A 222,077-nucleotide genomic window follows, 5' to 3' on the forward strand; every position below is an offset into this window, starting at 1 on the left:
TCCTTATTTTCCTCTACATTTATGCTGTATATTGTTGAATCAAAGCAAATGAGCAAATAAACTAATAGGACATGTCTAGTACTTCAGATATGTAGTATTCAGCTTGATGTTTGAATAGGACACTATCGGTGAAGTACTAGATTTCAAGTGAAGAGCTGAATTTTTGTATGGAGTGAAGGTAAATTCTCCGTTTCTACAATGAAATAGTGAAAAAAGCGTGGGTATTATGATTCCTTGCCTAATTTGATGCTGTTGGAGCAAAACTTTGGAGAACAGTGCTGTTCTTTCCTCCATTTCTAGCTACTTAATAATACAGTTACCGAACTGTGAAGTTTTGCTCAAACAGCATCAAATTAGGAAAAACATTATAATACCCACGCTTTTTGCACCCTTTCGTTGCAGAAATGGAGATTTGACTTTCTCGCCATACAAAAATTCAGCTCATTACTACAAATTTAGTACTTTACCGATTGTGTCCTATTGATAAATTCTCCGTTTAATGAATAAGTGCAAATAGCGTTGGGTATTATGCAGGGCTAATATTATGCTTTTTTAGAAGAACTGTGTTGTTGAATAGGCACAACAACACAGTGACTCAAAGATCTGCTTAAACAGCAGCAAATTAGGAAGGAAAGCATAATACCCACGCTGTATGCACTGTTTCATTTCAGAAAAGGAGAATTTATCATCTCATCATATAAAAATCTAGTACTGCACTGATGTCAAATGTGTCTAACGTATCAAAAGTGTCTAACGCTAGTCCATTCTTGAATTTACCAATGTTGTATAGTGTCGATTTTGAATCTTCCAATCGATACTGATTGAAGTCTTCGTGACTTACTTATCTTACGGTCGCCATCTCCTTTATAACATATTTTGTTTGATTGCCATCTTGTGGTCCAAAATGGCATGAAACCAACATGCACCTATTTTTTGTATTATTATGAATCCGTATGAAATAATGCGGCACGTTCGGTGGAGTACTAGATTTATACTGCCGTAATTCTGCAAAGTGACGTAAGCGACATTGATAGTTTTGGCCCATTTTTCGGTTATTATGCAAAAAACTCTTGCTCATCCTCTAAGTTTCTTTCCATAGATGATAGATTACGACTAGATTTTGCGTTCTAATACAGCAGGCATAGCACAGTGTTATTTTTTCATCAGATATTATAAATAATATACCAACAAATATCGACATTTTGAATGGCGCTTACGGCACTTTGCAGAATTACGGCAGTATACTAATGAGCTGCATTTTTGTATAATGCGATGGTCACTAGGACGCAATCAGTGAAGTACTAGATTGAAAGCAGTGAGCTGGATTTTTGTATGGTGAGATGATCAATTCTCCATTTCTGCAATGAAATGGTGCAAACCGCGTGAGTTCTACGATTTCTTGACTAATTTGATGCTGTTTGAGCAAAAGTTTGGGTAACTGTGTTGTTGAAGTTGTGAGAAATAAATAATACAACAACACAGTTACCCAAACTTTTGCTCAAACAGCATCAAATTAGTCAAGAAATCGTATAATCCACGCTGTTTGCACCATTTCATTGCAGAAATGGAGAATTGATCATCTCACTTTCAATCTAGTACTTCACTGATTGCGTCCTATCAATCTTAGTAGCTTTTCGCACTAGCTTCCCTACAGTTTATCTCGGTATTTTTGCAGAAGTTCTCGGGATTTCTTCCATGGAGTTTTCTGATATTTATCTTGGATTTTCGCACGGAATTTCTCCAGTATTCGTCCCGGAATTTCTCTTAGTAGAGGTTTTCAGAGTTCCTCCTTGGACGTCTTCAATATTTTATACCGAGTCTTTGTAGTTTATCTTTGTAGTTTATCGCGAAATTTCACCTGAACTCTTTCGAATTTTTCTCCGGAAAATTCATACCAGGAATTTCGTAAGTTATCCCAGGAGACATTCTGAGCAGAACTCCTGGAAAAAAAAATCCTGCGAGAACTCTGGGAGCAACTATTAAAGAAATCCCAAAAGGAGTATCCAGAATCGCAAGGAAAATTTCGGTAAAGATTCCGGAAAAAGTTGTGGAAATAATCCCGAGAAAATATGTAAAAAAAAGAAATCTGGCAAACAGCTACGAAGAAACCCTGGCTTTGAAAGAAATAACGGGAAGCATTCAATGAGAAATATCAACAATAGCTCCTGCAGAAATCTCAGAAGGCCTCCGGTACAAAGTCTTAGAAAAAAGTCCATGGTAAAATCAGAAAAATAAAACTTTCCCGAGCAGAAGAAAAAAACTCAATAAAAGCATATTTTGATATGGAGATCAAAAGTGATATTGGTTTGTATGATATAAGAGGTAAAAGTACTGGAAATAATAGCTAAAATTTACTCCTCGACCAACATCATCATAAAAAATTTAGCTCTTTTGAGAGCTAACCAATAACAGCGAGCTATTCGGTTGATCTTCAAATAGCAAATTTTGCTATTGGTCAGACGTCCTAGGAACATTTTCTTGCTATTATTTTCAGTACTTTTACCTCTTATATCAATCAAACCAATAGCACGTTTTGATCGTCAGTACTTGACCTCTGCCCGGGTTGAGAGACGTCTCAGGACCAACACCGGAAATAATCTTCTGAGAGAGGTTCCAGGAGAAACTCCGAAAGATATCTCAAGCGAAACTTCAAAAGAAATCATGCGAGAACCTTTAGGAAAAGGTTTCTGAAATTCCAAGAAATCCAAGAAAAAACTCTCTGAAATTTATTGATGAACTTACAGAAAAAACTTGGAAAGACATCCCCGGAGGAAATGCTACAGGAAATTCGTGAAAAATCCTTTAAAAATCTCAGGAATAACTCCTGTAGAAACTTTGGGAGAGATCCCAGGAAGATCTTCTGGGGAAATCCCAAGAGGAACACCGGAAGCAATCGCATAAAATCTCCAAGCGAAGTCCCGAGACAAATTCTAAGATCAACCCCGCGGCATCTTCTGCAATATATCCTGAGAGAAACTCTTGTAGGATTATCCGGATAAATCCCAATCGCACGGAAATTTGTCTTTGAGAATAACGCAGGAGGAGCTCCCTGCAAAATCCGACGAGGTACACTGGATGCAATTCCGGAAAAACCTTTGGAACAAATTCTGGAAAGAAAATGTGTAGCATGCCCGTGAAAGACTTCAGGGAAAATCGGTAGGAATGCAGGAATCCTGGAAGATTCTCTAGGAAGAGTCTTGGAAAGTATTGTTCGATTCTTGGTGAAATACTGGAAGGGACCCGGAAAAACCGGGAGGAATTGAAAAGAATACCAATAAAAATTGCGTGAACTATGTGAAAAACTGTGAGAATTTTGAAAAATCCTTTTAGAGGAATCGCAAGATGAATTTTACCTTCCATATACATCCGCGTCCATACGATCCTGCATGTGCTTCTTTTTTTGTAAACAAAACTGGCTTGGACCCTTCAGACAGCTGGCAGGTATCTTCTCATGTCTTCTTCAGAGTACGCATGCAGTATTCCGTGCAGCTGCTGACTACCGTCGAGTTTGGAAAGTTCAGCCAGAGTCTCATGCTTTCCAGCAGCATTGCAGTTCTTCAGCTCCTTGATAGCACTGTTTACCTCATCTAGCGTCTGGGGTTCCACAGTTTGTCCATTGTCTAATGTTCTCTCCTTTAGACGAAATCTTTAGGTATTCTCTACACCTGGAATAGTTTTATCTATCAGCAAGTTACCTTCACGGTCATTGCACTTAAGGTGAATCGGCGCTGTTTTCTCCCCCGCTATTCACAGCTCTGTAAAATTTCCACATATCCTTTTGTTCCTTATTGTTTTGTACCTCAGTAATGATATTCCTATTATACTGCTTTTTCTTTGTATGTACAACTACTATTGCTTTATTATGACGCGCTCAATTATGTTGGCTACCAGACATTATACCCATACGGTTTCTGACAAACGTGTGCTCACTGCTTCATGGATTGATATCCACAGATCGTCGCGGTTGTCGTGTACACTCATCGTTGTAAACTACCGAAATTCATTAAAATACCTTATGAAATTTAACCATAACTGTAAAGTATGGATGCCATAAGAATACCTTATAAAAATTGAACATGCTTATTATGACCTAATTACATAAGATAAACTTATGAAAAGAGCAGAAAAATCGTAAAATGATTCAGACTGGAACCGATCCATGAACGTCGAGATCACTGAGCCGTGCCCAACCCACGCGGCTATCGACGCTTGAGAATATCGTGTTGCTAAATGTGTATAAAAGCCAAACCGTGAGTCGATTCTGCGTCATAAACCGACCTTATGAAAATCATTCTAGTCGTTATGAATTGTTTAAAGGCCATTTCATAAGTTAGACCTTATGATAATCTTAGGTTTATTTACCTGAGTGTACGTTGATTATCTGGAACCGCCTAACAAGCTACTCATTTGCCAACCTTCTGCTGAGAAGCGCTGGATACTGAAACGCAACGGTCGCTTGAATTCACCCTTGGAGTCGTCTCGTGACGTCTTCGATGTTTTCTCCCGTGATTCTTTTACAAAATTCTCTGGGGATTTCTTATAAGAAGTTTCCCCTGGATTTCCACCGCAATTGCTTCAGTGATTCCTGCCGGGATTCCTTCATTGATTCAGAGATTTCTGCCGGGATCCCTTTAGAAATTTCTCTTGGGATATTTATCTTGAGAGATGTCTCCTCTAATTTCTTCAGGAATTCCTCCCGAAATTTCATCGTTGATTCTTCCCAGGTTTCCTTTATAGGAATTTCCTGGAATTCGTTTATGGTTTCCTACCGAGAGATATATCTCAAGATTACAATATGAGATTCCTTCAGGGATTCCTTCATAAAGGATTTCTCTCGGGATTCGGTCAGGAATTCTTTCAAGGATGCCTTCCAAAACTCATTCAGGGATGTCGTTTAGAATTCCTTTAGGCTTCTACCGAAATTCTTCCATAGACTCTTCCCGAAATTTAGTCTCTGATTCTTCCCAGATTGATGTCTTTAGGGATTCGTTCATGGATTGCTCTAGATTCATTCAAGAATTCATCCTGAGATTCTTTCAGGTATTCATTGATTGATTTTTCTCGGGATTTGGTCAAGGATTTCTTCCTAAATTCTTTCAGGGATTCTCTTCGGAATTTCTTTAGGGATTTCTTCCAGAATTCTTCCAGTAGGCTGAAAATCCGAATTCATTCTGTGATTCTTTCTGGGATTCCTCCCATGCTTTCCTCCATTATTTTTTACATGTATTCTTTAATGATTTTCCCGGGAATTCTTCAGGGATTCCTCTTCAGATTCCTTTACGAATTTATCCTAATAATTTCAGGAATTCATTTAGGGAATCCTTCTGGATTTCCATCTTGAATCATTTCTGAGATTTTTTCAATGATTCCTTCAGGAATCATTTTTATTTCTCTCGGGATTCCTTTAGAGAGTTTTCTTAAGATTCATTCATAGATTCTTTCACGAATTACTATCGAGATTATTTCAGGAATTTCTTCAGGAACTCCTCCTCTGATTCCTGCAGGATTATTCTTAGGATTTTTCTTGAGATTCATTCAAGGATCCCTCCCAAAGTGCCTTCAATGATTCATCCAAGTTTTTTTTTCAAGAAATCTTCTCAAGTTACTTTTAGGAATCTTTAAACGGGTTCTTCAGATATAGCTGCCGAGATATCTTTAGGGATTTTGCCCGGCCTTTCTTTAGAGATTCCACCAGGGATTCATACAGGAATTATTCAGGGATTCCACTCGTGTTGCTGACTATTGATTTCAGATGATGAGTCCAATTGAGTCCAATAATTAGTTTTCCTGATATCTTAACATAGGCATGGTGTCCAATTTGAAGTTGTTCATGAATGAAAATCTCCTCTTAAAATCACCTTTAGATAAAAATTTGTTTACACTAGATGGTTATGTAGCATATTTAATTCAATTGATTGGACAGTATCAGCCCAATAAAATGTTTTGTCATTTTCTGCAAATATGTTTATCTGGCAGAACTTTAGGTAAAGTAATTATTAGATATAAATCATTTCCACAGGTGACACTAGATGAGAAAACGTTCTGTTCGTAATACATATCTTGACTCAATGAAGAAACATAAAAATGGTGCTTCAATGAACCGTTCAAGTTCAAGCCATTTATCGAAAAAGTTTCCAGCTAGAAATTACCGGCACTGAGATTGTACCATGGATATCTAGGTCTACAATCAAGGTATCCTGCAGGGATTTATATATGATCTTTTTTTTTATTCCTGTTCGGGTTTGTCACTGCGACCAGTTTTTAGATCTATTGTGACATTGCCCGTATCCTTAGTGTAGTGCATGTCGCATTACTCAATTGCCATTGAGAGGCAATAAAGTATCGATTTTGATACAGTTTTTGTTTTGTTTTCTTAGAAAACAAAACAAGAGTACTGATATTGGCCATACATCGAAAATCTAGCATCACCCTTGTTTTACTGCTAAATTCTCCCCAGTAGGAAGTTTAGGACCCGGGTTTTAACATTAGCAGCAATATCATTCCAATAATGGAACATGTGTTAAGTAATAAGGATTCTAGTATGTTCCTTGCGTACTACACGCTATGGCCAAGGGAAGTATTATGAAAATCGAATGTACCTCAAATGTTATTCCATAGGATCGTAGGTTTGGACCTCTAGTTTCAGAATCTGTGCGGTTTAAAATATTTCATCTTGGGTTTTTCGATATCTTTCGATTTTTTTGATTTTTTTCCTATTTTCCATACTGTGGTAGATCCTCTAGTTATAGCATTTGGTTCTTATCATGCCGAGCCGACCGCATGCGCACACGAGAGCTACACGAATATAAGTGCTTGGTGATTGACTGAGGCAGTCTCTCCCCTACCGTGCGCTAGAATGGATCGTCGGCTTACGCAGCGCGCATAATATTAATTATATCTTCCAAGGCCGTTACCACAAGATGGCGACGAGGATGTAGAACCCAAAGATTGTACATGTAAATTAAAGGTTCAAATAATCAGTTGTGCAAAATGGGTTTATAAGAAATAAATAACATGCGAAAGAGAAATGGCGTGGAAAATGTGATCAGTGAATAGATGCGTGAAAAAGAAAAAAGTGGCGACGCTAATTACAAAGCAGTGAATGTAATTTATGTGGAAGTGAGGTATTTAAAATGAAATAATTAATAAAATGGTGAAAATCAAATTGTGAAAGGGAAACCCGGATACAAACAGCGGGTATCATCGCCCCGCTTTTGTGCGCTCCCTTTTGTGCTTGCTGCTGTTCATTTCTGTTCAAGGTCAAGCGCTCAAGGTCGTTCGGCGCGATTGAGTTGTGCTTGTGGAAATGTACTTCACACAGCATCACAGAGGTATGTTATAATAGAAGATTCGAATAATGGATTTAGTTTGGCTGGTCCGAAAGGCTGACTACTGCAATGAATGAAGTCACTGTGACTTACAAGGTGAAATTAAAGGTAAGTCTCTTTTATGTTGAGATCCGTGTGCTGTTACAATGTCGGCTTATGTTCGAATGGTAAGAATTATGTCTCAATCTCAATGTGCAATGCAACGCAAATGGCATTTCCTCTGTAAGGGGCGAGAATTCGTGCGGGAGATGGGAGTACTACGAATCATTCAATACCTTTAGGACAAGATTTGCTTTACGGTAAAGCCATGTGTAATATGAATGATTATTTCCAAGAAATTTCCTGCTTTCTCTAGCATGAGTATGTGTTGTATTTCGGCGTAAATATTTATAAGGTGGAAAAAATCAATCTAGTGCCCCGTATCAGAATACATCAGTATTCTTTGACTTATCCATCAGCCAATGGTTTTGGAACAGTACATGAAAAAAAATCGGTGTGAACAAATCAAAAGGGTTAGACGAAGAGTCGTTGCCATTGAGGGCGAATGGGACGGCCGAGGAAATATCCACCGTTGCTCTGTTGCGTTGCTACTAAGATGGTAGTCTCGGATTCTGCTTCATATTATGGGGCAGAACCATATCATTGCTTATGCTCTCTTGCGGTGCATATACTGATTGTTTTGCAGCCTCTTCTGTGCGGCAAAGGTCGAGATTACCATCTTCAAGGCCGCGAGGCAGGTTGTTGGAGGGAGAAAGAGGATAGAACAACACGTCGTCCCGTGTCACCTTCAGCTCGTGATGTTTTTCTGTTACCTTAATAACTTGTTGAGATTCGGGGAAAGTAGGTGGTTGGTCCAAGATCTCCAATGATGTGTTGAAAAATAATGAAAATGTATTCTATTTCCGCACACAAGCGCAGATCAAGCAGTGGTTCAATTTCGGTGGAAGAAGAGATGTTTAGGAACTGGTAAACTTGTTTTTTTTGTCATGATCTTCAGGGATTGTATTTTAATCTTGAAGTTACAGCTATATCGTTGATGTCACGACATTTTGTCATTTTAAACATTTCAACATCGAAACATTTCTGTACGCTAACACGTAAGACCTTGACGTTCAATGTTTACAATCAAATTTGAAGTAAGTAGACACCTTGTGTTCGCGTATGCCGTGGATAAGCGAATACTTAGATTCAGATAGATGCGAAATGAGCCTCACTAAGATTGGGCTGATAACAATTTTTATGAATGGCGTTGTGGTATTTGGTATTACAAATGTTTTAAAAATGAAGTACCAGACGAAAGTTATGGTATATTGACACTCTAGTGATCTTGCTCTTAAATGATGCAAAAAGTGAACTTCTCTGGATAATGTAAGTAAAACTTGTTAATGTGAATAACTCTGGGATATCAAGAAAAAGTAACACATCACTGTTATATGACGCTTCTGTACGAGATGTGTTTGCTTGCAAATTATGTGAGATTTGTATCATTGTTCTTTAAAAATGCGAGACGAGAGTTAATTATTAGAAAAGGATCGCTTTTGAATAATGCGAAGGAATAGAATCGCTCTTGAATGATGCGTAGTAAAAGTTAAACGATCCTGAATGACCCGAAAAGTTATTATTCGTTCTTGGATGATGCGAGCTAACAGTTGAACGCTCTTGGATGATGCGAAATACCAGACAGTCGCTCTTAAATGAGGCGAGAATAAACAGCTCTTGAATGATGCGAGAATATAGGACCGCTCTTGGATGATGCGATTGAAAAGGTAAAAGTTTTAAAACGATATGAAAAAATACCTTTCGCTCTTGGATGATGCGAGATAATAGTTGGTCGCTCTTAAATGATGCGAAAAGTAAATCGCTCTTGGCGAAATAACAGGCGATGGCGCCTAAATGATGCGAAAATAAACAGCTATTAATGAAAACAAAAAAAAAGAATCGCTCTTGGATGATGTGATTGGGCGGGTAAACGCTCCTAAATGAAACGAAATAAATTTTCGCTCTTGGGTGAGATGACAGTTGCTCGCTATTGAATGAAGTCAGAAGTGAATTACCCTTGGATGATGTGAAAGAAAACAGATAAACGCTTTGAAAAGTTAATATTTTGCTGACGCGAAAACACTGGAAAGTTTCAATAGATAATTATTGCTTTTGCTGCCATAGACATTGACTTAAAAAAAAAACTCTTTCAATCGATGTTGAGATGATGCGGAGAAGAATGTGATGGTGTTATTTCTATATACTGGTCGAATTGTGATTTAAAGTGGTATGTTCGTCACTCTTAAATGATGTGAAGATATGGAATAGAACTAGAAAATTATCTATGATGCCTTTACTATACTTGCCTTGCAATATTTGTATGCCAGCACGTTAACTGCAAAGCTACTTGTAGCCGAAGAGCATAGATGTTGAAGCGTATGTAGATTCACGTTCATATTGTAACATCCGGAGAAAAGGTATTTGAGGCATGTGACTTACCTTGTATGAACCCTTCGACTATCCTGGGGGATAGTGGGATTTTGTCAACATGTTAGGAAAACGTAAAACTTATTACATAGAATGTCTATTAGACATTTTTACCTTTAATTAACCCTCCAAAGATATAAGGAAAAATGCACGACTTCCGTGTTCATATCTGGGTTATATTGACCCAGTGTACGTTCATTATCGGTCTCGCGTTAGCCTTATGAATAAGTCCTTGGATTGCCAATCCGGAGAACAACAAGTTCCATTCTTGTTTCAATTGGAAAATTTTCCCGACTTTCTGGGCATACAGTATTATTCTGCTCACCACACAATACAAAAAAAAATCATTCAATGACAGTCAATGGATGTTCTTCAAATAGTATCTGTGAAAGTGCTTATATTTAAAGAGAGGAAGGCCAAATCTAAAAGTTGACCCGGAAAGAAAAACAAAAAGACGTTCAGTATTCTAGGTGCGCTGATAAAAAAAACAGTCAAACTGGGAACAATCTTTGTTTGAAACTATGTATTAGGGTGCCAATGAAAATCGAATTTTCGAATTTCAAAAACGGGTAGTGCTCAAAAGTTTCGTCTCCTCAAAAAAAGTCCCCATGCAAAATTTCAGCTCAATCGGACTTCGCTAAGGGGTGGCCCAAAGCGGTCAAAGTTTGGCTGTTTTGAAACACGAAAAATATCCCAAGGTAGGGATACATGAAAATTTCGAAATCGAAAAATTTTTTTTGATGCCAAATGCCTTGAAAGTGCATGAAACGTCGAGATCTGGTGTTATCTCAAAAATTTTTTTTTTGAAAAAAATTGACTTTTTGGACTTAGAAAATTTTTGAGTTGGGGGAGTAAAATGAATTTGAAATGGAGGATTTGAATTTAGTTGCTGAAATATTCATAGCAATAGTACTGGAACATGTCTTATGTCATCGTTGGCAACTACTAGCATATATATATATCATATATCGTTAGGGTGGTTCACTTATTTTGCATTAGGGTGGTCCTTTTTGTAGAAAAATTTAAAAAGTAAGATAAAAGTATTAAAAAATCTCATATAACTGTAAGTCATTTTCAATGTTGAATATATATAATATTTCATTAGGGTGGCTCATTTATTTTTATTTAGGGTGGTTCTTTGAGATGGAGATTAAGAACAAAAAAATATTTCCAGAAAACTTACCAGTCATATTTTTGTATAGTTTAAAACCATGATCCTTTATTGGCATGTAACACTTTGTTAAGATATTCCTAGACCAACATGTGGAAAGGGCGTAACAACCATTGCGAATTTCTGCTTCTCCTGTCCCTCCCGGGCATATCCCCAATTATTCATAAAATCTTTTAATTTCTTTTTAAAATTTTGAATCTTTTTTTTTTTTTGGGTGCTTCACTTATTTTGCATAAGGGTGGTCCTTTTTGTAGAAGAATGAATAAAAAAACGATAATAGTATTTGTATTGTATTTTCCGTTAGGGTTGTTTTTTTTTTGGAAATTAAGATTCAAAAATACTTCCAGAAAATTTAACCAGGTAATCTTTTTCGTATAGCTTCAAGCCATGATTTCCTACAAATCTTTCGGTGACTTATCAATAATGAGATATTCTCTAATTATTATCTTTTTTAATCTTTCACTACAAAATTTAATAAAATTTAAGTAAATTTTCAGTATATTTGGAACAACTTTTGGCCATTTTTGTTTTTGTTTTGTCTATTTCGAGATTATTAAAAAAATTGGTTTGTCTCCGTTTTATCGGAGACCCCCAAACGGTTCCCTAGTAAGGATGGAAACATAAAAATCACAGAACATGTTGCCATCATCACACTCATGCTTGGTTCGTTAGTGATGGCTGACAATAATTCGCTTCATTTTTCATACATTCGACTTCAGTAAAACCCACTAGAAAATCATATACATTTTACAATACAATACAGTACCAAATTTTCAATAGCTTTTCTTTGGAGTTTCACTAAGTTTTCAAGCGAATTTTACTTAATTCATTTGAACTCACTGTAAACATCATTTTTGAACGGTTTTTTTTTATTCCTGTTCGGGTTTGTCACTGCGACCAGTTTTAAGATCTATTGTGACATTACCCGTATCCTTAGTGTAGTGCATGTTGCATTACTCAATTGCCATTGAGGGGCAATAAAGTATCGATTTTGATACAGTTTTTGTTTTGTTTTCTTAGAAGGATTCAGCGACCCAAAAACTGTCAGAGACACATAAGTTTGCTTTTGAGACAGACCAAAATTTAATTTTTGTTTCGCCGTCTTATGTGCTCTCTCTTGTCCGGAATCCTTGTTGGAAACTGATATTACGCAGAGGAATAGCAAACAAGAAAAGGAAAATAAAAGTTCAAAAAATCAGATGTAATTTAATGTAATGTACCAAAAACCTATCAGCATGAATTTAGTAAATATCACAAAAACGTTCCCACTCTTCCGTTACGTCCCTTTTACTACGACCAGGCTTGTTCGCACTGAGCGTATGAAAATTATGCTCTATTGATTTACACCACCGAAATCATTGTATTTATGAAATCTTCCTATCTTACCACACTATAGTACCACACTGAGCACACGGAGAGGATTTCACTCGGGTGAATTTTAACGCTCCGTGCGGAACTGCGTTGAGGTTTTTTGATAGTTCGAAAAGACATTTAAATTATTTCAACATCCTTCTATCAGTTAAGATAGGAAGATTGCATGAATACGATAATTTTGGTGGTGTAAATCAATAGAGCATTAATTTCATCCGCTCAGTACGGACACGCTTGGCCATGACCATTGCAAAAGTAAATTATATCTGCTAATACCGCATTAATGAAAAACTTCCCCATCTTAGGGGTTCAACAAACAGTTCTATTCTTCAAACTAAACTCTTCTTCCTCATAGAAACAGCTGAATAAATGTTTACTCGAGTTTTTGAATTTAGTCTCACAAAACTTTTCAAAATCTTACAATGAGATGAACCTCTCTAGTAAATAAATCTCTTTGGTAGTCCGTACCACAATATTTAATTCTGTAAATCGGTTTTAATCACTATATTGATGCCGTGATTAATGAAATAGAACGATAACGAGAGATAATAATTAGAGAATATCTCATTATAGATAAGTCACCGAAAGATTTGTAGGAAATCATGGCTTGAAGCTATACGAAAAAGATTACCTAGTTGAATATACTCGAAGTATTTTTTGATCCTAATTTCCAAAAAAAAAACAACCCTAACGGAAAATACAATACAAATACTATTATCGTTTTTTTTTATTTAATTTTCTACAAAAAGGACCACCCTTATGCAAAATAAAAGAAGCACCCAAAAAAAAAAAGATTCAAAATTTTAAAAAGAAAATAAAAGATTTTATGAATAATTGAGGATATGCCCGGGAGGGACAGGAGAAGCAGAAAATCGCAATGGTTGTTACGCCCTTTCCACATGTTGGTCTAGGAATATCTTAACAAAGTGTTACATGCCAATAAAGGATCATGGTTTTAAACTATACAAAAATATGACTGGTAAGTTGTCTGGAAATATTTTCTTGTTCTTAATTTCCATCTCAATGAACCACCCTAATTAAAAATAAATGAGCCACCCTAATGAAATATTATATATACATATTCAACATTGAAAATGACTTACAGGTATATAAGTGATTTTTTAATACTAGGGTAGGTAATCAAAATTTGAACCAAATTGCGGCTTTCTGAAGCAGTGCAAATTTTAAGTGATTTTTTCTCCCACATGGAAATAATTTACTACGGCAAAATTGTATGTACATGAAAGCCACGGGTATAAGCTATCTGTTAAATGGTAAAAAGTTGGTATTTGCACCGAATTTCATTGAAATATTTGATTTTTCATCAACAATGATTTTAATCTTAATTTGAACCATCGTAATCATAATTTGAACTAATTTTAATCTTAATTTGAACTACTGGCGGCAGCAGCTCGAGCAACTCACAAAACAGCCAATTCCATGCTAAACAATGAAAAATCACATGAATCTGCTAATTCTCATACCTATTTTTCATTAGGCAGTGGAATCTCAACTCAGAATGTTCGAAATTCTTTAGGAATTTGGAAACTAAATTTGGATTTTTTCATCCCCCAAGAGTAAACAAAGCAACCACTAGCGCAATCTACAGGCCAACACTAGAAGCTCACTCCCGTTTACTAGTTCAAATTTAGATTACAAATGGTTCAACTTAAGATAACATTCTCCAAGTAAGAATCACTTAAATTTGATAATTTTATGACAAATAATGCGGAATATTATTCGGTTGGTCGATTCTACGATAAATAGGCTTTCATTTGACGTGTTCACATATTGCGTGTGATACAATGCATGAGCTGTACGAGTGCACCGAAAATGTGCTTTCTCTTGGGGGAAATGGGTGAAATCACAGTGATTTTTCAATTGCCTGTTTTCCATGACAAAAACGCTTTTTTCAATGCTTTTACAGTCCATGTTACCAGGTTATATTACGGAAAGCTGTTTAACATCTTTTTCGGGACAATGTTTGCCTGAAAAGTACGTCGTTTTAATGAATTTTGAAATGGTTCAAATTAAGATTACAATTTGACTAGTTCAAAGTTTGATTTCTTACCCTATTATCTTATTTTTTAAATTTTTCTACAAAAAGGACCACCCTAATGCAAAATAAGTGAACCACCCTAACGATATATGATATATAATATGCTAGCAGTTGCCAACGATGATATAAGACATGTTCCAGTACTATTGCTATGAATATTTCAGCAACTTAATTCAAATCCTCCATTTCAAATTCATTTTACTCCCCCAACTCAAAAATTTTCTAAGTCCAAAAAGTCAATTTTTTTCAAAAAAAAAATTTTTTGAGATAACACCAGATCTCGACGTTTCATGCACTTTCAAGGCATTTGGCATCAAAAAAAATTTTTCGATTTCGAAATTTTCATGTATCCCTACCTTGGGATATTTTTCGTGTTTCAAAACAGCCAAACTTTGACCGCTTTGGGCCACCCCTTAGCGAAGTCCGATTGAGCTGAAATTTTGCATGGGGACTTTTTTTGAGGAGACGAAACTTTTGAGCACTACCCGTTTTTGAAATTCGATGGTCAAATTTTTCCCATACATTCCATTGGCACCCTACTATGTATATTGTGATCGCATCAATAGGTGACTAAGAAACAGGTATGGTGTAACCTCACGACAAAAAAATTATGATGGGTGAGTCTAGTTGGTGTAAGATGCTTATTAGTTTTCTACTGTAATGACTGTTTATAACTATTTACGAAAGAAACAAAAGTATGAAACACTTGTAAAGTCATTATTGCTGGTTGCTTTGAAAGATGGATTTTTGATGCACTTCATCTATCACACTATTTTTGTGCTCCAGCACGGTTGCCGATATCAATTTTTATAAATTACACATTTTATGATCTTTTTCTACAAGAGAAATGCATAAACCTGTATAACTGGCCACCCGGTCATGACTCTGGGTGAGAAAAAAGAAAGTAAGCCAAATGCGCGGGTTGTCAGATGGATTAGAATCAAAACAAAATCGAGAAAGAATCAGGCGAAACACACACCACGTGCTTGTGACATTTCTCGACGTCAAAATGCTGTCAGAGAGCGCGGTTGCACTTATCGTCACACTTTTCAACCGTCACACTTTCATACTGTGCAGTTCGATTTAGTGGGAACTGTGCAATAGTGCAGTGCAGAGTCATTGCAGTAAAACGAAAAAAAGTTTAAGAAGGCTAATGTGCAACCTTTTCATCAGAATTATCACGGTTATTCTGGAAGCACTGCACGAGTGCCGGTTGGCACGTTATGTTTCAGCCAATAAGGTAATGTAAGTATAGGTTGACAAATATCCGCATGAAAAAAAAGGAAATTATAGTAGACGTTCGATAACTGCAACATGTTTACGTTTCACTTAGCAAAAAAATTCGATAACTGCAACAACTGACAGACGTCCAAGAACTGTCAGTTGCTGCAGAATATAGCCAATGTGCATACAGAAATCATCGAACTGCAGCAAAAGTGCATGTGAAAAACTTCGCATCGCTGTTGACATTCCGTTTTGACGGAAAGCGGTGCGATAACTGCAAAATCGTTGCAGTTAAAAAGCATTGCGGTTAAAGCGTTTGCACCAAGCGAATGTGTACTGTACTGAGGTGATTTTAAAATAGAGAGAAAGGCGAAAAGCCGTAAAAAAGTGATTGGAAAGAATACAAAACATAGGTTGCAGATAGGAAGTCGAAAGTCGAGAAGTGAAATAAATTGAGTTAGATCTAGTGAAAGAACTAAGGTTGTAGGTAGCTAGAAGTTTGAGTGGAGTGTTAATTCCAGAGTAATCGAGTGATAGGTTCCGTCATATTGACCATCACAAGCGAGTTCGCCCTTTACAGTTAGGTGGTACGGTGTTTGTACGATAGATTTGGACGTAGTAGCGACAAACTTGGAAGTTGACTGCACAGTTAGAATAGAAAGTATCGACGTTCGATACCGCAGTGGATAATATTGAGCTCGTGATTCAGAGGTATGGAAGAGGGAGCTAAGCGGAAGAAGACAAACTCTTTTTTTTCTCCAAAGGGAGATTTCCGAAATCGGTTTTGATTTTTCTGGATCCGCACAATTAACTCTACATATACACTGTTGTGATGACACTGTAGATAAATACAAAATCGGGTCCGTGCTGTGTTCGAATAAGTAGGTTTTATTTCGAAATAAGCAAGACTTCATGCTATTTAAAAACAGATTTAAGGCTGTGATTCATGATAATACTGCTGTTGAAACATATATAACATTGTTCATATAACACCTACAATCACAGTAAATTGTTTTTGAAATCAGAAAAAAAAAACAAAATAACAAATTAAACAAATTAAAAGAATCAAATATTAAATGCTTGAAAACTATTTGATTATGCCCAAGGTAAATAGGAATAGGAACTATAATATAGACTAATCAATAGAGAACATGGATAACCGATAATTATGCAATAATAAGTTTTGACTCTAAAATCGGAGGCGAATGTAGGATTAACAGATTATTTAGTGTTGTTGTTGTATTTGGCATCGTAGATTATCAGCACATCTTTACAGTACATTGATTTAGGTTGTGCGTTTATAAGTACAATGAAACAAGTCGGGAATGGAATATGATGCTGACCTAAAGTTGTTGAAGGAGAGAAGAGACAGATTGTTAACCACTGCCGGAAAGTTAGGATTTGCAAACGTGATTTCGAGTTCGGTTTTCAAATCAATGTGGAATTGTGACAAAACCAAGAACGTTATTTCTGTATAAACTAACACAATTCGTTAAACGCATCTAACATAGTCGCATGCATTTAGTGCTTGCAGATTTGTAATGTTTTTAGGCAGGTGCATTTGACTGGTCCATAGAAATTAATTGGGGCTTGAAAAAATGGTTCAAAAAAATTTTAAAAGTATATAATCAATATTCATCTTTGAGAGAAAAGGGGATGTGGTAGATCCTCTAGTTATAGCATTTGGTTCTTATCATGCCGAGCCGACCGCATGCGCACACGAGAGCTACACGAATATAAGTGCTTGGTGATTGACTGAGGCAGTCTCTCCCCTACCGTGCGCTAGAATGGATCGTCGGCTTACGCAGCGCGCATAATATTAATTATATCTTCCAAGGCCGTTACCACACATACAAATGGCAAAAAAAGTCATTTTAAGATTAATTTCATCCCATATAAAAATGTATGGGAAAAAACCCAAGATGGATTCTTTTGAATCGCACATATTCTGAATCTAGAGGTCCAAAAATATGGTTCCAGCGAATAAACTTTGAGGTACATTCACTCTTCATAATACTTCCCTTTGGGCATAGCGTGTACTAGCACTTTCCAGTCTTCGAAGAGTTAGTACATACATGGATCCCTAACCCAATTTGATTTCCTTTGTATTGAATTTAGCCTCAGATGGTGAGGTTTTTGACTATATGCAAAGTAAAGTTGGTAAACTCAGTTTTATTCAAAAACTGGAAGTCACCAAAACACCAGTAGTAAGGACTAAATACTATAATTCCTTGAATTACCAGAACACATATTCCAAAATTGAAAAATAGGACGACACTAGATTTCGGTTTGGTAGATCTATCACCGTAACGCAACCCAAAAAGGCGATCTACCCACGCTACGGGCTCCGTTAAAGATCGAGCATCTTTTAAACCCCCTCAACCATTCATCCCTCAGCACGGGTCGCCTGACACCTTGGATTGGGGTTACCTGTTTGGTGGACTTTTACCTCCGGAACAGGTGGTCCGTAGTGCTATTCTAAGCCGGCAGCTACACGGGCAATATGATGATCTTAAGAGTTTCCTTCCGATATTCCTCCATATGTAGATTTCTCGTAGGATTCCTACTAGGATCTCGTAATTTCTCCCGAGAATGATCTTGAGATTCATTCCAGGTTTTCTTCTGGCATTCTTCCCGGTAATCAGGATTCTTATTGGGATTTCTTCAAGTATCCTTCTAGGGATTCTTCCTGACTCTCCTCCCGAAATTCTTTCAAATTTATTTCATGGAGTCCTCCTGAGCTCTTACCGAAATTCCTTCCGAGATTATTTAATTTCTTTCTGGGATTTTAAACGAGATTAATTTGTGATCTTTGCAGGGTTCCTCCAGAGATTCGAGATTCTTTTAGGGATTCCTCCAGGGGTCCATCTAAGGATCCTCTTATTTATTCCTCACGAGATTTCTCTAAGGATTTCTTTCGGAATTGTTTCCAGCATTCCTTAAGTAATTGTATGCCTGTTAGGGATTCCTCCCAGAATTGGAATTTCTTCTGAGAATTCTCCTGTGATTGCTCCAGGTATTCCTTCCGATATTCTTTGAAAAATTCATCCAGAGATATTTGTCAGGATTTTTTCCGGATTTTGTTCGTGATTCCTTCTGGAATTCCTCAAGGTATTCTTCCAGCATTCTTTCAGGGATTCCATAGAGCTATTGATATTATTTGTATGATTCTAATTGTGGAAAACGTGGCTTATAAGATGGAAGTGGAAATTATGTCCAATCTAATTTACGAAGAGTGTATAAAAATAATTGTTTCTGTACCGATTCTATTTCATTTCGAGTGTGGTTGAATAAGGAGATCATACAGTTTAATTTATTCTAATATCGCTAAGGCACAACATCGTATGAGTTTGTTTTGACAAGGATGTTTTGAAAAATTAACGCAAAGCTCCTGGCACGGGATTTTCAGAAGTTTAACTGGCACAGCTATTCGATGATCTAGAACTGCATTTTCTGAATTTGCATTGGATTAAAGTCGAAGAGCCAACAGGACGCAACCAGTGAAATACTAGATTGAAAGTAGTGAGCTCAATTTTTGTATGGTGAGATGATCAATAGGACAGATCGGTGAAGTACTAGATTTGTAGTAATGAGCTGAATTTTTGTATGTTGAGAAGGTCAATTCTCCGTTTCTGCAATGAAATGGTGCAAAAAGCGTGGGTATTATGATTCCTTGCCTAATTTGGTGATCTTTGAGCAAAATTTTGGGCAACAGTGTTGTTGCTTTCTCCATTTCTTGCAACATAAACAACATAGTTGTCCGAAGTTTTGCTCAAACAGCATCAAATTAGGCAAGGAATCATAATACCCACGCTTTTTGTACCATTTGTGGAGCCTCGTAGCCGTGCGGTTAAGGTCACCAAGCTTCTAATCGCACCATGCTATGGGGTGAGGGTTCGATTCCCGCTCCGGGCGATGAAACTTTTCGTGAGAATAGTTTCTTCTCCGTATCCACTGGTGCATGCTCCGTGTGTCCCTTGTCTAATGTTATGTTCAGTCTGTACAGCCTTTGGCTGAAGACGGTGTCCGCGTCTTTTTTTTTTTTTTATTTCATTGCAGAAACGAAGAATTGACCTTCTCACCATACAAACATTCAGCTCATTACTACAAATCTAGTACTACACCGAACGTGTCCCATTCTCCATTTCTGCAATGAAATGGTGCAAACAACGTGGGTATTATGACTTCTCGTCAAATTTGATGTTGTTTGAGCAAAAGTTTGGGTAACTGTGTTGTTGAAGTTGCAAGAAATAAATAATACAAAAATGCTGTAGAATGCTGCAGAATGCTGCGTTTTCTCAGAAAAAAAACTAGTACTGTAAGCATATATTAACATATCGTCTAGTAAACTCCTAATTTTAATATAGCGTTTTTTGTCGGAAATTTTACTGGTAGAGATATATATTTTTTGCTTATTGCAGATGAAATCAAATATTTCGATAGTTCAATATTTTGATTGTTTTAAGGCAACAGTGAATTACTTTCTCCACAAACTTCATTTTGTAGGACTTTCTGAACATTCTGAACAGGTCACTAGATGAGACGCGATTTGTGTTCTTACGGTACCACAAACGTACTGCCTAGTAGAAAACAATCAGTGAAGTACTAGATTGAAAGTAGTGAGCAGGATTTTTGTATGATGAAATGATCATTTCTCCATTTCTGCAATGAAAAGATGCAAACAGCGTGAGTATTATGATTTCTTGCCTAATGCTGTTTGATCAAAAATTGGGGTAGGCTCAGTGTACCAGTTATGGCTATAGTACCTCAAATTCGCCATAGTTATGGCTATTCCTATAAGGAATGCATATAAATTGAGCGAAGTAGAACCCAAATTTACAAATGTGTCCATAACTGGTTCAGGGTTCCTATCATTGACACACGCCGTAATAAATACTAAAAGTAGTTTTAACTCCGTTCTTTCTTTTTCCTGTAAAGTATAAAGTATAGTACAGGCACCCTATCTGTGTTGTTGAAGTTACAAGAAATAAATAATACAGCAACACAGTTACCCTAACTTTTGCGCAAACAGCATCAAATTAGGCAAGAAATCATAATACCCACGCATGTTTGAACCATTTCATTGCAGAAATGGAGAATTGATCATCTCACCATACACAAATCCAGCTCAATACTTTCAATCTAGTACTTCACTGATTGCGTCCTATTATCCTGGTCTTAAAATGTTGATTCCAAGCGTATATTAGGTTTCACAACATTCTAGTACTTCGATCAATACCAGAGATTCCGGGAGCCGCCTACGAATCAAGTGAGATCTAGCCGCCTCCAAAATTCGCACGTAGAGCTATCTTTTTTTTATCTCACGCAATATTTCAATAATCAAATAGTTTTGAGAAGATTTTGAGAACCATTTTAAGGACAGACTCGTTAGAATCCTACTTTTTCACCTACTCGTGATTTTGAACGCACAAATCTCATTGAAAACCAAATCAGCGCACCGGATCTTCTTATTTCAAGCTTATGACAAGTGAGCAATAACAAAATAAAAATATTACTAACATTAGGGTAATTTTCCAATTGTTGCACGGCTAAAAACTCGCCTATTGTTGCACACTCCATGTTATTCTTATGGGGTGTGCAACAATTGGCGAATTTTTAGCCGTGCAACAATTGGAAAATTACCCTAGAAGTTTCCTTCTTGAGATTTGTGCATCTAAAATTCTGGTGCAGTATTGAGCAGGGATTTCAAGACGTTTGTCCTTAATCTTATCTTATCTTATTGATATATACACTGCCCCCACTCGCATAACAGTCCCATTTGACTTTTCATCACTTTTGAGTTAACGTTATGAATAGTCATCATTTTTTATGTACTTCCAAAAACAACAATAAAAATTACGAATTTTTGTGTCAATGTGTGAAAAAAAATACCAAGTTATGAGCGTCCCATATCAAAAGTACCCGCATAACAGTCCCATTATAGATTTTTGTGTTACGTAACACAAAGCTGAACAACTTATTAGTGATTGTATTATTTTTTACAGTTATATATTCATGTGCAAAGCAATCTGTGAAAGTTTCGAGATGATCGAAATATTTTTCAAATTTTGGCGATTTTTCAAAGTTTTATATGAAAACAAGTTTTCAAACTTCAAATGCCGTTTTCTTAATTCCAACTTTTTGCAAATGGGACTGTTATGCGAGTGGGGGCAGTACAGGGGATGGCCAAAATGTTTGGGATAGGCAACTTTTTTTCTCTCACAAAAAAATTCAACATGCTATAACTTTTCGTAGAGTGCATCAAAAAATCTCAAATTTTGACTGTTTATCAACCTGTTATATGTGCATCACTGGTACAAATTTGTGCTCGATTGATTAAACTTTCGCAAAGTTATAACCGTTCGGGTGAAACACTATTTTTTAGACAACTCATTTTTGAGCTGTCATATCTCGGAAACCAGTGAACCGAATTGAATGAAATTTTGAACGTACACTAACAATATACAGATGCTTCACAAACTATTAAAACATAGATAGTTTTTGAACGTTGAAAAAAGTTATCATGGATTGACACTTTTTGGATTTTTCTCGAAAAAAGGTATTTTTTTTACGTCAATGTCAATAAATTTTAGTGTTGATGTCCAAAGATTTTTCACTTCTGTTCTCAAGTTATCTCTAATCAGATATATTAGAGCCTATTTAGATTGAAGAAAGAACACATTTAGCAATTTTTGTATGGTATTGTAAATTTGACTTATTTTCCTCTATATGGGTAAAAAGTTCAACCCGGTATAACTTAATTCGTCGTGAGAAAATATTACATTTAGCTGTGTACTATAGAAAAAGTTATTAAAATCTACTAAAAAAGAACGAAAATTGAAAAAGTGCTGATTTTTTATGAGCTGGGAAGAAAATCAACACGATCGAAATGAAATCCAATCTAGAGTGCGGTGCTTAAAAGAGCTCAAAAGCTGTCAAACCACCGCAAGCTTGGCAAGACAAAGTGTGCCACTTTATACGATTTTTTGGTGCCACAAGCTTTTTGCACTTATCATGATTTGACGTCTTTGAACCGACAACTGTTCTACTGTAAATTTAGACTTCGTATAGGATTTAACACTGAAAATAGACATCAGATTTACGAGTTAGAAATTATTGTATCTAGAATAAGTTCTTTTTTTTACGTTTTCGTTGCTAAAGAAGGACTTAACACAGACAAACAGACGTAACACTTGCAAAATTTCCATCGACCACGCTTTTAACGATCATTTTAAATCTTCATATTTGTGGTTTGCACAACAAGAGGCGCGCGCATCGTTTTTCTATGCTTTTGACGTTTCACGCTAGCGCATTCTGTTAACGATATTGCACAACAGAGTGATTCGTGCAACTTTTCCACCAGGTGATGGTAGTGTGAACTAAGCGATGAATTTCCATGAAAATCGTTCAAGGTGTTACGTCTGTTTGTCTGTGGACTTAAGTCCAGGTCGATAAAATGTATATGGTATGTGGGGGCAAGATGGGTCAGGGGGCAAGATGGGTCAGTACCGTTTTCAATCGCACAATATATGTTTTGAATCTTTCAATAATTTTCCCAGATGAACGACGGGGATACACAAAAAAGTGGTATATTGTTTTGAATTCTATACGTTCCTCGCACAGAAAAAACAAAATATTTTTTCGTTATACTCCTTATGCTATACATTCCATATAACTACGTGTATTGTGTAGACGGGGCAAGATGGGTCACCCTAATTTTTCGGTATGTTTGCATAGTTTTTGAAAATGTTTTATTTTTCATGGAAAGGCTATTCTGTGACCTACATTATCGAAGCGATGAGAGCACTGAAAATTTGAGAACATATTTTTTAAATTTTCCTTTAAAAATATAGGTTTTCAAAGTCCGTTTATGGCTACCCGAACAAAAATCTTCTAGTTCTGAGAATAATCTACCGATATGTTTCAACACTTTCTTCATGTAATCTGTACGTCTATGAAGCTTAGATGTATAGAGAAAAACTAGAAGATATAGTATTTTTTGTTGGAGGAAAATCGAGTTTTCTTATAGCTGACCCATCTTGCCCCCGTTAAAATGAGGTGGGGCAAGATGGGTCATGTTTTGAAAATTGTTTGTCAAGAAGCAGGTTTCAAACTTTATTACCTTTTTATACTCTTATATCATAGCTGACTAGTGTATCGGAGAGTCGTGGTAGAATACAGAGAAATGCGATTTATATTCAGAAAGTTATAGGGATCCATTTCTTAGGTGACCCATCCTGCCCCCACTTACCATAATTTATAAAGAGATGTAAATCTCCAGGTGCAAACGAATAAATCCTCACCGCTACTATCTATCGCAATTGGTTTGTGTTCTGCTGTAAATACACTATTTCTCTCTTCGTTGGTTTCACTTCACGTTTGTCACGAGTAATATATTGGAAACAAAACGGTCGACATTTTCGTGTAATGGTGTTGTTGTTTCCTGTCGACATTATGTTTTGCTTTTCTTATTGTTTGTTAAAATCATAAAACTAATACCATTTTTTTTACTCTTCTTCTTCCCTTTTTCCAGACTTGTCGCTCTTGTGAACGAGTAAATTGCTCTAGGTTTAAAATGTGTGAGTGTGCAAATGTGCCGCCGTAACTCATCGCGCGCGTGCGCATCGTTAGATAAATCATCAATCGTCAGTCACCATACGTCGATTCTGTCATGGATCGATATCGAAAGCAAGCGCACGTTCCGGGTCGCGAGCTTAAAAAGCTGTTCTGAGATTCTGGATGATCACGATGGGGAAACACTGCGACGCGGCGGGAAGAACGCCGGCAACATTCAGCAACTACTACTACATAGGAATGCGTATGATGATGGGGGTGTGTCTGTGACTGTGTGTGAGTGAGTCTGTCAAAAGTCAGATCAAGAAAAGATCAGAATCAGAGAATGAAAATGCGTGCGTGCATGCGTGTATAAATGGAAGCTTTTTTTCTCTAGGTTAGGCTGTGCAGGCTGTTCGCCTGCAAACTGCATATCTAGTGTGAGGAGTACTAGAAGAAGAAATCAGAAAGTATCCAGATTATTAGGCGGCGAGACGCTTTGCTTCGGCGGCAAGCTAGGAAAATGTTTCGTTTCCCGATCGACATGCATAGGGCGGTCGGGAAGGAGGTACTAGAATTAATGCTGTGCGACACGCGACGACGGCAGATGGGTGGTGCGCTCTGGGATAGGAGGGCGGTTATAGCTAGTTAGATTTTTTTTAATTGGATGAGCTCGAATGAAGACAGAGTAGGGTAGAAAGGTGTGATCTGAAGAAGGAATGAGAAGCAGCGGATTTGGTAGGAACCGCCGAGTCCGGGGATCCGAGGGGAACGGTTGCTGTGCTGGGGGTGTTTTCGGTTTGTAACCTTTTTTGGTGAAATTATTGTGTAGTACTAGATGGGATTAGTGTTGTGGATGAGATATATAGAAACTTTATTTTGAAGACTTTTTCAATGTGTGTACAGAGGACTTATTTACAAAGGATATTCTATATTGTAGTTTACTTTTTTCCTTCAAAGAAAGAGAATAAAATAGAATAAATACTTAAAACATCCTACACGTTCTAGGGTTTCACATTCTTATGTAGTTGCAAGCAGTACTAGAATTCAAGGTCTATAGAACTTCAGATGAGTCGTAATCTAGTACAACATCGTTTCCAACTCTCTTGATGGATCGTCTGAGAAGTGTACTGCAGGATTTAAACGGCTACGGCGGTTTTATGGGATACAGATTCAAGCATTGAATTATTATAAGGAATCGCCCGGTCTAGTACTGCGTTTGTTTTCCAAATACACTACTTCGTTAGTTTTTGATAATCATAGACCTCTTCTGCTAGTTCTAAAAACTCTGTATACCGCTTGGATGTGATCCTTCAATGTAATCGTTCACATTCTAGTTAGATGTTTTTAGTACTCCATGTATGTTTGATCACATCTAGTACCAACCTACATAGTGAAAATATGCCAAGCTTTGCATTGAATACCTGGCATGGCGGTTTCTTTGAGTTTAAGTTTACTCAAATATGCTTGCTTATGACAGCATTTCCAAAAGTTGAATCAACAAAATTATTTAAATCTAGTACTGCATCTTCATCGTGAACTTAAACTTCAACTGTTTTAGATCTTCTAAGAAACAAGTGTCCACATATTCAGATCTTAGCTGATGGTTGTAAGCCGGAATCCTATAAAACCCAAGGTCCCGAACGCAGATTTAAGATTTGAGTAATGATCTAGTACTGCATTTGAATTGAATACTACTGAATGGGATCACTGGTAGAACAGCACGGTGTTCTGTACGAAAAAAGTGAACTCTAGAACTGCTGGATACCTTTTCTGTGGTAAATGCACTAGTACTGCGTTTATTTAAGGATGTACCATGTGGTCGTCACAACAGTTGTTTATTATAACCGTGATCCTGCGCAAAGAACCTTAGAATGAGAGTGTATACAGCATTGCAAGGCTTCAGCCTGCATTGGTATATTTTGACGTCTGATGCGTCAAAACTAGTGTTTAATGTCAAACACTTCTAATCGCTTTATCTATTATCAAATATAATCTTCTGGTGGGTTAACTTCAGGTATCAGTACAAACTTATTCCGGAGTTTCATTAACTACAGTCATATACGATCTAGTAGTGCGTTCATCTGATAAACTTTTTAATTGAAATCGCTAGTAAACTCAACATAACTATTGATGAAGGTTCTTCAAAGTAGTCGAACTCCAGAATTACTTGCGATCTTGAGCGCCATTGAGAATGACTTCTGTTTTGTCACTTCTAGTACTTGCTTAACTGAAGTAGAGTTAATTTAATTACATCTAGTAATTGTGTAGTTAAATGAGAACTATGCAGCTCAAATACTCAGGTTGGTTGGTTCCAGGAGCCAGTATTTCAGTGAGTACCATCACCAAAGCGATCTAGTACTGTGCACACTACAGTGTTGCTGAAAATAGGCTGTGGTCAATCAAGTACATGTTTCATGGATCGGAATTCGGAATCATGTGATTGATTCCCTCCCTACACTAGATATTCAGTTTTTATTTGAAAAATATATTTAGAAAATGCTATCGTTTAGTTATCGCCGAACTTCAAGAACGGGATATTTTAAAGTTTCGTTCTTCGTTGGTGTATTTAATAATCTACTACTGCATTATGATGAAAATCCGTGGAACTAAATTAAAAAAATTGCTCAATTTTGTAGACTTCAATATTCTAACGTCGATGTTTCAGGTCCTATCTTGCAATGCTTTAGTTGAAGCGTTTTCCAACATACTCTAGTACTGCAAGTAAACACAAACAGGACAGAGTCATTTGAGCACATGTGTAATTGTTAAATTAACAATTTTCAAGTATTTTTTGATCTCACATTAAGTTCTATTCCGCTATTAATAGAATGTGGTTGAAATCTAGTACTACATATTTCTTAAATGCTATATACCGTAGAATTGTATGTTGTAATTCAACTCTATCTTCTTAATTTAATATTCCATGCTTCAATTTTATTTGGAACTCAGACAAAATCTAGTACAGCCTTAATAATCAGCTGGATGTTGGTTCTAGCCACTTTATGATTAAGTATTACTACATTCTCAAGATCTCGTTTAATTGATCTAATACTACAACGCGCATTGTTCCTACGGCTTTTAATTCACAACTTTCATTACAGTTTAGAACGAAAAAACTGCTTCCAAAATCTTCAATAATAGCGATGATATCAATGACAACTTCTTCAACTATTGGTTTCTTTGCTGTGAGCATTTGATGATCTAGTCCTGCACTTTTTGTAATATTTCGATAGACTCAAGTTGGAAGACTGCTCTTTTTGTACTGTTCAGTCGCCTATTTCATGATTCAGTGTATCATGCTTAAGTTCTCAAGTTTTTCAACATAATCTAGTACTGCAGATAGACCTGACAGAGATGGTTGACTTCAAGCACGGGCGTTTTGTGCTAAACTTTTCAAGTAAATTTCGCACTGACATGTAGCTCACTTCTAGGATTTCAGTAACTAATGAATTTAACTTCCATATTATTAATGCAATCTAGTACTGCATATTCGGATCAATCTTCACAACAGCATATTCCAGATGTAATGCGGATGCAAATTGAACCCCAATGGTCGCTTCAATCAGTTAAATGTTGGTTCCGTTTAAGCAACGCAACATGTTCAAAGTTTCGTTAAATCTAGTACTATAAAGTGCTACATTTGATGATCTGATATTGTCTTTTTTCATGAAATTTCTTTGGGTTAAGGTAAGCAAATGCTCGTTGTTACAGTTGTTACGATCTGTCAAAGTCGATGTTACAGAATTCGACTTAAGATGCTTCAGTTCAAGAATTTTCAAAAATAATCTACTACTGCCTTCAGGCAGAATAAAGATGTTTGACTCCAAACGTGACCGTTTGAATCGTCTAAGTAAACTTCGAACTCACATGTAGCTCAACTCCAGTATTTTCAAAATTTCAATTCTCGAATAATTTTCAATCTAGTACTACACTTTTCCCTCATTTTCATTTAAAGATCGAACCATTGTTATTCAGGTAAATTTTCTCAAGGTAATATTTGTTACCTCTCTATTGTACATTGGGAAATCAGATTTTTCAGGTATAATCTAGTACAGCCTGAAAAGCATTCTGGATCTCTTCGAATACGGATTGAACTTCGCTTGAATCAGTTGGATGATGATTCCAGCTACGTTTTGATTATGCAACACAAAATTTTCGACAAAGGTTTCCATAAATCTAGTACTGCTACGCGCTTTGGCCACCGAAAACCGAAAAAAGGACCTGCACGCCCTCCGCTCCCTTAGTTTGCCTTGACGTCGCCCCCGGTTCCTCCTGACCACTCGCCGTCGGTAGGTGCTATACATTAGGAACGCTAATAAAAGGTTTGAAGAAACAGTTCCAAAGGCAAGCGGCAAAGCAAATTCACCTAGCAGTTTTGTGTACCAACCATACCGAATTTGAAATCCAATATTTGAGGAAAGCTTTGGCTACTGACTGCTGGCTGCAAAACAATTCAAAGAAATTCACACAAATTCATTCTACACATTCAGGATTCAATTCACTCACACAAACAAACAAAAAACTGCGAAACAGTTTCAACAACCAGATAAAATCTGATTGCGCTAATGAAGGAAAACTATTGAAATTACCGAATCAAAAAAAAGTAATATATTACTATATATTATATAAATGTTGAAAATCATAAGCCGAAATCACTATTCAAAGCAAATTGATTATTATTATAATTATTGAATTATTACATTTACCAGTTCTTAACAAACACCACTTCCTGACCTGGTGCAGTAAGTTGCAAACAGAAAACCATAGAAAAAAAAAAGCAAAAAATATCAAAACAATTGAAGAGCAGGAAGTGAGCGCCGTGTAAACTTAGTTTGACTAATTTTCCTATTTAAGAAAAAGAAAAATTAAAACAGTGCGAGAAACGCGCGAAAGCCGTCAGTGCAGTGTCGCTGGGACTTTAAAAAAGAGAAACCGAGAAATGAAAATAGAAATGTTTATAATCTAATAATAAAAATTACTAGTATTCTAATCTGTTAAATTATGTATAAAACACAGTGGAGAAGAGGAGGAAAACTACCATTACAATGTAATTTAATGATTACACAACACACACATACACACAAATCAAGTGTAGAAAGGAAAACAAATCCACACGATTACACTAACACTTACAAAGAAAGAAAAACACGCTAAAAAGAAAGCATGCAATACTTTGACACGTACACTACTACACAAACACACACACGAGCATATTTAAACGTGAAGAAAACGTGTGTGCGTCAAACAAAAACTCTGTAATCGCATCCATTGATTGACGAGCGATGAGGGAGGCGAATCGAAAAAGTCATTAAAGCAAGTTAAATCTATACCTTTCGCTCCTCCCTCAATCCCCCCCCCCCTTTAACTTAAGTGATTAACCTTATAGGAAAGCTAACGACGACGACGCTGACGGCGCCGATGCCGACGCCGCCATGGAGCCGCAGCAGGCGTCGACTATTTAATTATGATTTTTGTATGTTTTTATTTCTATTAATTACCAACAAAGACATAGGAAAAACGTTTGCGGAAATAAAGTATAACTGCTATCACACAAACACTCAAAACACTCAAAGTTGATTTTGGTGAAATTTTTCTGGGTTTTGTTTTGTTCGCTTCGATTCTTCGTTCGTTTTTGGGGGAAGATAATCCGCCTACATCATAACCTCAACCTCGCTGTTCCAGTTTCTCTCATGAACTATGAAGTCAAACCATTCTAGAGGAGTTGGATTTTGAAGGTGAACTCGTGGATGAACCCTGGTGTTCATATCGATGAATGATATCTACTGTTTGCAGTTCATTGGATCTTTGAAAATGAACCCATTTTCATATGAATATTTCATCTGAACTGCTGAATAAACAGACAGCAAATATCAAGCAATGTTCATTAGGTTCATCATGTGATGAACTGAATGAACATTGTTTGACACTCATCGTTGGTTTGTTCTTTTGATCAACTGATTCATTTTCATCATAATTCATTTACTATATTCATTTTTGAGTGAGTAAATGAACTTCATGTGAAATAACGTTCATCATGAACACTGTAGTTCATTCGTGAAGCCATCTTGCAAATCCGTTCAATTGACCCACACATCAATTCATCGCATATTTGGTACGAATATAAAACCACAACTACTACAGTAACAAACAAACAAACAATGGTTGTTCGCGCTTATTAGATAGAGAGAGTATACGACGAGGCACCGCACAGGTATCACAGATCACTGCTTGAAAATAGTCACACTACGACGCAACACTTGAAGAAGCAGGTTCTTATTCATTAATACCAAAATAAAAACAAATATATAGAAAGTTTGAAATTTTCTCCCTTCTTGGATAGGAACACACACACACCAAACAAACAATCAGAATTGTAGAACTGCATAACGTGCGGATATATTTTTCCTCGGAGGGAATTGGATGAGTAATTGCGAACACTGTACTGCTGTGGCGGCGATTGAGAACTACTGAGATACAGATCAGAGAGAATGAAGAAAAAGGAGAGAGCGACACAATCGTTCTCGAAAAAAAATACAAAACTATAATGTTTGTATGTAGTGAAACAAAACAATGGGAGAAAATGAAGCGTTGGACTAAGTGAGACTCTATGGTGATTGAAGGCGGAGAACAAAACGCAAACAAAGATGATAAAAGCGGCTGGACAGAAAGAAAAGAAGATTAATAATTCTATTAATGCTTGTAATAAATGCTTTATATATAAAAATATATAAAACCAATAAAAACTATTTAAACAAATTGGAAGGTTTGTTTTTGTGATCCGAAAATTTCCGAGTGAAAACTGGAATGATGTTTCATGACAATAGGAGGCAATCAGTGAAGTACTAGATTGAAAGTAATGAGCTGGATTTTTGTATGTCGAGATGATCAATTCTCCATTTCTGCAATGAAATGGTGCAAACAGCGTGGGTTATATGATTTATTGACTAATTTGATGCTGTTTGAGCAAAAGTTTGCATAACTGTGTTGTTGAAGTTGCAAGAAAAATAATACAACAACACAGTTATTCAAACTTTTGCTCAAATAGCATCAAATTAGCCAATAAATCATATAACCTACGCTGTTTGCACCATTTCATTGCAGAAATGGAGAATTGATCATCTCACCATACAAAAATCCAGCTCACTACTTTCAATCTAGTACTTCACTGATTGCCTCCTATTGCAAAAGGACATGATCAATGAACTGGTCAACGGATGTCGCTATCGTACAGGATAGTATGGATCGGAGCTATGTGTGGAAGTTTTACGAAACCGATTGCAGTGAGCTGGTAGTTAATCCACATACGGTCCTCCTGCACGAAGCCTGAGAGTGTTTTACCATTCGTCGCACGCATATTCCGAGTGCTTGCAGGAGCTCTTCGAGTAGCATAGGCCTTGTCTCGTGTTTGTAGAGCTCTAGCGGTCTTAGAAGTGTTGTACACGACACACAGCACGGAGCTCGTAACAGGCATGACTTCCACTGATGATGCGTCATTGTCACGTTGTTGTCAGCCATTTCAAAGAAAGCTAGCTAGGGGCCGTCCATTAATTACGTAAGTTTTATGGGGGGAGGGGGGTTTGAGAAATCTTACGCGCCATACAAAAATTCTTGGGTTCTCATACAAAAAATCTTACAAGGGGGGGGAGGGGGTGTCGAAAAATCGCAAAAAATCCCTTACGTAATTAATGGACAGCCCCCTAGACGAATTCCTCAACAGGACAAGATTTCGTAAACATCGTGCATCGTTTGTTGAGTCTCGCTCTCGTCGCATTGCACCTTTCAAGAAATCAGTGTTGAACATAAAGCGAGATCCGATTGAACTGTTTAATAGTTCGCCCGACACTTTTACGCAGTTTCGCACGCCGTTCATCGTTGCTTCGATCAGTCTGATCAGCTGCCCAGGAAAGCCGTTGTCGTCCATGATTTTCCATAGCCCTATGCGGTCGATACTGTCGTATACCACTTTTATGTCGATGATCTGGTGATGCGTTGGGATCTAGTATTCACGGCATTTCTGGAGGATTTGCCGTACAGTGAAGATCTGGTCCGTTATCGATCAGTCGTCGATGAAGTCGGCTTGATAACTTTCCAAGAACTCACACGTTTTAGGTGACGGACGACGGAAGATGATCTGGGATAGCACAGTATAGGAAGCATTCAAAATAGTGATCGCCCTGAAGTTCTCACATTCCAAATGGTCGCCTTTCTTGTGAATGGGGCAGATTACCCCTTCCTTCCACTATTCCGGTAGCTGTTCTATCAGCCGATGCAGAGACGTGACCAACTTTTCTGGGCCCATCTTGATGAGTTCAGCTGCGATACCATCCTTACCAGCTGCTATGTTGGTTTTGAGTTGGTGAATGGCATCCTTAACCTTCACGTACCCGACCCCCAACTTCTAATTTTCAAAATGCTGGCATTTCGTCAATTTTCATCCAACTTTTTTGAAGTCGCCCTCAATCGATCATAAATTGGTGCTAGTTTATTACACTCAAGTGACCAAGCAATATCCGGAACCATTCCGGAGATATTCCGGATTGTACTGGGGTCAGGGAGGGTGCCGAAATGGTAAAAAATGCTTATTTCGTGTGTTATATTGTTTGAACCATCGATTTTCAGCGGAATTTTCATTGCGAACAATAAAACGCATCTTCGATAATCAGATTTGAATAAGTTGACCCCTCCGGATCACCGTGACAGGTCCCGCGGGGGCCTCATTGGGGACACTTCTGGTTTTCATCCAAAACATGTCGTGCGACATATCGAACTTCATGATTTCGAATGACTGAGTCAGAAATGATACCCTGAAGTCTGTATCAACTAATATGACCACCCTGGAACATCTAGCATAGGTTCCACGGGGGTGACATCGGGGACATTTCTGGTTTGCAAACGAAACATGCCGTGCGACGTACACTGATAGGCAAAATAAAGTGCCCACCTTATCATTTTTTGAATTTCTCTCATTTTTTTTGGTTGATATTAAAGTAAGCTCACTGTATTTTTTTCTAGAATTTTTTTTTTAATATTCTTTTCAAGTTTTACCTACAGAACAATGATAAAAAAAGAGTTCGACTCAAAGAAAAAAAAAATCAATTGGTATTATAGAAAAAACAGCAATTTTCGGATACACAAGGGAATTGCATTCGAAACCACTACATTCTCCATTTTTTCAACTTAATCAAACGCGGACACGTAAACAAATGCACCAGGTCAAGCCGTTTGCTTCAAAATATGTCAAAATCTCAAAACATAAACAATCGATGGTCTTTCGATGGAAGCTTATCGAAAACATATTGATTTTCGAAGTGGGCACTTTTTTTGTCACTGTTTTTTCTTTAATATAAATTGATTATTTTTTTCTTTGAGTCGAACTCTTTTTTTATCATTGTTCTGTAAGTAAAACTTGAACCCGTAACGTGGATAGATCACCTTGGAATGGTGCGTTACGGTGTAAGATCTACCATTTCAAGTTTTGATCTTGCTATTTTCCAGCCTGGTTTATTCAAATGCAGGAACATTCCAGGATCAAGATTTGGTGTACTTTTTTACACTATTATATTTATTTATTTTTTTATTCTATTTATTTTTCACTGCTAATATACCGTTTGTTTCAGAGGGATGGAGGTAAATTTAACCTATATATAAATCTTGGATACTTTTTCAAAACGACGTATAATACACGCAAATCCTATGTTGATACGTCGTTTTGAATAAGTATCCGAGAAATAACAATTTACAAAAATTTAACAGTGGAGAACGTATCACAATTTAATACTTTTTTCTATTTCAGATTTACAAGCAGGAAATCAGCGATCAAAACGGCGAAGTATCTCTTTCTTTAGAAAGGTCAAGTTTACCGTGACAAGTAGACCACGTTTTCCGCGTCGATTTATTCGTGCCGAGTTCCATAATTTCGATTTCTTTTTCGAACATTTACGATAATGAATTTTTGTTCATCACACCTTCAACTTATATTACGCGTTGCGAGCATTCGCGGATAATAAATATGTACAACGGTTTTATTATACGCAATCTTATTAACTCGGGGACGCGAAAAAAAAGGAATACAAGAACATAGATGAAACTCAAAAGCATCGATTCTAGTTGTTTAGTTATCCAGTTTTCTCGTAAAGCTACGGCGCGGGCTTCGATTTTTCAGCATTGGCAGTAACACTAAACGGAATTGCATACAGTTTATTTTCTAAAGCGCAGTTTCGAGTTCGAAAGGAATCGATCAAGAAACTTCTTGAGTGATTCCTGGCAGAAACTTTCTTCGGTGACTGCCATTTGAACTGTCATTTCTTCACTACTGCATACTGCGATCGAAGAAAAACCGGTTTCTTGAGCGATTCAGACAAGGAATTTCCCATGTATCAAGATAGGCTGAGAAATTCCTTCTGAACTGCAAACAGTGCTTAACTGAGAAACGATAAGCTTAAAACGTGCGTTATTACGAGTTGATCCGACATAAGCGTGGTTTAGAAATTATTCATACCCGGTATATAATTAAATTTAATACACAAACATACAATAAAATTATTGTATTCTTCCGACAGTCGACTGGCGGAAGACTAAATCATATCAAGGGTTGCATAGCTCACATCACTTACCAATGTGAATCCAGATCTATGGAACTTTCTATCCCTTCCCTTCCCACTAACAAACTTCCTTCCTGTGACAACCGTGGGGATGCGGAGGTACACACGGTCTCTAGTAGCAAGGACACCAACATTCCTTCCCTTCCCCGATGACCGTAAGGACGTGGCCGGCGCCGGTACTGACAATATAAAGTTTTGAACCTTCAAAATTGCACATTGAGGATGGAAAGCTACACCCAAGCCCCATCCATTTGGTTCCCTGTGCAATGTTGACTGTTCAGGTCAGTAACGGAGTAGCAACTACGAATTGTACGGTCATCTCATGCTCATGCTCATGCTCATGCTCATGCTCATGTTCTGTAAGTAAAACTTGAAAAGAATATTAAAAAAAAGTTCTAGAAAAAATTACAGTGAGCTTACTTTAATTTCAACCAAAAAAATGAGAGAAATTCAAAAAATGATGAGGTGGGCACTTTATTTTGCCTATCAGTGTATCAAACTTCACGATTTCAAGAGAACGAGCAGAAAAAAATAACTGAAGTATGAAGCAACTGATATGGCCGCTCCGGAATACCTGAAACAGGTTCCGCGGGGGCCTCTCAAACACAATAACACACGAAATAACCACTTTTAGTAATTTTCCAAAATAGACACCTCCCCCACCCCCTGACCCTAGTACAACCCGGAATATCTCCGGAATGGTTCCGGATGTTACATGACCACTTGAGTGTAATAAACTAGCACCAATTTATGATCGATTAAGGGCGACTTAAAAAAAAATCGGATGAAAATTGACGAAATGCCAGCATTTTCAAAATTAGTTGTCGGGGGTCGGTAATGTGAAGGTTAACTTCCCTCAGCGTCGGAGTTGGTTCATTTCCGTCCTCCGCTGCACTGGCGTCGTCGTTTCCTCCGTTGCCGTGGGCTCCCATGCCTACGTTCTCCACGCCATTCAGGTGCTGATCGAAGTGCTGCTTTCACCTTTCGATCACCTCACGTCCGTTCGTCAAAGGCCTTCGTCTTTATCCCTGCATATTTCGGCTCGCGGCACGATGCCGTTGCGGGACGCGTTGAGGTTCTGATAGAGCTTCCGTGTTTCTTGGGAACGGCACAGCAGTTCCATTTCTTCACACTCCGCTTCATCCAGGCGGCGCTTTTTCTCCCGAAAGAGATGGGTCTGCTGTTTCCGCCTCTGTTTCTAACGTTCCACGTTCTGTCGAGTTCCTTGCTGCAGCATTACCGCCCTCGCTGCGTTCTTCTCCTCCAAAACCGTTCTGCACTCTTCGTCGAACCATTCGTTCCGTCGATTCCGTTCCACGTACCCGATGGTGCTCTCGGCTGCGTCGTTGATGGCTGCTTTCATTGTACTCCAGCAGTCCTCTAGAGGGACCTCATCGAGCTCGCCCTCGTCTGGCAACGCGGCCTCGAGATTCTGCGCGTATGCTGAGGCGACATCCGGTTGCTTCAGTCGCTCTAGGTTGTACCGTGGCGGTCGTCGGTACCGTACATTGTTGATGACGGAGAGTTTTGGGCGCAGTTAGACCATCACCAGATAGTGGTCGGAGTCGATGTTGGCGCCACGATAGGTCCTGACGTCGATAATGTCGGAGAAGTGCCGTCCGTCAATCAGAACGTGGTCGATTTGAGATTCCGTCTGCTGTGGTGATCTCCAGGTGTAACAATAAGGGAGGCTGTGTTGGAAAAAGGTGCTACGTATGGCCATATTTTTGGAGGCGGCGAAATCAATGAGTCGTAGGCCGTTTTCGTTCGTCTGCTGGTGGGCGCTGAACTTACCAATCGTCGGTCTGAATTCCTCCTCCTGGCCTACCTGAGCGTTCAAATCTCCTATGATGATCTTGACGTCGTGACTTGGGCAGCGATCATACTCGCGTTCGAACTGTGCGTAAAATGCGTCCTTGTCATCATCAGTACTTCCGGAGTGTGGGCTGTGCACGTTTATTGTGCTGAAGTTGAAGAATCGGCCCTTGATCCTCAACCTGCACATTCTTTCGTCGATCGGCCACCAACCGATCACGCGCCTCTGCATATCACCCATCACTATGAAAGCTGTTCCCAGCTCGCGTGTGTTGCCGCAGCTCTGGTAGATGGTATGATTACCTCTAAACGTTCGCACCATGGATCCTGTCCAACACACCTCCTGCAGCGCTACGATGCCGAACCCGCGGTCCTTCAGTAGATCGGCGAGTATGCGGGTGCTCCCAATGAAGTTGAGAGATCGGCAGTTCCACGTACCGAGTTTCCAATCGCAAGTGGGTAATGTTGTGTAGGAAATAATGATCCGATAACTCTTCAGGTTTTTAAGATACTTTTATTGGAAATCAACTTGTCAGGTCATTAATTATGTACATGGTCCTATATCGATGCTTATAACTAATACAGTTCAGTTTGCTAATTTTGTATTCACACATTTACTATATCCGTATATCCTATATCGGATTGCGCACATTTGTATATGTATCACTGCATACAATATGTAAAGCTTAAAGTTCCCCTCAAAGCTCTCCATACAATATTGTATGCAAGATTGAATTCAGAATGTGCCTTCTATCTATTATGTAAGCTCCGCAGACATCGCCCGATATATCTGCGACGACGAACGATGAAGAATGGCAAATTGTTATTGAATACATTTCACAGCATGGTGGTGATTGAACTAATCACTTATTGAAATGTTTTTCTCAACACTTCCCCACAATTTGTACATTCAGCATGTTGAACAATCTTCTATGCGTAACTTTCGGTAACCCCTTAGTAAACGCATCGGCTGGCTGATCTACGCTTGGGATGAATTGTAATTGGAGCTTGCCTTGTTTGATGAGGTCCCGCACAAACAGGTATTTTATGTCCAGGTGTTTCATTCTCTGATGTGACCTCGGTTCCTCCGCTATGTTGATGCATGGAATACTATCTTCCATAATGATGAATGGTTTTATTACTAAATCCAATTCGTTAAAAAGTTGTGTTAACCACACTCCTTCTTTTGTTGCTGCACAAAGTGCTATTAATTCTGCTTCACTGGTGGATAGACTTACTGTCGGTTGTCGTTTCGTTGACCACGAAACTAGATTCCCGTAGAATTGAAATGCGTATCCTGATATTGATTTTCTATCATCAGGATCGTTTGCAAAATCTGCATCTCCGAAACCAACCAGAGCAGGAAATCCGCTTCGCTTCTCGTATACTATTTTCGTATTGCTTGTTCCTCGTAGGTATCTCAGAATTCGTTTTAATCCAGACCAGTGCCAATCTGTAGCACAATTTGTGTATTTGCTCAAGATGCTAACCGCAGCGCAAATATCCGGTCTAGATGTAATTGAAAGATATTGTAGGCATCCTAGCAATTCTCTATAGGGTTGTTCTGTAACTTTCTCCTCAGACTTTGACCATTTAGTGTTTGTATCCAATGGTGTCCCCACCGGTTTACACTCGGCCATTCCAAACCGTTTGAGAAGTTTTTCAATGTATTGTGATTGAGAAATTTCTATCGTCTGATTTTCAAAATCACGATTTATATCCATTCCCAAGAAATGCTTAACCTCCGACAAATCTTTCATTTGGAATAACCTTCCTAGTTTCTCTTTGATCCAAGAGACATCGTCAATATTCTTGGCTATCACCAAAATATCATCTACATAGAGTATCAGTATTATTCCTTTGGTTTTCGACTTGTAGATGCAACAGTCATTTTTAAGAGGGATAAAATCAAGTGTTTTCATAGCATCATCGAAACGCTTATTCCAAGATCTACTTGCCTGTTTCAATCCATATAAGCTTTTATGTAAATGAACTATTTGACCCTGTCCATTCTCATTTCTTGGAAGTCTCATATAGATTTCTTCATCCAATTCTCCATTCAAAAATGCAGTCTTGACGTCCATCTGATGCACTAGTAACTTATGCTCATTAGCTAGCGCTAGCGCCAATCGCACACTTTCTAGTTTGGCTACAGGTGCGTAAGTATCGCTGTAGTCAAATCCAGGCCGCTGAGAACATCCTTTTGCGACTAACCTTGCTTTATATCTTCCATCTTTCTTGATTGCAAAAACCCACTTAGAGTGGATTGGTTTTAATCCATTTGGCACACAGTTAACCACTGTCCAAGTTTCATTTTGGTGTAATGCATCAAGCTCGTTTTTAATCGCCAGTTTCCATTCTTCCCAGTCTGCGGTTTTCTTCAATTCTTCGATGTTTTGGGGAATTTCTTCGTTGCATATTGCCGCTACTTTTGCTGTGTAGTCCGAATACCAGATAGGCGCTTTCTTTTCTCGTTTGCTTCGTCGTAATGATTGCTGCTCCTCATCTTCATCGTCAGCTTGACTTTCATACGTACTTTCATAATCAGTTTCACCAACCGATTCTTCAAGAAAATCACGATTTTCTAGGTCATCGTTGACTAACGTACGATCCTCAATGCAATCATCATTCCTCAGATTTTCCTCTGGTTCTTCATCCAATTGTTGCCCCACAAGATCTTCACTGTCTTCACTGGACATATTGTTGTCATCAAATCGTGCACCCAAAATCAATTCTTGACCAGAAGATTTCCCAGGGTTTGAATCAGCTGATCCAAGTTCACGATTGACTATGACAGACTCATCGAATACAACGTTTCTACCGATTTCGATAGAATTTGTATCTTTGTTCCATAATCTAAATCCATTGTTTGCGTACCCCACAAAAATCAACGGTTTAGTTTTGGAGTCTAACTTTCGACGCCTTTCCTTAGGAATCTGTTTGAAGGCTGTGCAGCCGAAAATCCTCAGGTGCTTCAAACTTGGGCGCTTTCCAAACCACATTTCATAAGGTGTTTTGTCATCTTCTAATCCATTGGTTGGAGATCTGTTGATCAGATATGTTGCTGCGTATAACGCTTCTCCCCACATACCTTTAGGCAACTTGCTTTCGTAGAGCATTGCTCTGACTTTCTCTATCAGAGATCTGTTCATTCGTTCACTTACTCCGTTTTGCTGTGGAGTATACGGAACCGTATACACCATCCGAATCCCTTTTTCCTTACAGTGTCTTTGAAATTCGTTGGAAGTATATTCGCCACCATTATCGCATCTGAGCATCGAGATTCTTGTTTCAAAATGAGCTGTTGCCATCGCTTCGTACTCTTTAAATTTCTCAAAGACTTCGGATTTATACTTCAACGGGTAAACTACCAGAAAATGCGTGTAGTCGTCAATAAAAGTGACAAAGTAACGGTAGCCGTCGTATGTTTCTTGCTCCATGCTTCCGCAGACGTCTGAATGTATCAATTCCAATGGTCGTTTTGATCTTGGCAATTTCATATCCTGAAACTTGAAAGCAGCCTGCTTTCCCGCCAAACAACCATCGCATACGCCTGCTTCGCTTAACTCTTCGGAAGGTAGAATGATGCCCTCAACCATTCCCTTCTTGATCAGCTTTCCGATTCCTGAAGTGCTCAGATGCCCCAATCGTCTATGCCAAGTCTCAAGACTCTCCCGCTTTCCAACGTATGCTGAGCATGAACCCGATTCCGTGGACTTTCCATCCCAAATAAAGTCAAGGTAGAACAAACCATCACTGAACTTTCCTGAAGCAATTACTTCCTTTTTATATTGAAAGATGACCTCTTCCCCGGCAAAAGTAACCCTTTTACCATTTTTACCCGCCCTTCTAACCGAAAGGAGATTTTCTTCAAGACCAGGTGTAAATAGAACATTGTACAATTCAAGATTCTTTATTGAATTCATACCAACAACGCTCTTCAACCTCATCTTCCCCGTCTTCGTAGCCCGAAGCTTCTCGCCGGACTTTGCGGTGGAGATCATCACCGGTGTCTCCAAATCTTGGATATCCTCCAGAAGGCGCTCGTCGTTCACCATATGGTCGCTCGCTCCCGAATCTACGACAAACCGCACTCGTTTGCTGTTGTCCGTCCTCTCGCTGCCGCCGTTAGGTCGCGTCATCATTGCGAAAGCACGCTTGTTGTTCTCCTGCTGATCCTTATACTTGTGCTTCTCCTTCGCCACGAACTTTTTCATGAGTGGACATTTGTTCTTGAAATGGCCGGTCTCGTTGCACCCAAAACAACGCGTTGTCGTCCTCTTCTTGGCTTTGAGGGCAACGTTCTTAACCGCCATCTTTTCTTCCCCAGCTTCAGCATCAAGGAACATCCGCTTGATATCCGTAATTGATTTCTGGCAAAGTTCCTGGTTGGAGAGTACCAGCAACGCTCCTTTGACGTGGTTGAACCGCTCGGGAACCGCACTGAGAAGCGCGTGGACCTTCTCCTCCTGCGTGATTCCGGACCGCATCCGTTCGAGTTCCCTCACGACGACGTCATACTCGTCGAAAATCTTGCGCAGCGAATCTCGGTGTCGATATTTGATCGAGAATAGTCTCTCTCGCATTCTGACCATGGAAGCGGTCCCAGCTTTTTCGTACGTCTTGACCAAGACGTCCATAGCCTCCTTGGCGTACTCCAAGCCGATCAGCTTATTCAGCACTTCGTTGTTGACGAGCATCACTATTTCATCAAGAGCTTCGACGTCTTGTTCAAGCCGTTTCTTCAGCTTCTCCTTCCGCTCTGTCTCCTGATCTACGGTAGCGCCGGGCACAGGAGCGAAGAACGTTTCTTCGGCGGGCGTCCTTACCAACGTATGAGCTAGCTTCATTTTTGTCAGCCGATGCTCAATACGCCACTTCCAGGCCGGGAAGCTGGCCTCCTGTCCGTCGAAGATGTTCGCTCTGTCTCCACCAACGAAGAAAGTGGTCATCGGCAGAGTGCGCTCGAGAGTTCCCGTCTCGTAGCCACCGTTCCTCTGACCATCGCTGCTGCTGCTACTGTAGCCGCCTGGAGCCATCCTGCCCAAGAGTTCGTCCGTCCGTTCGTCCAAGTCCTCGGAAGTGGTCTGTCCAACCAGTCTTGGCTACGTCCAACGGCTTAGATCCTACCGTTCCGTCGCTGCTGCCTCCAGTTAACCACTGGGAAGTCGATGCCAGTTAACTACTGGATGCTGCTGGGCCAGTTAACCACTGGGAAGTCGATGCCAGTTAACTACTGGATGCTGCTGGGCCAGTTAACCACTGGATCTGGGCTGCTGGGCCAATAACCTTTGTTGTGTAGGAAATAATGATCCGATAACTCTTCAGGTTTTTAAGATACTTTTATTGGAAATCAACTTGTCAGGTCATTAATTATGTACATGGTCCTATATCGATGCTTATAACTAATACAGTTCAGTTTGCTAATTTTGTATTCACACATTTACTATATCCGTATATCCTATATCGGATTGCGCACATTTGTATATGTATCACTGCATACAATATGTAAAGCTTAAAGTTCCCCTCAAAGCTCTCCATACAATATTGTATGCAAGATTGAATTCAGAATGTGCCTTCTATCTATTATGTAAGCTCCGCAGACATCGCCCGATATATCTGCGACGACGAACGATGAAGAATGGCAAATTGTTATTGAATACATTTCACAGCATGGTGGTGATTGAACTAATCACTTATTGAAATGTTTTTCTCAACAGGTAACTCTCGCTGAGACCGTCCCACTATTTACACCATGTCTTCAAAAATGTTTAAGGTGGCGATTTTCTGAAAGTCCCCCCATAAAAAAGTAAGAAAAATGCATTTGGTTTATCAATTTGATGGACCCCCCGTTAGTTAGAGCCACAACCATTTTTGCGGACCCCTCGATTTTGATCAATTGTCGGCTCATTTAAACCGTTATAACTCAAAAGTTTCTCCAAAAACCACCTCATAACAAAATGTTGTTGAAAAGAGAAAAGATAGAGCTACTATTTACGGTTATAAAAACATGGGTCGGCCATATTGATTTTAGCCGCCATCTTGGATTTTTTTACCAAAACTGTTTTTTCACCATGTTGGCAACCACCGATTTTCAAAATCTTTGCGTCAATCGAAAGCGGGGACATTTTTACACAACATATCAAAAATTTAGAGATGTATATTTTTCCTATCAAAAGTTATTTGCACTTTTGTTAATCATGACACGTTTTCTTCATACATTTCCTTGCGCACCGGCAACGACACCCAACAGCATCAAAGTTGGCGCCTGCTTGTATACACAACGGCACCTGCAGCCAAATTAGGGAAAATTAGAGGTTCGTTCCCGTTTTTGACTGTTTCTCAATGATGCGGACATTGCTTTTTAAAGTTGTTTGGTGTTTTGAAAAGCTTAAACCTTCAGCTTTCCATTAGTGGGTTCAGATTTCAAATAATTGTTCGTAAACACTGCGAAATAACGCTGCATTTATGTAAACAACCGGAACCTGGCCCAGTGCGCTACCCAAGTAACACACTTGTCACCGAAGAGTCACGGCGGCGCAGGTTTTTGTTGCGCATAAGTCACTATGACTTTTTTCTAACAAATAAACACTTACTTGGTAGAAGTAAGTCACAGTAACTTCTGCGCAACAAAAACCTGCGCCGCCGTGACTCTTCGGTGACAAGTGTGTTACTTGAGTAAAATGTCATGATTTACAAAAGTGCAGATAACTTTTGATAGGAAAAAGATACATCTCTAAATTTTTGATATGTTGTGTGAAAATGTCCCTGCTTTCGATTGACGCAAAGATTTTGAAAATCGGCGGTTGCCAACATGGTGAAAAAACAGTTTTGGTATAAAAATCCAAGATGGCGGCAAAAATCAATATGGCCGACCCAACTTTTTATAACTGTAAATAGTAGCCCTTTCTTTCCAACACAACAACATTTTGTTATGAGGTGGTTTTTGGAGAAACTTTTGAGTTATAACGGTTTAAATGAGCCAACAATTGATCAAAATCGAGGGGTCCGCAAAAATGGTTGTGGCTCTAACTAACGGGGGGTCCATCAAATTGATAAACCAAATGCATTTTTCTTACTTTTTTAGGGGGGACTTTCAGAAAATCGCCACCTTAAACATTTTTGAAGACATGGTGTAAATAGTGGGACGGTCTCAGCGAGAGTTACCCAAGTCCTTTTTGTTCGCTGGGGTCGTTGCCGTTGGTCTCGGTTCGTATTATTCTGTTGCTGATTTTCCGCTACAATGGTTTTTTTTGACGGCTGGCTCGTAGGGCCTGACACCAACCCCCTACTTTCCGGAGGACCATAGTGCACAGTTGAGCTTAGAGTCCTTCCCTGGCACTCGGACGTAGATCAGCCGCCCCTAACATGGGGATCAGACGCTGTTGTGAGCCGCTCCTCCTGGAGAACAGACGCTCAGGTTTGCCTAAGCAAACCCCCCCTTCCCTGTCAGCCTACGACCAAAGTTCCTACCGGGGTTGGTTACCCGATCTTCCCTAAGGTTGCTCATAGTTTCCGGCCGGTACCGCGTGGAGGTAGGGATAGGAGTTGCTGGGCAGAGGCTAGTGGATCACAATGGGATCTGAATTGCGCAGCATACCCAGCCTTTACCTTTACCCAGCCTTACCCATAGCAGGCATTCATTGAAAGGTATAGACACATTCTACCGTGACGTTACAACGTTTTGACGCATTCGTAGTCAGATTTTCCACTATAACTCATGAAAACGAGCGTAAACCTTAAAATATTTTTTCATATTCGGATTCCTTGTAAAATTTCTGATATATTTGCCCTATTGAACATTTAGTTTTCATTAGAAAAACGTGTTCAAAATGCGTATTTGTAGCGTGACGTTACAACGCGCTAGAATTCGACCCTCTCTAAAGCGCTACCAACATCTTAGAAAATCTGCTCGGATTTTTATGATATTCTGAATTTTATTTCCACCATTGAAATTTATTGGTTTGTTCTTCAATTCAATGGAATAAAACATTTAAAATTCGGATTTGTTTTTGGATAATCGACTTTTACATTTCGTGACGTTACAACGCCCGTTCAGTTTCAAACAGGTTTCTGCTCGCGTTGTAACGTCACGAAAATGCACATCATGTTAGAATCAGAATAATCAGCCAAATATACCCGAATTTGTGAATACATCATTGCATTATCTTCACTGCTTCAAGGGGGACTTTATTCTATTGAAAATCCGTTTTGTGATAAATGGCTCGGAGGGCCAAGTTATTGCTATCAGTAGTATGAATACTCCTTCATGAAGGTTAATGACACCGGCACCCATCTTCGCTTTAGTATCACCCATATTCTTCTAGTTTTGTTCCAAAGACTAGCGCGCTGAGATCCATTATTTCACACCACCAGATATTTAAAATTTTCAGCATATAACTCATCACGCCGTCAAGATGAGACACATTCTACCGTGACTTTACAACGTTTCTACTCATTCGTAGTCGTGGATTTTTCACTATATTTCATAAAAACGATTGTAAAATCTAAATAATTTTTTCATATTCGGATTCCTTGTAATATGTTTGACCTGTTTAACATAAAGTTTTCATTAGAAAAACTTGTTTAAAATGCGTATTTGTAGCATGACGTTACAACGCGCTAGAATTCGACCCCCTCTACCGCGCAACCAACATCTTGAAAAATTTGCTCGGATTTTCATTTTAAACTGAAAATTCCTCCCACCATTGAAGTTTATTGGTTTGTTCTTCAATGCAGTGGAAAAAAAAACATATGCATTTCGGATTCGTTTTTGGATTTTCACATTTCGTGACGTTACAACGCCCGTTCAGTTTCAAACAGGGTTCTGCTTGCATTGTAACGTCACGAAAATGCGCATAATTTTAGAATCAGCATAATAAGCCAAAATTGCCCGAATTTGTGACTTATTATTGCATTATTTTCACTGCTCCAAGAGCAACTTTATTCTATTGAAAATCCGTTTTGTGATAAATGGCTCGGAGCGCCAAGTTATTGCTATCAGCAGTATGAAAACTCCTTCATGAAGGTTAATGGTACCCATCTTCGGCCTAGTACCAACAATATTCATCTAATTTTGTTCCAAAGACTAAACCGTTGATATTCATTACTTCGCACCTCCAGATGTTTAGATTTTGCACAGAGCGGTAATGATTAATCATTAATTTAATCATGATTATTGATTAATGATTAAGATTAATCAAAATCATTAATCATAATCACAAAAAAATCTCATTTAATCATTAATCATTAATTTTAATCACACTGTTTTTGCAGTCTAATCATTAATCAGTAATCATAATCATAAGAAAAAATATTAATCAATCATTAATCATTCATCACCAAAAATGATTCATCATATAAAATATTTGATTCAATTTAAATTGGTTCAAATGCTATTCTTAATAATATAATTTATTATTCTTTATTTCAAAAATCTCCCGAACAGAGTTATCTTTTACTTTTGAAACTTCAAAAACATGTTAAACAATAAGTATGTTTTAATCATTTCCGGTTTTTTTGTGATTGATTAATCATGATTTTTAATCAATGAGCCATTTTTAATCATTAATCATAATCAATAATCACAGATAAAATCAATTTTAATCATTAATCATAATCTTTAATCAACCTAAAAATCAAATTAATCATTAATCATAATCAATAATCACCAAAATTGGAATTTTAATCATCAATGATTAATCATGATTAAAATTTTTGTTAATCATGAACGCTCTGATTTTGCAGCATAAAACTAATCATGCCGTCGAATTAAACATTTTTTCAATAATTTATGCAACGTCATTGATTCAATTAAAAACACTTTAAGATGTGCATATAGCCGAGGCGGTAAACGCACGGGTATTCAGCATGACCATGCTGAGGGTGACGGGTTCGATTCCCGGTCGGTCCAGGATCTTTTCGTAAAGGAAATTTCCTTGACTTCCTTGGGCATAGAGTATCTTCGTGCCTGCCACACGATATACACATGCAAAATGGTCATTGGCAGAGGAAGGTCTCAGTTAATAACTGTGGAAGTGCTCATAGAACACTAAGCTGAGAAGCAGGCTTTGTCCCAGTGAGGACGTTACGCCAAGAAGAGAGAGAGAGAGATGTGCGAGCAGTTATTGAACCAAAGACATACTTGAGGATCTGCATACCACTTAGGGGCATCAATTTCTGTGTTTCCAGAAACAAATAAACCTAATTCTGACAAAAAAAACATCCTATATATGTCAGAGATATTATTACTTAGAGAATTAGTGTCTTTGGCAAAGTTGTTTGATAAGTCAAAAACTTACAGCTAATTAAAAGTTAACAATTGTTTACAAACGATTAGAATTTCTCAAAAAGTTTTCAACAAATTTTGACTAATTGAGAAATTATTTTTTGGCAAAATTCTTGGGCACTTTATAAAAAGTTACAACATGTTTAATATAAATATAAATATTAAGTGCATGATTTTTCAAAACTTCAACTACCACTAGTCAGTTAGAAACTTGAACCAAACGGCTTTTAAACTGAAAATTCTTGACAAGATAAACAACTTTTCCAAAGACATCAACATTCTTAAAGTCTAAAGTCTAAGTAATTACAGTCCTGAGATATATGAATTTTAATTTCGTAGGTGTTACGTCTGTTTGTCGGTGATTCTTGTTATATCAAAAATAGATGTAATACTGGCGTAATATCCATTCCATATATTTCAAGATCCTAACTATTTAGACAGTTGGTGTCCTCGAAAAAAATATTTGGCTGGTCAAGAACTTTCAATTGATGGGCTATATGATTTCAAATCCTTCCACTAGGAGGCGCTAGAGGGCATACACATTTTTATTTTTACTTATCGCAGGATCGTGATTAATTGGAAAGATGGTTGCTTCATTAAAGTTGTTTGGTAGATTAAGGACTTTCAGTTTAATAGCCGTATGTATTAATTTCTGCCACACAGTGGTGGTAGTTGCAAATTTTCAAAAGCATGCCAATTTTATTAACTTTCCAGGACGCGCGCCATCAAGCAACCGTTAGTGGAACTTTAAATCCAACTACATATCCATCAACTGTAAGTCTTTGGACCAATTTAATAAATTTGTATTTACGTCAGTGTTTCGTCTGTTGGCTACTGATATCACAGAAATTTTCGGTTTGAGTGGTATTTAATTACGAATAAAAAATTTTACAATATCACAGTACAATTACATCGTAGATTTTGGCCAAACACCATCTCCCCCGTCCTTCAAAAGTCTACGTAGTTTATGAACAGGCAATGGTACGCAATTTATAAACGATATCTTGAAAAAGAGTCCATACACAACGAGAACGAAACTGTTTTGAATATAGAACTACGTTTGTTCAATTCAGAAGCCGTCCAAGCCAGAAATATTTGGTCTTTTCCACAGACCTTTTTTTCGTGACGTTACAACGCAAACTTCAATCAGGTGAAACTCAGGCTTCCGTGAACCGATTCTCTTTTTTTTAGTCTCATTTGAAAGATCTTTTCGAGTACAAAGAGCATACAAAATTTCATATTTGTAACGTTTTCCGTATTTGAATAAAATTTAAAAATGTTGATTTTTCGTGACGTTACAACACAATAAAAACCCATACTATGACCAGCCATATTTCAGAGTTGTAAAGTCTTCCGATTAAAAGTCTTTTTATGCTTAAAAATCTACATACATTTATCTACAAATGATGGAAGACTTTTGAAAAATCAGTGTGTTGGTGTTCAAAATACGACAGTTTGGATGAAAAATGTGCCTAAATGACTTAAAATCACGATTTTAATGTTAATCTTAATCGTCGATCAATTTATATTTATTGTCATACTAATATCATGTCGAATACATTTTTGGATGGCAAAAGTAATGTAGAATGTGATAAAAATGTCAAATATGCCATAACTCAACTTTGAAAAATTGGTATTGATGATACGGGGCCCGTAGAATGTGTCATAATATATCATTTTTGCATGTAGTTTTCATTAAAAACTGTAACCACTATATGGAGGATTCTTTTTGTGCCGGTCACTGTACCCTCCCTCCAGCCATTCTGATGATTCTGGTCTTTAAATCTACAATAGAGCTATCACCATCTAATTCCCGGAATGAATCTTTTTGCAGTAGCATGGAAATGATATTGCAGAAATCTTTCTTACATAATACCTACCGTCGACTGAGTTTGTAATGTTGTTAATAAGATTTTTTTTTCACCGACCAAATTTCGCCATGACCACTTTTGTAAACTCAACTTGTATGCAACTTTATCGTTGATGTTTTTCTCTTGTATAAATTTAGTTCATCCTCTCACTTTTCCAGAGCCAGAGCAGATTTTCTGCAGCACTGGAATTCTCTCTATGCACTTCCAGCGAACGAAGGAAGGAAACCAGCAACAATCGCACATTCGTCAGTTACAAATGCTTCATTCGCTCCGGATCGGTTCAGTTCTTCAAGTGCCGTGCTCGCGTAAAGACGCAAAAGTGTAAGTTATCTTCCCTCGCCTAAAGGCTGTGGCTCTGTGGACTGAAGACTCTGTGAAGTGTGTGACCGTGGAGGAGATATAAAGATACCTATTGACCCTATATAGTGCTGTGTGCTGTGTTACTCAGTCAAAGTGTTACATTCACATTATCTCCCATTTCCGTGTCGTGTCAATCAGAGAAACAGCTGTGATAAAAGCGAACACTCTTCTTTCTCCAATTTAATATACTTGCGTACTTTGGTAGATTTGGACGAGCTTGTATGTTTTTGTTCCTATTTTCTTATGGGATTATTGTCATTGAAGTAATCGTAAATTATCCCTCTTTCTGTTTGATTCGCGTAACCACCCATCGGAACAAAAGGATTGCTTGTCCGGATCTACCGGTTTCTCGCAATACATCTCACAATAATTTTATCCTTTCCTTTCGCGAAAAGTGCCAAACTAGTAAAAAACCGCGCAAACCTACCACCGATCGCAGCTTAATCGAAAGCACCTCCCAATTAGTTCAAACTCAACTACTACCCAGCAAAAGCTAAACCAACCAGCAATCTACAATCATGTCGGTCAACCGTGCTCCAAAATCCGGATTCGCCGCCGAGGCCCAGAGAAAGGTGAGTCGAGAGTTGAGTGCATGTCACGGATTTTTCTTCTTTTCCTCCGTGCTCCTATAACTAACTCTACGGGCACGGGGTTCAGCTGCATTGAGTAATTCGATTGAAAGACACGAAGATATGCAACAGCAACAACAACAATAAAGGGGGGAACGTCGGGCTTGATGAGCGTTTCAGAGTGGATAACCTCTGGGTTATAGATTCGGTTGTCAAAAATACGAAAAAAAACTAAGGAATGTAAACCTTACAGTTTTTTTTTTCATGAAGAATGGCCACCCAAGTACACGGTCTAAAGTTTATATGTATTAGACAAATGTACCGTAAAATGGGGTATCATTGATCAGCGGGGTAACATTGGTTGACTTGACCCACCCCATGAAATGTTCAAACAAACATTTTTCATTGAATCGGTTTCTGCTTACGGATGGTACTTTATAATCTGTTATTACTTAGCTATTATTGGACATGGAATTCATGAAAATTGAGTTTCATAAACATTAAAACGAATCGTTTTTTTTTTTCTAAACTGTATTTCGTAACGCATTGAGATGCATTCTCAAATATTCATACTTGGCATGAACGCTAGAAACAATTTGAGGTTCACCGAATTTGAGGATCACTGAATTAATTCAAAATAGTATCCCAAATTTTTAATTTCATACATGAAAATTTTATAAAAGTGTTCCATTTCTATAAAATATACGATTTTTTTAAACAATAAAAAATGCCTACCTTTATGGCTAGTTTCCACTTTGTACGTACTGTGCAAAAAGATAGGACAAGTAATGGTCAAGTAATGATTCCGCTTCAAAATTACTTGTGCAGTTCGCAGATGGCAAGTAAGGAAAAAAGTGTAACACTCGTAACGCCTCCCGTGCGAATCAAATGGAGCTGTCACTTTTCCTTGCGGAAGAATAGTCCGCGCTATTATTCCGTAAGGAAAAGTAACGTTTCTCCCCATACTGGATCAGTTGTCAAAATTACTTGCGGAAAAAGGTGGAATTTTACTTGAGTGCTCTACTTGGCAACACGAAACTTAGCTTTAGGCATTATTCGCAGATTAGAGGATTTTGATTTTAAAATAACTCAAAAAGTACATAACTTGTAAGAATTTGAGCAACGTATTTGAAAAGGGGTCCTGATTTCAGAAAGTAAGGGTGTTTTTAACAAATTTTGATCAGTGTTTCTCCGGATTACGGTACCAGTTTCTTGGAAGCAAAAATCCTAGCGAAAGTTCATAATTTCATTATGCCAAAAATTGCCCTTTTTGAAGCCCTCTCATTCCTTTGTTACAAATAAAATTTTTCAGTGAGCCCGAAGTGCGTGACTCCCACAAGTAATCTTTGAAGAAATCAATAGATACAACTAGATGTAATCTCTGCTAGATAAATCTGATAGAAATATTGTTTGATTATCTGGAGAAGTTTTGATTTTATGGTATTCCTGGTTAGATGCAGTATGAGCATAATCATTGATCGTAGATGATGGGTTCAATTCATGGTTGCTATTCTGTAATTAACCAGAACAATCGAAACTTCACAAAGAACCAACAAGTTATCACGGGCTTATCTTATCTTCAATGTATAGCTTATTGAGTTGTTGATGATGGGTGATACTAAAGAGCGACATCACCTCTACATCTCCATACCCGAGCAGGGAATGAGAACTAATTGAAAACAAATTGAGTTATTAAGATATTACAAATTTTGATAACAAAGTGAGTTTTTATTTTGTATGACTTAAGTGTTAACATAACAAAAAATGATAACACAATAATATACTGAAATATCTAATTGAAAACAGAATGAGTTCTCATTGGTAACAAATTGGTATCTCATTTTGTTATCCACATTCTACGACTTGATATCATACGCAATTCTCAGGCAGTTATCAAATCTATAGGGTAATACCTAAAAATTAATAACAAATTTAGTATTCATTTTGATATTTTATTAGGTATTAATTTACATGAATAAGTAAAAATTTTAATGAGATTTTATTTAAATTCAGAAGGATCTCGTGATTGAAAACTTGTTGTGTTTGACACGATATCATCAGAATATGACCCCTATTAATGGCGTAGTATTATCGATTGTAACATTAACATTCAATCAGTCATTTCTAATATGAACCTACACGAAGAAAAATTGTATGGAAATCGGATATGATTTCCTCATAGATATGCAGCATAACTATACCATGATTCAACTAAAAGATTAATGATGGACATTCAAGTGACAAAGAAAAGTGAATTTGGAGTCACAGGACAACTGCACGTAATATTTTTGTATAATTATATTTCAGCTTTTAATTCTAATTATATACACTGCAGTAAAACAGATGTGGGAGGTGTTCACGACATCCCAGAGCAACAGGCATCGGGACTCAAATTGAATTACATCGAGCAACGAATTGAGTCGCATTTGGCTTCTCAGCTCTTTCCCTCGTTACCCAGGGAAAAATTAAGGCATTGAAAAAATAAGGCATCCGATTGAAAAAACATTTTACTACATTAATTCTATCGGGTTTGGCATAGTCTTCTGGCATAATGGTCAAATGGCATAATCTGGCATAATAGTCGTTTAGCATAACAATAAGTGAAATGGCATTCATCATTTTCATGTATGATAAATATCTGTGTTATTTTCAAAACTGTATCAAACATCACGGGATTCAACAATTTGGTACGGAGCTACAATGAATCTTTAACGCGAGAAAACTTTATAAAGATAAAATATGTGACCTTCAACAGTAGAATGATCGTGAATTACTTCGGTTGGCCATATCCAACTTTATTTGTCTTTAATTGAGAATTATATGCCAAATGAACATTATGCCAATCGGCTATAATGCCAAAGGACTTTGCGCCAAACGACCGAAGGTGTGAGAAAATTTTGAGTACTGTGGAACTCTCGTTATTTCCTTACGAAAGCGCAAATGGTGCAGTTTTAAAATATAGAACTGCAGAAATAATCACCCCGTAGTTCAAATTTCAAAATATTTGGCAATATGTTTAGATTAAAATAACTATTATCGGGAAACTTTTGTATTCTGGGCAGTTTTGTTCTCTTCGTCATGGAAGGCTTTTTTTGAAACCTGTTGAATTCAACGTTGGCCTTAAATCTTTGCCAACCAAACTGAGCTATACGACCAAAGTTTAGGCAATTTGGCCGATGAAAAACCGCTCATAACGAAGAGAACAAACCTGCCGATATCAACCAGTCCCCCTAAAAAGACTTATTAAAATTCAAGAAAATTTAAATCAATAGACAATCAATTTACACCATTACTCAGAATCAGCTAATCATAAATTTTGTGTCAATATGTAAGTACAATACTCAGGTAGATTTAACAAATATTTTGTTGATGATGAAGTCGAGTCAAGTACAAGACACTGAAGATGACCTTACAGTTGAGGTCGAAATACGTATCTGTCAAAGGATGCAAATTCTAATTCCACTTAACAGTACTTCACCCGATTTTCTTTTTACTTAAATATTTTGTGAATATAATTAATAGGGGTACTGACGAAACAGATTAAATTGCTGCAAAAGCTTTGATTTTCTGCTTATTTGAAATGTTTCATGATTTTGCGAATGAAACAATCGAAGATTGCCTTGAAGATCGCGACGTTTAATCATTTTAATTAGTTTACGCTGTTAAGTGAATCCCCCTAATGTTAATAAATAAAGCATATCAAACCTATTTTGGATTTTCGAAATCAAATCTTGTTATCATCAGTATTTGAAATGATAACAAAATGATATCTCAATTTGATATTAACCTTTACATACCCGACCCCGACAACTAATTTTGAAAATGCTGGCATTTCGTCAATTTTCATCCGATTTTTTTGAAGTCGCCCTTAATCGATCATAAATTTGTGCAAGTTCATTACACTCAAGTGGTCATGTAATATCCGGAACCATTCCGGAGATATTCTGGTTTGTACTGGGGTCAGGGGGTGGGGGAGTTGTCTGTTTTGCCACATGACTAAAAGTGATTATTTCGTGTGTTTTTTTTTTTTTTTTGTTTCTTTATTATAGAGGTTTTCAGGGCCTAAGGCTGGTTCACCTCTTCTTTCGTGTGTTATTATGTTTGAGAGGCCCTCGCGGAACCTATTTCAGGTTTCGAAATCATTAAGCTTGATATGTCGCAGGTCATGTTTTGGATGAAAACCAGAAGAGTCCCCAATAAGGCCCCGCGGAACCTGTCACGGGGATCCGGATGGGTCAACTTATTCAAATCTAGTTATCGCAGTTGTGTTTCATTGTTCGCAACAAAAATCCGCTGAAAATCGATGGTTCAAACACAAAAACACACGAAATGATCATTTTTAGCCATTTCGGCACTCCCCCTGCACCAGGCCAGGCGCACACAAATCAGAAAAGTGACTTTTACCAATGCTTGTTATGTAATTTTCTATCAATTATAAACATAAAAACTAAGAGAAATACAGAATTTCAAGTTTCTAACTGATGTTGTTACAAAGATATTGTGCATCAAAGTTAAATAAAACTAAAAAAACGATTTTCGCTAAAAAAAAAACAACATATAATTTCAAATTGATATTTTATAATTAATATCATCATTATCTATTGATTTCAACACATCATTGGCAAGGTAGTGAAGCAAGCTTTCCAACAAACAGGTGGTTTTGTGAAATAGTTGAACAATTGTAAGAACAACGGTAAAAGAAGAAGATGAAGTTGAAAAAGGTATGAAATTCGAATTTTGTTATTCGGCATCTTTTTTTTCCTACACATTCCCAGTTCCAAAATCAGTTTAAGGTTAAACTTTAGGTACACACTTACGATTTTCAATGCGAAACGCTGCGGTAAATTGCGATCTTGAGAGATTCAGCGTTATTTTTCACATGGGACCGCCCCTTGAGATTAAACGACAATTCTCAAAAATATTAAGCAAATTCCCTTTGAAACTCATTTTTGCAGTTAATCTACAATATTTTGATCATTCCAAGAGAAGAACACAAAAAAAATAAATTAAAACAAACAAATCTATTTTTTTTAATATATTATCAGTAATTCGGCCATATTAAAAATAGTTTGCCCTTTTCATAACTTGATCGTGATGCTTAAAAATCTTCATTAACAATATATTTTGGCCGAACCAACTACAGAAAACTAAGAAATCCTCGAAAATGTGATAAAAATATTTTTGTCCGCCTGCTTGTATGGGAATCCCCCATAGTGCCCTGACCCCAGTACAATCCGTAATATCTCCGAAATGGTTCCGGATATTGCACGGCCACTTGGGTGTAGTAAACTTGCACCAATTTATGATCGATTGAGGGCGACTTCAAAAAAGTTGGATGAAAATTGACGAAATGCCAGCATTTTGAAAATCAGATGTTGGGGGTTGGGTACGCGAAGGTTAAATAAAAACAATTCGGAACGAAAACTTGTTTTGATTTCATTTTGTTATCGATCAATTTTTTTTTTCTGACTATACATGTCAATGGTTGCTCCTCCGTGATTGATCTGAACTGGTACCAATTGCACTGAGATCCAACTAAGGCTGGGACATTCCACTAATTCTCAAAGTGCAATTTTAGCAGCTCATGTATATTTGATCAATTACGGCGCCGGCCAAGTCCTTATAGTCAGCTGGGAAGGGAAAGGAATGCTAGAGTGTACTGGTTGTTGCTACTAGAGACCGAGAGCACTCTGCGTCCCCACAACCCGCACGGACTAGGGTATTTGTTAGATGGAAAGGATGGGAGATCTGGGAGTCACCGTTGGGTAGGTGATGCGATCCATGGATAGGGGTTATTTATAGTGTTCGTGATAGATTGTGTGGTGAATAAGGTGAATAAGGTCAAGCGGCACAGCACGCTTTGGTTGGAATAACTTATAGGCGTTATATATACACTGTGCTGTGAGTGGAAGTTGGAAGGAAGGGAAACGACTTTTTTTTTTTCAATTCGTTTCTGGTTCTAGCGATGGCTATGAACATATGAATATACATGAGTTGAATATGTAGAGAAGAGAGAGAAAGTGGATAGAAAGATACAAAGTAGGAGGAAAAGGGCGGGCCAGGGATTGAACCCATGACCTTCTGCATACGAATCAGAAGCGGTAGCCACTAGACCACCAAGCCCGTGTTTTGATTTCATTTTGTTATCAATAACAAAATGAGTTATCATTTTGTTATAGGTTTGTTCTCATTCCCTGCTCGGGTAGCTGCAAATTTGAATTTTCTGGTAGTGATTCTTGGACTCTGCACATCTTCCCTATACATACCTGATATACCCATATTAGAGAGTCTAAATTAGCATTTAGCATTAGCATTAAGCAAGTCGCACAAATTCGTAGATGGTACAGTCCTAGACCGCTGTTATGAGGGTTACCTCCTTCCCGTCCGAACCAAAGCACAAATATTTGGGACTAATCTCTGACTCTTAGACAAGACTGAAGCAATCCTCCAATGGTCGAGAACTGTCCTGGCCACGTCCTTGCGACTGCTGAGGAAAGGGAAAGGATGGTTAGTTTAAGACACCTATGAAAGATGTAGACAGCTCTACGATCTCTCAGGCGTAGGTGTCACGGAAATTTGGATGTTGTTAGACCAAGCCCACTCATGGGCTCAATCAAGCGTTTTAACGTTAAGTAGAGCCCCGCACAATGAAGCGAACCGCACCGGTCGCTGCTAAGTAGGGCTCGAAAGCGAAAAGTTTACGTACGGTTCGTAGCAGGGCTTAGAATATAGAGACACGCAAAGTACGGTCTCTATCCGTAGGCTCGTGCGCTCTCTCGCGCTTAGCTCTCTGGGTAGCGTAAAGAGGAGACGAAAGAACATGAGTATGGATTTGTTGCCAGGTATATAGTTTCTAGAGAATGATTTTCTTGTTTTGTATAGGTAGAAATTTATTTTAGTTTGCATAAAATATTTAAAATTTTTATTTTTACTTGCTTTGAAATTTTCAACCAAACAATATCATAGATCGTTACACGAATAACACAACAAATTGTCTTACATACAATTGTGATAGAGTGACAATACAAACGCAGAAAAATAATAGGTTTAAATTGACAAGCTTTGCTTATGTTCGCCAATTTTAGGATCATGCATAACGAAAATGTATTGATTTTCTTATAAAAATAGTTACGATTGTTCATAATCACACCTTTAGTTTTCGATTCGGCCGATCGTTTCGATACAAACATTTGAAGAAATGTATAGTGGATTCAGTGAGTTTTGCTATTTTAACACGTACATGTTTGAACCAGGGTTGCTACGCAGCAAGTAAAGTTTGGTTTCGCACATTTAGAAAAATATCCAAATAAATAACTCGCGAAGTTCGTTCTGACAAGTTCTAAAATCATCGTCATCCGTCGCAGATTTCGGTGAGAAGATGTGCGTATTTTCTAACCCGGAAAGATACCATTTGACGGTAATAAGTGACCACAAGGTTTTCTTTCTTCACTTTCCGGGCTGAGATCCCCCGCTTTGAAAGAGCTGTGCCTCGTCTTTCGTTTTGTTGTGAATATTTCGAAAAAGGCAAAGGGGTTTTGGTTTGATTGCTGTTTTTGAAAATGGTGGTCGTCAGTGGGTGGTTTATTAATTTTATTTTAGTTTTTTTTTTTATCTGTATTAACGAGATTTTTAGCCCTGGGCTAGTTCATCTCGGGACCCACGCTTTACTTCCCTTCCGAAGGAAGAACTCACATTTTGCGAGTTTGTCGGGAGTGGGATTCGATCCCAGGTCCTCGGCGTGATAGTCAAATGTTCTAACCATCACACCAGGTCCGCTCCTTATTTTAGTTTATTATTTCTTGCGAGAAAGGCAACATGGATATCGAAGAGATGGATATTATTTTAGATAAAAAATCAACCTACAAGTCATACAGTAAGCAACAAATACATAATTTAAAAAAAGATTGCTTGAATTCCGAGATTAAATACAATCATACATTATTGAGAAAATAATATCTTCAAACGCATCAAAACTGGTACAAATCTCCAAGGGAATTATTTATTTGAGTTCAATTTTTACTAACTGTTTTCAGTCTTATCCAAAACCCCTTCTTTCAAAATATGAGCAATAACACCATAGAAATACACAAAATATTGCGATGATTTACATAAGTGCAAAAAACCGATGGTACGGATAGAATAGAGACCACCGGTGCGCAAAGGCGACCGATCATTATTTTACTCACATGGAAACGAACGACCGGTGCGAAAATGGGTGGATAACGAAATTAAAAATCGTTAACGACGTGCTGTTGCGTGTGTAGTATGAAGCCCACGAGTGGGCTTGGTCTTAGTGGAAGGGTAAACTCCAAAGGATACGCATGGCCAACGTCCAGGCGCACCGTAGTTGGACTTCTTAGAATCAGTTGTCTACCTGAATCATCCTGGTTTCCTCGTCATCTTGATGGCATTTGGTTGAATTTCTAGATTCTTTGATTGATAATCTGAAATATAAAATAATATGTACATCGTACGTCAAATAAGCTACATATTAGTGATACGCTCGCCACAGTTACATATTTTTACAATATATTTTTATATCATAGATAAAATTATCCTGTTGAAATAAAATGTTAATTAGGCATCGTACACAAATTACGTAACGCTATAGGGGGAGGGGGGGAGTCTTGCTTAGCGTTACGAGCCATACAAAATATTTTAGGTTTTCATACAAAAAGCGTTACATGGGGGAGGGAGGGAGTCTGAAATCGCTGTTTTTAGCGTTACGTAATTTGTGTACCATGCCTTCCCGAGCAGGAGAAAATAGCTGAAGAATAACAAACTCAGGTATGGAAAATCGAATACCTACAACCTGAATGAGGTATTAAGAAGCCCTGCATAAGAGGTAAAATACCTAAAATAATAACTGATGTGTTTCCTGTGCATAACACGCGAATAATGACTTCAGGTATGGTAATACCTAAATAATAATCGGCGAATTTTCCATACAAATAGTGATTTTTCCATAATTTAATAATACCTCAATCAGTCCTCAAAACCAAAATAATAACTCGTTGAGGTATTCTATCAATACCTACAAAATACCAAACTAAGTTATTTTCAATACCTGGACAACCGACCAATACCTGGTTTTGGTATGATACCTGACTTTGGTATGCTCCAGTTATGTGTCAGTTATTCATTCCTGCTCGGGTTAGCAGTACATTGAAACAAAATAAACTACAAAACACAAAAAAGGGCATCAAACTTTGATCTTGGAATATTTATAAATACGGTAAATATCAAGATCAAAATTTGATTTGGAAGATCTTACACCGCAACGCACCATTCTAAGGTGATCTACTCACGTTACGGGGTGCCATATTAGAGAGTCTAAATCTTCATAAAACAGCAGCCATCAAGATCATAACATTTGATCATAAGTTATGATAACTTTCGAACTCTGGAAATCTGCAATTCCAAATATAGTAATGTTCCAATGTTATCATCCCTCTTTTCAAAAAATGTTTTGAAGCATTGTACAAAATTTCCACGCGTTTTCAATACTTTTAGCGTTGTAACCCGCGTTTTAAAAGTTCATCTTGGAGAAGAATACGGAGATGTATCCTCAAATTGAGGTCCGTCGCGCAAAAACAGTTAACAAATCGACCTACACCTTTATTGCGCGGTTTTAGAGTCAAAGCTCCATAAAACATACGCCATCTTCAACTTCAAGCCACCATCTTGTAGATTCTGGTTGTCTCTTTTGAACTCCGGACATTTGCATGGTTTTAGAGCCTAAAACTTCTTGAATGAGCCAATTTTTGGATTTTGGGATGATTTTGGTCTCCATTTGTAATTTCCGCACAAAATTTGTCAACCATGCTAAAGGTTACAATAACAGACGGTAAAATTCCGATTCGATTCGTGCTAAAATCCGTAAAATCGGCTAATGGGAAGTACCTCTAAAGTGAGTGAACTTTTTTTGCGTAGATATACAATATACATACACTCATTATCTCAAATCATCAAACGGAGTTGATCGGTATATTATATGACTTGATCCTCCGAGCTATCTATAGATAAATCCGTTTTTGAAGTGAACTTATAGCCTTTCCAGTACACTTATTATTCGAGAAAGACAAATAACATTGTAGTACTTCCGTTTGAGATCAATAATCAAATAGGTAGCCCTGTTGTTTTTAGGTAATTGCAACGATACCAAGTACTTGAATGGTTTAAAAGAATTTATATTTTCTTATAAAGTTTCCTTGACAATAACCGCTAGAAAGTCACTCGGTATTGTGTGTGTTCCTAAGGCATGGTACACAAATTACGTAACGCTAAAATCGGCCATTTCAGACCCCCTCCCTTCCTATGTAACGCTTTTTGTATGAAAACCCAATTTTTTTGTATGGATCGTAACGCAACGCTGGACTCCCCCCTATAGCGTTACGTAACACAACGCAACATTTTTTGTCTCAAGAGCAAACTTATGTGTCTCCGAAGGATTTTGGGCCGCTGAATTCGAATCCGGGCTCAGATTTGCTCTAACACGTCACAATTTTGAGCTATACCTCAATTTATAGGGCAAAATATGCGATTTTGGGCTTTTTTGACTGCAAGCCATTAAGCAAGGATATATTTTTTTCAAGCAATCAAAAGGTTAATTGGTCAATTAACATCTAAATTAACGACTCATGCAAAATATTTCGTTTTACCTAATCAATTTTGATAGATTTAAGCATTTTATGCTAGTATGAAAACTTGCATGCAACTTTTGGAGGGTGACTTGTATGGGAAATGTCGTTCCTAACATAAATCGCTTAAAACTATCAAATTCGATTTGGTAAAACGAAATATTTTGCATAAGTCGTTAATTTAGATGTTAATTGACCAATTAACCTTTTGATTGCTTAAAAAAAATATTTCCTTGCTTAATGGCTTGCAGTCAAAAAAGCCCAAAATCGCATATTTTGTCCTATAAATTGAGGTATAGCTCAAAATTGTGACGTGTTAGAGCAAATCTGAGCCCGGATTCGGATTCAGCGGCCCAAAATCCTTCGGAGACACATAAGTTTGCTCTTGAGACAGACAAAAAGTTAATTTTTGTTACGCTGTGTAATTTGTGTACGATGCCTAATGTGTTGCTGTATATTATTATTTGTCCAGTGGATCTCGTGATCTTCAATGACTCAACTTACTTACTACGCTACCTAAGGACTGTTCAATTTATAAAACGGACAGCTTGCTTGTGCGATGTCTTTTTTATATGTCAATAAAATCATTTTCAGTTTTTTTGCACTTTCTATAGCTGTTTTCAAATGTAGGAAAAATATAATATTAAGCAAAATGTTCTTTATTGTGTAACTGAAGCAATTTTCGTAAAACATCAATAAAAACCCATTTCTCAAAATTCGACATAACTTTCCACATACTTAACATGCACATTTTCATGAAGTTTTTAATGTATTGGAATCTTATACTATTCTACTAACGGTAAAGCTCAATAGTTGGTCAGTAATAATGCACTAAGCATTCTCCAGCTTGATATAGCGAGTAGCCTTATTTTCATAGAAATTATTTAAAAATGTTCGTTTAAGTCCTGTGTAGCAATAGCATCACGGATTCGGCTAAAAATTTGTCCAGAGAAGTAGAATATTGCTCTCTGAATGATACAGAAGAGAAATTTACTTTTAATTGCATTTTTCATCAAAAATTTAATCCATAAAGATGGTCTTATTAAAAAAAATCATACTTTTTGCTCCATTGATGCAGATTTTCGACTCTAGCGAATGTTGTTATTATTTATTTTGAACAAAGTTGGTCCTATGTTATTGTACACCTTATTTAATAATAATCGAGTGCAAAGTTTTTATTTCCAACATCATTGTTATGCAAAATTTGCATTAGGTTGCATGGTTATTTGGAAGAACCTTCAGAGAACGAAACGGTTTTGATTACTGTGTCTGTAATGGCGCACAGTAACCAAACCAGCAATGCTATTGAGATGCAGTTTTCTGCATTTCAAACCACATTATTCCCACTTTCGACTGGATGCATAAAAAAATTGATTATTTAATATTTTCATGCCCTTTTTGCTTTACAATTGAATTTTATTCAAAAAATCGAATCTCACTTGAGACTTTAATATCTCAACACTTAATTTTCCAATTGAGTTTAAATGTTGCCAGAATGTTCATTACTCATGCTGCTGCAGCATGACACACACTTTTCTGGTATTAAAAACGATATACCATATGTGAACAGTAATTTTATATATATTTTCAATTTTCAGCAATCGAAAAATTCACCTTATTTAACACCTGGCCGATTTTCTATAAAATAAAACTATTTTTATTCGATTCAAAAATTATTACTATAATGGAAGATGATGTACTGAACAATGAAACAAGGGTGGTTAAAATTGAACTACGCGTCTTCTTTTTATAGCCTTGGAAAGTTGTCCGTTTTATAAATTGAACAGTCCTTACTAATAACCCTTCCCGAGACAATTGTGAAGATGCAGGGGTCGAACTAACATTTATTCCCTTCCTCCCCGACGCCGTTATTGATTTTTCAAATGTTTAGAACATGATTTTTCATTATTATTATTGATCTCGAAATGTGAACAATGAAAACATTGAGCTGATCTGTAGCGCCGGTTGCCCTGGATAGGAGATGTAGCTACTAGGGTCATCTATGCTTCCTTCCAAGTTCTATAACTGTTAAGAGGCGCTATTCTGGTCCCAATGGGTATGTATTTCCGTGGACTAAAATAAACGGTCAACTTCGAACCGAAAACTGATAGGGTAACTATGTCATGATGCGGAATGCGGTGCTTTCATTTATCCACCGAAAGCGAAAGCCCGGCACGGCACACACCCATCGAATTCGCTTGGGCTCTATATCCCATCCCATGTCCAACAGCCAGCAGGTCGGACAGGACTATAGTCCCCTCGCCAGATTGACCCGAGAGACGAAAGTATGCTTCTTCACTCGATTATGCCTCCAGTTAGTCGCCGCAGCTTGATACGCGGACCTGACTTGAGATTCATTGTGTGTTGGGTATATGTGTGGATGCCGCACGCTGGCCATGTAGATAAAAATCCGGTACTACAGTCGGGTTTCACACTTGATGATGTCACCCACTTTACGCTCACTGTAATTTCACAGCTGTATTGCATCTACTGTTACTGAGTTCTCGAGTGCTATACTATATAAGCAATATACCAAAAATTAACTTACATATTTGGTTGAAAGACTAGGTACATACATGGAAGTTGTGCTGACCGTAAAGTGAATGGCAGCGTCTTATAGGAGACCGGACTGTACCTTACATTAGTGGTGACTGTGAGAAAGCCTCTCTCGGTTGGGTTGCCGGCCGGTTGGACGCTTGGTTGTTGGTGCTTCGATTCCATGCATGACGACGACGATGATGATGTCATCGCGACTCGTTTATGATGTTTGCTAATAAAAAAAAGGCCGGCTGGAAGTAAAACGCAAACGTGTGCTTTTTCGGTATTTGTGATCAATGTAGGTACCTCTATCATGTCTTTCAATTGCTTAGTGATGTTTAAGAAATATTACAGATACCTACTGAAAGTTCGTAGGTCAGTGAGAATTATAACGCATAAGATGCAGCAAATGTGTTTTATGCGTACAAAGTGCACCATGGAAGCGATATACGTACATTGACGAAACAATAATAATGCTAACGCTTCATATGACTTTAAGCGTAATCATATACGAATTACGGTATTCATTATTTGCTGCCGAGGCAAGCAAATAGCGTCGTAACATCCACGCATTTTCCATATGACTTGTACGAATCGGACGTAGCAGGCGCCATTCTCGTCTACAATACATGACATGCTTTTGTTCAATTCTCATAATTTTCAAAGACTGACTTTGGTGAGCTCGTTCCATCAGTAGGTCGACTCCAGAGGCACGTTCTCCTCCATTTGGGAAATTTGTGCTATTACTATTTCTTCTAAATATATTAAAGAAAATATATTAAGAAATGTATGTCCAACGATATGATCAATAACTGTATTTAAAACTCCAATGTGAAAGCAAACTTTGTACAACTTTTCTGCTTCGAGTGGTGAACCAAACCAACTGTTTTAAAATATTATTGTCAGGTCTTTTGAGTCTCAATAATCTACCTTATAGCAGTTTCTAGTTTTATGGCACTTAACATAGCAAAGCACATGGTCACGTGATCAACCCTTATCAAAGTCAGTGTGCGCGCGCGCCTTTGGCGATAAAAGAAAGCACGAATCTCATCAGTTCCGCCGCCGCCAACCGATTGAGGTTGGCTAATTTATGAAGAGAAAAACGCTTCCCAGTTTCCGATTCGAGTGTTGAAATCTATGTGTGAAGGTGTGTTGAAATCGAGCAACTGGGGATAAAATCAAAATGAAATCCGAACATAAATTAGTTTTACAGATTCAGGAATGCTGAATTGCAGATAAAACTTTTTGGAAGGCATTGGCATGATCCCGTGGAGTGGACCGTGTACAAGTGTCGAAACCGGTTAACCGGTCAACCATGTCGTGTGTCCGCGTGAATGAAAGACAACAACGAAAAGTTCATTCCTGGACGTATAGTGTACATTTTGAGAAAAGATTCGGCATTCAATGTTAACAAATAAGAGAATACTCTAACGAAAAACTCTGATTCCAGTCTGAGCATTACTTTTTTTCTATTTAAAAACAACTTTGTTTTGCATGTGTCCTCCACCTCCTCTTGGTCGTGTAACATCCTCATAGGGACAATACCTACTTCTCAGCTTAGTAGTTTATCCACAGTTATTAAATGAAAGCTTCCTCTGTTAATGATCATTTTGCATGCGTATATCGCGTTACAGGCACGAAGATGTTTTTAATATGCTCAAGCAAGCAAGGAAATTCACTTTAAGAAAAGTTCCCGAACTAACTTAATTACTATCAAAATTAATAAATCAACTCTAAATGCTATACTCAACAAAAAGGTAAAAAATTGAAAAAAAAAAAATCAAAATTTATATCGTACTTAATGAAAAACTGGAATGTCTCTGACATAGGATAGCCTAGGCTGCCTAAGATTTGCGAGTTAGTTTTGAACCACAACATTCTCTTGTTAATATCTCAAACAAAAAAAAAAAACATTTTAAAATGGTTTCTCAGCAAAAAGGTAAAACAAATAAAAATAAAAAAAAACTAAACCGAGTGAGTTTTAAAAACGATGTTCAGAATGCAAACCCAACGAAGTTGGCAAAACACCGACAGAGCCGCAAGCCGATATGAAATTTGGGATTTATTTTTGGGCATTAACATCCTCATAACTGTCATAAGAGTTGGAGAAATTCATTTTTTTTAATAACAAAATTGATTTCGTGGACCCTCGATTTTATGTACTTTGATTTTATGTACATTTTACCTCGATTTTATGTACATTTTTTTTAATGATAAAATTTGTAATATTCAATCAGTTTAATAGTTGCAGTTTATATCATGATTACTTATAATGCAGGTGTTTTCAGCCTTTTTGATTCGTGGAGCACTTTATATCAATAAATTTGTGGAGCACCCATATTAGACCCATATGACAAAAAGTGTGATAAATTATTTCTAGTGCTGCCATGGTAGAATCAGAGCTAGTTAGTCAAGATTCCCCGATTCCAGCGTCCCTACACGAGTACATTTCCAAGGATAAATTCCTGGAGGAATCTCTGAAGGAACCGCTTGAGCAATTCCTGAAGGAACTGCTGTAACAACTTCTGAAAAATCCATGGAACAACTTTTGAAGAAATCCCTGTCGAAATTTCTGAAGTAATTCTAGTAGGTAATATTCAAGAAGTCTCTAAAGTATCGCTAAAGAAATTTCAGAAGGAATATAAAAAAAATCTCAAGAAAATTCTAAATAAATTTCTGAATGAATTTCTGAAAAAAAGGAATATTTTTAGAATCCATAGATGGATTTTTTGAGGAAGTTCCGGAAGGAATAACTGGAAACTCCCGGTGGAATACCTAACAAAACCTCTTGAGATATTTTTGAAAAAATAAAATCCTGGACAAATCCCCAAACAAAAATCCTAAACATTTTTTAATGAATTCTTTGATAAATCCATAGAGAAATTCTTAGAAGTATGCTTGGAGGAAATCCTGGAAGAGAAAATACATAGAGGAATACTCGGCGGAATTTCTGATGAAATCTCTGTGCCAATTTTTGCAGGAATCTCAGCAATAATGTCTTTCAGCCTTTCCATTCCAATTTCTGTAGGAAATTTTCTTTGAGGATTTCCAAAGACTTTCTTAAGAAATCCTTGGAGCAATTCCTGGAAGAGAAATGTTTTGAAGGAATACCAAAAGGAATGTGAATAAATTTTGAGAATTTCCTTAACCCTAAAAGGGATACCTTCATGGCCTCAGTTTCGTCACCTCGCTGAGTGTGTTCCATCAAAGACGAGCTCTGAAAGGCGCCTGGGGTCCAATGGACCCCAGGTATCCCTTTTAGGGTTAATAATCGCTTGTAAAGAACTCCTAAAGCAATCCTTGGAGACAGTTCTTTAGGAAGTTTCTAAGGATATTTTGAAAGAGTTTTGAGTTTCTGATTCACAATGTATTCGTGAAAAAAAAAAAATATGGAATATTTTTAAGAAGCTTCATGAAAGGTTTTCTAGATGAAAGCTTTGATCGAGATCGGGAATCGGGAAGAATCACTATTAAAGAAATCCGAAGAAAATCGTAGATAAATTTCTGGAACAATGTATGCAAAATTTGTTGAACCCATTTTTGGAAGCTATCCATGCAAGACTTTCTTAAGGTGTTCTTGGTGAAATTTCTAAATGACATTCTAAAGTTTAGAGGAATCTCTAGAAGATTTTGTGAAAAAATGCAGACTGAATTTCGTAAGGATTCCCTGGATGATTTGAAGTAAATCTACGAGCAGTTTCCAAAGAAGTCCCTGTCAGAATTTCTTTAAAAATCTCTGGAAGATGTTATCAGGATCTCGTGAAAGATTTTTTAAACGAATCCTAGGATTGATTTCAGCAAGAGTGCATGGAAGATTTATCGAAAAATCTGTAGAAGTTCGTTCAAAGTCATCCTTGGAGAAATTTGTAAAGAAATCCATGGAGGAAAATCTGGAGATATTTTTGAAGAAATTATTGGCCGAATTTATAATGAAAACCTTGGGAGATTATCTGAAAGAACCCCTGAAAAAAAATGTGAAGAAACTCTCAGGGTAGTTTCTATAGGAATGCCTGGAGAAAATTCCTGAATGGTTCTCACATTTTTTAAAGAAACCCTGGAGAAATTCCTAGAGAAATCACAGGAAGTTTTTTTGACAGAAATTTAGATTAAAAAAAATCTTTGGAGCAATTTCTTAAGCAAACCCTGGAGAAATTTTTGGAATAAATCTTTGGGGAATCGTTTGAGAGAATGCTTAAAGGAATTTTGGAAAAATCCTTGAAAATTTTGGAGAAATCCTTAGAGTTTGGAAGTTACTGTGGGAATATTTGGTGAAATCCTTAGAAGAATTTCCAAAGTATCCCAGTTCAAATTTTTGAAGGCAGTTTTGAAACATTTTCTGAAAAATAGTTTCTGAAGGCATCGCTGAATGTTTTATTAAAGGAATCTCTGGAGAAATTTCTGAATAAATATCTTAAGATATTTTTGAAGGAATCTCTGAACGCATATTTGGAAGAGTTTCAGAAGTAAATCCTGAAAGATGCTTTGAAAGAATTCTTTGTGAAATTTATAGAATAGAAGGAATTTCTAAACAAATCTATGAAGAACGTATTCATGAAAGATTTTTTGAAAGAGTCCGTGAAGGATTTTTTGGCGGAATACTTGGCAAAGTTTCCGCAAATAAAAATAGAATAGAAGAATTTCTGAATTTTTTTTTGTAGATTTTCTAATGAAAGCTCCAAAAGGTTCTCGTACGAATGCCTAGAGCAATGTATGAATAAATAACTAAAGGAATTTCTGAAACAACCCCTGTGTGAATTTCTCAAACAATCTCTGAAATGATTTGTGGAACATCATGGAGGAATTGGTGAAGCAAATCTTGCCAAATTTCGGTAAATAATTTTTTGTGACTCTGCTGGAGGAACAAATGGAAGATTTTCTGAAATATTCTGTAACATGATTTGATGTGGAAAGTTTTATTCGGAGACCGTCGTAATAAGGTTGAAAATTCTGGGTTCACTTAATTTAATTTAACACCCCAGAATTGCAACAAAAGGCGACCGAGCAGATAGCGGCACAAACCTACACTACTCGTACAGAAAGATCGTTCGGCAAATACAGCACAACCAGTAATCACGCTCTATCAGGTGCTTGTCATTGTCACGAAACTCTAAATTTCCGAAGGAACCTTCGAGGAAGTTCAGATGGGATCCCTGGAGGAATGTAGAAAATTTTTCATTTATTTTTTAGGGACATTTATGCAAACAACGTTAACTTTGCTAAAGCCTTCGACCGCGTATCCCATCGTAAGCTTCTCGATAAATTATCTTCAAAATTTTATTTTTCTAATACTGCTGTCCCTTTGATCAAATCTTATCTTAGTGAACGAACACAAACCGTTTTTTACAATATGGAATTTTCAACATTTATAGAAATAAAATCTGGAGTCCCACAAGGATCAATTCTTGGGCCCTTTTTATTTTCTCTATTTATAAATGATCCTCCGTCAGTTTTAGAATATTGTTCATCCCACCTTTTTGCTGACGATGTTCAAATTTATCTATGTAGTGACATTAATATAAACATGTATGAAATATCGAGAAAAATTAACTCAGATTTACAAAAACTTCTGGAATGGTCTAGAAGAAACCTGCTGATGATTAATCCCAGTAAAACTAAAGCGCTTCTCATCAATAAGTCTAGATCTAGCCTTCAACCTCCAGATTTATATTTTGACAATGAAAAATTGCAGTTTGTAGATCAAGCCTTAAATCTAAGAATGATTTTTACATCAAACCTTTGTTGGGATGCTCAAATAAACCAGCAATGTAGAAAAATATACTACGGTTTAAAACAATTAAACTTAACTACTCGAGTGTCCAAATTCATACAAAAATAAGACTTTTCAAAACTCTTTTATTACCGCACTTCATATTTTGTGATTTCATTTACAGCAATGCTTCTCTGGCTTCAATGAATAAAATGCGTTTGGCTCTAAATGCTTGTGTGCGATACGTTCATCGCCTTCCTAAATTTTCAAGAGTTTCTCATTTACGCGAGACGTTGCTTGGATGTTCGTTCATGCAATTCTTTGAACACAGATTATGTTTAAATTTATATAAGATTATAATCTCTAGAACACCTCACTATCTTTTTATAAAAATAACTCGGATGCGACAACCTCGCAATATGAACCTAAGTATACCTCATCATAATTCTGCATACTACGGGCATTCATTCTTTGTTCGAAAAATTGTACTTTGGAACGCGCTGCCAATTAATGTCAAGTTATCCTCCTCTATAATTGGGTTTAAGCGAGACCTTCTTTATAGATTCAGCAACATCTGGCAACACTGTTGTTGTGGCTTGAACGGTTTCTTCTTGGTGCTCTGTTTTGTATCAACTTTAAGTGTGAAAAAACGCAGATTAATTACAAGTAACGGTTTGTAGACCTCAGCTATCACCCTGTGTAACCTCTGGAAGTGTAGTGCTCAACGCTAATTACCTTCATGATTAAAATTATAGTGTTTTGTTGAAGCATTTTATTCACATGATGCTCGAGGCCACTCAAAATACACATCGGTAAAGACGTATGTATGTTATTCTGTGTTGCTGCTGTGTGAGTGTATGACTGTGGCTGCTGTTTTGGTAGTTTGTATTGTTCTGTGCTTGTATTCCATAGTGTGAAAGTCATCTAAGAGTTCTGCTTGATTTGTCATATATCTAGAACATCCACATTATACGCTGCACGATAAGACAGCCTTTGAAGAACTAAAAGCCGAGCTTTGTATGCAGTTGTGCTCAGACAACCAGCATGCAATTTGCGGAAGCTGAGGAATAGTCTGGTGCGAAATATATTAAGGCTAAGCTTTGCATGGAACTGTGCTCAGACAGCTCCCATGCAATTTGCGAAGCTTTAAAATCTAGTACTACCGTATCGTACAGTATATATAAAAAAAAGCTAAGCTTTGTGTGCGGTTGTGCTCAGACAACTTGCAGGCAATTTGCGGAAGCTAAAAAATAATCTAGTACGAAATATATTAAGGCTAAGCTTTGTATGGCACTGTGCTCAGACAGCTCCCATGCAATTTGTGAAGCTACAAAATCTAGTACTACCTCGCCGTATATATACAAACAAGCTAAGCTTTGTGTGCAGCTGTGCTCAGACAGTGTGCAGGCAAATTGCGAGAGCTATAAAAAGTCAAGTATAACCACCGTGTATATGGTATAATCAAGCTGAGCTCTGCATGTAGCTGTGCTCAGACAGTTTACATGCTAGTTGCAAGGCTGCAAAGGATTGTATCTAATATACAAAAGCTAAGCGTTGTAGGCGACTGTGCTCAGACAGTTTGTGTACAATTGGCGATAGCTGTGGTTGAGTAACAACTATTCCAATAAACCTGTATTCGAAGCGTCTAATTGTGAATTGCGGTTCTTTCTGGCAGGCTAGAGCTGAACTGTGTATGCAGCTGTGCTCAGACAGTTTGGATGCAATCTGTAAAGCTGTGGTCGTGACGAGGAAGATTTAATAATTGGATAGAAGGAGACAGACAAAAACAGCGACTCTTGTGATCATTAACACGGTGGGGTCAAAATTAAGAACATCAGTACAAAACTCAGCTGTATGGAAGTATGAATGCTCGTATAAGTATTATTCCTTTGCTTGATTAGAGTCCGACATGCAACTGTGAATAAAGTTCAAAAAAATAAATGAAAAAATCGGCAAGGAATGCAGCTTGGGTATCTTAGCTTCCTGAAGTTGTACATATTATTAAATTTTAAATAATTTGCTAGTAATTTATTACTCTGCGTATTCTTCATAATTCAAAGTTTGGATTTATTTTATTGTTATTATTTTTCATCCATAATTATATATTTTTTATGTTAATAGAGGTAAGTTGATTTTTCCTTTGAGCCGTACTATATCAGATTGTGTTTTTTTTATTATTATTATTTTTTTTTTAATTAAGTTCTCATTTATTTATTATTGATTTATTTATTTATTTATATAATATTTATTTATCTATTTAATATTTATCTGTTTTTTAACTTATTTGTTTACCAAATTTATTTATTATTTATTCGTGTTGTATTTGAACTGATTTCATATTTTTGGGACTCTTCCTGCTTCTCAATTCAAAAATGGAAAAAAGAATACTCGATTGTTTAATATGCAGGAAAGCAGAATCAGATTGTGAAAAAATGATCACCTGCATGTACTGCTTCTCAAGCTTCCACTTAAAGTGCAAAAATATTCATGCGAAAGCCAAAAAACATAATTTTCTCTGTACCTCCAAATGCACTGAGTTTTTCCAACGTATCTTGGAAATGTCAAATACAAAATCATCAATGATATCCCAAGTTAGCACTGAACTGAAATCAACAACTGATCAAGTTGTTTCTGAAATGAGCACTATTAAAACCGAAGTTAATGCTGTTATCACCGCCGTTGAAAAATCTCAAGACTATCTTTCATCTAAGTTTGATATCATTGTGTCAGAGTTCAAAACATTGAAAGCAGAAAATGAGTATCTCAAACAGCAGATCGACGAGCTGAAACGAGATCAAACATTATTGAAAGCGTCAGTCCAAAAAATGGAGCGCTCGGTGGAAAGTGCTGATAAAGAAGCAGTTTGTAATAATGCGATGATCTTTGGCCTAACATGTACTTCTGGGGAAAATCTCACAGGCATGGTTCATAAAGTTTTTAGCAAAATTGATGCAAGCCTAAACGATAAGTCTTTGGTGTCTGTAACAAGACTATATAAACCAAACAAACCGAACACCATGGTTCCCATAAGAGTAGTGTTTAACTCCAAAGCTGTTAAAGAACATGTCTTGAAAAAGAAAAAAGAATTAGGAGAACTCTTATCTACATCCATCGATGAGTCACTAGTTTCTGAGGGAAAGTCTACTTTTGTAGTTATTCGCGAAGAGCTTACTCCGTCTACCATAAAACTACTGAAAGAAATACGTGCAGTGCAGCATAAAGTTAATCTCAAATTTGTTTGGCCTGGTAAAAACGGTGATATTTACGTTAAACAAAACGAAAATTCAAAGCCTCGTGTTATTCAAAGCCATGAAGACTTTGCCTCGTTCATGGAAATGCTCGGAAAGTGATAGGGAATTTCATTTCATTTCAAATGTGTTTGTATTGATTTTAAAATATACATAATGGCGAATATAGTAAATTTATCTCATGATAATGTTGATGATTTCAATAAAAATGTGTCAAATCCAAATATGAAAAGTATTCGTTTTCTGCAATGGAATGTGAGAGGGCTCAATGTTGTTGGAAAGTTTGATGATGTATTGGGATTCATAGACAACGTATGTGTTCCTCTTGATGTTATCGTATTAGGTGAGGCCATGTTGAAAGATGCGAACTGTTCTTTGTTAAATATGCGTGGTTTTAGTGCTATATTTTCATGTAGGGAAAATTCATCTGGAGGATTGGCTCTATTTATTAGGAATACAATTGATTTTCGAATTATCAAGAACGTATCTGTTGATGGTTTTCATCATATACATATTGAGTTAAAGCTTAATGGTATATTTTATGATGTCCATGGTGTTTACCGGCCTCCATCCTATGATTTTAATAGCTTCCATACTATGCTAGAAGCATGGCTTGCGGAAGCATCTCCAAGTCGCCCGTTACTTATCTTTGGGGACATAAATATACCAATGAACTTAGTAAATAATAATGTGGTCGTTAAATATAAAAATTTGTTAGAATGTTACGGTTGTCTCTGCACGAATACTCATGTTACTAGACCACTGAGTAACAATATTTTGGACCATGTAGTATGCAAACTGGATAATGCCTCTTCCATACAAAATGATACCATTTACAGCGCAGTCAGTGATCATCTTCCTGTTCTAACTAGTCTAAATTTATCAGCCGAAGTTAACCGAGTAGAACTCAGCCAAAACATAATTGATCATGGAAAAGTGAATGTCAATTTCTCTAACTATATTAACAGCATTGGTAGAATCGATGATGTTAATACATGCCTCGAAAACATAATTGAAAATTACAACATAATTCTTCAGGATTGTACAACCGTAAGGAAAAAATCAGTTAATATCAAAGGTACGCAGTGCCCATGGATGTCTCTAAATCTTTGGCAGCTCATTAAACTCAAAAACAAATATCTAAAGAAATTCAAACGGAATCCCACTGATCAATACATTAAGTCCATGCTAGATCATCTCTCTAAAAAAGTAGAAAAAACTAAAAGATCATGTAAAAGAGCTTATTACGAAAATATTTTGAACAACACCACTCACAGTAAGCTATGGAAGCATATCAATATTTTGTTTGGGCGCAATAGCAAACCCAAGCAATCCTTTTTATATGTGAATGAACGTCATATTATGGATGATAGGGAAAAATGTGAACTATTCAATGACTTCTTCTCAAATATTGGTGGAAGCCTTGCTAGCCAAATTCCTCATTCCGAAAGAAATAATCCAATATCAAATGTTAACAGGGTACGTGAATCAATTTACTTGAGGCCGAGTACTCCGAATGAAATAGCTTGTGTTATATCTGCTTTGAAAACAAATAAAGCACCAGGTCCGGATAATATACCAACAAACGTAGTAAAAACTAATGCTCTTGCTTTCTCGCGTATATTGAACAACTGCTTCAACAAAATGGTAGAAACTGGTATATATCCAGATTGTCTAAAGTTGGCAAAGGTTACCCCTATCTTTAAATCAGGAGACCCAAGTTTACTTGATAATTACAGACCCATATCAACCCTCTCAATCTTCAACAAAGTTTTTGAAAAATTGTTAGCAAACCGTTTGATTGACTTTTTTGAGAGAAACCAAGTTTTATATGCTTACCAATATGGTTTTCGGCAAGCATGTAGTACTGCTACTGCGATCACAGAACTAGTAGACTTTGTACTTCAAGAAATAGATTCTAAAAAAATAGTAGGAGCGCTCTTTATAGATCTCAAAAAGGCCTTCGACACATTGAACCACGATATTCTACTCAAAAAGTTGTATGCTTACGGTATTAGAGGAATTGTATTTGATCTATTTAAAAATTATTTAACCAACAGAAGACAATATGTTTGTCTAAATGGCTATAAAAGTGCTATTGGAGAGGTAAACAATGGAGTACCGCAGGGCAGCAACATTGGTCCATTACTATTTTTTGTTTATATTAATGACTTAGGGAACTTACCACTTAAGGGAGTGCCTAGGTTGTTCGCAGACGATACTGCATTGTTCTATCCTAGCAATAATCCGCAAACGGTAATTGACCACATGAATAGCGATCTACAAAAATTAAAGTCGTTCTTTTCGAATAATCTTTTGTCTTTAAATATCAAAAAAACCAAATATATGATTTTCAGATCTTCGAGAAAAATATTGCCAGAACATTTGGATCCTAAGCTAGATGGTGACTCAATTGAAAAAGTTGATTCGTTTAAATATCTTGGTATTTTTTTAGACTCCAAATTCTCATGGGAAGTACAGATATCTCATATCGAAAGGAAAATTTCAAGTTTATGTGGTATCTTAAGCCGAGTTCAAGGTTTTGTGCCACGTCATGTTTCAATGAAATTTTACTATGCACATATTCATTCTCTTTTGCAATACATAATAACAGTATGGGGTCGGGCATGTAAATCTAGGCTAATGCGACTACAAGTCCTGCAAAACAGATGCCTCAAAATAATCTTCAGGTTACCTCATTTGTATCCAACATTTGATCTTTATGCAAATTTATCTCACAATATTTTGCCACTTTTGGGCCTATGTGAACTACAAACTCTTCACATGGTTCATAAAATTAGACATAATAGTAGGACACATTCTAACATTGTTTTGAACACCATTTCACAAACTCGCACTACCAGGCAAGCTGGAAATCTAGCACTTATTCGGGCCGCATCGAATCAAGGGCAACGGCGTTTCTCATACGTAGGACCACTGAAATATAATGCCTTACCAAATGATTTAAAGCTTATCATAAATTCAAACCTGTTTAAATTTAAAATCAAAAAGTACCTCAAAGGAAAAATCAATGATTTCTTACTCTAACCGTTCAAGCCATAACTTTAACGTTAACTTTAACTTTATAATTTATACTTGAAATTCTGTTATTCTCGTATTTTGTATTTAGTAGAAGTTATTAATGGATCCCTTAAAAGGAGATAATCTCCACTGGGCATCCAATTAATTTACTTTACCAATTTTCCCTTCCATATGTAATTTATTTTTCGAATATCATAATAACTCAGCTCATGTTTATTGTTCCGTAATAAATTTTCGATTGTTGCCAGTTGCAGAGCTGAATTAGTAGCGTCCATTACCAGGAGTCTCAGGAATGAGGCTTTTGGTATGGGGGAAAGTGGCGGGTAAATAAAAAAAAAAAAAAAAAAAAAAAAAAAAAAAAAAAAAAAAAAAAAAAAAAAAAAAAACATGAATTAGTTAACATGAATTAGTTAAGATGAATTATGGAACCTTCAGGAACATATTATAGTAAGTAAAACATGATTTTGTATTCTCATTGAAATCAATTTGCGACATTTAACCCACGAGCGCTCGCGCTGTTGTATTTTGTACAACACGTTGAAAAAATCTCGCTTTGTGTACTCAGCATTAGCGTGGTGCTGACGCAGGTAGTCAACCGCGCGAGTTACGGAAGGTTAAAAAGACTTTGTCTTACGTCGCAAGAGTTATAATAAATAAATAAATAAATAACGTTATTGTGTATGTCCATTGCTCAAAATATTGGCTTTTGTGGCATAGTTTTGCAGACAGTAGATTTCGATCCTGACAAAAAAGCGATATAGTGGTTTGTTCGTTATTTAGCGAGAATTACTAATATATGTCAAAAACTCCGAGCCTTTTATCGAAATCTCAATTTTCATGCATTTTTTATATGTTTTGATACATTTTGGTATAAAATTTACATAAAAAAAAATAAAAAAAAAATCGATTTTATAGACATTTCAAAAATTGAAATGTCCACTAAATCGAGGTATACCTGTATTCAGTTTGAAATTTTAACCAATTTTGTAGGCTTCGTGACCATGCGGCTACTGTAAAAAAACTTAAACAACTTAAAATGTACTCTCAAAGAAGAAAAAAAAACTGAAACAGTAAAAAAATAAAAAAAAACTTAATTTGTTAAGAAAAACAAAAACAACTCGAACTGTTCTTCCATCAATAAAAAAAAAGATAAAATCATCAAAACTTTGAAAAACTGAAAAAGAAAGATTTCAACTTGCACTAGTTCAAACGATGTTCAAAATGAAATCTCAACGAAGTTGTAAATCTCTCAGAGAGGATAGCCCAAGCCGAATCATCAGACCCATCTAAGGAAGTTATCTACCTCAGACAACCTCCAACTTATCCAAACATCGCCGGTTCATGGGATGTTTTGTCTTTATGGAGTTTGCATTGTTCACACATCGAACCTACTCGAAGCCTACACACGCGCACACAGCGCAACTGTCAAGTGCCGCGGGTCTTAAGAAGATTACGAGGGTCATCCAATTGGTGTGCCGCCACACCGTTCGTGGTCAAGCCGCCGCGCGACGCCGTCGATTCACCTTTTTTTCGCGCCCATTTTCGTATGATTCAGCAGTACCTCCTAGTCATGAAATCACCTCTTTTAAACGCAGCCCACCTGACGACGACGACGGTCAAGAGTGGAATGCGAATTACGTGTTCCCCCTCCCTGTTCCATTTGGGGTTCATTCAAAATGACGATGACGAAGAGCACGGAAAGAGGGGAACGTAGGTATTTAGCATCCATCGTGGTAGTGTGGTGTAGCAATTTCCGCCATTGACAAGGGTTCCGCAACTAATCATAATGCTCGTGAAAGATTGATGTGGCCTGATATACGGCTCAGTTCGGTTAGCGTTCCAAAGCAAGGCGAGGTGTTGATGAGCCTTGAAGAACTAGTTCCATGGAAGTAATGTACCTAGAGCAGTGTGTATCTAGAATATTTGCGCTTTCGTACATACACCCGGGCGGGATGACGACGAGCACCAACGTTGATCAAGAGGATATAAAAATAACTCTTTACATTACTATAAACATCGCACAACCTGATTTGTGCTTATTCAGATACCAAGGTGGTGAAGGTGAGTCGTTTTTCTCTTTCATCTGATGTGTACAGTGGACAGTGGAGTCTTACTTACTATAGCCAAGTATGGTGGTGATCTCGGGGACCGACGGGGGGTCTTTACTCAGCAAAAGCTGCCTAGAAGAGATACCACGACAACGATGGTAATGTGCAGATCGTACAGGGTGGGATAAAAAAAATTTTATGCGTACAGTTCAGTAGAACTTTAAGTTATGTATGTATGAAGGCGAACCTTATTACAATGGGACCCCTTTTTATGACCATGGGCTGGGGGTCAATAAATTGAAAATGTTAATAAATAAGTAGTAATATGTGGGCTTCGTGGCCGAGCGGTTAGCGGAGTCAGTCGTTTAGGTATCTCGTAAGCCTCGGAGTGTGGGTTCGATTCCCACTCCAGTCGGAGAAATTTTTTCATCAAACGGGAAATTCTCCACTGGGCCACTGGGTGTTAAATAAGTTGTCCGTTGACAAATGTTAGTAATGTTCAGTCTGTAGAGGCCGCAAGGTCGAAGACGGTGTAATTGTCTGTCTTTTAATATTGTTCATGAATATAGTTAGTGCTTTAAATAAGAGAACTAAGTTCGCGAGAACATATTTTACTCCTGGAGTTTAAGATGGGCTTCTAGAGTTTCCAGGAGTTTCAGGGACTCTAGGTGAATTTTAAGGGATTTTCACTTTTCAAAAAATTTTCAATTAGCTGTAACTTTTCGAAAAGTGCATCAAATATTCTCAATTTTTTACTGTAAGTTCTTCAACTAGTTGTGTATCAAGTGGACAAAATTTGGAAAAGATCGGACATTTCTTCACGAAGTTATAAAGATTTTTGAAAAAGGTAAAATTATCCGATAGCCAACTTTCAGCTGTTATATCTCCGGATTCAATGAATCGAATGCACTGAAATTTTGACCATTTATGACTTATATAATGAGTTATGGAAAACCATTGACTAAACTTAATATTCTTAACACAGAAGAAAAAAAACGGAAGAAAATTATAACGTTGACGGGCTTGGTGGTCTAGTGGCTACCGCTTCTGATTCGTATGCAGAAGGTCATGGGTTCAATCCCTGGCCCGTCCGTTTCATCCTACTTTGTATCTTTCTATCCACTTTCTCTCGCTCTCTCTTCTCTACATATACAACTCATGTATATTCGTATGTTCATAGCCATCGCTAGAACCAGAAACGAATTGAAAAAAGTCGTCTCCCTCCCTTCCAACTTCCACTCACAGCACAGTGTATATATAACGCCTACAAGTTATGCAACCAAAGCGTGCTGTGCCGCTTGACCTTATTCATCTTATTCACCACACAATCTATCACGAACACTATAAATAACACTAGTTCACAAAATAAAACGAAAGTCGTGAACTGCTGCCAATGACCAACATTTTTGAAGCACAATTTAGCGCTGATTTTGAAACCGTGCTTCAAATTTTTTTAAGTAGAACAGTTTCTGAGTTTTAGCTCAATATCGACTTTTACAACTTTTTAAAATATGGAATTTACTAAAAATCAAATATCTTGCGTTCTGTTCAACCAATTCTAAATCTTTTTCCATAAATTAAAAGCTGAACATAATACCATTCGATAATCTGAAGGCAGGTTTTGTGTCAGATTGATGAATTTCAAGATATTGGCGAGTTTTAGGGACGATCTCCTTAAATTTTAGCAAAATTTCCAAAAATATGTGAAGATATGTATTTTTTTCAATAAGATAAAACCATTTAAAAAAATCTTTCTCGACGTTCATTTGACATGTCATATGTTGGCGAGTTACAGTAAAAAATTCAGCTCAATCGAAGAATTGATTGCGGAGAATGATATGTGTGAAGTGAGCGACTTTGCTTAAAAATAGAATAAAAATCGATTTCAAATCATCAGCCTTGTATGGAAAGTCGAAATTTTTTTTGCTCTACTGTAATTTTTTTCCTTCACGTTTTCGAACTCAGGGCATGATTCTACACCAAAAACGATCATCAGCTCACCGAGTTCAAAAATACTGTAAACTAGTGTAACCCTATCCATGGATCGCATCACCGACCCAAAACGGTGACTCCCAGATCTCCCATCCTTTCCGTCTAATAAATACCCCAGTCCGTGCGAGTTGTGGGGACGCAGAGTGCTCTCGGTCTCTAGTAGCAACAACCAGTACACTCTAACATTCCTTTCCCTTCCCAGCTGACTATAAGGACTCGGCCGGCGCCGTTATTGATCAAATATGCATGAGCTGCTAAAATTGCACTTTGAGAATAAGTGGATTGTTCCAGCCCCTTATTCAGTTGGATCTCAGTGCAACTGGTACCAGTTCAGATCAATCACGGAGGAGCAACCATTGACATGTATAGTCAGAATTGATCGTTGATCGTTAACACGGAAGAAAATTATAACGATTAGATTATTTTTCTAATAAAACACTAAATTATCCAAAACATCAACATCGTTTCAAAATTCAAGATGCAAATTATAGTTTATTTAGTTTCCCTCTAATTGACTTATATATAAATGCGTTTTGAAGGAAAGTAACAACATAGCCGCCAATAAGTTGAAAAAGTAATGGGATGCATATTAAAAATAGACCAATTTACTAAAAAATCGTGAAAAAAAATAAAATCGCTATAATTTTTTCGCTTGTTAAAAATTTCAAGTTAAGTCAAATGTTTTCCAGAGTTTATTATGTAAGTCATAAATTGTCAAAATTTCATTGCAATCGGTTCATTGAATCCGGAGATATAACAGCTCAAAGTTGGCTATCGGATAATTTTATCTTTTTCAAAAATCTTTATAACTTCGTGAGGAATGGTCCGATCTTTTCCAAATCTTGTCCACTGATACAACTAGTTGAAGAACTTACAGTAAAAAAATTGAGAATATTTGATGCACTTTTCGAAAAGTTACACACGCTCAGAAAACCGTTCTGATAAACGTGAACAAACAAACGCAAATATGAGAACAAGCAAATATACACCGTGAACTGGAACTAGTTCCAGCTGTCAATGTGGGCGTTCTAGAAAACGTGAAATCTAGTTCACGGTGTACATTTCTTATTGTTGTTATCGTTGCTATGCATAGTTCCCGTTTGTTCCCGTTGCCGTGATTGGGAGTGCACGTATATCGGAACGGATTTTTTTGTGTGCAGCTAGTTGAACATCTTTTGGAAAGTGATAATTTTGCCTGTCCCGTTCATTTTGTCTATCCCCTCAAGTTAGGTTTTAAGGGCTTCCACGGACGTCTAGCAGGGGAGTTTCAGATTTGTTTAAGGAGGTTTGAAGCCCTTTTAGGATTCACAGCTCAAAGAACATCTCTTAAAACTCACTGAGATCCCCCGAAATCTCCAGACACTACTTATAATTCTCTGAATCCACTGAAAAGTCCATAAATACAATTTCAAGAACAGTTCAGAACCTTCCTCAATCCATCTGAGACACGTCTGAAACACTCAAAAACGACCTGGGATAGCCTCATGAAACCTCTTGAGACCCCTGCAATCCAGTAACACCACCTGGAAAGTCACATGTAAACCACATACAGCCCCTGAAATAGCGCCGAAAACCACCTGAGCACTCTTGAGGAATTCCAAGAAGATTTCTCTGGGAATTCCTCATAAAAGATATCTTCATAAGTACCGCCAGGGCTGTATTTCCTCTAGGAGATTCTCCGAAAATTCTCGCTGCAGTTTCTCCAGGGACTTTCCCATGAATCCTTCCTAGTTCCTACCTACTGTACTTCCTTCAAAAATTCGTCTTGTGACTCTTCAAGAAGTTTACCAATGGATTCTTCAGAAAACTCTTTCTTTTGTGATTTCTCCTAGAATTCCTTGCAGAGCCTCCAGGATTTTTTGGTAATTATTATCGAAATGAAACAAATTTTTTACAGTAGTTTAGCATACATATGTATTACAACTTTTTGGTATCGATTCAAATTTAGGATGCGTTTTAGTGAAATTCACGACATTTTCGATTGACGCCCTCCATAAGGACATGTTCGGGTTCTCCTTGGAACAAATAATTAGCGCTCTCTGGTTTGTTTATGTGCATCGTGCCTAGTTCCCACTCAGCTCCAGGCTTATATTTCACTGATAACAGTTCCTAAAACCTATTGACGAACATTAACATGCTCCGATAATGTATAATCTTTATTTTTTCCAAGTCGCGATACCATAATTTTAGATTTAAGCATGTGATTGTACACCATCTTTTAGTGAGCTATTAACTATTGTTTTTCCATGCCGACCAAAATCTCACTGACAACTGCACAATTAAACAGATGTGAACAATAGACCATAAGCAGAAACTGTGCAAAATTTGGTTGATTTCGGTGAAGTAAGAAAAAAGTTACGTTAGTTTGAAAATGGCACAATAATTATCGACTCACCCTTTAAGAACCCTCAAGCAGTTCCTGCTGGAAGACGCCCAAGAGCAAATCTATATACAGGGTGTTAGGTTCGTGAGTGCAAACTTTTTAAAGGGTGATAGAGGACCATAAATGGTGAAAAAATTGTTCTATGCATATGGTCAAATCTCAACCGTTACGTAATTATTGAATTTTCCTTGCTTTTGATTTTTTTTTGCCTTAACTGGCTCTAACTTGAAAATGGTCAAACTTGTCGCCGTATTTTAACACTTATTCGAAAGATAATTGAATTTTCTATCAAATGACTTCTTTGAATCAATTGGTTTAGTTGAATAACTAAGTTTTCTACAACAAATAGCTCAAAAGTAGTTGTTTTTGTCAATTATCTTTGAAACATGCATAATAAATTACAATTCTTTCTTCGGCAAAGTTGTCGCCCCTGTTCTACTCTACAATTTGTTCTTTGACGCCAAACTTCTAGCTCTTATCGTTTTCTTGCAATTTCGATTTACACTAAGGTCTTTTTACACGGGTAGTTTTTCTGCTTTAACTCGGTCAATTTTGGCACAATTCACATGAAAATTTGTACACAGGTAGACACGGTTAGTACTACCTGTGTACGGAAAATCAGATAGGTAGGTTCAAAATTGACTGAGTTAAAGCAGAAAAACTACCCGTGTAAAAAAAGACACAGTGCGCAAAAAAGTGCTTATCTTGACAGTTGCGAATTTATGATCTGAAATGCGATGTTTAAATCGAAATTGCAAGAAAATGATAAGAGATAGAAGTTTGATAAAATGAAATGAAATGAAATGAAAAAAAATTAAAGCACACTATTTTTAGCTATTTTGCTCTAGAAAACTTAGTTATTCAACTAAAACAATCGATTCAAAGATGCCATTTGATAGAAAATTCAATAATCTTTCAAATAAGGGTAAAAAAACTGCTATAAGTTTGACCATTTTCAAGTTATAGCCAGTTAAGGCAATAAGAGTCAAAAACATTGGGAAGTTCAATAACTACGTAACGGTTGAGATTTGACCATATGCGTAGAACAATTTTTTTCACCATTCATTGTCCCCTATCACCCTTTAAAAAGTTTGCACTCGTGAACCAAACACCCTGTATATAAAAATGAATTTATGTCTGTCTGTCTGGCCGTTATGGATTCGGAAACTACTGAACCGTATGCAGGGGGTTTGGGACCGGGGAAGGTTCTTAGCCTGGTGTGAGACCTCTCCGGTCTCTGGAACGGGGGGCTCCCATACAGATGACTTCTCGGGGGACGTCCCTATGGAGCTACATGCCAAAAAACACAGTAGGCAGGCAGTACGACGTTTGCCGGGACAGCTAGTATATACACTCCCGATCCAAAGTTTGGGGTCACCCCCTCAAAAACATGTCATTTTTTTAGACCCATATCTCCGCCAATTTGCGTCCGATTTCAAAATCCTAGGTCTCCAGCGACACTGCCGTAAGTTTATATTAATTTTTTTAGAAAATTTGGCAACTTTGGGTGAAGTTTACATACAAATATTTTTGAAAAACTACCTAAATCATGTTCAAAGTTACTTTGACTTATTATCTCTCGAATGAGACCTAGGATTTTGTAATCGGACGAAATTTGGTGGAGATATTGGCCTAAAAAAATGACATGTTTTTGAGGGGGTGACCCCAAACTTTTGATCGGGAGTGTATATATAAATGAATTTCTGTCTGTCTGTCTGACCGCTATGGAATCGGAAACTACTGGACCGATCAGTGTGAAATTTTGTATGTGGGTGCTGTCGGGGCCGAGGAAGGTTCTTAGGTTGGTGTGAGATCTCTCCGGTCTCGGGAGCGGGGGCTCCCATTCAAATGACCTTGCAGGGAACGAGCTGCACGTTAAAAAACACAGTAGGCAGGCAGTACGACGTTTGCCGGGACAGCTAGTCTATCTCTATATATAAAAATGAATTTCTGTCTGTCTGTCTGTCTGTCTGTCTGTCTGACCCTTATGGATTCGGAAACTTCTGAACCGATCGACGTGAAACTTTGTATGTGGGTACTTTTGAGGCTGGGGAAGGTTCTTAGCTCGGTGTGAGACCCCTCCGGTCTCTGGAAAGGGGGGCTCCCATACAGATGACTTTGCGGGGTACTTTTATTTGGAGCTGTACGTCAAAAAACACAGAAGCAGGTAGTATGACGTTTGTCGGGACAGCTAGTAATGTATAAATCTCAGTTGGAAATGGAAAAAAAAATACTTGACAAAATGTTAATGGTTTCTGAAGAAACTTGGGTAGTATCCATAGAAATTCGTGGAGAAATCCATGAAGAAATAACAGCAAAATTACTGGAGAAAATTGATTGATGCTACTCCAGCATCGCCAGATCAACTACACTCACACAAGGCATCTTCAATGAGTGACTATTGATGTTCGTCTATTTTTCGGCGACAATAGCGCCTGCTACGTCAGGTTGCAGGTCAATGTGCGGATGGAGAGAAAAGTGTTGATTGCAATCGCATGTTTACAAAAGACCGCGGAGTTCACTGCATCCGCACAAGCTCATGTGAGTGTTGTGGGGAAATGTTTATTTTTGGCATAGAGGTTCACGCATTGGTGCGTGGATGTCAGGCGTAAAGTGATAGATTACTGTGAAGCGGCACAGTTCACTTGGTTGCATAACTTGTAGGCGTGATAGATTTACACTGCTTGTGAAAGTTGGAAGGAAAGGAAATGGCTTTTTTAAGCAGTTTCTGGATCTAGTGATGGCTATGAACATGCAGCGTTTACAACATGTGATTGTATAAGATACCGTATAAGATGGCAAGTGGAGGTGATATTAGTGACCCCCCCAGGGGGGTCGCCAACCTTCATCCGGGGGGTCGCGAGGGACAGTTGAAGATTTGAGAGAATTTCAATGATAGGTCGCGGAAAGCACGTCTGCTAGTCAAAGAGGGTCGCGCACCTGAAAGTTTGGGAACCTAGTCTATTGAATTTCTTCCAGGGCTGTTGGGCTTAATCCAAAAATCTCTCCTATGAATCATCCAGGGATTTTTCCATGGATTTCTTCATGAATTCCTTCAAAACTTCACCCTGAGACTCCTCCAGAAGTTCTTGCTGCGATTTATGCTGCGAATTTTCCAAAAACTCCTCCAAGAATGTCTCCTGAAATTGTGACTTCTCAAGGGATTTCTCCCTGGGTTCTTCAAAGAATTCCTCTTGGAGCTCTTCCAGGATCGCTTGCTGGGATTCCTTTGAAAATGTGTTCAGGAGTTTGTCCAATAACTCATCTATATATCTACATCTCTACATCTATATATTTCTCCGGTGACTCCCCCATGGATTTCTTCAAGGATTCCCCCAGACTCCCCCCCTCCCCCTTAAAATGCTACGTCATTTTTGGACGCTCCCTAATCAGCTATCCTTCTTAAGTCTCAACTGCGAGGCTTAATAATGGTGGGATCATTAGTATGTCGTTTATTAGTTTTAATTATCACCTATAGAGTAAGCTGGGGCAAAAGTTCGACCGTACAAAGTTGAAAATTCAATATTTTTCAAAAAATCAAAGCAGATATAAATAAATGAATACCGTGTGGTGATTCTACTATCTATGAGCTAAAATTTTGCTGAACAAAGTTACGCCAAATGGCTTTTCAATTTTAAGTTACAACACTTTTTGTATGTGTGTGTCTCATTTGAACTCTTGCCCCATCAATGGGGCAAAAGTTCGAATCTAGTGTTTGTGGATGTTGGAACTGGAGTACACTTTAAAGTTCGACCTGGATTTTACCCAAATCAGGGTTAAATTTACTACACCAAAAATTAGTAGTTTTCCGCCAAATTTAGATGAAACAACTTTTTTTTTTCAACTTTGATCGAATTTCTCATCAATTCCATCATTTTTAGAGATAATATGTACATTTTGCAGAATTTTTTGGTTTTTACCTGAAGTTGCCACATGACTCGAACTCTTGCCCCACTATGTGTAAAATACGATTTCCAAATCTTTTTTGCAAAAAGTTATACATGCTAGAACATCTTCAAAATATTCCTAGTTACGCCCCAAAATAAAATATTGAATTCGATTTCATTAAAATTTCATTCCATGCGTTGGAAGGGCCACCGCATGTTACAATTTTTTGATCAAAAACCAACATTTTATTTATTTATTTATTTATTTATAAAAACTTCAAAAGAAACTCTTGCCCCACTCGAACTTTTGCCCCACTTTACTCTATGGCTCTTCGCATTATGCGTTTTACACAGTGTCCTCTGCCTTTCTTCGCCTTCGACGTTCTTCAATCGATATCGCATTGGTTTTTATCGCTGCTGTTATTTTCTTGTGTTGTGATTGTAAGAATTTGATCTTGTCGAGTTTGGGTAGTGGCTATGATTATTACAACTCAGTGCAAGAACCTTACTTTCATAGGGGGAATTTCTGTTTAGGTGTCTTAGCTTGTGGTTTCGCATTATACGTTTTACCCGCACAGAAAAAAATATGTAATTAAAATTCAGCGAGAAATCATGCACATAAAGGGAATGCTAGAGTTAGTGCACTTTTACATGAGAAATAATGTAAAATAACATTACCATCGTATAAATTTCCGCCAACCATCGTGTAAACCATCATGGACTCCAACCGGTTACACGACTATTAGCGGAAATTTACACGATCGTAACGTAATTTTACATAATATCTCATGTAAATATGCACTAACTCTAGCATTCCCTTTATGTGCATGATTTCTCTCTGAATTTTACATAAATATTTTTTTCTGTGCGATGTTTGCTACTTTCTGTAAAAATGAAATCGCAATCACACGTGTCATGCCTGTTAATTTCCTCTGATGATGATTTTCTGGAATGCTTATTCTATACACACTTCCCTGAATGAACCTGATAGATATCGATTGAATGTGCACTGAATCGCTTTGCTCCTTTGAAATCTCCAAAATGTGAATAGTTTAAAAATGTTTTGATAAACCTGCTCGTTTGCAGCCTTGCTATTGCTATAGGGTAGAATTCACGAATTAGTCATTTTTTCTCACTTCTATCCTCTTTCGCACTTTATATAACTAACTTAGCTTATTTAGTATGGATTTTATATACCATTTTCTACCTTAACTTAGTCGAGAACTAAATTTATGAATATTTTATAACCATTTCTGTGTCTTGCCATTCAACTATCAAAGAAAGAATTGATGTTGCACCAAAAAAAATTGACGATTTGAACAAAAATCCGACTTAGACTTCATTTGGAAGGTGACCCCAAACTTTTGCACGATGCAGCATCAAGAGGTGACCCCAAACTTTTGCACGGTGACATGTAAACCTAGCCCGATAATTTAAATTATGTTATGATTTTTTCCGCCAAAATCTAGTGAATGGCTCTCAAAGAGGATAGGAATAGGGTTCTAATGCAATTTTAATTTTAAAATTTGGTCGACCCAATTTTGAATTACACGCAAAACAATTTTTCGTACAGATTTAGAAAAAACATATAAGCACAGACAAACAGACGTAACACTCTTCAAAACGGATTGGCACATGCATTTAACGATCAATTCAAATTTCATTTGATTTGCGCGATCGTTCCACCAGATGCGCTAGTGTTCGATCGCTTTGCCGTTTGCCAGTGTACACATTGCTGAATGATGCAAACGAAAATTACAGGCAATTTGTGTAGTAGTGTGCGTGTTAGCAAAACGTCAAATCGAAATCCATCATGGCCGACAGTGTCGCGCGCGGTTCTACCAACAGGTGGCAGTATGCTCATGAAAATGACACCGGGCAAAAGTTTTTAATGAATTTCCTCTAAGAGTTACGTCTGTTTGTCTGTGATATAAGTTTAGGTAAACTAGGGTAAACTTTTTATACTAAAAATTTCATATATAATTTGTGAAAAGTACCTACGAACTCTTTATCTTTCGATAGAGTCTGAGAACGACTGGATTAAATGAAAGATGACTGAGATATGACCGAAAAACATTTCCATGTTTTTGAGGGGGTGACCCCAAACTTTTGCACGGGTGTGTAAGTGTATTTTTTTTTTACTTAATCATTTATTTAAGGCTCATGCGCCAACAAGCATAACGGAGCCGAATTCAGTTAAAACTATTTACAATTTCATGTTTTTGTCTTATAAACTATGTTAGTTTTGGGCAACCGAAAAACTCGCGGTTTGGTCGAGGTTAGGGGGAACAAAAATATTTGAGGAGAGGATAGGGTGATGGGGCTTTTCGTTGACACGTGACAGCTTGGTGTGGCGTATTGCTGCTGGTCAAACGTAGAGTGGACAAACAACCTGTAACGATACATACAGACGATTTTCGAAGGGACACGAGGTGGACAAGTGGAGCAATAAGACTGGGAAACTGTGTAAATGTAGCTGACAATACTAAAATAGTAGATATGAACGGTCAATCAATTTCATTTCACCAACCCACCCTGTACTAACTATACAAACACCGCGTATGGATAAGTAGGTTGGTTCCAAAAGCCTCTTACACTTCTTCACTGGGTGCTTCGGTGGTGTGGTCCGGTCGGTCGTAGTGCAGTAACTGAAAAGTTCCACAGTCACATCTATTTTTGCAGACCTTCGCAAATTAATGATGAAGCACAGTGAAGGACTGCTGCCTCACGTCATTCGTCGAATAAGGCTTGCTTGCACTGTCATGAAGTTGTGGACCGTTCCGTTGTTGACGGCCGGTCGGTTTTTGCACATGCGATCGTTGAGATTGCTTCACAGCCTGAGCTACTACTACTTTCTCAGAACCACGCGCCGCGCCGCGCCGTGCCGGTCGGAGATATCCCACGCATCTCAAACGCCCAAAATCGCGATTAAAATTTTATTGTTCGCTTGATTAATGCGCTAAAATTTCGGTTCAGTTATTATTCAAACGTTTGGAAACTCACACACTAGCTTCGGGAGAACGCCCAACAACAAGTAGTGACAAATGTGCAAACAGACTAAAACCAAAACCAAACATGGTTTAAAATTCCAACGATGCGACGCGACGCCACGGTTGTTTCAAGCTCCCAAGAGCAGCGTCTCAAATTCAATTCAAATATCGGCTGTGACTGTCTGCGCGCGATCCGCGATGTGTGTTCATCGAGGAAGGAAATGAAGTCATACTTAAGTAGGGATGACGTCAGCTTTCAGCTGTTTGCTAAATAAGAAACACAATCAATTAGGGGTATTACGGTATAATGGCTTTCGATGATAAGGAAGAATACTGGTATGAGTTGAATGGGATTCACTGAGAAAGAAAAGGGGCCGCAATATCGTAATCTTGCTTTATCTATGTGTACCGTACACATAGATAAAGCAAGATACACAGTGTACGCCCAGTTGTTCTAAGTATTGAAAAGTTATAACAAATCCGTTACAATTTGTATGCTTACGATTCACCTTTTTCGTCTTGAGCCTGTATTTTCGGCTTAATGTTCTCCAATCACTTCCGCATTATTCATTGATTTAGCTTATCATGGCTGAGTCCTCAATAAAACTTCAACGTCGGGATTATCCTAAAGTTATTGAACAGAGGACCAGTTTATTCTTCCCAGATCATTAAAATAACCATAATAATTCGGTATCGTATGGGTTCGAATGTTCAAGCTCGTTTTTGTCGCATTTTCCAACTGATCTACCATCGTATCGTGACCTTTGCTTGCTTAGAAATGTATTTAATTCAAAATCAATGTTATTTAAGAATGATTTTTAGATTACATTGGCGAGTGCATTGATAATTCAATCCAGAAATCGATGCTATAAGCCGGCATATCTGTGGAGCAACTACTCATGGAGGGTAAAACTGACGATCTGTTTTGCGACTATCTAGTCGAAAACCTAGGCCGTGCATCCGACGCCGTAATGCAAAGGCGATCCCTACCCAGGCCCAGTAGTGGACGCAAACCGATATATTGGTGGTGTCCAGAAATTGCAGATCTTCACGCATCGTGCCTCGTGGGTAAAGCCTGTATCCGCAATAATCGGGACACAGAAATACAGCTGTAAATATGTAATAGATACATTAAAATTGCTCAAATTTGGCCTAATAACATCTTGAGATGTGCTCATTTCAGAGACAAAATTTCATGTGAATTGGTGCAGTACTTTTTGTTGTAGCAATGAAAGAGTAGAATGTGCGCCATTGAATTTTGTACAGCTCCTAGTTTTGCTTGCCAGCGCTGCAGCTGTTGAATTTGGCAAAGGAAATGACTGAAATTTTGAACACAAACCTCTCAATCTACATTCGTTGCATGGGCATAATTTCAAAAAAATCGATGCACTATCAACAATTTTATAGTCGAAACATAATTGGGACTGAACGTGATTTTAGCCCCTCAGACAGCAATTAGTCAGCACCCTTTATTGTTTCGATTGTACTATTGAAAGTACTATACCAATAATCATCAAATTTTGCAGATATAAAATTCACATACATAACTACCTTCAGTGAAAATTTCATGAAAATTGGCAGAGAAATTCAAAAGTTATGAATAGGCAAACATCGCATATGAAAAACCCGAAAAATTTTCACTAACACTCACCTCTATCAACACCAGTAGCTTTCAAACCAATTGATAAAAATTGATGAAATTTTGCAAGAAAGTGTCTCTATAAGTATCATAACTGCTAATGAAATTTCATAATTATCGTCACAGAACTTTGAACTTTAGCGTAAAAGAACCATCTACCATGCGAATGAAAATTGGCCATGATTGTACAAAATGCTTAAAAGCACGTCTGTTTGTTTTTCATCCACAGTTAAAAGTAATGCATCGATTTTAATGAAATTTGGCACAAATAATAAACATACACCAAAGAGTTCTCAGTCAATTATTTGACCAATTTTACTGATTCACTACAGAGCTTCAGCCGTACTTCTGTGTCCCGATTATTGCAGATTAAGGTGGCCCAGAGTTATATGAAAAACAAAAATTTCGAAAAATGTCAAGTCTTACCTCCTAAATTAGTTGTTTTGGACTCCCAGAAGCTACGTTCAAAATTTGAGCAAAATCGGTTGAGCCTAAGGGGGCGCTCAAAACGCTTGAAGTTTGTATGGGAAAACTGGGCCAAATGCATGCAGAAATTTTCAGTTTTCGAATTTTGCCGCTAGGTGGCGCTGTGAGCGTTCAATAATCAAACCCTTTGGTATTATTGTAGATGACTATATGCCAAAGAACTTTGTCGAAGACCGCAAAGTGATCCAACGTCTGAGAACAAAGTTATACCCTAGGTAAATTGAGGATAAACTTTATTGTCGTTTTTTCAATACATGTAAAGGAATAATATCAATAATGAAATCTCAATACTTTGCCTCACTTTGCCTCGGGTATAACTTTTTTCACAGCCTTCGGATCACTTCGCGGCTTTCTACAAAGTTCTTCGGGATATAGTCACCTACAATAATACAAAAGGGTTTATTTGTTGAACGCTTACAGCGCCACCTAGCGGCAAAATTCGAAAACTTAAAATTTCTGTATACATTTGGCCAAGTTTTCCCATACAAACTTCACGCGTTTTGAGCGCCCCCTTAGGCTCAACCGATTTTGCTCAAATTTTGAATGTAACTTCTGGGAGTCCAAAACAACTGATTTAGGAGGTAAGACTTGACATTTTTCGAAATTTTTGTTTTTCATATAACTGTGGGCCACCCTATTGCAGATACAGGCTTTAGGGTGCTAGAAGAGGGTAAAATGGCTTAGTCGGACCTTATTATAGCTACGTTGTTCCCGCACCACGACACAAAACCATGGGCCTAGTTCCCTGCGGCCTAATCGGCCAAAGCCCCGGTGAAAAACGTCGAACTTATCGCAATAACAAAGTTGTTCAAGCTGAACAAGGCTTCAGGTCCGGATAGTATTCCGATATTAGCCATAAAGGCTGGCATTGAAGCTAGTCTTGACATGCTCAGAATGGCTATACAGTACTGCTAGAGGCGAATTTCCGGAGAGGTGGACAAGACAAACCCGGGAAGCCACCTGGTGACCCGTTGGCATACAGACCTATCTGTCTACTGGACACCGCCGGGAAACTGTTGGAGAAGATTATTCTGTCGAGGCAGATGGTCTATACTGAGAAACCAGATGACTCTGAGCTCTCGGATAACCTGTTTGGCTTCCGGAAGGGTCGATCGACGGAGGACGCTATTAAGGCTGTAACCAAAATGGCCGAGATAGCACTAGAAAAAAAGCAAACGGGAATCCGTTACTGCGTGGTCGTCACGCTGAACGTGAAGTATGCTTGGCCTCACTTCCACCGGGTGTAAAGCTGGTTGGCTTTGCCGATGATATTACCCTCGTGGTATATGGCGAGTCAATAGAGGAAGCTGACAGTAGCGCACGCCATATGTAGCTGCTGGTACTCGCGCACCACAAAGCGGAGGTGGTAGTGGTGAACAATCGCAAGTCTGAACAGCAGCCAGTGGTGAGCATGGGCGGGTGCACGCTCAACTCCAAGCGCCTATTGAAGCAACTGGAGGTCATGATCGATGACAAGCTGAAATTCGATAGCCAGGTGGAAAATGCTTACCAAAGGGCAAACATGGCGATCGCTTTTTTTTTTTTTTCCTTCTAAACCATAGGGGGATAAATCTGCTCATCAGACACTCTAACAGGAAGGTTAGGGTAGTGTGGGGATGAGGCCGTCTTCTACAATGCCGGTAGAAGCCAGGACTACTCTCTCCTCGACCCACTAAAACACATTCCTATGGTCGCCAAACCCTACGTCTCTCCGGAACCACCAAGAAGGTATTGCTTCAGAGAGGGGCTAGTGCATATCGCACCCTCAAGGTTAGCTGCCGTAGCCTAGCAGCAACGAACATCGATGACTCGCTCTGGAGAGTCCATCACGATAGCATGCTGGCGCTTAGCCAGTTTCCCGAGTGGTCCTCGCCACTCCCTTTGTCCTCGGAAGGCGGGCAGGGTCAACCCCGCCCGCGCCCTACTGCTGAGCGGACATCAAGAACTGATGCCCACGTGCAACCCGATCTGACCTGCCCGCAAAGGAAGGGTATCACTACCCTTCAGGCCCTATCAGATGCACCCGTAGGTTGCAGACAGCAGGATCTCACCTACCCCGACCCTTGCCGGGGACCCCTTTCCAACCGAAGGCTCAGATCCAACCCAGTAGACTGACGCCACGACAGCACCGCTACCGGGACTTCCTCTCCGCGGCCACTTAATCGCTGTAAGGGTCGATCTCGACCGCAGGGCACCGGTATGACCTACGAAGCCGACTTCGAACCCCTGGACCACCTCTTGTATTGCATCTGGACTAGCCATTCTCCGAGTCCACGCGCCACCTCCTTTGTAGCTCCCAGACGATATGGGTGATAGCCGTTGAAACGGCATTCCAGCTAATCTCATCCCTACACATTCTCTGGACCAAGTTGTCCGGAGTTGTGTCCTCCCCGCATGTGGCAAGCATGCGGTCACGCATTGTGCGAAAACGCGGGCACACGAACAAAACGTGTTCCGCCGTTTCCTCTAAACCATTGCACACTGGGCATTCGGGAGAATCCGCATGCCCGAAACGGTGTAGATACTGTCGGAAGCAACCATGACCTGTAAGGACCTGTGTCAGGTGGAATGAAACTTCCCCATGGCGCCTATTAATCCAACTATCTACCCTCGGTATCAACCTATGGGTCCACCTTCCTTTGGTGGAACTGTCCCACGCGCGCTGCCATTTGACCATAGAGGCCATCCTGACAGTCTTGCGTATGCCTCTTGTGCCGCGCATTTCGAAGCACTCCATATCCTCACTGATAAGAATGCTGATGGGCACCATACCAGTAATGACACAGAGAGCGTCGTGTGACACGGTACGGTACGCGCTTGCAACCCTCAGACACATAAGCCTGTAAGTACTTTCCAGCTTCCGTCGGTAGCATTCAGTACTTAGCGCGGTACCCCACGCCGGGCCGCCATACCTAAGTATGGACGTAGCAACACTAGCCAGAAGCTTGCGCTTACTGGCGTACACCGCTGAGCTATTGGACATCATCCGGGACAGTGCCGCAATAGCTGTGGAGGCTCTTTTACAGGCATAATCGACGTGGCTACCGAAGGTAAGCTTATCGTCGATCATCACGCCCAAGTGCTTGACAGAGCGCTTCGACAGGATAGTGCACTCTCCTACACTGATCTCCGTCTGCTGCGCCGACTGCATGTTGTTAACAACCGTCACCTCTGTCTTGTGGTGAGCCAGCTCCAGTTTTCTGGACCGCATCCACGCCTCCACAACCTTGATCGAGTGGTCGGTAGTCAACTTCACCTCCTCGATCGTTTCACCGTAGACTTCGAGCGTAATATCGTCGGCAAATCCGACAATCACCACTCGCACTGGGTACTCTAACCTCAACACCTCGTCGTACATGACATTCCATAACACCGGACCCAGGATGGAACCTTGCGGGACTCCTGAGGTTATGTGAAAGCACTTCCGACCCACCACATGGCGATCGCTTGGCATTGTCGAAACGTAAACCGCTGCGTGGTCCAGTGTGCTACTGGTCAACCTAAACGTGAAACGACTCGAGATTACCCAAAGGCTGATGTGCCTTAGAGTGGTCAGCGCATACCGCATGGTCTCAAAGGACGCGGTATGTGTGCTAGCGGGCATGATGCCCATATTACTGGTGGTGGCATAGGATGAAGAGTGCTTCGAGCGACGCGGCATAAACAAGAGCATCAAGACGAATTGCCAAAACATCGTCTATGTTGAAGTGGCAGAGGAAATAGGATTCCTCCAGCAAGCGTAGATGGATACACAGGCTTATACCGAGCGTGGAAGAGCAGGCCCCATGGCGAGGTGAACTTTCATTCGACACAATTTCTGTCAGGCCATGGGTTCCCTTCATGTCCGGAGTGTGCAGACTGCGACGAGACCGCGGAGCATGTGCTCTTCGAATGTCCACGTTTCGTGGAGCAAAGGTCGAGTATGCAAGAGGTATGCGGTAGAGATATCACTCCGGACAACATTGTTAAATAAAGGGATGTGTACGGGGGTGTACAAGTGGGATTCCTCTCGAATCGTACTTAACTCTCCTTTGGCATTTGGGTCTTTTTTACCCAAACCGTACACTACGTCAGCGAGCAGTTCCCAACGTGGTGCAAAAGGAAGGTTAAACTACAGAGAAAATGGCGGGCCGACCAACAACAAGTTGAGTTTGTCTCCCATTCGGGAGCTTGAATTCAACGGGTAGTCTAAAGAACTAGTCAAAGAGATGAACCAGCCAGAGCCAGTGGAACGCTAATCAATAGAGCCCAAGTAACCAGTAAGCATAAAGGTGAAGCATCAAGAAATCCCATTACAATTTTGCATACAAACTTTAGAGGATCATATCTGACTAACGAAGCATCGAACCAAGCAGCACTTATTTATCCTGGCTTTGCTCACTTGCAAAAAGGCAGATATTCCAAATCGAGCGCATTTGTTTACGAATTTTCAGGATTCAGGTGCTCTTGAAAACCTTAGTACACTGAACGACGGCTTGCGGTAATGACCAGCATAAAAATGCCAGATTGTCAATGGAAACTTTTTTTAATTGTAAATCGGGTCCATGGTAAAATTGAAAACATTAATCTGTTGAAATAAAACGAAACTCAGTCTGCACAGATTTAGTGGCGTTGTGTATTCATATTGACCCTCAGAATAGTAATTTCAACTGCAAGCCGTCCTTCAGTGTAGGGGCCCAAGCCGGCCATTGTAGTAGCCATATTTGTGTTCTCTGAAGTTTCTCCTCAAAATATCATTCCGGCAGCATTATAGTTACCCTTATGACAACGAATTTATTGCGTACATACTCATTGGCCGTATATACGCTTATAGTGCTATCCAACAGCAGGTTTTGGCAAAATAACGGGCTATCTGAGTGCAACATTTTCAGGAACGTCGTATCAAAATGTCAAAGACGCGTAATGCTTCGTCGAGCAAAACAATACAAAAATAGATTTACGTCTGCTTCTCGCTCTCTCGACGATCCCGCTTTTAGGTGGCACTTTTTTGCTTGTTTTGGTGTTATCGGGGTTTGAACTTACGGTCTGGTGATTATTAAAACATGTTTTCTGCTCAAGCTGCTGCTCCACGCTCCACAATACGCTACAGTTGGTACGATGGCGTGCGCTGATTTTATCCCCAATAGTGGTCTCTGCTTTTGGTGTTGTTGCGTGTACGTACATTTGGCATTTCACGAGCACTACCTGAGTTACTGATGGAAAATAGTAAACAAAAATCAGCTGTTCCCGGCAAAATCAAATGGGCATATTTTCAACCAGTAGAATTGCATTAGTGTTCGTGACACCGCGCTGCGAAACCACTATATAAAGATTGGTTGGAAACCTGCTTCAGTTCCGACACCCAAAACATGTTTTTAAAGAGACATTTTATAATGTGTAAAGCGTTTTCATTCCATCAATAACAAATGATTCCCTCTTTCGAATAATCTTATGATCCTCCGAAGATTCACCTATTTGGTACACGTTTTCCGACAAAATGAGGTATGATAGTTTCTCGATGGCAGCAATGTTTGCTTCGGAGCTTTTGGATGAATGAGGGAAAAACGAATAAGCAACTCAGATCTCCAAATTTGTCAACAAAGGCATAGGTTCTGTAAGAAAAAAAGCTGCATGTGCTATCAAATGCATAGCATATCTCCCATACTCTTTGCTCTAAGCATTTGTAAAGCAGTTAAAGAGCTTCCGAGCGAAAACACCTCAAGCAGTTGAAATTCAAATTAATAGCCGAAAGCTTTTGGATTGCACAGCTTATGCTGATTCAAGGCAGTTATGCATTCAAACTGCTTATGTGGGCAGCAAGCAGTTCAAATGCTTAATACGGCCTGCTGTACAACTTATTCAAATGCTTAGTGATTACCTGAGTATTTGTAGGATAAATACACGAAAAATATTGTTTAGTTTTAATAATTAACTAGCTGTCCCCAGCAAACAACCCTCCCTCCGCCGCGCCGTTCAAAAGTAATAAAAATCGTTTTTCAATTAATCTCAATTAATCAATGTTTTTCGCCTCATAAACCTTCTTCGGGTGAAAACTAATAGAACAAAACTATGAAGACCCAAATTAGACCTATAGTAAGAAATGTTTATTGATGGCATCATTATTTTTTCATAATTAACCAGCCCTATCGAAATTATATGCTCACGGACGGCAATGTGCACAGAAAATTATAGAACTGAAAAATAACATAACATTTTTTCCGTCACATTTCGTGACATTTGCCAACCCTGCTTTCTTCTTTACTTATTCTAGTGCACAGTTCTTCTGTCCAATATGGCATTACGTGAGCAACATTGAAAAGCATTCCATGAAGAATGATTCGATACTGGAATTGTTAATCATTACATAATGTGGAAATCATCATATGGCTTTTGAATGGGGCACGTTCGGTGTAGCACTAGATTTGCAGTAATGAGCTGAATGTCTGTATTAGAGTGGGTCAACGTTGTATGGAGATACTTTAAATTTGATCGAATCAACCCGGAACAAAGCTTTTTCAATCTATATTAGCGTCCAAAACAGGTCCAAATTTGGGAGCGATTGGTTGCGTCCCCGTATTCCGCATTGCGATTGAAAATTTGTATTAAATTTAGTATGGGAAAACGTACTTTTATGCATTTTACTCATAAGTTGAATTCTTTTGTCTACTACCATGTAACTGATGACGTTAAAGTATTGCCTAGGTCTAGGATATGCCGAAAAACTTTGCCGAACACCGCAAAGTGATCCGATGCTTGTGAAAAAAGTTATTCGCCTGGTAACTTAGGCCAAAAATTGAGATTTTATTATTTATTGATGTTATTCCTTTACATGTTAAATGTTAAGCACCACCGGCCAATCTGTATTTTATAACTTTTTTCACAAGTGTCGGATCACTTTGTGGTCTTTGGCAAAGTTTTTCGGCATATCCTAGGCTATACTTCAACGTCATTAGTTAGATCGTTTTAGACAAAAAAAATTGTGAGACAAATGTAAAAAAGTACGTTTTCCATTCTAAATTCCATACAAATCTCAATCGCAATGCGGAATACGGGAACACAACCAATCGCTCGCAAATTTTGCACAGTTGTTTTGGACGCTAAAAGAAATCGAAAAAGCTTTATTCCGAAAAATCGACTTTGTTGACCCAGTCTAGTATGTATGTTAAGTTACAAGAAATGGAGAGAACAACAAAACTGTTAGCCAAAGTTTTGCTCAAACAGCATGAAATTACCGTAAAACGGGGTATCTTTGATAATGCGGGTAACTTTGATAATGCGATAGGCATTGTATAGATTATCTTACAACTATGATTCTTTCAACCAGTTAAGAAAAAGGCAAACGTAGATCAATTCTATACATATAAAAGTTCATCTTAGACGTATTTTCATTAAAACCTAGTTTAAATACAACTTTTTGGACAAAAAATAAAAATTGTTGATATTTTTGTCATTTGCCAACCCCTTCAAACAATCTGCTAAACGACTTCGTTACAACTATTCTTTCAAAGAATGGACTATTATTCTCGTTAGAATCATCATATTAGATTCCAAATCTGGCCTTGAATCTCTTAACGAAGTGTGTTTTTACGAAATGGAAGCAATTTTGTTAATTGCGACATAAATCTCCATACATTGATAAACGCCTAAAAGTATGCAATGCCCTTGTATTATCATGTAGATAAATCTGTGTTGTGCAAGATTTGTTAATAAAACATTAAAAAACTGCCCAAAAAATAAGAGAACTCACCATGAATAGCATGTAATCATATGTTTATGTACCGTTAAACATATATTTTTACAAAGATAATGATTTTCGATAGCTAAATTCACTGTGTTTCTTACTAAGTACTCCACAAACACATTTTTATATGTAGAATTTAGTAAAAAATCAATGTTTTGATATAAAAATTCTATCTGATATATTCCACGAGGCTTCTCTCATCATGTTCATACTCTCAAGATTTCAATATGTGATATTTTTTTAAGTTTTGATGTGTTTTTCAGGGCATTATCAAAGTTACCCCAAAATGAAAATCTGATTCTCGCTCATATGAAAAACTAAAAGTCACCCAAAATATTTCAGGTTATCGAATCTTTCAATTGCAACTGATAACAGATACCCCAGTACTTGTTTTAAAAATATAAAACTCGGAGATATTCTGTTACACGGAAAAATATTAAGAAAATTCGCTGAAAAACTATCAAAGTTACCCCATTTTACGGTACCCTGATAAAAAAGATCATAGAGATACAACAGAATGGATTGTTACAACACGCTGAATTGAAAGGTACTTACCATTATTTCAATTGTTTATAACGATAGAGTAACAACAGATCTTATGGTTTTCCACCATAGCATGTATTGTAAATGTCACTTTTACAATAGAAAATGGGGGTTGTTATGTATCTTTACCATAAAAAAATCCAAATTTTCTGGAAAAAAATCAAGTCAACTACCATTCAACTTATGGTGTTTTTATTATTGAAATCTCTAGTGCCATTGATTTTATTGTACACGTATTGTAGTTCCAATACACCATTTTCAGCAGGAAAATACGCACACAACATAATTTGTTGTTGAATAGTCAAATTTATCATTATTCAATGGTAGTTTATGGTGATTTTATTGGAAATTTTTATCAGGGTAGGCAGGCAATCATAATATCCACGCTTTTTGCTCCATTGCATTGTAGAAACGGAGAATAAACCTGCTCAACAAAAAAAAGCTTGTATTATACCATAATTTTTGAACATTCAATGACATTCTTCATGCAAGCAAAGTAATGGATTGTATTAATTTTCTTTATTTTTTTTAATTTCAGGTAAATTTCCAAAAAAGTTATGATCTACTGCGAAGATGGCATGACTGTGAGTAATAATTTTGATTTCCTCCCTGGAAAAGCATAAATCCAACAATCCACTCCCAGATCGTAAATAAATTTTGCAATACCATAAATGCAACTGGCTGCGTCATTCCTACCGGTTTGTTAATATATAGGTAGATATTTACAAAGGCCAGCCCCGCTCCGGGATGTTGTTTACATTGTCCGAAAATGGTCATGAATTTTGACTTGACCCTGTAAGCAACGAGCGACGAGGAGCGACGAGCGTTGGTGGTTCGTACCATAAATTTATCATTTTTTCGCTTCATTGCTTACCAGTATGATCAACAGAACCCTCGATTTAACTCTTAAAGTTTATGCTTAAAACTATGCGTTACTTGTTGAAAATTATTAAGACCTCCCGGTGCTGGTGACACGCGAGAATATGTATAGTTTTGTCGTTGAAATAATAAACTCAAACTTGATGTTTTGTGACTTCCATTCGATGTGTGTGCCTTCTCTCCGTTTTGTGAAGGATTACTTCCTTTTTTGAAACTTGCAAAACTGGACTTCGGGCTCGCACTTGCGTTGAAGTTATCCGATTCAAGGTTTTGAAACAGTGTTGCAAAGTAAACAACGTGGAGGCAACCCCACTACTGTACGTAATTGGGTGAAAGGAATTTCCCATAGATTTAATTTTATGAGAAATTAATTTGTTTGGGCAATTATTGGAAGTGCCAATTTTCGCCACCCATGGTAAACATTTTTGAATCAGTATCAATTTGCTTTATTCGCAAGTGAGAAAATTCCTCGAAGCAAAACCATATGATTAACACCCAGTTGAATCGATGAATGAACGAACATCTGCACACTGCAGCCACCACCCAAAAATGGGTTATTAACTTCCCCAATCCCCATAGCTTGGATTACCACTGACTTGACTTCCCATCCAGCAGGAGGCAGCCAGCATTCCGGGACTCGTATGCATAAATTTATATTTCATTGTGCTGCTGCTGCTGCTGCTGCCCTATAAATGCAAGTAACGCGAGACGGACGCTTAAGGAAATCGAAAGGCGTTGTTCCAAAAATGGAGAGGGCAAACATTCAAATCAACTCTGGCAGGCAGCAGTAGTCGGTTGCGGCGTGACTGAGGTATTGCCACAGTACAAATTGGTGTTCAAGTAGTTGTTGCACAAATATTGTCAGATTATCTGCTATTGCACTGTGAACAAATGTTAGTTATTGAATTCTCTCGAAAGTTTCATTTTTTTCCAGAAGTTCCTCTGAAAACTTTTTCAGAATTCATCCATCTGAGAATTCAGATGTTCCTCCATGAATTCTAAACTTTTTTTCAGAAATTCTTCAAAATCTTTAAGAAATTCGTTCGCCAATTCGTTCAGAAGCTTCTCCGGAAATTCTTCCTGGATTTTGTTGGAAAAGTCTTCTGGGAGCTCCTCCAATAAATTTACCAGATGTGTCTTCGGGAAGTCATCCAGATGTGCATGCGGAAATTTTCACAAGTTCATTATGGAATTCTAGAAATTATACCGGAAGTTCTTCTAAAATATATTCCGAGAATTTTTCTAGAAGCTCTACCAATTTTTTTTTCCCAAAAGTTTCTATGAAACTTTTCAGAAGCTCTTCAAAAAATTCTTCCAGAAGAAGTTGTGGAAATTTTCCCATGAGTTCTGCTGAAAATTCTCCAGAGCGCTGCTGTGGGAAATTTCTCAAAAGTTGCTATGAGATACTTTTTGGAATGTTTCTCCAAGAATTCTAGATTATTTATTTTTTTAATTGTTCAAGATCCTCCAGCAAGTCCTCCGCTATTTTTTTTTCGAAATTCTCTCTGGATTTCTTTAAAAAAATCTTCCGGGAGCTCCTCTAATAAATTTCCTTGATGCTTCATCGGGAAGTCATCGAGATGTACATTCTTCCGAGTAGATCCTCCAGAAATTTTGAAAATTCCTACTAAAAAAATCACGGATTTTTTTTAAATTTTTCTCAAAGAAGTTATGCCGGAAATTCTACAAATTTTTGTTCCGAAATACTTTGCAGAAGTTCTACCGGGAAATTTTCCAAAAGTTTCTATGGAACTTGTCAGAAGATCGTCGAAAAATTCTTCCAGAAGGAGTTGTGGGGATTTTCCCAGGAGCTCTGCTGGAAATTCTCCAGAGCACTGCTGCGGTAATTCTAGAGTTGCTGTGAGATACTATTTGGCATGTTCCACCAGGAATTTTAGAAATTCTTTTGGAAATACTTCAAGATCTTTCAGAAACTCCTCAGCCAATATTTTTGGAAATTTTGTTCGCAAATTATCTCTTGATTTCTTCGGAAAATTCTTCCGGGGGCTACTCCAATAAATTTTCTTGATGCTTTCATTGGAAAGTCTTCCAGATGTACATGCAGGAATTCTTTCGAGAACTTACTCCAGTAATTCTAAAAATTGCTACGAAAAAAGTTTCCGGATTTTTTTTTTTAGAAATCTCGCCGAGATTTTTTTTAGGAGATGCTCCATTAATTCTTCTAGAAGTTCTGCCGGAAATTCTACCAAATTTGGTCCATACAGTTTCTACGGAACGTTTAAAAAAAAAAAAAAAAAAATTATTCAAGATCCCTCCGATTTTTTCTCTGGATTTCTTCGGAAAATTCTTCCGGTAGCTCCTCGTATAAATATTTTATCGGGAAATCATCAAGATTTGCATGCGCGAATTCTTTAGAGAAGTTCCTCAAGGTGTTCTTAATTTTTTTTCCGATTTTTTTTTATTTTCTCCGATTTTTTTTCTGGAAATCATCAAGATTTGCATGCGCGAATTCTTTCGAGAAGTTCCTCAAGGTGTCCTTAATTTTTTTTTTCCGATTTTTTTTTATTTTCTCCGATTTTTTTTCTGGAGATGCTCCATTAATGTTTCTTGAAGTTCCACTGGAAATACCTCTAAAATATCTTCCGAGGAATTTTCCAGAATTTCTACTTGGAATTTTTACATACATTTCGACGGAACTTTTCAGAAGTTCGTCGAAAAATTCTTCCAGAAGGAGTTGTGGGTATTTTCCCAAGAATTCCGCTAAAAACTCTTCCAAAAGTTCCTTCGGCATTTTTTTCTCCTAGAGTTCTTCTAGAGCACTTCCAGAAGCTCCACGGGAAATTCTTTAAATATTTACGCTGAGAATTCTTCATATAGTTTCTCTGGAAGTTGTTTATAACGTTAATCCAGAAATTATTCCAGAAGTTTCCCGGATTTATTTTCACAAATCCTGCCCGCAATTTTGTTGTTAGTTCTTCGAAGATTTTTTTTAAAAGCTCTTCCAGGAATTATTTTAGAAATTCTCCAGGAAGTTCTTCTACAAGTTCCACCGAAAGATTTTTCAGAAGCATGTTGAAGTGGTTCTGAAAGTTTTTCCAGCACTTTTTTCCAGTATTTCATCAGAGCATTGTTTCGGAATTCTTATAGGAATAAATTGCAATGAAATATTTTTCAAACGTTCCTATGCTTAGCCTTTCAAAAGTTTCTCCAAAAATTCCTTCCAATGCACAGTGTTCGAAATCGATGATTTTGCGATCAAAATTAAATAACTTTTTTTAGGTTGGTTGGTGGACTTCTAAATTATATTTTTTATTTATTTTTCTTGTATTACAGGCAAAATATTAAGTTTTTGCCTTGTATTTAAAGTACCTTTCCCACTATTGCCCACGAGGGTTTCCACCCTCAAGAGATAGTAAAAAGTCTAATCTTTCACCTACCGACTGAGCCATCTGCGCCATTTTGCGCCGGAGATAGTTAGTCAAGGTGAAAGTACACCTTAAAATATGATAAATTTGCCTATAACTTTTTTGTTTTAAGATATAATGACTTAACATCTTCGGAAGAAATGTGTATTTTGACGTCCCGAACAAGTTTGTAGAAGGTCACAAAACTGTAGGATTTTATCTGTTAAAGCTACACTGAAAAAACTACTTTTAGGGGTACTTCGCACAAAACGCTCCATATCTCGAAAACCGTAAGAGGTGGAGCTTTGACATGTTCTACGAAGTTTTTTCTCTTACTATGAGCTACAACTTTGCGGAAGACGTCAAACCTCTAAAAAAAATTTTCGAAAAAATAAAAATTTTATCTCATTTCTAGGGGGATTAATCATTAATTACATTTTATCAGAAGACGCCTTTTAACGTTGAACCATTCGTCATTAAAATCATCGTGATCATCAAACATTTGAAAGCAGTTTTTTCGTTCAAATCAATCATTTTTGCATCAAAAATAGATTCACTGTATCCCACATGAGGGATAGAATACAGTGAATACATTTTCGTAGTCATTGTTTTGATTTACAGCGAAAAAACTGCTTTTCTATTTCCGAAAAATGATGACGGATGCTTGAGCCTTAACATGCAGAAAAACTTTGTAGAACACGCCAAACCTCTAGAACCAACCTAAAAAAAGTTATTTAATTTTGATCGCAAAATCATCGATTTCGAACACTGTGGCAATTTCCCTTCGGCAAGCTACTCTGGAACTCCCAGGAGTGCTGCTGGAAATTCTCCAGAGCGCTGCTTGTGGGATTTTTTTCAATGGTTGCTCTGAGATATTTTCTGAAAATTTCTATCAGTTTGAAATCGTTTCAAAAGTTTCTTTGGGATTTCCTCTAGGAGTTCTATTTGGAATTCTTTTCAAAGTTAATACTTTCAAAAGTTCTTCAGTTAATTATTACGGATTTTTTTTTCTGAATTTCTTCGGAAAGTTCTTCCGGGAACTCCTCCAATAAATTTCACAGATGTATCTTAAAAAAAAAACAGAAATTTCTCCGAGAATTTTTCAAGAAGTTCATCCAAAATATCTTCAAAAAGTTTATCTAAGATGTATGTAAAACCTTCTCAGCCTTTCATATAGTATTTCCGTTTTTTTTTTTTTATAAAAGTTCCTCCGGCAATTTTTTTAAAAGTTCCTCCTAAAACTTCTTCAAGAATTTTCTCTGGGGAAACTAGTTCCTCTGACAATTTTTCCAAAAGTTCGTTCTAGAACTGTTCCAGAAACTACTCGGGAAATTCTAAAAGAATATCTACTGAAGATTATTCCAGTAGTTTCTCTGAAAATTCTTCAGAACGTTGCTCCAGAAATTGTTTCAGAAGATTCCTAGAATTTTCACAAGTTCTTCCCGAAATTCTATTGATAGTTCTTCAAAAAAAATATTTCTAGGCTCTTCCAAGAATTATTCCACAAATTCTTCAGGGTGTTTTTCCACAATTTTACCAGAAAACTCTGCTAGATGTTCCACCGAAAGAAGCATCTTGAAATAGTTTAGAAAGTTTTTTCAGCAATTTGTCTGGTAATTCCTCAGTGCATTATTATAGAAATTTCAATGGAATATTCTTCAGACAATCCTGTGGCAAATACTCCAAAAGTTTCTTCAAAAATTCATCCCGATGATCCTTCGGCAATTCATAGGTAGGTAGTTACCTTGGAAGGTCTTCTAAAACTTTTCCAGAAAATCTTTTTGGTGTTCTCCCTGGAACTTTTACAGTAATTCACCAGAAGTTCTTCCAGCAATATTTCCAGGAATTCCTAATGCAGTTCATCCTGAATTCCTCGAAAAGTTCATTCGAGCTATCATTAAGAAGTGTCTGTGAGATTTTTCCAAAAGTTCATCAGAGAGTTGTTGTAAATCTTTAGGAATTCTTCCTGCTGCTCCTCGTTACTCGAAAAATTCTTTCCGAAGTTTTCCAAAATTTATTTCACATGTTCTGCTTTGAATTTTATCAGAAGTTCTTCAGAGATTTTTTCCAGATGTTCTTCCGGGAATTATTACAGAAGTTTTCCAGGGAATTCTTCCAAACTATTTTCTGAGAATTTTTCAGAAGTTCCTCGAGAAGGTCTTCCAGAAGGAGTTGTAGGAAGCTTCTCGGGAAATTCTTCAAGAATTTTTTCTGGTAGTTCTTCCAGTAGCTCCTCTGATATTCTTAAAAAAAATCTCTGGGAATTCTTCCAGTAGCTCCTCCAAAAGTTACTCCGGAAATTCTTTCTAAGGTTTCCCGAAATTTATTTCACAAGTGCTGCCCGGAATTCTGTCTGAAGTTTTTGAAAGATTTTTCCAGATACAATTATATCTAGAAATTCTTCAAAGATTTTTTCCAAAATAATTTCCGATTTTTTTTCAGAAGCTTCTCAAAGGCTCTTCTAGAAGTAGTTGTGGGAAATTCCCCCTTAAATTCTTTTAGATGTCCTTTCAAAAATTCATCCAGTAGTTGCTCCAAGATTTTTTCATTAAGTTTCTCTAAGTTTTTTTTCCGTAGTTCTTCAAAGAATTCTTACGCTCGTTACACAAGTTCTGCCAAAAATTCTATCAAAAGTTCATCCGATTTTTTTTCTAGTAGTTCTGCCGGGATTTTTTTCAGAAATTTTCCCGGGAATTCTTCCGCAAGTTTCTCTGTGAATTCTTCCAGATGTTCGACCGGCAAATCTCTCAGAAGTATCTTGAAGAGTTCTTCGTCAAGTTCTTCCAAAAGTGGTTCTGGGCATCTTGTTGTCTAAATCTTGTTTTTGCTGCTGTCACTGATTGCAAAAGTCGATGAAATTCCCATACCCGGATGTTTCTTGCAAGGAGTTCCAGGAACATTTCAATTTGATTACGGGGATTTTAGGGTCGTTTCAAGGCGTTTCAATGGTTTTTCCAGGGCGTTTCAATGGTTTTTCCAGGGCGTCCAGGGGCATTTCAGGGGATTTCAAAAGCGTTTCAATAGTATAAAGAGCCCCAAAGACCTCTTGGAACCCTCTCAAACGCTCCTGAGATCTCTGGAGTGTCTCTGTGCCCCAAAGCAGCCCAGATACCTCTGGAACCCCCTGAAACGCCCCTGAGACCCCTGGAATGCCCCTGAGGCCCTATGAAGAACTGCAGAGGCTCCCTGAAATCCTCTTGAAACCCCATGAAACGCCTCTGAGACTTCTGGAACGGAACTCTCTAAGACGACCCTCCAAACGCTCCTGGGATCTCCTGTTTCTCCCCTATAAACGCCCTGTGACCGCCGTTTCCATAGTTACCGTCATTATTACATTTTATTATGTAGGTTTTGACCCTAGTTTTGACCCCATTCCCGGCACTCCAGGTAAACAACAGTAATTTTTGTAAAGATTTTCTATCGGAAAGTTGATTTTGAACGAGTTTACTGCACCTAGTCCAGCGCCAATTCTCGGCACCAGTGCCGAACTTCCAGCAGAATGAAATGGGAAATCACTTCGGCACCCCTTTTTGTGCTGACAAAGTGCCATCGTCTGCATATAATAGTTATTTTGAGCACTTGTGACTCACAAGTTGTGAGACTTCAGAGTGAACGTGTAGCCCATTGACTGTAGATCCCGTTGCGGAATTGTTGTGGTAGATGAATAAGGGCCGGGACACTCCACGTATTCTCAAAGTGCAATTTAAGCAGCTCGTACATTTTTGATCAATAATGGCACCGGCCACGTCCTTATAGTCAGTTGGGAAAGGAAAGAAAGGCTAGAGTGTGCTGGTTGTTGCTACTAAAGACCGAGATCACCTCTGCATCCCCACAGCCAGCACGGACTGGGGTATTTATTAGACGGAAAGGATGGGAGATCTGGGAGTCACCGTTGGGTCGGTGATGCGATCCATGGGTTGAGGATGTTCGTTAGGTGATAGATTGTATGGTGATTACTATGAAGGACAAGCGGCACATTTCGCTTAGGTTGCATAACTTGTAGGCGTTTACGCTGTGCTGTGGAAGTTGGAAGGAAGGGAAACGAATTTTTGAATCTCGTTTCTGGTTCTAGCGATAACTATAAACAAACGAATATACATGAGTTGCATATGTAGAGAAGAGAGAGCGAGAGAAAGTGGATAGAAAGATACAAAGTAGGATGAAAAGGACGGGCCAGGGATTGAACCCATGACCTTCTGCATACGAATCAGAAGCGGTAGCCACTAGACCACCAAGCCCGTAAATAAGGACCTTAAAAATGTGCATAAATTAAAAGTGCATAAAAATAACCTACATACGTAAAAAGAGGTTTTAGTGTAGTGGAGGTTTCAACTGAATTTCCACCATCCTATAAACCTAACCCTATCCGCAGCACCGAATGTCTTGATCAATTTATCAAGCATACCGCGCGTAACAGCGCTGATGTCGTCGATGACACACATTCCCGACTAGTAGTCGATGTCAAACAAGCGTCATGTAGGGTATTTTCATAATTTGTATGTATGCCATGCCATGTTGATGTTGGCCTTACTGCTACTCACTCAGACGACAAACGATTACGCGTTTCGATAAATTCCGCGCTGGCTGCTCGTCGCCTCGCAGTTAATATTTTCAGTTAGGAAGGAAGTCAACCGTTTAGGTTGCTGCTGCGCCCTCCTCATCGTCGTCGTTGTCGTTAGTTGATTGATGTTTTCGATCGGACAAGCCGCAACTCGGAACGGGGCAGGGCTTATCTCCTTCTCGGGGGGTTCCTCTGGAACGTCTTATCCAGCGACGAATGAGGAATCCCTCCAGGCCTACATATTTTTCGTGTTTTTGTTGTGGTCGTTCATATGTGGTGTCGAACGGTTTGTGAGTAGACATGTTAGAACCGTTATTAGAAAGTCGCGTGGTCGCAGCAGTGGAATCCACGCTTTTGTTGTTCAATATGATGATGACGTTGTGGGACGCTACTGATGAGTTTGTTATACATGTGCTAAAGGGTGTCTCTGAAATGCCTGCGGGGGTCATTCAGCACCCGCATGTGCATGTCCCAAAATGTGCATTCAAATGTAGATGCAACCATGATGGATAGTTAGCTCGTAAATTGGTCGATGCACCGACAAAAGTTATTTGCATTTGTCATATGTACATTGCACAGCAGAGTGATATACAGGGGGTGGCCAAAATCGTTGTGATAGGCAACTTCTTTTCTCTCACAAAAAAGTTCAACATGCTGTAACTTTTCATAGAGTGCATCAACAATTCAAGCATAACTTTTCAATCCGGCGTAACTCGAGAATGTAAACAAATCCGGGTTAACTTCTGCATGCATGATTCATAAAGCAAATTGAAGAACCCACATCACTGTTTGATGATTTATTGCTTAATTTGTTTAACTAAGCATATTATTCGAAACGACGTATCTAACTATTTTGATGTTTACAACTTTACTGATAGATACACCGTTTTGATATATGAGAAAGCCAAACGACGTATCTAGCCAAAATCAAAAGTAACAGATACACCAAACTGGCACCATACAAAAGCGACGTATCTGTCATGACGTATCTCTTACCAACCCGGTGTATGTGCATTTTCGTCAAAATTCATTGTGAAAATGATATGGAATGAGTAGGTTTTGTTTCTTACCTAGTGCGTGCTATATCCCTGGTGATGTTAAGCACGAAAAAACTAATGAAAAGTCTTTTTATAAAAAAACTATTTTAGTGAAATGGTCGTCAACATTGACCATGAATTTACTCAGATCAGTGAAAAAGTTAGATACGTCGATTTGAAAAATTATGCTTGAATTCTCAAATTTTGACTGTTTGTCAACCTATTATATTTGCACTATTGGTACAAATTTGAGTTCGATTGGTGAATCTATCGCGAAGCTAGAATCGTTCTCGTAAACACTATTTTTAAGACAACTAATTTTCGAACTGTCATATCTCGGAAATCAGTGAACCGAATTGAATGAAATTTTGAACGTTTATCAACAATATATTGATACTTATTACGACGTTATAAAATGTACGACGAATAAAGTTATAGTGGTTTGACATTTTCACCCATATAGAGGAAAATATCTCAAATTTACAATATCACACAAAAGTTACTGAATGTGTTCTTCCTTTAATTAAAATTGTTTCTTATATACCTTATTACAGATATCTTGAGAACAGAAGTAGAAAATCTTTGGATATCAAACTGAAATTGAATGACATTAATGTAAAAAAATACATTTTTTTTCAAAAAGGATCAAAAAAGTGTCAATCTATCACAAAGTTTTTCAACGTTCATTAAGTACCTATGTTTTAAAGACTTTTTAAGCATTAATACATTGTTGATAAATGTTCAAAATTTCATTCAATTCGGTTCACTGGTTTCCGACATATGACAGTTCAAAAATTAGTTTACTAAAAACCCTCCAACAGGATGAAAATAGCAAATACATGGGCAAAATCGCTTAAAACACTGAAAACATATACAGTGTTGGACAAAACAATAAGATAACCAGCCTTTTTTCATACAAAATTGCCAAGTTTGAAGATGTGATGCTCGTTTTCTAGTGAACCGATTTGGCTGAAATTTTGACAGTCGCCCTGGAGTTACGTGAATTTTGATTTGTATTTAATTGAGTGAGTTTTGCTCATGGTGTCAGATTTTTGTCGCACCGTAAATCTGTAACTTTGGAAATAGTGAACAGAACTCAATCAATTAATCACAAATCAAAATTCCCGTAAATCGAAGTCGGCTGCCAAAATTTCAGCCAAATCGGTTTACTAGAAACCGAGTACCATATCGTCAAACTTGGGCATTTTGTATGAAATAGGACCGGTGGTCTTATTGTTTTGTCCGACACTGTAGGTAACGTGCCCCAAATAAAAAAAGGTGCCATTATGTTAAACTCTTTACGAACTGTTTGCAGACCTATTTAAGAATGCTTCAATACCAATTTTTGCCTCGGACAACTTGGGACAAAAAAGTATATATTATTTTATGTTTTCAAGAAATTTTACCTTTTTATGTTCTCCGTGTAGCTGCTATATTTGGTAACATCAAAATACAAATTTATCAATTACTAGCTGTCCTGGCAAACTTCGAATTGCCATTGCTGTAGTAGTTTGACAAGCGTTCAGTACCGCAACCTAGATTGGTTTTATTGCGATCGTGCAAAAATCATGCTAATCGGTCCATCCATTTGTGAGTTATATTGCATCAAAGGGAATTGAGTCACATTTTTATACATAGAGAGTTGTTTTTCCAAGTGGTATTTTATATAAACTTTTCGACAGTGGTTCAATATTTACATTGATTTTTTTCCATTCGATTTCCACATGGATTATTTGCACGTTTGTTTCCAATGAGCGATATTATATAGATTTTGCAATGCTTTGTGATTTGTCGATAAAAATGCGATTTCAGAGTTTTAGGGTTAAAACGTTTTCCTACGAAAAAAAAATCGGCTGCGCTACTATTTTTGAAATTTGAAACTACTACTTAAATTGAACAGTAAAGTTCTGTCTACGCACTTCCCATTGAATTTGGTTTTCCTTTAATCGCATTTTCTGAGAGAACAAATGCACTATTTGTATCGGATGTCTGAAACCCAAATGATGAACGGATCCCTCAGCTGGCTCTTTCTAATGTTCGCTTTTTCTCGAAAATTGTTGATTATTTTTTAAGATGTTTATTTTTAAGTTTTTTGGGGGTTTCAGGATAATTGTAGAGAGGGTCCCGGGGTTTCTTAGGGCTTCTACTGAGAATGAAAGTATGTTGCATAAATGGGTGCCAGGGGATTGAGGGGGAATTCAGAGGGCTTTCGAAGTTTTTTGAGGAGTTTCGAGGCATTTCAGAGTTTCAGGTGAAATCAGGGATATATCCCATGGAATACCCTTGAAACTCAATGAAAACTCCTACACGAAACACCGCTGGATTGCCCCTGGGATCCCCTAGAACCGCATGGAAGACCCCTAAACTGCCTGGAATGTCCCTGAAACCCCCTGAAAATCCTTTTAACGCTCCTGAAAACCCCCTGAAACTCGCTGGAACACCCTGTAACATCACTGAAACTGCATAGAACGAGCTTGAACCCCTCCTATGTTCCATAGGAGTTTCAAGGATTTTCAGGGGGTTACAGGAGGGCTTCGGAGGGCTTTCCAGGGGATTCAAGAGGAATTCAGAGAGCTTTCATGGAAGTTTTATGGTTTTTAAGAGGGGTTTCAAAGCTGTTCAGAGTAGGGTCCTAAAATTAAAGACAAAATCTCGCTTTTATTGAATAATACGATCAAGTATGGCATCCTATTCGGAATTGTACTTTACTCGAAGTCGCAAATCGAAGGAACAATGAGAAAATTCGAAATTAGTAAAAATTTTACTTTACTAAATTTACATTTAATGGTAAATAGTTCTAGTTTGACATTTGAGGTCGACCTTGGCCGATATTTTTCGCAATGGGGCTTCAAAAACGTTCCTATCTGACCTACACGGTGAAAAAAATCACTCAAAGTATGTATTAGAAGCTAGGAGCGGGACAAAAGATTAAAAAATTAAAAATTATAAACTTTCAACCACGGCCAATCAAAACGTCAAAAAATGAGTAAATATGCACTCTTGGATTATATTTGGTTGTTCAAACCAAGAATCTAGATAGGGCTTTAGGAGCCTATGAGGCACTGCATTGTTTTGATTTTGTATGGGATTTTGACATTTCTTGGCCTTGTTGATTACAAAATTTCTGTGAGAGTGAAAGAGAAGGAGAGAATTTCATGCAGTGCCCTATTGGATCATGGATGCATCACAGACAAACAGACGTAACACTTTGAATATTTTTTCAAATTATAGTCACGGAAACAGGTTCGCCCGATGCTAAAAGAACAGAGTTTGGCCAACCGTCAACGAGGTGGCGGTAGTGAGCAAACGTCAAACTCGAATAAAAACGATGCGAGTGCCACGGGTGGTCAGTTGGCCAAATATCATTTTTTAATTGAACCGTTAAATCGGTGTACTGCCATTATCTCCAAACATACATTGCAGTGTACAACATTCTCATAGCAATGATTCAGCAACTTCAAAACTGGATTCTTCTTCATGTCGGCGTGTCCGCTGGAACAAGGCCTGCTTCTCAGCTCAGTGTTCTACGATCGCCTCCACAGTCATTAACTGGGAACTTCCTCTGCCAATGACAATTTTGCATGACTTGTATCGTGTGGCAGGCACGAAGATACTCCCTGCCCAATGAAGTCGAGAAAGTTTTCTTTATGAAACACATCTATTGTATGATTGGTTTATATTTGTACAAATCAATAGTTCGACATGCACATTACGTCTTTTATTCTGTGACCAGCGTATCACGTATCTTCTGTACTGTGTATGAAACAACGCAACGTACACCGTTAATGCATTTGCAGTGTTAGAGCGGAAGATTCCATTTAGCGATACATATACAATTGTTTGGCATGTGGGTTCCCCGGCTTCTAATCAACGACGTTATGGTGCTGCGTAACTTTCTGCACAGTACACACTTTTGGCGGCGATAGCATATCATTACAAATGAATGAAAGCGTCCAGGACGGGTTACTCCAGTTGACTGTCCCTATACGATAACTTATCAGCAAATACCATGAATTTGCACTCCCACAAATTTGAAAAAAGTCGATTGTTCGCTATCGTGCATAGACCTAACACAAGATAGGATAAGATAGCCAAAACCATCATTAATTATTGTTTTATTGGATTTTATTAAACATATAATAATTATTAATTATTTTGATGGAAAAGTTAGTGAGATGGGTGACTTAGAAAAGCACACAGATCGAAAAAAGAGTGTAAAATTCCGTGACATATGATGCACATGATTGGAGCGTGGGATATCATAGAAGTTTACATGACATATCATGTGAAGTTCATGAAATATCATGTAAATTTCCATTATATGCCATGTAATTCAGCATGACTCTGAGAGTTTACATGGCATATAACACAAATTTACATGATATATCATGTAAACCATCATAACACTAAGTTTACATGACTAAAATGAAGTTTACATGACGTGTAAATCTCATTATTTTTATCTGTGTATATCATTTCTCCATCAATATTCAGTCGGTTGTCGATTCACCAACTTAGAAGTAGCGTTCTTCATAGCTCTGATTCTCAAAATACCTAACGATATCCCGGGTTCGTTGATGTCTTTAGCTGGTAGCTAAATTCTTCTGACTTCAACTAGATAGGTGCACAGATAAAAATAATGAGATTTACACGTCATGTAAACTTCATTTTAGTCATGTAAACTTAATGTTATGATGGTTTACATGATATATCATGTAAATTTGTGTTATATGTCATGTAAACTCTCAGAGTCATGCTGAATTACATGACATATAATGGAAGTTTACATGATATTTCATGAACTTTACATGATATGTCATGTAAACTTCTGTGATATCCCACGCTCCAATTATGTGCATCATATGTCACAGAATTTTACACTCTTTTTTCGATCTGTGTGCGTTCTGAGCGTCTGTTCGCCAAAACGGTGCGACCCAAACAGCGTCTATTCTGGCTTCCAGCGGGACATTCCGGGAAGGTGGCAGCGTAGACGATCAATGGACCATCGTCAAGAATGCCTTTATCGCAACAGGCGCGAACAATCTGACTAAACTATGCACACAGAGAAAACTGTATAGATCTCAGAAGACAGCTGAAAGAAGACACGAGAAAGGAATGCCAAAGCCGCGATTAAGCGAACACGAGGAGCCAAAGTATGTCCTTCATGATCTATTCGGTTCTCGCGAGAAGGAAGTGAAACACTCATATAGATAAGATAAAAGGAACATGAATGTCGGTGGTATTTGCGACTCTTTCAACTTTGTCAACTAAAGTGTACTTGGTGCACCAAGTACAGCCTAGTTGACAAAGTTGAAAGAATCGTACACACCACCGACATTCCTGTCCTTTGCGACATATCACCTCTTACATGGTCTAAGTGCAGTAGTGGAACTAAAATGAATGCAACGATGCCCGTCAAAGACACTTCTGGACAGTTGTGAACCGACCCAGTTGACCATCTGAAACGCTGGTTCGAGTATTTTGGAAACCTTTCCAGGTATCGGCCACGTCACCTCAATATATCGGCATGATCTGCCAAGGGTTCGATGTCGTCGACTCGCATCAACTCCGAACCTCTAGGCTCAAGTACCACACCGATTGTCACATAATTGCCAACACCAACATTTCTGTATGTGAAACAGATCGGGTCGTATCAAACGCACCACGTTATCTACGTTTACAATCTTGGCGTGGCTTTATCACTTCCAGTCAACAGTCGAGTCGCGTTGCTCTTCGGTGTCAATGGCGTCATAATCGTTGAATTTCTCAATATGTGTGTCTGTACGAGGTATTAATTCAATACGTAAACAAAGCACCTATTAAAGGCAGATGCAATTCAAATACTGAAGCTTCGTCCCAAGACCGAACCAAGTGTAACCGTCACTATTCCACCTAAACACGTTCGTACCATCGGACACATCCTGCACGATCCCCGTCCCGCCATCAGCGCGGGGAAGTACAGGCAACAAATGAGGGTTAAGCGCGGAAAGTGATAAATTGGAAAAACAAATATAACAATAATGGATTGTGACTGACTGACTGACTGGTGCAGAGAGACGACGAGACGATGATGATGGTAGTACCCGATAGGAAGGTTGAGAAAAGTACAATTGGTACTTGGGGCGCGCTGGCTGGCTGTTGAGCTGATTGTTTAGAGTATGCCATAAAAGTGCAACAAATCGTTCGGTTCGATATGGAGAAGCGTTGATTACGGCATGCATGATTGAGATTGGGTTCTATCAGTGGGACGCTCTCATGGTTAAAACGACTAGATAATTTTGATTTATTGCCAAGCTTGAGTTATGAAGGGATCAAACGCCTAAATCATCATCACTGACTGCACTCAAAGATTTTTTTTATGAAATTAACAATATTTGACGTGAAGTAAACAAGAATTCTTAGTTTGTATAGGAATTACTATGAGAAAAGGACGTTTTTCATTCAATTGGCCGTAGCATTTCTCCAAGTGCCTTAAAGTGTTAGTTGACCCTTGGTACTCCTAGTAGGCCGTCCCTTATTTTGCAAAAATTGGAAATGTTATAAGTTCGTTAGTGGCAAATGATCGTTTCAGCTAAGAAATGATCGTGTCAAAATTTGAAGTCCGTATCTCAAGGCTAAGTGGTCCCTCAAGGGGCCTAAAGTTGTCAAAAATTGTATGGGACCAAAAAAACATGAATTTTTCTTCGACAAAAAAATACGCTATTCTACTAAAACCGGTGATTTTAGGACCCTAAAGGGCCAAAAATGTGCTTAGAATTGCGATATCTCCACTCGTTTTTGAGTTATTGAACAAAATAGGGGTACCGTCAAACGGGGTTACTTGCAACAGCGGTGTAACTTGCAACACGATAACATACACTAAATGTGAAGTATTTACTAATAATCATGAAAACTAATATGACCTACTATTTCGGTTATAGAGATTATGTGTACCAAAGATCGATTTAGTGGAAAAAATAGTTTTGTTTCTTTGTTTATTGTTTAGCTACACCGTTAAAACGGTTTGCTCATTTTATGCCATAAAAACAAGTATGAAAATCGTGCTTCACCACTCCCCTATGGTAAGTGCGATAAGTCTGATGACCTTGCTTGTAGATAGGGTACCCAATAGTAAGCTTAGCTAAACGATTAGAGTTTGATAAACTTATCGACTAAAAAGGGCCCATATAGCCGAGGCGGTAAACGCACGGGTATTCAGCATGACCATGCTGAGGGTGACGGGTTCGATTCCCGGTCGGTCCAGGATCTTTTCGTAAAGGAAATTTCCTTGACTTCCTTGGGCATAGAGTATCTTCGTGCCTGCCACACGATATACGCATGCAAAATGGTCATTGGCAGAGGAAGCTCTCAGTTAATAACTGTGGAAGTGCTCATAGAACACTAAGCTGAGAAGCAGGCTTTGTCCCAGTGAGGACGTTACGCCAAGAAGAGAGAGAGAGAAACTTATCGACTAAGTAATGTAAAAAATCATTATTATATTTGACAACCACTATGGGGTAACTTGCAACAGCTGAATTTAACACAACCTTCTGTTATTTATCTTCATTTCACGGTATTTTTTGACAGAGATAACCGAAATGGATCATTTATTGATTACATAACGCGTTCATTTTCAAATGACAACACATTTTTTGACATTTTTTTTGCACGTGACCTTCAAACGTAGTTAGGAAATACCATATTTGAAGTTTTATTCATGTTTTATCTTGTTGAAAGTTTAATTTAGTTTATGGACGCTTTTAAGTAATCACCAACATCAATTCTAAACCTAGATGGAGCAAATTATTTCAGCTGAATACACAAATTAAGATGACAAAGTTGAATAGGTGTTTTTCTATCATGTTAATTTAGCTGAAATTGTCAAACACCACTTCAAACTGAAAACTACTAAAATATGACTCACTATACCTTCTCAAAAAATGACAATAATCATTGATGACATTTTGTAACGAGTATTGAGTCACGAGTTCCGTATATATTTTATATTTGAGGAACGTGAGACTTGATTGAACGATATACTCTCGCTTGCAATAACTATCAGCCCTCTCATGAAAAATTATATATCAATTGGTTAGTGTTCATCTTTTCAATGCATTTTTCATGCATTACATAATAAAATTTACAATACGACTAAGCACTAGAATATTGGTGCTGTTTATCGATAGCTAACTTAGCTTCAAGTCCTGTGTTGCAAGTTACCCCACAGATGGGGAAACTTGCAACAAGCATGTATTTCGCACCTCCTGATTAGGTGGCATCGTATTCTGGTAAACCATGTGCTGCATAGCAATCTACTAGGGGTAATTCGCGTACACGATGCTTTACAAGATGTTTCAAATGTTCAGATTTTCAATGATACTGCCTAAAAGTCGAAATGTGTTGCAAGTTACCCCATTTGACGGTAGGTTTCCTTCGGAATCTAAAAAAATGGTCAAAAATGCTGATTTTTTGGTTGTTTTTTGTCAATATCTCGGAAACGAGTAGAGATATCGCAAATCTAAGCAAATTTTTGGCCCTTTAGTGTCCTAAAATCACCGGTTTTAGTAGAATAGCGTATTTTTTCGTCGAAAAAAAATCATTTTTTTTTTGGTCCCATACAATTTTTGACAACTTTAGGCCCCTTGAGGGACCACTTAGCCTTGAGATACGGACTTCAAATTTTGACACGATCATTTCTTAGATGAAACGATCATTTGCCACTAACGAACTTATAACATTTCCAATTTTTGCAAAATAAGGGACGGCCTAACTCCTAGGCTACTCTATCAGCCACAACTTTGCCGAAGACCACATTCAAATCGGACGCCTCATTAATTAAAATTTCTTCAAGGATGCGTTCTAAAACTTCTGAACCAAAGCTTATATTTCATGGGACTAAGTGGGTCGCGATCCTTAGTTTAAGAAAATGGCTTTAGAAAACCCTTCAGAGATTCTTTGAAAAAATCTTCAGGATTTTTTTTTTCAAAAAACTTGTATAATTTTTTTTTTTTTTTTTGACTTTTTTAAAGAATGCCAACAAAAATTCCTTCACGGATAATTTCAAAAGCTCCTTCAAGGATTCATCAGGAAATGATATTTTTTCATACATATATTCATTCATTCATACTTTTCACAAGGGATTTATCCAGAAATATCACTATATTTTTTTGGAAAATCTTTCTTCAATTGCTTCCAAAATTCCTTAATATCTCAATTGATTCTGAAAATTCTTCGGGGTTTCCTCTAGAAAATTTTATAGAAACTCTTCCGGAGATATTTCAGGAATTGTTTAAGGTTGAAGAATATGTTATTGATATTACCGGCGTCATTGAAATTTCGAAAGCAGTTTTCTCGTTCAAAACACACATGTTTGTTATGTAAATGTATTTATGGTATCCTATTCATCATAAATGTTAAATTAATATTTTGAAAGAGAAAACTGCTTTAGAAGTTTTATTGACGACAATGATGACGAATCCTTCTTTTTGCTGTGCATTGTTGCAAATAAAAAATAATCCAAAGTGTATTCAGTTAATTTGTAAGGACTTTTCTTAATATTTCCCCCAGGAATTTCTTCTGAAGTCCCCTCGAAAATTCTGAAATTCTCGAAAAGTTTTATAAGAAAATCTCTTGTTATATAAAATTATAAAGATCATTTCGAAAAATCTGTCCAAGATTGATTCGGAAAAAAATTAGCGATTCTTTTGAGAAATCTTCATGAATTTCTCCACAAATGATCTCAGGGATTCTTTTAGAAATTCGTGGGTAGATGTCTTTAGAAATTTCTCTGAATATTTAGAGTATTGTTACGGGTATAAATATTTGTTACGTCAATAAGACAGAATAATTATTTAATGTGTTATACGTTAAATATTTATGCGTTCTTTGTGTTATATGTTTTATTTTAACTTGTACATATTCCCGGAGTTTCAATGCACATTTATAGGGTTCTGGCAGAATAAAGACCCATGAAATGCACTCCTATATTGATTGCCAACTTTCAGGACATTTCGGGCAGAGGTCAAATACTAGAGACATGTTACAAAAATAAAAGAAAATTAAGTTTTACAAATGATAACATATCACGATACACAGAACCTTACAAATGCACAAACAAGTAACATCGCAAATTTACACAGTACAACACACTACACAAATGTGACCTGTTATCCAGATAGATAACATCATCCGTTCACAGGATGACGAGGTTTCATGTATTGGGTTGGGTCCATCAGTGATCCTGGAATTGTATTTTAGTTGGCAGTTTGCCTTTTAGTTCACAGTATTTGATGTTGTTTTCATGGCTTGTTTTGGAAAACTAATCGTAATCGGGCATCCCCATTCAGGTCCTATTACTTGAAGTCCGTGTCAGGGACTCAGGTTTGTATCTCTAGTATTTAACCGCTGAACGATATAGCCTGAAAGTTGGCAATCAATATAGGATTGTATTTCATGGCTCTTTTTTCTGCCAGAAGGGTAAATGTGCCCGGGAATATTTACAAGTTAAAATAAAACATATAACACTAAGAACGCATGAATATTTAACTTACAACACATTAAAAACATATTCTGTCTTATTAATGTAACAATTATTTTGTACCCGTAACAGCATTTTATAAAAAAAATTGTTAGAGATTTTGTTTTAAGAAAATTGTTTAGAGATTTTGTTTTAAAATTCCTCAGAGATTCATTCCGAAATTCATCCGCAGTTTTTAAGAACATCTTCCAAAACTATTTTCAGAAATTTCTCACGTATTTCTTCACAAATCTTTTAAAGGAATTCTCCAGGAACTTCTGTATCCCAGGGAGCCCTTCAGAAATTCATCTAGAACTCTAAAGATCACTCCGAAAATTTCTCGAAGGCTTTCATTAGAAAATTTTCTGGGATTCAACAGATATTCACCTAGAGATTATTTGTAAATATCCTTCATGGAATCATTCCATAATTTCCCTCCAGTGATTTCTTACAAATAAATCCATGGATTCATCTGGATTTTTTTTAGATTTTTTCAAAGACTCTAAAACATCTTCTTATGGGTCCCTTCTTCTAGATTTTTTTCCAAGGATTTGTTTTGGAAACCTTCCATGAATTCCTTCTAAAATTAATGCATGGACTTCTTTTCGAACCCCTCCAGGAATTCTTACAAATTTTAGAAATCGCTTCAGCGGTACCTTTCGTAGCTCTTCCAGTGGCGGTTTAAGAAATTTCTCCAGGGATTCTCCCTTCAGAAATTGCTTCATGGATTCCTCCAAAGAAAATATTCCAGGGAGTGCTTCAGAAAGTTTTCCGGTGATTCCTTTAAATGTTGTTTTAGAAATTCCTCCACCGATTTCTTCAGAAATACATACAGAGATTCCCTTAGGGATTCCTCCAATGATACCTCCAAAAATTTATCCGCTGATTCCACCATTAATTCATTAATAAATCTTTCAAGAATTTTTTCCGGGAATTTATCCAAGAGTTCTCCTAAAAATATCTCAAGCGGCTCTGTTAATTTTTCCTCCGGGAGTTTTTCAAGGAGTTTCCGCCGGTATTCTTCCAAAATTATCCTTGTATTTCTATGCTCCTCCAAAAAACCTTTCAGTATTCCAGGAATCGTTTTTTTTTCTATTAACGAGATTTTTAGCCCTAGGCTAGTTCATCTCGGGACCCACGCTTTACTTCCCTTCCGAAGTAAGAACTCACATTTTGCGAGTTTGTCGGGAGTGGGATTCGATCCCAGGTCCTCGGCGTGACAGTCAAGTGTTCTAACCAACACACCAGGTCCGCTATAATCCAGAAATCGTTCCAGGAATTGTTTCAGTCTCGGTTTCAGTATTTCATTTAGAAAATTCTTCAGAAGTTTATTTACAATTTCTTTGTTTAGATTGTAACGTTTTGACGTTTCTATTATTTTAAGCAAAATAAAGTTTGAATTCAGTTAGATTAAATTGTTATATTTTTTGAATATTTCTCTTTTGATTTTAAAATTTGTTTTTTTTTTTATAATTCATTATTAGTTTTCATGATTATTTTAGTTTAATTTGTAGCTTTTGACGTTTTTATCTTTTCAAGTAAAATCTTAATTGAATTGGATTAATTGAATTTGCCTTAGAGTTTGAACTGTTTCATTTAGTATAGATTATCCGTTTCATATATGGTTTGTGTCTAGGCTAAGCTAATGACGATTCATGCTACGTATCTTATAGGACTTTTTCGATGGCGTTAAATAGTTTTTACGCCATGTGCGATTTAAATTTGGCGCACTTGTATATAATAGTTTGTAAATTGAATAGACGACTGCTTCAATAGCAGGAAATTTACTTGACTAGAGTTTTCGACTGACTCCATCACTTGATAGTTGAGTCGGCTGGAGAACAGAAGCGAGCTTCGGCGACCTTCTGCCAGTTTCAAGTTTTGTTAAGGTGTGTAGTGTTTTATAGTATTGTAAATTTGTTAAGTAGTGCCGTTTGAAGTGGATTTAACATTAATTGTCTTTGATTTTCGTTCTGTAGTGGCTTAAATTTTGGTTTTTGTCGCCAGCGGCAGACGCTCTGTTCCCTGTGCGTTTAATTGTTGTTAAAAAGGTAATTAATAAAATTGAATTCGTTTTAGTGTATGTTGTTTTAATTTTCTGTTCGTTTTTGGACCCTAGCGTCCAAAAGACGCTTTTTATTTCGGGCTTCAAGCCACTTTTTGGTGCTCTACAACGCTCATCCTCGCCCGCCAAATTACTGGCAGTCAAACGGAGAGTTGGGTTTTCTTCCGGCCTACCTGCGTGCGGCCAACGTACGATCAGGCAGAGTACCGGACCGCCGACGCCCCCTCCGCACCGTTAAACCGGCGAAAGGATGAAAGAGCTTCGACGTCGACGATTGGCCAGGAGAAAGCACCGTCGAAACAAAACCTGCGCAGGTATGTCAATCATGGCCATGATCACACACACACACTTGACGAGCATTGTGAAAAATAATATACTTTGGACGAATTCAGTTGTTTAGTTTTCTTTGTTTCTATTGTTCTTTTTGTTCCTTTTATTTAAGTAAACTCATTTCAAACATTTTTAATTGTTCGATTTGTTGTTTATTCAGTTTCTAGTCTCTTTTGGTGTAAATTTACGTTATTGGTTCAGTTCGTCCGTTTTTGTGTACCAGATTCAGTGCGTTTTGGGTTTTTATTCAAAATAGCGGCCGTTCGAAGGAGCCTGTGAGATAAGAGTCGTCAAATGGCCGGGCAACCTTAAAAATGAACCGGTGGTCTCTTGTTCGCAAGAGTGGCGCAAAAGCCATCGCGTTTAAAGACTTTCTCGAGCGAATTCGAAGAACGGTTACAAGATAAATTCCACAAGTAAAGATTACTTCTCACTTCGGAAATGTTTTCAAAGACTTCTGAAGTATTCCAAGAAATACTTCAGAAATTATAGCAGTGATTTCTTCAAAAAATGGTCCATGCATTTCTATTATAAAAGAAGTTCATATAAAAGGTCCTCCAGAAATTCTTACAGAATTTCTTTAAAATATTTCTTCAATGGAAGTAAATGTGAATGAATGTATGTGTTTATATATGTCTGTGTACCAATTTCTCTATTTTCTGAAATGTATGACAAAATGTTCCTCATTACAAAAGTGTTACTCGCACACCGCTAATCGAAACGAATCGAAATCATCATGATCAAGTTTATTGACCCTCTTTCCCGAGTTAACCTCATTAGGAGTGCTATAATTAAGGATGCAACTGCTCCGAAGGCAGTCAACCGTGCAAAAGAAGGGGGACAAAAACAAGTTGCCGACCTACCTCCGAAATGACCCTTGCTTGCAGCCATGCTGGCAGACACCTTTCCCAAAACTTTTACAACATATTTGGCATTTCCCTTTCGCCATCAACCGAAAAACTGGTTATCGTTTCGGACGCGGTTCCATTGCGTTGCGCGAATTTTGATCCTCAGCCGTTTCTTTTGAATTAGTGGCCGGTTTCTTGGTGGTTAACAATCGTTTATCCTAGTGAGGGTCCGCACATTGCCGGTTCAAAAAATGCTCATCGTCATGCTCCCAATAATTGTGAGAAATTTCTCCTTCGTCAAAACGGTACAAATGATGTTATCGACCCGATGGTGACCAGGAGATCCCGATGTTGCGCAAAGAGACAAACAGCCCAAGAGTACTAATGACCCTTACGAAAGCTTCCATTCCGCGGTGGTTGCACAATGGACCCACATGCATGTCACTTGCTGTAATTCCTGGCGCTGTGAACAAAGACATTCAATTAAGTGATCACCTGACAGTTGTGAAACACCAACCATTTCGTATTCATTAGGAACATCTGGGTCACTCGTAATATCGGAAACGTCTCATGATTTGCCTGCCTATCAATCCTCACACGGGGAGAATCCATAAATCGTTCGATCTGTCGTCGAGCCTTCGCTCGGTCCCATTTTTGAATGATTCAATCTCGGAACCTCTAGCAATTCATCGCGCAATTAATTGGTTTCCAAAACCGGGCAAACGTATACGGCGCCATCACACTCGGTGCTGACTGATGAGGGTACGAAAAATTAGCACCCGAGTGTGTTTGGCTACGAAAGCATAATTTAATGCCCTTATATGACCATCCGTGCGCTGCGCAGCAAACATATGCCCCCGACGACGCGACGTTCTCGCGTGATACATGATGATGGCTGCACGGCGCGGCAAAAATGTATGGTTTCAAACGCCATTTGGACCACAGCCACATGCTTGGGTCCATCGGTCACGAACGTCATCGGTCTTGAAACTACTACTGCCGAGCCGGTATAAACCTAACTCTAGACTCTAGAGATCAGTATTAGCCATCAGCTCAGCTGAGTGTGTGCAATGACGACGGCGCGGCGAGGCGATGACTCAGAGCTGCACAAATCGTGCAATCGCGAGCAGATTCGCAACCCTATACGGTACGCCCAAGCGCAACCATCAACGAATGCCGCGGATTGACAGTTTTATGAACTGTTTATAGGTTTGTTACCCCTTTCGAAGGAAATATGTAAGCGAGGGAGAATCGGCATTGTTATGGATAGCAGCAATGGCAAATGTCGATGTGCCTTAAGTGGATCATATCTGTCAACCCACGTTTAGAGGTGAGTTACAGTCTGATTCCCTACTAAGTTTATGGATTTGTACTTACTTACTAACTTTCATTTCTGAGTGAGTACCCATGGTGATGCACAGAACCGAAGTGAAAGATCTTCATCCTAAGTGCCTTCGCATATGGCCAGTACAGATTTCTGTCGACTTCCTGCGCTGCCATGAGTCCCTGGGCTCGCCTTTGCTGCGATGTTCCACGTTTGCTCCCGAATTTCTATCGCTATGGGTTTTTGATGACATCGACGATAGAACTACATACGCACGCGTTGAAGACCTAATGGAGATAAACCAAGCTCCAGCTGTTGAGTGTTCTCCGCTGATACATACCAGGTTTAACTGGGCGTACAGCAGCATAATTTTCACCCTTGTATTGAAAATTCGGATTTCGATACGTCGACTTATCTGATTGTTTAATCATATATTCATTTCTCAAATTCGGAAAAGCATCACTCGTTTGTTTGATCTGTAGATACATGTGTGCCAATCTTGGCCACCATTTGGCTCCAGAGATATTGAAAGATTTCGATATTCGTTACTGCTTGTCCAGATACCGTACTCGGAAGATCGACCTTATCAACATCCTACGATTTGCGGACGAATATCAACATCATACGATTCACGAAGAATACTTACGAACCATGCAAGTGGTAAGAGCCCACTAGTCAGGCGACCCCCAATTCATGTTATGCGGCTTTATACTTACCGCGCATAGGAATAAATGGTTAGAGGGATCTAATGGAAACCTAAACGCAAACAGAGCATGTGGAGTATCAGGGAATCCTTCCAAAGTACAGGGTGCGGCAGGAAAAAATGCGAAAAGTTCAAGGCACTATTACACGCTAAATATGGGATATATATGACTATTTTTTCATAACAGTGTATCAGTCAATGTCTATATTCTAGCACTGAAAAATAAAAATGAACATATTTGATGTTTAACATGTGATAATGTAGGCCTAATAAGCGGATATCAATAAACTGCGCGCCCAATGGTCATTAAACAAAATGACTATAACAGTAACAAAATTAGCTCAAATTCGATGAACAACCAGACCACACTAATCCAGAGCCATGTAGTTTCACATACCAGATGGAATAAGTACATATATTTGATGATATTGTAGAGAAAATCAAAAAAAAAATTTATAAGATGCGAAATTTAGCGACCTGTGCGATTTTCTGCGGTTTGAAAATTCTGGTTGTCTTCATCTTCAGGCGCCGCCCTGCAAAGGTTAGTGACCAAAATGGGAATTTTTTTAATTAACTTTTCAGAAAACTAGCCTATTATAGATCATGGAACGTTGAAACATAGATTGGTTAATGTCAAATGGACGAAAATGAGGTTTGAAGTTGAAAAACACTTTCGCATTTTTTCCTGCCGCATACTGTATTTTGTCCTTACTGCGCTAACCGGATCAATGGAGAATGAACTATGTTTTTCTTCGAGACAATTAGCTGTCTTTCTAAAGTCTCAAACTTGAAGCAGAATAAGGGCAGGACTTTGAAGATGTCATTGATTAGTTTAAATGTTCACCTTTATAATTTCTCATTATGCGATTTACCCAGTGTATTATGGATATCCTCGCCTTTGGTGTTTACACTTGGAGTTTAATCTTAAAGCCTGTATCCGCAATAATCGGGACACAGAAGTATGGCTGTAGCTCTGCAATGAATCGGTAAAATTGCCCAAATAATTGACTGAGAACTCTTTAGTGTATGTTTATTATTTGTGCCTAATTTCATAAAAATCGAAGAATTAGTTTTTACTGTGGATGAAAAACAAACCGACGTGGTTTTAAGCATTTTGTACAATCATGACCAATTTTCATTCGCATAATAGATGGTTCTTTTACCCTACAGTTCAAAGTTCTGTGATGATAATTATGAAATTTCGTTAGCAGTTATGATACTTATAGAGACACTTTCTTGCAAAATTTCATCAACTTTGATCGATTGGTTTGAAAGCTACTGGTGTTGATAGGGGTGAGTGTTAGTGAAATTTCGTGTTTCCACTTTTGAATTTCTCTGCCAATATTCATGAAATTTTCACAGGAGGTAGTTGATTATGTGTATATTATGCCTGTAAAATTTGATAAATATTGATATAGCTCTTCCAATAGTGCAATCGAAACAATTAAGTGTGCTGACTACTTGCTGTCTGAGGGGCTAAAATCACATTCAGTCCCAATACATGTTTCGACTATAAAATTGTTGATAGTGCATGAAATTTTGCCAGTGCAACAAATGTAGATTGAGAGGTTTGTGTTCAAAATTTCAGCCATTTCCTTTGCCAAATTCAAAAGTTACAGCGCTGATAACCAAAACTAGGGGCTGTACAAAATTCAATGGCGCACATTCTACAACAAAAAGTACTACACCGATTCACATGAAATTTTGTAGGTGATATAAACACATCTTAAGATGTTATAAGGCTAAATGCCCTGGGCTGAAAATCTCGTTAATAAAGATAATAATAATAATAATAAGGCTAAATAGGAGCAATTTCAAAGTATCTATTGCAGAATTACTTACAGCTGTATTTCTGTGTCCCGATTATTGCGGATACAGGCTTTACCTAGTTTGGGTAGTGGCTATGATTAGGATAGCTCAGATCAATCTTCAGCATAAAAGAACAACAACGATCAATTGTTCCATCACTTTATATGGGTCAAGGTATATATGTGGGAATTTCAAAATGAACATCTCTAAGACCAACCCCACCCGTGGGCTCCAAACTACTCATGCAACAGCACGTCATTAGCAGGTTTTAATTAAGCTATCCATCCATTTTCGCACCGGTCGTTTGTATAATCAAAAATAAAGCAGAGCGCTGTCGTCAAACCGCACCGGTGGTCTCTATTTTACATCGTTAAATCATAAGCAAGTATCACGCTGCGTTTGATTTTTTTATGTGATGTCACTTCGTGAATGTGAGACTCTTGTTGCTAAAACAAAGTTGTTTTCTAGCGCAGTATTGCATACAGTGCAGTATTGATTGCATTAATTAACATAGAATTTAACAACATATTTCCGAAAGTTATAGACAAATCCCATTCAAAAATCATTTCGAAAATCTAAGAAACTCATGTGAAAAGATAAATTCTCTATCAAATTATGGCACTTCTGTTAATGAACACTATTAACATTCATCGCTTCGTGACTAATATGGCGTACGATGAAAACAATTCGGGCATTTCGTTCGTTTCCAAGTTTCTCCCAAATCCAAACAAGTTTGTAGAAAGAAACAGTTTTATATAATTATTCAATCTTGTTTGTTTTTCCAAGTTCAATTTGTTAAAAAAAATCATTCACCATCCTTTCTAGAATAACTATTGATTTGTTTTGCATTTTTTTCTTGATTGCAATGAAAATAAGCTATGCTGGAATACTTAAGCAAAAATAAATTTTATATTGGAACGGTGCCAAAACGTGTTGAGGCTTAGTTATAGAACTTGATAAACATATTTGCAAAATTATTTTCAAGTGGAAGTAAAAATCAGTAAAATTTAGTTTCACTTCATAAATTGGTCCTTCGATAAACGAAAGTAAATAGTTGTTTTGAAATGCCGGGAAAAATATACAAAAGACAAAAATGACAAACACAAGTAAAAAACACATTCAATAACTGTTACAAAACAAAAAAATAAATAAAGATGAATGACTTTTCATATAAACTAGAATGAAAGAGCAAATTTATTTTCACCACATTACTTGTTTTTTATCTTTGAAATATAGTTCTAATCCAACTGAAACACACTTTTCAAGTATAAACCATCATTTATCAAATTAAATAAGTTGTTCTAAACTGTTACAAAGTGATAGTTGAATGAATAATTGGTGAATGATGAATGATGGCTTTTGATTCTTACGAGCTTTAAAAATGATTTTGTTAGGACTATATATTTAGGATCATTAATGCACTTTTAGACTATAAAGTTTGATGACTTTTCGTTCTTTATGGAGTTTTTTCTTTTTTATTTGCCATATTTTAATTTTAATTGATTGAACTTACTTATCAGGTGGGGATAGGGAGTGTATTAAGCCAAGTGCAGATTTGATGAGAAAGTCGTGGTCACCAGACCCATGTCACGGTGGAGATCGCTATATGGTCAACATTCTTGAATCTTGGTCATAGTAGATGATGTCTTCCAACAGTATGCGATAAGTTTCATGGAAACTTTTAGTTACAAACCACTAGACGGAAATATTAATATATGCTACGAGTTGTTGGATGCTGGGATAGAAACATTTTGTTGGAAGCACATTTTATGCGCTTGAATTGGATTGCCTATTTGTCAACGAACTTGTGAGTCCACACTCCCTTTTGGCACTTCATATAACCAATTTTATATTTCAACTATTCAACATCTTGATCTTGTTATTAAGAGGGATCAAACACTTATTAAGTCGAAGCATCTCTGAATAATCGCTACTACTTTTTGGAGAAAATCAATACATTTTCGATATGTATGATCCCAAAAAGTAGGGAAAACTTTATTCAAAATATACTCAGGCAAAACTTATGTATCTATTTCAATCCATTTTTTTGTCACTCTATCACAATTCAAACAATTTGTTATGTAACGACCTACGATATAATTTCGTTGGAAATTTCAAAGCAAGTATAAATATCAATTTTAAATATTTGATAGAAACTAAAATTAATTATACAAAACATTCTCTAGAAACTATTTAAAATGAACTGGAACGATTGGCAACAAATTCCCACTCATATTCTTTCGTATCCCCTTTCGCTACCCAGAGAGCTCAACGGGCGAGAGCGCACGAACGTACGGATAGAGACCGTAGTTTGCATGTCTCTACATTCTGAGCCCTGTTACGTACCGTACGTATTTTTTTCTCTTTCGAGCCCTACTTAGCAACGACCTCTCTGTTTGGGGCTCTACTTTACGTTAAAACGCTTGATGGAGCCCATGAGTGGGCTTAGTCTAATAATAAGAAATAAATACTGGGCAGCTGGTTGTGTATTATACTTTGAATTGATTCTGTGGGATTAGTTTGTATAGATCGGTGCAACAAATAGGAGTTGCTCTTAACACTGGGCAATAAAGCAGCAATGAATTGAGATCGAAGTTTCGTTTCTGTTTTCCGAATGAAGGTGGCTTTACTGGCTTATATCCTAAGGACCAACATACATTTTCCAAATATTTAATTGATAGGAATTTACGAGTGAGGCGGTTCAGAGATGGAAAAATGACATGTACTTTATGGTCGGCCTTTTTACAAACAAGTTAAACTCTCTTCCAAATACTCCGGCAGAGAGTTCTAGCGAAAACCTTAATTGAAAAAAATAATAAATTTCCTAGTTGAATCCATTGAGAAACTTCCGTATAATAATTCTGTATAATTGTTGGAAGATATAACGGAAAAAATCCTGCAAGAATTTTAAATACACTTCTACACCATTGACAAATATTTGATAGATTCGTAGAGATCAACTGGCAGGAAACTGTTTTGAAAAACAAAGGAAAACTAAAAATGGAACTCCACAAGTATCTAGATAATCAAATGTTTCCATAATAGGGGTCGTACACAAATTACGTCACGCCCTTGGGGGGGAGGGGGGTTTTGCACAACGTGACGACACTTACAAAAAAATATTGAGGTCCCATACAAAAAGTGTGACATAGGGGGGAGGGGGTGGGGTTGAAAAAGGTCGATTTTTGCGTGACATAATTTGTGTATCACCCCATATTGAGCTTGAGCTTGAGCTTGATTGACCGCCCGTGGATGCTACTCCAGTATCACCATACAAGCTACACTCACACAAGGAACCAATGAGATATCTGCCGGGGACTAGCAGGCATCTTCTCGATGAGAGTGTTGGTGATCTTCTATTTTTAGGTGACATTTAGCCTGCCAAATCAGATTGTAGGTCAATGTGAGGAATGGAAAGGAAGTGATTATTGCAATTGTTTGTATCCACAGCAGACCGAATACATCCGATTCTTTTTTGCACGGGTCCTTTTTTGCTATGACTCATACAATTTGAAACCAATAGACTTGATTTTTTGTATACAGATAGAACCAATCGAACCTACATGTACACAAAATTTCATGAGAATCGGTTCAAAATTGACTGAGCTATGCGAAAACAAGACCCGTGCAAAAATTAGAATCGGGAGTAGTGAAGAATTAGCGTGATGTTAAAATACACATAAATAAAAACAAAAAAAAAAGAGTCGGGTGTATACCTCTGCGTCTGCACAAATTCATGCGGATATCAGAGTGTTGGTGGGACATGGTTGGCAGAGGGTTCACACATTGGTGTATGCATGCCAGGCGTAAAGTGAAAGATTAGTGGTTTAATTACTTTGAAGATTATGCAACACAGTTCGTTTGATTGCATAACTCGTAGGCGTTATCTACCGTCAAGGCACCATTCACCGTGGATCTAAGAGGATTCGGGGCAAATAAGGGCTGTCATTTGACACCAGTTGTTGGCATCACTGGCAGCAGTGACGTCTGCAATGAGAAAAGAGTGATTAGATGTATGGGTGACCGAGCCGTGCTTTCAGGCTTAGTCATGTAGGGACATAGCAATTTTTAAACAAAAACAAATCCGATAGGAAGAAGGGAGAAATCTAAAATTTAGTATAGTAAATTCACTGCAGTTAAACCAATTTATTATTTCTAAATCAATGTTGAAGTAAGAACTAAGATATGCTGTAATGTACGAACTAATTTTCATTGATAATTACTAGGTTTAGGTAATCGAAGAGTTGGATGGTAAAAAGGTATTGGAGTGCGATTGAGTTTAAACTAAATCTTGTAAGTTTAGCAACGAATTTATTTAGTAATTATATATAATAAAAATGAACGTTTTGCAGTTTGAGCCGATCTACAAAGGCTGCTCCAAAAACTTAGTTTATCTTCGCAACACCAGTCTTATAAACATTGTTGGTGGCGCTTTTAATTGCCTTCATTATAGGTTAAAATTAAAGCAATATCCACAGAAGTAGAAAATTTTTCACAAAATTTGGTGATATAGTACAATTAGTAGATGGTAGTAAGGTCGCCTGATTCCGTGGTAGGTCACCATTCACCGTGTATGAGAAATTTTATTCTATTTTGTTTAAAAATGATCAAAACAACCCAGCCAAGAAAATTTTCTCCGATTGAATTCATTTCAAGTAATAACTTGCAAGATTTTATAAGAAAAACGAATGTTCAAATTTTCAATTTTTTTTTCTAGATATATGGGACAATATGGGGCACGGTGAATGGAGACCATTGATTTTTAGGGTACCCATTTACCGTGTTTTTTTGTTTCAATTAAAAAGTACGAGTAATCGTACATTCTTGTTAAACTTACTTCGGTAATGCAAAATACATACCTGATATGTGAATTTAATTGCTTCTTGGTGGAATAAAAACGTCACTACATTTAGTTTATCACTTAAATCACCTTAGCGCAGTTCTCGTTTTTTCACTATGAATGCAGTGAACGAGCAGAAACCCGCTTCATGTAAACAAACATACTTAAGTGTCAAAATGATACTTATAAATGCTTCTAATGAACGTTTTGACATGGTAACAATACATTAGTGTTGTATTGGTGAAATTGAAGGGAAATTGTCATATCATTCAATCGTAATATGGAAATAATGAAAAAATATTCGAAGGCACACGGTGAATGGGGCCCCACGGTGAATGGCGCCTTGACGGTAATAGATTTACACTGTGCTGTGAAAGTTGGAAGGATGGGGAAACGGATTTTTTCAACCTGTTTCTGTTCTAGCGATGGCTATGAACATGTGAATATACATGAAGTGTTTATGTAGAGAGGAGGAAGAATGTACATAGAAAGAAAAACAAAGTTGGAGGAAAGGGACCGGTCAGGGATTGAACCCAGGACCTTCTGTATACGAATCAGAAGCGGTAGCCACTAGACCACCAAGCCCGTCAATAATCGAATGTTCCCAATATATTTCTGATAAAGTGTTCACTCAGTTCAAGCGAAAGCTAACATTATCCGGTAATTCACATTTTATCATCATCTGAAGGTGTCACAACCACGAGCGTTGGGCTAACCCTGAATGCTCTGACTGTCCTCTGGTGGTGGTGGTGGTGGTGGTGCTCCACATACCGATGCAATCATCCAACTCTGACTCTGGCTGGCTGATGAAGTCATTTAGATAGGAATAAGTCAACGCCACTAATGCCCGCCAAAGCACGTACCTATATGAACGTCGCACGATAACCGTACACGACGAACAGTGTATATATGATATATGGTACTTGCATGGTAACAAATTAGCTGATTGATCACGCAGATCGATTTCACAATTGTATGTGACAACCGCGGCGGCGCTCTACAGTGCCTGATTATAGGGGATCAACCAATTAGGACTTCCAGTCATGGATGAAATTTTATGGCAAAGGCATGCACAGTAGCGTGGGACACAAAAAGACATTTTACTCCTGTACACTTTTTGAGTTCCATTTTGGCCCCATATCAACTGTGCAAAATTTCTGCTCGATCGGAGAAACTATATTTTAGCGCCAGCCGTTTTAAGTTTTCATACGATTTACTATGGGGAAAATCACTTTTTCAAAGAAAAATCGCAACAGGTTGCCCCTTAACCCCTAAAAATATATCGATGAATGATTTCTGTTGGAAATTTTACGAGGAGCAAACCCTCTGAAGACCGCATAGCGATCTAAGGCATGTGGAAAAAGTTATTGACTGAAAACCGAATGGCATGCAAACGCTGTTTAACACGTAAGGAATAACAATAAATAATAAAATCTCGTCATTTTATCGATCGGGAAAGGCTTAATAATTTTTTTCACAAATGTCGCATCGCTTTGCGGTCTTTGGAGGTCTGATTCCTCTTGAAGTCATCTACAGAAATCATTCAACGATTTATTTTTAGGGATCAATGGGTGACCTCAAGCGATTTTACTTTGAAAAAGTAGATATTCCCCATAGTAAATCGTATGAAAAACTAAGAATGGCGGGCGCTAAAATATAGTTTCTTCGATCGATCTGAAATTTTGCACAGTTGATATGGGACCAAAATGGTACACAAAAAGTATACAGGAGTTTGAGATTTTCTATTTTTTATATTTTCCCATATAAACCGTGTACCAGGCTAATGCACAGCGTTTCTGCTGCAGTTTTCTATAAATCTAAATATTAGTAAAATGTGGTGCCTCATACCAACATGTTTCCAAACAAAAGCTGGCTGCTATCAGCGGTGGTGACCCACGCGAACCGATCGGAGGAATGCCTATCAATAAAAATGCCACCACCTACGTAAATAAATATATACGCTTATGCCGCATTGCCATGACGAGCCATAAAACCACAGCTTGACCCATTTATTGGTTAAACAAAATTAAAAAGACCGAGCTGCATCGTCTGCCCATCGGGTACAGAGACGACGAGCGTCAGACAGTTCGTTCAGTCGAGCGATTCCATGAAAATTGGACAAAAAAAAACTTCTGCATATCTTTCCGACTCATGCTCTCCTGCAATGCAATGATTCCTATTGTTTTGCCGTCTATTTAGCTGATTTTAAAAGACAGTAACAAGTTTAACATAAAAATGGTTTTCTTATGCATGTAGTGCACAAGTTTCGAACGGCGAACACGTGCTGGATTTAACATCCGAGAGTTAATGAGGGCAGATGCCCTCATCCTTGTTACATTAACTGAAACCGCAACTAAATCAGGCTTTATCATGATATGGTCTTCTGCAAAATTTTTCCTTAGGGTATCAATTGCTACGTTTTAAATTCTGAGACAAATCGAACTCGTCAAACTGATGGCGTGCTGAATGAGCGACTAAAGGTCATCCAATTTCCCATTTATTTGGACTTATAACAAACAAACCTTCAACTCATTTGCACCAGCTCAGTTTTTAACCGATGGAGCTGAAACTTTCACAGATTGTTCTTATCATCCAAATGTACGATTCTAGAGAGTTGCCCGTGTATTTCGACAACTTTTTTTTCTCAACATACAAATGTGCGCCGGTGTACCGTAGACTTCAGGATCTGAACTCAAGAACAGTTTGGAAGATCTACGATATCCCGACTGGCACAAATGCCCCAAATGGAGGATAACGTGCCTCTGGAGCCGGCCTTCTGATACCTGATACCGTTACACCCGTAGACTTCAGGATCTAAACTCAAGAACAGTTAGGATGACCTAGGACATCCCGACTGATTTTAAACTGTCTATTGAACTTTCAGAAAACTTACTGGATATGATAGATTACAAATCGTAGCTTTGTATAATGAAAGAAGTTACCGTTACACCCGTAGACTACAGGATCTGAACTCAAGAACAGTTTGGATGACCTAGGATATCTCGACTCATCTGATACTGTTTTTGAACTTTTAGAAAACTTACTGGATATGATAGATTACAAATCGTAGCCTTGTATGATGAAAGAAGTTACCGTTACAGCCATAGACTTTAGGATCTGAACTAAAGAACAGTTTGGTTGACCTAGGATATCCCGACTGCTCTGATACTATCTCTTGAACTTTTGAAAGATTTACTGGACATGATAGACTGAGGGTGACGGGTTCGATTCCCGGTCGGTCCAGGATCTTTTCGTAAAGGAAATTTCCTTGACTTCCTTGGGCATAGAGTATCTTCGTGCCTGCCACACGATATACGCATGCAAAATGGTCATTGGCAGAGGAAGCTCTCAGTTAATAACTGTGGAAGTGCTCATAGAACACTAAGCTGAGAAGCAGGCTTTGTCCCAACGAGGACGTTACGCCAAGAAGAGAGAGAGAGAGATAGACTACAAATTGTAGCTGTGTATAATGAAAGAAGTGGCCGTTGCACCCATAGACTTCAGGATCTAAACTCAAGAACAGTTTGGATGACCTAGGATATTCCGACTGGTCTAATACTGTCTATTGAACTTTTACAAGACTTACTGGACATGATAGACTACAGATCGTAGCTTTGTATTATGAACGAAGTTACCGTTACACCCGTAGGCATTAGTATCTAAACTCAAGAACAATTTGGATGACCTAGGGTATCCAGAACAATAATTCGGCAACATATTCTACCCTTTTTATGCTGTTGAGCCCCAAAACCACAGAAATACGTAAAAAAAACTCTATGAAAACGCTTGGAAAAATTTCGACTTCGAAGAGTTAAATCTGTTGATCGAACTGACGTGGAATAACTTCTTGATGCAGCCCAGACGTTGCTATAGACAAGAAATGAACTATGTACCTACTACATAGGATCCACCACAGTCCGGAAAGTGGAGGCCAGAGTGCATCTCCTCTCGGTGTGAACCGCTTTTTCCTATCAGTCAGTCATTCACTAGAGAGGCTTTACCTATAAGTAGAACACAACCCGCATCCCGTCCCGGCACAATGCAATATGGTTGTGGTGGTGGTGGTGGTAGTGGTGATGGTCTACAGACCCACTGAAACCGGTCTTGCAAGTACATCGCAGCACCACAAGGAGGTCCAAAGTCTGTCACTAGGCTTCGGCTGTTCGGTTGTCTCGGCGCTGCCGTCTCGCCGCCGGTTGAGATGCTGCCTGCCACCCTCTATCCTGGCTCCGCGTGACTGCGGCGATGATAGTCATTGGTCGAAACCTGAAGTTGAAACTCACTTTCTTGGAGATGAGCTTTCGCTTGTCGTTTGATGGTGTGCTGCTCCTGCTGGTAATGATGGTTGGTGACGAACGTTTGGTGAGGTTTCGAATTTGATTTCAGCAACAGCCACATCGTGTTTGAGGAAGAGTTTTGCATTCCTGCACGAACATCACCGTTTGTTGATTGACTAAGAGGGACGTTAGATGACTTCATAGAGTTTTCTTCATCTTTCTTATTTCCTCTAAAGGAGTGTTTGAAGCTTCCGTGAACGATGGAACTGTTTAGCTTTGTTACCAAAATATTTTAACATATTTGTTCCGTGCCAACAATTCTCGCAGCTTGTAGTAATCAAAATTATTTTGTTCTATGATAGTTTAGTTAAATTTTCATTACAACTTTTATTTTTTCTTTTATTACAGGTATTACAAACTTCTATGCGATTATTAGTTTCAAGTTCATCAACAGGTAACAAATAGTAAAACCTAAATAAATAATGCCCAATTATTTTCGATTTATGTTTATTAGCAAACACTTAGACTAGAATCAAAAAGCTTTTAGTTTGGACAAGGGGCTGTTCATAAACCACGTAGACCAAGATTTGGCCATCTCAGACCCACCCCCGCCCCCCCTCGTAGACTTTTGTCCATACAAAAATTTTAAAATTTGTATGGAGCGTAGACTTTGGCTAGAACACCCCCCCCCCCCACCAAAAAGTCTACGTGGCTTATGAGCGGCCGCCAACCAATGAGGTACACGCCCAATTTAGAAAATTTCTCCCAATTATAAGATGAATAGAACTGTCTAGTGCAGAAATTCACTAAAATGACATGCTTCTTTCTAGTACAAGTAAAAGGTGGTAAACAGCTTATTGTAACATAGATTTGTTGTAACATCTAATGTATTAAAAATAGGGTCTGCGACCATTTGGGCAGGAGCACTTATTTTGGGCACTTGCTGCTGTAACTCAGCCAATTTCATACCGATTGATCTGAATTTTTGAACATGGCTAAATACTGTGCCTATCTGATTATGTCTCAAAAATCAAGTCAATCGGTTCAAAATTGGCTTAGTTAAAGCAACAGATACCCAAAATAGGTGCTCCTGCCAAAATGGGACCCTAGTTTGTTTTCCATAGGAAAAAAGCTGTCACAAAATCGCTATGATTTCAACCATTCTACCCCCACAAGTAGCCACTTTTTGTGCACTCATACAGCATACGTAAATGTATCACAAACTGTAAGTAAATAGCAGCTTTATTATCACATAATTAAAAAATATAAATTTGCAATAAATATGAACAAATAAAAACAATAAAAAATGAGGCTTTATTGAATTACTGTAAAATCTATGGTGATTTTTAAATAATTTATTGTGCAGTTGATAAAAAGAAGAAATAAGTTTATGTTATCTAAGACTTCAATAGTCTTTATCATTGCTATTTTCAGATGTTGGCTTAATTTTGATACAGTCGCTGGTCAGCGAAGTTGAGAAATTGCTTGACTAAAATATTAACGCGCACTGAAACGACAAAAACAAGCAATAGCCAATATCTCACAAAAATAATGATTAGAACGACCAAAGTCTTTGACAACAGGGAGATATTCCTCCTTTATATCATCTGCCAAAAACTATTGAAAAATATCTATACGTTTTCCTGATATTCAGCAAAATGCTTAATTTTTGTAGCTTCGCCCATACAAAGTGTTAGGCGATTTTGATCAAGTTTATTGCTAATTTCTAATTTTTGGTTGAGCGATAACATGGCTGCTAAATTGCTTTATGCCAAGAAAATATCCGTGGTTGCTTTTCTCGATATTGACAAGACATGTGAATATCTATACCTTTTCAGACAGTCAGGCAGCTTTAAAGGCAGTCTGCACATTTGAATGTTATTGTAAGCTAGTATGGGAGTGCATTACGCTACTGAAGTAGGTGGCTGGAAAAAATACTGTAAAATTATTCTGGGTAGAAGGTCATTGTAGAATTGCAGGCAATAAAATTGCGGACCAGCTAACTATAGGGAGGGATCTCTCGGTGCCTTGCTTGTATGGAATGGAATTTTTCTGTGGAGTATCATCAAGTGCTCTATCGAAGGAGCTAAAAAATACTGGCATACTGCACCTGAAATGTCCCAATCAAAGTTCCCTTCATTTCACCGAGATTCATCGTGCCAAGCGTGAAAAACACGAGCACACTACTGAAACTTAGTAAATGCGAGAATCAGAAGAATGTTGGTTCTGTGATTTCACTGCCGAAACCTCAGAACATTTACTTTGTGAGTGTAAGTATCTTTCTCTTTAGGAAAACGAACTTAAAGTTCGAGAGCTCTCTTCCGTTCTAGAACGAACTTCTTTGGTCAAGGTTTTGAGGGGTTTGCAAACACCATGAATTTTACTGTCAACGTAGATTTGAATGCAGTTAAATCGTAATGTGGACAATTTTTATTATGGTCATATCTTCTCAGTAAACGATCGTGGACGGACAAACTAATCGTTATTTGAAAGCTCTTTAGATGTGCTTTCTGCACCTTTTTGCTCCTAAGAAAGATATTTATCCCAAAAAGCCGATGAAAAGAATCATAAACTTTTCGAGAACTCGTCTCATTTAATTCTTACAGCTTTGATGTCTTCAGCAAAGTTGTGTATTTTATTGATACATATAACTTTGCAGAACATTGTATGGGTCTAAAAATTAAACAAATGTATGTTTGGCTTAAAAAACTTGTTTTTTGGGGTTAACTTTCAAACACAGGACGTTATCTTCATTGGTGTGAAAATTACAACTTTGACGTCTTTAGGAAAGTTGTTTGGAATCGAAAATACTACAACTTTGCTGAATTGATTGATTGATTTGTCTTTATTTAAGAGACTTTCAACCCTTGGCAACTTTGGTGAAGTCGTCAACCTTCTATCTCAACAATTTGAAAAAAAAAAATGAATCCCACTTTTAGGGGGATTGATCCAAAAACTTTAACTGTCACTAAAGATGTCGCTGGTCATTCCCGTCAACTTTGCCGAAGACACCATTGCCGAGCTATTAATTAAGAGCATGAAAATGGGAAAATAAACCATTGTGAAATGGTGTAATTTTTGACCGTAAACATCGAATTGATCCGTAACCGTGTGTGATCCATAACTGTGTATCCACGGCTTAACATCTCACAAAGCACAAAAATTGCAATTTTCAGAAAATACACCTCAGTACTAGACAAACATACTGTCAAAAATTTGGAGGGGTTTTTTTTGGCGTATTTTTTTTGTATTTTGGTGTTTTTGAGATATTTGATCGTAGTATTAGTAAAGGTGATTGACCTTGACACTATGGAGAATTGGTTTCGTCGAGAAAGTTGTTTGTTTTGATGAAATAAACAACTCTTTCATTGACGTCTAAATTTCTCGGCCTACTATTTTTAAGTTATGGACAGATGTAGTTTATTCTGAACATATACTCATCAAAAAACATAAATAATGCTTTTCTTAAATAACCCTGTGGTTGTAGTTCGGTCGAACTTCGTTGACGTATATTGTCAAAAGATCGTACGTTACATGAGGCCGAAAAAATAGCTTCTAGTCTGGAAGGAGTCGACTCGCAGATCTAGGATCTGGCGAGGCCGCTCGATTCAAGTGCTACCGAGAAAGTGATTAACGTTAAGAAAAGATACGCACAGAAGTTCACCCTTCCCTTTGTATCTCGTTATAAGTCAGGTCGTCCGACAAACTTGGTCTGCTTCAACTGTGATAGACCTGAACATTGGATAGACAAAAGATTCTCTTCGTTGGAAGTATGTGCATTCACACTCGTGATAATTAAAATCTGGATCTAAAGTATTAAACAGAAAACCCGATTTAATCCACCTATGGTGAACAGAACCCTTCTTACACTTATTAAAATTATTGTTGTATTATTTGTATTTAACATATTTATTTTGAGTGATTGACCAAAAGTTCTAGAAAATATTGTGGATTTGGAATCTAGTGGATTGGTTTCCAAAATAGCATCATGGACCATGGACTAAACTACCAGAAATGCCAGAAACCTCCTAGAATCTTCTATGGAATGTTTTAAAAATAGCTTACTTATTCTGGAATATTGTATCTTTTGTTAACTGTCAAAAGATCTTGAATCGATTAACAAATGGGTATCAGCGAGATACACTTTGTCTAATATCTCTTAATCAGTCGAATAAATTAGCTCCGATGTACTTGGTATTCATGGTTATGGTGTAAAAAGACAAAAATGATATATCTACTATGTTAATCAGTTTTGGCATTAACTAGTTATTTCGGCTGTCCGGTTCTTGCATTTTTTTCCAAAATATATCAATTCAAAGCTTTCATTTAAGGACAAGGTATTTGGAGTACATTGCTCAAAATTTCTAGAGCACCGTTTTTTAGAACCGTTGAACGGATTTGGATTAAAATGCATCACGCTATTGACAGCCACTGAACAATTAGCGTGATGCATTTTCATCCAAATCCGTTCAACGGTTCTAAAAAACGGTGCTCTAGAAATTTTGAGCAATGTACTCCAAATACCTTGTCCTTAACATATTGTTAGTTTTCATAGAATTCCTGTTTATTTGTAATTTGTTATTTATAATTTTGTTGAAAACAATAACCTGCTAGTATACACTTTATATCCCTTTCGTGACGGAGCGCAAAAAAGCGAAATCTCCATACAAATTGCTCAACTTTGGCTCTCCAGAACTCTTAGATTTCCAAAAAAAAGTAATTATTATTTTTACTCATTTGAAAGAACCACTCTTTATCTTTTGATTTCTAGCGTTGACTACGAAGATAAATCGGAAATAAATAATATGCGACAGATAAAACTTTTTCATGTTTTACCGTTTTTGCCCACTTTTTGTTTACCTTGTTGTGGTCAATTTTACAGGCAACGTAAACAAAAGTTTATTTCACACATACAAGTATAAGTAATGGCTGAATTAGTGGAACAATTTACATCATATAAAACAAAGTCTAAACAGATGAAAAAAATATGCAAAACTGTTACTGCTCAACAGCACAATTGTGTTGGTTCGTCACGAAAGGGATATGGGGTCAGCATTATTTATTGAAAAATAATTTCCCATAGCTCATGCAAGATAACAATATAATAATAAAAAAAAAAAGAATTTATTGAAATACTCTTCGTAAGATATCTCAGTAATCAAATGTCGAATTGAAATTAAATTTCAGGGCCTTTTATAACGATATTGTAGCTTTCATTTGGTGCTTAGAGAACCCAAATCGATTGACAAACGGCTGAGATATTTATTATGGTACCCTTGGTCAAAAATCTCTCAAAAAATTAACCTGTATTACTCCCAAGTATTCTTTGAAAGATATCTCGTTAACCAAATGTCCAATCCTAATGAAATTGTATAGGGTTCTACTAGAATGTTGTAGCTTTCATTTGGTGCCAGGAGAACCGAAATCGGTTGACAGACGGCTAAGATATTTATTATGATACACTTGGTCAAAATCTCAAGAGTTGTATAAATCCTAAGTACACTTTGAAAGATATCGCTGTAGTCAAATGTCCAATCGAAATAAAATTTCTGGGCGATCTACTAGGATGCTGTAGCTTTCATTTGGTGCCAAGAGAACCCAAATCGATTGACAGACTGCAGAAATATTTATTAGGATACACTTGGTCAAATATCTTAAAAAGTTTAGATGTATGACTCATAAGTACTCTTCAAGAAATATCTCGGTAACCAAACGTCCAATCGAAAAAAAATCAATAGCGTTCTACTAGGATGTAGTAGCTTTCATTTGCTTCCAAGAGAACTCAAATCGGTTGACAGACGGCTGAGAAACGTGTGAGACTTTTTTTGTAACGCACATACACACACACACACACACACACACACACACACACACACACACACACACACACACACACACACACACACACACACACACACACACACACACACACACACACACACACACACACACACACACACACACACACACACACACACACACACACACACACACACACACACACACACACACACACACACACACACACACACACACACACACACACACACACACACACACACACACACACACACACACACACACACACACACACACACACACACACACACACACACACACACACACACACACACACACACACACACACACACACACACACACACACACAGATTCGCAGATAAGGCGAAGACAGCTGCTATATGGACGATGGGGAAGTATCCCATCCAGGAAGTAGTGTACCAGGCAAACGAAGGCTTCGTGATCGCCAAAATTAACGGAGTTTTTGTTTGTAGCTGCTACGCACCTCCTCGGTGGACTACAGAACGGTTCAACCAGATGCTAGACGAGATAACCGACAAGCTAGCCGACCGGAGACCGGTCGTAATCGCCGGTGACTTTAATGCCTGGGCGATTGAGTGGGGCAGCCGCCTCACCAACCCAAGAGGGCGTGTTCTGCTAGAAGCGCTAGCAAAGCTCGACGTGGACTTGGCCAACGTAGGAAGCACCAGCACCTACCGAAGGGATGGTCGAGAATCAATAATCGACATCACCTTCTGTAGTCCCGTGCTGGCGCGAAACATGAACTGGAGAGTTTGCGACGGATACACTCACAGCGACCACCAGGAGGTCCGGTATAGTATTGGATCACGGCCAGGGAGTACACTAACTGGCAGTCAACCTCGCGATCGAATGTGGAAGACGAAGCAGTTCAACAAGGAGCTGTTCGTCGAAGCTCTCAGAAGAGAAGATCCGGGGTCGAATCTAAGGCCGGAGGAGCTAACGGCAGCGCTGGTGCGTGCGTGCGACACAACCATGCCTAGAAAGTTCGAGCCGAACCATAGACGCCGTCCGGCATACTGGTGGAATGAAGCGCTTCGGGACCTCCGGAAAGCCTGCCTCAAAGCCAGGAGACGAATGCAAAGAGCTAGAACAGACGGTGAGAGAGAAGAACGTAGAGTAGTGCTGCGAGCCGCAAAAGCTGCTCTGAAGGAGGAGATCAAGCGGAGCAAAAAAACAAGCTTTAAGGAGTTGTGCCGGGATGCTGATGCAAACCCATGGGGAGATGCATACAGAGCGGCGATGGCCAAAATCAGAGGCCCAGCGGTACCCGCTGAGACATGCCCAGAGAAGCTGCAAGTTATCGTCGAAGGGTTGTTCCCTCAACACGAGCCTACGATATGGCCACCGACTCCATACGGCCATACAGGCGAGGAGAGAGTGAGTATCACCAACGACGAGCTGATAGCAGCGGCCAAGAAAATGAAAGCGAAGAAAGCGCCCGGCCCGGATGGTATCCCCAACATAGCGTTGAGAACAGCTGTCGAGGCCAACCCAGATATGTTCCGGACATCTCTGCAGATCTGCCTAGATGAGGGTTGTTTCCCGTCTCAGTGGAAAAGGCAAAAACTGGTACTGCTGCCGAAACCAGGCAAGCCCCCCGGTGAACCAGGTTCATTTCGGCCGATATGCTTGCTGGATACGCTCGGCAAGCTGCTAGAAAGAGTCATCCTCAATAGGCTGACAACTTTCACGGAAGGAGAGCATGGTCTGTCGGGGATGCAATTCGGATTCCGAAGAGGGAAGTCAACGATAGATGCTATCCAGGCGGTTGTTGCTACAGCCGACAAAGCAAGGACGAAAAAACGACGGGGTAACCGCTTCTGTGCCGTCGTCACGATCGATGTGAAGAATGCATTTAACAGCGCAAGCTGGGAAGCCATCGCTACAGCGCTGCACGAGATGAAGGTTCCGGACTACCTCTGCAGGATTCTCAGTAGCTACTTCGAAAACCGGACTCTGTGCTACCATACTAGTGCAGGGCAAAAGAACGTCACGATAAGTGCAGGCGTCCCACAGGGGTCTATCCTAGGTCCGACGTTGTGGAACACAATGTACAACGGGGTGCTGACACTGCAGCTACCGACAGGCGTCAAAATCGTCGGATTCGCGGACGATATCACGTTGGTGGTAGTTGGCGAGTCCCTAGAAGCAGTGGAGATACTTGCTACGGAGGCGGTAGATGCTGTTGAGAACTGGATGCAAAGGAAGAAACTATCCATAGCCCACCAGAAAACGGAGCTGGTGCTGATCAGCAACTGCAAGGTGGTGCAGAAGGCTGCAATCATAGTCGGGGAAGGGGAACAGAGCCCAAAATGCCAAGATGGGGTAAAATGGCCCAACTCATAAAATCATTCCTGAATGGGACTTGATCATTAGTATTGGTGAATGGTGTCAAGATACGTTTGCATCGAACATTCTTCTAGAAGCTAGGCCACGAAACCCACGAAAAATCTTTTGATTTCCCAATGAAAACTGGCAACTTCCGGTTTTTCGTGCTTGCAATTAAGGTTTTCTGGTGATTTTATTACCAGCCAAGTGTTTCCAACGAGATTGAGGCACGTATGGAGACGCATGGTTGTTGATGTCCACGCTTTTCATGTTAGGGGTCATTCAAATATTACGACCATCGTTTTGCGGGGAGGGGGGTAACATTCCATTTATTGAGTATACGAAAAAGCGGGACAGAGGGGGGAAAAGGAGTCGGAAATGCCCGAAAACTGATGGACGTAATTTTTGAATGTTTTCATGAAGTGGCATCTTACCCCACGGCAGATGGTCGTTTTGCACCACTTCCGTTTTACGAATCAGTTTTTAAAGTCGCTAAAAATCGATGAAAATACAATAACTTAGTGAATATTTTTGCTGAAGTATCGAGCAAATATTGTATAGTTGCTGTTACCACTTTGAAAGCCTAACAAATGAGACTTAATTATCATTGAAAACGATGAAAGTTTGAAAAATGGCATTTTACCCCACTTGACCCAACATGCCATAGACTCCAAGCGGGAATTGAAGCATCTCGGCGTTATGATCGACGACCGGTTAAATTTCAATAGCCACGTCGATTATGCCTGCGGAAAAGCAGCAAAGGCGATCACAGCATTGTCGAGGATCATGCCGAACAACTCGGCAATCAGCAGTAGCAAGAGGCGGTTACTAGCTAGCGTGTCCACATCGATCCTAAGGTACGCTGGTCCGGCTTGGGCGACCGCAACAAAAACTAGGAGGAATCGCGTTCAGCTCTGCAGCACGCACAGAATGATGGCCATGAGAGTGGCGAGCGCCTATCGCACGATATCATCGGATGCGGTGTGCGTGATCGCCGGAATGGTCCCTATCGTCTTCGTTCTGGAAGAGGACAAAGAGTTCTACGAGGCCAGGGGCGCTAGAGGAGCTCGGAAGGCAGCGCGAGTCGTCACGATGGCGAAGTGGCAACACGAGTGGAATACCACAGCGAAGGGAAGGTGGACCCACCGGCTTATTCCAAATTTGGTAGAATGGGTAAACAAAGATCATGGGGAAGTGAATTTCCATTTGACGCAGTTCTTGTCAGGTCATGGCTGCTTCAAGAAATACCTGCACCGGTTCGGACACCCAGGGTCGCCGTTCTGCCCTGAGTGCGGAGATGTCGAGGAATCGCCGGAACACGTTGTTTTCGAGTGTCCACGTTTCACTGTGGAGCGCAGCGAGATGACAGCAATCTGCGGTGCTGGTATAAGGGCCGACAACATTGTGACTAGAATGTGCCGCGACGAAGCCTACTGGAACGCGGTGAATGCTGCGGTGGTAAAGATAATGTCGTTTCTCCAGCGGAAATGGCGAGAGCAGCAAATGAATGATCGAAGAGACAATCCGGGGCAAGCGTAGTAGTTCCGTCCGCGTGTGGTAGATCCGCCGTCGGGGACTACCGGTGTCGTGAGCGATTAAGGTGTGGAGCTTACTGGCTCTCGGTCGGTATTCGGGAGAACTTCCTACGTCGGGGAACTCTCTGTCGGAGTAGGATAGATCCACTGCCGGGGAGTATCCGAGTAGTGCGCGTGAAGTCATTGTGCTCAATGGCACACGGGCGGTAACGGGAGATCGTCTTTCGTCGGGGACTTCTCTGTCGGAGTAATACAGATCCACCGCCGGGGACTGTCAGAGTAGAGCGATCGGGAAGAAGCACCGGAGCATGGTCGTCAGGGCGCCTGTGAACCGGAAGCCGTCTCCAACCGGAATCGTAGGACTGACCTTGGCATCTGCCCGGGAAGTCGGTTGCGGGAGAAGTTTCAGTGTCGGGAAACTCTTCGTCGGGTAGGATATATCCACCGTCGGGGACTATCCGAGTCGTGCGCGGAAACCTCGAGTGCTGATTGGCACTCGGGCGGCACCGGGAGGGCATCGTTCTTCGGGGCACATCAGTAGGAGCCGATGAACTCAGCGTAGCTTTAGAATAACAAATTTGTGGTACTAACATAGAGTTTGCCGCTCAATGGCGGTACGTTAAGCAATAACAAGCTAACAGGAGCCGAAAGGCTAAGAACGAATAGAATAACAAATTTCAAAAATAGCATGTATGTCGCTTAGTGGCGATACTGTAATATTAACAGCATACTAATGAAGCGGTGCGCATAGCATGAAGAAAACTAGGATAACGAATTGGTGATGGTGCACAAGGCACATAACGCCTCCCCTCCGAAGAAATACTGCATGGTGGTACCGGAGGGGAATTTAAGGTGGAGGTGAACTAGGAGAGTGTTTTTAGTGGGTAGGCGCACATTCGAATCCCACACAGCGTATTTAGAAGATTTTTGGACTCCTAGAATTAAAAAAAAAAAAAAAAAAAAACACACACACACACACACACACACACACATACACACATACAGACATTTGCTCAGTTCGTCGAGCTGAGTTCATTGGTATATGAGAAGGCCTTGGAACGAAAGTCGGGTTTTCGAGCGATATTTATACCCTTCTTATGGGTGTAGAAGGGTAAAAATGGAAGCTGCACAAAACGGTCATGCAATATAAGACAGTGGAATATAAAAAATCTCATAAATGAAACATTTATTTAACAAACATTATGGAAATTACTGTATCAATAAGAAAGGATGTTTCTCTTTTAGCCAAAGTTATTTTGGCCGGAATAAATTGTCAAGAACCATCATTAAAAGCCTTCATAATACAAGAAAAAAATTTTGAACACCACTAGCTGAAACAAACGTAAAACAAACTAATACCTCAACAACTGTTTATTACATTCGCTTGGATAGTATGACAAGCATTGCCATCTGAAGGATAGGATGACCTGCAAAAAAAAAACTTAGTTGTAATAAAATGTGTTCATAAACGCTAAGAAACTGCATTGAAGTCCTTACGTTGCTTAGGAAAACCTTGAAAAAAAATAAGAAAATTGATCTCATCAAAATTCTATGGAAATGGCCTCATGAGTTTTTCCCGGGTTTTGAAGACTGCATTTCTTAGACAAGCTATTAAGGTAGCGAGTGTGATAAAAAGTAAGATAATTTTTGGAATTTAGTTAGGAATAATGTTGAAAACACCCTTAGTTTATTTGCTGTTTTGTTTTGATTCTGAATTCCGTTTCATCCCGTTCCATGAGTAGAATGACGTTTGAACTATTTTTAGTTTACACGATGTGCAGATTACCGTGGGTCATATTAGCCTCTGAGACAGCACCAAACCAGGGATCGCAGTAAAGCAGCGGCGTCATGGTCGCGATTTTTTCCGCAGTCAAGTTCGCAGTTAGTGAACAATTCTCGGTACCCAATCACGTAATTTATGTTTAGTCCTTTACTGTCTGATCGGTGTAACATGCTAAATATAATTTACACAAAAGAGAATTTACACGAAAAAAAAATACACGGGTATGAATATTATTGGATACCGGACTGGACACACAAAATTTAATAGTTTTCTTTGGTACATCGAAGTCTTGAAATTAGTCTATGGTAAAAGTCAAAGAACAAAAGAATTTTGTTAGCATACGCAGGCTAGCTAAAAAGTGTTCAGTAGGCCGTCCTTTATTTTTGGTGGAAAATGATCGTTTTAGCCAAGAAATGATCGTGGCAGAATTTGAAGACCGTACGTCAAGGCTAAGGAGTCCCGAAAGGGGCCTTAAGTTGGGCAAGGGGAATTACATATCCTTTTCTAAGGGGCTGTCCATTATTTACGTAAGGGTTTATGGGGGGAGGGGGGGTTCGAGTAATCTTACGCGCCATACAAAAATATTTGGGTTCTCATACAAAAAATCTCACAAGGGGGGGTGGGGGTGTCGAAAAATCACAAAATTCTCCTTACGTTATTAATGGACAGCCCCTAACTGGAAAATCCGCATTTATCCGTTCCTAACCGTCGCTAACCGCTGCTGACTGAGCAGCAATTAGACGCGATTAACGACGGTTAGCAACGGATAAATGCGGATTTTTCCGGTTAGCAAAGGAAGTGTCATTCCCCCTGGAGTTAGCAAAAATTTTATGGGGCTAAAAAAACATGATATTTTTTTCGTCGAAAAAATGCGCTATTCTACTAAAACCGATGATTTTAGGAGCATAGAGGCCAAAAATTACTTAGAATTGCGATTTCTTTAACTGTTTTCGAGTTATTGACAGTATATTATACTTTAAAATCAGCATTATTGACCATGTTTTACATCCCGAAGAAAACCTTCATTATATTTTGCTCAATAACTTAAAGCCGAGTGGAAATATCGCAATTCTAAGTACATTTTTCGGCCTTTGGGATCCTAAAATCATCGGTTTTAGTAGAATAGGGTAGTTTTTTGTCGGAAAAAAAATCATGTTTTTTATAGCCCCATGCAATTTTTGACAACTTAAGGCCCCTTGAGTGACCACTTAGCTTTGAGATATGTACGAACTTCAAATTTTGACATGATCATTTCTTAGTTAAAACAATCATTCTCCACCAATGAATTTTTAACATTTTCAATTTTTGCAAAATAGCGAGGGTAGGCGAGGTACAGCAAAACAAGTACTGAAACAGCTGTACGGACGTCAAAGTCTGAACTCCGGGTCAGTTTGGATAACCTATATGTAATGTCCTAAAATATTTCACAATGTTTAGTGGTCTTCAAGTAGTTTCAGTAAAAATGGTTGATGTTACTCAGTATAGCGCAAATGTTTACTGTCACAAGTGTAGACCTGAATTTGTAGACTCATGGATAGTTATCGGAATTGCTTTTTGGTGTAAGATTTCTGGCTCCTTAGTCTTTGTTAAAAACTCTTTACAGAGCCATGCTTTACCCTAAACACGTTTAATTGAAAGCGAATCGTACCAGTTGATGGAAAACTTCCCAAAGTTATGATGAGTTAACCATCTGCATCATCTGAACACTCCAGCCAGAAGATTCAAGTAGGAATCGCAGCAAAAAACACGTCAGGGTCGTCATCTTCATCACCAGACTAAAGCAGCATCCGTCAGGGACCATTCATCATCACATTTGGCTTCGATTATTTATTTATTTTTTTGTTTCGCCCGCCCAGCTTGGTCTGGTCTGGTAGCAACCAGCAAAAACCTCATCTCCGCCGAAGCCCGAAGCACACTTATTGCCGTATTACACGCGTATGGAGGCGCGCAGACATAACCACATGTATGCATTCTAGATCTACAGCAAGGCCTGATGCCGCATGTCATGACGCCGTAATCAACGAGCTCCAGTGCACACCAGCTACGACGACGGCAGTTGGTGAATCTGGTTTGTTTGTCTCATCGGGTGCATTGATAATAATACGAAAAGGAGACTGGGGCAAAAATGAGTTTAATGACATCACGCTATGATTCATCCCACTCTAAGCCCCACTCTCCCATATCATCCGCACAGCCTCCCTCGCGTCATTGAATGCAACTCGAATGCGATCGCGGTTCATCGTACATGCACATGAACCACTCGTTGCTGTTTTATTCATGTGTATGCGTTTCCCTGATGTTGTTCTCCATTTGATTCCTCCGTTTATTAATTTCAATTTAAACAGAATACGTATCCCATATTTGGTTTTAAACTTTAAACCGAACTTGTCGGCCTCCGCCGAGTCGGTTCACTTCCATTTCGTACACACAATGACGACGACGACGACGACAGACGCAACGCAGCCTCCATGCGCTGTGCGCAGTCAACATTGTATGTAGGTAATGTACCTCCAAACCTATCAGCAATATGGGTTTCCGATGCGGTAACGCAGTGGCAGCGGCATTGAAACCTGTTTCGCTGAAGCTCTGCTGAACACCATCAATTCGATGGATGATCGCCTGAGATTTCTTGCGGTACGCGCCTGACAACAACTACACGGCCAAATTATGACTTCTCCCGGTGGGATTTCGGGCTTTTGCATGTAGGCTGCTCGCTCAGTGTAGATCTCCAAGTCATGGCGCAAATTTCGGTCGAGTGGTTTCATTCGTCCGGGTCCACACTGACTAAATTGGTATGTGGTGGTGCCTGAGGCTGACTCAGGGAGTGACCTTCCATTGATGGACGGACCAAGTCAGTCTCGCTCTCGGTGGGGGATCGAGGCGTCGCAGGCGCGCCAGCGGAGATCCTTCCAAATAGGGTGTCGCGAATGTGCGCGATCGTCTATTGATCGACTGGGAACAAGCAATAGTGAGGTGGCTAATGGAGGACTTATGATTCATTGAATTGCGGCTCAAATGGTTAATCTGAGCGGGACCGGCACAGAGCCGCGATTAGATAGGTGTATTCAGAGATTGAAATTTAAAAACTGCCAAAGTTTAGTGGGATATCCGTTCGATCCATAATAGGATGACAATACTTGTTTGACTTTCTTGAACTAGTAGTACGATGTACTACTACACAAGTCATGGAAAATATAAAGAAACGATACATACACTCCCGATCAAAAGTTTGGGGTCATCCCCTCAAAACATGTCATTTTTTTAGGCCCATATCTCCACCAATTTGCGTCCGATTGCAAAATCCTAGGTCTCATTCGAAAGATAATAAGACAAAGTAACTTTAAGCATGATTTAGGAGAAAGTTTTTCAAAAATATTTGTATGTAAACTTAATCCAAAGTTGCCAAATTTTCTAAAAAATGAATATAAACATACGATAGTGTCGCTGGAAATTGGGTCGACCAAGATTTAAGATGAGAGCGGCAATATAACCTGTTTTCTATTAGCTTTCAACTGCTTTTTACAGAACTAGGCTAAAAAGAATTAAAATTGAACTTTAGATGACGATGATATCATCAAATAGCTTTTCCATGTTTTACGACAGTGACCCCAAACTTTTGTCTGATACATCATATTGAGGGGACCCCAAACTTTTGGTCGATGACATCTAGAGTTAATTTACTTAATAACTTTTTTCCTAGATTTTTTAGCCAGGTTCGGTAAAAAGCAATCGAAAGCTAAGAGAAAATAGGTTATATTACCGCTCTCATCTTAAAATTTGGTCGGCCTAATTTCCAGCGACACTGCCGTAAGTTTTAGAAAATTTGGCAACTTCAGCTTAAGTTTATATACAAATAATTTTGTAAAAGTTCCATTTGAATCATGTTCAAAGTTCCTTTGACTTATTATCTTTTGAATGAGACCTAGGGTTTTGAAATCGGATGCAAATTAGTGGAGATATGGGCCTAACAAAATTACATGTTTTTGAGGGGGTGACCCCAAACTTTTGATCGGGAATGTACATGCATATAGGTGGATTTGGGTATTATCGGCAGGTTTTTTCTATTCGTCATGGGAGGTAAAATAGGCCAAATTTCCTGAAAATTGGTAGTATAATTCAGATTTGTTGGGAAAGATATGAGGCCAACTGGTCGGCGTTAAGTCAGACCGGACCATCTGTTTCTCAATGATTTCGAGAAAATGTCCTGCAAGCACTTGAAATTTGAGATCTCTGGTATTATATTTTCAGAAATACTTTTATTCTGTTTTGTAATGGTAAAATCGCGTAGTCCACTCTGACTGAACGCCGACCGACTTTGAGTTCAATAGATTTCAAAAATCCAATGCCGATGAAAACAAAATGGCCTAAAATACGATAGTTCCCCTATTTATATATGGTCAACATCACATTTAAGATAAGGCATAACCAACCATAGTATACATAGTAGCCATAGTATACATAGTCGTCTCGCATAAATGGATCCACTGGTTTCGGTGTCTTCAATGAAAATTACACCGCCTTCCGCAAGCTTCAGGAACCTTGTTCGGTTTATGTTGCTGAGCCGGCAGCAATCAACTTCGCTTTGGGGATGATTTCCAACATGCCCGTAGACCATTTCTTCATCTTCTCGGATAGCCTTAGTTCGATTGAGGCACTCCGGTCGATGAAACCTGTTAAACATCCATCTTACTTTCTTACAAAAATAAGGGAGCAGATGGGTACACTGGTCAAAGTTTCCAAAATACAAGATTACCTTTGTATGGGTCCCCTCACATTGCTCAATTTATGGCAATGAGAAGACGGATTCTCTCGCAAAGGTGGGCGCACAGGAAGGTGAGATCTATGATAGAAGAATTTCACACGATGAATTTTTCCATTTTGTTCGGCAGAGTTCTCTTCAAAGTTGGTAAAATGAATGGCGAGATGGCCAGCTGGGACGGTGGTTACATTCCATTATTCCTAATATTTCTTTGCGAGTGTGGTGGTATGGTTTGGATGTAAGGCGAAATTTCATTCGCGTGATGTCAAGACTTATGTCCAACCATTACTCGCTAGACGCGCATTTACACAGGATTAACCTCGCGTTGAGCAATGTTTGTACTAAGTGCGGTTCCGGTTATGATGACATCGACCACGTAGTTTGGCAATGCCCGGATAACGGTCCCTCCAAAGCGCTACTATTGGATACCTTTGAGGCCCGAGGTAGACAACCCTTTGTTCTTGTGAGAGATGTGTTGGGGACCCGCGATGTCACATACATGGGATGTATTTTCGACTATCTTCGCTCTGCTGGTATTAAAGTTTAATTCGCTTGTGTTTTCTTCTCCAGTTTTTTTTCTCTGTTTTGTCCTCTTTGTGTTACCAAGCTGCTCTTGGCCATCCGGAAGACCAAGTGCCACAACAAATTGGTACCAACACCACAAGGCACCGAATACGCTAGCAAGATGCGACTCACCCCCGGATGAGCAGCAGTGAAACCTTTGGCCCTGTCCATCCCTCAAAATGTGACCTTCTAACCTCGAGCTGCCACGAGTACCCTGGCTTCCACCCATTACTAACAGATATCATTAAAAAGTTATTACTCTATATAATGTATACAATTAAGTACAAAGAAAGATCGTCGGCTCCGTAAAGCGTTAAACGCGATTAAGCCCCAAATAAATGAACTAGATAAAAAAAACTCCCGATACTCAAAAGATCACCTTCTATCTGGTCCACTTACTTTGTTCCTACCCCTTTCGTCATCTTGTTTCAACCATATCTGTGGCGAACACCAATTGTACAGAATTACTGCAACATGCCCGGTCCATCGTATCCTTCCGGATTTGGTCCCCTTTTGGATGCTAATTTCTCCGTAGAATTCAGCGTACTCGTTGTTCAACCTTCCGCGCCACATACCGTTCTCCTGCACACCGGTGAAGATCTTCTTCGGCACTCGTCACGTCGTTCGAAAACTCCGAGTTCTTGCATGGTCCATGTCTATTGCCCATAGATCGTAACGACGCTATGTACATTTGATGCGAGGGTGAATCTTTTTTTAACGCAGTTTCTTCTGGAGTCAATTGCAGACTGATGACTTTCCTTCGTATTTCACGACTCACATCGTTGTAGACCGTACGTAAGGATCTGTTTATGGCAGACAAATTTCACTACCTGAAACAATTTGGCTCCAAAAGGATTGGAGGATTTCAGGTGATTTTATGAAGTTTTAGGTGCGCTTCAGAGCATTCCAAGGGGTATCGAGGGCGTTTCAGTAATCTACAGGGTGATTTCAGGGGGCACAACCTTGCAAGGTCGTTTCAAGAGGTTTAATGAGCGTTTCTGAAGGATTTTGAGCTCCGCACTTGAAAACCTCCTGAACGCAATCAAATAACTCTCCAAACCCTTCTACAAGCCCTTGAACGCCCTGAGACCTCCTCAAACGCTTCTGGAAGCCCCCTGAAACGTCCCTTTTATCATCTGACACTCCCCAAAACTCCCCTGAAACTTCCCGAAACACTCCATAAAATCTTTCGAATCGCCGTTGAACTCCCCCTCTACAACATCCCTGAGACCTCCTGAAAACTCTTGCTACCCCCCAAAGATGCTCTACTTACTTACTTTCAGTCCTGAGCACCCATGGTGGCGCAGAGGGCCGAATTGATAGATCTCCATTCTGAGCGATTAACAGCCATCGCCTAGACCAGGTAGAATTTCTGTCGACTTCCTTTATTTCCTTGTTCAGGCTGCGCCGCCATGAGCCTCTGGCTCTGCCCCTGCTGCGATGACCTGCTGGGTTCCAAACTAACGCTTGTTTGCAGATTTCGTCTACACCCAACAACCCCCCCCCCCCCCCTGCGTGGAGTGTGGCCCACCCACCTCCACTTTTGCTACCGAATTTCTGTCGCTATCGGCTTTTTATGACATCGACGATGGAACTCCACGTTGGAGATCCAATTGTGAGGCTACCATGCACGAATTATACATATGCCGCAGACATCTATGATGATGATGAAGACCTGCAGCCGTTGAGTGTTCTCCGCTGATACACACTAAGTTTCACATGCATGCAGCAGCACAGATTTCACGTTCGAGTTGAAAATTTGGATTTTGGTGCGTCGACTAATCTGATTGATTTTCCATACATTTCTTAAACTGCATCAATCTTCTCCTGTATCCGGTTAAAGATCACAGATACTACGGGAACATCTTTGAGCATCTCGGCTGATAGATATGATAGCAACTCTTAGGACGGCCTGAAACGCCCCTGTTACCTCTTGTATCCCCGAGGCCCCTTGAAACACTCTGAAAGCCCTTCGAAACTCTCCGAAGTGCCTTAGGACCCCCTGAGATTTTCTGAAATGCCGCCGAAAACCCCTCAAAACTCCCTGAGATCGCTTGAAATGCTCCTAAAACACTAAAACTCTCCTAAATCCTGAAGGCTCATTCAAACCCCCTGATACCCCTTGAAATGCATCTGGAAACCCCATGAAAGCTCTGAAATTTCCATGAAATCCTCAGAACGCCTCTGAAAGCCACTATTCTATCCTCTGAGACTACTTGAAACGCTCTACTCAGAACCCATTTGAAAACCTCCCTATGCCCTATGCTGGGCATAAAGTAAGTTCTAACAATTAAATTAGCTTAAAAAGAGGTTTAAGAGTACTTTAATTTTTGGTGCATTCACTACCAGTCCAACCTTTGCCTGCTTCGTGTTTCAGGCAGAGGTGTACAACTCTACTATCGTTTCAAATGTTATGGCGATAAAGTCCATGTGGTCCGCAAAGCATCCAATTTGATCGGATTTAGTGAAAATCATACCCCAGCTAGTCGCATTACAAGGAGTAGGACCACCGGATTATTGGTGGACTCAAACGATTGCGGACCTGCGCGACAGCAAAAACTGACTGATAAAAGGCGAAATTAGCGGCTGGTGGTGGGTCTCCAGTTAGTCTAGTGGTTAAGGCTATGGATCGCCAATCCTGAGTCGGCGGGTTCGATTCCCGTTCCAGTCGGGAAAATTTTCTCGACTCCCTGGGCATAGTGTATCATTGTCCTTGCCTCACAATACACAAATTCATGCAATGGCAGGCAAAGAAAGTCCTTCAATTAATAACTGTGGAAGTGCTGAAAGAACACCAAGTTGAAGCGTGGCAGGCCAAGTCCCAGTGGGGACGTAGAGCCATAAAGAAGAAGAAGAAGTGTTCGCCGCTGGCGAAGCTGCGTTGAAGACCGAGGAGAAAAGGACCAGCAAAAAGGCTTGCATTGAGGTCTCTGTTAGAGTGTCAATGCAAATCCGTGTCATGACTCTAGTCATTGACTTCCTTTCGTATCCTTTCGTAGAACAACTGGGGACTGAGGCTGGCGATTAGGAGAGGGTCAATGTGCCTATCGGTATCCTTATCGGGAAGGACATGGAGTGCTTCAAAATGCACGGCACAAGTGGTGTACGCAGTACTGCTAGATCTGGCCTCCATGGTCAAATGGTAGTGCGCGTGGGACAGTTCTACCAGAGTAAGGTGGACCCACATGTTGATCCCAAGGGTAAGTAGTTGGGATAACAGGCGCCATGGGGAAGTAACATTCCACCTGACTCAGGTCGTTCCGGGCCATGGTTTCGGGTCTTCCGACAGTATCTTCATCGTTTCGGTCATGCAGGTTCTCCCGAACGTCCGGTGTGTGCTGAAAGCGTTGCTGTCGTGGCGTCGGTCTACTGGGTTGAATCCAAGCCCACGGTTGAAAAGAGGTCCATGGCAAGGTCGAGGCTGTGGATGCTCCATGTCGGCACGTTCTTCTGTGTGCTAGTTGATAAGGCCTTATTTACGGGAAGGTCAAATCGCTGTGCACGCACTATCAGTTCTTCATTCTTACTGGGCAGTTGGAAGCACGCGTGGTGTCAACCCTGTTTGCCCTTCCAAGGACAAAGGGAGTGGTAAGGACCACTCGGGAAACTGACTAAGCGCCAGCCCAGCATGCTACCTTGCAAGACTCCCCAAAGCGAGTCATCGATGTTTGTTGCTGCAGGCAACGCAGCTAACCTTAGGTAAGGGTGCGATGTGCACTAGTCTCTCTTTGAAGCAATGCCTTCTTGGTGGTTCCGAAGAGACGAAGGGTTTGGCGACCATGGGAATGTTGTTTATTGTGTTGAGGAAAGAGTAGTCCTGACTTTAACATGTGTTGAAAAAGACGACCCTCACACTACCTGGAGCTCCTTCAGGTGTCTATTGAACAGATTATCCCCCCCCCCCCATGGTTTGGAAGAAAAAAAAAAAGACGGTATATAAATTCAACACGGTTTGACCCTATCGGGGTACGTCCATAAACTACCTATACTCTACGGGGAGGCCAAAGTCTACAGTCCATACAAATTTCGAAAATTTTGTATGGGCAAATATCTACGAGGAAGGAAGGGATGGGGGTCTCAGATGGTCAACATTTAGTCTAACGGGTGGCCACTAAATAACGGGAATGCTTTTAGCAGCTGATTAAAAACAATAGAAGCGTCCATAGAGTAAACATTTTTTAGACAAAACCATCGTCTATCTATCCACAAAGTCAGCGTATTTTTTATTTTGTGTCAACTTATTCTGTTCTGCAGAAAACGACATTGAAACAGGAAGCACTACCAAAACGCCTTGGACGGCTCTACTGATTGCTCAAAACAACCGTAAAAAAAGTTAATAGTAAACCATTATAAAACTAGAACCCGCCCGGTTTTGAATGAATTCCACATTTCGGCATCCCAAGAAACAGATCCTGAAGGAAATAGAGGAAAACTAGCAAAACCAATAAGCATGATATCATTTCACATAATAAAATCTTCTTTTGTGACATGGGCTGGATAAATCAATAGAATGCCTTGTTAAATAACAAATATTTACATCAAATCACATTTACACATTGAACAATATGTAAATGGTTCGTTATAAAAAAAATAGCACAAAAAAAGTTCAACAATGAACCGCAGTGCACAAATTACATCGACACGTTTTGGTGATACAGAAAAATAACATTTTTTGGAAATTTCTATAAATGTCATTTACGGGAAAAGGCTACAACCAAAGCAAAAAAAAAACAAGTCAGTATCCCCATTTTTTCTTATTACTGTTTGAGTGTGTAGATGCTAAAGGTAGCTGAGAAACCATTTATTTTGACCAACGGTTTTACAGACGCAGAAACTGCGTAAAAGTAAACTCTGAAAAGTCGTACAAAGCAGTTGCTCCAACATCACTGCAAAAAAATACTGTACAAATTACTACGTTCAACTTTCTTAAATTTTATATTTTCCATGGACGTACATTGTTAAACCTTTATGATAGTTAAATTCAGATTGCCATTTTTAAAGATCATATATTTTTAAGAGCACATTCAAAGCATTCCCGTTATTTAGTGACCACCCGTTACGTAGTTTATGAACACCTAAAACTCAACTTACATAAAAATCAGTTCGGAAGTGACAGTTTACGAACCGTGAAGCTAGTTTTATTGTTCAAATCACCGTAAATCTACGTAGGGAGTGCTGATTTCGGATGATGAGCATAAACCAGCTACATACAGATTAATGGCCGAAATTCGCAGCAAGATTAACGGCGATCGCCATGTGCGATCGTATGTGGCCTGGTACAAATATGATATGGTTCGTCTTTGTGTTTCTGCTTAACACCATGATTGGATGAATCCTCTTTTTTACGACTTTCCTCGCTGCTGTAGAGTAGAGCCAGCTGACCAACTTCCGAAAAAAAAATAACCGTTGCTGATCAAGACAATAGATAAATCGCAAACTGAGTGTACTCGGTAGGTCACCGCAAAAAAACGCATTTACAGCATGTATGGTCGGTAGGTACCTACTTAAGCTGCTAGTACACAGGGTCAAATATTTGTCCGAAAAGAAACCAATGCTCAAACATCTTGTTTGACTCGATCAAATTTTCATTAGTGTCAAACTGATGTTGTTGCTTGAGTTCTTTCCTTGTCAAATATTTGACCCTGTGTACTACTGGCCTTACACTTGTTTGGAGCTTGGAACGGGAAAACCCATGCCGCCGCGGTCGGTGTCTAATCAAAACCAACGACCACCGACCGACCGGTTTATCATCATCAGCTGATTTTTCGGTTAGTCGATGAAAAGTGGTTTGAATTTGTGCCAACGGTCAACCGGTGCACAGTGGGAAAAATCGACCCAAAAAACGGATCTTTTAACGCCGCTGGTTTCGGTACATGTAGTAGACCATTTCTGACGTAAAAAAATACGAGAAATCGATTGGTGCTAAATTTATTCACCGCACGGCACGGGAAGTGGTCCATTTTGCCCCATTTTGCCCTTTTTTCATACATGAAGAGAATCAAAATGTATTTTCAAACAACATGCACGACTGTAGTTCATTGAAAATAGCTGTAGGTGTAATTAGAGGTTCATAGCAATCATAAAAATACATGAAAAATCCCTTCACATGCTTATTTTGCCCCATATGCCCCAACAACTGCTGGAAATTACACTTTTACCTAATTATGAATGGATTTTCAATGTTACTGATTTGAAATTAATTTTTTTTTGGCATAAACAAAAAGCGCTAAATCTATTATCACCATAATCATCTTTGGGAGTTGTCCAATTTGCCCCATTTTGCCCTATTTTCATATAAAAAGGATATTTAAAATGTATTTATAAGAAACACATATTGTTGGGAATGTTGAAATTAGGTTAAGGAACAATTGGCAGCTAAGAGTTATCATGCGCGTATATAAAAGATCTTTTCCCTATTTTACCCTACATGTCCCAAAACCTGGTGGATAATAACCAATGAGAGTATATTACAGGTGGGGAAGAAGAAGAGTTGGCTATGTATTAGTAAGCAAAGAAAAATGTAAACACAAATAGTGACGTCACTATTTGACACGCGTTCTTATGGGAGCTCGCTTTGCTTGTAGTAGTGACATGTTTTGCACCAAACACGGATCTCACGCACACAAAGTATCTCTTCCACACCTCCATTAGACTCTCATTGGATAATAACATATTTTGTATGGTTTTGTAATGTCACTGATTGCAAAACATGAATGAGATAATTTTTGATATATACAAATGCGGTTTATCGTTTAATACTAGAATCATTCCGTGAATGGTACAAACAGCTGTCGATTTTACCCCAATTAGCTCTGATTTTTTTTTTTGTTATGTAATGTATTTATAATTAATTAAATTATTATCCCTTATTTTCATTGGTGCTGAAACCAATGTAATCGAAAATACAGTCCTATATACATATAGGGTAAAATAAGCATTTGATAAAATGTGTCAAATATGATCAAAACTGATAAATAGGCCGTCTTAAAGTACCAATATGTAAATATTAAAGATGCTACATTTAATCAGTTTGGTGCATGTTTGACACATATTAAGATTAAGATTAATGCTTATTATGCCCTCAATTCCCCACCAAAAGCAAGAATTAGAAAAAAGTAAAATATTTTACCTGTTCTATTGATTACATTTGGTTTCAGTACCAGATGTCGATTAATTCGGACATAAGCAAACACGAGAAATCATTTTATTCATGAGACGACAAAAAATCAGGACAAATTGGGGTAAAATGGACATCTGTTTGTACCTTCCCGTGAATGATTCTAAAGCTAATCGATAAACTGTATTTGTATGTATCAAAAATGATCAATGACTTCATGTTGCAACCATGATGTAGGGTGATGTTACGAAACAATACAAAAAATGTGATCATCCAGCAGTTTCAGGGGCATGTAGGGTAAAATAGGGAAAATATCATTCATATATGCTCGTGATAGCTGTTAGCTTGCAATTGGACCTAAAATTAATTTCAACGTTCCTTAGCAGCATCTGTTTCTTTTAAATATCCTTTTTCTATGAAAATAGGGCAAAATGGGGCAAATTGGACAACTCCCGAAGATGATTCTGGTGATAATAGATTCAGTGCATTTTGTTTATGCCAAAAAAATCAACTTCAAATCAGTAACATTAAATATCCATTCATAATTAGGTAAAAGTGTGAATTTTCGGCAGTTGTTGGGGCATATGGGGCAAAATAAGCAATTTAAAGGATCTTCCATGTATTTTTATGATTGCTATGAACCTCTAATTACACCTGCCGCTATTTTCAACGATCTACAGTCGTGCTTGATGTTTGAAAGTACATTTTGATTCTCTTATTGTATGAAAAAAGGGCAGAATGGGGCAAAATGGACCACTTCCCGTGCCGTGCGGTGAATGAATTTAGCACCAATCGATTTCTCGTATTTTTTTACGTCAGAAATGGGCTACTTCATGTACCGAAACCAGCGGCGTTAAAAGATCCGTTTTTTGGGTCGATTTTTCCCACTGTGCGGTGGCGTTATGACGAGTATACAACTGTGTGTGGCTACCCGGCGACCAATTTATCTTGATTGATCATTAATCACTACTGGGGCACCATTTGGGGAAGAGTTTTCTCTTCTTTGATTGGGAGCCACTTTCGATGATCTTGAGCGAAATTTGAGAAAATTTCGTATGTTCACGTAGGTCGAATATTTGAATCATTATAATATTATTTGATCTTGTACCGACTTTTCGGACCCTCTAAGCAGAATACCCTCTCCGAATAAGTGTAATAAGTTTTGTACCTTTTGATTACGCCCTATTTTGCTTATTCTTTGACAGATACGCGTATTTCGACTACCTCTTGTAATCTTATTCTATGTTGAATATTGAATTAAAATATTCGATTTCAGAAAATAATCATGTCTAAGCACTCGAAATAATTGAAGGGAATCGAATGTGATTTCATGCATAACCGGTACAAGCGGTATAAGCTTCAGCTTGATATGAATTCGGAGGAATCGACATCCGATCGTTAAATACTGGGTAACACGTTTACCGAATTTTAAATCCTGAAAGACTTCGACTTTTGAACGTACACACTGACTGGCTTATACAGACCCCAGACAAACATATGTGGGCTAACGAACTGCTTTTGATGTCATCTTTACGTGATTCGAATGGACAAAGCACATTCGTTGATACGCCACCAATTCAAATTCACTTTTGTTAAATAATCTTTTAAATCATGGATACGACATACATACATAGGTAAACAAGTTTGAATAACGAAGATGAAAGTATGTATAACATCATATGTCTGATTGAACGCCGAACGCCGATTGATCGAAAAAAAAATTAGAGGCGCAGACAATCTCTGGGTCACATTCTAGCTACCAACAAGATCATTAGACAAATATCTTTCTTTCAATTGTAGGCTATTCTTTCTAACCTTTAATGCTTTTTACGGCATCATCAGCATCGGCAGCCATGTTGGATATGTGGCTCAAAATTTCAAAGTGATAATTCTCTGGCACCAAAGCGAATATTCGTATGAAAAAGTATCATCCTATTTGCTCACTCGCAGTGATTGCGATGATACTTTTTCTGCTGCGTGGCTGCATGATTGACAGTTTTTTTATCACTTCAAAAACGCGAGGCAAACAATCATTGAAAAATAAAAATTCAATGATTTGTGTGAAAGCTTGGTGATGCATCATGACACCTTAAGGGATTAGTAGGCATTGAAACTGTGAATATTTTTGTCAGATTTTTCCTTCTTTGAAACATAGGCTGTTCTTTCGAGTTATACTGATATATAAAACAACGGCATGATCACTTAAGATCATTGAACAATTGAATGTCTTGACTGAAGGCGCAAGATACAGCAGGCCAAATTCATCGTCCAGCTTCTTGACGGAGATATTGATTGCCCTCATCTCCTATCTTTGATAGACTTCCGAGCACCAAGTAGGATGTTAAGGCAGCGTCGCTTGATGCAATCACGATTCCATCGATCGAATTACGGCTACAATCAACCCATCTGTGCGATGATTCGTATGTTTAGTTCTGTAAAGTTCTGTAGAATCCTCGTTTGAATTCGATATGTCCACAAGTAAATTTGTTAGTAAAATTAGAATATTAAATTCATTGTAGCTAGTACGTAACATTATTCATTAAGCCAATATTGTCAGATGAATTATACTATATAAATAAATAAAAAATAAATAACTCCCTTTCCGCCAAACGGCATTCGGCCAAATGATCCGGAACCTCTTATAACTACACGAAGAAACAAATATTTTGAATTAGAGGTTGTGTGACTGTTTGAGTATTGTAAAAACAATTTGGTGAGTTCGTTTTATATTACAGGTACCGTAATCCGGGGTCAAATTGATCACTTTAAAACAACTTTTGCGGATAACATTAGTGACAACTCAAATATTGCAAAAATAATTTCAGTAAAATCAGTACCCAGTGGATCTCCATGATACCATGTGACAAAATTTTGTTCAACTAATTTAAACTTTTAGTAAAATTACTTCAAAAATCAAAAAATAGAAGGTGCCACTTTTGGGCAAAATTGATCAGTGTGCAATTAGGCATCGGTTAAAAAGAAAAAAATCTTTACCCACTTAATATTGCTCTTCTGAACCCGAATAACGCGTCAAAAATCTTACAACTAGTGAATTTGACCCTTAAAATGCAGAATTAAATTTTAAAACTTCTCCCTTAACGCCTAAAGGTAGGAAATTTTCTTTGAAATAAGTGATTTCTGTAACAATAAACTACTTTTTCGTCAAACAAAGAACTTTTTTTAACTTATTAATATTCAAAATAGCTTCATAACTTTCTAATTAAGGCTTCACAAAAATGTTAAAACAAAAAACTTACGGGAAGTCCTAGTGGCAATCGATTGTTTGCTGACAATGATTTCAGCTTAGTGAGAAATACACTGCAAATTCCTAAAATAAAATAATGCAAAACTAACTTTTTTCTAAACAAATAAAAGTCTAATCATCTCATCTCTAGACATCTATGAATTAGATGAGGTAAGAAGTTTGAGATCATTGCGACGCTTAGAAGTTCCTGGTATGCAATTACAATGTAGTACCCAAATGATCAATTTCACCCCGCTGATCAATTTGACCCCGGTTTACGGTACTCTTCGATATAACGTACAAATAAATTTTTTCTTTGTACGTTATATCGAAGCAAAGAAAAAATAATATTTTTATGCTAGTGTTGATGCATTCGATGTAAAATTAAACACAAATAATAATTTGGGTGAAATTTACGAAACCTTTGATGAAAAACATGATCTTTCACGAAAAAGTCATTTCGTTTTTTGTGCTTCGATATAACGTATACTATTTTTTTCCCAATTTGAGCTAATTCTTGGGGAGCAAAGCTAATGCTGCAACAAAACATAGATTTGAGTAGCTTCGTAGTTTGCATGGAGGTTATTATTGAAAAAAAAAATAAAAAAAATTCAATGTTGTACGTTATCGAACCAAAATGTACCATTGGCGTAGCTAGCTTTATCTTTTATCTCACTCAGTTTCCTAAACCAGCACGAGAAAGAGCGGGATGGGAGCCGGGGCCCGTGGCGTAGTTGGTCACACGTTCGCTTCATATGCGGATGGTCATGGGTTTGATTCCCAGCCCCGGCACTTGCAATTTTTCGTCAGTTGCTTTTCCCCCGAGAGCAACTGACACTGACCCTCTTCTGAGCCCCATGGCTCAAACGGACCCGGATACCTGGACATCGGCGAACTGCTACTCATAATGGACCCCCAATCGGACTGGAAAGGAACAACGGCCATCCATCATCATCCTTGTGCTCATCATTCTACTAGGTATAAAGTAGAAAAAGTGAAAGCAGCAGAAAGGCAACCAGTTCGATAAAGTAGAATAGAATCTAGACGCTGTACAAAATGTAAGTGCAGCTGTCAATTGAAATTGCTCACGTAGTGCCCCAGTGGACAATAGAGCTGTAAATTAGGTTAAGTGATTAAGAATAAAAAAAAAAACAAAGAGCGGGATGCAAGAGGGGGCCTGTGCTCTCTCTTTCATCCTTCTCTTTCTCGTGTTTGTTTAGGAGAGTGAGCGAGATTAAAAAAAGCTAGCTACGCCAATGAAATGTACGTTACATCGAATTCGCCATATCGAGGGTACGTTATATTGAAGATTATCTGTATTCATGATTTGTTCTTCTTTAATATTATTCATCAAGATCTATCAGGTATCAGAAGTGCAGTTCCAAATGCAAGTTTTCCTGCATTTTGGGCGTTTGGCCCATCGCCATGTATGAGCCAATGTCATGTCTAAGAGAAAAAAAACATATGGAATAGTGATAAGGGACTGGAAAGCTGATGAACTAGGAAGAGGTTCCCTAAAAAAGGGATTTGACGCTTAAGCGTAACTGGAACTTATAACTTATACCACAACGGGCGCAAACGTAAAGAGAGCTGATAATTTATGGGAGATAGCTCGTGACGCCGTGCGAATTTCAATATGACATGCATGGGGGGGTCTGAGATTGTCAAAACTGAGTCTACGAAGTTTATGGAAAGCGCCTAACCAATAAGAATTTAAATAAGCCGTATTTTAGCATTAAAACTACATATTATCAGTTTGCTGTTGTAGCATCACATTTCGGCTGCTAAAATGCCCTCTATTAGTACACTATACCATCAGAAAAGTCGTAACGAAATGTGAAAGCAAAGTAACGTCTCGTTACAAAACAAAAATAAATTACACATGCTAACGAGTCAGAATAAAACAAAGAGAAGAAACATCAGGAGCAGGAACAGGTAACCTGTCAAAACAACAAGGATTCGCCACGTTGGTATATTCGAGACCCTTTAACATATGCTTCTCGTACTCTCAGCGGTCCCACTATCTCGTTCCTTCGTTGCTAATTGACAAATTGAAAGATGAATTGGTAAAACAAATCCCGTTTTCATGGGATTTGAACCCACGATTGCGTATACGCTAGAGCGGCGCTTCCAACGGAGCCACGGAACAGGTAACGATTCTGCGCAATAGAAAGCCAAACTGACTCCGAGGCTACACCATGAACACTCCTACTTTCACATTTCCATCTCTCTTTTGGCTTGGATTCAGTGCGTAGGTATGTGGAGTTCGAGATTAAGGCAAAACTGGAAGCATTTCCTCATTTTTTTGGTTTTTGATTTTTTATTAAATAACGAAGCAATATTTGTGAAGACCATTTTTGTGAAATTTTGTTCAAACATGGTTTATGCGAAAACCAAAAACATTTTCCAGCACAAAAAAAAATAATCAGAAGATACCTTGATCCATACTCTACATGTGCACGAAACCCGATTTTGAAAATATTGCTTCGTTATTTAATAAAAAATCAAAAACCAAAGAGTGAGGAAATGCTTCCAGTTTCGCCTTAAGTCTCGGTTTTATAAAAACAATAAGGCAATCCATGAGGCAGATGCGATGAGCTGATTTTTTTTGTTTACTATGTATTTTTGACATCCGATGATCGGGGTGGCAGTTGAACACAAAGGAATTTGTTAAGCACCGACGACACTTGACGAAACTTTGTTAAGTAGTACATATCCCCAATTCAAACTAGCTGCAGCAATGTTTACTTCGGAGCTTTTGGATGAATAAAGGAAAAATGAATAAAGTGCTGTCCATAAACTACGTACATTCATTTTGGCCAAACCAGAACACTCCCCCCCCCCTCGTAGGGTTTTGTCCATACCAAGTTTTCTAAATTTGTATGGAGCGTAGACTTTGGCCAAACCCCCGTCTCTCCCTATTGTAACACGACGAAAAACAGAAGAAATAAACTAGGTAAAAAACAAACTTTATTTAACAAAAAACATACAATAGTCAACCGTTTCGCACGTTATCGTACACTAAATTTGCATATAAACAATTTCCCCACTTGTCGTTGTTTCTGATCCGTCGTCGTCGCTTATCCCAACGATCGGGAACCGATGGGTTGAACCACGGTGGCTGAACAGAACTAAATCTGTTCACCGTAGATGGACGCAGTAGACTAGCCAATTGACTACGTAGTTTATGGACAAGCCCTAAGTGCAAACGATTTTGAATTCTGGCTTAAAAAAGAAGATCTTATGCGCTGGTTCAGTTGTTAATTAGACTTGTGCACTTAAATTAGTGAGTAGGTGTGGAAGTCAGCCATATTGGTATTTTAACAAGCTTTTTCTTGAGTAAATCAGATTTAGAAATTTATAAACTGAGACATAGAGCTTGCTGATGATTGAAATCTGTCTGTTTCCAGCAAACACATGTGCAAACAGCAAACAGTTTCCTGGTGAAAACATGTGTGAGCTGAAAACAGACAGATTTCAATCATCATCAAGCTCTATAGACCCTGTAAGAAAGAGACCACACATACTGTCAAATGTATAACATATCTCCCATACTCTGTGCTCTTAGCATTTGAAGAGCGGTTGAAAAGCATTCTGGTTGCACCTAAGCGAAAACATCTCAAGCAGTTGAAATGCTAATTAACAGCCGAAAGTTTTTGAGCAGTCATAGCTTATACTAATCCAAGGCTGTTATAATGGAAATGAGCATGTGCATGAGCATAGATGACCGTACAATTCGTAGTTGCTACTCCGTGATTGACCGGAACAGCTTGCCTCCTCTTTCATCCCGCTCTCTCTCTTCCATGTTTTGGAGAGTGAGTAAGAAAAAAGAAAAAGCTGGCTCCGCCAATGAATCTTAAGTGACTATGCTTGCAAGACTGAACAACTCTGCTTTGTAAATAAATGTTCTACAAAATTCTAAAAAATCTTTAAACTTTTTCCTTGTTGGCTGAAATATTCAAGAAATGTTGTGAATAAGCTTGACAAACAATTGGAATCGAAGCGCTTTGATCCTAGCATTGACACCTTTAATTCAATCATCCGGCTAATCAAATCAACTGCAATTCTCACATACTTGAGAGACCCGCCTTATGAGGATACCTCCACATATCTGTACGAGGTTTCCCGTGAGATTTTTTTTTGTTGTTCTTGGCTGCCGTCTCCGTGCTGCCCCTGACAGATCAACGCATGCCCATTTAGAGAGAAAAGGGGTTCGATCGACCTCGCGCCGCGCGGTTGGCATCGGAGCTCGTGGTGGCACGTGTGCTTCCGATTCGCGCGATCGCACAAACAGGTTTACACGTTGCTTCGTCACATTAGGTAGCGACTCGTTTTGTTTTGTGCTAATCAACTGAGGTTTTCTAATTATGAAAAGTTTCTTATGCATTTTTCCCCTCTTTCCTCCGCTGTTTCGTTGCAGATCAACTCCAAATACAGCGAAGAGCTCGCCGCGGAATGTTTGGAATGGATCAAGGAAGTGACCGGCGAACCGATCAACACCTCCGGCGAGATGGACAACTTCTACGAGGTGCTCAAGGATGGCGTCCTGCTGTGTAACCTGGCCAACGCGATCGAAGCCGGTACGGTCAAGAAGATCAACACCAGCAAGATGGCCTTCAAGTGCATGGAGAACATCTCGGCCTTCCTCGAGGGTGCCAAGAAGTTCGGCGTCCCACCGCAGGAGACCTTCCAGACAGTGGACCTGTGGGAACGGCAAAACCTCAACTCGGTAGTCATCTGCCTGCAGTCGTTGGGCCGAAAAGCCGGTAAGTATGGTAAGCCATCGATCGGACCCAAGGAAGCCGACAAGAACGAACGCCAGTTCAGCGACGAGCAGATGCGTGCCGGTCAGACCGTGATCTCGCTGCAGTACGGTTCCAACAAGGGAGCGACCCAGAGTGGTATCAACTTCGGCAACACCAGACATATGTAAGAAGGCATTCCACCACTTCCTCCTTTTGTGTATTCGTTACTTTGTGTAAATTACTTCTGGCAATCGCGAGCGATCGCCGAAGCCTAAGATGATAAGAACAAACAGTTGAAATTCGTAGACAACGACTGGGGCAGCAGACAACCATGTGGATACCATCGGAGATAATTTTACCACTTAAGTCATCGTTGGTCGGGGTCCGAATGGCATAAAGTCGTTTGGTAGAAACTCATTTTGGCGTAGTCATGACCACTATATGCATCAAGTGGTCATAAGTAGAATATACTCTTTTTATTAGACCATTCTTTGAGTTTTGCAAACGGCTTTATGCCAATCGGAGCAACCTCTTCATCAACATTAGAGGGCGATCGTTGAATTTTACCACGCTTCCTTCGTTATAAGCCATTAATCGATGTTAGACTTTGAAATGTTATCAACAAACTGAGAAAGGGTTCTAAAGTGCATTTGACCATTCGAGTAGGCCTTAAAGTTAATCATGTTACAAAAGAAAAAAAAACAATAAAGACAGGATTAGAGTAAAACTATAGAAAGTGATGACTTTCCCGTGCAAAATAAAAATCAACCACATAGAACAAAATAGAGTGCTCTTAAAACACAAAAACAAAACTAGAACAAATGGGTGCATTTCGCCAATCATTCCAACTTTCAAATAAACAAATAATCCCTAAACAAAGCATTCAAAGCAACAAACCATTCCAATATACCGAACCTTTGGTGTTAGAGACAGGTGTAGCCTTAAAGCCAAATTAGTGCGTTTACAAATTAACTTATATAACAAACAAAGTAAAAACTGTTAACGAATTTTGGTGCCATTGGTAACCAACCCACAAAAGTATTTATCAATGTCTAATGTAGAAATACAGTAGTTACTGTACAGCTGAAACAGCTACTCTTCATTCGAGTTTGGTTACTGATGTATGATTGCTTAAGAGGTTTAACATTTGGATTTTTTTTTTTATACGAATGGGAACAAAAATGAGAGCCTTAAAAAGACACAAATCAATTCGAGAACACTAACTAAATGCTATTTTTGTAACAGTATTTCTCCTTCTAACGGGGTCTGTACGCGGAGACGAAATCGAAAATTTGCCATTTCTGCCTTAAAATCATTTCTTTTTTTTTCCGTACTATTTATCAGATGCCCCGATGCAGGTTTATTGTCTTTTTGCTATAACTTTTCCATGTTTTCAGATAAGTTTATATTATTTAAAAATAAAGATTTAAATAAAAAAGCATTATTCTATCAATGGATATCCGAAAGCATTTTTTACCTCTACTTACACACATTTTTTTGCTTAATATCACATTTAAGACAAGACATAATCAACAATAGTGCGCCGGTTTGTGGCTGCCGCTCTCCATCCTAGGTCACGCCCAATGCTCGTCAAGTCACGCTCCACCTGGTCCGCCCATCGTGCTCTCTCCGCTCCATGCATTCAGGTTCCAACCGGATCAGTCGCAATCACCAACTTTGCAGGGTTGTTGTCCGGCATTCTTGCAACATGCCCTGCTCACCGTATCCTTCCGGCTTTGGCCACCTTCTGGATGCTGGGTTCGCCGTAAAGTGCAGCGAGCTCGTGGTTCATCCTTCTCCGCCACACACCGTTCTCCTGCACACCGCCGAAGATCGTTCTTAGCACACGTCGCTCGAAAACTCCGAGTGCTTGTAGGTCCTCCTCGAGCATGGTCCATGTCTCGTGCCCGTAGAGGATCACCGGTCTTATTAGCGTTTTGTACATGGTGCATTTGGTGCGTGGGTGAATCTTTTTCTATCGCAGTTTCTTCTGGAGCCCGTAGTAGGCCCGACTTCCGCTGATGATGCGCCTCCGAATTTCACGGCTCACGTTGTTGTCAGCCGTCAGTAAGGATCCGAGGTAGACGAATTCCTCCACCACCTCGAAAGTATCCCCGTCTATCGTAACACTACTACCCAGACGGATCCGGTCGTGTTCGGTTCCGTCTACCAGCATGTACTTTGTTTTTGAGGCATTCACCACCAGTCCGACCTTTGCTGCTTCGCGTTTCAGGCGGGTGTACAGCTCTGCCACCGTTCCAAATGTTCTGGCAATAATGTCCATGTCGTCCGCAAAGCACACAAATTGACCGGATTTTATGAAAATCGTTCCCCGGCTGTTGAGCCCGGCTCGTCGTATCACACCTTCCAGAGCGATGTTGAAGAGTAGGCATGAGAGTCCGTCACCTTGTCACCACCCGAAACCCTTACGCAGTTTTGCACACCGTCCATCGTTGCTTTAATCAGTCTAGTCAGCTTCCCAGGAAAGCCGTTTTCGTCCATGATTCTCCATAGCTCTGCGCGGTCGATACTGTCGTATGCCGCTTTGAAGTCGATGAACAGGTGATGCGTTGGGACCTGGTATTCACGGCATTTCTGGAGGATTTGCCGTACGGTAAAGATCTGGTCCGTTGTCGACCGGTCGTCGATGAAGCCGGCTTGATAACTTCCCACGAACTCATTCGTGTTAGGTGACAGACGACGGAAGATGATCTGGGATAGCACTTTGTAGGCAGCATTCAAAATAGTGATCGCCCCGAAGTTCTCACATTCCAAATGGTCGCCTTTCTTGTGAATGGGGCAGATTACCCCTTCCTTCCACTCCTTCGGTAGCTGTTCGGTTTCCCAGATCCTTACTATCAGCCGATGCAGACAGGTGGCCAACTTTTCTGGGCCCATCTTGATGAGTTCAGCTGCGATACCATCCTTACCAGCTGCTTTGTTGGTTTTGAGCTGGTGAATGGCATTCTTAACTTTCTTCAGCATGGGAGTTGCCTCATTTCCGTCCTCTGCTGCATTGGCGTGGTCTCCCGTGCCTACGTCTCCACGCCATTCAGGTGCTCGTCGAAGTGCTGCTTCCACCTTTCGATCACCTCACATCCGTCCGTCAAGAGGCCTCCATCTTTATCCCTGCATATTTCGGCTTGCGGCACGAAGCCGTTGCCGGATGCGTTGAGCTTCTGATAGAACTTCTGTTTCTTGGGAACGGCACAGCAGTTCCATTTCTTCACATTCCGCTTCTTCCAGGCGGCGCTTTTTCTCCCGAAAGAGGCGGGTCTGTTGTTTCCGCTTCTGTTTATAACGTTCCACGTTCTGTCTAGTCCCTTGCTGTAACATTACCGCCCTCGCTGCGTTCTTCTCCTCCAAACCCGTTCTGCACTCTTCGTCGAACCATTCGTTCCGTCGATTCCGTTCCACGTACCCGATGGTGGCTCTCGGCTGCGTCGTTGATGGCTGCTTTCACTGTACTCCAGCAGTCCTCTAGAGGGGCCTCATCGAGCTCGCCCTCGTCTGGCAACGCGGCCTCGAGATTCTGCGCGTATGCTGAGGCGACATCCAGTTGTTTCAGTCGCTCTAGGTTGTACCGTGGCGGTCGCCGGTACCGTACATTATTGATGACGGAGAGTTTTGGGCGCAATTTGACCATCATCAGATAGTGGTCGGAGTCGATGTTGGCGCCACGATAGGTCCTGACGTCGATAATGTCGGAGAAGTGCCGTCCGTCAATCAGAACGTGGTCGATTCCGTCTGCTGTGGTGATCTCCAGGTGTAACGATAAGGGAGGCTGTGTTGGAAAAAGGTGCTACGTATGGCCATATTTTTGGAGGCGGCGAAATCAATGAGTCGTAGGCCGTTTCGTTCGTTTGCTGGTGGACGCTGAACTTACCAATCGGTTTGATTTCCTCCTCCTGGCCTACCTGAGCGTTTAAATCTCCTGTGATGATCTTGACGTCGGGGCTTGGGCAGAGATCGTACTCGCGTTCGAGCTGCGCGTAAAATGCGTCCTTGTCATCATCAGTGCTTCCGGAGTGTGGGCTGTGGACGTTTATTATGCTGAAATTGAAGAATCGGTCCTTGATCCTCAACCTGCACATTCTTTCGTCGATCGGCAACCAACCGATCACGCGCCTCTGCATATTACCCATCACGATGAAAGCTGTTCCCAGCTCGCGTGTGTTGCCACAGCTCTGGTAGATGGTATGATTACCTCTAAACGTGCGCACCATGGATCCTGTCCAACACACCTCCTGCAGCGCTACGATGCCAAACCCGCAGTCCTTCAGTAGATCGGCGAGTATGCGGGTGCTCCCAATGAAGTTAAGAGATCGGCAGTTCCACGTACCGAGTTTCCAATCGCAAGTCCTTTTTGTTCGCTGGGGTCGTTGCCGTTGGTCTCGGTTCGTATTATTCTGTTGCTGATTTTCCGTTAAATAGGTTTTTACGGCTGGCTCGTAGGGCCTGACACCAACCCCCTATTTTCCGGAGGACCATAGTGCACAGTTGAGCTTAGAGTCCTCCTCTGGCACTCGGACGTACATAGATCAGCCGCCCCTAACATGGGGATCAGACGCTGTTGTGAGCCGCTCCTCCTGGAGAACAGACGCTCAGGTTTGCCGAAGCAAACCCCCCTTCCCTGTCAGCCTATGGCCAAAGTTCCCACCGGGGTTGGTTCCGATCTTCCCAAAGGTTGCTCATAGTTTCCGGCCGGTACCGCGAGGAGGTAGGGATAGGAGTTGCTGAGCAGAGGCTAGTGGATCACAATGGAATCTGAATTGCGCAGCATACCCAGCCTTTACCGTGCCTAGAAATTCCCACATCAACTTCCAATTTCTTCAGAAATTTTCGCTATGGATTTCTCCAGAAGTTTTACAAAGATTTGTGTATTAGTTTTTTCGATTTACCCTACTTTTTTCGTAGACTGACCAGATTTGTCACACATTTCGGAAACTCAACAACAAGGAAATCAATGTCTAAAAACAGAACTGTATGTTGTTAATAATGCTATTTCAGCTGAAAAGAACGAATAATTGAGTCAAAAATGTTAACTATGTTTCAGTGACGAGTGCTTAAAAATTTTGTTGTCCCGTTAAATACAGGACGGATGGTCAGCCTAGTTTTTCGGGATTTTTCTGCGGGATTTATTTTAGAAATTGCTCCAGGGATTTTTTTTTGAAAATCAGAATTTCTGTCAGAAAATCTTCCTGAGAAACTGTCCTAGGGGTTCCTTCACAAATTTTTCGAGGGATTCTTTCAAAAAATCTCCCATGGCTTTAAGGGGTGATACACAAATTATGTCACGCAAAAATCGACTTTTTTCAATACCCCCCTCCCCCCTGTTTCACTTTTCGTATGGGACCTTGCCATTGTTTGTATGGGTCGTCACGTTCATGGATTCCTTTAGAAAATTCCTTTAAAAAAATCTGGCATGGATTGTTCCAGAAATTCATCTACGAATTTATTCAGTTTTTTTTTCATACAGATTCCTCCAGAAATTGTTTAGAGCATCCATTTAGAAATCCTTCCATGTTTTTTTCTTTCAAAAATACACCATGCATTTTTTTTACGATCATTCACGAATACATTAATAATCAGAAATTCAGAACAATTTCAAAATTTTCTCAGAAGCTCTCTAAAGAACTTTCTCCAAGGGTTGCTTTAGAAGTTCTACAAGAGTTTATTAAGGGCATTCCCAAGATTTCTTCACATTCCTGTGGATATTCCTTCAAAACATATAACGTTCAGAAATTGTTTCAAATTTTTCTTAACCTTCCTTTTGAATCACGTCGGCAGCGGCTCGCTGTCGTTGTGTACGGTTTGGGTCAAAAATGACCCCAATGCCAAAGGAGAGTTAAGAAACCCAGGTAACCACTAAGCACTGTTCTGAGCATTATAACAGCCATATAACAGCTTTTCAGTGCTAAATAGCTCTATATAAGCATTCCTAATGCTTATGGGCACTATAACCAGTAAGAACTAAATTAAGCCCTGTAAGCCTATATAAAGCCTACAAGCTGTAAAGAAGTTTGTCAGTGCTGTCACAGGGCTTGGAGCACATGACGTTTATATCAATCAAAATAGATTTCGACCAAAACAGACTCGAGTCGGTCATGATCAATACATTTTAAACATCCATGTTGGAATGTTTATCGGAATGGTGTTGTTAAATAGATAATGGAATCTGGTTACGTTAATTATTCCATTTTTTTTCAATCAAGACAAACTCCAGCTCGTTTCCCTATTCTTCTGAAACGTTTCCCGAAAATTTATATAAACATTGCATCTCCTGCTTCATTTCCTGCGTTCGTCACCACCAAGCTTACCACTGAATCATCCTCATCCCATATCATTTTCAACCCTCGAAATGCCCAAACTGTTTTGTTTTTCATGGTTTAAATACTAGTTTGATCACACCATTCCCATGGTGCATTGGTGGAGCAGATGAGAAAGGGAACAGACTTGGACTTGATCAGGAACCCGGAGGACAACAGCTAGAATCTGGATGAAGTAGCAAAAAAGCAACTTCAATGGAAGCGAAGGAAGTTAGAAAAGAACAGGAGATAAACAAAATATTTTTTTTTCTTTGTCTCACTTTTGACAACTTTCGCTCCAGAGACTTGGTACGATATTTCAAAGTTGGCCGTATATCAGCCGAATAATTCGCCAAAAGTGGCTTTTGAGCAGCTCTATAAGAGGATATAGAACCAATTAGCTCTGTTAGCCAGGTTCTACATTCGACTATAGAGCCGATTTAATGCCATTTTTACGGCTTAATGGTTACTTGGGAAGTCTTAGAAAATTCGCCAAGGATTCCTTCGAAATTTTTCTACAGATTCTTATAAACAATTCTTCAGAAATTCCTCCAGGATTTTCTCCAAACGTACCTCTAGAAATTTCTTTATGGATTCCTCCAAGAGTTCATTAAAAAATATTTAGGATTTTTAATTAGAGGATTTCTCCAGGCTTATTCAATACACTTGACACAATGAATAAAGAGTGTGACGGTTGCTGATTGAGGTATCAGTCGGCAGCCGCCTAGTTTGATGGAAGATGTCTAGCGTTCTTTTTATTTTTTATTAAGAAACAGGCATCGACGGAGCTAGCCTCGCTATGGCCTGGATGGCCATGGTGGACTAGATCTCAACAGGTTATGGGCCCAGGAGCGTGTTCCACAGCACGTATCGACCGGGAGAAGGATTGGCCGCATAAGTCGCGGAGTCGCAGCACGGGATCCTTGGGCGGATGGATTGGCTGCAACGGAGGACAGGATCCATGGGAATGTTGGCGATACGGGTCAACTGGATGACTGCTGGCTGGTCACCGGACGGAGCTCGAGGATTGTTGTGAGTTGGATCGGATGCAGCTCGGTGGTCGCACCTGGACGAAGAGGTTGGCGACAGGAGGAGTGATCCGGAAGGCAATATGAAGGTGGAGCTCGGAGATGGATCTGGTCGGAGCTCGGAACTGGTAGAGTTGGTACAAGCGTCGGAGTTGGGCCACTTGCCAAGCGTTGGAGTGAGGAGGAGCTTCGAGCCAGGAGGAGGTAATCATGGTTGGAAGGTTGCGACGCTAAGGAGGAGTGTTGGAAGTTAGGTAGCGTCGAACCTTCAGGTACGAGTTTGTAGTATTGGAGCGAGGTAGATTAGCTGGCTTAGGTATGTTGTTATTAAAGAAGAATGTCAAATTGTATATACCTGGAATGAGTGTGACGGTTGCTGATTGAGGTATCAGTCGGCCGCCGTCTAGTTTGATGGAAGATGTCTTGCGTTCTATTTTCATTGTAATTTAGAAACAGGCATCGACGGAACTAGCCTCGCTATGCCCTGCGTGGCCATGGTGGACTAGCTTCAACAAATATGACCGAGACAGGCTTGCTAAGCGTGCACTACGCTATCGTGGTGCGCCTAGTTTAACTTTATATGAGGGTTAAAGCAAGTGACAGTGACTTCTACGCAAGCAAAGCTTGGACTGCGGTGACTCTTTTGTGACTTACGTGTTTCTTGGAAGAATCCGTGGAGGACTTATTGTCTCGATTATTGTAAGAATTCCTAATGGAATCTCTGAGTTAACATCTGAAGGAACTGCTGGAGGGATTCCTGAAAGAATTCCCGTAGAAATCCCTGGAGAAATTTCTGGAAGTATACCTGGAGGAACTCCTGGATGAATTCTGGGAGGAATTCCTAGAGAAATTTCGGGTGAAAACTCTTGAGGAATTCCTAGAGAAAATCCTAGAAAAATTTCTGAAGGAATTCTTGGAGAAATACCTGTAGCAATTCCTGGTAAAATCTCTAGAGATAATACTGGAGAAATGCCTGGAAGAACTTCTGTTATGAACAAATTCCTGGAAAAAATCGTGGATGAATTAAAGGAGAAATCCCTGGAGAAAATTCTGGAAAAGAATCCTTGATAAATTCCAGGATGATTTCCTAGAAGAATCCTTGGAGAAAATTCTGGAGGAATTTTCTAAAGATTTCCTGGAGGAATTTTCTAAAGATTTGCTGGAGAAATCCCTGGTGGATATACTAGAAGAATGCCTGTAGTAATTCCTGGAGAAATCTCCGGAGGAACTCCTGTAGAAATCCAGGAGGAATTTTTAGAGAATTTCCTGCAGCAATTCCCAGAGGAATCCCTAGAAAAAACATCTAGAGAAATTCCTGAAGAAGCCTCAGAAGGATTCCCGGAAGTAATTTTAAGAGGATTCCCTAAACAGTTCCTGGGAAAAGTACTGGATTAATTCCTGAAGGAATTAATTGAAGAATGTAAGGAGGAATTCCAAAAAGAACTCTTAGGAGAACTCCTAAAGGAATCTTTGGAGGAATCTTTAAAATAGTTTCTGAAGGAATTACAGAATGAATTCCCGAGTTGAAGAAATTATTGGAGGAATCTTTGGAGAAATACTGTTACAGTTTTTAACAGTAAGTCTGTATATTTGTGTTAATTTGTTTATTCTATTTGTAATAAAATATATGTTGCATGTCTCCGGATTTGACATTTGAATGAGCCTAATGCCATAAAATAATAAAGAATCCATAGATTCTTTCAGGAACTCATGCGAGAATTAATCCAGTACTTATTTCGGGAAATGTTTATGAATTCCCTAAGGGATTACCTTTGATATTACTTCTTCAAAAATTCCTCCAGGAATTTCTTCAGGAACTGCTACAAGGATTCTTCAAGGAGGTCTTCCACGAGCTCTTCTTATGATTCCTTCAGGATTTCTCCAAGAATTCCATCTGCGATTTCTTCAGGAATTCTTCCTGGGATACCTCCAGAAACTCCTTCGGAGATTCCTCCATTAATTCTGCCTGGGATTTCTCTGGGAATTTCTACAGGAATTCTTCAAGGTGTCAGAAGTATCTTGAATTCCTCTAGGAATTCTGTCAGAAATTTCTCCACGGATTCTTCTAGAAATTAATCCAGGAGTTTCTATAAAGATTCCTCAGGGAATCCCTACAGGCATTCCTCTAGGAATATCCTCCAGGGATTTCTCCAGATATTGTTACTGGTAGGTAGTGTAGCATACGCGCTATCAGGACAAGCTTGGCAGAGCAACGGCTTGCCGCGTGAGACCGGGTTCTACAACAACCTCTTTTCCTGGCTAGCGCGATCTGGAGTACCTCTCTGGTCTCAAGGTCGGCTGTAGTGGAACTTATTCAGCTAATCAGACCTCGGATATGTGGGTGTAATGGAAAAGCTGGTGAATTACAATTTCAAGATTTATTACCTTAGCAATTACAGAGATGTTTAAATGAGTGGGCGTGGGTTGTACACTTCTTAAATAAATACCTATGGAGTCTTCAGCTAGCCTAGTGGTTAAGGCTATGGATCACCAATCCGGAGACGGCGGGTTCGATTCCCGTTCCAGTCATAAGTGTAACTTGGTCATAGCTCTAGGGGGGCCAAGGCCATGTCGATATAGGTTTTTTATACTAAAAAGATAATTTTGGATTATTCTGGAGGGGGCCAGCCCCCCCCCTGACCACCCCCTATTTACGCCAATGGTTCCAGTCGGGAGCATTTTCTCGACTCCCTGGTGTCTCTAGTGTATCATTGTACTTGTCTCACAATATACAAATTCATGCAATGGTCCAATGGCAGGCAAAGAAATCCCTTCAATTAATAACTGTGGAAGTGCCCAAAGAACACTAAGTTGAAGCGAGGTCGGCCAAGTCTCATTGGGGACGTAGAGCCATAAAGTAGTAGTAGTAATAGTAGTAGAAGAAGGAGAAGAAGAAGAAAAAGGGGGCCGGAACTGTTGGAGAGCTGGCGGGAGCGCTTGGTGGGAACTCGCCTCGGACTGGGGTAAGACCAGCGACAACGACGGTTGGCGAGCGTAGGGGAACTCCAGGTCACCGGCTCTATCCGTAACGCCGGACAAGAAGCGGGTTTAGGGTAAAAACTAACGGGTCCTAGTTATGAAAAATGCCACCTTAGCTTTTTAAAAATCTCCCGCTTCCTCACTGAATGTTTATAACTTCCAACTAACTTTTTACCTACCTTTTATTTTTCAGTGTTTCTAACGTCTCTTTCTAATGCAGTCGTCTCGAGAACCGAGAACTCGAGACCGAACCATTCTTCCTAAGTTGCCCAAGAATTATATCAACAATCTGAAGTTCGGGACTTAGGAGTTCTTCTGTATACAGATAAATATATTTATTGCTTGAAAATTCCTGGATGTTTAATCCTTGGAGCCGAATAATTTCGCCACTGCTACTGCTGGCCTCGAATACATTTGTTATGCTTGATTTCATCGCCGGGGTCATATTGACTCCTCCGGCTCCAAAGGGTTAAGGTACACCGGGGCTAGTTGGAACGGGTGAGGCAAGATGAAATGCGAAGTTTTGAAATAGAGTTCAACATAATTTAGAAAGTTTATTTTGCCAAAAGATGTTCCATGTAAAAAAAAACTATGTGCTATGACATACAAACTATTTACCATGATCAGATATCACATTTACCCGCTGTTTCATCTTACCCCACCCGCTTCAATTTGCCCCGGTGTACCTTAATAGAAATTTGGAATACATGGAAAATAAATAACCTCGTTTTTGCGTTAAGGTGAAACATCAAGAAATCCCATTCGAACTTTGCATTCAAACTTTAGAAGCACAAATCTGACGAACGAAGCATCGAACCAAGTCGCACTTGTTTATCCTGACTTTGCTCACTTGCAAAAAGAGGCAGCTTTTCCAAATCGAGCGCATTTGTTTTCGAATTTTTAAGATTGGTGCTCTTGAAAACGTGAGTAGGGGTCCAAGTCGGCCATTGTGGCAGCCATATTTGTATTCTCTGAAGTTTCTCCAAGTAATGATGTCTTTTGGCATAAATGGATCATTGAAGCCGACTTTTCCGCTACTCACCACATCAAAACAAAAGCGCCACCGTATATGGACGGTAACACAGTTGCAGCAGTCGAGTTACGTCAAACACACAAGGCTACGGTGGCGCTATCTGTTCATTTCATAGCGGTCGTTTTAGTTATTTTAGTGATCCTTTGGAATTCGGATATTACGAAATAGTCGGTTAGACAACACCAATTTTTATAATTTCTCCATATTTTTATTCTCAAAGTACTAGCTTACGTACGATACAGATTCGAATGCGGGATTCAATTAGGCGTGTTTTTTTTTTCATTGTATCCCTCTCAGCCAGGCGTCCGTCGTCGTTATGTGTTACTCTCCCTTTCATCATCCTATTCTTCGCTGTTAGTATATAAGAACACGGCCAGCATAGATTAGTATCGTCTTAGATAATATACACAATTGTGGAACCTCAGAAACAGATATCTTCAAAGAGGACGAGATGAACTTTTTTTGCAATGGGGGACTAAAGTTGGGGAAGGGTGTTTAGCTTTTGGACGAATTGCATGCTGTAAACCATCTATGACAGCACAATCGCAGAATACAATCAAACATTGTGAGAAAAGATTAATTTCATACCCAGAACATTAAACTGCATACTGCAAAGGTGCTGCCGGATGGTTTAATGCTCAATTCGTCGGTAGCGCATATTCTGTCAACAGACAAGCATTCGATGCGGTGGAAGTAAGTGGAGTTTTACGGGGGTAGGACCTTACTTAGCGATAATTGTTTTATAAATATGTCTAGTATGTATAGACATTACCATATTAAATTCAGTTTTTGAGTGCTTGCCCTCGAATATTGTTCGACCAGTTTAGAATAAAAACATTTACGATTTGTAATTCTGCAGTAAAAAAAATCAAGTCTTATTGTTTTTTCTTCTCACGATAGTCCTTGATCCATGTCTCGATGCGTTCCTTCAGTTCCGTCGCCGGGATGAGCATGTCCTCCGTGAGCGGTTGTCGGTTGAAGGGGTCTGTGCTGCTGTTCAGCAGATGCCGGGTGATGATCGATCGATCCATTATGGTTCCCGAGGGCAGTATGACGGGATCGCTCATCAGTGTGTCCATCAGGGGGTCCTTGAAATCGTCCGGAGCTTCGGCGAATTCGTCCGCATTTTGCTGATTCTGAGCGTAGATTTCTGAAGCCTGATGGATGAGCTTTCGGAAATCGTCCACTTCCACCAGAGTTCGGATTCCGAGCCGTTCTACTCGGTTAGCCGCATCTTCAAAGAGATGCTTCTCGAATGATCGTTCATCCGCGGCCAAGGCCGCAGCAAACTCATCACAGCTCAGGTGGAGATAGATATCGATTAGCTGGCCGAGTAACCGTCGGGGCTCCCAGCCGTATTTCATGGGATTTCGCACCCGCAAGTCATTGCACTTGGGACCGCACAGTTGCTGCAGATTGTAGTTCAACATCGAGCTCAGTCGGTCGATTAGTTCCGGTCGCAGGAACGGTTCCTTGATGTCGATCGTCAGATAGTGGAACATGTCTACCGTTTCACGGGCCAGCGTCAAATAGGACCGACACTGCCGCTCGTCCTGAACTAGCTGCCGCTGACGGCTCTGCTGTGCTTCCTGACCCAATTCATTCCACGCCAAGTCCTCCATCATTAGTACCTGAGTTTCGTGGATCCGCTTCAAGTACTCCAGGCACTCGTCCAGCAGATAGGTTGTGTCATTCAGGAAGAAGTTGACAAACTTCACAAACTGCTTTCCGCTCTTGCTCTCCTTAACTATAGCCTGCCGGTGGACCACACTATCCCAGAGACCCTTGAACAGGTGACTGATGTGATACCGGATGGTGAACTTGTCGTAGAACTCGGTACTCTGTCCGGTGGTTTCGATGTCGGTGTAAAACTTCATCAGGGCACTGACCAACGCCCGCTGGGCCAGCTCGTGGTTGATGATCTGCAGGTAGAGACGCTGCGATGCCGTCTGGATTGTGGGCGAGGTAACGAAGAGCACCTGGGAAAAAATGAAGATTTAGAATGTGGTTTATATTGGAAATCATGTTATTTATTCTCAAGCAACATTTTGAAACCCAAGAATCTCTAGGAAAGTTCTGAAAATCGTCGTACCGTGTATGTACCAAACTTTGCGCAGTTAAGAAAAATCAAATTTCTAGTCGTTATAAAAAATACAAACAAACAAAATATATCATGAACAACATGCTCATACGATAGACTAATGATCCTTCTTTGAGTCTGAAATATTAAAAAAACCATAATATTAACCAAAAAATACTTAAAATAGAAAAACTATTTCATTGCCTTGTTCCTAACTTTGCGCACAAAATCTTCGATTGTTCCTAACTTTGCGCATAGTGTGCCTAACTTTGCGCATGCTATGAATTGTTCAAAAAAGTAATCAAAAATGCTATTATTTAATATTTGCCCATGAAACTAAAGTAATTCAGATCAGGTAGTGTGCCCTTAATTGATCTTTGTTGAAAAACTTTGTCCTACGAGGGAGGGGGAACGGATACCTCTGGAGTTCTTAATTTCGTCTGCGGTTCGTCCTAAGCACCTACCGTGTGAACAATCCAAACTTCATGAGGGGTTGTTTCCTGTGGCTAAAGATCAAAGGTAAAAGCTTCCTGATAAATGAAGTGACTGTTACGGATAGGAACAATAAGGGGTTATTTAAATATGACGTCCATCTTTGGGGGAGGGGGCTGGACTTGTCTGAAAAAGTGTGATATGCCATGTATCAGGTATACTATGAAGCGTGACGGGGTGGCCCAGGAGAAGAGGGGGTTCTAAAAATCTAAAAAAAATGGTGGACGTCATATTTGAATCGTCTCTAACATTGACCGCCGGAAAATTCAAATGAAGGACTGTTCACAAATCACGTCTCATTGTAGACAGATGGAGAGTGCCGTAGTGCTACAGTTCATACATTTTTCTACTAATTTCTATACAAAATCTGCTACATGGTGGAGAAGCAGGCCTGAAATTATCAGTACTGGTGTTGGTAGAGGAAAAAATCTCGCAGCAGGCTTTAATTTGCGCAGCTCAAAGCTAAAAGAAATGCAACTTTTATTTTTACGTTTTAAGGGAATTCAAATAGTGCGTACATTTAGTCTTTCCTTACCGGCTCAGGACTCTAGCCTACACAGAGAAATTTAGTCGTTGCCACCTAAACAACCAAGTAGTGATTATAATTCTATTTGATTAATCATTAGGTAATAATCTTTACCTGATCCTACTATAAAGGCAGAGAATAATGCAAACGTATGTGCAGAAGTGGCGTCGGGCTATTGGATCTACAACATTAATCATACAATTAGCATAACCTACTCCTCTCTTAACCCTTTCCTTCCCACGACTTTGAACGATTATATCTATGCCAAAAAAGCGTTTCCGAAAAAAGTGGTAGAACAAAAGTTATTGCAAATTGGCTAAATTTTTCGAAATCAATGAAAAAAATTTTGGTTGTAAATCAATAGGTTTTTGATTGTTTATCAATAGTTCAACTATTGAAACAAGTAGGTAGTAGTTGGGTTAACCTTATGAGATTATAACCATATTCTAAAAATTATTGCATCATATTCATCTAATTCCGTTTGTCCGGAGTTCGTCGAAAATCGATGGTGCTCTAGAGCAACCATGGGAAGTAGAGGGTTAATCTCTAAAGTGGAGAGTCAGCATGCCACTCACATAGGGGGTACTAATTGAATAGCAGTCTATTTCACAAATCACCATTTAGTACCGTTCCTAGCGCACATTAACCCGATATCTTTTAGCAAACACAATAGTTCAATAAATTTCACAAAATATCCTTATTTCCTTATTAACAATCTCACGGGAACGGCCTTTGCACAATTCATTCGCCATGCATCTGTTTCCCTGGCTATTGTCTGAAGGAATGACAATTTGCTTCGCACGTATTCTGCAATCGATGCTGATGGGTGTCATTGTCCGTGCTGCCAGAACACCCCCCGCCCCGTGGATCGAGGGAAGGGTCCACCGTAGATCCACCAAGTTCCAACATCGCCAACTTTACAACTGGACGCTTCAACTTACCGGTGGGTGTCCGCACAATCGCTTGCCGAACTCTCCCGTCCTTGCCGAAAATTACTTCCTCTACAATACCTCTCGTCCACGATCTTCTTTTGCCTTCTGCCAAATAGACAAGGTCGCCGACCTTCAGAGACCTGACTTCATCCAGCCACTTAGTTCTCCTGTTGATGGTTGGGAGATATTCTTTCGACCATCGCTCCCAGACGTCGTTCGCTAACTGCTGAGATCTTAGGAAGCTACTCCGCAGGACACATCCGAGGTCGTCCGGCGGTTCCATAGGCTCGTGCGCACCAGACGAACATCCGAGTATAAAATGATTTGGAGTCAAGGCTTCGGAATTATTCATCTCCTGCGGCATGTAGGTGAGCGGTCGGGAGTTAATCAACCCCTCTACTTCGACAAGCGTTGTCCACAATATTTCATCGGTCAATTTGCGCCCATCGTCCAACGTAGTCATGCCTTCTTTTACGCTCCGCACCATTCGTTCCCACACTCCGCCCATGTGTGGAGCGGAGGGGGGATTGAAGGACCATTTGGTTCGCGCATCGGTGAAAGTACCGGCGCAACCAAGAGCTATTTGCTTTTGTAGTTCTCGGCTGGCACCCACAAAGTTAGTGCCATTGTCCGAGAAGATTTGAACAGGAGATCCGCGTCGTCGAGTGAATCTCCGGATAGCCATAATACACGATTCAGTAGACAAATCGTATGCAACCTCCAAATGAACGGCACGAACCACGAGGCAAGTGAAAACCGCTACGTATCGCTTTTCTCTGCGCCGACCAACGGTCACTTCCAATGGGCCCATGTAATCAATGCCAACGTAACTAAAGGGTCGGACGTTCGGAGTCAATCGGTGTTCGGGTAAAGGTGCCATTCGAGGAGGAAACGGTTTACACTTGCGTACCTTGCAAGCGATACAATTCCGGCTAACGTTTCCGACAGCCGAGCGTAGACGCGATATCTCGAAACGTTGACGAACTTCGTTAACGACCGTTTCTGTGTTCGCGTGGCCGCATTGATGATGGTAGAATTCCAACAGTAGCTGGGTAATCTGATTGTCCCTGGGGAGTATTATAGGGAACCTCGCGTCGAAATTCGCGTGGGCAGCGGCAGCTGTCCTTCCCTCCATTCGAACAATTCCGTATTCGTCGGCGAACGGTGACAGCTTATACAGCGGGCTGCTCTTCTCGATGGACTTCCACTCCGCGACAGGCTGATCGCGGTTCTTCAACAGGGTTCGCATTTCATCCGGATAGCATTCGCTTTGTGCCGTTCTCCATAGAAAGCACTCTGCTCGCTGGAACTCTTCTTGCTTCAGTGGCACACCACACGAGGGAACCGACCGTTTGAGACATTTAATTTGGTTTATAGTTGCTGGTATAGTTTCTATTGGCCGCCCAAGAACGCGCAATCGACAGTTGCTGATGAAGCGATATAGGCAGGCTACAGTTCGCAGTAATACGCTCCACTTCGAGATCCTTGAAACATCTATAATCGTGGCGGGCAGCGAGATGTGAGCCAACACGAAACTCGTTCGCAACTCTTCGGCAGTGTTCGTCTTCACTCGTTGTTGCGGCCACTCATCTTCAGGAAGGTAGAGAAACGCTGGTCCTTTAAACCATCTACCATTCGAATCCGGTTCTGTGTCGCGTACCCATTTCGTCAGGCAGTCGGCCACGTTGTCCTTGGATGATACCCATCGCCAGCACTCAGCTTGTGTTAACGACAATATCTCTCCGATACGATGAGCGACAAACTGTTTGTATCGTCTATGGTCCGAGCGAATCCACGAGAGTACCGTCGATGAATCGGTCCACAAATACACGTCCCGAGGTTGTACAGAATGGTTCGACAGAACAGTGTTTACCATTCTCGACCCCAACACTGCCGCTTCCAATTCTAACCGTGGTATCGACAGGTGCTTAAGGGGGGCCACTTTGCTTTTCGCCATAACCAATGTACATTGCACTTGTTCGGAATCGTCCTTAATGCGGAAGTACACAGCACATCCATAGCCGGCTTCGCTGGCGTCAGTGAAAACGTGACACTGTAGCGTTCGATAAAACAGTGGATCCATCAGGGCGAAGTAGCAACGCGGAACGCTAAGCTCACTTATAGCGGGTAGCAGTTCCACCCAGCGCGTCCATTTGGCAAACTCCTCGTCCTTCATTACCTCATCCCATTGTACTCCACTTCTCCACAGATCTTGGATCAAAGTACGTCCGTGGACAAGGTACGGTGCTAACAAGCCAAGGGGATCAAAAAGGCTCATAATGATCCTAAGAGCAATGCGTTTCGTCGGCCTTCTATTATCGGAGACAAAGGGAAGTAACTCTGACGCCAGTTCGGTTGAAAAGGTCAAAGTATCGGAATCCGGGTGCCACAACATCCCTAGAACACGTTCCCACCTTTCTTCCGGGACAGATTGCAGCAAACGTGGTTCCTTGTCCGGAGTTTCGCCGAGCTTTTCCAACACTTCGTCACTGTTGCTAACCCAGTTCCTCATCTCGAATCCTCCGCGGGCATGGACGGTACGTACTTGCACGGCTAATTCTGCCGCTTCTTCAGGAGTATCGGCGCTGTCGTAGTAATCGTCCATGTAGGTTTTATTTTTGATCGCCTCCGCCGCCAAAGGAAATTCGTTCGCCCATTTATCCGCATTGACACGTAGCACATACTGCGCAACGCAGGGCGAACAAGTTGCTCCGAACATCGCAACGTCCGCTATGTACACTTCAGGTGGATAACGAGGATCGAACTGGAACAAGAAGCACTGAAAATACTTGTCCGATTGTCGCATTCGTAGTTGTAAAAACATTTCCCGGATATCGCCTCCAAATCCGATGCGTTTCTCGCGGAACTTGCAAATTACAGACGGGAGCGACACCAGAAGGTCAGGGCCCTTTAGCAACAGCGAGTTTAGTGAGACTCCGTTCACCTGCGCCCTACCGTCCCAAACCAGTCGCTTTTTCTGCTTCTTTGGATGCGTCACCAAGCCCAGCGGTAAGTACCACACTTGTCTGCTGCTGATCTCGACCAGTTCTTCTTCCGTGGCCTTGTGAATATAGCCCTTCTGTATATAATCGATGATTTGCTGGTTCACGCTGTCCCGTAGACTCGAATTTTTGGCTAATTGAGCCTCGAAACTTTTCAGTCGCTTCATCGCCATTGGAAGGCTATCCGGCACCTCAACATCATCGGTTTTCCAGAGCAAAGCAGTTTCATACCGCCCATCCACAAACTTTGTAGTGCTGTCCAGTATCTCACAGGCTCTCTTTTCTTCAGCGGACTGAAGCATTGGTGTTTGCCTGGTTAGCGACTCCTCCAGTACAAACTGCTGCCGGACAAGGTCGTTTAGTTCTCGGTCGGAGTCACAATTGCATTGGTGTACGTTTAGAAAGCCTTTTTTTGAATGTCCATTTCCATCAGGTCCATAGATAGACCAACCTAGCAGAGACTTCACGGCGATTGGTTCTCCCGGTCGGCCCACGCAGCTATCCAGCGGCGCAAAAAGACTGAGGTTCTCTAGTCCTAGAAGGATCCTCGGAGTGGCTTCAGAGTACGACGATATGGGGAGATTCCGGAGATGTGCGAACCTTTCCGACAGTACGCCAAACATCAGGCTCTGGTTGGGTAGGTTCAATTCTTCGACAGTGTGAGCATTTTTCAAGACGAAGCGTCTCGGCAGACCTTTTCCGGCTATCTCCAGGTCCACACGCTTTGAATCCTTCTCGTTACGCATCACGCTTGCAGTCCAACGCAATTCCAAGGGCTCTGGAACACCTGTGACACCAAGCTGACGCGCCAAGCCAGTTTCGATAAGGGTCAGCGAGGATCCCTCATCCAAAAACGCGAATGTTTCACATTTCGTATTTCCGTTGAAAAGTGTAACAGGAATGATCCTGAAAAGGACCGATCTTTGCGTTCGCTCGTGCGTATTACACTCCGAAGCTCGGAGCTGACGCTGACGTGATTCTTGCGTTGGGCGATGCAGTAGTGGGTTATGACGAGCCCGGCATTGGGCAACGTTACATCGGATTCTCGAACGACACTTCCATTGCCCGTGATCGAACAAGCAAACTTCGCACAACTTGCATCGTTCGACGGCCTTTAGACGAGCTTCGAGTCCTAGCTGCTGGAATCGTTCACAGTTTCTTACACGATGATCTGTTTTTCCGCAGATCGGGCAAGGTTGTCTCTCTGGTACGTGGTTCTGCATTCCCGACGTGTCTTCATGGGAATATACATGTCCCCTTTCCTTCGGTTTGTCCTTGTCGACTCTCCCACCGGTTGATTTCTGTTGAGTGGCGATCGTAACTTCACTGGCGTCGTCAACTATCTCCTCCATAAACATGCCGAAGTGCTGAAGCGTTGGTTCACTATACGCCCTTTTGAACCTGGCCCACTCCATCTTAATTGAGGCTGGCAACTTTTCCACTAATTCCCCAAGCAAGGTGGGATTCGACAGATGACCCTTCAGTTTTGCGGCTGCCAAGTGGTCGCATAGCTGCTGCACCGTCAGCCCAAAGTTGATCAACGAATCCAGTCTCTCAGGCTTTGGTGCCTCCACCCGACGAACCTTGTCAAGTAGGTTTTTCACCAAAATCTCCGGTCTGCCGTACAATCGCCGCAGGGTGTCCATAATCGCTCTGACGCTTTCGGGAAACATGAGCTTCGTGACGACGGCATCTCGTGCTGGACCTCGCAAACACTCGCGTAGACGAATGACGTTCTCTACGTCCGAAAAACCGCACGCGGCATTGGCCGACTCGAAGCTGTGGACGAATATCGGCCATTCTTCCGGATCACCCGAAAATGTGGGAAGCTTCTTCGGCCAAATCTGTCTCGCAGCTATCTGGGCGGCGTTTGGCCCCACCCCGTGTGAGCTCATCACGGATCCTTCGTCCTCATGCGGCAACCTGGAAGCATTCGGTTCAACTCCGTAGTAACGACGTCGGTTGTCGGAACCATCGCGCTCCGTCCGAAAGTTGGAAACCCCGTCCAAAACGTTTGGTCTGTGGGCTTCTCCGCGTTCGCTTCCCGCGTCGACTTGTGGTGGTCGAATTGAACTTGCCAAATCGTTATGTCTGCTGTGCTGGCTTAGTTCGTGTTGACTTTTCAACCAGGCCTTGGTCCTACTCTTGCGACCCGAAACGCTAGAATTTTGGCTGCTTTCCTCGTCAGCAATCTGATCTTCCAACTCGAACTTCTCCCGCAAGTACTTCTCTTGTATCGCCAATTCCTTAGCCTGAATAGCGTGCTCCCGTTCCTTTAGTAGTTTCTCCTTCTCCAGCCGGATGCTTTCTTCCTCCAGCCGCGCCCGTTCCTGCTTCAATTTCCGTTCCTCCAACAGTCGCTCATCCTCTAATCGCTGCAATGCTAATTGCGCTCGAGCCCTGGTGGTTGAAGTACTGGACTTGGAAGATCGCATCTCCCTATCGGACGGTTTGGTAGAAATTACAACTTCCGGATTCTTTATCGGAGTCACATTTCCGGCGGAGGGTTCACCGCCCGCGGCGGCGTTGGAAACAGCCATAGCCTTGGATTTCGCAGAGCTTTTGGACTTGTCGGACGTTTTCTTCAGTTCGGCGTTGCTTGTCTTCGTAATCTCACTCGTCGCACCGAGGACACTCAAGCTCGCCGGAAGCTTTTTACTCGTCTTCTTCTTCGTCCCGGTGATTTCCGGAGGTAGCACGGGCTGACACTTACCACATCTCCACGTTCGGTCGCGGATTCCTGGCGAAACTCCGGCACAAACGTAGTGGTACCAAACGGCACAACTATCGCACGCCACCATACCCACATCGGCGGAATTCGGTCGCTCGCAAGCGCCGCAATCGTAGACTTCGTTCTCAGGCATCATGAAGTAAATCTTTGAGTTTGTTGGTAGAGGAAAAAATCTCGCAGCAGGCTTTAATTTGCGCAGCTCAAAGCTAAAAGAAATGCAACTTTTATTTTTACGTTTTAAGGGAATTCAAATAGTGCGTACATTTAGTCTTTCCTTACCGGCTCAGGACTCTAGCCTACACAGAGAAATTTAGTCGTTGCCACCTAAACAACCAAGTAGTGATTATAATTCTATTTGATTAATCATTAGGTAATAATCTTTACCTGATCCTACTATAAAGGCAGAGAATAATGCAAACGTATGTGCAGAAGTGGCGTCGGGCTATTGGATCTACAACATTAATCATACAATTAGCATAACCTACTCCTCTCTTAATCTCTAAAGTGGAGAGTCAGCATGCCACTCACATAGGGGGTACTAATTGAATAGCAGTCTATTTCACAAATCACCATTTAGTACCGTTCCTAGCGCACATTAACCCGATATCTTTTAGCAAACACAATAGTTCAATAAATTTCACAAAATATCCTTATTTCCTTATTAACAATCTCACGGGAACGGCCTTTGCACAATTCATTCGCCATGCATCTGTTTCCCTGGCTATTGTCTGAAGGAATGACAATTTGCTTCGCACGTATTCTGCAATCGATGCTGATGGGTGTCATTGTCCGTGCTGCCAGAACAACTGGTGTTACATAATATTTGAATGGTTCATATGTCATGTATTAACGTTCAACATGCATTTACTGAAAGTGCGCAAAAATAAGGAACACAGGGCAAATAATGGTTCCAAACATTGCGCACCACTATTTACTAATTAAATTGAAAAATTTATTACGAACTGTGATTGATATTACTAGAATATCACCTTTTTTGTCAATTAACTGCAAAATTAATCATCGTTGCACAGTTTTATCGAGGAAAATGTTGATTTTAGGTAGAGTTACTTCTTGGCAACCGTGTTAAGGCGAGGCAAATTTTGACATTTTTTTGTATTTTTTGTTTATTATTCAACATAAACAATGATTTTATGGCAATTAAATATTTGTCAAATAATGTTTATGTTTACACAATGCTAGTGCAATGATTAAACTGGTAAATATGTTGACATTTAGTTATTTGTTTCGTTATTTTACAAGAATGCGCAAAGTTTGGACCTGCGCAAAGTTAGGCGCGCACACGGTACCCACATTATTATTATTATTATAGTTTATTTATGACACTTTACACTATGACAGTGCATTCGTGTCAGGCAATAAAAAACTAATTACAATACTTTCTTATGAATTTGTCAGTTCGCTTTGTTCTCTTATTGCATTTAATTATCCATCCATCTACGTCATCCGGAGCTGGGTCAGGACCGGAATCCAAATCGCTATCCACGTCTATAACGATGTTAACTGCAGGTTCGGTCATCGTAGTATCATCAATCGCGACCCACATGGATTTATGATTTCCCAGAATACCTCTAGAAGTCGATTGCTGGTGGTAGCTAGTGCCCGGCTCAAATAAGTTGGCAAGAACAGAAGAAAAACATATCTACGAGGGCATTAATGCTGAAATGCAAAGAAGTACGGATTGGGAAGATATGCAGAGTTGTTATGCAATTGGCAATGGTGCGCGGCACATGATTGCGCTATTGCTCGCCATGCGCCATTGGAAAATAACTGTTCTGATTATTATCTTGGGTTTTTGCTCTGTGAAGCTATAAAGATGATATTCCCCCCAGAATTCCTTTAAGAAATTGCTCTGGGATTTCTCCAAGAATTCTTTCAGGCATTCTTTTTGGAATTTATTTAGAGATTTCTCCTACTGCTTCTGGTGGAAGCATAACTGTCATGTGAATTTTTGGCAATATTGAAATGTTGAAGCTCATGAACATGAATCATACACTGGTGGCTTCGTGGCCGTGCGGCTAGCATTTAGTCGCATCGTGCTGAGGGGCGTGTGGGTTCGATGTCCACCGCAGCTGTCGGGAAAAGTTTTCGGCTGTGGCACTGGGTGTTACATGCTAGTCCGTTGTCTATTGTTGTGCTTTCTTCAAAGAGCGAATAGCAAACTGTCCGTGTCCGTGTCTTTAAATGATATTCTCAAGCGTCGGTAGCCATACATACATTTATTTGTTGAACATCACATTTAAGACAAGACCGGGGGGTTGGACAAGACATAATCAACAATAGTACGCCACAATACTCGGTTTGTGGCTGCCGCTCTCCATCCTCGGTCGCACCCAATGCTCGCCAGGTCACGCTCCACCTGGTCCGCCCATCGTGCTCTCTGCGCTCCACGCCTTCTTGTGCCAACCGGATCAGTTGCAAATACCAGCTTTGCAGGGTTGCTGTCCGGCATTCTTGCAGCATGCCCTGCCCACCGTATCCTTCCGGCTTTGGCCACCTTCCGGATGCTGGGTTCGCCGTTAGGTGCAGCGAGCTCGTGGTTCATCCTTCTCCGCCACACACCGTTCTCCTGCACACCGCCGAAGATTGTCCTTAGCACGCGTCGCTCGGAAACACCGAGTGCTTGCAGGTCCTCCTCGAGCATGGTCCATGTCTTGTGCGTAGAGGACCGCCGGTCTCATTAGCGTTTTGTACATGATGCATTTGGTGCGTGGGTGAATCTTTTTCGACCGCAGTTTCTTCTGGAGCCCGTAGTAGGCCCGACATCCGCTGATGATGCCCCTCCGAATTTCGCGTTGTTGTCAGCCGCCAGTGAGGATCCAAGATAGACGAATTCCTCCAGCACCTCGAAAGTATCCCAGTCTATCGTAACATTACTACCCAGACGGATCCGGTCGTTTTCGGTTCCGCCTACCAGCATGTACTTTGTTTTTGAGGCATTCACCACCAGTCCGACCTTTGCTGCTTCGCGTTTCAGGCGGGTGTACAGTTCTGCCACCGTTCCAAATGTTCTGGCAATAATTTCCATGTCGTCCGCAATGCATCGGACCGGATTTTGTGAAAATCGTTCCACGGCTGTTGAGCCCGGCTCGTCGCATCACACCTTCCAGAACGATGTTAAAGAGTAGGCATGAGAGTCCATCACCTTGTCGCAGCCCCCGGCGAGATTCGAATGAATTGAATAGTTCACCCGAAACCCTTACGCAGTTTTACACAACGTCCATCGTTGCTTTGATCAGTCTAGTCAGCTTCCGAGGAAAGCCGTTTTCGTCCATGATTCTCCATAGCTCTGCACGGTCGATACTGCCGTATGCCGCTTTGAAGTCGATGAACAGGTGATGCGTTGGGACCTGGTATTCACGGAATTTCTGGAGGGTTTGCCGTACGGTAAAGATCTGGCCCGTTGTCGACCGGCCGTCGATGAAGCCGGCTTGATAACTTCCCACGAACTCATTCGTTTTAGGAAGATGATCTGGGATAGCACTTTGTAGGCAGCATTCAAAATAGTGATCGCTCTGAATGGGGCAGAATACCCCTTACTTCCACTCCTCCGGTAGCTTTTCGGTTTCCCAGATCCTGACTATCAGCCGATGCAGACAGGTGGCCAACTTTTCTGGGCCCATCTTGATGAGTTCAGCTGCGATACCATCCTTACCAGCTGCTTTGTTTGTTTTGAGCTGATGAATGGCATTCTTAACTTCCCTCAGTGTATGAGTTAGTTCATTTCCGTCCTCCGCTGCACTGGCGTCGTCGTTTCCTCCGTCGCCGTGGGCTCCCGTGCCTACGTTCTCCACGCCGTTCAGGTGCTGATCGAAGTGCTGCTTCCACCTTTCGATCACCTCACGTCCGTCCGTCAAGAGGCCTCCGTCTTTATCCCTGCATATTTCGGCTCGCGGCACGAAGCCGTTGCGGGACGCGTTAAGCTTCTGATAGAACTTCCGTGTTTCTTAGGAACAGCACAGCAGTTCCATTTCTTCACACTCTGCTTCTTCCAGGCGGCGCTTTTTCCCCCGAACAAACTCATTCTTTGGTTTCAGGAATAAGACTCCTCTTTATTTTTCTCGTCTTTAGTTTTTATATAATTACACTTTTCAATTTAGTCAATACATAGATAGTTGAGTTTAATCGAATACAGATATGGGAAAACTATCTAACTTGGCGTCGGAGGCGTTACTTTAACAACCATCTGTCATACGGTCTTCTGATTGGTTCGTCGGTGTCAGCTTGGATTAACCGTCGCGTCGTTCTGTTCTGTTTAGTTCGTGAGAGTAAGTTTAGAGTGCGAGAGTGAAACATATGAAAGAACATGTGAAAGAGAATGTGGTGAATTACCATATGTTGTAGTTAAATTCAATCAGAACGTGAGAGTCTATGAATGTTTATTATTTCTTTAGTGGGCCACTGGGTATGCCGTTGCTCGCTAGTGAGAACTAGAACGGAGAGTAGAATTGCTGTGTAAGTCAACTGGATGTGGTTCAGCTGGTATGGCTTAGCTATGGTGTTGAAAGATACGGGTTGCATATTCATTGGTAGGCTATGGGAAATGGATTGGAATAGGATGATGGGAAATAAATTATGCACTCTTCTGGTAAGGATGTTTGTACTTGAAGGGTTTTGAAATGTTACCATGTAAGATGGTTTGGAAATCATCGTTCGTCACCTAAGTCAAGTGTGTCATGTTGAATCTAGAGTGTTTCTATGGAATTTTAATTACGTGTGAAAAATAATCAGTTGCGTATAGCACACGAGTCTGCTGTTTTCGCTTCTCTTTGTAACGTTACACGTTCTGTCGAATCACTTGCTGCGGCATTACCGCCCTCGCTGCGTTCTTCTCCGTTAAAACCGTTCTGCACTATTCGTCGAACCATTCGTTCCGTCGATTCCGTTCAACGAACCCGATGGTGCTCTCGGCTGCGTCGTTGATGGCTGCTTTCACTGTACTCCAGCAGTCCTCTAGAGGGGCCTCATCGAGCTCGCCCTCGTCTGGCAACGCGGCCTCGAGATTCTGCGCGTATGCTGAGGCGACATCCAGTTGTTTCAGTCGCTCTAGGTTGTACCGTGGCGGTCGCCGGTACCGTACATTATTGATGACGGAGAGTTTTGGGCGCAATTTGACCATCACCAGATAGTGGTCGGAGTCGATGTTGGCGCCACGATAGGTCCTGACGTCGATAATGTCGGAGAAGTGCCGTCCGTCAATCAGAACGTGGTCGATTCCGTCTGCTGTGGTGATCTCCAGGTGTAACGATAAGGGAGGCTGTGTTGGAAAAAGGTGCTACGTATGGCCATATTTTTGGAGGCTGCGAAATCAATGAGTCGTAGGCCGTTTTCTTTCATCAGCTGGTGTGTGCTGAACTTACCAATCGTCGATCTGAATTCCTCCTCCTGGCCTACATGAGCGTTCAAATCTCCTATGATGATCTTGACGTCGTGGCTTGGGCAGCGATCGTACTCGCGTTGGAGCTGCGCGTAAAATGCGTCCTTGTCATCATCAGTACTTCCGGAGTGTGGACTGTGCACGTTTATTATGCTGAAGTTGAAGAATCCTCAACCTGCACATTCTTTCGTCGATCGGCCACCAATCGATCATGCGCCTCTGCATATCACCCATCAAGAAGACAGCTGTTCCCAGCTCGCGTGTGTTGCCGCAGCTCTGGTAGATGGTATGATTACCTCTAAACGTTTGCACCATGGATCCTGTCCAACACACCTCCTGCAGCGCTACGTTGCCAAACCCGCGGTCATTCAGTAGATCGGCGAGTATGCGAGTGCTCCCAATGAAGTTGAGAGATCGGCAGTTCCACGTACCGTAATCCGGAGTCAAATTGATCACTTTAAAACAACTTTTGCGGATAACATCAGTGGCAATTCAAATATTGGCAAAATAATTTCTGTAAAATCAGTACCCAGTGGATCTTCATGGAACCATGTGACAGAATTTTGTGCAACAAATTTAAACTTTAAGTTCAATTACTCCAAAAATCAAAAAATTGGAAATGCTACTTTGGGGCGAAATTGATCAATATACAATTAAGCATCGGTTAGAAAGGAAAATTTCCTTCTCCGCTTAATTCTGCTCTTCTAAAACCGAATAACGCGTTTAAAATCTTACAACTAGTGAATTCAATACTTTAAATGCAAAATTAAATTTTGAAATTTCCCCTTAACGCCTAAAGGTAGGCGATTTGCTTTGAAATAAGTGATTTCTATCACAATAAATGACTATTTATTCATAAAATGAACTTATTTTAACTATGTCATGTTCTGATTAGCTACATAACTTCCCAACCAAGGCTCCAAAAAAATGTTAAAACAGAGAGTTTACGGGAAGTCCTATTAGCAATCAATTATTTAGTAGCAATGATTTCAGCTAAATGAGAAATGCATTGCAAATTCCTTAAAAAATAAGACAAAACTTACTTTTTTCTAAAAAAATTAAAGTCTACACTCATCTCTAGACATCTAAGAACCAGATAACATAAAGAGTTTAAGATCATTACGACGCTTAAGAGAGCTTGGTCCTATAACTTCTAGTATAGAATTTCAATGTAGTACCCGAATGATCAATTTGACCCCGGTTTACGGTACCGAGTTTCCAATCGCAAGTCCTTTTTGTTCGCTGGGGTCGTTGCCGTTGGTCTCGGTTCGTATTATTCTGTTGCTGATTATCCGTTACAATGGTTTTTTTTAACGGCTGGCCTGTAGGACCTGACACCAACCCCCTACTTTACGGAGGACCATAGTGCACAGTTGAGCTTAGAGTCCTTCCCTGGCACTCGGACGTAGATCAGCCGCCCCTAACATGGGGATCAGACGCTGTTGTGAGCCGCTCGAATCCAGTTTACATCATTTTAAGATGTTTTTGCTATTTTTATAAGTTTATCTTATGAAATTTGTCATAACAAGCACGATAAATTTTCATAAGGTACTCTTATGACATCCATAATTTTTATTTATCGCAAAAAAAAACATAAGGTATTTTGATGAAATTCGTAAGTTTTTTTCGCTGAGTGTAGTGTAGTGTACATACTATCATAAAGAGACATAAAAACCCGATTTAATCCACCTATGGTGAACAGCCCTTCTTACACTTATTAAAATTATTGTTGTATCATTCGTATTTAACATATTTATTTTGTGTGATTGTGCCTTTTGGTCATTCTAGAAATTATTGTAGATTTGGCATACGTGCAAAGGACCAACGCGCCCTTGGAGTATTCGAACGGAAGGTGTTGCGTACCATCGACGGCGGAGTGCAGACGGGACTTGGAGAAGGCGAATGAACCACGAGCTGCATCAGCTGCTGAGAGAACCAACCATCGGCCATACCGCGAAAATCGGGGGGCTACGGTGGACGGGTCACGTCATCAGGATGTCAGATAGCAACCCGAATAAAATGATTCTCGAGAGTCATCCGACCGGTACAAAAAGACGTGGTGCGCAGTGAGCTAGGTGGGTCGACCAAGTGGAGGACGGTTTGTGGACCCTACGCAGAGTGCGGAACTGGAGCCAAACAGCCATGGACCGAGTGGAATGAAGACCAGACGGCTAATATGTACAGCAGAGGCCACCCCGGCCTTAGCCTGATCGGAGAGATGGACGTCTAGTGCACCTATCCAGCATGCTTTGAGAAATCTCTTGGAAATGCTGCTAGAGTTAATTGAATTGATCCGAAGTAAGCTTGGAGAGATGTCGATGTAAGGCCAGTAGTACACAGGGTCAAATATTTGACAAGGAAATAACTCAAGAAACAACATCAGTTTGACACTAATGAAAATTTGATCGAGTCAAACAAGATGTTTGAGCATTGGTTTCTTTTCGGACAAATATTTGACCCTGTGTACTAGCAGCTTAACGCTTTACAGTGTTTGCTAACCATGATTATCCGTGCCATTTTTGAAGCATTTGGTAATGGGACTTAAAACCGACTTATGTCGACCAAATCATGCCTCTCGGCTTCGCGGACGATTTTGATCTTATCTGTATCAACCGTAGGGTAGTGGAAGAAATTTTTGCTTCTCTGAAGAGGGAGACAACGAATATAGCCTTGATAATAAAATCAACTAAGGAAAAGTACATGAATACCGACAGAGGCGGGCCGATTGATGTTGGGATCGATGTAGTGATTGCCGGGGATGACATGCGACAATAACGTTTGCCTCCGTCAGTGCTTGAATCTGAGTGAATATAGAAAATACGAGCAGTTATCAGCACCAATAACCACTACGAAGGAAAATCCAAACCAACTGCGACCGCTGTATCACATCGGTTGGTTGGCTTGTGACGCAAAATGACTGGTAATCATTCATGCTCACTTGTTCTGGCACGTGTGAAAATGCATTGCAAGGATTTGTTTGATGGTCAAAAACAATTATTTTGATGGTATAGGAATGTTGTACGTGACTATTATAATCGATTTGATCAATTTAATTAAGTAAATACATTGCCGTAAACACCGGCGAAGAGAATGATTCAGAGAGCCACCACGCTGTTGAACCATTGTTTCTCACTTCTAAATTTGATTACTCATGCTATCACTTGCTTCTGAGATTGTGTTACTTTTTCGGGGAAAGTCAGTTCCCCGAGCTAGTTTACCCGAAAAACATGTACATCACATTCTTGTTCTAAATGATCACTTGCCACACCGATCATCATTTGGCAAATGTTTAGGGTCAATTTGATTCTAGAAAGAACAAGCAGCAATGAAAAGAAGAAGTCATATTACCATTCTTCATTCAGCAGTGTTTTAGCAAGCCTGAGGAAAAGGACTTGAAAGGACCGCCGAAAACATAAAGAAGGGTGTGATTCGGGGAAAAGTACCATTCGGGGCAACGGTTATCGGAGAATCGGCATTCGGGGAAAATAAGCACAACCGGCTTCTGAAACATGTTACCCAATGAAGGCATATAGCTACCGCTCTGGGTTGAATAGCGCTAGTCAAAGAGGAACAAATTCTGCTTCGTTTGGGGAAAAACGTTTCATTTTCCACGCACTACCCGCCGTGAAGTCAAGCAGCTGCAAATAAGGATTAGGGAGTTTGGGAGCATGAAGTACTGTAGAATTGTCTTGGTGGTAAACTAAAAAAATAATGTGGATGAAATGCTACCGCTGTTTGTCTGTGCCTGAAACTGAATCAATTGTTCCCCACTCACCTCGATCAGCTTGGCAGTGATGTACGGGTTCTTGATCAGATGCGGTGCGCAAACCAGCGTCAGAATCCAGGTGATGATCGAGTTGTCCACAAAGTCAATCACGCCGATGCTGTGCTGCATGCAAAACAGAATAAAGTCGGCAATGTCCTCGATGTACCACTCCGGCAGCGAGCAGAAGTTTTCGCTCGCCACCAGCATGGCCGGTTCCTGTTTGTTCACGAACAGATCCTCGATGGGCCGATTCTCGATCTGATACAACATGTATTCGCACACGGACGAGTAGAACTGCATGCAAGCACCGAGGACGTTAGGATCGATCACGGCGATATCGCAGCCAAGTTTCGCCTTCGACAGTTTGTTGATCTGGTTGACGCAACGATCCCGGACCTGTTTGTTCCGACGGGCCAGCGGAGTGTTTTCCCACTGGCTTTTGCTGGCGTTCAGTTCGTCCACCATTCGCTGGAGCTCTTTGGTTGCCCTGAGTAGTTTGTTGTACCGTTGGATCGCCGGGATGATACCTAAATGGTGGGCGTGCAGCGTCAGGAACCAACAGTGAGTGACAAATTTGGGAGTCTCCCACTTCTTGGTGGAACGGAGCTTCTCCAGCCAATCGGTGTACTCTTGCGAGGAATATTTGAGCTTGGTTTCGTCTTCGATGTCTATTAGGGCATCCGGATGGTGCGGATACAAAGGATCTATTCGGGACATATTGATCTTGACCGAAAGCAGTTGAAGAATGGACATGAAGTTAAGCATGAATCCATCCTTGGCCAGGAACCGATCGTCGGCATTGTACTGGATTCGTTTATGATTGGTCCTAAGAATTTCCGAGATGTACTTGAGCACTTCCTGCCGGCTGTCCAGATTCGTCAGCAGTGAAAGGAAAATCTGATGCAGGATTTTCCTCGTATTACCTAACAAAGTCTGAAAGGAAGAGGCCAGCGTCCTGTCGCAAACATTCTCCAGAAAATGATGTGTCGCAAATTTGGGATTTTCATCCAGAAGAACCGACAGCGAGAGGAACGGCGCCAAAAAGGACACCTTGGATATTTCCCTGGCCGCGTATTTGTCCAGGGTCAGTCTTGGTAGGAACACAACGTGTTTGACGATCAGTTTGCAGATCGGATTCGTATTTTCCACCTTGATCTCGACGAGCTCTTTCAACCGCATCAACGGATCCGAGACGATGTTTTCATTACAGATCGTGTTCTGCATGTCCACGTACAAATCGTCCAGCACGATGGTGAAGATGGCGTCAAAGTCCGACACGTTCTTGCGGGCCTCGGCCATTAGGCTAGCTAAGAAGTCTGACGGGACCTGAGAGAGAAAAAATGAAAATCAATGATTACACGTTTCAACGGAAACGATCTATTTTTAAGCAACCAACCTTATTCTCGTACATCAACTGCAGCAGCGGCGACTTTTCCAGGATCAGCTTGGCCGGATTCTCGATCTGGGCAAAGTTCTGGAAGCGATTCTTCGTCAACAGAATGGCATACTTGAGCGTCTGTTGCCGAATGATCGCCGCCACATCGGGCAGTATCTCCACCAGGTACATCTTCTTGCTCTTTTTGATTTTGGTATAACTGTACACTTCGTCGTTGGCTCGGCAGTAACAGTTGATGAGATAATCCAGTGCGGCCACTCGATTTGAGCTGAACGCCTTCATGCTTGGCTTCGACGAGCACAGTCTAATGTCGCTATCGATCTCCATCGCAGCACTGCCGCCGCTTTTCTCCAGCACTTCCTCGATGTCAATTGGTTTCACCTTCTTGGACGGAATGCTGTTCCAGCTGTCGGTAAAAGTCCCACTAGTGCTTCCGTCCTCAGAATGGATTAGCTTTCCTTCGTAGAACTCTTTCACAACTTCGATAAAAATTTCGGCACAAAATTCCCGATAGTTTTTGGCATCCAGAGCTTCCAGGGCGTTGGCCAGCACGGCCGGATCGATGGTGAAGCGTGCTTCCGAGTAGCGAACCTGGCTGTTGATATTCATAATCCGAAACACGATCTGCTGCAGTTCCTCCCGGGTGGCGGCCTCGTCACGCAGCTTGTCTTCGGCAGTCTTGGTCGGAGAGTCCACCGGAGATGACGGAACTGCTGCGTTGGTTGCTGGGGGATCTTCATCCATCTTGGTCGGACCATCTGTACTGGGTGCAGTGTTGTTGTTGCTCTTGAAAGGGGTTGCACCGGATCCGGATTTTGTGGCTGATTCTAGGGGTTTAGCTTCCACAGAGTTGGCCGTGGCAGATGACTCTGTAACACGAGAAATAAACAATATATGGATTAATATTGTGGCCACAAGGGTTTGGCATTAACATTTAGCAAGGAGTGTAGCCTCCTTTACGTTCGTTGAAAAGAGTACAAAGATTTGGAACCAATCTCTGACTAAGATTGACGCAATCCTCTAAAGATCGAGAGCTGTCCTAGCCACGTCCTTCATGTCAATGGTTGCTACTCCGTGATTGATCTGAGCTGGTACCAATTGCACTGAGATCCAAATGAATAAGGGCTGGGACACTCCACTTATTCTCAAAGTGCAATTTAAGCAGCTCATACATTTTGGATCTGTTGAGGATCCGCCGACCCCTCGGCGCACCGCCAATCTATAAACTTTGTTTCTCTCTATGTTCATATGCCACACAATTATTCAAGAACAAAAGCCTATGTAAACATTTTTATTTGAACAAACATTAAAGTTGAACATGTACAATCGTTCGGTCGCGTTTTTATAACCCGTCCCGAAAACCCCGAAAAAGTATCCGCGAAATAGTTACGGTCGTTCCGGAAGTCGGTTCCCGGTCCAAGTTTGTCCCTCCCCTATCGCTACAGTCCACTCCGGTACATTTTGGTCCTTCGCGTCCGGTTATTATGGACAAAAGCGAGTTGGAAAAGTTGTGGGCGAAAAGGGAGGTTATGTTCGCTAAGGCGAAATGGGAGCTCTCCGTCGCAGAAACCCTCCGCACCCGGAATCCCACCTACGAAGAGGTGCAGGAGCGAAAGGACAAGCTCACGGAACTTGCTGGAAACTTCGACGGCATCCAGACCACGATCGAAGAGAGCACCAGCAATTTGGAAGACGTCGCGTCGGTGTTTAACTACCGGCTGCAGTTCGACGAGGTGTACTTCAAGGCTAAAGGAATATACACGGCGTTCCTGCAGGATAATCAGGACCGGATGTCCACCTACAGTGCTGAAACCGGGGAATCCGCAAATGACCTGAGGGATGCCATCAGAGCTCTCGTCGAGACTCAGCAAGCCTTGATCATGCACCAAATTCAACCCCCCGCAGCAGCAGCTGCTGGACCGGCTTCGCATCAGGACCACCAACTGAACGTGAAGCTTCCTCAGCTCAACATCCCGGTGTTCAAGGGAGAACGGAAGTACTGGCATTCTTTCAAGGACCTGTTCGTGAGCACCATCCACAGCAGGACCGACCTCAAGGACTCGCTGAAGATGCAGTACCTGCTATCGTACTTGGACGGTGAGGCGAAGAAAATGGTCAGCTCGTTCCCTATCAGTGACGCCAACTACAAAGAAGCCTGGGAAACACTGGAGACCCACTACAACAAGAAAAAGTATACCGTGTTTGCCCTGGTTCGAGAGTTCATCGACCAACCATCTACGTCAACCGTGTCCGGGCTCAAGAAGCTGGTGGCCACATCCGACGATGTCATCCGTCAGCTCAAGGCTCTTGGAAATGAGTTCGAATCGAGGGATCCGTGGCTCATCCACCTCCTGTTGGAGAAGGTGGACAAGGAAACAAGATCTTTGTGGGCGCAGAAAATCATCGATGTCGACAGTCCAACGTTTGCTGACTTCCTGGAGTTCCTGCAAAAGCGCTGCGATGCACTCGAAACGTGCACAGCCTTTACGAAGCGGCCAAGTCAGGCGGATGCCGGAAAGAAGGAGTACTCCAGAGCACCCGGTGGCGAGAAAGTGCAAACCTTCCATACCAACGCGTCATCGGCAACATGCGCCAAGTGTTCAAAGGATCACCCGATCTATCACTGTGACCGCTTCAAGGAAATGGACGTCTCGGCGCGCAGAGAGTTGGCACAAACGTCAAAACTGTGTTTCAACTGTTTGCGCTCCTCCCATACAGCGAAGAAATGCCCATCAAAGTATGTCTGCCGCTCAACGGATTGCAAGCAACGTCACCACACCCTGTTGTGCACGCAGGGGGCAACACAAGCTGTCAAGAAACCGGAGCAGGATCAGCCCAACCACGAATCCAATCTGGAATCAGCGTCGTCGGTCAACGTCAACTCAACACAGGCGGTGAATGACAAATCTACAATTACGCTACTGCCAACGGTGGTGGTACGTGTCAAGGGCAGTGACGATCAACTGCACGACGTACGAGGACTAATCGACAGCGGTTCGCAGGTGTCACTAATCACGGAAGCATGCGTAAAGCGTCTTGGGTTGAGACGTAGCAACGCTACACTGGAGGTCACCGGCGTCAACGCAGAGGTTGTCGGTCGCACAGCCGGCAAGGTCATGCTGGTGTTGTCATCGCGCTTCGAGGATGAAATCAAGCTAACCACTCAAGCCTACGTCCTAGGGAAACTGACGGCAACCCTGCCGTGTCAGCGATTCAGCGAATCCAATGTGCCCTACTTGCAGGGGCTGCAGTTGGCCGACCCGCAGTTCAACAAGCCGGGAGCAATCGACATTATTCTTGGAGCCGATGTCTTCCTGTCGGTGTTGGAATCAGGCCAGGTCAAGAACCACAACGGAACTCCTGTGGCACAACGTTCCATTTTCGGATGGATGGTCGCAGGTAAGCTCGCGAAACAGGAATGTGTTCATGCCTACCACTCGGTCATCAATCTGAACCAAGAGATTGACATCGACCGGACGTTGCGGTTGTTCTGGGAGGATCAGGAACTCCACAATCCCAAGCAACTCACCAAGGATGAACAAAGGGTGGTTGAAGGTTTCAACTCCACTCTCACACGCTCGCAGGAAGGTCGCTTCATCGTCCGTTTGCCAATGGATGACTCGAAGCTCAAGTTGGGAAACTCTCTGGTCGCCGCCACCAGGCGATTGAGATGCATGGAACGTCGATTCGAGAATGACAGCGATTTCAAACAGCGATATGTGGCGTTCATGCGGGAATATCAAGAGCTAGGCCACATGAGGATTGTGCCGCCAGCGGAGGTCGACGTCGACTGCTCGAAGGCATACTACCTGCCGCACCATGGAGTGGTAAAAGAGGACAGCATCACCACCAAACTCCGGGTTGTGTTCGATGGGTCGTCTGCTACCACGACCGGAGTATCGCTCAATGATATTTTGTTGGATGCCCCGAACATCAACGCAGATCTGTTCGACGTGTTGCTGCGATTCCGATCGTACCCGGTGGTCTTCATAGCGGACATCGAGAAGATGTACCGCCAGGTACTAGTGCACCCTAGCGACACCGACTACATGCGCATCGTATGGCGAGACTCACCTGATAAGCCTATCCAGCATTTTCGTCTTCTTACCGTTACCTACGGTTTGAAGAACTCAGGGTTCCTTGCTATGGCAGCGCTACACAAGGCAGCTGAAGCATACGAATCGACATACCCGGAAGCAGCGGAACGAGTTGTGAAACATACCTACGTCGACGATCTAACATCAGGTGCGAATTCGGCGGAAGAAGCAATGCAGCTCATCGTGCAAATCAATGAGATTCTTGGGGAAGCTGGGTTTACCCTTCGTAAATGGAGTTCAAACTCGCCTGAAGTACTGGGATCATTGTCGGACACCATCATCACCTCGATGCCGATCCAATTCCCGGACGAACGGAACACTGTGAAGGCGCTTGGGATACACTGGCTTCCAACCGAGGACGTTTTCACGTTCAAAGTGACCATGCCTACCGACGGGCCGAACACGAAACACCAGCTGTTGTCGGACTCGGCGAAGCTATTCGATCCATTCGGATGGTTCGCACCGGCGATTGTACGAGTCAAGATCCTCTACCAAAAATGTTGGCTCTACGATCTCAACTGGCACGACAAGCTACCACCAACCATCGAAGAGGCGTGGACCGAGGTTAAGGAGAATCTGCATCTACTGGAAGAAGTCAAGTTGCCTAGGTGGGCAGCAAACTACAACGGACGCATCGAGCTGCACGGTTTCTCAGATGCTTCTGAGGAGGCATATGCAGCTGTGGTATACCTGCGGTCGGTCGACAGCAACGGAGAAGTTCATGTTACCTTGCTCGCCGCGAAAACGAAGGTCGCTCCGGTTCGTCAAATTTCCATACCACGTCTGGAGCTCAACGCAGCCGAACTGTTGGCGAAGCTCATGCAGCAAATAGCAACACCACTCGAAAGATTCCAAATCGATCAGTACGCCTGGACGGATTCCACCATCGTATTGCAGTGGCTGTCCGGCCACCCCCGCAAGTGGAACACCTACATAGCAAATAGAACCTCTTCGATTTTGGACATCCTGCCTAGAAAGCACTGGGCTCACGTCACTTCCAAGGAAAATCCTGCCGATTGTGCATCCCGTGGCGTATCTCCGTTGGAACTTGTCAACCATCCGCTATGGTGGTCAGGGCCCCCATGGCTATCCGACGATTCCTCAACGTGGAACCGAGACGCACCAGATGATACTCACGACGAAGAAACTCTAGAGGTACGTAAGCGCTATCAGTCACTCAATACTACCGTAAGCTTTCCAGAAACGACACACGTCATCGAAAGGGAGATTTTGGAACGGCGATCCAATCTTTCCGCCGCTTGCTGGCAGCTCGCCCGCGTCAGGAGATTCATTTGCAACCTGAGATGCACGATTACCGGCAGCAGCAAGGTCTCCGGTTCAATTTTGCCATCCGAGCTGCATGAGGCGCGGTTGCAGTTCATCCGATTGGCACAGCAGGACTCCTTCCAAAGCGAAATCAAGGCCCTCGTTCGTGGCGATGAAGTTCCATCCAAATCCAGCATCGCAAGCCTGTACCCATTCCTGGACGGTACCGGCACACTGAGGGTAGGAGGACGATTGCAGCACTCGGTGTACTCTTTCGACGTCAAGCATCCGATAATCGTACCGAAAAATAATCGCTTCACAAAACTGCTGGTGGAGGAGATTCACGTAAACAACTGCCACGCCGGGCCAACTTTGATGACAGCCACAATCAACCAGCGGTACTGGATCCAAGGTTGTCAAACAGTGATTAAACAGCACATTCGGAAGTGTATGCCGTGTTGTCGTCAAAAGGCCCAGACCGCAAAACAGCTTATGGGAAGTTTACCGGCTGCCCGGGTGACAGCATGTCGTCCTTTCGCTCACGTTGGGGTGGACTATGCCGGTCCGATATTGGTGCGTTGCAGCAACACCCGCGGTGCGCGGTGTATGAAAGGATATATCGTTGTCTTCGTCTGCCTTTCAAGTAAAGCCGTTCACTTGGAAGTCGCAGGGGATTTGACCACCGACACCTTTTTGGGAGCGTTCAAAAGGATGATTGCACGCCGTGGATATTGCAATGAAGTGTGGTCGGATAACGGCACGAATCTGGTGGGAGCTGATCGACAGCTACAGGAGATCTACGAGACAGTCACCAAACACGTCAAGCAAAAGGAACATTTCTTCACAAACCTCGGGATTCGTTGGCGATTCATACCACCGGCAAGCCCTCATCAAGGTGGTATATGGGAAGCGGCGGTGAAAAGCGCTAAGGAGCTGCTTCGACCGATCCTGGGAGACGAGAAGCTTACTCACGAGGAACTCTCAACGGTGTTGTGTCAAGTGGAGGCTTGTCTCAATTCGAGACCCCTCTGCCCGATGTCGTTAAGTCCCGATAGTCTCGAAGCACTTACACCGGGGCACTTCTTGGTTGGGCAGCCCCTAAATCTGCTGCCTGAACCGGACGTCACGCATCTCAAGATGAACCAACTCGATAGATGGCAGCGGGTTCAACGGTACACGGAAGAGTTTTGGCGACGTTGGCGTGACGAGTACATCGCCACGCTGCAACCCAGAGGCAAATGGAAAACCAAGCAAGAGAACCTGAAACCTGGACATCTGGTTCTCGTGAAGAACGACAATAGCCCGCCGTCGGCTTGGGAAATGGCCCGTATCGTAGCTGTTCACCCGGATCAACAAGGACTGGTTCGCAACGTCACGCTTCGCAGAGGCAAATCAGAGTACCAACGATCCGTCCAGAAGCTGTGTCCTCTCCCTGATTGAGACGCTGCCTCAAGGCGGGGTGGATGTTGAGGATCCGCCGACCCCTCGGCGCACCGCCAATCTATAAACTTTGTTTCTCTCTATGTTTATATGCCACACAATTATTCAAGAACAAAAGCCTATGTAAACATTTTTATTTGAACAAACATTAAAGTTGAACATGTACAATCGTTCGGTCGCGTTTTTATAACCCGTCCCGAAAACCCCGAAAAAGTATCCGCGAAATAGTTACGGTCGTTCCGGAAGTCGGTTCCCGGTCCAAGTTTGTCCCTCCCCTATCGCTACAGTCCACTCCGGTACAGGATCAATAAAAGGCGCCGGCCAAGTCCTTATAGTCAGTTGGGATGGGAAAGGAATGTTAGAGTGTGCTGGTTGTTGCTACTAAAGACCGAGATCACCTCTGCATCCCCACAACCAGCACGAACTGGGGTATTTGTTAGACGGAAAGGATGGGAGATCTGGGAGTCACCGTTGGGTCGGTGATGCGATCCATGGATAGGAGGTTATTTAATAGTGTTCGTAAGGTGATAGAATGTGTGGTGAATGAGGTGAATAAGGTCAAGCGGAACAGCACGCTTTGGTTGCATAACTTGTAGGCGTTATATACACTGTGCTGTGAGTGGTAATTGGAAGGGAGGGAAACGACTTTTTTCCAATTCGTTTCTGGTTCTAGCGATTGCTACGAACATATGAATATACATGAGTTGTATATTTAGAGAAGACAGAGAGAGTGAGGAAGTGGATAGAAAGATATAAAGTAGGATGAAAAGAGACGGGCCAGGGATTGAACCCATGACCTTCTGCATACGAATCAGAAGCGGTAGCCACTAGACCACCAAGCCCGTTTCCGAACGACATCTGACGATCGTGACAAAAAGTCATTATAAAGTCCCGTCACGGTCGCCGTGTACATATGTATCTTAAGTTCGACGGTCACGGTCGCCATGTGTCTCATAATAAAAGCCTTACAAAACGAATAGGGGGGTTCGGGGCATAATGAACACCCCGGGGCGAAATAGACACTCCTGTTTTTGTACAAACCGTAGAATTTCCAGTTAAAAATTTAATGCCGACGTGTGAAGGAACAAGCCATCGTTCTATTTTTCAAAGGTACAATTTGTATTTCAAAATAATCAACATACTATTAAAATTGAAATGTATCATTCAAATGGTGGAATTCTTATAATTTTAAAGCAGCAGCAAATGAAGTATTGAGAGTGTTTGAGTGTATCTATCATAAAAAATAAGCGACTTATTACCTTATCTGCATGTTTACTCAGATTTAGCAGTGGGTGGTATTTCATTTATGATCAGAAATTACTAAAAATAGTTATTTTCATGTTTATGCCGTTTCGGTATGAAATGAGCACTAGCAATTTCAAAGGGCTTTGAACACAGCCCCCCTTATCGTTACACTTGGAGATCGCAAAAGCAGACGGAGTCGCAAACCGACCATGTTCTGATTGACGAATGGCACGTCTCCGACATTATCGACGTTAGGACCTATCATGGCGCATACATCGACTCCGACCACTGTCTAGTGATGGTCAAACTCTCCGTCATCAATAATGTACAACCTTGAGCAACAGAAGCATCCGGATGTCGCCTCAGCCTACGCGCAGAATTTCAAGCTAGCGTTGCCAGACGAGGGCTAGCTGTATGTAACCCCTTTAGAGGACTGCTGGTGAACAGTAAAAGCAGCCATCAACAACGCAGCCGAGAGCACCATCGGGTACGTGGAATAATTCGTCGAGGAGTGCTGAGCGATTTAGGAGAAAGTCCAGATAAACTCTGGGAGATATCGTAGGTCTAACACCGGAAGGAATCTTCTGAGAGAAGTCTCAGCTGAAACTTCAAAAGAAATCAAGAATATTCCAGTTGAAACTCCTGTAGAAATCTAGGAGAAACACAAGGGGAAAGCTCAATGAAATAAAAAAAAGGCGATACAAGGGAATTTTCTGAAGAAGTCCCATGTGGAAGTCTTGTAGAAAATTCGTGAAAAACTTTCTAAAAATCCCAGTAGAAATCCCAGGGAGAGAGAAATTTCGTGAAGATCTTGTCACCTGCTACTTGATAGCATGCGACAGAAGTTTTACCCGATTACCATGGAATGGAAAATTACCCTCCAGAATATAAAGAAATGTTGAGGTTCTCAAATCTGTGAAACAGTACACCACGACAACAGAACCACAGAACCCATCTTCAAAACGCAAATACATCACGAATTCTCCGAGTACCTATGAGGTGGGATCCTCTTTGAAGACAGGCCGATGCCGACCTCTCCAGACAATCAGCTAGAGTGCCGCTCACCAGTACTAAAATGGCACAAAATACGATGATCGGGAGATGTAAAGGGTGAGTCGTTAATTATTGTGCCACCCTACCTACAAGTGATTCGCGAATTGTCTACAGTTAACGAAATGAAACCAAATTTTTACTGTAGTTTCGTATATGTATGTATTTCAACTTTTTGGTATTGGTTCAAATTTAGGATGCGTTTTAGTGAAATTCACGACATTTTCAATTAACGCCCTCCATGTGGACATGTTCAGGCTCCACTTGCAACAAATAATTAAAGCTCTCTGGTTTGTTTATGCGCATCGTGCCTGGTTTTCACCCAGCTCCAAGCTTATGTTCACTGACAACCGTTCCTGAAACCTATTGACGAACATGAAGATGATCCGACAATGTATAATCATCAATTGTTCCAAGGCGCGATACCATGATTTTAGATTTTAGCATGTGATTGTACAACATCTTTTTTAGAACTGTGAACCAAATTTATTCTATATCGAGCGGAATCTCACTGATAACTGCTCAATTCATTTTATGTAAACAATACACTCTAAGGAGAAACTGTACAAAATTTGGTTGATTTTGGTGAAGCAGGAAAAAAGTTACGTTAGTTTAAAAATGGCACAATAATTATCGACTCACCCTTTAGAAGCGGATCACTCACTTGCCGAATAGTAATACGAGTCTGGCAGTGGTGAATAAACCAAATGAGAATTGTGCCCACACCCATGTATTTCTGAACGATCCAGTTAGTTCCGTATGATCTAGCCTACAAGCAATACCAAGTAGTGCGCGATAAGGTCGGCAATTGCGTGATAATTTTATTCGACAAAACCGTGTTATGCATGCAAGTCGTCCAGTTTTCATTATATCTACGGGACTTGATTTGATTATGGAGTAGATTTTAGTGCTTATGAGATCGGTGAGCAAATAGAAACTGGTGATCTATGTGCTTTTCGATCCCACCCTAGGCCTATTGATCGACGCCAACGAAAGTGTCGTGGGAGATGTGTTGACCTGTGTTGACCATCACGGCCATGGTCGCGAAGCAGTGGAACCCTGGTCCGGCGCTTCTGACTGGGTCCTACACGTTTGCACACTTACAACATTTAGATAAGTACCGTGAGGTCGCCATTCACCGCTCATTTACCGGGATTAACACGAAAGGCCGAATCACAAAAGGCCGAAACCAGTGTAACTACTACATAAGACCGAAAGCACAAAAGGCCGAATCACGAAAGGCCGAAGGTAACGAAAGGCCGAATGTAACAAAAGGCCGAAGGTAACGAAAGGCCGAATGTAACAAAAGGCCGAAAGTAACGAAAGGCCGAATGGTAAAAGACGCACATTAACTCGGTTTCCGTTTAATTAAATGCTCTATCTATTAAAAGAATGCATATAAGGGTTTTTTATTTATTTGCTTATAATTCAACTGACTTTAAGGTCTTATTGAATGACTTACTACTATGGAAATTACAATACTTCAAAACAGCAAAATACAAAAAAATGAAACAATCGACAATCAACACATACAATCAAAACTTTGTCTTACCCTACAGCTTTCATAATTTCAAATCAATCAGTAACATACAATCAATCATTAAACAACAAAATCAACATCGAACAAATTTTAGCAGTTTTACAAAGCTCATACAGGTTTCCATGTCTCGTTTTGTCTACTGATAAATTCCCTGAATTTTATGTTTCTTGGCCATGTTGATGGATCTAATGCTCGGGCTTTCCATTTTTTATTTAAAACTACCTTGAAAGAAACATACTCTAATGATCTACGACAATTCCATTTTGACACTAGTTTTGAAATATCCATTTGTTCGGGTTCAGGAGAATCAAGCACGCGAGAGACCAGCAATCGAATATCTCTCTCAGTAGCACTTTCATCGATGTTCGTTAAAAATAACGAAAACTCATTCTCATCTGTAGTGATGCGCCTCTCATTACTCTTCGTGTGCGGGATAATTAGATCGGTTCCAGCGGTGCCATCAAAAAGCTTGCTAGACGTTGACGACGTCGGGATAGGAGTTGAATGCAGTATCGATGCTGCGTCGCTTGTAGAGGTACCCGGTACGATCTTCGATAGCGTATTTTGAATATCAGTCACAGCTAGTTTCAGGAGTTCCAATTCATCATTCACCTTTTGAACGTCGATGTCGTCATTCGTATCATGGCTGATCGTCAGTTCGGAGCGAATGCCGTCTCGCTTCCTCCGAAAATTATACAGGCACTCATCACACATCCAGATAAAGTTGGACGACGTTACACACAAATCATCTTCACTCAAACTGACGCAGTTGGCATGGAAAGAGCCAGCACAGTCTCCTTCGCAAACTGTAAACAGTTCGGCTTTGAAATCGATACATAGGGAGCACTTTCTACATGCCTTCACTTCATCCATATTGAATCGGGAAAATTTTCGCAATGCAATTCCAAAACAAATTCTTAGATTTCGTTGAAGTTTGGACACAGGCACAACATATAGTCCGGTATACGAAAACTTGTGACCTAATTGTGTTGATAATGCCGTGAAGATCGTCACAATAACGTAAAAACCTGTAGAATCTTCAATCAGAAACGGGAGCAACAGTGAAGACGTGGCTTGCGAAAACAAACTTTATTAAAATTGTTGTTTACGTATTACATAATCTCAAATTGAATATTTGTTAGTAGTTCCACCCCAAGGTAAAATGCGAATCATGCGGCGTAGCCGCATGGAGGATTGAGGAACTGAGGCGACAGAAGGCCCCCGAAGTATCCGATATCCGATGCAACGGATTTGCATCGATTCGAATTCAAGGAAAACAGTAGTTCCAATAGTATGCTAGGTATAATGCGAAAAGAAGTTGTTATCTTTTTTTAAGTCCGACGAGCGTCAGCGTGTACGGACAGCAAGCGTTTCTCTGATATATAGCAAACGTAGTTGTTCGGTCAGCTATTTGCCCTTTATATTATTATGTGCTGCCGTTATAAGCATATTATATCATGTTCTGTATAATTTAATATCACTATACATGTCAAATTTGTAGACAGCAGTGTAGACAACTTCCAAACAGATTTGAGTAAAATGAATTTATTTTGAACAATATTTATTTGTTTAAATGTTTTTTCTTGTTATAGATATAATTGGTAAAAGTAATGGAAAGGAAAGGGTTAAGTAATAGAATTACTACTTTTGTAATTCGGCATTTCGTTACATTCGGCCTTTTGTTACTCTCGGCCTTTCGTTATCTTCGGCCTTTCGTTCCCTTCGGCCTTTCGTGTTTCGGCATTTTGTTACCTTCGGCCTTTCGTGCTTTCGGCCTTTTGTGATTCGGCCTTTTGTGATTCGGCCTTTCGTGATTCGGCCTTTCGTAGTAGTCCCCATTTACCGGCATTTCGTAAAAAATCGACGTTTGCGAATATTGCACTTTAATTTACGTTAACAACTCAACAATTATGTTGTTATTATAGAAAAAATATAAAACGATTGTAAAATATTTTTACAACCGAAAAAATAAAAATTCAAATGTGTTATCTCTTGGCTCCTATTACCGCTCATACATCCATTCACCGCTCATTATGGATCCATTCACCGCTCACTGGATTATATTTTCATGGAATCACAAAAACTATTCATTTATAAAAACAAAATAACTCTTATTTACCAAAGTACCGATGATTCATGACGTTCAGTTCATCCTGTTTTGTCAAAATAGAATCTTTAACTGGTTTTAATGCCCTGAATCGCATATCAGTCCCATTTGCATAGGACATCCAGCAAAGATGGGACTGATATGCGATTCACGGCAGTTTACCTGTTGGATATTTCTTCCGCTGTTTGCCCTGAACAGTTCCCATGTTGGCCTGCAGCGCAATGTGAAAAATATTTTTAGAGAACGTGATTACAGGTACCGTAAATCGGGGTCAAATTGATATTCGGGTCGAAACTGATCAGACGTTTTTCCGTTAGAAAAATCATATCTCTAATAGTTTCCTTTTACGTATCGTGCTGTTGGAATCTGATACTTAATTCTATTTGTAAGGAAACTATTAAAACAATGCTTTGTCTACATGAAAAGCGACTGATCAATTTCAACCCGGAGATCAATTTGACCCCGGTTTACGGTACACCCATATAAAAACTTGATGAAATGAAAGTTTTTTTTTTAATGTGGCAGCATGTTACATTTACTTTTGTTACGATACTTTACTAACATTTGATCGTTTTTGTATGATTGACCCAAAATGAGCGGTGAATGGGGCATGAGCGGTGAATGGCAACCCCACGGTACAAAAAACTTTAGATTTAAGATGGATTGGGAATGGGACAATAAATGGGTTACGCATGTTAAATTTCAGCATTCTTTTTTATCTCTGGTGATATCGCGGACTAGAGTCGTTTAAACGATTTTTGATGCTAGGCTGCGGACCTGTTCAGGCTGTCTGTAAGCACGGCAGCGCTTTTGCATGTGTTCTAGCTAATTTAAAAAAAAAAAATGTCTCATGCCAGTGGGAAGAAATCCCCTTGTGACAATCTCCTTGCAAAGTCCCAAGAGGAACACCAAAAGGAATCGCAGAAAATCTTCAATAGGAATCCCAGAGAAACTCTCTTGAGGTATATTGCGACATTTGCACCCATTTAGACTCGGCCGAAATTCATTATCATCACAGTCGAATTTCACACACGACTTCGCAGCGGCTGGCATACACAAGTTCGGTTGAGTTCATGACAGGGGCGTCGAATGCACAACAGGTAAACAAAATAAGTTTGATTAGTGTGAAATTTCGCTGGGAAATGATGATTCAGTGGATTCTCAAATTATCACAGTAGTCTAAACATTAATGAGAAACCCAATATCCTGGGAAAATGCTTGTTGAGATCTCGGAATACATAAATGCTGTTAGAAATCTCACGAAAATATCATTGAGCAAGATGCAGGGGGAGGCATTCTAAAAGGTACAGTATCGGACAATAAAAATGCACCAAAGCCGTTTTCCCATACAAAATAGTCAACTTTAGATTGTCATATCTCAGTTATTTCTCAACCGATTGTTTTCATTTTTCTGTGACGAACTACAAAACATTTTAATTCTCAAAAACTATTGAAAAAGTTCGGTAATAACTATTGATACAAAAGTTATAGATAAGTTGAATTTTAACAATAAAAATGCACCAAGACAAAAAATTGTATAGCAAAAAATACTAAAGTTATATAGGGGTAGGCGGGGCATAATGAGCACGTTGTGTTTTCACTGTAAATCTTCAAATTAACAAAACAAATTACTTGATTGTAGCCTTATTATCTAAAATCCAATGAGTTGATGACAAAACATTAGTCAAAAACCCGGTTACCTTGAAAAATAATTGAAAAATAGATTGAGTTTAAATAAGGGCGAAAGTAACATGAGAGAGTTCTCTTCATCGACTCTCTCTTCTGCAAATTAAAGTGCCAAGATGCAAATTCAATCAAACTTTTTTACACTTAGACGCTAGATTGCATCGCAACCTAGCGATTTATGACCAAAAAGTTCAACAATACTTGCATCTTGTCACTATAATTTGAAGAAGAGAGAGTCGATGAAGAGAACTCTCTCATGTTACTTTCGCCCATATTTAAACTCAATCTAGATTAATAATCAAAATGCGTAAAGTGGTCATGTACTGGGAAAATATTATAAGAATCAGGTGACCTAAAATAAGGTTTTGGGTATCAAAATCACAACTTAGTGGGCATCTATCGATTTTCTTGATATTCCTTAGGCCAATGAAATGTATTTGTAACACTTTTAAATTATTTGTATAATTATTTTGTTGAAAAAATACGCTTCAAAGAGTTGGTAGTAGGGTGGGGCAGAATGAGCAACTAGTGAAAAAATAATAAAAATGGTAAACATCTTCAACAAACAAATTTTAATTTAGGGTTCTCTCTGTTTTGATGCATATAGTAAGGTTTTGTCTGTAACTTTCAATTTATTAGCTTTAAAATTTCAGTATCTGTATATTATCACTGTTTAAAAGTTCCTCAATAGAAGACTCATTGGAACCCCACAGTTCCCTACAAATTAAACCCCGTAATCCCTTCAAATTCTCATTGATTGTTGCCGGTATGCTTTATCATTGACAAGAACAGTCAGTTAACATTTGATTGTGTACAAAACAGGGATTGATCATCCTGCCCCACCTAGGGTGTTCATTATGCCCCACCTCTAAAACGCAATCCACGATTTTATACGTTTTCAAAAACATAAAATTCTACAACATTTATAACTTTATTCGGAATTTCAACGATTAGCTATTGTCAGTTAAGGTTCAAATGAGGATTGAACGTTAAAATTACACATTGGTTGCGCTTAATTTACTGGATTTGGTGGCAAAATGCTTAAGCTGCTCATTATGCCCCGCCTACCCCTAAAGTTCGTCTCTTCAGCAAATGTATTCGTCATCACACAAGAAACATATTTGCCGAAGACAGCAAAATGATATTACCTAACCATTTTTCGCTATGAAACTCTTTATGACTTGGTGCATTTTTATTGTCAAAATTCAACCTATCTGTAACTTTTGTATCAAAAGTTATCACTAAACTTTTTCAATAGTTTTTGAGAATTGAAATATTTTGTAGTTCGAAAACAATCGGTTGAGAAATAATTGAGATATGACAATCTAAAGTTGACTATTTTGTATGGGAAAACGGCTTTGGTGCATTTTTATTGTCCGATTTTGTATTTCGAAAGAAGTTCAAGAAAGAAACCCTGACCAAATTTCCGCAGAAAACTCTTGTAGTAGAATTTCTAGATGGGATACACTATCACTACATACTTATTCAAAAACTTTCTTCTTCATACCCACAATGTAGTAAACATTGTGGACCATACTTTAGAGTAGATACACTACCCGTCATAAGTTCCGGAGGCGAATGACTATTTGTTAAAACCTCGTTAATAAATAAATAATAATAATAACTACCCGTCATAAATACGGCTCACAAAAAGTATTGCAACAATATTGCATCACCCTGACTCACCTCGATATCTCCAAAACCTGAGGACTTACAAAGATGATGTCTTCAGGAAAGTTATTCAGAAGACCAAAAGCAACAACTTTTCTGAAGGCGGCATTTTTGTAGGTGTTCTGGTTTTTAAGATATCGAGGTGATTCAGGGTGATGCAATATTGTTGCAATACTTTTTGTAAGTCCGTACTTATGACGGGTAGTGTATATCTACAAGTAGTTTGGTTTACTACTTTTTATTCATACGTCAGTTTTATTTTTATAGGTGCAACATTTTCGCGAAAAGGGATTGTATTTCTAACGAAGCTGGTTAACTCTTTCTTTCCCACAAAGTTTTTTGACATTTAAAAATAGATAAAATGGTTTCTAAACAAATCACCAGAACAAAAGATGTATAGTTTTACTCCAAAATATCGTTAGAAATGAAAAATTTGATTTTTGGGGTGAATCACCTGTGATCCATTGGGAAGATGGATGCACTAAAGGCACATATATAGAGTGGGGCGGGGCAAGATGGGTCAATTGAGGATGGATCACCATAACTTTGTAAATACAATTTTTATTGTTTTGTATTCGTCTGCTACTCTTTATTACACTAGTTAGCTATGCTAAAAGTCGATAAAAAGTTCATTAAATACAAAATATGATGTTAAACAGTTTTAAAAAGTGATAGATTTTGCGCCGTGAAAAAAGTGCGGAGCAAGATGGGTCACCTTTTAAGTAATTCACATTTTCTCAACGAAAAACGTTAAAATATAAGATTTGTTCCGCATTCATATATGCTCCATATCCATACTGAGTAAACAAGAACTACTAGTAAACATTTTATAAATTTATTTGGAATATAAAAAACTTTACGATTTGAGTGATCCTAAGGGGACTTGAAAATCGATGTTTTCACTAAAAAATTCCCATATTTTTATGTTATAATTTTGAGCGTTCATTCCGCTTGGTTGAAGTCATTTATAAGATAGTCTTGTAATAAAAAATAAATCACTTTTGAACGCTCCAAAAATACGTTCAAAATTGAAGGTGACCCATCTGGCCCGCGGCCGTTTATATGGAGATTTTATGGAATGTATTGCATAAGAAAAATGGCTAAAAACCATTTTATTTTTTATTTCCAATGAGAGTGAATAATTTTTCAATCAATGCCCCAAATTTTTGTATACTCATGCTGGTCATCTAACAAAATTATTAACAAAAATGGCACTGACCCATCTTGCCCCGCCCCACCCTAAATCTTGTTTTTTTTTCAAAACTATATATTTGTTGAGTTGGGGATGTTTCTTTGCCACGGACGATCACCTATTGAGAGCAGCTTTTGTGGAGCAGCTTCAATGCTGTTAAATAAGTTTATTAATAATAAAATAATTCAATTTACATACAATAACTTACATTATAGTAAACACATCCGTGCGTTCACAAAGGATCCGATTTTTCAACTAACTGACCTTTCTTCTAAATTTTCTCATCTATTCTGTCTCTATTCAGTGTTGCCAGTTTCGCAGTATTTATCAAAGCTTTCGCAACAGTTGGCGATCCTGCCAGCGTGCTCGAACGCACGCTGCATCTCCCTTTCCTTCTTCCGCAGCTGTATCTCCACCTCCAGCTCTTCATACTGCCGCCTCTGCTTTTCTACTAGCGCTCGGCTCTTTGCTTCCAAGCTAGACGCAGCTAGACAAGAGCTGACGCTGGATTTGTCCGACTCGATGCCGTGTTTCCGGGTGCGAATCTGCTTCTTGGCGTCTTTCTGCTTCTGCCGGTACTCCTGGGCCTTCTCCTGGCAGGCCTTGCTTTGGCAGTACCATTTCTTAGGCAGATTGTCCTCATCGATGTCCACGCAACATGTGTGGAACCATTGAGAACATCCGTCACAGCCGACCATCACCTCGTCGCTCGTAGACAGTCCACAAATTGCACACTGAGTTGCCGTCACATCCATGACGGTTTGGTCGTGGGTGGATTCAGCGTCGGAAGTCTTCTTTTGGCAGGTCCGAACTTCTCACTTGACACTATCACTTCGCGGAAGTTACTTCGCGGGTGTCACTTAATTTTTAAGAATGTTCCCGAGAGGGAAACCGAAATTCTTAGAGCAGCCGACTGGTTTTCAGCAATGCTTAAACTGTAATTTATTAAAAGCAATTATTAAACATTTTCTTACAAAAACTTATCTTACACTACTCACAATTAAGTGGTTTCCTCTGCCACGACTTCTTATCTGAATTTTACAACTTAGTTGGACAATACTTGGGACCGTTACCCTAGTCGGTGTCCGCTGTGTGAGAGCTATTTTGGGATCACAAATATGTACAATTATTTATCAATTTCACACATAATTTCTCTGTTCCCGTCTACTTACAATGTAATCCACTGGCACGGTAGGTTTTCGGTAGATATCCTCGTTGCAGGACTCACCAGATACCGATGCTTGCGCGACTAGAGAGAAATGTCCAGTATAACTAATGTCGAATTCGTTTTTGATTCAGTTCCAACCTGGGTTGGAACTGGATGAGATCACAGTTTCAACCCCAACCCGACTTCGCTTTCGCTTGTACTAAAGTTTGTTTGAGTTTGTTTGACGTTTGTTTGTTTACACATTTTCCGCCAATCCAGTTCCAACCCAGGTTCAAAAACGAATTCGACATAAATTGCACCTAACAACTACATTTTCTTCTATTTACAGATTTTAACTTACGGTTTTTGTCTCAGTAATTTTCACAGCACTAGCAGCTCTTACCGGGTTCAAATTAGTTTGTAATTGAATCCAACTCAAAATAAAATCAATCACATCAAAACTACTGACTTTAACTTTGATCAACTTTGATTCTTCTGCGATAGCGAAATTGCACTTCGTCTTTTTTTTACCTTTTTTCCGAATTCATCTAATCGCAGATTTCATATCCCTTCACTCTACCACTACTACAGCACGAGAACTGTCATGCTGCAGTTATGTTGTGACTAGACGGGTTCATATTTTAGACCGGTTCAAAATCTGCCCTCATTTTCTGTGCTGCCTTTTCGAATTCTTCCTCCATTTTCACCAGTTTTTGCTGGTATTCTTCTTCGATGCGGCGTTGTTTCTCTTCATAATACTTTCGCCACATCTCACTTTGCTCCTCGTGATGCTTCCGCCACAGCTTACTCTTCTCTTCTAGAAGGGAAAGTTCTCTCATCGTACTTTCCATGACGGTTGCTTCTGGCTGACGATTTACGTTTATTGAAGTTTGTTGGGACGACTTGTCACAGAACTAAAAACTACACATCGAGAGCAGCTTCTACTTCAAGCAGCTTCAATACTGCAAATATATTTAGTCAATAAATGAATAATTACATATTTATTACATCTTACAATGTAGTGTTCGTTCTCGAGACAGGCGTATCTCCCAACCACAGTGCAGTTCCTTTCTCGTTGACGAACTAAACGACACTGCCGAGTGATTAAATTAAAGCCGCCGTCGGCCGTCGCGCCGCCGCTTCATACTCCACTTCTACATTAGGGTTACCAGTTCCACTCAGCATCAAGCGTACTAAAACTGTACGCAACAATATTTATAAACCGTCTATTACACCTTTAATTTATCTCGAGATTCTTATCTAGCTCTTCTGTAAAACTTAATGAAACTTGTGGGACTTATTGCAGTTATCATAAGTAGTTAGGTATTCGGACATGGTTAACACGCAGAAAAAAGCATGGTAAAATCAAAAATATTTCAGGTAAACTCAAATAAATTGTCAATTTGTTCTGGCAACAAAAATAAAACTGTTTGGAGCAAATCGAACGTCACATTTGAAGCAAATTCAATCCATTTTTGAAACAAACATGTAAAAATTTTTGTTTTTTTTTGTGGAAGGTCGGCCCTACGGAAATATTTGTTTTCCAATTAAATTTACAAAGTCATTTCCTTCTCTAGGAAAACCCACTTCCCGCGTGGCACTTTCATTGCCAGCATCTTGTAGATAATATACGCTCCCGAAATCAATGGGATTTCGTGGAAACTTTTGGTGAAACTTGACTTTTTTTTTGCAAGAGGAAATCTTGTTTGGTGCTGCAGCTGGAACTTGAGAGTTTTGTTTATGTTCTCGACGGCGGAACGGGGGGCTCTTCGATGGGTATTGTAGAAATCAATATGCAATTGAGTTAGTTTTAAAAATTAATATTTTAGTTGTAAAAATTTTATGAATATTTTTGTTTCAAACGAACGAAATTTGTCTCCGTGTATACTTCGATAAACGTAGTAGTGAAGGCTCCTACACGGGCTCTCCAGATAGCCTAGTGATTAAGGCTATGGATCTACAATCCTAAGACGGCGGGTTCGATTCCCGTTCCAGTCGGGAAACTTTTCACGACTCCCTGGACATAGTGTATCATTGTACTTGCCTCACAATGTACAAATTCATGCAATGGCAGGCAAAGAAAGCCCTACAATTAATAACTGTGGAAATGCTCTAAGAACACTAAGTTGAAGAGAGGCAGGCCAAGTTCCATTGCGAACGTTGAGCCACAAAGAAGAAGAAGAAGAAGAAGTATATTTGCAGGAACGCGTATGCGACACGGTTTTGAATTGTTTGAAGCCATACATATACCCATTCACTAAATGCGTAACTAAATTCAGATAAATTCACGGAATCCGCATCGAGGCACATAAATTCGCAAATATCGCGATTTTCGCGACTGTTGTAGAATAGCCCTGAGCATGAGCATGAGATTGTAGAATAGCCCTGCAAGAAAAATTCATTGAAATTTCCTAAAAGTATCCCATAAAAACTTCTTTGTAGAAATCCATCCATCTAGCTGGAATAGTGTGCCTCTAGAAGTTAGAACAAAACCATCTTTAATGTCATTTAAAGCCGCCTTCAAAAGATTAGTTTAAAAACCCGGATAAAAACTAACCATAGGGTGTTTGGTGGAAACCATTCCTGCACCATACAGTGTACCAGCTACAATTATCTATATTGTAATGAAATGGTTCACTAAAAGCTTCGCACATTGTAGTTACTATACATTTACATTCGATTTTTATGTAGCAATATATTATACTGTTTTTCTCACGTTTGAACCATTCACTTTTCCGAAACATTATTTTTCCGTGCATTTTTAATTATTTATTCAATTTTAGATTTTTTCCGTGCTTTGTTTTGTTGATGTTTGTGACTTTTTTGATGCAAAGGAAAGGAAAGAAAAAAAATAAGTTGAAACATCAACTTAAAGTCAATAAAATGTTTTAATAAGTAGTAAACCAGATGTCTTAAGAACTGCAGATCCAGGAGATATGGCGGGCTAGGTATGTAGAGTGCGATGAGAGGAGTACGATTGACGAACTTTATCTTTGACGTAGAGCCATCTTTAACATATGGACTGGACTGAATACTGAAAGAAATTCTAATATAGGTTCGTCTGTGGGTTCGCTTTTTAACCTAACTTATACTTGAATCGAACTTGACAGTTTTCTCATGAGTTGTTATGTATTTCCCCGTGTATTTCAATCTTTGGTCAAACTGGAGCCTCAATATTGCAAAAACGGTTAAGCACGCTGTAATGATACTTATGTACCTCGTCACCCACTTCATGCAACTACATTAGTGGTCTAATAATACTTAGCGCGCTCGGCATAGTTCCATCATGCCGCTCAAAGTGTTGCCACAAATAATGCTTAGTTTGCGAAACCCAGTTATCTGGCTGGTGGGGCATGGGAGCCTAAGCTTCAACTGTTAATGCAATCAGAGACTACTCAGACCTCGACTCAGACTTAGACGTAGGCGATCCAATATGAAGGGTTATCCAAAACGCTCTGGAGAATTCCCAAAGCGCATTTTCATAATGCTAGTAAGCCTAAGATGCCATTAACAGACGGAAAATGACAAGATAATATAACATTATATGGTTTATGTAATGTAAACCAATACAACATAACAAAAGAGAACCATTCCAAAACCATTTAATTAAATGTATAACCAGTAGTGAAACTACAATTGAAAACAATATATTTACGGTACATTTTATTGTTTGAAACCATATGTGTACCATACAATGTACGGTTTATTAAAACCCACGTATCAGTATTTATAACAATTCATTTACAATATATTGTATGGTTTTGCAAAAAAATATATATGGAGAAAACTATTTTTTTATATTGTTACGATACTTAACCACCCGTATAGTATATTGTAAAAATCTTATTTACAATATACTGTATTGGGTTCTACATAACATTTTATTGTTTTTGTATTTTTATTTTTACAGTGGTGTCTATTGTAAAAATATGGTTTTAAATAGTACTGTTACAATACAACGTTCGGTTTTTCTACTGTATTTTTTATTCGGGAAGTTAAGTGAATTTCATGTTTTGCTTACACCATCAACATTTAATTTCTTTAGTTTTGTATTATAGTTTTAAATATACTGGAAAACTTGAAATTAGAAGGCACGAAATGTTGCTAATTGACAAATTGAGAGATGAAATTTGTGAAAAAATCGCGTTCTGGTGGGATTCGAACCCACGACTCCGTATTCGCTAGACCAGCGCTTTAACCAACTAAGCCACAGAACAGGTAATGGTTTTGCGGAATAGAAAGCCAAACTGACTCCGAAGCCGCACCGTGAACACTCCTATTTCACAAACTCATCTCTCTTTTCGGCTTAGATGCCAATCCACAACACACTCCTGTTTGTGCCCACTAACGCCGGTCTAGCGAATACGGAGTCGTGGGTTCGAATCCCACCAGAACGCGATTTTTTTCACAAATTTCATCTCTCAATTTGTCAATTAGCAACATTTGGTGTTGTATGTTGTATGTTGTAGTATGTTTCAGACATACCAGCAAACCTGGTAAAATGCCAGTAAAATGGGCAATATGTATCATTGTAGTTTTAGATATTTTTTGTTATTGTAGTTTGTCCAGAAAAAAAGAAACATATCTTCTTTGTTAAGATATTGGAATCGCGTTCCAGGAGATAGATCATTCTAGAAAGTATGTCATTGTTGCAAGCATCGATGTGTTTTCTCGTAAAACTTTCAGTTCTTATTGAAAAGTTGCAAAATACTTACCGTTTTTGTCAACTTAAAATCGTGGAAATGTTTTAATTCTAATTAGTCAAGGAACTTCTTCGGGTACGGTCATCAAGAAGTGGAATCATATTTGAACGAAGCCACTGAACCAATTGAAAATTGCAAGTGTATAACTCTAATATTCAAAACAAGTATATTTTGTAATTACTGTAATGAACGACCTCTTTAACAATTAAAATATATTTTGGGTAAAATGCGCAACAGTGGTGTAGTGATTAATGTAGAGTAATTAACACGAACC

General features: G+C 39.8%; 4 protein-coding genes across 8 annotated transcripts; 2 read left to right on the forward strand and 2 right to left on the reverse strand.

Moving 5' to 3' along the window:
- The first annotated feature begins 48,932 nt into the window (after window positions 1–48,932).
- Window positions 48,933–168,144, forward strand: LOC109431912 (myophilin). Its single transcript, XM_019708218.3, has 3 exons — window positions 48,933–49,071; window positions 49,506–49,682; window positions 166,667–168,144. The coding sequence occupies exons 2-3, from the start codon at window positions 49,629–49,631 to the stop codon at window positions 167,177–167,179; spliced, it is 567 nt and encodes a 188-aa protein (XP_019563763.1). The 5' UTR covers window positions 48,933–49,071; window positions 49,506–49,628; the 3' UTR covers window positions 167,180–168,144.
- A 10,381-nt stretch (window positions 168,145–178,525) lies between these two features.
- On the reverse strand, window positions 178,526–199,565 carry LOC115260118 (ubiquitin conjugation factor E4 B; the record flags this gene model as incomplete). Its single annotated transcript, XM_029861023.2, has 3 exons — window positions 178,526–180,318; window positions 197,273–198,589; window positions 198,660–199,565. Coding segments are annotated over 3 exons (3,327 nt in total), but the record flags the coding sequence as incomplete, so codon positions are not given.
- Window positions 180,328–197,248, reverse strand: LOC134290047 (uncharacterized). Of its 5 annotated transcripts, none has more exons than XR_009998820.1 (4): window positions 182,013–197,248; window positions 181,552–181,618; window positions 181,430–181,491; window positions 180,328–181,373 (listed from the first exon to the last, which is right to left on the reverse strand). XR_009998820.1 is itself a non-coding variant. In XM_062857010.1 (4 exons), the coding sequence occupies exon 4, from the start codon at window positions 188,236–188,238 to the stop codon at window positions 182,206–182,208; it is 6,033 nt and encodes a 2,010-aa protein (XP_062712994.1). In that variant the 5' UTR covers window positions 188,239–188,308; window positions 188,365–188,426; window positions 188,487–188,553; window positions 188,631–197,248; the 3' UTR covers window positions 181,660–182,205. The 5 variants fall into 5 exon arrangements, 2 of the variants coding, with proteins under 2 accessions (XP_062712994.1, XP_062712993.1); XM_062857010.1 differs by lacking the exons at window positions 180,328–181,373; window positions 181,430–181,491; window positions 181,552–181,618 and having other exon boundaries at window positions 181,660–188,308; window positions 188,365–188,426; window positions 188,487–188,553; window positions 188,631–197,248; XR_009998819.1 differs by having other exon boundaries at window positions 180,328–181,491.
- A 578-nt stretch (window positions 199,566–200,143) lies between the features above and the next one.
- Window positions 200,144–205,462, forward strand: LOC115262999 (uncharacterized). The gene has a single exon (XM_029865947.2). The coding sequence runs from the start codon at window positions 200,144–200,146 to the stop codon at window positions 205,460–205,462; it is 5,319 nt and encodes a 1,772-aa protein (XP_029721807.2).
- The last annotated feature ends 16,615 nt before the right edge of the window (window positions 205,463–222,077 follow it).

The sequence above is a fragment of the Aedes albopictus genome, chromosome 3 (assembly GCF_035046485.1).
Source record: "Aedes albopictus strain Foshan chromosome 3, AalbF5, whole genome shotgun sequence".
NCBI classification, from domain to species: Eukaryota; Metazoa; Arthropoda; class Insecta; order Diptera; family Culicidae; genus Aedes; species Aedes albopictus.

Excerpts from the sequence above, each read along its gene's own strand:
- LOC109431912 (XM_019708218.3), top strand. The coding sequence starts at position 49,629 with ATGTCGGTCAACCGTGCTCCAAAATCCGGATTCGCCGCCGAGGCCCAG. Across the intron at positions 49,683-166,666 it reads CCGCCGAGGCCCAGAGAAAG|ATCAACTCCAAATACAGCGA; the intron begins GTGAGTCGAGAG and ends GTTTCGTTGCAG.
- LOC134290047 (XM_062857010.1), bottom strand. The coding sequence starts at position 188,238 with ATGATGCCTGAGAACGAAGTCTACGATTGCGGCGCTTGCGAGCGACCG.
- LOC115262999 (XM_029865947.2), top strand. The coding sequence starts at position 200,144 with ATGGACAAAAGCGAGTTGGAAAAGTTGTGGGCGAAAAGGGAGGTTATG.